The sequence below is a fragment of the Epinephelus lanceolatus genome, chromosome 12 (assembly GCF_041903045.1).
Source record: "Epinephelus lanceolatus isolate andai-2023 chromosome 12, ASM4190304v1, whole genome shotgun sequence".
Taxonomy (NCBI): Eukaryota; Metazoa; Chordata; class Actinopteri; order Perciformes; family Serranidae; genus Epinephelus; species Epinephelus lanceolatus.
Genome location: NC_135745.1, coordinates 717,387 through 965,750, shown reverse-complemented (window position 1 = coordinate 965,750; position 248,364 = coordinate 717,387). Strand labels below are relative to the sequence as shown.

At 41.7% G+C, this 248,364-nt stretch overlaps 2 protein-coding genes and 1 long non-coding RNA gene across 8 annotated transcripts; 2 read left to right on the top strand and 1 right to left on the bottom strand.

Annotated features, from left to right (window-relative positions):
- Positions 1-4,800: 4,800 nt before the first annotated feature.
- On the bottom strand, positions 4,801-207,736 carry LOC117272043 (epidermal retinol dehydrogenase 2-like). Of its 6 annotated transcripts, XM_078172860.1 has the most exons (8): positions 207,463-207,732; positions 205,256-205,309; positions 193,029-193,356; positions 177,612-177,743; positions 170,903-171,002; positions 100,530-100,674; positions 79,703-79,828; positions 69,336-73,330 (listed from the first exon to the last, which is right to left on the bottom strand). In XM_078172860.1, exons 3-8 carry the CDS (start codon positions 193,347-193,349, stop codon positions 73,228-73,230), a joined length of 927 nt encoding a protein of 308 aa, XP_078028986.1. In that variant the 5' UTR covers positions 193,350-193,356; positions 205,256-205,309; positions 207,463-207,732; the 3' UTR covers positions 69,336-73,227. The 6 variants fall into 6 exon arrangements, with proteins under 6 accessions (XP_033506640.1, XP_078028987.1, XP_078028989.1 ...); XM_033650749.2 differs by lacking the exons at positions 69,336-73,330; positions 205,256-205,309 and adding an exon at positions 4,801-6,914 and having other exon boundaries at positions 207,463-207,729; XM_033650748.2 differs by lacking the exon at positions 205,256-205,309 and having other exon boundaries at positions 207,463-207,731.
- LOC144465025 (uncharacterized) lies at positions 101,717-102,690 on the top strand. Its single transcript, XM_078172842.1, has one exon. The coding sequence runs from the start codon at positions 101,824-101,826 to the stop codon at positions 102,688-102,690; it is 867 nt and encodes a 288-aa protein (XP_078028968.1). The 5' UTR covers positions 101,717-101,823.
- On the top strand, positions 144,286-147,295 carry LOC144465054 (uncharacterized). Its single transcript, XR_013492412.1, has 2 exons — positions 144,286-145,189; positions 145,278-147,295. It is a non-coding gene; the product is annotated as an uncharacterized LOC144465054 (long non-coding RNA).
- Positions 207,737-248,364: the final 40,628 nt, after the last annotated feature.

Here is a 248,364-nt window from a genome sequence, read left to right as displayed (position 1 = left end):
AATGCCTTTTGACATAGCTGTGGAAATTAACCTCAAAGTCACTTTTATACTATAGTTATTTTTTCTCAGCCAGTTATATTCTCTTCTCACCTGTGAAGACCCTGCATGATCATCCTTGCTGGTCTCTGGTCCACTGTCTCCTCCCTGAACCTGCTCTTTCCATTGTAGCAATAAAGATTTAAAAAAATGTGGAAAGCAAAATTTTGAAATAGAATTGAGAATATCAGTGGAGAAATTGCTGTGGAAATTAACCTCAAAGTCACTTTAATGCTACAGATATTTTCTCTCAGCCAGTTATAATGTGTCTTCACCTGTGAAGACCCTGCATGATCATCTTTGCTGGTTTCTGGTCCACTGTCTCCTCCCTGACCCTGCTCTTTCTATTGTGGCAATAAAGATTAAAAAAATATGTGCAAAGCAACAGTGAGCACAAGTTTTTATTAAGGAGGACTGGGTTTTTTCCTAGCATGAAACTAGCTAGCAAGTGATTGAATATACTGTAGGTAACAATAACATTAGTATGCTTGTTAACTAGCTTAACTTGATATATTGGCATCTATTAATTAGTCATCATTTAGCAAACATTATCTACATGCAACAGCATTACTCAACTTACACGGTTTGTTTGGAAGAAACTGTGCAAGGTATTTTGCTTCTTCTTTCAACAGGACAGTGTAGTCGGCTGACTGTGAGACTAGAGCTGCCCAATCAAAGCACAAATATGGATTGTGCACTAATCAGAGAGTAGTTTTCCACAGAAACATTTGGCTGCACTCCATTCCACTCAACCCAGGGTTTCTGCAGGTATCAGCAAATCTAATTTAATGCTTTTTAATGCCCTTTTTAATGCCACTTCAAACAAATTTAATGCCCATGTCAAACTGCAGATGGCCCACAAGACGGTTTATTTGCACATTTCAAAAAGAACAAAACCAGCCTGAAGAATGATGTGAAAAACTAACTCTAACCTGAAAAGGCCGGAGGCGGTCACTGTAGCGGCAGGTGTGGTGGTGGTAGCAGCAGCAGCTGCAGTTGTGGTGGCGAAAGCAAAAGTTGCGTTGCTGGTCACGGCAAAGAAATTCAGCACAGTTAACTGCTGCCTGCCTTTAATCACCGACTTGTGACTATCTGACAGCATGTGTGATTTCACCGCATTGACGGGCATTGTGTTTGAAGATCTTTTTGCACACGCTGCAAACGCCACTCGTGGTTTATCGTCGACAGGCTTTAACCAGGTTCTGAATAGTTCCTCATCCAACCACTTCTGCTGAAACTTGCACAGTGTTCAACATAACATTTTTTCGCCACTGGCCCACCGGGCCAGTAGTTCAGAGTTTTACTGGCCCCTTTATTTCATTCCATTATACCTCACCATAGTGCGTGATGGTCTATATACAGCACAGCCTCTGTCCACTTCTTAGATGACCTCACAACAGGTTTACAGAGCTTTAACTTCTGCCTGTATGAGGGAATCAGGTGGACGGTGTTGTGGTCAGAGTGGCCCAGTGCAGCGCAGGGGACGGGGTGATAGGCTTTGTTAACAGTTGTCTAACAGCGATCTAGAATATTCTTTTCTCAGGTCGGACATTTTATAAACTGTTTTTATTTGGGGAGTTCATGTGTGAGGTTACCTTTGTTAAAGTCGCCAATGACAATACATAGGAGTCTGGGTAAAGTCCGCTCCACACACAGTAGCTATGTGGTCGGCGAGCGTGCGCTGTAGCCTACCTCCTGCACGTTGGCCTGCAGTGGGATGTAAACACCAACCAGAATGAATGAAACAAACTAACGGGGGGAGTAAAAAGGTTTGCAGTTGATGAAAAAAGATTCCAGATCAGGAGAACAGTGCTGCTGGATCACTGTCACGTCATTACACCAGCCGCTGTTAGTGTAAAAACAGATACCTCCACCTTTAGTTTTGCCGGAGAGTTCCATGTTACGATCCGCTCAAGAGTTGGAAGCCTGCCGGCTGCAGCGCAGAGTCCGGTATCGATCCACACAGCCACGTCTCAGTGAAGCACAAAACTGCAGATATTGAAAGTCTCCGTTTTTCACCATCAGTAGCTGAAGTTCATCCAGTTTACTGGCCAGCGAACGCACGTTGGAGAGAAATATACCTGCATGGCAGCGGTGTGTGGTGTCCGCGTTGGCGAAGACGCACAAGCACACTGGCACATTTCCCCCTCCTGTGGCGTTTCACTGCATGAGGAAAGGTGAGGGCACCTTTGGCCAAAAAGGCCAATATATCCACTGAAGGCTCCAGAAAAGTGGGATAAAAATCCGCTGGAGTTGTTCCCCTGACAAAAAAAGCCTTACAGCGTCACTGGCCCGAGCGGGCTTGTGACCTGTCAATCAGCTTGCCCGACATACTATTTTATTGGCCCGGGCCATCGGGCCATGGGTAGACATAACCCATGGCTTTCCACTATTGCATTTTTCCGACATTTCGCTAATATTCCCTCCGCTCTTTCGCCACAGCATGAGCACGTTCACATCACGTTGAATTCCAAGCATCAGGTGTTGTGACTTAGTGCACTGACCGTAAACAATAGCCAATTAAAGGGTTCCGCCTGTCAATCATCACATTATACTTCCGATCAAAATTATTAATTTATATTTATATAATTATTAATTTATGTTTATATAGTCAAAATAAATCGTGAATAACAATGTTTTTTTTTCCAATCAAGTGTATTTAATTTTTTAATGCCTCTGGACATCGAATTTAATGCTTTTTAATGGCATTTAAGGCCTTAATTTTCACAAAATCTATTTAATGACTTTTAATGCTTTTTAATGACCCGCAGAAACCCTGTCAACCATAACGCCTGTCAGGCGGAGTCTGCCCCTCTCCTCTCCTTTCACCTCTCTGAAGTCTGGCTGCAAACTTCAACTCCGCCCACCCGGTGTGCCGGCTGTTTGAAATTAATTTAAAATACTCAGCTGCCAGTCTTTTTTCCAGCGTTTGTTGCTGGCATGAGAATTGGTTGGGCAGAGTGAGACCGTGAAATGGAAGGTGAATGTGTGTGTCACACGCCAGATGCATGAGAGTTAGCAACCCTGCTCTACTCTACTTCAACGCTACTTAGCTCTCTCTCTACTCTACCGGTAGACTACTGCATCCACCTGTCGCACACGGCATGCTGTTTTCTGTCAGTGTCTGATAGCTGGCGGTCAAGCTAATACAAGCTAATCATTCAAACGAAGTTCAATTGTCCATTTCTGTTGCACATTCACCCACACTCATTTGGATATCAGGCTGTAACGGACACCTAAACAATGTGCTTGGAAGTAGTGTGTGTTGAAATCCTGTCCGTGTGTGTGTGTGCGCGCGCGCATGCTGTTTTTAGACCCTCCCCACTCTCCCTCCCCCCCGCTCTTATTGGCCAACTGAGTTTGATAACATTCTACTATTGGTGGAACTACCCATGTGCTTCACTGAAAATCAGAAGATGATTCGTAAAATGCTAACTTATGCCAAGTTGTTGCCACAAAAAAAAAAAAAAAAAAAAAAAAAAATACTAGAAATGTCTGTCACGCCGGAGTACTTTAAGCCCTGGATTCATATACACCACAGTTGATCTTTACTGGTACATTGTTTGCCCGTTATCTATGTATTGAAGTGCACACAACTTGCACTGTAAACTCATCATGAGACATAGCAGTATCATTGCTATTTACCATTACAATGCTGCTCTTTCCTCTTTTATTGTGTTACAACCTGTAATTCAAAATGGATTTTTATTGTGACTCTTTGGTAATGAACCTACACAAAATAGTTTAAATAATAAAGTGAAATAAAAAGAAAAAAACTTTCTTAAAAAAAATACAAAAAATAAAAAACTAAAAAGTGGTGTGTTCATATGTATTCACCTCCTTTGCTATGATGCTCTATGAAAGAGCTAGTGCTACCAATTACCTTTGGAAGTCACATAACTAGTTAAATAAAGTCCACCTGTGCACAGTCTAAGTGTCATGTGATCTCAGTATATACACCTGATCTGAAAGGCCCCAGAGTCTGCTGCACCACTAAGCAATGGGTACCACAAAGCAAACAGCACCATGAAGACCAAGGGGCTCTTCAAACAGGTCGGGGATAAAGTTCGGGAAAGTACCAATCAGGGTTAACTTGTAAAAAACAAGATATATATCTGAAACTTTGAACTTTCACTGTTCAGCATCACATCCATTATTGCAAAATGGGAAAATACGGCACCACAACAAACCTGCCAAGAAAGGGCTGGCATACAAATATTACAGGCAAGAAGGGCATCAATCAGAGAGACAACAAAGAGACCAAAGACAACCCTGAAGGAGCTGAAGAGCTCACCAGCAGAGACTTGAGTATATGTCTACAGAATCAAAAGCCACTGCTCTAAGAAAGAAATAAGAACATCTTTGGAGCTTGCCAAAAGGCAAGAGAGACTCCCTAAACACATGGAAGAAGCTACATATGCATACACCACTTTTCAGATTTTTATTTCTTTAGAATGTTTCCAACACAAGTTTTTTTTCCATCTGATTCTATTCTCCATAGCTCCAAAACACCATGAAAGCAATAAAAACAATAATAATAATCATAATTATGATTATTATTATTAGCATTATTATTACTTTTATTACCTTCATTATAGACAGCTGGAGAGTGACAGGAGATGAGTAGCGAGAGCAGATGACTGAAAACTTAATACACTAACTGATTCTTTAATGAGACTGTGTTTTTTTTAATTGTACTCTGAAAATGATAAAATTGTGAAGGTGACTGTTTTCAGTTATAATGAGAGAGTCAAAACACAGAAATAAAACATTTGAACTGTATTGATTAGAATTTTCAAACAGTTTCAGGCAGTTTACACTCTGTGAGAAACCTTTGAAAACACAATATATGCAGGCAAATGTGCCTCTACATCGCTGTCATGTTCTTCTTTCTTTATGACTCATTTAAATATTTGCATGATTAAGGCAAGAAGTGTACAGCCTTAATTCACTTAATCCTCTCCATACAGATAGACCAGTTTAAGATGACTGTTACATAAATTGCATTAATTATATAAAAAAACCCACCTCTACAGTCATATGATAGCAATTAATTACAAATTATATGACATTAATAATGACACACTGATACATTGAAACAATGTTAATATTAATAGATATGTATTGTGATAATGGTTGTAATATCAACATTACAGACCAAGGGTTGTGTGCTAGTAAATGTGCTTATTAAATGTCAACAAAAGGACCAATAATGTGAAATTGAGGATATATTGAGTGCAATATGCATGCATATTACTTCAAAAACAATGACTTCAGGAAAGCTGCTGTACTGTAATGCAATACAATACACAAGCTCCCTATGGGTTCTCTGACATAGTGATGCCTCCTTCAAGAACATACTGTACTGCAAAACGCCTGCTTCATGTGAGGCTTTCTTATGCCACTTAATGAAATACACAAACAAGAAGAGAACCTAAAGGGGCTCCCCACACAGTCTTGCTAGCTGTGGCATGCCAATGTGTCTAGCTAGTACAATGCTAGCTAATTACAGCTAATGCCTTAACATGTTGTACATTTGCTGTTTGGGAATAAAGACAGATTTCCCGAAGTGAACACAAGGTGAAATAGAGCTTCATGAAGGCAAGGTATCAGATATCTAAACCCTTCAGTGGGGTTCACTGTTCCTGAGTATCAGCACTTGCTTTTTAATGTGAAATGATTTAGACTGCACAACACTGATTAATTTAAACCCAACAGAAATGATTATGCATGCATTCACAACAGTGTTAGTATGACATTATAACAGAATATTACTTCGTGCCAGTGTGTTCGCCATGTTAACATCAAATATCTAGCTTTTGTATTAGTAGATTGTAATAATTACTGTAGATATACTGATACAATAGATTTGATGTAGCTGTGTATTCTCCTGCCAGGGCATTGGCTAGTATCATTTCTGATGCTAGGGTTCTGTTGTGGAGGACAGCCCACAGGATGTGTCTACTGATAGAAAGTTTTATTAATGTTGGATTTTTGTATTGCACATATATTTTTTTAATTCCTTATAAAACAAAGATAATTAGCCCTGTCATGAACAAAAGAGAAGGGTTTGCCAATGACAACAATGGAAGTTATCTTTCTCTTTAAACAGTTATCCACTGATTTACTTCAGTTCCTTTAAATCACCAGTTCCCACTTTTTCTTGTTTTCATCTGTTACCCTGTTTTGACGCAACTACAGTTGTGTCCAGAGTTAGAGTTGCTGTTTGTTGTTGGTGTGGTGTAAGCTATGGAGGGCCACACAACAAAACACACACTTTCACAAACATTCATGTCCAAATTGGAAATTTCAGAAAACATTACATTTGACTTTGAACCCATATTTCCCTTTACTTATGCAACTAAGTGTTTAACTTGGCTGTTTGTGGGCGCCCATTACTGATGATACATCATTACATCATCAGGATTGGTCCTCAACAAGTAGTAGTAAACAAGAACACTGACTGACTGGCTGAATGTAAGAGGCAATCACAAGCATTATTTTTCTATTCAATTACAAACTGTTACATTTTACTATTTCATTTCCTTTTTTTTTTTTGAGATTAAGAGACTAATGGACATTATGTGTTAAAATTCAAACATGAACCAGTGAAATGAGAGTTGAGTTTAAGTCCACAATTCCAATTCAACTGACCATTTTGCCCTAATCTTCATTATTACAGCAATACACTGAGAAGATTAATATTAAAATAGGCACTGATGGCTTTAATAGTGCCATGTCTCCTTTAATTTCAGTCATCCTTAACTTCTTATTCATTCATTCATTCCTGTTTCCTGGAGTGGCCCCTGAATGTGTCCATGAGGTTGAAGGCTCCCAGGTACTGGCCCAGCATGATGCCCTGCTTCATGGGCAGGATGCTGTGAAGAGAATATGACAAAGAAATTAGATGGCTATTAGGATCTTCTAGGTGGTCCTCATGTCTGCAAAAACTCACATTAGTTTAGGTGAGTAAGTTAGTGATGTACTGTACGGTTTTATAATGATGTAGCATCTTTTAAAACGAAGTGTTTTACAGGATATAGCACTCATAAGAAAAATAAGAAACATACATACACAGTTATAACTGGAGTTTTTGGAAGCAGTTTACAGATTTAGCTGATCTAGTGGTAGAGGGGTGAGGGTGTTGGTTAGTGGGGCTGCTGTTTTCTTTTTTTTTTTTCATATTTATAGTCCTCTGAGTAGGGCTTGGTTGTGCTCTTGTCCTTTTGTGTGACAGAGGCTTCTCTGTAATCTGATAAAAGAATGACATTGTTAATAAATGCAGGGACAGGGACGAACGGCAGATTTCTGTGGGCCTACATCAACATTTGATTTTGATTGACAGTGTCACATGATAACCCCAGGAAAGAAGAATGTACTTCACACTGATCAGACTAAGCCTGAGTGGCGGGACCCCTGAATGGGTGATATGAATTGCTTACATAGCTGTAACTGGCAACATACTGAGGGATGTTTTCTTTCCTTGAAATCGTCACAGATTAGGCTAAATTATAGACTATACAGTGCATGAATCCTTCATTTGCAAATGGTTTGCTTGGATTTTTCTGCGTAGTTTGCACAACGGAATGAAAATTACTCCTGATTAGTGCTGTGAGTGCTATACCTTGTTTTGTTCAGAAAAAGGACTTTCCAGTCATCACAATCTCACACGCAAAAAGCCTTATCTGACAGCATGACAGGGGAAATAAAAATACATGAGCTTTACCAATTTGGAGGACTCAATGCACAATATGTCTTTTTTCTGCTGCAAGGGGTCTCTCCATCAAAACAGTAACCAAAGACAGAGTTTAGTGACATAGTGAAGTAGTGTTAGGAGTTGTCATTGTCATTTTATTTTAAAAACAAAATTCATAATGTTTACATTTCTGTATAAATTACTGTCCATAGCCCAAGTCAAAATAAATGCTCCATTGCCTGTCTTAAAAAATACCTGTCATAAAATATATATTTACTCTGAACATTATCTTCAGGATTTAAATTATTTTTGTCTTTAAATAACTAGCATCAACAAGCAAGTCTTTTATGAATCAGTAATTATCCACTGCAGATCACCTTAGTTCATGTTCAGAGACTAACTACTGAACATACTCTCTGTACCCCTCTGTTGGTCTCACAGCTCTGCTGCTGGAGGTTGTGCGTTTTGGAGTCCGTGTCATAGTAGATGTAACAGAAGGTGGATCTACACAGGCTATTCTCACAAACGGTTTGTATGTCTTCCTAGGAAAAGTAATACACCCAAATCTCCACATATCCCATGTACTTTGAGAGGCTGCGATCACATGACCAACACATTGACAGGAATAAAAAAGGAAGCGGTCCTGAGTGCTCTTGTAAGGAGCCAGGTTAGGGTGGAAGATGGGTCACAAAAATGTGGACTTTCTGCCGGGACTTCCCCCAGGAGATGCGTTCATCATTATAAAACAGTACATATATGTGTGCACAAAAGCCAAAAATGGCGTGCGCCAAAAAAAGAGTCTGATTTACAAATCCATGAGATTTGAGTTGGCTTATAATTCTTACAGTTGAAAGGTCCTTATGTAAAAAGTTACGGCTCACTAGCACAAAGCTAGATTAAATGTTTATGATAAAGGGGCTTTATAAGTAGCATGTGATATCACATGAAATTTAATGTGTGAAAGGACTCACTTTATGTATAATAATGATTTCTCTCACATTTAATTTCTAAAATCTGGCTTCAATTCACAAACTCTCCATCTGTGTTGCTGTCTCCAAAGTATTGGTGTGCATGGGACAGAGTTTCTGTACAGGAGGCACATTCTCCCATCAAGTTTGGTTTTTAATATCACAACTTTTTTGTGTGGAAAGTGGCATACGCCTCTTTCAGGCCTTGTTCTGTGCGTACTAAATGGTTATAAATGAGACCCAATGTGTAAAAGATCTCCTCAACAGCTCAAAATTGGCACTTTCAAGGTTTTTCATGGTTCACTGAAATGATTTTATTTTCTTTGTGTGTAAGAGATGAAGATTTAGAAAATAAAATCTCTGCAGCGATCTTAGAAGGCAGTGCAAGGTGCACATTTCTGTCTCTGCATGTTTAACCTTGTGTGGTGCTACAGTCATTAATCTCAACACAATCACTTCAGACTGCCATGACTCTATTCATCAGAGCTTAAAGTTTTCTAACACATGCAGAGAAAGGTAAAGATGTCACTTTGTAGAAACCGGCTGGAATCTCCCTGCTTCTGTGATAGCGTTTTGGGGTCCATGTCATTGGTTCGACAGCCCATTGGTTCGACATCCCATTAGTCCGACTGTCCGCGGTGCTGAACGGCTCGCGGCGGGCGTATGGTGCGCCGCGACCGGCTTGAGGCAGAGCAGGCTCACGGCTTATGTGTTTGTCACTTTCTTTTTCATTTTAACCCACACCATGATCTTTTCCTGACCCTAACCAAGTGTTTTTTGTGCCTAAACCTAACCAGACCTTAACCACAGGGCATCATGATGATTTCGGAACAGACTTCGGAACAATGAGTTTAATATGGTCAGAACAATGGGATGTCGAACCAATGGGCAGTTCCCAGCATTCTGTGCTGCTCTCTACGATCAGCTAATTTTCTGATATTCCTCATTTTAACTGCTAAATATCTACTACACGTTTGAACCCACACTAGACCCCTTTAAGCACCCATGGCTCTCGTCCTCTTCTTGCTTATCCCAGCTGTTGTTTACATGCTATTAGCCTTGTTAGCTACATTAGCTTAGCACTTAGCGCTGGCTTCTCCCTCTCCCGCTCTCTCTTGCTCGGTGTGTCAGATGTTTAGCTATTACTCTGCCTCCTTTGGCCACAGTGGTATATGTAATAAATGTAGTTTATTTGCTGTGTTGAAGACAAGGCTTAGTGAACTGGAAGCGCGGCTCAACATGATGGAAAATCATATAGCTGCGGTAGTTAGCCAGTCCCCCTGGGTGACTATACGAGAGAGGCGTAGTACCAAGGCGAAGTCCATGGTTCACCACCAACCTGTTCACGTTTCTAACTGTTTTTCTCCACTCAGCGACACACCCGCTGAGGAGAAAACTCTGGTCATTGGCAGCTCTATTCTGAGAAACCTGAAGTTGGCAACACCAGCAACCATGCTCAAATGTATACCTGGGGCCAGAATGGGCAACACTGAATCAAATTTAAAACTGCTGGCAAAGGATAAACGTAGTTTCAGTAAGACTGTTATTAACATTGGTGGTTATGACACCTGGTTACGCCAATCGGAGGTCACTAAAATTAATGCTGAGTCGGTGTGTGCATATGCATGTTTAGCCGCATGTGTTCAGGTGGTGTCCACCAAACGATGTGGGCTTCATAGATCATTGATGAACTTTCTGGGGAAAAACTGGTCTGATTAGGAGAGATGGCATTCATCCCACTTTGGATGGAGCTGCTCTCATCTCTAGAAACCTGGCCAAGTTTATTAGTGATTCAAAACCCTGACAACCGAGAGTTGAGACCAGAAATCAGAGTTGCAGTCTTAAAGGCTTCTCTGAGCTTCTAGTGCAATTACCCATCAATCATGTTATAAAAACGGTGTCTGTACCCCGACCACCTAAATTATTTAAATCTAAAGTTAAACAAAGAGTTGTACATAAAAACCTAATAAAAAATAAAATCTTTTCTGTGACAGAAAAACAAAACAGGAGAATTAAATGTGGACTTTAAAACATCAGGTCTCTGTCATCGCAAGTAGTGATGGTGAACAAATTAATATCAGATAATGATATTGATTTACTCTGTCTCACTGAAACCTGGCTGTGTCACCATGAATATTGTAATAAACCTGTGGTGGGAGGAGACGTGCAGGTGCTGCACGCCTTCACACACTTGATGAGCTGAGTGCCTGCAGCTGTGTGACTGAACTGAGACACCGAGTCAAAAGGAGAGTGGCGGGCAGGCTTTCTTTGTTACTGGTGAGAGTTGTTCTGTTCTGTGAGCTTGCACGCTCGTTGGGGGGAGGCGTCGCTCGCAGCTTTTAGTGCTGCCGGCAATGAAGACAGCTGAATAGGGGAGCTGTACCAGAGTCAGGAGGGGGGGATAGTCGCCTCCTGTAGTTAGCCAGGGCCCGGGGTTTAGGAGCATGTACGCTGACCTCCGCTTGCCAGTCCTGTGTTCCAGCGCTTGGCACACCGCCGCCCCGCTACCTGCACCGCCAGCCAACGCTACTTGCCCCAGGGAGTCAGACGGTGCTAACGCTCAGACCCTGGGGGTGGGTCTCGCCAGCTGGGCGAGATAAGTTTTACCACTTACATTCTTTTATGTTTTGCTTTATTGTAGCCTACATGACTATAATATGAGCTCGTTTTAGATTGCAGAGTGAGTCACACTGATGGCACTGTTAACCTGTGGGTGGGGGGACATTTGACACTGGCCACACTGTAGTGGTTTTGGGCCGTTTACACTTTGGTGTGTGTGTTCATCTGTTGCGTGCAGTTTTCTCTGTTTGCTGTGCGGAGTCCTAGAATTGGCTGTGTGTATTCACTCTTAAACTCATGTGTATGTTGCACTGATTATCTGCGTGTGTTTTGCCTGCCCATAGGTGAATCAGTTAGTTTAGTGTCTCGCTGCCCTATCTTCATTCATTCATTCATCTTCTAACCGCTTCATCCTCTTGAGGGTCGCGGGGGGGCTGGAGCCTATCCCAGCTGACATCGGGCGAGAGGCAGGGTACACCCTGGACAGGTCGCAAGACTATCGCAGGGCTGACACATAGAGACAAACAACCACTCACACTCACAGTCACACCTACGGACAATTTAGAGTTATCAATTAACCTAGTCCCCAATCTGCATGTCTTTGGACTGTGGGAGGAAGCCGGAGTGCCCGGAGAGAACCCACGCTGACACGGGGAGAACATGCAAACTCTGCACAGAATCGAACCGGCAACCCTCTTGCTGTGAGGTGAGAGTGCTAACCACCATACCACTGTGCCGCCCCTGCCCTATCTTGTACATTTTAAATAGTGTCTTTAAATAAAGTTTTGCCTATTATTTACACCCTGAGTTGTAGTGTTTGTTGGCCTCTGACAACGCTCGTTCCGGCTCGTTTATTACAATATGTTAGTCTATGTGAATCCACTCCTCCCAGTCATTCCTCAAGGCAGCAGCCGATGAGGCAGAGTTGCAGCCATTTTTGATTCTAGTCTATTAATCACACCTAAACCTAAACTAAATTATAATTCATTTGAAAGCCTTGTCCTAAGTCTTTTACATACGACCTGGAAAACCTCACGGCCACTTCTATTTGTTATAGTGCACTGTGCTATTCAGATAAAAATTCAGAATACAGACCAAGGCCTGTATTCTGAATTTTTATCTGAATAGCACAGTGCACTATAAACTAAACTTAATTAAAAACTCTGAGAATTCAGATAAAAATTCAGAATACAGACCAAGGCCTGTATTCTGAATTTTTATCTGAATTCTCAGAGTTTTTAATCAAGTTTAGTTCTTAAATCAGATAGTTATTATTGTAGGTGATTTTCACTGATTCTTGAGAGTCGGGACAAAACACGTTTTAAAAAACTTTTTTTTAAAAATGCACACTATATTAATTAGAGTTATATGTTTCTGCAGAGAAAGGTCTTAGCTATTTAACCATGTAAAGGAACAGGTTCTAAATAAAAACACATTTTTAACAAATAAACATGTTTCCCTTCAGAACTGGATTTGTGTCAACTCCGTCAGACACACTAAAAAGTATACAATTTTAATTCTTTCATTCCAACAAGAATCTAAAGTTCTGAAGTATGTTGTAATAGTGTTTAGTTACTCTGATATGTAATAAAATACAATATATAAACTTAAGTTGTGATTTCACACTATTCTGAAAACCCAGATTTCTAAATATTTGCATTTTCAAACTTTGTTTTTAATTTCAATATTGTAAAAACAAATTCCTTAAATAAATAAGACATAAGAGGATGTAGATCAGATGGTCATTTATTACAAAAAACAACATAAACTGAAGGAAGAATTTTTTTCCCCAAAAAATTAACAAAAACATACATGTGACGGTGTTGATGAAGATCTGACAGTGTTGAGGAAAAACTGACAGTGTTGACAAAAAATGTGTGTGCATTGCTGATTATTAAACAAATGTGCTTTTTAAACACTACTACTAAAACTACTCCTTGTTATTAGAGTATTGAAGTTACTGTAAAGCAAATTATAATAAATATAATAAACTCGTGATAAAAGCGTCAAATTTGGTACACGTATAGCCAAAGACATACAGAAAAGAATTAGATGTGGAGCCATCATGGATTTTCAATATGGCGGCCATGGCAGCCATTTTCCAAAATGGATGCCAGCCACAACTGTTTTTAGATCAAATTTCATATTAACTATGAATATTGGGGCTGGTCTAAGACATCTGAGGGCTACTGCACCCTTCTGGGCATGCCTACCTGATCCAGGCCAGGCCAGCTATGAACTTGTCTCCTGCCAATGTAAGAAGGGTTGTGTTAGGAAGTGCAAGTGCAAAAAAGCTGCCTTAGAGTGCACAGCTCTCTGTTACTGTGAAGGGGAGTGCTGAATAGACTTTCCCGCACTGGACCTACTTAGACAGTTATTCTTATCACATATTTTGAGTCTTGAATTGCAGCTTCTGAACAATTCTGAAGTTCATAATTTGAATTCAGATTCATAAAAAATATATGAATTGACACAAAGATCATCCAAATCAGACGAGTCTATGCAGCTGTATTGCAACTACCATTTTGTGGGAGTTTGCTGCCATCTTGAAAAATGTCTTATCCAAATGATAGTTCCCAAGTGCTATGTATGGTAGATAAATTCAACTTATATCCTCAATATCACATAATATCCATCGTTAATATGAAAACTGATCTTAAAGCAGTTGTCAATGCATATTAAAAATCCATGATGACTCCATATCTAATTTTTTTCTACATGTCTTTGGTGATGCTTCTATCACATAATATCTATCGTTAATATGAAGTTTGATCTAAAAACAGTTGTCAATGGTGGCCATGTTGAAAATTGGCCGCCATATTGAAAATTCAGGGTGGCTCCACATCTATTTTTTTTCTCTATGTCTTTGGCTATAAGTGTACCAAATTTGACGCTTTTATCACAAAATGCACAATTGTTATGGTAATCTGCACCACTAATTGCACATACACCGTTTCCAACTATCAAAAAAACAATAAGGGAAACCAGGGGCCCTCCTCCCCTACACCACCTTTCCCCCTTTGTCAGTAGTCATCTTCTTTTTAAAGTGGCGTGTGTGTGTGTGTGTGTGTGTGTGTGTGTGTGTGCGTGTGTCTGTGTGTGTGTGTGTGTGTGTGTGTGCGTGCGTGTGTGCGTGTGTGCGGTTAGGTGTGAGTGGGTGGGTGTGTTGGGTGTGTGACTGCCCTGCACTGCCTACTTCATACTGGGTGTGATCTTAAATTGTCTTTCCTTCTCTTGCATAGCATGTTTGCTCTCTTGGTCACTGTTTAATTTTTCTCTTCTCTTTCGTTGGCAGGGTTCAACGCTAAGGTTTTTTTTCACTTGCCCAGTTGGGCAAGTTGGTCAGAGATCTACTTGCCCGAAGTCAGTTTTTACTTGCCCTATAAAAATTGTTTAATTTAAGCGGCTATCAAATAACAAAGACTGCAGTTATTTTTATGTTATGTAATCTTTATTCACACTGTATTTATTAATTAAAACAACATATGTCATGTATTGTAGCTTAATTCCTACACAAAAATGACAGTGTCAGGGCTTAAAATGAAAAATTTGTCAACCGTTCTCTGTCTATAATTTTGCGCCCTACTTGAGCCATGCCCACCTCTATTTATTTTTCACCCCTCTCTCCAGTTGTGCTGTATTAACACCGGGTTTAATATATTTTGCTTCCATCTCTCTGCCCTGCTCTACTCTACTTCAACGCTACTTAGCTCTCTCTCTACTCTACCAGTAGACTACCACATCCACCTGTTGCACAAAACCCACAGCAGTGTTTCCCCTAGGATGGAGTTGTAGCAGCGGAGGTGAAGCACACGCATGAAAAATAATTTTCACATGCATGAAACTTTTTTGTATGCTTGCAAAGCACAGCCTGCTGGGATGTTTCTATGTATCTACTGGCACCAGAAGGGCTCTTTAGGACTAAGTACATACAGTACATGTGTGCACAGTAATGAGCAGGTGAAATGTCTGTCTAGCTTACATATGAGGTGTCTCAAGATTTAGGAACATACAATTGTATTGAATATAATAAAAGTAAAAAGTCACTTGACATGCTGCACTGGAACACATGCTGAGTGCCGTGCTGAGCTGCTGTGCGAGCAGCGTGTTTGTCTGTGCGTAACAGCAGTCTGTTGGTTATTTACACACTGTCCATTTCAATAACTTTGTGTGTGCGATACAGAGAGCAGAAGAGAATTGTTAATGCGTGACCATGTAGAGACAGAAATGACACGATGGCATAACACCATAAATAGTATATTGTTATGTTATTATATGAAGCGTCCGTCGCGCAAAATAATATCAATGGGGGCTGTGGGCAGGACATTGTTACACAGCGTGTGCCTGTGACTTCAGGCAGAGAGACCGCTGCATCAGAGCCGAAGGAGCACGTTTTAAAATACATTTATTTTATCAGTTATTAACTTTTACTATTTTTAGCAACTTGCCCGATCGGGCAAGTGAGTTGTTAGTTTACATGCCCGACCGTGAGTTTTACTTGCCCCGGGCAATTGGGCAGTCCTTATTGTTGAGCCCTGGTTGGTACTCTCTATTTCTTCTCCTTTGCTCCTCAACTGACAATTTCTGTCTAGCCATGCTTTCCTACAATACAAATTGAAATAATGAAAAATGTACTTGAATAAGACGACAGTATCAGATTTTTATTTACTTGACATGATTGACTGACTGATGGATGGATGGATGTAAAATCCTCAAGGTGCAGTATGTAGTTTTCATAACCAGATGTTGTGAAAATCTACACATTGGCTTCTCATCTCTCTCTCTCTCTCTATTTCTGTCTCTACATATATAAATATATATATATTAAAGTGCTGGGAAAGTAACACGTTACACAATAATAAGCAGACCACTGCCTGCCCATTCTCTACAAGTCAGATGTGTATGGTTAAATAATGTAATGCATGCTATGTATGTACATTTATGTGTAAATAAAACCCTGAAATAACATTTTAACCCTTTACTATATTCACAAATAATATTATATTAGCACATTAAGAGCTCATTGGTGGATTTGTCAACTCCGTCAGCTTACAGGTCAACTCCGTCAGACATAGAACCTGACGGAGTTGACGTCTGACGGAGTTGACGTAAGGGCATGTATTTTCCCACCAAAACATGTATTGCACAATGCAGCTAGCTAGTTTTTCCTCAGTTGCTAGCTGTCCCAATAACCTCACTAAAATGCTTAAATTCAATCCACTGCGGTTTAAAAAAAGTATCTTAACAGAAAGATGGTATTGACATGGTCCAGCTGTGACGATAGGAATATTGACATTGTTTGTCTAAAATATCAAAAAATGTAAAACGTACTCAAGCATGTGTGGTAGTGTTACATTCACCACAGGTAGGGAGATGAAAAGGGGTCCTCAGGGATATAGCTGACCATGCTATTTCCTGATTTAATGAGTCTTATGAAAAAATCTGACAGAGTTGACAGAAACTGAGGACACAACTTTGATAGGCAGATTTTTATGGAAAATATTGTTTGACGTTCACTTCATGCATTGTTTTTTATATTTAAATCCTTTCTTTTTTATTTGATATATATGTTTTCATAATTGTAGAGCTATTTTAAAGTTTTTTGGGATGGTCAATATTGTGACCTCTTGCTGAGGACAAGTGCAATAACATGGACCTTCTAACCACAGACCACACATTTAAACAAATTTTCCCCAAAAAGATAAAAAAAAAGTATATTCTAAAAATCACACAGGTATATACAATTCCTTTAGATTTAACTTTGTAAGTATGTCAATCATGATGAATTTCTTCATTTTTGATATAAATTAGACTTTTCTATGTAGGACATATTTTGTCCCGACTCTCAAGAATCAGTGTTTTAATATTCATGTCAACATTGATAATGACTGCCTTGCTACTGCGTTTATGTCATTATTAGACTCCACTGGCTTCAGGGCTTCAGTCAGAGTGTACATAAACCCACTCACTGTTTTAACCACACCTTCTATCTTGTTCCGACATATGGAATTGAAAACTTAATAGTCTTTCCACAGAATCCTTCTTTCTCAGACCATTATTTAATAACTTTTGATTTCTTATTACTCAATTACACGCCACTTGACATAAGCCACTATACTAGATGTTTATCCAATACTGCCATCGACACAAAATGTAATACCATATCCCACGACTTTAAACTCTTCCAAATTGATTACCTTGTTGATGGTGCTGCAGGCTCACTGCAAACAACACTCTGTAGCACATCTTATAAATAAGTAAAAATAAGCTCCATAGTACAACTCCCAATCCCAAAAATTAAAACAAATATTGTGAAAATGTGAAAGAATTGGCATTTAACCAAGCTGGAAGAATCTCATTTAGTCTGGGAAGAACATAAAACATATTGGAGGGCCCTCCGCAATGCCAGAGCAAACTATTACTCAGCGTTAACATAAGAAAATAAGAACAACTCCAGGTTTCTTTTCAGCACTATTGAGCCTTGTATTCCTTTAGTCTTCAGCAGTAATGATTTTATTAGCTTTTTTAATGACACTATTAGGGGCAAAATGCATGACCTCTTGCCCTCAAACAGTACCACTGTGCTGTCAAACACAGGGAACTTAAACAAAGACTGTAAGACCTGATATATATTTGGATTGCTTCTCTCCGATTAACCTTAAACAATTGACCTCAATGATTTCCTCATCTAAATCATCAACGTGTCTCTTAGACCCTATCCCAACTAGGCTACTTAAGAAGTCTTTCCTTTAGTTATATTAGACATGATCAATATGTCTTTATTAACAGGCTATGTACCACAGTCATTTAAGGAAGCTGTAATTAAAGCTCTACTAAAACAAGCCCACCCTGGATCCAGAGGTGTTAACCAACTATAGACCCATATTTAATCTTCCTTTCCTTTAAAAGATCCTTGAGAAAGTAGCCACAAACCAACTGTGTGACTTTCTCCATGACAATATTTTTTTGAGGAATTTTAGTCAGGATTTAGAGTGCATCATAGCACAGAGACAAAACTAGAAAAATTACAAATGGTCTTCTGATTGCATGTGACAAAGCACTCATCTCTGTAGTTGTTTTATTAGGTAGTGCTTAGTGCTGCATTTGACACAATTCACCATCAAATTCTACTACAGAGACTGAAACATTTAATTGGCCTCAAAGGTTCTGTACTAAGATGGTTTAAATTTTATTTATCTGATCAATTTCAGTTCGTTCATATTCATGATGAATCATCTTTGCGTACTGCAACTTTGCATACTAATTTTACTATATTAAAGCTTGTTTTGGAGTTCCAAAAGGTTCTGTGCTTGGGCCAATTCTGTTCACTTTATATATGCTTTCCTTAGGTAACATCATCATGATTATTATTGTCACATACATATACTATCATATGTTAATATATACTTACAACATATGTCACCACAATTACTGTTATTAATATTATAATAGTAATACTAAAATTAATGTAATTGTAACTATTTTCATTAATGCTTGCCCCGCTGCTCTCTCTGGCTCTGTCTCTCTTGGTCTCTCTCTGTCTCAGTTTCGTTCTCTGTCTTTCCCTCTCTTTATGTATCATTTTGTCATGCGGATCACTGCAAATGTATTATGTTGATCTGTTCTATACACATGACATCCATTGCACTTTTGTCCTTCCTGGAAGAGGACAGTTGCTCTGCCTAAGGTTTCTACCATTTCTTTTTCCCCTGTTAAAGTTTTTTTTTGGGGGGGGGGGAGCTTTTCCTTATCCACTGTGAGGGTCCAAAAGACAGAGGGATGTCGTATGCTATTAAGCCCTCTGAGGCAAATTGTGATTTCTGACATTGGGCTTTATAAATAAAATCGAATTGAAGTGAATTGAAAACCTGATAAAACATTAAACAGAAATTATCAAGTATTTGATCAAGTATTATTTGTGGCTCTAACTGGCCTCTACTGGACTGCAGAATTAGTACCAGCATCATAGAAAAAACACAATGTCTCTGAAACAAACTGAAATGATTCAAAGTGAGGAACAGAACATAAACCTAAAGTATCGTTACATTATCAAGGAGACTCATGTTTCTATCAAAATAACCCTGTGGAGGAATCCACAAGAAAAGCACTGGAGCACTCAGATCACTTGTGATGAATTTATTAATGACTAACATTTCGATGCCAACTGCATCTTCATCAGAGTCAAACAGTACAGGTACCAGGTAAGAAGGTTAAATATCCTCCAAGTCACATAGAGACTCTTCTCATTGGTTTACAGAGAGTGGGAGGTAACCAAACAATTAACCAATAGTACTGTGACAGCACTCACACAGCTAGTCAATACCAGAATACACCACCAGTGCAGTAAAACAATCCCATCCAAATATATACAATATATACAATATTTACATTGCATTACAGGAAGCAAGAGAGCTTAAGCTCCTCATTCAGTCCATGTGGTTCAACTGTTTTGAGGGTGTATATCCACCAAGCCTCTCTTTTGAGCAGTTTTTTTTACCATGTCTCCCCCTCTCTGGGATGGGGAGATTTTCTCAATGCCCCAAAATCGCAGTGTTGCTGCAGAACCATGGTTTGCCTTTACATGTCTTGCAATGGCATAGTCCATATTCTGATTTCAGATGGCAGCTTTATGTTCGGCAATACAAGCTTTGAGGGGCGTTTTGTCTGACCCACATAAACCTCACTCATGTTTCTATGTTGATGGGCACTGAGAATAACATTTCAAAAAATACAAAAATACAACCAATGACTCCTCCCACTTTATAACTCCATCACAGTTTTATGAGAAATCTGTGATTCTGTGTTTTTACTGCTAGACCAAGCCACTTAAATTTAGAATGGCTTCTGCATAACTTGGGATTCTGGCAAGACCTGAATTTCCCAGTGGAACAACATATTTGTTAAGTCATTCATTAGAGCCAGAATGATGCCTTCCTGCATCTCTTCCTGTGTTAGCAGCTTTTAAATGACTAACAATGGCAGTCTTCAAAGAGGGAGCAGAGACAAGGCTGGATAATACAACACATTATTAAAAGCTTGAACACAATGGTTTTTATGTAAAATGAACAGAGGTGACAGGCAAGGCACCATCTTCATTTGTGTGGGCTGTGTTCCAGAGGAGAAAAGCTGTCTCATAGAGAATAATGGCTGTGTCTTCAAAGAACAGAAGACTTCTCTAGAATGCTCTCTTATCAAACAAACCTAAGGAGCACAATGACTCAAGTGATGGGAGTGATTCACACTGCCCTCTTTGTGCTAGAGTCATAAGGAGAGTCCCATGTGTTGTTTTATAGATCCAAGTGCAGAAATCATCTTATGATAGGGTTGACATGTGATTCATGAAACATTCCTAATTTGCAGATCACAGCATGGGAATGATAGGGTGTTGATAAATGTGGCTGAAGAGAGACTTAGAATGTAAACTCTGATCTTAGGTCCAATTTAACCTATTGGCTCTTTTTGTCAGCCTAAAAAGTTTCATCAAAGGAGAGGAATGAAATCACTGCGGCGGTCATCAGCGTTACAGTGGACAATCCCAAAGGTTGAAATATTTAATTTATGCATCCATGATATGTGCCAACTGACATCTATATATATTAATATTAGACTATATATATTACATAATATCAATATTGTTATAATATTCATATAAAGGTTATAATCCACCCCTGATAATTTTGCAATGTTGTGATCACAACAATTAGCTCAAATTCAGCCAATCCCTGGGAAATCTGCGTGACTATGCAATTTTGTCCAATCTCCTTAACTGTACCACACATTTGACTATTTAAAACGAGTGAAAATATAATTTCATTGTAGAGCTGCTTGCAGCTTATTGATTTGCCTCTTGCTCTCTTTCTCTGCAGGACCGGAGCTATGTGCCTGGGACAGAGTCATACATACAGTGACAGGGCCAACTGTAAGCATCACATATCTTACATGGTTTGCAAGTAAGCCAATGTTCATTAGGTTTAATAACAGAGTGGAGCCCTTTTGGTGTCGCTGTGAGCTTAATGGCTTGGTGTCACCGCTGCAAGGCTTCAGCCCAGGCAGAAGGATGAGATCATGATGTGTTGTGTTAACTTGTGTCCCAGATAGATTCTAACTCTGAGGGAAACCCTGAATGCTCAAATACTAAGCTCAAAATCTGAGACAGCGTCACAACTATTTTTTTTAACAATTTTCTCTTGCCCCCGAAATTCCTATTTTATTTCTAAAGTGGCTATAAAAATTGCAACATGCATCATAATTTGCTGCTGTAGAAGTATAAAGAAGAAATCCTGGAGTAACTGCCATATGTTGACACAATCCCAAAACCATGCCCCTAAAGGTGACAGAAAACAAAACAGGCCCAGGGCCTTTCTCACTATAATCAGCAAGTTGAACTCAGGAGTCCAAACTTATAAGAGTGGCAGGACACAGTCCACTCAATATGTTGATATCAGCAGCTCACCTTGGCTTCAACACACCTGTAACACTCACTGTAATGTATACACAAGAGCATTTTGCCTCTGATCCTTTATAGCATATTCATTCATTTGTATTGAAGTGTGGTGAATGGTGAGTGTACACAAGGTCCACTGTCTTACAAACATAATTTGTCAGCGACAAACAATAGATTTCAACTGACACCAAAGCTTACCCCACAAAAAGAATGACACCAGCAACATCCAAGCTTCAGGTAAATAGCCAAAAGGCTGCTGAGATAGGACTGTTCTCTAGAGATGGGACTAACTCATTGTCTTGCAAGTCACAAGTTAGTCTAAAGTCTTTGATATGGTGTAGTTACAGTTTTTCTTGATTGTTCACACACATTTTCTGAAAACATGCCTCATACTCTCAGAACTCTACACACAAATCAAAAAACACACACAAAATGGGCAAAACCCCTCAATTCTCCTGCAAAATGAAACTTTACATTCAAAACAATGTTATTTCCTCTCAAAATGGTATTGTGTTTTCAAATGACACACACAAACCATCATATGAATAGACATTTATAAGAACTTCGTCCTCACTCCTCTGCCTCTGTTTCCAATGTTGGCATCCATTGCTCCAAAACAGAAGAGCTCACCTGTTGCCCTTTTATGCTAAAGCTCTGATTGCTAATTGTAAAACTGTGTGACAGGTGTTTGCCCATTTGATGAGTCAGTGTGCACAGAAGGGCAATTAACTTTAGAATTTTGAATGACAGTGTGTTCTTTGTGAAAACAAGAGCTTTTCTTCATGAAAATTGTGAAAAAAATGTGTTTTAGAACTGCAATTTGAATGTAAAGCAGGAATTGTGCTTGTAGTTTAGCAGAATTGGTTCAGGGGGTTGGTGCATGAGTTACATGTTGTGGTCATTGTGTCTCAAGTACCAGTATTTGTGTGTAAACAATTGAGAAAAACTGTAACTGCAGATGCAGTCATATATCTGAGCTTCTGTATGTATTTTAGGCATTTCTTTTTGAGGCTTTGCATGTAATTGTTGTTTACTTTCCTCAAGGTTCCCACACTGTTGGTGCATCCACAGGGAGAGCCCTGTGTTTAACGAAGAAGAAAGGAATAAGGTGATGGCCATACTTGTCAAGCAAGAGCTCGCTTGCCCTGCTAGTGGGAGCTCACAACTCCTAAAACATCTAAGCAAATTTTATAATTAGCAAATTAGCAAAATTAGCAAGCACTATTTTGGATAAATCAACAATACAGATGAAGTGTAAACAGTTACAATATACCTAACATGTGGGACTGGCTCTCTTAACAACACTAACAACCATCGCTAAATGATGTTTACCTTCAGGACTATGGAGCTACATTAGGGTCAAATGTTTTGTACTTGAAAAAATAAAATTTGAAACTGAAAATTCATGTGTTGATCTTGAATTTTGAAAAATACAACAATGTATTCAAAATAAAAATAAGTGTATGAAACGTTTTTTCAGGTTAAATATAATTTTGATTCACTTTGGTAATTCTTTTGAATGAATAATTTATTTTCACTTTTCACTTCCATATATATTTTAACATTTGAGGTCTTATTTTTTTCAGTTGCATGTTTTATCTTTTCAGATTCAGATCTTAGTTTTTACAGTTTCAAATCTTATTTTTCACTTTCAAATCTTTTTTTCACTTTCAGATCTTTTTTTTTTTCAGTTTCATCTGTTTTTTGAGTTTCAGACTTTTGACCCTGATGTGGCATGGGGGGCGTGGCATCAACTGAGAGGGGCGTGGAATCATGAGTGACAGTGCCTTCAGGGAACGTAGGAACTAAAAAAATTCTGACTCAACACCATATTCATGTGATTGGCAGTGTAAAAATTGATGCCAGTGACAAACTTCCATTTAGAAATCTGTTTTAGACAGTACTGAGCACCAATTGCGGTATAACAGCGATAAATTATGCCAGATTTTGCAGTTCAACAGCCACATTTTAAGTGCTGATATGTCCGATTTCCATATAGCACTGTGAACGCAGCGTAGTGTTCACTTCGCTTGCGATGATGGCGTCCAGGCGGTCGGATCAATCTGCTGGAGCCCATACATCCAGCAGACAGATGAGAAATGTTAACTAAGTTTTGGGAAATCATAACAAATATAAGGGGTTGTTTTTGTGACAACATACATTTTTTTTGTGACGTCTTTTAAGTGGCGAATTTGTCAGAGCTGGAATGTGTGATTGTCCACAACTCCATCGCCACAGCCCTGTTGATGCTTCCTCATCCAGTAAACGTGTCCCCTGGATGAAACCTTGAGCTTGGGGAAAAGGAAACAATCCTAAAACACCTCCCTACTCACCTGACCTGGCTCCAGTTGATTTTTGTGGCACCAGGTGAGTAGGGAGGTGTTTAGGATTGTTTCCTTTTCCCCAAGCTAAGGTTTCATCCAGGGGACACGTCTGGATGTAGAAGCATCAACAGGGCCGTGACGATGGAGCTGTGAAAATGTATGTTGTCTCAAAAACGACCCCTTAATATTTGTTATGATTTCCCAAAGCTTAGTTAACATTTCTCACCTGTGTGCTGGATGTATGGGCTCCAGCAGATTGACCCGACCGCCTTGACGCCATCATCACAAGCGGACACTATGCTGCGTTCACAGTGCTATGTGGAAATCGGACATATCAGCACTTAAAATGTGGCTGTTGATCTACAAAATCTGGCATAATTTATCACTCTTATACCGCAATTGGTGCTCAGTACTGTCTAAAACAGATTTATAAATGGAAGTTTGTCACTGGCATCAATTTTTACAGTGCCAGTCACATGAATATGGTGTATGTAAGTGTTGAGTCAGAATTTTTTTTAGTTCCTACGTTCCCTGAAGGCACTGTCACTCATGATTCCACGCCCCTCTCAGTTGATGCCACGCCCCCCACGCCACATCAGGGTCAAAAGTCTGAAACTCAAAAGATCTGAAAGTGAAAAAAAGATTTGAAAGTGAAAAAATAAGATTTGAAACTGTAAAAAATAAGATCTGAATCTGAAAAGATAAAACATGCAACTGAAAAAAATAAGACCTCAAATGTTAAAATATATATGGAAGTGAAAGGTGAAAATAAATTATTCATTCAAAAGAATTACCAAAGTGAATCAAAATTACATTTAACCTGAAAATAAGTTTCATACACTTATTTTTATTTTGAATACATTGTTGTATTTTTCAAAATTCAAGATCAACACATGAATTTTCAGTTTCAAATACAAAACATGTGACCCTAATGTAGCGCCATACAGGACTAACAAAAGAGGGTGGCAATAAGAATGCTGTGGAAAACAAAAATACAATAAAGCAACAGAGATATAAAATATAAAGGAAAGCAAGAGTGAGCAAAGAGAAGAAAGGAGGAATGTTGATGATCTGAGAAAGATGAGAGGAACAGAGATGAGTGAGGGACAGATGATGAGGAGTATAAAGGATGAAAAAAGCACAGAAAGTAACAGACAATCACTGATCCATCAGTGTCACTGAGGTGCTCAAGAAGTCCAACAGAGATGTGACCACTTCTCAAGCAATCAGAAGGCCTTTGTTCCCTAGAAGTACCTGATGTCTGGACCTCACGCACACTCGCTGCAGTACTGTGCAAAGCTAAAGCTTTGCCTGCACTTTGATGGAGGATGGGTTGGATGGACTTGATTGTAGAGTAGGAGTGGTGGGCTTCAGAACATGTGCTCCTCATTATATTAGACTAAGCTTTTTTTTTCTTGGAAACCAACAAAGATCTTTATATGCATCCCCAGTACTGCTGAGAAACAGGAAGAGCTGCTAAAAAAAAACCAACAAAAAAAACAAACAATCCTCAACATACATATTAACATTACAAAATCACTTCTGGGACCTGAAAACTGGAAGCCAGACGAACAAACACCACCAAATATATGTAAAAAACTGCATTATGATCGAGAAAAGTGCACTCGATAGAGTGGAGATTTCAAGCAGGCGGCCACCCAGCCTAATCACAGCCACTCCACACAGTTCTTTAAATTCCAGCAGATGCAGCACAGCACATTTCATAAGTGCTCTATAAGCTATAAAAATATGCTTCTTCACTGTTTTTAGTTGTGGCACACTCACTGCACAGAGCAGATCAAGTATTCCCGCTGAAAGGCACTATATGTGAAAGATGGATATGATCTTATTTTGAGGATGAATGTATAAACTTTGTCTGCAGGCCACAGCACAAATTAGGCAGTGACAACAATAAACACAATTAAAAAAGACCAAAAAACAAACCATTTAACTACAGCCTGCTTACGTAGTGATGATAGAGGCTTAAATATCAAGGAATAATTACCAACTCAACAAAATCAGGCAAGTAAAACATCCTGCTTATAGGTATGCTCCTAGTGTGGTATGATGCCGTGCTGCTGACAGAAAAAAATCAGCTCGCAGTAATGGCAGCTGGAGTGTGGCGCAGCTGCACCCAATGAAATTGTCCCTCCCAGCTCCCTTACAGTAAAGATGGTGGTGATAATAACAAAAACAGTTGACTTAATTATCTCTTATCGTGCCTGACTTTAGTGGATCAAAACATATTGGGTATGAAATTAATCTGCAGATGCTCCCGTTCAAAATGACACCAAATCTTTGGATGTCAGTTTCTGAATCATGGTAAAGGCCAAAATGTGTCTTGCAACAGATGGTAAGGTTCGTTGTCTTTAGCTGAGATGATTTCCAGAAAACTTGTGGCCCCTACTGGCAGGTTAAGACGAGTGAGGAGTCAGACTCAATGACGATATTAACCACTCAAACAGGTTTTTGAACTATTATGAATCACCGCTAACTCGAGAGGTCCAGGAATTTGTGAGATTAGCTGCTGATAGACAAACACTCACATACATGCAAGTCAAGTTTATTTATATAGCAGATTTCATACGACAGGTGCAGACTCAATGTGCTACATAAAATGTGAAGGTAGGCCAAGAAAAGCAGGAAACAGAGGCATTATTATTATACTTGTTAAAATGGAATAATAATGATAATAGTAATGATAATAATAATAACTCTAACAGTACTGATTCTTAAATAAGGTGCCACAAGACATACAGTCATGTACGACCTAGCCAAAAGCTTTAAAAGAAAATACTGTTGTAGCAGTCCTTAGTTGCTGGGGTAGAAAATTCCAAATAGTAGGACTATAGTGACTACAAGCACCATGAGCTCATTTAGACTTTATTCTAGGTATAGTGAGGAGACCTTTACTAGATGATCGAAAGGATCTGTCCAGTGTCAACAACATAGGAGGAGCTAAGCCGTTCATAGACGTAAAAACCAGAGGGAGTATTTTAAAATCAATTCTTTGTTTTAATTGGAGCCACTGAGAACAATTCAAATTCGTTGTGATGTGTTCAGACCTTTTGGTTTTAGTTTAAACTCTGGCTGCAGCATTTTGAAAAAGATGGAGTTTATTTAACACCTGCTGTGTTGGTCCAGCAAAAAGTGTATTACGGTTGTCTTGTCAACTTGAAGTAAGTGCATGAACCGACTTTTCAGATTCTGCCTGTGAGAGAAAACATCTCACTTGATATATTTCTAAGATAATAATAAAGAGGTCTTTTAGTCCAGGGGCCAAGCCTGATTTTGGTATCACTTAAAGGGACCAAACAATTTTGGTATTTTTGACTTTCTCTATGTCTCTAGTTTACATTTTGGTATGATACACCTGCCTATCTAGTAGCTTAAGAAAATTTTTTGGATGATGTTTGGGTCCTCCCCAAAATTGAAAATAGTCAAAATTGAGGCTTCTCCAAAAGGGACAGTGTCTGCCTTATCACATGAATCTTGGGAAATAATTATCAGAATGTCACCAAATTTGGACTGAATGTTCACAGACAGTTGCTGCACACAATGCAGCAAAGATTTCATCAGTACCTTGCTCCTTTTAAAAAATTTATACACCTAAACACACATGAATTATAGGTGGACATGGAATAAGGAATAAAAAATCCAAAAGGCATGTATATATGTGTTTGCCATTATTAATGTAAATAAGCCAATCACCCCAAAATTGCATTTATATGTGCCAAAGAATGTCATCTTATCATAAAAGTAGGTTATTAGATTATTCACCTCACCATCTCATGTCACCAGCCCCTGACAGGTAAGTAGTGCAGCCAGAACTTCAAACAGACAAATAGAATGGGGCCCTATTAGTCCAGGGGCTAAGGGATCGTTTTCACAACTTGGTAGGCCCCTATCACCCACGGGGACCAAACAATTTTGGCATTTTTATCTCTCTACAGGTCTCTAGTTTATATTTTGGTATGATAGCCCTGCCTATCTAGTAGCTTAATTATAGTTATCATTCTGTAAACAAACTTACACCAGTGTAGGCAAAACACTACAAATAGGGTGAAAAATTAACTAATAGATATCCCCATGAAACTTGCCCAGTTGATCACTCATACTAAGACAAGTATTTTTTGTATTACAAATTTTCTGAAATACTTTATTTAAATATGCACCAATTGTGTTAATGAAGACAATCACAAGGAGGGGAAATTATGATTACGCAGTTACTGTGCTAACACTCAGAGTTAGTGTAGCCTACAGTAGGCCTACTAGCACTCAGAGCTGCCCAGTTGCTGTCTGATCCAAAACTAGGAGGCAAAGAGAGTGCTACCGCTTGCCTAAGGCAGACTCCCAGGCTAGCAGAGGGAAGGAGGTGCCTTATTTCTCTATTGTAGGCCGTCCTAAAATAGGGGGAGTAAAGTAGTCAGTGTACAGTTAGGTATAGTAGTATAGATTTACCTTCCTCTGAAAATTACTCAAAACACAGCCATCAACATCTAAACAGCTGGCAACATAAGTGAGTACACCCCACAGTGAACATGTCCAAATTGTGCCTAAAGTGTCAATATTTTAGTAGAGCGCATGCGCCCGCGCGTGCAGCCTGTTGCAGTCGCTCCTGCTTGTTTTCTCGGTTTTCTTACTTTTTTGCTTTATTAAGTTTGGTATTTGTGCTGGCTTTTTGTGATTGTAATTTTGGAACTGCGCCCTCTCAAAACATGCTGATTGAGAGAGTTGTATTCGTTTTCCTCACCCTGGAATTACTTATTTCATTCGGACCCGGCACCATTGCGCAACAACTTCATGGCCGCTTTGTTTACTCCAGAGATCAGCTGATTGCGCTGAGGCCGACTGGCTTGTCGGCCGGAACATCGGAGATACCAGCTGAACTGTGGAGGAAAACACACAGAGGATGCAGGGGAGGAAGTAAACAGCGGCGGAAAAAAGCAGGGTTGAGACAACGGAGGCTTATGGAGAAGAGAAGATATAAGCCGTGTCTCCCCTCTCTCATCATGGGCAACGTGAGGTCACTGGCAAATAAGATGGACGAGCTGACAGCGGTCGCCAAAAGTCAGAAGGAGTACCGGGAATGTAGTCTTATGTGCTTCACTGAGACATGGCTTCACCAGGACATTCCCGACACCAACGTCTCCATCAGCGGCTTTCAGACTGTTCGGGCCGACCGGGACTGCACCGAGAGCGGTAAGCGCAAAGGAGGGGGGCTTGCTGTTCTAGTAAATAACCGCTGGTGCAGTCCTGACCATATTTCCATTAAGGAACGTATCTGTTGCCCGGACATTGAACTGTTCGCTGTTGGACTCAGGCCGTATTATTTGCCCAGGGAGCTTTCACATGCCATTATTGTAACTGTTTACATCCCCCCCTCTGCCAACCCGACATAGGCATGTGATGTCATTCACTCCGCCATAGCCCGCCTGCAGACTAAACACCCGAGTGCCTTCATAGCTATCTCGGGTGACTTCAACCATGTCACCATGGCAACAACATTGCCCACATTCACACAGTATGTGAGCTGTCCTACCAGAGAGGAGAGGACACTGGACTTGCTGTATGCAAACGCCAAAGATGCATACAGCTGCTCCCCCCTCCCCCCTCTGGGTAGATCAGACCACAGCCTGGTGCACCTCAACCCCTGCTATGTACCACTAGTCAAGAGCCAGCCTGCGACCATGAAGACAGTGAGGAGATGGTCGGAGAAGACTTATGAGACACTGCAGGGCTGTTTTGGGGTGACAGACTGGCAAGCACTCTGTGAGCCACATGGGGAGGACATCGACGGGCTCACAGAATGCATCACAGACTACATCAGTTTCTGTGTGGACTCCACTGTCCCAGCCAGGACTGTCCATTGTTATCCAAATAACAAACCGTGGGTAACAAAGGACATCAAAGCCATCCTCAATGCAAAGAAGAGGGCCTTCAGAGCTGGTAACAGGGAGGAGGTGAGAACAATACAGGGGGAGCTGAAGATGAAGATCAGGGAGGCTAAGGAGAGGTACAGGAGGAAGCTGGAGAGGAAACTCCAGCAGAACAACGTGAGAGAGGTCTGGAGTGGAATGAGGACCATCACTGGCTTCAGGACCAACAACCACGGAGGAGTTGAAGGCAGCATGGACAGGGCCAATGAACTGAATCTGTTTTTTAACAGATTTGACACTGCTGGCCCTGCCCATCCCCCCCCTGACTCTTCTGCTGTCTGTCTTGGTCAACCATCTCCCACTCTGCCCTCCTCCCCCACTCCTCCCTCTCACACCTCAACACCCTCCTGCTTGACCCCCCCTCCTCCTCACACCTCATCCCCCCGTGGTCAGACTGACTGCTCTCTCCATCATGAGGACTACAACCCTCCCCCACGTGTCGTCACCTCCACAATGTGCTTCACTGCTGACCATGTGAGAAGACAGCTGATGAGACTCCACTCAAATAAGGCTGCAGGCCCTGATGGTGTCAGCCCCAGGGTGCTCAAAGCCTGTGCCCCCCAGCTATGTGGAGTACTTCAGCATGTCTTCAACATGAGCCTGAGTCTCCAGAGGGTCCCCTTGCTGTGGAAGACATCCTGCCTTGTTCCTGTGCCAAAGACGTCACGTCCCAGTGGCTCCAAGGACTACAGACCCGTGGCATTGACCTCCCACATCATGAAGACCCTGGAGAGACTCATCTTGGAGCAGCTCCGGCCCCTGGTCAAGCCACTTTTGGACCCCCTCCAGTTCGCCTATCAGCCCCGACTTGGAGTTGAGGACGCCATCATCTACCTGCTCAACCGCGTCTACGCCCATTTGGATAAGCCGGCGAGCACTGTGAGGGTCATGTTTTTGGACTTAGTGCATTCAACACCATCCGTCCAGCTCTACTGGGTGACAAGCTGACAGCAATGCAGGTGGATGCCCCCCTGGTGTCCTGGATTGTAGACTACTTGACTGGCAGACCACAGTATGTGCGCTTGCAACGCTGTGTGTCAGACAGAGTGGTCAGCAATACCGGGGCCCCGCAGGGGACTGTCCTCTCTCCCTTCCTCTTCACCCTCTACACCACGGACTTCAGCTATTGCACTGAGACCTGCCATCTTCAGAAGTTTTCTGATGACTCTGCTATAGTTGGATGTATCACCAAGGGTGATGAGGATGAGTACAGGGCTGTTGTGGATAACTTTTTCACATGGTGTGAGCAGAACCATCTGCAGCTCAACGTGGCAAAGACAAAGGAACTGGCTGTGGATCTGAGGAGGACCAAGACATCGGTGACCCCTGTTTCCATCCAAGGGGTCAGTGTGGACATTGTAGAGGACTATAAGTACCTGGGGGTACACATTGACAGTAAACTGGACTGGGTTAAGAACACTAACGCTCTCTACAGGAAGGGCCAGAGCCGTCTCTATTTTCTGAGGCGACTGAGGTTCTTCAACATCTGCCGGACTATGCTGAGGATTTTCTATGAGTCTGTGGTGGCCAGTGCTATCCTCTATGCTGTTGTGTGCTGGGGCAGCAGGCTGAGGGTGGCGGACGCCAACAGACTTAACAAACTGATCCGCAAGGCCAGTGACGTTGTGGGAACGGAGTGTGACTCTCTGATGGTGGTGTCAGAGAGGAGGATGCTGTCTAAGCTACGAACTGTCTTGGACAATGTCTCACACCCACTCCACCATGTGCTGGTCAGGCACAAGAGTACTTTCAGTGGGAGACTCATACCACCAAGATGTACTACTGAGCGCCACAGGAAATCATTCCTGCCTGTGGCCATCAAACTGTACAACTCCTCCCTCTGAGTGGCCCTGAGACTTTCACACACTGCAATAACTTAATTTAACTTGTGCAATAACCCCGTTCACCCTGACTGTATATATTCTGTTTGTGTAAATTTTGTTTACAATATATATATATATGTATGTATGTATGTATGTATGTATATATATATATATATATATATATATATATATATATATATATATATATATATATATATATACATATATAATTTACGTTTATGTTTGTTAATAATTCCTGTTTATTTAACTATATATTTGTTAATACTATTGTTTAAATTTCTTATATTTTCATGTATCTTTCCTGTCTTGCAAGGAGCACCTGTAACATAAATAATTGGTTGAATATTGAGTTGAACTGTTTTAGTTCCTACATTCCCTGAAGGCAACGTGATAGGGGAAGGTCCCTAGTCTAGTCCTGTCTGTCATGATTCCACACCCCACGCTAGATCAAGGCCAAAAGTCTGAAACTGAAAAAGAACGATCTGAAAGTGAAAAAAATAGATTTGAAACTGTAAAAAATAAGATCTGAATCTGAAACGATAAAACATGCAACTGAAAGAAATAGGATCTCAAATATCTAAATATATGAAAGTGAAAAATGAAATAATTTATTCAAAAGAATTACCAGAGTGAATCATAATTATATTTAACCTGATTTTTTTTTATACAATTATTTTTATTTTGAATACATTGATGTATTTTTCAAAATTCAATATCAAAACTTCAATTTTCAGTTTCAAATTTTATTTTTTCAAGTACAAAACATTCGGCCCCAATATAGCTCCATAACCTCCGCTACACCTTCAAGGTATTCCAAACGATCTTTATGGAACTTGATGGGGGAAACTTAGCAACAAAGTCCTCGCTCTCAAAAACAGGTCCTTTAAGTAAAGGGGCAGAGGATATGCTGCCAGTAATACAGGACATTTGAACTGTACTCTAAAGTGCAACACACACCACCGCCGTATGCCGCGCATCAAAAGGCCCGCCTCCATTATATTCTATGAACCAACCCACACTGACGCCGGCTGATGCACGGCGCCGCTCTGCTTCAGCCCACTGCTCTATTTCCAGCGCAGCCGGCGCTCATGGCGGCGCTGCGAGAAAAGCCTTTAAAGTACGTCTTGGCTGCCGTAGTATCAACTCCGGTTGTTTCAAAATTTTAATAAAACGACTTTGATAAGAAACTCACCCGTGAAATCCAAGTTGTTGTTGCCTCAAAGTTTTTCCTCTTCTTCCGTTACTAGCAGTTGGCAACCGTTGGCAACTAGTGTAGGTACAGCCACCTAGCGGGCTGGGGTGGGAAATACACGTTGACAGTGCCGCTGCCCGCCGCTGCCAGTGTGTGTTGGGGGGCAGCACTTGACGGCCACAGCGCCGCGCCGGCGGCGATGTGTGTTGCACTTAAGGCATAAGGCCTATTTGGTAATACATTGCCATTTACACTGATTTTTCACTGTCCTGGGGCCTCATTTATAAAAGAGTGCTTAGGATTCATACTGATAGCTGACGTGCGCCCAAAAGCTGAAAATGGCGTGCGCCAAAAAATAATCTGATTTATAAAACCATGTGCACGCACACTTGCACGCAATGTTCTCTTTATAAATCACAGGCCTCCTGGAGTTGTGCGCACCCAGATCTGCCTCATATTCCGCCCTCTACACGCCCTAGTTCAACCATAAATGGTCATGCAAATAACCTCATGAATGCGATCTGCATATAAATAAGCCGGCATGCGAGTGTTCTCTTGTTGTGAGTCACGGCGACAGGTGTGAGAAACGAACCAAAAAACGGAATTTCTCCGAGAGTGAGCTAGAGACCCTTTAACGGGAGATGGAGGACTGAAGAAAGATATTATTTGGTGGCCACAGCAGCGGGATCACTAATAAAAGAAAGCGAAAAAAGTGGCAACGGATCAACGCTGCTGATGCTGTCAGCTGTGTCTGTGGGACTGCACGGACAGTGACAGAGAAAAAAAGTGGTCTGATCTAAAGGTAGACCAAATATTTCTACTCCTTTACCAACATGTAGTTAATGTGTTGCTTTTAAATTTGAGGATGTTTGACATTGATGTGCGACATAAAGAATCACATTCATTAAAGGTGGAGGCAAAAAGGAGTATGTGCCATCTTGCGCAATTACGCACGAGGGTCACCGCAGTATTTATATGTTTATGGCAATTAGTCTGATCAGACTCCCGGCCTGAATTACAGCATGAACCAGTGGTATCCCTGTCCCAAAATACAACGTGTAATTTGAAATACAATTCAAAGATGAAAGTGTAATAGGCGAACACGTTTCTTCATGCCGGTTTTGTCATGAACAGTAAATGTCGAAGTAGGGTTGATGAAATGAGTGTAACGGTTGTGCTTAATGGCTGTATTCTGAGACATGATAAATGCACTGGAAATATTTAGCTAAATAAATAAATAAATTATTCCATGCAGTCGCGCCATCCTCTCCCCGTCCTGCGCTCACAGAGTGGACAATGAGACGTTAGAGGCAGTGCAGATTAAATATGTATTTAGAAAGAATTTCAATTCAGGATTTGAGTTGGATTTTACAACGTTTTTATGAAACAATTATCACTCACTCCAAGCGCAAAATAAAGCTGCTGGATTTAATTTCAATGATAACGTGGATCTAAGGTGGATATAGCGTGACATTAAATTTGTGTGAGACATCAATAAAAATCTGACTCACTTCTCCACATCGCCGTCTGCGTTGCCACTTCCCAGTGTCTCTGAAATGTGCGCATGCATGACTCAGAGTTTGCTTACAGGTGCGCACATTCTCTCGCCAAGTTTATTTTTATAAATCACAACCTTTGCGTGGGAAGTGGCATACGTCACTTTCAAGCCCCGTTTTGTGCGTAAGCAAGCTTTATAAATGAGGCCCCAGGTGAGGATACTGAGAGACCTCTTGTCGCCAAAGACTTTCCTCAGAATTTTATTTTGTATCATTTTAAATGACAGTAGGTTGTCTTTCACCAGTTAGCATTGTTGTAACCTGTTGTATGTCAACAGTATTTTCTATAATGAATACATTATGTAAAAAAGTTTAAACCCTCTGAGTCCCACATAGCACAGAATCTCTTAGCTCTTCTACGTTCATATGATAGCAGTATCACTCTAGCTTTAAAATTCAGGAATAATGGCCAGGATCTCTGGCAACCTGGCTGGTCTCAGAGGGTTAAGAGGGTTTGAAACCATTTGTCTTCGCTGATTCTTTATCCAGAGCAAAAATTTCCATTTTCAAGCAGTTTTTTTGAAATATATGTGATTTTGCATTTGCTCACACAAATATGGAACGATGTCTGCAATACATATGGATAGAGTTAATGTGAATCAAGTTAGATTTACAGTTTAAAACCAGTACCCTGGCCATGATGAAAGTGTGTTAAAGGTACATGATATATTTGAATAATATTATCATTAAGATATCACATTGGAGTTACAATTGAAATCATTGCCTAGAACATAATAAAATGACTTTAACATCACACAATAAACTGGTACCAGGGTAACTAACAAATAATATGTCAAATCAACATGATTCTTTTAAACAATCTAATGTGAACAAAGTATTTTGGTATCATAAGCAAAAATCAGTTGAGGTAAAGAGGAATATTAGGTCAGCTAGCCACATTCTGATCATGTGGGACCGCACACATTAAAATTAAGTAAATTCAAAGGACTTTTTTTCAGTGTATGATCAAAATAAAATGCAAAGGCAGGAATTTTTTCCCTTTTTGAAAATATACAGCTGCACAACATGTAAATGAAAAATGATATAAAATAAATAGCAGGGCTGTGCATTAACATTTTTGCACATAGCAATGCAGCTACAGAGGTTGAAAGGTTTGCAGCACAGGACACAAAACTATAACATGAACATAAAAGTATCAAGTAGGCCTGTATTGTAGTTTGGAATTAAAAATCTTTGTGGGGGGTTAAAAAGTCGTTGTCCATGGCCTTTGTAAATTAATCTAGTGCGGGAAAATTATTTTAACATTTTTATTTATTTAGGTAATTAATCTTATTTATGCACAGAGCATCAACAGAGAGGCCGAGGGAGGGATAGAGAGACAGAGAGAGACACTTTGTGCTTATATACGACTTGCGTATGAAGCGTCTGTTTTGTCACTGCATGTTTTTAACAGATCTGTCACCTGCATCCAGGCACTGTCTCAGTGTCACACAACAGACTACAACTACCAAGAAGAATGGCAACGTGTTATGATCCACCTCATACACAAACTAGCAGTGCAACGCTGGATTGCATGTGTGCTGCGGTAATTTCATTCATCTCACAGACTGATTTAGTGTAGCACGTGCAACATATAGACCAATGTCCCATCAGTGTTTACCCAACCATTATATTAGGGGAGCGCCCGGCCCCACCTTGAAGGTCAAGTTAATTTTATTTAAAACACTGCATTGCACATTGTAGACTAATTAACAGACAGATTAAACTGGGGAGCAGCACTGTGTCACTCTTAAGTGTTGCTGAAGAACTTTTGAGTGAATGAGTGAGGCGGAGCTGTGCAGAGAGTGTGAGAGGAGAGATAGACATTGGTAAGCGTTATGTAACACAACTTGACTCTATTTTGATATTGATGGTGTTGTCTAAATGTATATCTTGCTTGAAAATATATCGCAATATTGTATGTAGTCGTTAAATCACCCAGCAGTAGTTGCTATCCATTATTTGCTAAAGCAGGTGCACTGAATGAGGTCATTAACTGGGCTGAGTTAATCAGCAGCAGCAGATATTTAGAGCTGTGTGACATCTGCATAGGGATGATATCAAATGTTATATCGCTGAATGATGGACCCAAGTGGGAGCATATACAAACTGAGAAGCAGAGGACCAAGGATTTACCATATTGAATGATGACACTATCAGATTCATAGCTGCCAACTGAAACACAAAAAATATCTTCCAGTTAGATATGAAGAGAGCCAGTTAAGATCTGAGTCCTTTAGGCCCAAACAGTGTTCAAGGCACCAAAAAAGAATCACACGGTCCATAGATGCTGCTGTAAGGTCTAAAAGTACGAGAAGAGAAACTCTGTGGTTGTCTGAGCTAATTTTGAGATCATTAACAACTCTGACCAGTGCAGTTTCTGTACTGTATATAACTCTAAAACCATATTGGTAAACATCAAACAGGTTAATATATGACAAATACATATGTCATTGTTGGTACACAACCTTCTCTAGATTTTTTCCCCAGGAACAGAAGGTTTGAAATTGGTCTATAGCTCTCTGAAGTAAAGATTACTCCTTTGTAGGCATTAGATCAAGAAAATGTTGCAGAGCTTAACTGCCACACCACTTCTTGCATTTAACTACAATAAATAAAGGCAACATTGGAAAAAGTGCCTCATGGCCCTTAGTGGAGGAAGAGTGGTCACATCCTCCAGCAGAAGGTTTCACAATAATATTCTTAATATTTAAGAGTTTTATTGGTAAGGGATCTGACATTGTGGAGTGCCATCTTTAAGGACTTTGCAGAATGTGCAGAAATGTTAGCTGTAGCACAGTCAATCCTATGATGGCATGATAAAACTGTTTGAGAGTCACAGCACTAATTGGCAAGACTCACACTGTTAGGACTGAAGGTAATAGTACAGGACACAGGTCTGGATTGAATCTTGTCATGGTGCATATTAGAATGAGTTAAAAGCTATAAATGGATAAAATAAGCAGTTAACTGCTGTGTTCCCTTTCTATTAGAATGTAGACCATCTGCTCTGCACAAGCTTGAGTTAGTCCAAAGTAGGCAAAGTTTGAGATGAAGTCATATCCAGCAGTAGAACAAGGGTTTTTTAACCAGTGATGGAGGCTAAAGAGTCAACTCAACATTAAGAGTTTTTGGAGAGTTGGACTGGGGCCAGACATGAGACAGCGTTTTCCTAGACTCTCAACTGTGTAGCACAGGGACCCCAAGTCTGCATGTAATTTAGACGAATTTCTGGCCATGATGTTTTCTTTGTTCCCACGTGTATTAAAACAACGCTGACCATGGGATGCAGGTCAATGACAGTTGGAATAAGTTCAAGTCATTTAACCCTTCAATTATTTTTCTAAAAACAATGAGAATCTGATAATATATAATCTAAAAGTATAACTTCATGTAACTTTTTTTTAACCATGCTCAAGGTTAATGCTTATTGGTGGCTATTTAAAAAACTCCTTGTCATGTGAGAATGCTGAGATTGATGAAAAAAAATGAAAGAAATTCACACAAACTCATGAGCCTCGCCAGAGTTACACCTTGCGAAGATAATTAGTGCATTATATGCTAAGTTAAAAAGACATTAATTATTGCATCGACATCAATTTAAAATATCAGTGTAATAATACACTACACATGTGCTGGTATTTTTTACTATTATGCCGTGGTAGTAGATTCCAGTAATGAAGGTTATGGTATTGTAACATTGGTTCAAGCATGCATTCGCCCACTGCAATTTGCATAAACATAGCCGGCCAATTAGGACTTGCCTACCTGAATACTTGTGGACTCCACATTATGTATAAGACACGTATGACATTCTTGGCATAATTTCTTCTTCAGTGATGGCGATTGCCCACTGACCAGCTTTCATCACAGATGGAGTTGCCACTTCAGTTTATCAGTACCCCAGTGTAGACCGTGCAGAGAGCAGTGTTCAGCAGCCACCAGTCTGTGAGGACTGTTGGAGACTGACCAAGTTTTGATGATAGCAGCAGTAGGAACAGAAGCTTTAACATGATGATTTGCTACCATTAGAGTGAGCAGGAGCTTGACATCTATGATGTCCAGACTCCCACACCAACCATCACACTCCACTGCCACCTCCATTCATCCTTGCTGAGACAAAAGCGTCGTTTGTAGATGATGACAACATGTCATCGGTGTCTGGTACATAGCTCCCCGCTGGAGTCCACTGCCAACATCTCTCAGCTGGAGCCTCCTGCTGGTGATTACCATCTGCAGCGGCCCATGTCTGAGTCGAGGATTTGGTGGATTAACTCTGTGTGCAGGGTGACATGGAGAAGTTTAACCTGACGTGCCCCCCCCCGACAGCCTGGTGGGCCACCTACTTCCCCTGCTTCTGCAGTCAGCTGGTTGATCAGAGAGCAGGGAGCCTCTAACCACGGCTGCTGCGTGACGCTGGAGTATTCTGACTAGATAATTCAGCTGGGGGTGCAGCTAGCTACGGCAGCTAACAACTATGTGTGGGCATTGGCTGGTTTCCCTCAGCTAAATGCCCCTCCCTCACTGTCTCAGAATGGCATTTTGGACCTCAGCATTGGAAAAATTAATTATCTGACTCAAAGCGCTGCTGTAGCGAGCTGTGTGATGTCTTGCCACAATAGGCTCCCATCATGTGTAGCTATGAAAAACTGCCCCTAAAAGGACAGAGATGATTTCTTAGAGCTGCCACCACCACCACAGAAGGACTTGGCGGTTTGTGTGGACGTAGAAGAGTCTGATTAGATGAGCAGCAGATGACAATGCTGGGGAAAAAAAAAAAGAAAAAAAAAAAAATTTTTGCTCGGATTCGGTTCGGGTTCGGCCCACTTGACATGCTGCTGTGTTGCGCTACAGCCTATTCAAGTGCTGGAATTTGTTATTTACATGACAACGCCTGAACGCAACACAGGCTCCACTCCATTGACTGTGTGCACAGTGCTGTTTATAATTGTCGATTTGCTCACAATGTAGAGACAAAAATGACATGCTGTCATATAAACAATATAAGTCATCACGTTATAAGGTGAAACGTTTCACTGTATAACACGATAAATAGTATATTGTTATGTTATTATATGAATAATAATATAACGGTAGTTTCTAAAGAGCTAACAAAAACAAAAAAAAAAATTGATCAGCAGCGGCGGTCATATTTCAGCAGCGGAACACCACCACTGCTAGTTGCATATAGGGGAAACACTGTTGCTCAATGGATTTGTTCTGTTTTGGAATACACAGTATTCTTCCAAATTAGTGTTAGTGTATTTTAATATTCAGAATTTCGCTTCGACAAGCTCTCTCTTTTTTGACCATACACCTGTTTGCATCCCTGATGTACAGTTGCCATGTATGGCTGTCATATTGGTGTGCATACACAATGCTCCCTGGGCATCCGTGTCTATTTCTCCCTCCAACTTCGATACAGGAGACCAGAGGAATTAAAGGCACTATGTCCATTCTGAAAATGTTACATGATGTGAAAATACAAAAGTATTAGCATCCGAATACACTTAAAGCAGCAACAGTAAATATACAGTATGCATTGTTTAGAATGGCTTACTTTATATTCATGTATATTTATATTATTGAATAATCGATGCACTAATGTGTCAATCACTTTAATCTTGGAGCTGGTAAAGGGAGCTCTTTTTCACTACTTTTATAAAGATGGGTGGTTTAACCTATGATAATATAAGCTAAATGAATTTAGATTACTGACAAAAAAAAGAATACTGAGAAACTCCAGTAAGTGACTAAAGCTTTAAAATACATGGAATGGGGTAAAAAGGTAACTGTTGGGGCGTCGGTAGTGTAGTGGATAGTGAGGCGATGCCTCGCTGCAGCGGTCGCAGGTTCGACTCCAGCTTGCAACCCTTTGCTGCATGTCAACCCCCACTCTCTCTCTCTCTCTCTCTCTCACCCCATTTAAACCTGTCCTGTCCATTACAAGGCAAAAAGCCCAAAAAAAAAAATCTTTAAAAAAAAATAAATAGATAACTGCTAATATTTGCCTCTCAGGTGCAGTGGCGTAGACATATGAAGCAACATGAAATGGAAATACTAGCCTACTATGTAAAGTAGTTCCAAGTTGTTTGTGCAGTACGTGAGTAAATGTACTTGCAACTGGTTACATTCCACCACTGAAAATCAGGGTTTCAGTGTGCTTCACTGCTTAATGTGTTTTTGTAAAGGAAGCATCATTCCATGGGGACACCTTGCAATTGAATTAATGGGCATGTTACAGTGGAGTCTAGACATGCCCCGTCAGGAAACACTCAACTCCCAGCTGACTGGTAACTGGCTGGAACCTGACTGGCAGCCAGCTGGCAGCAGAATGGCAGTCAGTGGAGTGGAAAAAATTCTAGGAAGCTGCATCTCTATATGCACTACAACATTACAAAAATTACAGTTACAAAACACCAAATGATCTGTTCTATCTTCACAAAGAACAAATTATGCAACTGTATAAAGGCTTTATATGTCTGTCTGTTCCCACTAGGCGCTGTGAGAGCGGCAGCCTATTGCAGCAGCTGTGTGATTGTTTTTATGTTGTTTTATGTAGGCTAGTGTCTTTGTGTTTTGACTGATCCTTTTAATCTTGTGAAGGACACAATGATCATGAACCGGATGATGGGGAGTATTTTTATTCTCACATTAGTTTTAGGGACTTTTTTATCGACTTGTCATGCCAGCCATGGCGTTGGCATTTTTTACTCCCGGGATGAGCTGATTGCCTTTAACAAGCCAGGCGTGTTCCAGGGAGAGAGGCTGGAGATCCTGAGGGAGCTGCGGAGAAAGAGCCATGGGTGCAGAGCAGGTGTGAAGCGGCGGATAAAGAAAAGGAAGTACAAACCGTATATTCATGCAATAATCATGGGCAACATCTGTACCCCTGATGTTGAGCTGATGGCTGTAAGCATGCGCCCGTATTACATGCCACGTGAGTTTTCCCATGCAATTGCCCTGCTTATTTATATTCCACCCACTGCCAATGCGAAATCTGCTTGTGACGTCATCCATACTGTCACAGCGAAGCTCCAAACAGATTACCCTGATGCTTTAATAGCTTTGTCTGGCGATTTTAACCATGCCTCTCCCTCTCTCTCTTCTACACTGTGTACTTTTAAACAGTTTGTAAAATGTAAGACTAGGGAGAATAAAACATTGGACTTATTGTATGCTAATGTTAAAGAGGCCTATAGTCCCAGACCTTCCTGCCTACCCCCCTATGGCCACTTTATCTCTCTCCTGGTCAGTAGCACAGGGGCCCCCTCAGGGGACTGTCCTAGCTCCCTTCCTGTTTAACCTCTACATATCTGACTTCAGTTACAGCTCAGAGTTATGCCACCTCCAGAAAACCAAAGAGAAGGTAATTGACTTTAAGAAGAAAAAAACACCAATCTCCCCAGTCTCTATTGGAGGGGTGGATGTGGAGATTGTACGGTCTTATAAATACCTCGAAGTCCACATTAATAACAAGCTGGACTGGAGTGAGAACACCCTGGCAGTATACAAAAAGGGCCAGAGCCGCCTCCACTTGCACCCAAAAGCTGAAAATGGCGTGCGCCAAAAAATAATCTGATTTATAAAACCGTGCGCATGCACACTTGCACGCAATGTTCTCTTTATAAATCACAGACTACCTGGAGTTGTGCACACCCAGATCCGCCTCATATTCTGCCCTCTACACGCCCTAGTTCAACCATAAATGGTCATGCAAATCACCTCATGAATGCGATCTGCATATAAATAAGCCGGCATGCGAGTGTTCTCTCGTTGTGTGAGTCACGGCGACGGGTGAGAAATGAACCAAAAAACGGAATTTCTCTGAGACTGAGCTAGAGACCCTTTAATGGGAGGTGGAGGACTGAAGAAAGATTTTATTTGGTGGCCACAGCAGCGGGATCGCTAATAAAAGAAAGCGAAAAAAAGTGGCAATGCATCAGCGCTGCTGATGCTGTCAGCTGTGTTTGTGGGACTGCACAAAAAAAAAAGTGGTCTGATCTAAAGGTAGACCAAATATTTCTACTCCTTTACCAACATGTACAGTACAGGCCAAAAGTTTGGACACGCTTTCTCATTCAATGCGTTTTCTTTATTTTCATGACTATTTACATTGTAGATTCTCACTGAAGGCATCAAAACTATGAGTGAACACATGTGGAGTTATGTACTTAACAAAAAAAGGTGAAATAACTGAAAACATGTTTTATATTCTAGTTTCTTCAAAATAGCCACCCTTTGCTCTGATTACTGCTTTGCACACTCTTGGCATTCTCTCGATGAGCTTCAAGAGGTAGTCACCTGAAATGGTTTTCCAACAGTCTTGAAGGAGTTCCCAGAGGTGTTTAGCACTTGTTGGCCCCTTTGCCTTCACTCTGCGGTCCAGCTCACCCCAAACCATCTCGATTGGGTTCAGGTCCGGTGACTGTGGAGGCCAGGTCATCTGCCGCAGCACTCCATCACTCTCCTTCTTGGTCAAATAGTCCTTACACAGCCTGGAGGTGTGTTTGGGGTCATTGTCCTGTTGAAAAATAAATGATCGTCCAACTAAACGCAAACCGGATGGGATGGCATGTCGCTGCAGGATGCTGTGGTAGCCATGCTGGTTCAGTGTGCCTTCAATTTTGAATAAATCCCCAACAGTGTCACCAGCAAAACACCCCCACACCATCACACCTCCTCCTCCATGCTTCACAGTGGGAACCAGGCATGTGGAATCCATCCGTTCACCTTTTCTGCGTCTCACAAAGACACGGCGGTTGGAACCAAAGATCTCAAATTTGGACTCATCAGACCAAAGCACAGATTTCCACTGGTCTAATGTCCATTCCTTGTGTTTCTTGGCCCAAACAAATCTCTTCTGCTTGTTGCCTCTCCTTAGCAGTGGTTTCCTAGCAGCTATTTGACCATGAAGGCCTGATTCGCGCAGTCTCCTCTTAACAGTTGTTCTAGAGATGGGTCTGCTGCTAGAACTCTGTGTGGCATTCATCTGGTCTCTGATCTGAGCTGCTGTTAACTTGCGATTTCTGAGGCTGGTGACTCGGATGAACTTATCCTCAGAAGCAGAGGTGACTCTTGGTCTTCCTTTCCTGGGTCGGTCCTCATGTGTGCCAGTTTCGTTGTAGCGCTTGATGGTTTTTGCGACTCCACTTGGGGACACATTTAAAGTTTTTGCAATTTTCCGGACTGACTGACCTTCATTTCTTAAAGTAATGATGGCCACTTGTTTTTCTTTAGTTAGCTGATTGGTTCTTGCCATAATATGAATTTTAACAGTTGTCCAATAGGGCTGTCGGCTGTGTATTAACCTGACTTCTGCACAACACAACTGATGGTCCCAACCCCATTGATAAAGCAAGAAATTCCACTAATTAACCCTGATAAGGCACACCTGTGAAGTGGAAACCATTTCAGGTGACTACCTCGTGAAGCTCATCGAGAGAATGCCAAGAGTGTGCAAAGCAGTAATCAGAGCAAAGGGTGGTTTTCAGTTATTTCACCTTTTTTTGTTAAGTACATAACTCCACATGTGTTCATTCGTAGTTTTGATGCCTTCAGTGAGAATCTACAATGTAAATAGTCATGAAAATAAAGAAAACGCATTGGATGAGAAGGTGTGTCTAAACTTTTGGCCTGTACTGTAGTTAATGCGTTGCTTTTAAATTTGAGGATGTTTGACACTGATGGGCGACATAAAGAATCACATTTATTAAAGGTGGAGGCAAAAAGGAGTATGTGCCAGTGCCATCTTGCGCAATTATGCACGAGGGTCACCGCAGTATTTATATGTTTATGGCAATTAGTCTGATCAGACTCCCGGCCTGAATTACAGCATGAACCAGTGGTATCCCTGTCCCAAAATACAACGTGTAATTTGAAATACAATTCAAAGATGAAAGTGTAATAGGCGAACACGTTTCTTCATGCCGGTTTTGTCATTAACAGCAAATGTCGAAGTAGGGCTGATGAAATGAGTGTAACGGTTGTGCTTAATGGCTGTATTCTGAGACATGATAAATGCACTGGAAATATTTAGCTAAATAAATAAATATATTCCATGCAGTTGCGCCATCCTCTCCCCCTCCTGCGCTCACAGAGTGGACAATGAGACGTTAGAGGCAATGCGGATTAAATACGTATTTAGAAAGAATTTCAATTCAGGATTTGAGTTGGATTTTACAACGTTTTTATGAAACAATTATCACTCACTCCAAGCGCAAAATAAGGCTGCTGGATTTAATTTCAGTGATAACGTGGATATAGCGTGACATTAAATTTGTGTGAGACATTAATAAAAACCTGACTCCACTTCTCTACCTCGCCGTCTGCGTGTCTCCAAAATGTGCGCACGCATGACTCAGAGTTTGCTTACAGGTGCGCACATTCTCCCACTAAGTTTATTTTTATAAATCACAACCTTTGCGTGGTAAGTGGCGTACGCCACTTTCAAGCCCCATTTTGTGCGTAAGCAAGTTTTATAAATGAGGCCCCTGGTCTGTCGTTGGGATCAGCTTCGATCCAGTGAGTGTGGTGACTGAAAGGAGGATGTTACAGATGCTTTTGACCATCATGGACAATCCCTCCCACCCACTACATGACACCCTGATCAGGCAAAGAAGCTCTTTGACCAACCGGTTTATCCTGCCTCGGTGTTCCACAGACAGACATAGACGCTCCTTTTTGCCCACTGCCTTAAGACTGTACAACCCCCTCCTCGTGTGTGTTTTTATTGTCTATTGTTTTGTATTGTTTCTATTGACAGCTGTGGCGCTGAAATTTCTCCTCAAGGGGATTAATAAAATACCTACCTACCTACCCACCTACCTAGACTGGGCTGCACTGACTGTCCAGTTTCTCTCATATTCCTCCCAAGTATGCATGTGATGAGTTAGGTTGGCACACAGTTTGAGATTACCTGTCTTTATTATTGTTGTTTTCTTAATCTTTGTCTCTGTTTTCTGGCAAATCCAGCATTGTTAAAATCCATTGTTCCAAATCACATAGACATGCCTTGTGAGCGTGAAATCCGTGAAATGCGGCCCTGTTGAAATAGTAATTGAATAGCCCTGCTGTAGTTTGTTTGTTTGTTAGCTATCTCAACACGACAAAAATAATTGTCTTGTTCAGTGAATCAGTTTATCATGTACACTCAAAAAATATTTAGGCCTAATATTTAAGATCGTTTGCTTATAAATATATAAACCTGGTTGTTCTGTATTTAAAACACATTGGGTTTATTAGCACTATTAAATAAATCACATTATTACTTATTATACTCATTATTATTACTTGAGCTTGTTAGATAGTTATACATCCTTAGTCCTTAAATTATATTCAATATGGACGTGGACTTAAAATCATTGTTTTATTTTATGGCCTTGCTGCCCTGGCTTTTGGCCTTTGTGCCCTCAAAACCTGACAACAGGAAAGGCCAAGTGGCCTTGCCCCTAAAATGATGAAATTCCAGGTCTGCTTGTGAGCCTATGTAGTGACCTGTGCAGTTCTGTTTGGTGTGTTAACAATTTTGAGGTTCAGTGTGTACACCTGGAGAAAGGTAAGGTAAGGTAAGGTAAGGTAACTTTATTTGTACCCAAAGGTAGATTTGGTTCACAGTTTAAGTGATGATTTGGCTTCATCCACACAAGCCCACACAAAACAGACAAACAGGTCAGGACACAATAACATAGTAACAATAAAAAGGTAAAGTGTCATCAGTGCGTCAGTTCAAAGTGCAGGATTAAAAGGGGCATGTAAAACCATTATAATACCCAAAATATGAATTTAAAAACAATACCAAAGAAATAAAATAAAATAAAATAAAAAAAAAAAGTCATTAATTCTTTTTTTTTCTTCCTTTCTTCCCTTCTTTCAGATTGGTTTGGAGTGAGTTTTGTTTAACTCTCTAATGGCTGATGGGACAAAGCTGTCTTTATATCACTTTGTTTTGCAGGCTGGGAGTTTGTATCTGCGGCCTGATGGGAGGGGCTGAAGTTCCTCATGTAGTGGGTGGGAGCCATCTTGCAGGATGGAACCAGCCATCCTCTGTAACTGCTTGGTATATAAGGATTCTGGGTTAAGCTGTGGTTCTCCTATCAGCTTACTGGACCATCTGACTATTTGATTTAGGGAGTTCTTGTTTTTTAGGGAGAGGTTGCTAAACCAAGAAACCAAGCAGAAGGATAAAATAGATTCAATAAAAGCACGGTAAAAGAGGGTCAATAAAGTTCGGTCAATGTGAAAAGAAGACAGCTTTCTCAGACAATACATACGTTGGTTCCCCTTTTTATACACAGCTTCACAGTTTGCCTCAAATGTGAGCTTATTATCAATGACTGTTCCCAGGTATTTATATTTTTCCACAGACTCTACTGTCTGACCCTCTATTACAGTGGGCTCCTGGACCTGTGGGCATTTCCTAAAATCAATTTGCATGTCTTTGGTTTTCGAGATGTTCATCTGCAGGAATGACTTGTCACTCCAGTCAATAAAATCCTGAACAATAGGTCTGATATTTCAGTTTAGGTTGGATGACTTGAGTTAACCATGTAAGAGCATGTGTTTGCTGAATGAATACAGTGCAAGGAATGATTTATTTGGCCACTTTTGTGTAAGGATAAGAATTTTAAATGTTAAAACGTGTGGAAACGGGTGAATAGTGTTTGTAGTTTGGGGAAATGGGTCCGTCTTTTGGTAGACGCTGTCATGGTTTGGGATGTTTGGTTAATAGGCCCAGTGTGCGATTAAGAAGCACTGTAATACAAGAGAACTCGAAGCCATTCTATTGACAGTGTATGGTCAGAGGACCCATTTACAGGAATAAACTGACAGTTTTGGATCAAAATTAAAAGTAACAGCTCCATAAAATGCTATTCTTAATTTATGCACACACCTGCACATAAAACAGCACTTCAGTCAGATCACTGTGGTGGTGTGTACTTGTAACTGATGTATTAAACATCAGCTTAACAACAGCTTATTACAGGAACATTATCATGCTCCATAAGTTGTGTCCAGCCAGATACTTGTGCCCACTGCCATAAAGACAGGCAGTGCCTCTATAAAACCAGCAGTCTCTGACGGCTGCATAAAAGGAAGTCTGAGGCCTCTTTGTTAAACTGAAGGTCATACACACTTGGTAGATACTGAGCAGCCACTTGTTAACTTCTTATATTATGTCTCTGTTGTGTCTGCTTGGTGTTTGTCCAGTTTGTAATTGCTTGAGCTCTGCATTTGGATACATCTGAAAATGTATCACCTTGGATGTGCTCTAAGTGTGCTGCAAATTTGTTTCCACATCCATGAATAAATCCATGTACTTTTTTATCCATCACTTGTTTTATTGATCAATTTATCAGCTCTTATGTCTGTGGGGGGAACATGCAGGTCAAGTATTTAAATTATTTCTTCCAGCAATGAGGTAAAAGCTTCAGAGCCATGGTTGTAAGACAGCACCATAGCTGAACAGTTTACATCATGAGCTGCTGCATTGGACATTTACCTCTCCACTACAAAATGAGTACCAGGGACACCCACCATTATTTACAACTCAGTATGGATACAATTATTTAAAATTAAACAAGCTCTCTCTTATTTTCTGCAGTTAATCAGAGTAGGCTAGAAGTTTGTGTGCAGTGTGCGCTGGTTGGCCAGCTCTTCTGCTAGTGTTGGTGTTCAGTGCTCCACCACAATGTAAGCCAACTTGACACATCAAACTTCCACAGGTATCCAGGTGCTGGGGAGTTCTACTGCATTATTTATTTATTTTTATTTAACCAATTTTTAACCAGGTTAGTCTCATTGAGATCAGTGATCTCTTTTTCAAGGGAGACCTGGCCAAAACGGCAGCACAAAAATTACAACACAGCAATGAACAGCAAAGACATAAAAAAACACAAACATGAAAGATACTCACTAAGATATAAATGATTTAAATACCCACAGGCATCGACAAGTACCAACCGATTCATTCACCATTGTACTTATGAGACCTATAAAACCAGACATAGGGACCAAAACCCGCAGTTTCAATACATCTTGCAGGCTGTTCCAAGTGAGGGGAGCAGAGACCTTAAAAGATTTCTTTCCCAATTCAGTCTGTGTACGATAGGATAGACAATAAAACCAAATCTTGCAATCTCAGACTATAACTACAGTCAGATCTCTAAGCAATCAAAGTGCACATGTACGATGGTAGTTTACCCAGAATGTCTTTATAAATAAACAAATACTAGTGACTGAGCCTATGCATAGTCAAAGATAGCCACCCAGCCCTGGAGTAAAGAGTACAATGATGAGTGAGGGCTTTACAGTTTGCAACAAACCTCAGAGCACTGTGATATACAGTATCTAACATGTGCAAACAGTGTGCAGATGCTTTCATGTACAATAGATCACCATAATCAAGACCCGGTTAAAAGGTAGCAGAGATCAGTCTCCTTCTGGCCTCTATAGAGAAGCAGGACTTATTTCTGAAATAGAACCCTAACTTCAGTCTCAGCTTTTTAAGAAGATTTTCAACATGATGTTTAAAAGAAAGACCGTCATCAAGCCAAATACCGAGATATTTAAAACTGGAGACAACTTCTAGCTTCTTTCCCTGAGCAGAAATAATGTCAACAGTGTTCTCAGGCTTTTTACTAGCATTTGAAAAATGCATTACCTTAGTTTTATCAACATTCAAAACCAGCTTTAGTTGCGAAAGCTGAATCTGAATAATGCTAAAAACATCCTGCAGTTTGGCAAGAACCTCAGCAATGGAAGGACCAGCACAATAGATCACAGTGTCATCTGCATAAAAATGAAAATAGGCTCCATCCACATTACAACCTAAACTATTAATATAGATAGAAAATAACAGTGGACCCAAAACAGACCCCTGGGGTACACCATTAAAAACACTTAACCAATCAGAGGAGAGACCATCAAACTGGACACATTGAGATCTTTCAGAGAGGTAGTTCACAAACCATTCCACTGCCTGGTCAGACACACCAATATTAGTCAACCTCTGTTTCAAGATGAGATGGTCAACATCAAAAGCTTTGGACAGGTCAATAAATAGAGCTACACAACTCTGCTTCTTATCCAGTATGCCAATGATATCATTCATCACCACTGTCGCAGTAATAGCGCTGTGTTGTTTTCTGAAGCCAGACTGATGTTTTGATAAAATATCATTTTTACATATCAACTCCTTCGACTGTTCACTAACAAATTTTTCAAGGATCTTAGCCAGAACTGACAATTTAGAAATGGGCCTATAATTAGTTAATAAAGTGGCCTCCCCGCCGTTTAGTAGAGGGAGGACATAGGCTGACTTCCATATTTTGGGAATCACATTGGTGCTTAATATAGGATTGAAAAGGTAAGTAAGGGGAGGTGCAATAAACTCTACACCTGTTTTTAGGAAGAATGGTTCTAAGTTGTCAGGACCAGCACTTTTTTTAGAATCAAAGTTACCTAGGACTTCATACACTTCATTAACAGAAAATGGAGGAAAACAAAATATTTGATTTGTACCAACATACAGTACAGGCCAAAAGTTTAGACACACCTTCTCATCCAATGCGTTTTCTTTATTTTCATGACTATTTACATTGTAGATTCTCACTGAAGGCATCAAAACTACGAATGAACACATGTGGAGTTATGTACTTAACAAAAAAAGGTGAAATAACTGAAAACCACCCTTTGCTCTGATTACTGCTTTGCACACTCTTGGCATTCTCTCGATGAGCTTCACGAGGTAGTCACCTGAAATGGTTTCCACTTCACAGGTGTGCCTTATCAGGGTTAATTAGTGGAATTTCTTGCTTTATCAATGGGGTTGGGACCATCAGTTGTGTTGTGCAGAAGTCAGGTTAATACACAGCCGACAGCCCTATTGGACAACTGTTAAAATTCATATTATGGCAAGAACCAATCAGCTAACTAAAGAAAAACGAGTGGCCATCATTACTTTAAGAAATGAAGGTCAGTCAGTCCGGAAAATTGCAAAAACTTTAAATGTGTCCCCAAGTGGAGTCGCAAAAACCATCAAGCGCTACAACGAAACTGGCACACATGAGGACCGACCCAGGAAAGGAAGACCAAGAGTCACCTCTGCTTCTGAGGATAGGTTCATCCGAGTCACCAGCCTCAGAAATCGCAAGTTAACAGCAGCTCAGATCAGAGACCAGATGAATGCCACACAGAGTTCTAGCAGCAGACCCATCTCTAGAACAACTGTTAAGAGGAGACTGCGCGAATCAGGCCTTCATGGTCAAATAGCTGCTAGGAAACCACTGCTAAGGAGAGGCAACAAGCAGAAGAGATTTGTTTGGGCCAAGAAACACAAGGAATGGACATTAGACCAGTGGAAATCTGTGCTTTGGTCTGATGAGTCCAAATTTGAGATCTTTGGTTCCAACCGCCGTGTCTTTGTGAGACGCAGAAAAGGTGAACGGATGGATTCCACATGCCTGGTTCCCACTGTGAAGCATGGAGGAGGAGGTGTGATGGTGTGGGGGTGTTTTGCTGGTGACACTGTTGGGGATTTATTCAAAATTGAAGGCACACTGAACCAGCATGGCTACCACAGCATCCTGCAGCGACATGCCATCCCATCCGGTTTGCGTTTAGTTGGACGATCATTTATTTTTCAACAGGACAATGACCCCAAACACACCTCCAGGCTGTGTAAGGGCTATTTGACCAAGAAGGAGAGTGATGGAGTGCTGCGGCAGATGACCTGGCCTCCACAGTCACCGGACCTGAACCCAATCGAGATGGTTTGGGGTGAGCTGGACCGCAGAGTGAAGGCAAAGGGGCCAACAAGTGCTAAACACCTCTGGGAACTCCTTCAAGACTGTTGGAAAACCATTTCAGGTGACTACCTCTTGAAGCTCATCGAGAGAATGCCAAGAGTGTGCAAAGCAGTAATCAGAGCAAAGGGTGGCTATTTTGAAGAAACTAGAATATAAAACATGTTTTCAGTTATTTCACCTTTTTTTGTTAAGTACATAACTCCACATGTGTTCACTCATAGTTTTGATGCTTTCAGTGAGAATCTACAATGTAAATAGTCATGAAAATAAAGAAAACGCATTGAATGAGAAAGCGTGTCCAAACTTTTGGCCTGTACTGTACGTCAAATGCAGTTTTCGGCGGCTGGTAAAAGGGGCGCTCTTGCGCAACCTGTGAGTCATTTCGGGGCTTCTGGGATACGTGGTACTGAAGAGACGCTTTGATCGGGTGACAGAGGGTGGGACAAACGACGGGAGAAGGCAGGAGGTAGATTGACGTTGAGAAAAAAGTTAGTGAGGGGAAAATGCCGAAGCGAAAGAAGTTAGAGTTGAGGAGCCAGTTTCGCCAGCGCACATTGGAGGAAACGTTAAATTTCTGTGTGAGAAATCGGTTGCTGTGTGAAACCGACACAGAAGTAAGTGACGACGACGGCGAAGAACCGAGAGATCGCCACAGTGATTCACTTGCCGCATCCAGCAGAGAGGCTGAAGAGCAACATGTCTCTCCGGTGCGCCGGAGCTGCAGATCAAAGGCAGCCGCGCGTCAAGTTGTGGAGGACAGCGACGACACTTCAGATACGGACCTTTCAGTCCAGGACTCAGAGGAACGGTTGCCGAGTGAGCGGAGCAGATCTTGTTCTCCGTCCCAAAATACAAGAGGTAAGTTAAAGTTAGTAATCCATTGATTATTCAGCCAAATTTACTAAATGAAACCAACATGCATTCCTGTGATTTCAGAAGCACTGTTGAGAGAGGAGCAGTCCACATCTAGTTCTGCAATACCTCTGTTGGCAATTATTATTTTATGGTAATTGTATATTTCTATAATTTACAGGCAGAACACTGGAAAGAGACACAAGTAGGGGGCAGGCAAGCAGCAGGGGACATGCAAGCAGCAGGGGGCGTGGGCGAAGTGGTGGGTCCCGTGGAAGCCGTCCAGCACCAGATCCAGAATGGTACGACACGGACTGGGAGCCAAACAACGTCCCATTCACTGCCACTCCTGGACCCATCAATGGTGCTGCTGCTCTTGATTCTGATCAGCCTGTTGACTTTGTGGAGCTCTTCTTATCTGATGAGCTGCTCCAGGACATTGTTGAACAGACTAACCGGTATGCAGAGCAGTGCCTCAGAACGGTCAGTGAAAGTATACCACAATCCAGAATGCATGCTTGGAAACCTGTTACAGTGCCAGAGCTGAAAACTTTCCTTGGGCTTTATTTCCTTACTGGTGTCATCCGTAAGCCTAGCCTCAAGATGTACTGGTGTACTGATGAAATATTAGCCACACCCTACTTCAACAGGTCCATGTCACGCAACAGGTTTCAGCTCATCTGGAGATTTCTCCACTTTAGTGATAACGAGTCATTTGACGGTACTGACAGGCTGCACAAGGTCTGCCCAGTCCTATCCTATGTGGTCTCCAAATTTCAAGAGCTTTATCAACCCCATTCAAACATTTGCATCGATGAGGGCATGCTTCTGTGGCGTGGGCACCTAGCCTTCAGAGTCTACAATCCACAAAAACCAGTAAAATATGGCATAAAATCATACATCCTGTGTGATTCAAGGACTGGGTACTGCTTCAACATGAAGCCCTATTGTGGAGAACCAGCGGCACTGGGAGACACAGTCGTTTCCCTTCTTGATCGTCTAGCAGGTCATGGCTATAAGTTATACATGGATAACTTTTACAACAGTGTAGCACTGTGTGAGCGACTACTTGATTTGGACACTCATGTTTGTGGGACACTTAGAAAAAACAGGGGGGAACCACCAGTTATTCGGGACATTTCTAATTCGGACCTGGGAATTGGCGAAACCATTGTCCGCCACAATGAGAGAGTGATGGTTGTGGCATGGCGGGTCAAAAAAAATTATCAAAATGGTCACAAGCCTCCACCAGAACAAAATGGAAAGGGTGGAGGTATGGGAGAGAGGCCAAAAAAAAGTTCCACAGCAGAAGCCAGCCTGCATTGTTGCATACAACAGGTGTATGAATAGGGTTGATAAATGGGACCAGAACCTTGTGTATTATCCATTCATTAGGAAGTCAACCAAGTGGACCAAGAAATTTGTTACTTATCTTTTTGAGATATGTTTGTTCAACGCTTTCATCATTTACAAAGCTAAGAACCCTGAGGAAGACTGCAGCACTTTTCTCTCATTTATTTTAAGTGTTGTTAAGTCATGGACCAGCCTGGCACGTTCTGGGGGTGAAGAAGGAGGAAGGGAAGCAGGTGAGGATGCAGGAGAGGATGCAGGAGTGGCAGCAGGAGAGGGTGCAGGTGGGGCAACAGGAGGGGCAGCAGAAGAGGATGTAGGAGGGGAAGCAGGGCAGAGTACTCCTAGGGCCCCATACATGACCGATCCTCAGAGCAGACTGGATGCTAAATTTTCAGGCCATGAGCTTGTCCAGTACCCACCCACCCTCAAGAAGACGCAACCAGGAAGGAGATGCAGGGTTTGCATTAGGAAGGGGCACTGGAGTGAGACAAGATACTACTGCAAAGCCTGTAACGTCCCCTTACATGTTGGGGAATGTAACACCTTGTACCACAGCAAAGCCAGTTATGCAAAATGAACTGTTTTTATTTATTTTGATTGTTTATTATCTTTTATTCGTGTATTTGTTTTTGTTTATGCAGCTGAGACTGATCACTAGAAGCCCAAAAATGTCTTAACTCAACATTTACTTGAGCTCTTCTTGTTGTATTGTGTTGTATTTATTTTTATTTTCAATAAAATAACATTTGAATGGAATTTTCAGATGTCTAATATGTCATTGAAGCCAAAAGTAAAACAGTTAAATCACTTTTTTGCTTGAGAGACTCTCTTTCACAAAAATGCATTTTTCTCAGCTTTCTAGAAAAAAGCAGTCTTTTGAGTGTAACCAGCCTCTACTCAACTTAAGATAAATCAAGAATGGAGCAAGGTGCAAACATTTTTTTTCTCCTTGATGAAGTAGAGGGTCTCTTCTTTCAAATGAGGTATTCAGTGTTTTCAGAGTCATCGTATGAAATATTCTGTGGGTCTTGGAATTTTACAAAAAATGACCAGAAACGCTGGCACAAGTCACTTACCACTTTCTGAAATGACTGGCACTCAAAGAGTTAATTTACAAGCCCTGGAAATGGGCAAAAATGCACAAAAGTAAATTCAAAATGGCAGACTTTCTAGTGGGTTTGGAGCATGACTCCAAGTGGTTTTTTGTACGTCTCTTAGAGTGTTACATGTGCCTACCAAGTTTCATACATGCACGTGAAACCAGCTTTGGGGGCTGCTTCATCGAAATTTTGTAGGAGGCACTGTTGAGCCACTTTCGCACATCAAAGCACAAAAATCATGTCAGACAACACCATTTGGGACCAATGATGTGTGTGCCAAGTTTGGTAAGTTTTTAAGCATCATTTGCCCCTTAAAAACAACTTCCTGTTTTATGATGAATAAAGCATTGCCACAGTGACAGCGTTTATCATTAATTATTGATGTAGATGTGTTAAGGGCGGGACTGTAATCAATCCTCTGAAGTTTGGGGAAGAATGGACCATGTATGTTGGAGTTATAAACTACTTCCTGTTTTGTGGGGAGGCCCCTAAGTTTGACACCTTGCCACGGTCACACGGTTTGATGAAAACTCAAGCCTGTAATACCTTTATCGGAAGTTGATTGGAAAAAATCTCTGGGACAAGTTTGTTAATTAAGAGCCCTGGAAATGGCCAAAAATGCCCCAAAATTGCACCGTAAATTCAAAATGGTGGACTTACTGTTGGGTTTAGAGTATGGCTCCAGGAGGCATTTTTGTACAAGTTGGCAAGTTTGGCAAGTTACATATGCCTGCCAAGTTTCATACATGCAGGTGAAAGTAGATCCTGGGGCTGTTTTGTTGAAATTTTGTAGGGGGTGCTACTAAGCCACTTTTTTTGCAACCGCTTGGTAATCGGGCCCTAATAAGCAATAGCAATAAAATAGACAGCTCAGATAAAGTCAGGATATGCTTTCCAGACTTAAACAAAGCCAGTGACTTAGACAGCCTCATATCCTTGGGCAGGTCATTCCAGAGCCTCGGGGCCCTGATGGCAAAAGTTCTGTCCCCTTTGGGCTTCAGTCTGGACTCTGGGACAAGTAGAACATCTCTGCCTGAGGATCTCAAACTATGCAGAGGTTCATTAAGGTTTGAAATGTAATCTGGAGCCAGGCCATGAAAAGCCTTAAAAGTAATTAATAAGATTTTAAAGTCAATCCTAAAACATACAGGGAGCCAATGTAAAGAGGCCAAAACGGGTGTGATATGGTTGTGCTTCTTGGTTTTGGTAAAAAGCAATGAAGCTGAGTTCTGAACTGTCTGAAGTCGTTGCAAGGTTATTTGATTGGGACAAGAATAAAGGCTGTTGTAATAACCAAGACGCAAAGAGATAAAAGCATGTGTAACAGTTTCTGTATTTCAAAAAGTTAAAAAATAGATCTTATTTTAGCAATGTTTCTGAGGTGATAAAAACATGATTGGACAAACTTAGTGACATGTTGTTCAAAACATAAATTACTATCGAACATGACACCAAGATTTCTTGGCAACAGGCTTTATGTGTTGAGACAGGTAACCAGTGGATGGCAGTATTTCTTTTGTGATAGGCTGTGATTATGATTTATTAGAAGTGAGCTGAAGAAAATTTAACAACATCCATTTTTTGATATCATATAGACAGTCCTGTAGAGAACTCATGAGGGCATGCTGAGTTGAGTGGGTTTAACAGGGAGGTACAGCTGAGTGTCATCCGCACAACAATGGAAAAAGCCACCACGTCGAGGGATGACATCAGCCTAGGGGAGCATGTATAATGATAACAAGATAGGACCAAAGATTAACCCTTGAGGCACACCGTAACTGATAAGGGAATCACGGTGCGGGTGATCAACGTCCAAAATAGGGTTGTGCCGATGGGAGATCCGATTGCCCATCAGCGATAGAAGGGTTGTTTCACGATGTCTTTTTTAAATGACGATGCAATCGTGAGGTGTGGGGGGGGGGGGGGACAGCGCGTGTGTGGCGCAAGCTGACGAGATCGAGGCTGAACGAGGCTGAGTGAGAGGAGACAGAGGGAGGCTGCTTAGTGAGAGAGCGGAGGGTGGGGGGAGGGGGGGAGATCAATGCCTCCGCCAGCTTGACACTAACGCGCATGTCGAAGCGGTGAACAAACCAAACAACACAATGTCAGGAGAAATTGAAAAGATATGCCATCTATGTAAACTCAACTTGCTAATTAAGGAGCCATTACATGTTCAAGAGTTTTATAAAGCTGCTCAAATGCCAAAGAGAGGCTATAAGTGAATGTTTCAGACACACAGGGCAGGCTCTACAAGGAAGAAGGAGGACGTCCTCTTCTCTCCTTGCCATGGCGACGCGTAATGACCGCGACCCTGCGTAGAGAATCTGTAGATAATTTGAAGGCGCTGTGCTCATTAAAGGCGCAAGTGCACTTGGAGCAGGAAAAGACGTTATTAGCAGCATGTAATTCACAGTAAAAGACAATGCAATGGTGATCAGATGTAAACATGTCCATGTTTTCTACAGATGGTATTCTTAAACCCAGCCTAAATATTAAGTCTAGGGTCTGACCACAGTTATGAGTTTGGCCAAAGACATATTGTTGAAAATTCAATGAATTTGTAATATTTAGGAAATCAATAGCAAGGACATTAGATGAGTCATCAATATGAATGCTGAAATCACCACAAAGAACAAGGCTACCACATTGACCACAGTCCCTTGGCCAGCTAAAAAAGTCATTATCAGGAGGACACAGCTCCACAAGCTGGCTGTGATCACCAGGTTGTAACCAGAATTTGGTTAAAACAGAAAATCCATCTAATTGGAAGAGATAAAATAATTTACAATAAATGTTTTGTTGGAAAGGGATCCTATACTGACAAAAGCCAAATTTAAAATAAATTTATCTGTGGTGGATTAAAACTGGTTTACAGGTAATGTGAATCAGATTTGCAGGATTGGAAGACTTTACCATGAATTGTTATTAAACCTTAGACATGACACTGTGGTTACTATGTTTGGGAAGGTTGGTTTATCCTTACTGATGATAGGCAATCCTAACCACAAGGGGGGGCTCATGGGATTTGTAGGGGAGAGGTGAGCTGGTCTGGACCGGAAGTTTTCATGAGTGGACATGAAGTAGCAGGTAGTCAGGGCGTGGGAGAGATTAAGATTTTGTAAAATATATTGTCAGTCAGAGTGCCTGAGCCCAGGCAATTAGGGTGAATGCCCTCACACCAGAAGAAAGCTGGGCGCTTCCAAAAGAGATTGAAATTGTCCATAAAAGCTACATTGCTGGCTGCACAGGTGGACTCCAACCAGGAATGGAAACTGAGAGTGCAGCTAATGCGGCCCATGCCACGATTTAGTGGGGTGAGAGGACCAGAGACAAAGATACTTTTACTGTGGACTATGAGAGAGTCGAGGAGTTTGGTGAAGTCATGTTTTAGAATTTCAGAGGTCTGCCTGTGAATGGCCTTACCACCAACATGATGGACATCATTCTGGGCAAGAGGACGGTTGACCAGGATGCTAGGTATCTTTTCCACAATATCCATCACCTTAGCGCCTGGGAAACAAAAAGTCGCCGCAGACTTTTTCTTAACACTCCTCACGATCGAATTTCTAATAATGAGCACTGATGGAGGAGGGGTAGGCACAGGAGAATGTTTGACCCGTGGCGATGGAGCAGCTAGGGAGTAGCAGACTGTGAGGCAGGCAGAAGCTCACTGTGGCGCTGGTTTGAATATCAGCATAGAGCAGCAAGCCTTGGGACAGGATGAGTACTGGTGGTGGCTGGTGGTGGAGTAATCAGAGGTGTCGGCAGTGAGCTTTGAGAGCCATGGGATGGCTGGGAAGGTGAAAGTGTAAGCCGGGAAACTGCAGTCAGAGGAGGAAGTCATGAAGGTCAAGGATGTCCTATTTATTCTAGAGCTTGATGTTATAGTGACGGGGAACACGAGACAGACCTGGTAAACCCAAACGTGTAGTGAGGGTGAACTAGGAATGTCTGGCTGAGGCCCCTGTCCATGGGGTCTTCAACTCCCACCTCCAGAAGAATTTCTCGTGCATCCCGGGGGAGGTTGGGGACATGGAATCTGAGTGGTCCATGGTCAAATCCTCTATTGTGGAGGTGGCTGCTAGGAGCTGTGGCCAGAAGGTTGTCCGTGCTTGTTGTGGTGGCAACCTGAGAACCTGTTAGTGGACCCCAGTGGTAAAGGAGGCCGTCAGGCTGAAAAAGGAGGCCTTTTGGGTCTGGCTGGCCCACGGGTGTCCTGAAGCAGCAGAGAGGTACTGGTTGGCCAGAAGGGCTGCAGCAGTGGCAGTTGCTGAAACAAAACCAGATTGTGGGAGGAGTTCGGGAAGGCTATGGAGAAGGACTTTCGGTTGGCCTCAAGGAAGTCCTGACAGACTGTTTGATGCCTCAAGAAGAGAAAGCAGGGCTTGTCTCAGGCTGTGCTAAGCAGAGAAGGACCCCTGAACCTGGCCATCACATCCACCGTGGAGGAGGCAGAGCTTGAAGACTCGGGGGGACTCTATCTAATATCCCTGACAGAGGTTGCTGAGGTAGTTAAATAGCTCCCCAGCGGCAAGGCGCAGAGTGTGGATGAAATTCACCCCGAGATGCTGAAAGCTCTGGACCCTGTTGGGCTGTCTTGGCTGACACGTCTTTTCAGTGTCGCATGGAGGTTGGGTACAGTGCCTGCAGAGTGGCAGACCAAGGTGGTGGTTCCCATTTTCAAAAAAGGGGACTTAAGGGTCACCGAATCCATTGGTGATTTTCATGGACAAGATCTTGAGGTGCAGCCGGGGGGGAGGAGGGGTCCGGTTTGGAAACCTCAGAATTGCATCTCTCTGCTTTGTAGTTCTGTTGGCTTATCACACCGTGACATTCATTATGCACTTGGGCCGTGAGCAGCCAAGTGTGAAGTGGTTGGCATGGGAGTCAGCACCTCCAAATCTAAAGGTGCTGACACACCAAACCAACATCAAAGAACTAGCGGCCATGAAAGCCAACTGTTGCGTCGTCTATGTCGCCTCACATTGCCCTGTGTCAGTTGCATTTGAACACACTACAAAGACTACATCGGACAGGCCAAGTAGCACAAACGTTCTGCACCTGCGTGAGAGGAAATAACGCAAAAAGGGAAACCGGAAGTCTGAGGAATGAATGAGATAAACAAAGTAGCGGAGTGAGAGAGTGGTACATCCTGTCAGCCGAGGGGTTTCCTATCTGTGCAGCCGAGCACCGCAGCACCTCCACGGACTATTACATGCATACGATCCCGGTGCTTCCCCCGCAGGCTCCACTTCAATGTCAATGTCAAGTTTATTTATATAGCACATTTAAAAGCCTAAGGCCAACCAAAGTGCTTTACAAGATGAAATCATCAGCACCAATAAACAATACAAGCAGAAACAGTACAAAGCAGAGAGGTAGAAGAAAACAAAACAAAACAAGACACAACAACAGGTGACTCAACTCAGCCAAAAGCCAGGGTAAACAGGTGGGTTTTAAGACGTGTTTTAAAAATAGAGAGGTTAGTCGCAGACTGCACAGACAGAGGCAAAGCGTTCCACAGCGTGGGAGCCGCCACTGCAAAGGCTCGATCTCCTCTAGATTTTAAGAGGGATCGAGGAACGTCCAGAACTAACTGGTCAGCTGACCTCAGGGCTCTGGAGGGTCGATGCACCTTGATAAGGTCGGATAAATATTCAGGGGCCAGGCCATACAGAGACTTAAACACAAATAAAAGAATCTTAAAATCAATCCTGTACCTAACCGGAAGCCAGTGAAGCGAAGAGAGCACTGGTGTTATGTGCTCATATTTCTTTGTCCCAGTAAGGAGATGAGCTGCTGCATTCTGCACAAGCTGTAGACGGTTAAGCTCTGATTGGCCGATGCCGATGTACAGGGAATTACAATAATCTAAGCGCGATGAAATGAACGCATGGATAACCTTTTCTAGATCAGCCCTTCTTAGATAAGGTAACCTATATAGGGTGCTAGCGGGCCAAGGGAGCTGGCAAGAACCTGGACAAGGTCAGGACGACCAAACAGGACAATCTCCGTTTTGTTTTCATTTAATTTTAAGAAATTTAGGTCCATCCATGTTTTAATGTCCTTCATGCAATTAAACACATCATGGAGGGATTCCTTGGAGGGGACCTTTAATGGCAAGTAAACCTGCACATCATCAGCAAAACAATGAAAATGAATACCATGCTTCCTAAATATCGACCCCAGGGGTAGCATATATAGGGAGAACAGTAGAGGGCTTAGAACTGACCCCTGGGGGACCCCGCAGGTCAGAGGGGCCACTGAAGAGGAAAACTGCCCCAACTGCACACAGAAGGATCCATCAGCAAGGTAAGATTTAAACCACCCCAGAGCGGAGCCTTTAATGCCCACACAGTGCTCGAGACGTAACAGGAGAATAGCGTGATCCACTGTATCGAACGCCGCTGTGAGATCTAATAAAATTAAAAAGGCACAGTTACCAGAATCAAGGTTTAAAAGAAGATCATTAAAAACTTTTAAAAGAGCTGTTTCAGTACTGTGAAGAGGCTTAAAACCAGACTGAAGCAATTCACCAATGTTGGCCTGATCTAAAAATTCTTGGAATTGGTTAAAAACAACTTTCTCTAAAACCTTGGAAATAAATGGAAGTTTAGAGATTGGCCTGAAATTAGAAAGAACCAAGGGATCCAGATTTTTCTTTTTTAAAAGAGGCTGCACCGTGGCATGTTTGGAGGAGGACGGAACGCATCCAGAGGTGAGACACAGATTTATAAGAAACAAGATAAAAGACCCAACTGAGCTGAAAACCTTTTTAAACAAACGGGATGGAATGCTGTCAGATGGGCAGTTAGCAGGGCGAAGATGTTCGACTATTTCAGAAAGTGAGACAGGCTTAAACTGGTGAAAAGCAGCTGAGCTTGCTGTAGGAACTGAGGGGTCCTGGGCAGGCTGAGGGAGTTGGGGTCTAAGAGCCGAAATCTTATTGACAAAAAATTGCAAAAAGTCCTCACACAGAGAAGAAGATGGTTCAACAGAGACATCTCAAGGGTTCACAAGTGAATCAAATACATTAAAAAGAACCTGAGGTTTGTGAGCGTTGTTGGAGACAAGTGAGGAAAAATATTCAGCTTTAGCAGCTTTAACAGCCTGCTGATAATTAAGAAGGCAAACACGTAGGAGATCCCGAGAAATCTGGAGATTATCCTTTTTCCACTTTCTCTCCGCTTGTCTACATGCGCGTCTGAGCGCACAAGTGGACTCATTTAGCCAAGGCTCAGCCTGTGGCTTAACGCTCATTAAAGTCATTGGTGCAGTGGAGTCTAAGATCTCAGTACAGAGAGAATCAAACAACTTCATACAAACATCCACACTGAGGTCGCCAAAGTCAGCTAGAGAATACGAGTCTTTCCAGGCAGCAGAGAACTGCAGAGGAGTCGAAGAATTAAGAACACGGAGACGGCGAACGGGCGCGGAGTCCGTGTTGGAGGGTGTAGGTAGTGAGATGGAAAATAGAACAGGTAGATGGTCGGATAAGAGTGTGTGGCAGATTTCAGTTATATGTACATTCAGTCCATATGACAGTACAAGATCCAGAATATGGCCTTTATCGTGCGTCGGCTCCAAAACAGACTGCATGAGATTAAGAGAGTCAATTAGATTCAAAAAGTCTCTGACCAGCGGTCTGGTCTCACAGCAGACATGCACATTAAAATCGCTGACAATTAAAACGTGGTCATACTCAAGAATAATACCCGACACAAAGTTTGCAAAGTCCCGTATAAAGTCTTTGTTAAATTTCAGTGGGCGATAGACCACAGCACAGAGAACAGTCATGGGGATTTTTACCTCAAAGAGTTGGAGCTCAAAGCTGTAGCCATTGACAGCTGGAGACTGCTGGATGTGAAAGGTGGATTTGAATATGGATGCCAGTCCTCCACCTTTGCTGGTGGTGCGAGGGGAGCTGAGGAAACTACATCCAGGGGGAAGGAGCTCCGAAAAAGGAGCAAGATCACCTTCATGGAGCCAGGTTTCAGTTAAAAACATAAAATCCAGTTTACGTGAGGCAAAAAAGTCATTCAGTAAAAAGGTCTTATCGGTGACAGATCTCACATTCAATAAAGCCAACTGGAGATTAAAAGTGTCCGAAGGTGAAGCACGCTTCAGAGTGCGGAGGTTCTGATGGTCCACGCCGCGTCTCCCGGTCCGAGCACGCCAGCTGGTAGGAGGCAGCAACAGCTGATCGGGGTCCGCCGAACAGCTGACGCTGTCAGAGCCGCTAGCGTCAGGGAGCACCGGCCGGATCCATCGGGCTCTAATCCTCCACGATTGCAGGGCAGGGGAAACATCTAGAAAATACCGATTAATGCCATAATCCGACACACGAACAGACCTTAGGTGAGCCTCCAGCCTGACGCGGAGGCCTCCTCGTTTACCCCGTCTTCTCTGGCGTCTCTGACGGGCAGGGTGGAGTGGAGGACGCCTCAGGATCGCAGGGATTTCTTCGAGGCGTGGAGAAAAGTTCACCAATGGATCATATTTGAGCTGATCGGAGAAGCCTCTAATCTCAAGTAGAGTCTGGCGATCATAGGTGAGGAGAGACGACACCTCTTGACAGAACAGGTAAATCACTAAACATACAGCAAACACAAAGCAGAGCGACAGACGGCCAGCCGAGCACCCTGGCGCCATCTTGCCCCGGGACCCGGGAATAGCAAACTGGGGCTCGGTGCTCCGGTTGGATCCAAACGGAGAGCCAGGGCTAGCTGAGAAGCTAGCGGAGGCTAACTGGCTGTGCTTCCCTCCGGTCATGCTGCGGCTATTCAGGTTGAAGTGGGAAGAAGCAGCGGGTCTGTCGGGCAGCTGAGTGAATTGGAACCTGAGGAGGAAGCACCGGTTAGCCTCAGTTTCACTACAGGCAGATTCACTAGCTACAGGGGCAAGGAAATAAAACCTGAACAGCCAATTAGAGTGATCTCTCTCACCGACAAGCTCCACCGCTAATTCAACATGCTCAATCGGCCGAAAAGCCGACTGAGCATGTGAATCCGTCATGAGGAAGAGGGAGCTGAGCCGGAAGGCAAAGGTTTCAATTTACTGGTTCATCTATGTCCCAACCCTCACCTACGGTCATAAGCTCTAGGTAGTGACCGAAAGAATGAGGTCACTTATGCAAGCGGCTGAAATGAGTTTCCTCTGTGGGGTGGCTGGGCTGAGCCTTAGAGATAGGATGAGGAGCTTGGACATCCAAAGGGAGCTCGGAGTAGAGCCGCTGCTCCTTTGTGTGGAAAGAGGTCAGCTGAGGTGGTTCGGGCATCTGATTAGGATGCCTCCTTGGCGCCTCCCGCTGGAGGTGTTTCGGGCACGTCCCACTGGTGGGAGGCCCCGGAGAAGGAGGGATTACATATCTCATCTGGCCTGGGAAAGCCTTAGGGTTCCCCAAGAGGAGCTGGAAAGTGTTTCTGAGGAGAGGGATGTCTGGGGTGCTTTGCTCTGCCTGCTGCCCCCACGACTCAGCCTCGGTTAAGCGGATGAAAATGGATGGATGGATGGCAATGGTCAATAATGCTGAAACGTTAAGGTTAGTAGCATTGATCATGATCACAACAGTCGGCCAGCTGCACCAGAAGACTCTGTATCGCGCACAGCGGAGTTCGGCCCCGATGCGCATGCGTACACACACACACACACACACACACACACACACACAGGTGAGCACACAAAAACATGGCTCGGGCCACATTTTTCTGACCAACAGTTATAAACGGCACTGTGCACACAGGGTTTTCTTTCGTTTCGTTCGTTTCTTTGTTCATTTCAACTGCTGCATCTGCCTAAGCACTCCCACCCTCCTCCATCTCTCTTTCCAGTAACTCGCCAGCACCGGCTGCTTGTTCTGGGTCAATTCACTGCGAGATTTCCAAGATTCACCCTTTTGGTTTCCATTTAGCCGAAAACTTTTTTTTTAATTTATTTTTTTACTTAGTAACGGATGTGATATAAAATGTAGCAAAGTACAATACTTCAGTCAAAATTGACTTAAGTAAAAGTAAAATTACAGATTTCAAAAACTACTGAAATAATTACAAATTACACAAAAAAAAAATACTCAATTACAGTAACATGAGTAAATATAATTAGTTACTTTCCACCTCTGCATGTAAGATATTCCACCTTGCCTTTTTCCTCCAAACACTGTTAAGCTAACATGAATGAAACTTAACACTGAACACCTCGATGGGCTTCTATCAAAATATGAAGCAAGTGTCTTTCCATTTTGTCTCAGATTGCTAATTTTTGCTACCCTCGAAATCCAGAGTTCTCGTGAGAGCACAATTTGAATTTGCTTAGTGAGTCACTCTAGCAATCAGTTTTTTTTCATTTTCATTTATTTTTCCTTTTGACCCCTCCCCAAGGTATAAGGGACATAATGATAATGATAATGATATATGTCTCCTCAATGATCAAACAAAGAGTACATTGCCGAGGGACATTTTCACGGTCATACCTGCGCTCAGAGATAGGTAACTTATGATTTCCACACCGAAACTTAGACAAACAAATCCTTTCGGCAGGTCTTAACATAATCAAATAAGGTTCAAAAGTGAAATCAGTTTTAAACAATTTAGCCTCACAACCGCAGACCACGTGTAACCACACCAGCCCAGGACCTCCACATCCAGCATGTTCACCTCCAAGATCGTCTGAGACCAGCCATCCGGACAGCTGCTGCAACAATCGGTTTGCATAACCAAAGAATTTCTGCACAAACTGTCTCAGGGAAGCTCATCTGCATGCTCGGGGTCTCGACCTGACTGCAGTTCGTCGTCGTAACCGACTTGAGTGGGCAAATGCTCACATTCGATGGCATCTGGCACGTTGGAGAGGTGTTCTCTTCATGGATGAATCCTGGTTTTCACTGTTCAGGGCAGATGGCAGACAGTGTGTGTGGCGTCGTGTGGGTGAGCGGTTTGCTGATGTCAACGTTGTGGATCGAGTGGCCCATGGTGGCAGTGGTGTTATGGTATGGGCAGGCGTATGTTATGGACAACGAACACAGGTGCATTTTATTGATGGCATTTTGAATGCACAGAGATACAGTGACGAGATCCTGAGGCCCATTGTTGTGCCATTCATCCACAACCATCACCTCATGTTGCAGCATGATAATGCACGGCCCCATGTTGCAAGGATCTGTACACAATTCCTGGAAGCTGAAAACATCCCAGTTCTTGCATGGCCAGCATACTCACCGGACATGTCACCCACTGAGCATGTTTGGGATGCTCTGGATCGGCGTATACGACAGCATGTTCCAGTTCCTGCCAATATCCAGCAACTTCGCACACCCATTGAAGAGGAGTGGACCAACATTCCACAGGCCACAATCAACAACCCGATCAACTCTATGCGAAGGAGATGTGTTGAACTGCGTGAGGCAAATGGTGGTCACACCAGATACTGACTGGTTTTCTGACCCCCCCAATAAAGCAAAACTACACATTTCAGAGTGGCCTTCTATTGTGGCCAGCCTAAGGCACACCTGTGCAATAATCATGCTGTCTAATCAGCATCTTGATATGCCACACCTGTGAGATGGGATGGATTATCTCGACAAAGGAGAAGTGCTCACTAACACAGATTTAGACAGATTTGTGAACAATATTTGTGAGAAATGGTCTTTTGTGCATATAGAAAATGTTTTAGATCTTTGAGTTCAGCTCATGAAAAATGGGAGCAAAAACAAAAGTGTTGCGTTTATATTTTTGTTTGTGTGTGTATATATATATATGTATATATATATATATATATATATATATATATATATATATATACATATATATATATATACATATATGTATATATATATATATATATATATATATGTATAAGCATGGCCCTCCTCAACATAATGCAGAAACAGACTAAAAAAGAGAAAAAGAGCTATCAATGCACAGAAGCAACACACAGTATCTCTCTACCAGCATTTCCCTCTCTCCTCTCCTCCACACACACACATGCACACACCTCACCTCCTGACGTTTTCTTTATAGGTCAGTTACACAGGATATAGTTTTATACAGTCCATGGCAGCAACAGTCATGTTTACAACAACAAAGTCACTATTTAAAACCCAATAATATCTCACTGGAATATAAATATTCCTCCTGGCATTACAATACTGAGTGAAGAAAGTCATGTTATCTCAGCATGAAGACAAACATCAGTATCAGTCATTCATCCTGCTCTCTGGCCCTCCTCTACTGCGGACACTCACTGTCTGCAGGTCGGCTGCCTCAGGTACATCTTCAGATCAAGTGTTAGCCTACATACAGACAGCTTTCATTTTAGTTTGTCTTTAACACTTTGCTGTTAGCACCGTGAGCGCGATGTGCTTGTGTCGACCACGATCGTAAATCATAATAGTGGTGAATGAAAGAATCATATTTCAACAACAGAGCAGATTGAAATGTGGCTTTCAACATTCTGATAACATGTATTGATAAAGTACTGGCTTGGCTGGCAGGGGTTTTATTGCACTTACTCACAGTAACAAGCATAGCTGTCATCAACTAGAGTAAACTTGAAGTTATATTCCCTTCATCTGCACCGCGGCCTCTCTGCTGTTGTCTGACTTCACTCTGTTGTGTGAGATCAGCCCTTACATGCAGAGAGCAGGAGAGAGGCTGCAGAATGATGATGAAACCGAAACTTTAAAAAGTCACGTCGATAATGGTGGAGCTTACTATTATTACGGTCCTGATTAAACTTGCCTTGGGTTGTTTAATACCGGGTCTCGCTACCAATCCCTGCCCGGGCGTTTGATGAAGTCTCCTGGTTGGCTGGTGATAGATTGGTGTCAAACTGTCATTATAGCCCATCCGGGCCGTTCATGCCAGGCTCCAATCAAATCCACCACTGGTGATGTGCGCATCATCTCATTTGATGTTGCCCAATAAGAATCTAGAATGTCATCGCATTTTTTTCTCAATAGACACAGGTGTCAAAGCCATGTTGACAGGAAAGAGGCAGAGGAGAAGACCGCAAAATCACCTGGGGCAGTGCAGGCGGGGCATGAAGGCCACTGTGGCCTAAGGGCAGATATTTTTTTCAAGGGCACAAGGCCATGGCCCTTGTGGCCCTCATGAAATTCATGCCATGGTGCACACTCAAGAACACTCTAATGCACATTTTTTTTGTGGTCATATTTGTATAGAACAATTGGTTACTGTGTTTTCTTCATTTCTACAGTTATATAATATTATAGCATTTATATTACAATCATATTTTCATAATTTATAATATTAAAAAAATATTTTTTTTATTATTTAACAAAAAGGATTATGGCCTTTTACAATAAACACTGCACTTACTCTTCAATTCATACCTGTTATGTTAATGGTAACCATGCAATCTAATAAGTGATTGATCACACCAGAAAATATCTCGGGTGGATTGGACGGGCAGGACAAAAAATTTTTAAGCAGTGTTCACAGTTATTAGTATAATTGTCTAATTTCACCTCTCCTCTCTCCAGAGATTTCCCATTTCCTGATATGCACCTCCTCGAGTCCCCTCCATGCATCTTAGTCCTGCTCACCAGAGATGCTAGTGGAGGAGTCCAGGAAGACATGCAAGGAGATAGGAGTGAAGGCAACAGGCTTTTCAAAATATGAGACATCCTTGCTTTGGAGCGGTCATTTTAAAGTGATGTAAATTAAATATGCAAGGGGCGCAACGGCACCATCTGTCTATTTTATTACAGCCTACCACTGTAATTATGATCTCTGTCTGAGCGTATTAACTTAAATTCAGCTGACAATGTGGCATAATGTTACAAGAATGTAGGGACGTCATACGTTTTTGTTTTTTTTTTTTAATTTGAAATGCATGGAGGCACATACGCACACACAAATGCACACTGGGTGGGTGAAATAATAAATAGGCTCACTTGTTGCAATTTTAATTTGATCACAACAGAGGAACTTTAAATGTTTATTTATTAAAAACCAGCCAGTGTACTTTAGTGTAATATGTTACCATTTCATCACTACTTAGTAAGATTGAGTTCATTTAATACTGCAGTGATCACTGCCGAAAGACGCTGTGCGCATTTATGCACAGCAGAGGGTACATAAAGTACATAGGCCAGTTTGAACAGGTGGGTTTTGAGATGGGACAGGGAAGTTATCAATGATGATGTGAGGGATGTGGCTGCTTTGGATTTTGGCCAGGGTTTTTTTTGGGAACTGATGAGCAGGGCCTCGGTTTTGCTTCCGTTGAGCTTCAGGAAGTTCCTGCTCATCCAACTCCTGATGTCCTCAAGGCAGGTAGTGAGTCGAGGTGGGACTGAAGTTAAGCTGCAACCACCTTCTCCAGGATTTTGGATATGGATGGGAGGTTTGAGATTGGTCTGTAGTGGTTAAGGTCAGCTGGGTCAGCACCGGGTTTTTGAGGGTGGGTGTAATTGTAGCCAGTTTAGGGGTGGAGGTACAGTTCCAGAGGTAAGGAGGAGTTGATTATTCAGCGATCATGGGGGACACGGATGGCAGGCAGGCTTTGAGGAGAGTAGTGGGGACGGGATCAAGCTGACAGGTGGTTGGTTTTGCTTTGTGGATGAGCTCAGAGGTGGATTCTTCTGAAGTTGGAGAGGGGGCTGATGAGTTGGCCTGTTGTAACCGACCAGGGTTTAAAGTTTGTATGTTTTTTTTTTTAGGTTTTTTTATTGCCTTCTTGACGTTGTAATTGCACTCAAGTGAGAGTTCACCCTTTCATCCTCCTTGGATGACCAACAATTCTAGTTGTCTCTTCTGTGTGGTTGTGTGTGAGCAGGCTAACATTAGCGTAACGCTTATGTTACCTGCCTGACTCACCTCCACCTGGCTTCGCAACCATATCTGCTGACATTGCTTGCAATGTGGACCAGCATGATTCTTATCTGGTCCGCACTAGCCTGGACTCCCCTCTTGGTTGTCCATCAACCCGTGTCTGGTTTCCTCCAGTACACTGCTGCTGAGCACCTCCAGATCCGCCTCCACCTCTCTGAGCCTCCGCCGGCTATGCTGCATCTCCACCTGGACATTGCACTCCTGCCACGCCGGAGATAGAACCACTGTGGGTCCCGCCGGAATTTCCATCTCCACAACTCCAAGGCAATCAAATCCTTCTGGTCCACCACTCGCTGGCCCCCAAGATTTGCCGCCCAGTCTGTTGACCACAGCGCGTTAGCCAGCCTGGCTAGGTCAGCTAACGCTACTTTCAAACATGACACCTCCGCTGTCAACTTCGGTCTGCTCAACATCCGCTCACTCACGAGCAAGGGACATCTCATCCAGGATCTCCTCACTGACCGTAAGCTTGACTTTCTCTGTTTAACTGAAACCTGGCAACAATCTAATGACCTTTCACAACTCAATGACTCCACTCCTCCGGGGTTTGTTTTCATCTGTCAACCCCGTGGCTCCAGTTGCGGAGGTAGTCTCCCGATAATTCACTGCAAGAAGTGGAAAGTCCTGTCCGTTTCTGTCCCTGCCTTCAGCTCTATGGAATGCCTAGCCTGTAAACTGTCCAGTCCCACTCCCACCATCATTGCTACTGTTTACCATCCTCCAAAGCCTCACAATGAGTTTTTAAATGACTTATCTGCTCTCCTCACTCACTTATCCATTCTCTCACCAAATGTAATATTGCTGGGAGACTTCAACATACATGTAGACAATAGTATTCTACCTCTTACCAGAGACTTTTTATCCTGCCTTGACAGTTTTGGGTTTCATCTGTTCATTGATTTTCCCACTCACACAAAAGGTCATACTCTGGATTTAATCTGCTGTTCTGGTCTCACCCCCTCCAACTGTACAGCTGATGAACTCCACATAACTGACCACTTCCTCCTCTCATTTAATGTTACTCTCTCTCCTACCAAGCCACCCGCCTCATTTCATTCCACAATATTAAGGACATTAACATGGATACCCTCTCTTCCTGCATTGAAAATAATCTGATCCCTGACCACTTATCCACCCCTGATGAACTGGATACTCATTACAATAATGGTTTAAAAAACATTCTCAACAGTCTTACTCCAGTGAAAACACAGTCAGTTACCTTCACTTGATCTGCCCCCTAGTTTATACCCCAGCTCTGGTCCATCAAGCCAAATGTTGTCAACTAGAGCGACTCTATCGAAAATCTGGTCTCACTGTTCACAGAACTATACATACTGTAACTCACCTGTTACACTATAAGGACTCAACTGCGCAAACCAAATCAAATTACTACTCCGGCCCGATCTGCTCTGATGAAGGTAACACCAAGACTATTTTATCACTCCTCAACAAAATTCTCCAACCCCTGACTCTCTGCCCCCCCACCTGTACTCATCGGACACCTGTAACTCCCTAATGCACTTCTTCCCTGACAAAATTCACAAAATCCACCAGCACTTAAGTATTGGTTCTCTACCTATCTTCTCCTCTGAACTTCTCCCCCACTGTCAGCCTTCTCCAGTTTCCAACTCCCTGACGCATCTGAAATCTCTGACCTCATCCGCAAATCCAAGCCTTCCACTTGTCAGCTCTATCCCCTTCCTACAGCTCTGGTCAAATCCTGCCTCTCCTCTCTGCTCCCCTTCTTCTCTGTCATCATCCATTCTTCACTTACCACTGGAATAGTTCCTACTCTCTTCAAAACTGCAGCCGTCACCCCAATATTGAAAAACAAACAAAAAAACATCTCTATCCTACCCTTTATTTCCAAAATTCTTGAAAAGACGGTCGCAACTCAACTCCACTCTCACCTAACTCAATATAACCTCTACGAACAATTCCAGTCTGGTTTCCGCCCCTCCCACAGCACAGAAACTGCTCTCCTGAAAATCACCAACGATCTCCTCATGGCAACCGATTCCGGTTTACTCACTAATACCATTTATTTATTATATTGTATATCGTAATTATATTGTAATCACAATCGCAATCGCAAATCGCGATATTGTCCACCATAATCGCAATCGCACATTTTTATCAAATCATGAAGCACTAATTCAAGGCCATCCATAACCTTGCCCCCCCCAATATTTGTCCGATCTCCTCCACATCGCCACCTCCTCGCGCTCCCTCCAATCCTCCTCTTCCATCCACCTCTCTGTGCCCTCCACCCGCCTCAGCACCATAGGGAGCACAGATTTCTGCTGCTCTGCTCCTCAACTCTGGAACTCACTCCCACCTGACATCCGCAACATTGCCTTCCTTCCACTGTTTAAATCCAGACTCAAAACTCACCTGTTCAAATTAGCATACTCTCTATGATTGCACTGTACATTTATTTCTTGTGGAGTTTTTTTGTTTTTGTTTTTTTAGCATCCCATGCATTTTTTATTTTATATCTACTCCTGATGCTATGACATATGACAACATATTTGATGTTCACTCTCTGCAGAAGCACCTCCACTTCTAAACAGAAGGATTTTTTGATGTTTAGATTCTGGTCTGGTTGGGGGCACATGATCCATGTAGACTGACTTTGCTGCAATAAGTGAAAGACTGCAGTAACTCCATTCAAATTATCAAGCATGTTTGGTGTCAATTTTGCTATCAAGACTGAGGAGTTTTAGTGCCTTGCTTAGGGGCACTTCAGGTAGTTTGAAGCAGCAGTAAGGGGAGGGAGAGGCCTTTATTTACTCTCCCTGCAAACAAACCAGTGGCCTTACAGCAACAAGTGTCATCACATTCACATCTAAACCAGTGAGTTGAAGTACTAAAATAAAATTCTTACACTTCAAATGATTCTAATGTTGAACACACCAACAGAAAGCCTCTGTGATAGCGGTGCAACAACCTAACCGTGGCTTTATTGTAAACACACATCATTCAGATTCGTGAAAAATAAACATTCTTTATTAATCATTTTTCATGCAACTGTCCAACAAGGCACAATAATTAGGCTTTAAATCTTTACTTACTCCAAACCTCTCAGTTAATATTGGATATGAAAAATAACGTACCTTTATTCAGTTGACACTCATATTCTATCAAATCCTGTGCACGCTTTTGTCAGACCAAAGAACATGCTGACACATGACCTGGGGCTAGTCGACAGACACAAAAACCCTGAAGACTATCATCAGCAAACAATGGCACAGCCTCCAGCTGGGACTGTCTCTGCACTGTTTGTCTATTGATGACATTACAAACAGATTCAGGTTTGTCTCTGGATAACAGTCAGAGTTTATGTCTAAATGCACAATAACCTCACGTCAAAGAAAAAGCTTGCAGTCAATTCTGATCTTAAGTGCATTGTCAGTGTTGATCAAGAGAGAAAAATAATCCTTGTAATAAGACGCCTTTCCTCAGGCTGTGAAAGTGCTGCATGCTATAATAACAGTGCGGTCCACAGTTGGTACAAAGTACAGTAGTGCTGAAGGAGAAGTATTTATTGTACGTGGCTGCAGTGCCCATACAGTATTTTGCTTTACCTGTATTATCTTTATTTCCTATCATTTTAAATGTAAAGTTTCTCCATCCGGTGTGATTAGGTGGCTGTAATAACCATTCTGATAGGTAGAAGAGAAATGTAGAGTGATGCTTAATGTGTGCTACTGCAGTTTGTAGTGCAGACTGGAGTTAGTATGGCAGTCTACTTCCAATGACAATCCCAGGTAAGAGCCAAGGAGGGACTTCAGCTTCCACTGCAGAACACTGAAGAGGATGATGGAGGGACAGGATGAGGGCAGGCAAAAAATATAGAAAATATTCTAACTTTACAGCTGCAGGAAGTGCATTCAGCATTTTAATTCATCAGTACACAATATCTCTGTCAAACTGATGGCAGTAGACACATCTAATACCATACTTTGTTCTGCCACTAATGTTGCTTGTGTGCTAGTTTCTCATCCACCCTCTGGAGGATTTTGGTTCCTGTCTGGTCTTTCTGTCTGTCATATCTTTCTACTTCATGTTTAACGATAAATACTTTAATGGTTATTTTCCCCACCCTCTGGTATTGTTAGAGGTTCTTAATCCTTTAGCTGGTTTTGCACTTAAAAACAGAGCTTTCCAAATCTACATAAGTGGCACACAAGATCAAATGCAATGTACATTTAGTAATTCTTTAAATTACTGTAATTTCACCATTGACCTGCCGACTGACTGCAGTAAGTGTGTTGCCTCATTTCTGGTGTTTCTATGTTGGTCAATAGTAGTGTCTTTGTGTTGCTCCTGTGAGCTCAAGCAAGTTCATGTTGTTATATTCTTTATTACTGCCACTTAATACCTGCTATACATTTCTTTAGACTTATACTGATTCTGCTTAAGCACTCAAAGCTCTGTTCTTCTTAAGTGACTTTCTCGCTAACCCATTGGCTGTTTACACACTAATAGCTCTGTTAGTTAAGTCAGCTTAGCAGTTAGCGATGGTTTCTCTCTCTCCCTCTCACCCTCCTGCTCTCTCTTACTCGGCATGTCAGATGTTGAATTGTTCCTCTGTCTCTGTCAGCGATAATGGTACATGTAATAAATGGAGTTTATTTACAGCATTAGAGGCAAGGCTTAGTGAATTGGAAGTGCAGCTCTGGACCATGGAAACTCACTCATTAGCTGCAGTACTTAGCCAGCCCCATATACTCTGAGGACTGAAAGTACAGTTTCTGCATGCCGCCCCCCCACAATCCCCATGCAGCCAGGAGGCTGAGCAACTGTCTTGAGTGAGTTGTAGCTCACACCCGCTAAGGCGCAAACTCTAGTAATTGGCAGCTCTGTTCTAAGAAACCTGAAATTAGCAACACCAGCAACCATAGTCAAATATATCTCTGGTGCCAGAGTAGGTGATACTGACTTAAATTCAAAACAGCTGGCTGAGGATAAACTTAGATACAGCATATTCATGTCAGCACTAATGACACCTGGTTATACCAATCAGAGGTAATTAAAATTAACATTGAGTCACTGTGTGCATGTGCAAAAAACAGTCAGACTTAATTTTCTCTGTCATCATTCAACTGCTGGCTATCAAGGTGGTGTCCAGCAAACTGCAAACAATGTGAGTTTCATAGATAATTGGTGGACTCTCTGGGGAAAACCTGGTCTAAATAGGAGAGAGCTTAGATGGAGCTACTCTCATCTCTAGGAACCTGACTGAGTTTATTAGTGGTTCATAACCATGACAACCAAGAGTTAAGACAAGGAAGCAGAGTCGCAGTCTTACACACTCCTCTGAGTTTCCACTAGAGCAGTTACCCACCCATAATTTTGTAAAAATGGTATTTGTCCCCTGACCACTTAAATTATTTATATCTTAAGTAAACAAAAGAGGAGTTGTACATAAAAAAATGGATAAAAATTAACACATCTTCTGTAAAAATAGAACCAAACAGGAGAATTAAATGTCTACTTTAAAACATCAGATTTCTGGCATCTAAAGCAATGTCGGTACAGTTTAATATCAGATAATCATATTGACTTACTTTGTCATCATGACATCTGGCTGTGTCATGATGAATATGTTAGTCTAAATGAATCCACTCCTTCAAGTCATAATAATACTCACATTCCTCAAGGCAGCGACCTAGGAGGGGGAGCTGCAGCCGTTTTTCACTTGATCCTATTAATCAACCCTAAAACCTAAACTAAATTATAATTCCTTTGAAAGCATTGTCCTTAGTCTTTCACATCCAACCTGGAAAACATCACAGCCACTTCTATTTGTCAAAGTGTGCTCCTGGCCCGTATTCTGAATTTTTATAAGAATTCTTTGGAGTTCTTATCAAGTTCAGTCCTTAAATCACTTATTATTTTGGCTGATGTTACTATCCATGTTAACATTGATACTGATGGCCTCAGTACTGTGTTTATCTCATTATTAGGCTCAAGGCTTCAGTCAGAGTATACATATAGTGTACAGATTCACTGTTTTAACCACACTGTCCATCTTGTGATGACATATTGCATCAAAATCGAAGATTTGAAAGTCTTTCCTGAGAGTCCCTCTTTATCAGATTATTATTTAAAAACTTTTGATTTTTTATTACTTGATTACGTGCCACTTGGTAAATGTTACTATGCTGGTTGTCTATCTGACAGTGTTGTAACTAAATTTAAGGAAATAATCCCATTGACAATATATTCAATCATTTCCATTAGCCATGTAAACAGCTTGGTAGGAATATTGTCTTTTTCAGAATAAGGATGGAAACCATTATATTTTGTGCATGAAATTCAGTCACTGTTGCAGCTACAAACTCTACTTACTTTATGTACCACAACTCCATTGAAAGTAGCAGCGATATTGATACTGGAATAAATGTGAAAAAAAAAAAATAATAATAACTGCATGAAGAGACTGCTGAAGACTTAGACATACAAGTAAGTGATGGTTGATAAAAGTTGATCATTAGAAATCAAATACTTCAAAACCATTAAAGCTGTTAAACTTTTAAGTGACCAAACCACAATTGGAAAATCAGCTACAAATGTCATACAAAAGTGGTTACATACTAGTAGTCCGTATCAATTAGAAAAAAGTCTAACGAGAAGGGTTTTGCTTGAAACTGCATGTTAATTCCCCTTCATCTCGACAATAAGACACCAAGTGGTGGTTCAGAGGTAGTACATCCTACCCTACAAATAGAAGCCTGGAAAAAGTCTTTGTCTTCAAAGACCTTAAACTGGATTGAGTGTATGTCGGTGTTTGCCATTTGTCTTTTGAGTAACCCTCAATGGAATAGTTTTCCTACTGATTGGGATTATAGTGTGGTTAGGGGGATACTCTGTTGATTTCAACCTGTGTCACTGTGGCAGATTAATGCTCATGGCGTATCATTTCCTATTGCCAGGAGGTAAAAATTTGACACCTTGCAACGGCCACACTCTATGATGAAAACTCAAGCCTTTAACTACTCAGCTTGAGACATAGTCCTATAAGCCAAGTAAGGTTATCATAATGATTACCTTAAGGCATGTGGGCAAACAAAAACTGACCTCATTTAACTCCCCATGACTCTGTTCTTACAGATTTTCTTGTGATAACAGCCATATTAGCTGTGTCTTGAGATGGAGAGATATCATGATTAATTTAAAATTATACACAAGGCATGCAACCAGTCAACTTTACCACTAATATCCTGTCTGCTGCTATCACTGACAGCTGTCTGCTCTGACTGCATGCCAGAGTGCCTACCTCTCAGTCTCTCTCTCTCTGTCTCTCAGTCTCTCTCTCTCTGTCTCTGTCTTTCTGTCTCTCTATCTGTGTCGCTAGCTCAATCTCACACACGCACTGAGCTCGGCAGGGTGGGGACGAGGAAAAACGAAGAGAGTCTCCCTGCATGGTCTGCAGCATTTTTCAAGTTTGCAGACACATCTCTTGACCTCATATTTTCTAGAAGAAATTGCTGAGGTAAAGGTTCTGGGACAAAACTATCTTGTTATGTTTCCTAGCTCAATTTTAAGTAGGTATACAGTAACCCTGCAGCTTTCTCAGTGGGTATACAGCGCAGACATGCATATCACGCAGGCTACACTACTGCCTGAAGGCACTTTTAGGCCACCTGTTCTAGTTAGGCTGACCTCTGAACCTTCATGTGACATCATGTCAGTAAGCAGTGAGCGTGTCTCACAACTAAGTAGGGGTGTGAAGACATCAAATACTATTTACACCCATTACTTCAAATAGTATACTCTCACCAAGGTACAGTCATCAATAATATGAATTAAGTACTAAATGTTGTTTACCTCAAATTACAACTACTATTGCGGTCTTGTAGTGTGATTATGTGTTAGCCCTGCAACAGACTGACAACCTGTCCAGTGATATATGATGTGAGAGGAAAAACTCTGCGGAGTGAGTATTGTTCCTCTATCTGCGTTGGATGTGTAATGAGGTGAAACTTTGCCAATTATGTTTGCAATATCAAAATAATAAAGTGATAATATTTGTACAGATTAATCCATATTTTGCTGCCCCCAGGTGGCCAAAAATCAACAATTGCCAAGCAATAAAGGACTGCATCTGAGGAGACAAGTTCTGTCTCCAACAACTCCTTTGTTGCTTGGTTAGTATTTCAGTGAAGCAAATTATACACTGCGGGTGCTGTCTTTGACATTTCCTTATATTGGTTAGCCTGAGTGTCAGACTGAAGCTCCCAGAACCTTCAGTCTGACATTACCTCCATTGAAGGCGATTTACAAGGGGGAGGGAATTTGATTTTTCCCTAACCAATCAGTAGAGATAAACGACTCACCCAGAATCTGACATCATTAGTATCCATTAATCGGGGGTGCCGAAAACAAGTGAGCATTGCCCGTTTAAAATGTCTCCGTCATTGTGCACGCCCAGCTGCATCGCTGTTAAATCCAGTTTAGCAGCTTCCTTAATTTGGTCCTCCATTAACGCGAGTAGTGGTGAACTACCTCGATAGTATCGTTAATGTGGTCTGTAGAATCTGTAGTGGTAGCCATTGTTGCTATCCTCACCAGTTACCCACTGGTGTACAGCTTGACATCAGCGTGGCGCTGATTGGCTAATTGCTAGACCCGCCCCCACCCCCGGCATTCATTGGTCCGTCCATCGCTTGGACGAGATAAATCGCAAATTCACTGCAGTATGCCAGACCAGAGATGCAAGCCTACTCAGTTGAGTGGGCAGGGTCTATGGTCTGGAACCAGGCTATATATTGGTATCTATGTATCGTATAACCATAACACAATAAACAGTAAGTGATCATTACTAAGCAATATGCTGAAACCAAGCAGAGAATCTGGCCATATCTGTCCAAGTGGACTGCCCCACTATTTTGACAGAGAGCTTTTAGAAACTGGCATTGAGTAGTGTAGCCAAAAAAAACATGTGACATATAAGCAGCCTTTTTAAACCTGCACTATCGACAGTAGTGTGAACATGGCTTGCAAAAAATAACAGGCAGTAGACTTCAAGGCTTGACATAAAGCTTTGGAGCTTAGAAATTTAAAATAATTGACATTAGGGATGTCAGTTTCAGTTCATTTTGATTTTGATAGCCCAACACCTTTCAACCGCGAGCCAACTGGTTTACGGCTAGCTGCTTTAACATGCAGAAACAAGGTCTCCAATGCCCAGCCTTCGTCTCCATGGGTTAGGTAGCCTTGGCTGCTCTGCACTGTGCACCACCTGGGTTGAGGGGGGGGCTAACTAGCAACACCACTCATTCGTAATTACTGCTAGTGAGGGACGGTGTTGCTGCCGAAACAAGGAGGCCATCCTCCAGTCACCCACCAGGTTGCCCCAGTGAGTAAGCAGCTTCATTTTGAGCCGCTCACCCCCTTTAGCATTGCTAACTGTGTTAGCTGTGCTGACACTGCTAATGGTGCTAACAAAGCTAACACTGACAACATAGTTCTGTGTTCTGTCTTTCTGTCTCATTGTTTCATATGGATTACTGTTAATTTATCATGTTGATCTGTTCTGTACGATATCTATTGCACGTCTGTCCATCCTGGAAGAGGGATCCCTCCTCAGTTGCTCTTCCTGAGGTTTCTACCATTTTTTTTCCCCGTTAAAGGTTTTTTTTGGGGAGTCTTTCCTTATCTGCTGCAAGGGTCCTAAGGACAGAGGGATGTCATATGCTGTAAAGCCCTCTGAGGCAAATTGTGATTTGTGATATTGGGCTTTATAAATAAAATTGATTGATTGATTGAATTGAGTTAACAATCCTTAAGGGGGTCTATAGCTCAATTAAGCCACTCACTCATTGGAGCAACCTGACGGGGGAGACCGGAGGGTGGGCACAATGTTTCCACAGTAATGCCATTGGGCCAGGAAGGCGTTACCAGTGATATCACGGTGGTGCGTAGTGCAGTAAGCTGAGGAGTAGCAAAATGACCTGCAGACCAACATGCGTAACTGCTCAAAAATATTCTGGACAGTCAACCAATTAACTGTTTACTGTTGACATCCTTAATGGATATATTTTAGTTGTAACATGCCTGCAGTACTGACTCAGTGGATATGAACTACTCAGTGACAAGGAGCTCTGTATATAGAGAGATGAATGTAACCTCAGTGCAGTCAGGTGGAAGGGAACAGAAAAGGTAGCCACTAACTTCTTGAGAGCAGCAATGAGGTACATGCTCCTGGGTAGCAAAAGGTAGACCTGGTCTGTGAGCACAGCATCAATGATCTTCTTGGCCACAAAGTCTGGATCCAGGATTGGCAGCAGTCTTGGCCACCTGATGAGCACAAGAAGAGGGATTAAGAGAACTGAATACAAGTGCTAACAGCACTAAACCACTTACCAACAATTATTACACAACCAACTTGCCATCTCTTTAAAAGGTTTCGTAAGGTACACAGGATGCACATGAATGTAACTGTGGACATCTGTCATTGCATGGCAAAGACATCTGAATTCATTTTAAAGGAATACTTCACCCCCCGAATGACTGTTTGTATATCAATAACGTTTGGTCACATTGTAACCTTGGTTCCCTGAGTGAGGAGATTATCTCCCCACCCAGTAGTTATATCATAACTATGGGAATTATCCCCATCTGGGGTAAAAGACATTGAAAATTAATCATCTTTAAGACACCACTTTAAGTGGCTGGCATGCCCCAGGCTATAAAAGCCCCACCTTGCACATGCACCCACTGATTAGCATTGACTGGAATGGGTACCGAGCGCCCTTGAGGCTGGGGAGATAATCTCCTCACTCAGAGAACCAAGGTTAAAATGTAACCGAACATTCTCTGTTGTATCAAGATTATGTCCCCACTCAGTAGTTATATCATAACTATGGGAACCCTTTAAGACAGGTCCACAGGTGCCCCCCTCCGGTATTCGAATGAGACGTCCCTGCCACCAGGTGCAGCAGCAATAGAAAATACCCAATAGGTGTGTATATATGAAAAAACACTAATGAATTATAAACAAATGTACAACATCTTGCGCATTCAACGGTCGGTGACACCGCCAGATGTTCTGTGTCACTGTACCAATGCCCAGGAGCCAGATGCAACCATGAGCACGACCAACCTTGCCAGACGCAGGGGCTGGGTGTGGGAAGACTGCTCAGTTGGCCAGCCTGCTGCCAGGCCATGGACAATAATAAATTGCTACACCTTGCGTTGAGTGTACCCACGCACCCACTAGAACTGGCATACAAGCCTCTGTAAGCCTGCTGAATTGTCTCCATGACCCAATGAGACAGCCAAGCCTTTGACACCGGCTGGCCCTGGCACTGGGCCTTAAAGCAGACAAAGAGTTGGTCTGTCTTTCTAAATGCTGCAGTGCACCGGACATAGACCTTCAGGGAACTAACAGGACAAAGATTTGAGTCTTTTTGACCCTCACTACCCTCCTTGGACGGGTTGTAGGGTCGCAACTCCAATGACTGATTCAAATGAAAGTCTGTGAGTAGTTTTGACAGGAATGCAGGATTGGACACATGACATGACACCAGCGCCATCCGGCAGGAAACAACAACGGCTCTTATCCACTGACAGAGCGAACAGTTCCCCCACTCTTTCGGTTGCTGTCACTGCCAAGAGAAAAAACACTTTAAGAGACAGCCACTTAATTCTGACAGACTCCAAAGGCTCAAAAGGTTCCTGGTGCAGGGCAGCCAATACATGACCCAGGTCCCACGGTGGAATGGCCGGGCTCCTGGTGCGCAGTGCAAGCCTCTGCGCACCTTTCAGGAACTGAGAGATGAGGCTGCAGTCACCATTTGCAAGCCTATAACACCATGTGCGAGCAGCCTTGATAACTTCCACCATGCCTGTAAGGGGCTGAAGATGATTTTCCTTAGAGTTATACCGATACCAGTATCTGAAATGCCTTAGGCAGTATTGGGTATTGGCGAGTACAGCCTATGACCAATCTGATACCACGTAATGCCTCACGTCATTACGCATACGCACGCTACAGGCAAACGAAACGGAAACGGAGCAGAGTTTAAAAAGCATTCTACTGTCGCCTTTAAAATGTCTTTTTTTTAGCAAATTGTGTGGCTGCACTTTAACCTGTGTCTTGATCTGTGTCAACACTGGATAATAATAATAATAAAAAAGTTTTATGGCATATTGGATTGGTACTACTCGGTACAGCCTGGAGGAAATATTAATACCCAAATACTTAATGTTTCTGATGTGAAAGGGGAGGAGTGGGTCTTGAGTTGAAGAAGTTTTTTCAGACAGAGGCAGTATGATTGATCTGTTCCAGTTAATTGTGTAGTTGCTGATTAGATTTAAAGTTTCTTTTAATGATTTGTAGGGGTCTTGTAAAAACAATAATATATCATCTGCATAAAGACTAATTTTATGTTCTGAATGGCTATTTTGAATTCCTTTAATGTTATTGCTTTTTGTATTGCTGCGGCAAGGGGTTCAATGAAGATGGCAAATAAAGAAGGTGAGAGTGGGCATACTTGTCTGGTGTGAATCCCCGTGGTGTGATACCATTTGTGGTTATTGTGGCCATAGGTGAGATGTAAAGAATTTTGATCCAGTAGATGATGGCTGATATTTTCAGCACTCTCAATACTTTGAATGTGGTGCTGGAAGGGAAGACTGTTACCATCTTCAATGTCCAGGACAAAATTAAAGCCACACTCCTCAAGATGGAATTGTGGCGTGGCCATCTCAATCGCAGAGAATTTGACAGCTTTCCAACACTGGATTTTCTCTTTGCTGCTGGAGAGGACGTGGAGGGAGCACAATTGCATCCTTCAAGCAACATCTACAAGACCTCGACTCGCAGCTGGGAATATATTTCCTAGAATTAGACGCAAGCTTTGAGTGGATCAGAAATCCATTTTGGTACAAAACGCACAAGTCAGATCCAAGCTTTCACCAAGAGAGGTTGACAGCCTTGTGGTCAAAGCATCAGATGAGACACTGAAGACATCTTTCAGGGAGAAAGGTTTGAATGACTTTTGGCTCCACATCCAACCTGAGCATCCTGAGCTGGCTAACTATGCTCTGAAACTGTTGATGCTTATTCCAACCACCTACAACTGTGAAGTTCGATTTTCTACACTTGTTGGCCTGAAAACAAAGCAGCGCAACAGGGTCAGTGTGGACTACCATATGAGACTGAAAGTCTACAGTTTGGAGCCAGACATTGCTTCACTCATGGTCCAGAAAAAGCAGCACCATTCTTCCCATTAAGATGGCAAAATAAGACAACAATGAGTGAGTACAGAGACTGATAGGATGTATGATGTATGTAGAGTGAAAGTTGCGGGTGTGACAGTGAGTTAAAGACACTTGTTTACGAAGCTCTCTGCACTCTGACAGTTGAGTCCCCCACTCTACCTCTGAAACATTCCGCCCATAGAAACCCATTGTAAAACCTTCATGCTCCAAACAAGTTTGAATATTCCAGAAAGTTTGAATGGGACTTGAAAGTTGAAGTAGAAAATTTCACCAAAAATTTGACGGGTGCCCGCTGCCGCCACCGTACTGATGTACCACAGCCAGCAGGTACTGCATTCTACAGGCAGTGCATACTGCATGTACTACATATGCTACAGGTACTGAGTACTACATGTGTATAATATTGTATGTGTTTATAATATGTAACAACATGTGTTTAACATTCATAAAACCAAAAGTATCAACAGTAGTATTAGTAGTAAAGGCTGTAATGTAGCATGACAGATAGCTAACACTGATATATAATGTTTATATGCTGTTTAAAAAGGAGATTATGCTCCTGTCATGTCTGCATTTGAGATTCAGAGACACGCACACACCATCTGTCTGTTTGTGTGTCAGTGGTCCTGGTAATTAACGAGAGGCTCCTGCAGCAGTGGAGCAGAGAGGGGCAGTGAGCAGTTTAGAAAGCAAGCAGTTTTTTAATGGATTTAAAACCTCTCAAACTCCTCCTTGTTATGGCCAAAATGTGAGTCCAATCGTCAACATGAGGATACCACCAGCGAGAGGAGATTCTCCTGAACACAGAAATGTCTTCTTTCTGTTTATGGTGTCAAAAATGTGATCATGGTTGCAGGTTAGAAAACTGGTGCTGCCAGCTGTTTTCCAACCGATCTAAACACCATTTGAAACATGTGAAATGTACTATCCAAATAATGTTGTGGCAATGGTGGTTGCATTTGGTTGAAGACTTTTGGAGATATTGATGTTAATTGATTTTGCATATTCTTAAAAATATAGAGTGACAGTGTTCTGAATTGACTATAGGTTGCAGCATTTTCACAATTCAGTGGATGTGCCGAAAAAGTGTCAGCTGTGTAGGACACACTGGTGATTATTATGATTAAGTGTGGAATGTGAAATTGAAATTTAGATTTAACGTAATAAGCCACGCCCCCTTTAAGCAATAATTTTCAAATTTTGTGGATCAACTGAGACATGACCCTAGCTGATGCAAACCAAGTTTTGTATAAATATCTCTGGCCGATTATGAATTATAAACTTTTTGCTTGTGTAGCACCCCCTATTGGTTGATTTAAATCAAACTTTCAGGGTTTGATTCAGACGCTCATGGCAACATTTCCTTCAGGTTTTGTGACAATTGGCTGAACGGTCAAGGCGTAAAAGCCATTAATGTGCCACATCCCATCTAAAGTTCATTGAACAATATCATCAAAACGCAATGACATATCAAAAAGTCTTTGACCACTCAAAAAAGCTCCATCCCATGATGATTAACAGAACGTTTGGTACAAATCTGACCTATGCCTTAGGAGGAGATGTAAAAATGGTGTTTTTCAGAAAAATCATTATGGCGGACAATCTAGTGGGCGGACCTTGAGGGGTCTTTAGGACCTCATAGAATTCCTTCACCTGCCCATGTGTTTCAAGTTTCAAGTTAATCTGACATACGGTGCAACGGGGGTGGCGTTTCAAATCCAAATTTCCCTTGACCTTAATTATAGCGCCCCCATCTGGCTTATTGGCTTTTCATATTTTGAGCACCATTTGCACACAACTTCCAGTCATTGGTGAAAATATGTCTCTACAATGTACCATCTCACGGGAATTTGCGAAAACATCTCTGAATAATAATACTAATAATGATAAAACGGCACAAAAACAAAAGGGTTTCAGCCCTTCGGCTTGAACCTCTAATAAAATGGCACAAAAACAAAAAGGGTTTCAGCCTTTCGGGCTTGAACCCCTAATGAAAGTGATACAATAAAGCTGGCCTGCAGTAACTTGTAAACCTACAAAAAATAGCAAGCTAGTGTACATGGATGTTAATGTGTTGCTTGGCAACAGTCCAGTCCCAGTCCAGTTGCACCACAATTTGTGTTGGTGGAGCCAAATACATCAAAAAATAAATCATAGCCCTTTTTTCCCTTCCTTTTCAGTGTTAAATGTTGAACGTAGAACTGTTGTATAAAAGAAGTATCACATGAAAGGGAGAGATGTGTTGCTGTTTATCATAGGCATGAGGCCGCAGACGGAGTGCCGAAGACACTAATATGATATTCAGTACAACAGAACTCTATTAAATTAAATTAAAATTTCTAATGTCCTACTGGGCAGATTAAATATTTACAGTAAGTTGTAGTTACTTAGGATAAGTCTGGTGGGGTTTTTTTGTTTTTTTTTTTGTTTGTTTGTGTTTTTACAGATCCAATAAAAGTCCCAAGCCAACCAGCATGTGTTAAAATTACAGTGAGCATCCGTTTTAGTAAATTACTGAGCTTTTTAAAAATTCAAACTGTATATTTGTCAGATGCATCAGTAGGAACCAACAACAAATTGTCTGTTTATCTATCTACTTTTGTGTAAAACAACATTCAAACTTTAAAGACACACAGAACATTGGACTGACAGTGTCAGTCCAGATGTCTCCCAGATGTCTTGGGGTCAAGATTTAAAGGTGTTTGGAGACTTGTGTTCATCTTTGTTTCTGTCTCCCTGCGTTCATCCATCCATCAGATCCCTGAAGCCACCAGGACACACGCTTTATGCCTGACCTGTCACTTTCTGCTTCTCACATCTGTTCCCCTTCAAAACAACACAGAGCATCCTAAAATACCTCCACCTTATTAAAGGAATACATGTTGTAAATGTTTAATTCAGATTCTGCAAAGTCACACAATGCACAAATAATATAAAAATAATATATAAATAATTCTTTTGAATGCCTAGTTTTTTAAGTTTTTAAATATTGAAATCTTTAATCTGACTCTTTCCCCTTGACTGCTGTAACACTGGAATTTCTCAATTGTGGGATCAATAAAGGTGTATCTTATCTTATCTTATCTTATCTTATCTTATCTTATCTTATCTTAATAAACTACCAGTTGAGGCAGTGGCACACCAGCAGATTCCTTGTTCAACAGATGTTTTTGTTAATGGCTTTGAAGAGAGCATAAATACGTTTCACTCTTCATTCAGATCCATGTTGGAAAGGGCATTCTGCTTGGTAAGTACTGAGCCTACGATTGGATAAATGAGACTTGGATTATATTGCACAAGTTGTGTGAGAGTTTGTATAGGGATGAATGCAGACCCCTTTTAATTTAATTAATCAAGAATGTTAACTGTTTTGGATTCTGTGCTCACTGGAGGCATGCCAGAAAAAAAAAAAATCCCTCATAAATTCAATAGTACATAGAGTGAGTTCTCTATAGTATCAAGATTATCTCCCCACCCAGTAGTTATATCATAACTATGGGAATTATCCCCATTTGAGGTAATCGACGTGGAAGTTAATAATCTCCACTTTACGTGGCAGGCATGCTCCAGGCTATAAAAGCCCCACGTTGTGCATGAACCCACTGATTAATTGATTTCCACCTGTCGAAGTCGACGAGGAGTTGACTCCGACAGGAGAGAGAGAGAGAGAGGAGTTAAGCGTTTTATCCACATACCTTAGTTTAGGTTGGAGAGCTAGCCTTTGCGGGTCCCTCTCGAGGATAGCCAAACACTGTTTCTTCTTTTTGAGAATAAGGAGTGAAACAGTTGAGAGGGGTGCCATATCTGTGTATTGCAGCTGTCTCTTTACGTACAGTTGAGGCATGGTAGCCTGCTCGAGCCTGACTTATTCGGGGTGCAGTTGGCACAGTCCTCGGGGGTTTAGTTGCTTGCTCGAGTCATGGGGCAGCGAGCGGCTTACCTCCACATTTAGCCACCACGAGATGTAGCTGGTTTTGCGGAGGCTTCCCACTTCCTCATTCAAACACAGAATCCCCCTCCAGTAGAAGTGTCCCGCTGTCTGGTGTCGAAGACGAAAATAATCCATACTGTGGCCACACTTACATCTGTTCGTTCAGGGAAACTAATTAAAGACAGTTAGCAGCACTATTGCTATAGCTGAAGAGTGCACTTTCTGGTAGCACTACAGTGACGTCACTCTCCAAACAAAAAAAAAAAAAAGAAGACGATGGCAAGCCGGCAGGGCCCTTCTTGTGTGGGCTGTAATGTTAATATACCAGTAGAGGATGGCCATGACTACTGTGTGTTATGTTTGGGAAATGAGCAAGCAGTGACTCCTCGTGATAATCTGGCTACATGCACAAACTGCTTCTGCCAGGCAAAGGGAAGCCCATTGCCATTCATTTGGCAGACATCCACCAGTTCCTTCTCAGGGCCTGCAGCCAACAAAACACCCTAAGTTAGCGGGTCCGGCAGTGGGGGACGGGGGCCCATCAGGGTGCTCCCCCCACTTCCATTAATACAGTTTCAGTAGGGGGTGAGCGGACTCTGTCACATAGGAACTTCCTTGCTCCTGGGCCCTCTGCTGGGTTGGATAAGATTCCCTCCTCCCTTGGGTCGGTTGGAGGAGATAGACATTCTTGGCCTATGGCCTTTAGAGAATGATGAGTTGGCCTCAGAGGGGCAGCAGGTGCCTGTAAAAGAGCATGACGAGCAGTCACCTCTCCTTCAGGAAATTATTGGCTGGGTTGCTTTGGCTCTGGGGCTTGACCTGCCAGCTGGTCAGGGTCCTGCCCCTTCCTGTTTTGATGATGAAACAGGGGGGCGACCCACATGGTTCCCTGTGCCCCTCCTTTCTGATTTTAAGGAGGTGGTCAGGAGTCAGTTTACAACATCGACGGCAGTGGCACGCTGGTCAGAGCTCTGTCGTCATACGGCTGTGGTTGACAACCTCTGGCAGTGCTATGGCAAGTTTTTGGGTGGCCAGGCGCCATCTCTGGCTGTCACAGTCCTTGCTGCAGACAGAGGATAGGGCACGTCTGCTCAAACTGCCTGCCGAGCCATCTGCCTTGTTTGGGCCTGATGTATCCATGATGATTCAGCAGGGCCAGGAAGTCTGTCGCTGTGCTAAGGAGGTGTCAGGCACCTTGAAGCGAGGTCAGGGCTGGCAGCGGCCTCAGACGCAGCAGCCCAAGCAACGTCAGCCTGCTTGGGTGCAGGAAGATCTGTAGGGCCAGCTGGACGCAGCATGGCACGGCAAGTCTAAATGGGGCAGAGTACGTGGCAGTGGCCAGGGGCCACCAAAGGCCATGCCTCAGTCCTTACGCAACATCACCCCCAGCCTTCCTTTGCCCTCAGACGGCATGAGAGGCTCTGCGGGCAAACCCCTGGGTTGTTTTAACAATGACCCAGGGGTATCGTTTACAGTTCCAAGGCGCTCCTCCTCTGACGAGGTTGGCTGCATTTTGAATTACAGCAGACCACCAGCACAGGGAGGTCCTGTCCTTGGAAATCTTCACTCTCATGGCGAAGTCAGCTATCAGGGAAGTGAAGGAAGAAGATAAGCAGGCAGGGTTTTATCCCCGCTATATTCTTGTTCCGAAGTGGGACAGGATGCGCAGGCCTGTCTTAAACTTCAGGGGGTTGAACAAGTTCCTCAGGCCCCTGAAGTGCAAAATGTTTAAAATATCTAGGGTCAAGAAGGCACAGGAGGTTTCTCAGGTTTGCCTTTGAGGGAAAAACATTCGAATTCTGTGGCCTCCCCTTCAGTATCTCACTGGCACCCCGCACATTCACCAGGTGCATGGATGCGGTTTTGGGGCGTCTGCGGCAGCAGGGTCTCAGGATACTGAACTATTTAGACGACTGGCTAATATGTGCACAGAGGAGCTGTGCTGCCATCATGTGTCTGTGCTGTCGGATCACATTCAGGGTCTGGGGCAATGAGAAAAAGTGCAGTCTCCAGCCTGCTGAGGCCACCTAGTTTCTAGGCATGTGGCAGGATGCCAGAGCTGGGTTGGTGATGCTGTCACAGCAGAGGTAGGTTTCAATCAGGACCTGCCTCGCTCATTTTTGGCTGGGTGCCAGGGTCACGTGGCGGCTGTGTCTCCGCCTCTTGGGTCTTATGGCAGCTTCGGTACAAGTGGTGCCACTGGCTCTTCTACACATGCATCCAGTCCAGAAGCGCTTGTCACCGTGCAGCTTTGTGTGGACCTCAGGTGGTGGCAGGACCCACTCAACATCTCGAGGGAAAGGATGCTTCGTCCAGTACTGCATCGCCAAGCGCTCTCTATGGATGCATCCCTGGAGGGGTGGGGTGCAGTGGGGTCTGGAGCACCTGCTGGAAGGGCCAGCATATCAGTGCTCTAGAACTGAGAGCCATTCACCTGACCCTCCAGCATTTTCTCCCGAGTCTACAAAGTAGGGATAGACCGATATGGATTTTTTAGGGCCGATGCCAATACCGATTTTTTTCCATCACCATTAGCCGATGACCGATTATGGACTGCCGATTTTCTTGAGCCGATATTTGGGGCCGATACTGCTTTTGCTCCCTCAATTTACATTAAAAAAAATGACACAATGATAATAAATATTACAGGTCTCATTTTAAAATAAGAAACATTTATTGAACAGTAAAAAATACTAAAACAAGATGGAAAGTTGAGGTAGAACAGACAGAATATTATTATTATTATTATTATTATTATACATTCAAATAAAAAAAAGAGTTGAGTGCTCTTAAATCTTCCAGTAATGTCTTTATAAAATAAACAAATATTTAAGCTGAAGCATAAATAAAACAACAGCTACTGTACACAGTAGGATTCAACAGCTTTGTTCAACTTAACCACATACTTTCAAATGAAAAAAAGTGCCAGGGAAAAATAAATCCGCGAACCCACGCGCGTATTGGCCGATGCCGATACAAGTAAAAAACTCAAATATCGGCCCGATATATCGGCCGGCCGATGTATCGGTCTATCCTTACTACAAAGCCGTCACATGCTAGTCAGAACTGACTAGGCAAGGGGGCCTGGGCTCCCAAAAGCTCTGTAGAATAGCAAACAGGCTGTGGACCTGGGCATGGACACCGTTCCTGTCCCTCAGTGCAATGCACATGCCTGGATTGGTGAACCAGGGGACGGGCCTTCTCTCCAGGGGAGGCCCAAGTCCAGTGGACTGGAGGCTGCACCCAGAGGTGGTCGGGGAGATTGGGCACCGCTTCAGCAGAGTAGTGGCCAACCTGTTCACAACCAGGGACAATGCCCATTGCCCACTGTTCTTTTCTATGGGGTGGGACTCTCATGGGTGTCGATGCCATGGCACTAGGGTTGGGACTCGTTAGGATTTTAACGATTCCGATTCCTTACCGATTCCTCTTACTGATTCCTACATTATATTCATTATACTTGCTATACTTAAACAAGTATATAATAAACACAAATGCAATCATACAAATACAAAAACTTTATTCTAACCGTTGCACAGTACAATTAGATGAAAATACACATTTGTGTGTGGTGTGTATTTCAGATTTAGAGCTTGTATCATTTCCCTGAGAATATATAACAACAAAAAGTGATTCTTTGATTTCTACAGTAACACTATTACCTCAAATTAACCACAGCAATGTAATAAAAAATACTTATATGCATTCATGCTTGGGCACTGTTATTTACGTGACAACACCTGAACAGAACATACACACATTGGCTGTTTGTTTCTACCGCTCCCCTCGCTGGAAGCGGACCTCCTGCCGCCAGCCTCCACCTCGATTAAACGCTGAAAATTAAATAAAAGAGGGAGACAGGTGTCTCCTATTTTATCTTATTTTGTTATACTTCTCCCTCTCCCCTCGCTGGAAGCGTCAGACCTCCCGTCACCCGCTCCCGTCGCCCGCTCCCGTCGCCCGCTCCCGTCGCATACACGGAGGTCTCCCTCTCCGCTGAGTACCCACAGCGCACGCCCAGCCTGTTAAATAGCCTGTAACCATGACAACTGTATGACACAAATTCAGTGCTTTAGTGATTAGATCATGTCGGGCTCGGTCGGGTTCGGACAGAAATATGCGGCCCATGCCGCACTGGAAATAAAAATGCACGCGAGTTTTTTTTTTTTTTTTTTTTACAATCTAGGAACCGTTACGCCAAATGTGATGGGACCGGTTCCAAAAAGAACCGGATCCGGATCCCAACCCTACATGGCACACCAGTGGCCTCAAGGCCTGCTGTATGCATTTTCCCTCGTTCACTCTTCTCCCGAATCTGCTGCTGAGAGTTCAGAAGGAGGAAGTGCAGCTGATCCTGGTGGCCCCAAACTGGCCCTACATGACATGGTTCTCGGAAGTGATGCTTTTCCTGGCCGGGAGACCATGGGAGCTCCCTGTCTGGTGAGACCTTCTGAGTCAGGCGCAGGGGGCCCTGCTCCATCCCTTTCCACAGGGGCTCAAACTTTGGGCCTGGCCCCTGATAGGGCTGGCGTGAAAGGCTTGGGACTTGCACAGTCAGTGGTTCAGACCATGCAGAGTGCTAAGGCACCATCTACGAGGGCTGCATACTCTTACCGCTGGGAGCTCTTTGCATCATGGTGCACAACTAACCGGATCAATGCACTGACATGTGCAGCCTCCTGCTGTCTGCTGGGACTTTTTAGGTGACAACAACAACACAGCTGGCACATGAACAGATACAGTGTCTCAAATAATAGTAAAAGTAATAAAAATAGGACAAGAATAACCCGATGACATCACACACGTCGTGAAAGACGACCGGGGATAATTGGTGTGGACCATCGTGTAGTGTGTCATGTCTGTCGGCCAAGTCACAGCGCGATTTTATGACTCCACAATCGTCTAATGTGACAGAGTGACTTTCAGAACGGGCAGAAAAGTTGTGTAGTGTGTACCAGGCATAAATCCTCCTTTACCGTTTCTCCCTCTTGCATGTCACTCATTTTCAGTGTGTGACTGCAGCATGTGCATGAGAGGGGGAGGGGCTGCTGTTGTCAGAGAGGGAGAGACAGCGAGAGAGAGAGGCGAGCGGAGCAGAGCAACGAGCAGAGCTTCAGAGCTGCTTTTCTGAAGCAAAACAAAAGTTAACATGTTCTAAAAAAAGAAAACATTGCATGTCCTGCAATGTGACTATCGCACATGTGCACATCAGCGTGCATATGCTTAATGACGTGAGGCATTACATGGTATCCGATTGGTCATAGGCTGTACTTGCCAATGCCCGATGCTGCATTTTAGGCAGTAATGGAGGCATTTCCGATACTGGTATCGGTATCTGTACAACTCTAAGAGGAATCATGGTGTTCATGTGTTTCTTTTAATGACAGCAGGCAATATGACAACTTAACTATTATTTGAACTGTACATTGAACTAAACATCGGAACATTCATTCTTCACCATCTTCACCACCCTCGGAGCATTTAAAAAAATGCAGATATTTTTTGTCTGCTTTTCAGGTGGACACTCTCTGTCCGCTGATGGGAGTGTTCTCACTTGTGTGTGTGTGCGCGCGCGCGTGAATATTTCTGTGTGTGTGTGCCCGCGCGGGCGCATTGGGGTGGAACTCGGCCATACATGATACAGAGAGCATAGGAGAATTGTAAAGGCGCGACCATGTAGAGACAGAAATGACATCGTGCAAATAAGATAAATAACACAAGGTTATTTAGTTTGTTTCATAAAAGGACAAGGTAGACCTGTTCTATAGGAAAGGTAACCTTAAATGACTTCTGTTGTGATCTGGCACTATATAGAAAATAAAATCAAATAAAAATTAACTTGACCTTCAAGGGGGGTCAGGGATGCCGTTGGGGGGAGGGGGCGCCCCCCCCAATATAATGGTAGGGGAAATACTGCACAAATTCTTTATCATCATTATTATTATTATGCCGCATTTTTTCTTCTTTTTTTCATCTAACTACTTCAACATACTTCAACATAATAAAACCATGTTAATGCTAAAATATTCAGCTCCATTAGAAATGCTCCATTTGGAATGCTTATTATTTTTCACATTCATAACATTCAAATTTCCGAAATATTCAACATTTTTCAGGCATTTTTTCTCCTTTCAAGTGGATGGCGGTATCTTCAAACTTCAACACAACTTCAAACTTTTCTTCAGGCATTTTGAATTCCTATCTCCTCATTCATATTGTAGAAACGTCATTCCATCTCTAAAAAGTTCCCCATCTTATCTACATTCTTACTTGTATTCAACATTCATATCCCATTCATACTTTTTGAAATATTCAGACTTGCTCGGAGCATGGAAAAAATGCGCTCCTCAGGTTTTATAATGGGTCTATGTGGAACAAAGTGCTGACACCATCTCTAGAGTGAAGAGGGGCTCTAAAGCTGTCTTAAAAAATGTATCTTAAACCCGCTGGCATGGCCACAAAAATGCAGGAAAACGTGTGCTGGTCGCAGACATGTCCTTATGGAATCACTCACACTTACACATTTGGCTCACTGAGCCTCGAAGCGCAGGGACAGCCAAATTTTTCCTCATTCACTCCTATGTAAACTGAGAGGAGAAATTTCTTGAAAACAGCTGGGGGCACCAGTTTTCTAAACTATGACCAAGATCATATTTTTAACTCCACAAACACAAAAACAACACCAGGCGTTCGGGAGAAGCATATCTCTCTGAAAAACCCATTATTTTGATGATTGGACCAATGGTTTGGGTATGAAAAGAAGTTGTTTTGAGAAGTTTGCTCTCCACTAAAACAGATCTCCTCTGTCTGTTCTGTGTGTCCCTCTTCTCTGTGCTCTCTCAGGTGGCCCTCATTAATTATCATGACAATGGCTGCTGACACACAAACACAGCTCTCGGGAGATGACGTCACACAGCCCAGAGGTAAGGGAAACGCTTAGTATGCTATTTACAGAGATAGCACTAGCGATCTGAACCGGTCAGTGGTGAAAAAAAGCACTTTTAATGCACAAACTTATACGGGACGCATTTGCCCCCGTTACCGTTTTAGCTTGTTTCGCGGCTCCCGGTTGCATCCGCCTGCCTCAATACTGAACCAATTTTAAAAGAAGTTGTACCTATGAATCATACGCACACATACACATGGGGAAATAGGGCCCAGGTTGAAAAATACTGAAGTTATCCTTTAAAGCCAGCATTCCAGTGTAGTGTCAGCTTTTCAAGAAATTTGAAATAGTCAACAGTATTGGTATCATTCAATTTTTCAATAATGTTTATACTAATTAAGCTCATTCCCAGCTTTCTATCTATTTCTGTTAATTCACCTTCTTACACATTAAAGCCCGCATTGCAGTGTAGCATAACCTTTTCAAAACACCTTCAAATATTCCTCATCATTCATTTTCAAGCGAGCATTGCAGTGTAGCGTAAGCTTTTCAAACAACCTTAAAATATTCCTCATCATTCATACATCCATGTTGTTATTCAACGTTTAAAGCGAGCATTGCAGTGTAGCATAAGCTATTATGCTTAATTAGGACATGCTTGATGTGACTTCTCTTATTCAAAACATTCAAACTAACAGCGTTTTTCAGGCATTTTTCCCCATTCAAATGAATGGAGGAATCTTCAAACTTGACACAAATTCATACTTATTCATACATCATAAAGCCTAGCTCCTCATTCATACATTCACGTAGAAACTCCATTCAAACTTTAAAATGTTCCTCCTCTTTCATACATTCTAACTTTCATTCAACTTCCAAATCCCATTCAAACTTTTTGAAATATTCAAACTTGTTCATAGCATGGTAAAAATGCCCTCCTCAGGTTTTACAATGGGTTTCTCTGGGGCAGAATGTTCAGGGCTAGAGTGGGGGAATCAACTGTCAGAATGCAGAGAGCTTGTGTCTCTAACTCACTGTCATGCCCACAACTTTCACTCAGCAAACATCATTTTTCTTAAAAATGGAGTAAAACTTGTCCTCTTTCAAACAATCTTACTTTGGAAGCAATCAGACTTACACATTAGGCACAGTGAGCCTGAAGGTGAGAGAAACTCCACCAACTGACGCATTATACTCAATGTTTAGTCTGAAGAGAAATCTCTGGAAGACAGCAGATCATGCCAGTTTTGTAACCTGTGACCATGCTCACATTTTTGACACTACAGACATTAATTTCACACTGCTTACTCCTCAGGTTGTCCTCTCTTTCAGGGTATACACATCATAATGATCTTGTTATCATTACTGAAGCAAGGCCAGCAGTTTGAGAAGAGTGCTTCAACTAAATCTCTCAATTAACTGCCTCAGCCAAGAGTCACTGAGCAGTTACCATTACCATGGCAACATGAGCTCATGAGTGCAGTGTGACACATATGTGCATGCACACACGCACGAACACACGCACGCACACACACAAGAATTAAGACAATTTACAAACAAAATTAGACAACCTACTGTCCTGATCACTTTTTTGAGGCAATACACACAAATTTCACCCTCTGTGTTAATCAGGGTCTCAAAATATTATATAAAAGCAAGACAATGTTTTTTGAATTGGAAAGCTCAAACATGGAAGGTGAGTCTCAGCTCGATCTCTGTAACGAAGTATTCCACAGTATTGGTATCATTCAACTTTTCAATAATATTCATAATTAAGCCAATTCCCACCTCATCTAACATTTATAACCAGCATTGCAGTGTAGTACCAACTATTCAGCGTCGGCATTCATACTTGCAATTTCTTCAGAATATGCATTCTCTGCAGAAAAATTGGTCCACGCTTTTGTTATCTCAAGGCTGGATTACTGTAACTCTCTATTATCAGGTAGCTCTAGCAAGTCCTTAAAAACTCTCCAGCCAATTCAGAATGCATCAGCACATGTACTAACAGGAACTACACTGAACAAAAATATAAACGCAACACTTTTGTTTTTGCTCCCATTTTTCATGAGGTGAACTCAAAGATCTAAAACATTTTCTATACACACAAAAGACCATTTCCCCTCAAATATTGTTCACAAATCTGTCTAAATCTGTGTTAGTGAGCACTTCTCCTTTGCCGAGATAATCCATCCCACCTCACAGGTATGGCATATCAAGATGCTGATTAGACAGCATGATTATTGCACAGGTGTGCCTTAGGCTGGCCACAATAAAAGGCCACTCTAAAATGTTCAGTTTTATCACACAGCACAATGCCACAGATGTCGCAAGTTTTGAGGGAGCGTGCAATTGGCATGCTGACTGCAGGAATGTTCACCAGAGCTGTTGCCCGTGAATTGAATGTTCATTTCTCTACCATAAGCCATCTCCAAAGGTGTTTCAGACAATTTGGCAGTACATCCAACCGGCCTCACAACCGCAGACCACGTGTAACCACACCAGCCCAGGACCTCCACATCCAGCATGTTTACCTCCAAGATCGTCTGAGACCAGCCACCCGGACAGCTGCTGCAACAATCGGTTTGCATAACCAAAGAATTTCTGCACAAACTGTCAGAAACCGTCTCAGGGAAGCTCATCTGCATGCTCGTCGTCCTCATCGGGGTCTCGACCTGACTGCAGTTCGTCGTCGTAACCGACTTGAGTGGGCAAATGCTCACATTTGATGGTGTCTGGCACGTTGGAGAGGTGTTCTCTTCACGGATGAATCCCGGTTTTCACTGTTCAGGGCAGATGGCAGACAGCGTGTGTGGCGTCATGTGGGTGAGCGGTTTGCTGATGTCAACGTTGTGGATCGAGTGGCCCATAGTGGCGGTGGGGTTATGGTATGGGCAGGCCTATGTTATGGACAACGAACACAGGTGCATTTTATTGATAGCATTTTGAATGCACAGAGATACCGTGACGAGATCCTGAGGCCCATTGTTGTGCTATTCATCCACTACCATCACCTCATGTTGCAGCATGATAATGCACGGCCCCATGTTGCAAGGATCTGTACACAATTCCTGGAAGCTGAAAACATCCCAGTTCTTACACCCATTGAGCATGTCTGGGATGCTCTGGATCGGCGTATACGACGGCGTGTTCCAGTTCCTGCCAATATCCAGCAACTTCGCACAGCCATTGAAGAGGAGTGGACCAACATTCCACAGGCCACAATCAACAACCCGATCAACTCTATGCGAAGGAGATGTGTTGCACTGTGTGAGGCAAATGGTGGTCACACCAGATACTGACTGGTTTTCTGACCCCCCAGACCCCCCCAATAAAGCAAAACTGCACATTATTATTATTGTGGCCAGCCTAAGGCACACCTGTGCAATATTCATGCTGTCTAATCAGCATCTTGATATGCCACACCTGTGAGGTGGGATGGATTATCTCGGCAAAGGAGAAGTGCTCACTAACACAGATTTAGACAGATTTGTGAACAATATTTGAAGAGAAATGATCTTTTGTGTGTATAGAAAATGTTTTAGATCTTTGAGTTCACCTCATGAAAAATGGGAGCAAAAACAAAAGTGTTGCGTTTATATTTTTGTTCAGTGTAAGAAACAAGATCATATTTCTCCTGTTTTAGCTTCTCTGCACTGGCTCCCTGTAAAATCCAGAATTGAATTTAAAATCCTACTGTTAACTTATAAAGCTCTAAATGGTCAAGCTCCGTCATATCTTAGAGAGCTCATAGTGCCATATTATCCCACCAGAATACTGCGCTCGGAGAATGCAGGGTTACTTGTGATCCCTAAAGTCTCCAAAAGTAGATCGGGAGCCAGAGCCTTCAGCTATCAGGTTCCTCTCCTGTGGAATCATCTTCCTGTTGCGGTCCAAGAGGCTGACACCGCCTCCACATTTAAGACTAGACTTAAGACTTTCCTCTTTGATAAAGCTTATAGTTAGGGCTGGCTCAGGCTTGCCTTGTACCAGCCCCTAGTTAGGCTGACTTAGGCTTAGTCTGCCGGAGGACCCCCTATAATACACCGGGCACCTTCTCTCCTTCTCTCTCGTGTCCTATTACTGCATCTTGCTAACTCGGCCATTCTGGATGTCACTAACTCGGCTTCTTCTCTGGAGCCTTTGTGCTCCATTGTCTCTCAGGTTAACTCGTATTACAGCGATGCCTGGATGGTGTGACGTTTGTGGTTGTGCTGCTGCCGTGGTACTGCCAGATGCCTCCTGCTGCTGCTGTTATCATTAGTTACACTTCTAATGTTACTATATACATACGATTATTGTCATATACGTATACTATCAGATATAAATATATACTTTCAACATATTGTACCACAGTAACCACAACTATAATTATAATATTATTACTTTCATTAATGTTGTTGTAAGCTACTGTCATTACTGTCTGTCCTGCATCTCTCCCTTTCTGTCTCATTGTGTCATACGGATTACTGTTAATTTATTATGTTGATCTGTTCTGTACGACATCTATTGCACGTCTGTCCATCCTGGAAGAGGGATCCCTCCTCAGTTGCTCTTCCTGAGGTTTCTGCCGTTTTTTTTTCCCAGTTTAAGGGTTTTTTTGGGGGGAGTTTTTCCTTATCCGCTGTGAGGGTCCTAAGGACAGAGGGATGTCATATGCTGTAAAGCCCTGTGAGGCAAATTGTGATTTGTGATACTGGGCTTTATAAATAAAATTGATTGATTGATGTAGTTCTAATTCGAATTCCTCTAATATATCTAAGAAATCTTGCCTAGCTCTTGCATTCTAAGCTGTTACATTGCACATATTTTTTTTATTTTATTTTATTTATTTATTTATTTTTATATTTATGTATCTTGTCTAGGGCGGCACAGTGTTGTGGTGGTTAGCACTGTCGCCTCACAGCAAGAGGGTTGCCGGTTCGATCCCGGGTGTGGGAGCCCCTCTGTGTGAAGTTTGCATGTTCTCCCTGTGTCAGCGTGGGTTCTCTCCGGAAACTCCGGCTTTCTCCCACAGTCCAAAGACATGCAGATTGGGGACTAGGTTAACTGATACCTCTAAATTGTCCGTAGGCGTGAATGTGAGCGTGAATGGTTGTCTATCTCTATGTGTCAGCCCTGCGATAGACTGGCGACCTGTCCAGGGTGTACCCTGCCTCTCGCCCAATGTCAGCTGGGATAGGCTCCAGCCCACCCGCGACCCTCAAGAGGATGAAGCAGTTAGAAGATGGATGGATGGATGGATGGTATCTTGTCTATGCACCAAAACATGACAAACATTCAGATATCTGATCATATATATCATATCAGTGTACAATGCCATCTGATCTAATTCATATCTGTAAAAAAAGAAAGGGATGTCAACATGTACAAAGCCTTCTATCTGCAGTAGCATCATCCTGTTAAAGATGCCCTCTGATCACTCAGGTAAACACCAAACAGAAGGCAGGGGAAAGACAGAGCAGTGAAAGATGGGAGAGGAGGCTAGATGAGTACGAGTCATGGCTCTTACAGCACTAGTGAGATGTGGGCTCTGCAGTGGATGCAGACTTCTGACCACAGTGAAATTTAGTTAGGACTTCATGGTAGTTGAACCAGTGGAAGCATTTTACTTTGAACTGATGGAGAAAGTGAGTGTGGAGTTTGCATTTGTTGCAAACAGCAGCAAACAGGGACGTTTCTCACCAAATAGGATTCACTTTAATAAGGGGAATGGAACCGGAGGCTTGTCTCTGCTAAAAACAAACAAAAAAACAAGCATTGCTCTCTCTTCTGTCTCAGTGGTGTAATCCTATCGGTCCATTTCATACTCCTCTTTCTCTCAGTCAGTCTGCTTTTAAACTTTCACCTTCACGTCCTGGATTCATTTTGGTTTCAATGATGAGCTTTTAGGGACATCCTTAAGACTGTCTTGTTCACTCTCACACCTCCTTTTTACTCCTCTCTTCTCTCCTGCCATGACAAGTCAGCCAGTCTCACAACAGTCTTCTGAGCACTGGCCATCACAGCGAGGCTATAAAGCCTTCCTTTATGGGCTGTTACACCCAGACACAAACACATACACACAACTCAGTAAACCATCCATAGGAAGCTATAACATTAAACACTATTTCTAAAGCCATGGACTGAAAGTTATCACACAGACAGGGAGAAAGGATTCCCTGTAGTGGTACAGCAGGACAAAATAAATAGGTGGAGGACAGTGAGATCAGAGCCAAGAGAAAGAGAGAAATTTTGTGATTAGTTCACTTAAACAGAGCAGAGCTAAACTGAGGTAATAATGATTATGTCATTTGAAGAATTTTTATCATTCAGGTTTATAGGGTGAGATGTGATTAGTGCTGCTGGCTGTAGCTCTCTTCACAAATAAAGTTAGATGTCATGTCACACCTCTTCAAATCTGCCGACAGACTCTAAAAAACAGTGTTCTTTCTCTCCCACTCTGCATTGTTTCCCTTCTTAGGGATAATTTCATCTTTGTATTACTTAGATTTTTTTTTGCTTTGTTTAGCTGTTCTTTGTAAAGTGCCTTTGAGTATCCAGAAAAGCGCTTTATAATTCCAATTTATTATTATTATTATTATTATTGTTATTATTATGTCCACTGCAAGACAATGGATGAGAATACTAACAATAACACTAGAACAATAATCTACCCAAATGACACTCCTATATTTGCTCTCTTCTTTCACTGCCATATCTTCGTGCTCAGCCCTGCGCATGCTTTGATTTGTCCATTTATGCAGATGTGTGTAGCACCCCAGTACAAAAGAGGGCAGGGCTGAGTCTGATTCACCATTTAATCCATCTTTTTTCTCTACAAAATGCAACACTTAAACATGAAACCATAGTTTTTCATGACTTCCTGTGCAATGAGCATTAATAATAAAAACATACACCACTTGCATTCCGTAGATATTTCAAAAACAGCCAAAGGTAAAAACCAAGAGACCTACTTTGTTTGACATCCATCAAACATTCCAGTGTTGATGAAGTACGGGCACACAATCGTGGTCTTGATGCCATCTTTCCCAGTTGCCAGCAGCTCCAGACCCACAGACTCTGCAAAACCCACTGCTGCAAACTTACTGGCACAGTAGTCTGCGAAGAGAAGAGGAAAAAAGCAGGAGCATTTTAAAAGCATTTGGTCCCTCAAACCCACAACTTATTTCTAAATAGTTCTGACAGAAACACCTCAACCCCACGCTCCCTTAAAGTCAGTGAGAAAAATGCAATGTCCATTTAGCCACTAAATGGAAAAAACTGTGGATGTATTCCGATCCATTTCATAAAGCCCTGAAATGGTCTAAATAGTCGTAAATCAAATCCAAACTCAGTTTCCTTCACAGAATGTGGTCCACTTTCACTCCCTCTGCCAGGTTAACCTTAGTTCAAATGACCATCCTTCCCATGCTGGACTATGGTGACATCATCTATCGGTCAGCCTGCAAGAGTGCATTGCAGAAACTGGATGTCATTTACCAATCTGCCATCCGTTTTGCTACTAATGCACCCTTCAAAACACACCACCGTTCACTATACTCCTCCGTCAACGGGCCATCTTTACACACCCGTCGTAACATTCACTGGTTAATGCTCATCTACAAAACCCTGTTTGGTCTGTCCCTCCCCTGCCTGTGTTACTTGTTGCATATTGCATCCTCACCTTCCATCACCACCCGGTTTGCTGGTCACATTCTTTTGAAAATCCCAAAAACAAACACTATACTTGGTCAGTCATCATTCAGTGCCGCCGCCAGAGACTGGAATGATTTACAAAACTCTCAAACTGGACACTCTCATCTCAAAATCAGCTTTTAAGAACTCAATAACGGACATTGTCACCGACACGTGCACATGTTTCTCCGTCAATTAATCCTGTCTGTGGTTGCGTGTTGACTGTGTTTTCTGTTCTGGTTACATGCTGTAGATGATTGTGTCTCTACAGGTTTGACTATGTCTGACTGTGTATTCTGTTGCTGAGTGAACGTGCTGACGTATTGCGGTAAGCATGCTGTGTCATTTCCGGTGTTTTCTGTGACAGTGTCTCCGTGCTGCTCGAGTGAATTCTACTAGCCTGCTTTCTTCTTTTCTCACCTCGGTTTCTTAACATCTAATTCAAGTCTTAACCCACACTAGTTCTGTTTAAGCACTTATAGCTCTCCTCCTTTCTACGACTTTCTTGCTAATCTCTTAGCTGTTGTTTGCATGTTACTAGCCCTATTGGCTACATTAGCTTAATAGTTAGCGATGGCTTCTCCCTCTGCTCTTTCTTGCTCGGTGTGCCAGATGTTAAGTTATGCCTCTGCCTCCTTTACCGACAGTGGTAATTGTAACAAGTGTAGTTTATTTGCTGCGTTGGAGGCGAGGCTAAGTGAATTGGAAGCGTGGCTCCGCACCATGGAAAATCACTCGGTAGCTGCAGTAGTTAGCCAGCCCCCTGTAGCCGGTGCGGAGCCACATTGCATAGCCTCTGCTAGCGGCCCTCCGGTAACCCCAGTGCAGCCGGGAGGCTGGGTAACTGTCTGGGAGAAGCGTAGCTCCAAGCCGAAGCCCACGGTCCACTACCAGCCTGTTCATGTTTCCAACCGCTTTTCCCCACTCAGCAACACACCCGCTGAGGACAAAACTCTGATCATTGGCAGCTCTATTCTGAGGAACGTGAAGTTAGCAACACCAGCGGCCATAGTCAAATGTATCCCTGGGGCCAGAGCGGGCGACATTGAGTCAAATTTAAAACTGCTGGCTAAAGCTAAACGTAGATTTAGTAATATCGTTATTCATGTTGGCGGCAATGACATCCGGTTACGCCAGTCGGAGGTCACTAAAATTAATATTGCTTCGGTGTGTGAATACGCAAAAACTATGTCGGACTCCGCAGTTTTCTCTGGACCCCTCCCAAATCTGACCACTGATGACATGTTTAGCCACATGTCATCATTTAATCCCTGGCTGTCCAGGTGGTGTCCAGCAAACAATGTGGGTTTCATTAATCATTGGCAAACTTTCTGGGGAAAACCTGATCTTATTAGGAGAGACAGCATTCATCCCACTTTGGATGGAGCTGCTCTCATATCTAGGAACCTGGCAAATTTTATTAGTAATTCAAAACTGTGACAACCCAGAGTTGAGATCAGGACTCAGAGTCACAGTCCTCTGAAGAGACAAAACAGGAGAATTAAATGCGGACTGTTAAATATCAGGTCTCTATCATCTAAAGCAGTGTTAGTAAATGAAATAATATCAGAAAATCATATTGATTTACTCGGTCTCACTGAAACCTGGCTGTGTCAAGATGAATATGTTAGTCTAAATGAATCCACTCCTCCCAGTCATAATAATACCCACATTCCTCGAGGCAGCGGCCGAGGAGGGGGAGTTGCAGCCATTTTTGACTCTAGTCTGTTAATCAGCCCTAAACCTAAACTAGATTATATTTCATTTGAAAGTCTCGTTCTTAGTCTTTTACATCCGACCTGGAAAACTTCACAGCCACTTTTATTTGTTATAGTGTACCGTGCTCCTGGCTCTTATTCTGAATTTGTATCTCAATTCTCAGAGTTTCTATCCAGTTTAGTTCTTAAATCAGATTAAGTTATTATTGTAGCCGATTTTAACATTCATGTCGACGTTGATAATGACTCCCTGGCTATCGCGTTTATCTCATTATGAGACTCCATTGGCTTCAGTCAGGGTGTACATGAACCCACTCATTGTTTTAACCACACCCTCGATCTAGTTCTGACGTATGGAATTGAAATTGATAACCTAACAGTCTATCTACAGAATCCCTCGCTATCAGTTCATTATTTAATAACTTTTGATTTCTTTTTACTCTATTACACGCCACTCAGCAACAGTTACTATACTAGGTGTTTATCAGATAGTGCTGTCGCAAAATTTAAAGAAATGATTCCTCCGTTGTTAAATTTAATACCATGTCCTTCAGTAACAGAGGTTTCCCATACCTACTTTAACCTCTCCCAAATTGATCATCTTGTCGATAGCGCTGTAGGCTCGCTGCGAACAACACTCGACTCTGTAGCTCCTCTTAAAAAGAAGTTAACAAAGCAAAGAAAGTTCGCTCCTTGGTATAAACTCGCAAACCCGTAAGTTAAAACAAATATCGTGAAAATTTGAAAGGAATTGGCGATTAACCAAACTGGAAGAATCTCGTTTAGTCTGGGCAGACAGTCTCAAAACTTATAAGAGGGGCCTCCGCAATGCCACAGCAAACTATTACTCAGCTTTAACTGAAGAAAATAAGAACAACCCCAGGTTTCTTTTCAGCACTGTAGCCAGGCTGACTGAGAGTCACAGCTCTATTGAGCCTTGTATTCCTTTAGCCCTTAGCAGTAATGATTTTGTGAGCTTTTTTAATGACAAAGTTCTAACTATTAGAGGCAAAATTCATGACCTCCTGTACTCAGATAGTACCTATCTAACCTCAAACACAGCTGTAAGACCTAATATATATTTAGACTGCTTCTCCCCGATTTCTCTTCAAGAATTGACCACAGTGATTTCTTCATCTAAATCATCAACATGTCTCTTAGACCTCATCCCAACTAGGCTACTTAAGGAAGTCTTACCTTTAGTTAACACCCATATATTAGATATGATCAGTGTATCCTTATTAACAGGCTATGTACCATAGTCTTTTAAGGTAGGTGTAATTAAACCTCTCCTAAAAAAGCCCACCCTGGATCCAGAGGTGTTAGCCAACTACAGACCAATATCTAATCTTCCCTTTCTTTCAAAGATCCTTGAGAAACTAGTCGCAGACCAGCTGTGTGATTTTCTCCATGATAATAATTTATTTGAGGAATTTCAGTCAGGATTTAGAGTGCATCATAGCACTGACACAAACTAGTTAAAATTACAAATGATCTTCTAATTGCTTCAGACAAAGGACTCGTCTCTGTACTTGTTTTATTAGATCTTAGTGCGGCGTTTGACACATCAAATTCTGCTACAGAGACTGGAACATTTAATTGGCCTAAAAGGTTCTGCACTAAGCTGGTTTAAATCTTATTTATCTGATCGTTTTCAGTTTGTTCACGTTCATAATGAATCATCCTTACGTACTAAAGGATTTCACTTCTATGATCAACCGGGCTGTTTTTTTCCGTGTCCCGAAAGTAAACTGGAAGACCCAGCCAAAGCCTGCAGGACCGAACGGGCAACTTTCGATTGAGTAAGTAGCCTACACACATGCATAAATTGTTTATTTTCCTTGAATTTGTTTGCTTGATAAGTAAATAACTATGAGAATTTACATTTCTTTAGTTTCTTCTCATCGCTTGTGTAGAACGGCCCGCACACTGCACAAAAAGCAGAGGCACTTCTTATACAAAATGTGAATTTATTATTACATAGTGCTCAGTGACAAAAAGTGAGAAACAGAAAGGTGAACGTTTCGGTGGTAAAGAGGATTGTCTTTAAGAATTGCCTCTGGTTTTTTTTCCAGAGGTTAGTAGGTCAGTATAAATGACCCGGATGATGATGACAAGCAACTCTAGCGATTCATAAAAACATATTGGTGAAATGAACGAGTTTCGCGGCAGATAATGTGTTATTTAGAGCCTCATTGTCGGTGCCCCGATCGTTCCCACTATATGGATGTACGCGGCTCTCGCGGATCTAAATATCTTCCGAAGGACTCCAAATGACACCAAACTTATCTGGGTGAGTAAACAACCATATTTAATGCCAGAAATGAGGTCCAGGTTGTAAAAAAACAGAACTTCCCCTTTAACTTATATTGCAGCGGTGCCTGGATGGTGTGACGTGTGTGGTTGTGCTGCTGCCGTGGTCCTGCCAGTTGCCTCCTGCTGCTGCTGTTATCATTAGTCATACTTCTACTGTTATTATACACATATGATTATTGTCACATATGTATACACTATCAGATATTAATATATACTTTCAACATACTGTACCACAACAGCCAGAATTTTAATTATAATATTATTACTTTCATTAATGTTGTTGTAAGCTACTGTCATTACCATCTGTCCTGCATCTCTCTCTGTCTCACCGTGTCATACGGATTACTGTTAATTTATTATGTTGATCTGTTCTGTACGACATCTATTGCACGTCTGTCTGTCCTGGAAGACGGATTCCTCCTCAGTTGCTCTTCCTGAGGTTTCTTCCGTTTTTTTTACCCCGTTAAAGGTTTTTTTTGGGAGTTTTTCCTTATCTGCTGTGAAGGTCCTAAGGACAGAGGGATGTCGTATGCTGTAAAGCCCTGTGAGGCAAACTGTGATTTGTGATATTGGGCTTTATAAATAAAATTGATTGACTGAAAATTGAGTGTTTGTGTGCTGTGCTACATGTGTGTTGCACACTGCCTTTTAATATGTAATGCTGTTTTTATATCTAACCCTGTTCTATTTCAGCCCCCTAACCCTTTTCCCTCAAGAGGCTTTTACTCTTGCCAGGCCCCCTTTGTAGTCTAGTAGGAAGGGGGGGTCCCCATGGTCACAGTAGATTTCTAAATGAAACCTATATTTTTGGAATTGTGAAGGTCTGTAGATAATGAATTTTGATGTTCCCATCGCAAAAAAGGGCAGTCCTCGGAATTCCGGCAGAATTTCGAATTCCGTCAATCGGAAAATATGGAAAAAATTAAAAATCAAATGTATCCACAACTTTTGAACCATATATTGTACAGAGACAAATAAGCCATCATTTTTGCATAAATTAAGCATGAGAAATCTATTAAAAATGGTTATTTTAATGATTTAAAATGTATGTCTATGCGTAATTGGCTTTTCTTTGCAAAACTTAGCAGAAAAAATATGAAAAAAGCTATGACCTATAGGAAATCATTTGATTGGTTACATGTTGCTGTAACTAAAAAATTAAAGTCTGGGAGACTGTTAGAGCTATGTCTACTCCTAAATTTGTGATAGACAGGTCAAAATGAGGGATAACCATCACTCTTCAATCATACATCATACATATATAAATGAACCAATTTTTTAATGTAATTTTTTATTTTACAAATTGATTATGGTGTTCTCTTGATGACTTAAGTAGTTTTTATGTATTTAGTCCAAATAGTATTTCTAAGGGCTGAAATATGTGCCACCAGAAACTGAATTTGAATCATTTATATTTGAATTTGAATTTCTAAACTTGAATAATTGCATTGAAAAACTGAGTTTGAACCACATAATTTGAAATTGAATCATTTAAATTTGAATTCGAATTTCTAGACTTGAATAATTGCATTGAAAAACTGAATTTGAATCACATAATTTGAAATTGTATTGTTAATTTGAATCATTGCATTGAAAAACTGAATCTGAACAGTATAATTTGAAGTTGAATTTATTTCTATACAGTACAGGCCAAAAGTTTGGACACACCTTCTCATTCAATGCGTTTTCTTTATTTTCATGACTATTTACATTGTAGATTCTCACTGAAGGCATCACAACTATGAATGAACACATGTGGAGTTATGTACTTAACAAAAAAAGGTGAAATAACTGAAAACATGTTTTATATTCTAGTTTCTTCAAAATAGCCACCCTTTGCTCTGATTACTGCTTTGCACACTCTTGGCATTCTCTCGATGAGCTTCAAGAGGTAGTCACCTGAAATGGTTTCCACTTCACAGGTGTGCCTTATCAGGGTTAATTAGTGGAATTTCTTGCTTTATCAATGGGGTTGGGACCATCAGTTGTGTTGTGCAGAAGTCAGGTTAATACACAGCCGACAGCCCTATTGGACAACTGTTAAAATTCATATTATAGCAAGAACCAATCAGCTAACTAAAGAAAAACGAGTGGCCATCATTACTTTAAGAAATGAAGGTCAGTCAGTCCGGAAAATTGCAAAAACTTTAAATGTGTCCCCAAGTGGAGTCGCAAAAACCACCAAGCGCTACAACAAAACTGGCACACATGAGGACCGACCCAGGAAAGGAAGACCAAGAGTCACCTCTGCTTCTGAGGATAAGTTCATCCGAGTCACCAGCCTCAGAAATCGCAAGTTAACAGCAGCTCAGATCAGAGACCAGATGAATGCCACACAGAGTTCTAGCAGCAGACCCATCTCTAGAACAACTGTTAAGAGGAGACTGCGCGAATCAGGCCTTCATGGCCAAATAGCTGCTAGGAAACCACTGCTAAGGAGAGGCAACAAGCAGAAGAGATTTGTTTGGGCCAAGAAACACAAGGAATGGACATTAGACCAGTGGAAATCTGTGCTTTGGTCTGATGAGTCCAAATTTGAGATCTTTGGTTCCAACCGCCGTGTCTTTGTGAGACGCAGAAAAGGTGAACGGATGGATTCCACATGCCTGGTTCCCACTGTGAAGCATGGAGGAGGAGGTGTGATGGTGTGGGGGTGTTTTGCTGGTGACACTGTTGGGGATTTATTCAAAATTGAAGGCACACTGAACCAGCATGGCTACCACAGCATCCTGCAGCGACATGCCATCCCATCCGGTTTGCGTTTAGTTGGACGATCATTTATTTTTCAACAGGACAATGACCCCAAACACACCTCCAGGCTGTGTAAGGGCTATTTGACCAAGAAGGAGAGTAATGGAGTGCTGCGGCAGATGACCTGGCCTCCACAGTCACCGGACCTGAACCCAATCGAGATGGTTTGGGGTGAGCTGGACCGCAGAGTGAAAGCAAAGGGGCCAACAAGTGCTAAACACCTCTGGGAACTCCTTCAAGACTGTTGGAAAACCATTTCAGGTGACTACCTCTTGAAGCCCATTGAGAGAATGCCAAGAGTGTGCAAAGCAGTAATCAGAGCAAAGGGTGGCTATTTTGAAGAAACTAGAATATAAAACATGTTTTCAGTTATTTCACCTTTTTTTGTTAAGTACATAACTCCACATGTGTTCATTCATAGTTTTGATGCCTTCAGTGAGAATCTACAATGTAAACAGTCATGAAAATAAAGAAAACGCATTGAATGAGAAGGTGTGTCCAAACTTTTGGCCTGTACTGTATATCTTCACATTCAGTTCTCACAATTCAAATGCAGTTCTCAAAATTCAATTTCAATTTACTGTGACACTGTGTTAAGGATGAAGGAAGAGCAATCGAGCGCAGACACACAGGACTCCTCTTCGGCCAGTCAGCACCTACATTTTTGAGCACGTAGGAAGAAGTGCTCGCCTTGATCCATAGACCGTAGACAATAGGCTTGTTCGAGATGAACTGCGCCTCGCCTGAAAAGTAGACGAGAGCAGGCGGCCGCAGCGGGGGACGGTGACAAAAAGCTGCAGTGAAGTCGGACAGTTTCCCAACAGTTTCCAGCAGCCTTCAGTCCATACAGGAAGTCACAGACACACTTACATCCTGTCTGAAAAAAGTGATCAGTCTCCAGTTGTTTTAATTATGATAGATTAATTTATTAAAATGCTTTACAGGTGATCTGTAGTTTATGTTCATGGTTTATCCTCCATTTGATATGAATTCTCCTGTAAATCAGCATCATATCAGTTTGACCTGTCCCCTCAACTACACAGGCTGAATAAACTGTGTTTGACTATAAGTTTAATATTTTCAGAGGAAAAAAAAATACAAGACAACACCTTTCATTAAAGGGAAATTTCGGTTTATTTCAACCTGTCTCCTATCGTCCTAAATTTGTTTCAAGTGACTAGTGACATAAAAATAATAGTTAGCATGTTAGCCATTAGCCTAGATACAGCCGGGGCGCATAGTAGCGTCAGACCTGTTAAAACATAACTGAACGGGCAACCTTCAAGTGCAAAGTTAGTCCACTAAACAAGCTTTTTTTCCACAAAGACTGCCTCATATCGTTAGGATAAATGTCAGAGAACATATAGAAAACGACATGTAAACGTGTTGTCTTACCTTACCGGTGTGGTGCTATGTTTGTTTACCATTTAGCTCTGCTTTCCAAAGGGCAGCCGAAATATCGCGAGAACAAGCAGCGATCTCATAGCGTGCCTGAACAAGCAGCAACAGCTGGAAGGCAGAACCGGACAGTAGCCTGAAAAGTTCATTCATTTATTTTATGAAAGATTTATAGAATAATGGCTGACTTTTTGCCACACTTAGACTTTGAGGAGGAGGCCCCAAACAACTCAGAGACTCTTTATCTGATGACATAGTTTCTCCAGATGGCATTGCTCTGGCCTCTAGCACTACCGTAAGAAACCTCGGAGTAATATTTGATCAAGATTTGTCTTTTAATTCTCATTTAAAGCAATCCTCACGGACTGCATTTTTTCATCTGCGTAATATTGCGAAAATTAGGCCTATCCTGACCCGAAAAGATGCAGAAAAATTGGTCCACGCTTTTGTTACCTCAAGGCTGGATTACTGTAACTCTCTATTATCAGGTAGCTCTAGTAAGTCCTTAAAAACTCTCCAGCTAATTCAGAATGCAGCAGCTCGTGTACTAACAGGAACTAAGAAACGAGATCATATTTCTCCTGTTTTAGCTTCTCTGCACTGGCTCCCTGTAAAATCCAGAAATGAATTTAAAATCCTACTGTTAACTTATAAAGCTCTAAATGGTCAAGCTCCGTCATATCTTAGAGAGCTCATAGTGCCATATTATCCCACCAGAACACTGCGCTCTGAGAACGCAGGGTTACTCGTGGTCCCTAAAGTCTCCAAAAGCAGATCAGGAGCCAGAGCCTTCAGCTATCAGGCTCCTCTCCTGTGGAATCATCTTCCTGTTACGGTCCGGGAGGCAGACACCGTCTCCACATTTAAGACTAGACTTAAGACTTTCCTCTTTGATAAAGCTTATAGTTAGGGCTGGCTCAGGCTTGCCCTGTACCAGCCCCTAGTTAGGCTGACTTAGGCCTAGTCTGCCGGAGGACCCCCTATAATACACCGGGCTCCCTCTCTCTCTCTCTCTCTCTCTCTCTCTCTCTCTCTCTCTCTCTCTCTCACTCTCATCCTATTACTGCATCTTGCTAACTCGGCCATTCTGGATGTCACTAACTCGGCTTCTTCTCCGGAGCCTTTGTGCTCCACTGTCTCTCAGAATAACTCATACCGCAGCGGTGCCTGGACAGTGTGACGTGTGTGGTTGTGCTGCTGCCGTGGTCCTGCCAGATGCCTCCTGCTGCTGCTGCCATCATTAGTCATTAGTCATACTTCTACTGTTATTATACACATATGACTATTGTCACACAAGTATACTGTCAGATATTAATACATACTTTCAACATATTGTACCACAGTAGCCAGAACTATAACTATAATATTATTACTTTCATTAATGTTGTTGTAAGCTACTGTCATTACCTGCATCTCTCTCTCTCTCTCTCTCTCTCTCTCTCTCTCTGTCTCATTGTGTCATATGGATTACTGTTAATTTATTATGCTGATCTGTTCTTTACGACATCTATTGCACGTCTGTCCGTCCTGGAAGAGGGATCCCTCCTCAGTTGCTCTTCCTGAGGTTTCTACCGTTTTTTTTCCCCGTTAAAGGGGTTTTTTTGGGGAGTTTTTCCTTATCCGCTGTGAGGGTCTTAAGGACAGAGGGATGTCGTATGCTGTAAAGCCCTGTGAGGCAAATTGTGATTTGTGATATTGGGCTTTATAAATAAAATTGAAATTGAATTGAATTGAGGAATTTGATTTTGCAGAGTTTGATGGCCGCCCTTATTTATTTGAGCCAGAATACACTCACGAAGAGCTTCTTGAAACTGAAGAACGGAGGAGGAGAGAGAGAGAGGCGCAACAGGTAGAGGACGAGAGAGGAGGAATGGCTGCTGCAAGGCTGCGTAGCTCTGGAGATTGGTGGTGTACCTGTGAATGCTGTGCCTCAGTGCCCACAGAAGAGGAATGCCTCTGTTGCAAGGAATGGGACCGGTTGCAGCCTTATTTTCAAGGTCTGGATGTGACCGAGGATGAGACACCTCCACCTGGAGTAGTATCCAGCTGGGTTTCATCTAGAGCTCACGAGATATATTTCGGCCGCGATTTGGAAAAAAGAGCTAAATGGTAAACAAACATGGCACCACACCAGTAAGGTAAGACAACACATTTACATGTCATTTTCTATATGTTCTCTGACATTTATCCTAACGATATGAGGCAGTCTTTGTGGAAAAAAGCTTGTTTAGTGGACTACCTTTGCACTTGAAGGTTGCTCGTTCACTTACGTTTTAACAGGTCTGACGCTACTATGCGCCCGGCCCCCGGCTGTATCTAGGCTAACGGCTAACATGCTAACTATTATTTTTATGTCACTAGTCACTTGAAACAAATTTAGGACAATAGGAAACAGGTTGAAATAAACCTAAATTTCCCGTTAAGGCTCAGTCAGATACAGTCAGGGCTTCACATCTGATGTTCTTTTAAGAATCCTCACATATTACTGACGACAAGTCTCTGTGTTGCTAAATACTTCAATAATTAAACTGTCCAATATTAATACAGTACATTTGACTCTGTATAGTTTATGATGAATGTATTCAGTCTCTGGCAAATAAACTTCACTATCAGTCACACAACATGTTTTCTGTTCACAGAATAAACCTTCAGATCAGACAAATACAATCTTAATCTCTAAAATTCAACAAAAATGAGTAGTTTATCTAAAATGTCATATTGTTGAGTCAACATCTTAACCAATCAGCTGTTAGATCAGGTGAGAGCCAGGCGGTGCAGTCGGTGGAGAGCAACTGCAGCGCCTGGCTCTAAAAACTGTGGCCGCCTCGCTCTCGCGGTTTTACCGCCGTCCACTTTTGTAATACATCAGAGCAACTCGGGATGAAGTTGGACACAAAACTAACCAGCATGCATTGCGCGCTGATCGCCAGTATGGGTCTGATCACTTTTTTAATTAACTGACATCATTCCAGACAGGATGTAAGTGTGTCTGTGACTTCCTGTACGGACTGAGGGCTGCTGGAAACTGTCGGGAAACTGTCCGACTTAACCGCAGCTTTTTGTCACCGCCCCCCGCTGCGGCCGCCTGCTCTCGTCTGCTTTTCAGGCGAGGCGCAGTTCATTTCGAACAAGCCTATTGTCTATGGTCTATGGATCAAGGTGAGCGCTTCTTCCTACGTGCTCAAAAACGTAGGTGCTGATTGGCCGAAGAGGAGTCCTGTGTATCTGCGCTCGATTGCTCTTCCTTCATCCTTAACACAGTGTCACAGTAAATTGAAATTGAATTTTGAGAACTGAATTTGAATTGTGAGAACTGAATGTGAAGATATATAGAAATAAATTCAATTTCAAATTATACTATTCAGATTCAGTTTTTCAATGCAATGATTCAAATTAACAATACAATTTCAAATTATGTGATTCAAATTTAGTTTTTCAATGCAATTATTCAAGTTTAGAAATTCAAATTCAAATATAAAAGATTCAAATTCAGTTTCTGGTGGCACATATTTCAGCCCTTAGAAATACTATTTGGACTAAATACATAAAAACTACTTCAGTCATCAAGGGAATACCATAATCAATTTGTAAAATAAAAAAATTACATTAAAAAATTGGTTCATTTATATATGTATGATGTATGATTTAAGAGTTATGGTTATCCCTCATTTTGACCTGTTTATCACAAATTTGGGAGTAGACATAGCTCTAACAGTCTCCCAGACTTTATTTTTTTAGTTACAGCAACATGTAACCAATCAAATGAAAGCTGGGCAGTTTTCTATAGCTATTAAAAAGCTGATGTTTCTCACCAAATACTGACAAATTGGGAAGATTTCCTATAGGTCATAGCTTTTTTCATATTTTTTCTGCTAAATTTTGCAAAGAAAAGCCAATTACGCATAGACATACATTTTAAATCATTAAAATAACCATTTTAATTGATTTCTCATGCTTAATCTATGCAAAAAAGATGGTTTATTTGTCTCTGTACAATATATGGTTCAAAAGTTGTGGATACATTTGACTTTTAATTTTTTCCACATATCCCGATTGACGGAATTCGACATTCCGCCGGAATTCCGAGGACTACCCTTTTTCGCGATGGGAACATCAAAATTCTTTATCTACAGACCTTCACAATTCCAAAAACACAGGTTTCATTTAGAAATCCACCGTGACCATGGGGACCCCCCCTTCCTACTAGACTATTGTAAATAAGAACTTGTTCTTAAAGGGCCTGCCTGCTTAAATAAAGGTTAAATAAAAAATAAATAATAAATAAATGTCAGAAGGTCAGAGGTAGAGCAGGTTGTTCACTAATCAGAAGATCTGTGATTTGATCTTCAGCTCATCCAGTCCACATGTTGAAGTGTCCTCAGACAGAATTGCTCCTGATGGCTGTTCCCCTTTAGTGTGTGAATGTTTAAATGGCAGGTGGTACCTTGTATGGTAGCTTCAGCCACCGTTGTTCAGATAGTGAGATGCACTTTATTGATCTCAAACTGGAAATTTTTTTATGGAGTTTCGCAAACATTCATTTATTTGTGGTGCCCCGCCAAGATAACATCTGCGGCCACATATTGATTTTAGATTTTTGTGGCTGGATCATTCATTAGGAGCGCTATTGGAATATAAATACTGTTTGGTTGTTCATTGCAGCAACACTATTGGAGCGCGGAACATCCTCTGGGCACAGATAGAGCAGCAGAATGCCAGGCACAGTAAATCGAAACTTAACTGCTCATCACGCTGAGTCTAAAAGTTTGCTTTCACTTGCCTGCAGCAGTTGCTCCTCTCATCCATTGATCTGATCTGATCAGATCAACTGATAATTTATCATCTATCTGTGGCTCAAACTCCACAAACTGTTACAAAGGAAAAACTAGAATCACCACTACAAGGTTGTATGCTTCCACAAATCTATCAAGTTGCAGTTGCAGTTTACATTCATGTCTGTAAAAACATGGATGCTGCACACACATCTTCCCCTCGACAGCACAGAAGATCTTTACAATCAGCACAGTTTCAAGGTGGACACCCAAGATTAGTGTCACCAATTAAGTATCTGACCAAAATGTCTCCTGTTCTGTTCCTAACATATGATGTTGAGTAATGGCCAGAAAAGTGTTTTATGCAGAACATTATAATCACAGTGAAGTTGACCTTTGACCTTTTGGAAATGTCATCACTTCATTATTTTAGTCTAGTAGACATTAGTGTGATGTTCTGTCATAACTACCATATGAATTCTTAAGTTATGGCCAAAAACATATTTTGTAAGGTCACACTGACCTTGACCTTTGACCCTTGACCAAAAACTACTCAGCTCATTGTTGAGTTCAAGTGCTGTTTGTTGACTTTAAGTGAACATTCAAGTGCTGTTGCCTGATAGACTCAATGCACTCCAGTTTGTTCTTTTTTATTGTTGTGAAAATGTCAGCGTGTAACCCCGCTCCATGGATGATAAATGAGCTACAGACATTTCTCAGTGGTGAACAGGAACTACACAGAGTCCTGTGCAGAGCAGTGAGTGACGGCAACCCAACTCGCATTTAAGAGTACCATCTGCAAAGGAAATGCTTAACAGATCTAGGGTCTAGGTACCTAGGGTCTAGGGTTATTTTTGGTTCCAAAGGTACTATACCTACAGTTTTTGGTGGAAACAGGCCTTAGGTCTGTGGTGTAGAAAGTGAAAAGGAAAGGAGACAATGCACTCCCCTGCTGAGCTCCTTGTACTAATGACCACCATCTCAGACAGAACATTCCCCAGTTGGACAAACTGCTGTCTGCCTGTCATCAATGAGATAGGGGATGTGTCTACTCTCAGTGCTAGCACATTATTCTCAGTAGCGAAGACTGAAATGTGTTGACTGCACAGGAGAAATCAAAGAATGTGATTGTCATGGTGCAGCCAGCTCCAACCAGATGTGATTGAGCTTGCCGCAGCCGGCAGATGATGATTGGCAGACAAACTGCAGAGTCCAGCAATGATTTCACCTGCAGCCTAAGGTGGGCCCGGACCAGCCTCTCCAGCACCTTCATCACATGAGATGTGAGGGCAACTGGTCAATAGTCTTTGGGGCCGGATGGAGTTATCCTCTTGGGAATCAAACCTAGGCAGGACGTCCTCCAAAGCACCAGTATTTTTTTCTTGTTTAGGCCCAGGTTGAGGAGGTGTTGCACAATAGCAGACAGCCGGCTGGCACGGATTCTCAGAACCCTGGGGCTGACACTGTCAGCCTGCAGGCCTGCAGCCTTGCCTTCATGGGATCTCTCCATCTAACTCCTAACCTGGCCAGTAGTCACACTCAGATGGGGAAAGGTTCTCATCTTCTCAGTGGAGGCAAGACGCCTCAGAAGTGAGGGGTTTGGGTCAGAGGAGCTCACCAAGGGGGACTGAGGGAAGGGGGTGAAAATATTGTGAGGTATGGTATGAGGTGGACCACACAGCTGAGAGATATAAACTAATAGTTAGGGTCATCCATCCATCCATCCATTTTGGTAACTGCTTATTCTCTTGAGGGTCGCAAGGGGGCTGGAGCCTATCCTAGCTGACATCGGGCGATAGGCATGGTACACCCAGGACAGGTCGCCAGACTATCAGAGGGCTAACACATAGAGACAGACAACCATTCACACTCACATTTACACCTACGGACAATTTAGAGTCACCAATTACCTATCCCCAACCTGCATGCCTTTGGACTGTGGGAGGAAGATGGAGTACCTGGAGAAAACCCACGCTGACACATGCAAACTGCAAACTCTGCACAGAGGGACACCTCCTGGGATCGAACAAGGAACCCTCTTGCTGTGAGGCGACAGTGCTAACCACCACACCACCGTGTCATAGTTTGGGTCATATGTGCCAAATTTAAGGTGTCAGACTCACTTTTCATAAAAGCCTGAAACTTGGTACGCTTGTAAAGTTTGGGGCCCCGAACATTTGCAGAGATCGAGCCATCGCCAAAATTGCCTTGTGGTTGCCATGGTGGCCATTTTACTTACCACCATTCCTGAATAATGTGTTTCTCATCATGTCTACTCAAGCAAACATGCCAACACAGAATAGGCGATGTCTACCCCTGTGTTTTAATGGTCAAGGATTACAATGATACTGTATACAACATCATAAACCCTTAAGGTTAATACATTTATGGGCTGGTCAAACAGCCTTCACCAGGCTGACTGATGGCATACATCTACTGAAGCAAAATATTTTTCATGCAAGCACCATAGGAATAAATCATTAATGTTTTTATTAATTCAATCAATGATTTTATTTCCTAGCCCACCATAGCAAGTGAGGGGAATTTGCTGCTCAGAGACATACTGTGCTTATTTGCTTCTGTGCTTTTGTCTTTCTCTTACTGTATATACATTTAAACCATCAACCTGCCAAGGAATGCAGATGAAAATTATGGCTAAATCTGGCACATTAACATGACTTAACTGCGTGTGCACTGTCCCTTTCTAAATAAAATAAAAATTAACATAACATAAACATAAATCTAAGTTTAATAACTTAAAAACACATATACAGCAGGATATTTGTGTGATTTTAAACAGCTGTCTGTGCAGATTACCCACTGACGGCCTGTGTCTAGTGTTTTTTTGTCAGCAGAAAAGCAGTCGCAGAGCAATGGAAGTGCTTCATCCTAGTGCCTCACAGAAAAGCACTCTCAGAGCTTTTTTTATGAGGCTCTGTGTGTGGGTATGTTTCTAAGACAACAGTATCTTGACACTGACATTAGCTTGGTAGCTAACATGATGCTACAAAGGGTTGACTACTCAGTCATAAACAAGCTTACTAAGCGATCGGTGATAAAAGCACAACACACACCAGCAACATCCAGTGTCCCTAAGTCCATCTGCTTTCAAAAAAATGGGCTGTCTTTGTTGTGACAGTAAACAGTAGCCTACTGTCAACTGGAACATATCCTCTAACTAAGAATGCACAGGTGTAGCAGTGTGCCAAGAAGAACATTGTTGGGGAAAAGCAGCTATGGTGGCCATTTGCCATAAGCGTGTTGAAGAAACAGGTTGGCTCATTTGCCCTCTCCAGGCTGCCCACTGGGATGAATGTGTGAATGTGACATGTAATGTACAGTGCTTTGTGTGGTCAAAACACTATACAAGTGCAAGTCCATTTACTATTTACTATTAGGAGAATCAAATCATTATTTTATGAGTAATAAAATAGACAAATACAGCTCAATGACAACAGCAGTATTATGGAGAGTGACTGTCTTCAGACTGAGCCTCATCGTTTTACAAAAGCTCTGTTTTCCTGATGCAGAACATGGATGCACTTAAGAACATGACTTTTTGGACTGAAAAAAGGCGTGGAACAAGGGAAACTGACTGCATATGTAACCAACCAAGCTCCTCCATGATTTGTTTGGCCAAGAGACACTGGGTCCACTGCCTTAAGTGAACACTGCACACTACGGGAGGCTGACTAGAGGCAACCGCTGTACCATCGCTAGGCTGAATAGGAAGAGGACCATACAATGCCTTGTTAGTGAGATGAAGATAAAACTCCAGTACCACAACTAAAGGTTAAACATATATCCTGACTTGACTTCCAAACTCTGAGAGGAGAACGCTGAATTCAACACCTTAAAGGGCCTCCTACACTCTGCTAATCTGAAACATGGATTGATCTACCCTGCTTAAGTCCTGATTACTTTTGACAAGTTGACTCGCGCTTTCACTTAAGCAGGACATGCGACAAGCTTCTACCAAATGCATTTGAAACCAACACTGGATGGCAGGCCATCTGTGACAACGCTGCTAATTTGTAACCAGCTGTCAAAATAGCTGTAAGCCATTCCTGTTACTTATCGTTAGGGTCCGGACAGCTAAGCTGCCAGGACACTATTGTGATCCTAGGTATTCTTCTTCTTCTTTCTTCTTCCGAGGAAATCATACTTCCCATGGGTGAAAACTCACCAAACTTTGCACAAAGGTCCAGTCTCATGCCAGATATACTCAGCTGTAAACTCAAGCCAATTGTCCTGATGGTGGCGCTACAGCAAGCGTCTAAATTTCAAAACTTTCAACCATACGTGCTACAACTTCACAACTTTCATCAAACTGTAGCCCCAATACTGAAGAAACTTTTGTACATTTAAACCTATTAAAAATTATGAAGTTCATCACTGTTTTTTTTCAAAAACTGTGTAACTTCTTAAACCTATCTCCTCCCACAATTTTTGCTCAATTGACACCAAACTTGCTACAGAGCATCTTCAGACTGTCCTACAAAAACTATGTTTCTCATATTTTTGATTTATCAAAAATTGAGCCTACAGTGCATCAAAATGTTTGACTGTCAACGGTACTGTAAACATATACATGCAATTTCTTGATAAATAAATCTTCAATGTTCATGAAAAAAATGACAAAATTCTAGAGTCATGGTTGATGATGTGTGGCAAATTTCAGAATTTTATCTCAAAAACTTAATTTTTGACAGCATTTTGAATTTTGCTCTAATGTGAACAATGTCAATGGAAAAATGGCAATTTCAACCTCTTGCACTCTCTACACACCCCCATTGTAGCAAAAACGCCTAAAATGACATAGCCAAATTAAAATGACTGTAGCCTCTGAACCGCTCTGACTACATGCATGCATGAGGTCGGGCCAGAAAGCAAACTCTCAGAAGTTTCTTGTGAAAGTGTTAGAAACACTCTAGGTGATACAGAGACAGAGTAATGGGCCTCTGAATTCAGTAAAAAGTTAAAAGTAAAAAGATTTTGCCTAAAATAAAATAAAAAATGATTTTCAGGGTGAATAACTGTCTGCGGCTTCATCTGAGCAAGTAAATGACACTGTGGGGCTGTAGGCACACTATCAATGAACATTTGTTTCAAGTCTGAAGAAGATTGCTCAAAGTATGACCATTCTACAATGTTTCCATGAAAAGATCCAGGTGGAGCACCAAATGACAGAGCGCTCAGTCCGCAGGGAGCTCTCGGCTTCCTGAATCCGGTGATACCAAGCATCACATGGTTTGATGGCGTAGTGCTCCTGTGAGATCCCATTTAACAGAGGAGGGAGGGAGCAGTTAAAGAGGTTAAACATCAGTTTTTCACTTCTGGAGCAAATCAATCATTGTTAAAATAAATTACCAACATCTCCGTGCTGTCTAGATGCAATATGTGTATTTTCAGATTTTTGTTTCGATAACTGAATTTTTTAGAGTGGTTTGAAATCTGCTTTTCCATGCATGGATGGCTGCTAAACCTGCACGAGTGGCTTAGTCAATTTGTGAAGCAACAGATTGTCACTGACTAATTAGCTCAGTGAGATAGAAATTGATTCTTAGTCTCAGAGGTTGTGAGTTCAAGCCTCAGCTGATGCAAAAGGCAGATTGTGTTGCTAAATTCCTAAATGTCTTCCAATTCTTCTGCTTGTTGCTCAGAATTGCCTAAAAATGCCCGGACCCGACCCATCGCTGCGCAGCAGCTATAATTATTTGTTGATTCTGTCAAAATCAGTGGCTGATAACTAAGTTACAATGAGTCAAGCTGTATATCAGCTGACTATAGACTGTGAACACAGAAAAAAAAAACGGATCAGTAAAACTTTGATTATTTGCAGCTAGGCTTACAATTTGTAACTTATTTCCAATGTGGAACCTGTAACATCCAATGGAATATTGGGTCCTAAGGTGCACTAACTGCCCTACATACCACAGCTCTCCTACATGGAGTAGAGTTGTTGGAGTAAAAAAAGGACTTCTTTTTTGTTGGGGGTTTTTCTCACTGCATTTAACTTTGTTGTTGGCCCTCTCTTTTCTTTTTGGTTGGATTGCAGGTGAGGACACAGGAGAAAATGTGGGAAGAAAGGGACCAGGAACAACCTTGCCAGTCAATGATGTTTACATAGAAGTGTAAACTGCATTTAAAAAAGCACAATTAAGTACACAAAATCTGATTGGATAATTAAAAATGGTGTTTAAATTAGGCAATGGCAAGTTGCAGAACGGAAACTTTTCCAGTGTGCCAAGCATGTAGGGGAGCTACGGTGGCCGACTCAAAAACACAAATGGCCTTATCTATAGCCAGTGTTTGATTTGTCCATTCTGGCTTACTGTAGAAACAACATGGCAGACTCTGTGGAAGAGGACCTGCTCTGTATGTAGATATAAGTGGCTCATTCTGTGGTAACGATAACACAACAATTCTTCTTTTCAGGTGATTATATATTAATGAAAACATAGTTATGAATATTATGCTCCATTTCTACCAATATATCCCTCTAAAATTATACCCTGGAGCTTTAATCATGACCAGGCTAACCGACCACACTGGAACTGGAATTTCAATCATTTCTTTTGTCTACAGTAATCATTTGGCAACAGGTGATTTATCTTCTGTTCATCGATCAAAGCCTACAAAATGTTGTTCTAACAAAACCCTTATGAGAACAGATTATGTAGTACTGTAACTAGAAGGTAGTTAAGAGTGGCTGGAAAATGGAACTGCTGGATCCCTCATTTACAAAGAAAACAAGGTCAAGAGACTAAAGCTACAGCTTCAGACCACTACTGACCTACAGACACTCTCAGAAAGGATGGTAGATGATCCACTCACAAACAGCCTCAGGGACTAGCAAACTACAAGCTTTTATTGAAGATGTTTTTTTTTCTTAATTCATTCAATCATGCTCGCTCTCTCTGAATACACAATGCAGCAGAAGTGATGATGAAACCAGAAAACAAAGAATTAACTAGACTTTACATGGTTTCACAAGGGAGTGGTAAACAGTCCCTTCAGGATTTTGCGATGTTGCGATCACAACAATTAACACAAATGTAGCCAATCCCTATTAATTTTGCGTGACCGTGTAATTTTGTCCAATCACAGCAACTTTACCACAAATTTGACGTGTTAAAATGCTCAGCCCCTCCCTGCCCTGCTCTGTCTCTTGCTCTTTGTTCATCTGCTGCACCTGGGACAATCACACATAGTTGCAGGGTTAACTGTTAGCATTGCAAAGCTAACGCTACCCAAAATGTATTAACCTGTTAACAACAACAAGGAGAGCTGGACCGCACGTATGGATGTTCGTTCCTGGAGAAGCTGGACTACCTTGCAGAGGTAGTCTAGCACGGAACGGGGCAGGGAGGGGCTGAACATTTTAACTCCTCAACTTGGTGGTAAAGTTGCAGTGATTGTACAAAATTACAAGGTCATGCAGAATTCAGAGGGATTGGCTGCATTTGCCTTAATTGTTGCGATCACATGATCGCAAAATCCTTAAGAGACTGTCTGCCACTCCATTGTGAAACCATGTAAGGTCTATCTATTTCTTTGTTTTATGGTTTCATCGTCACTCCTGCCGCACTGTGTATTCAGAGAGAGCAAGCATGATTGAATGAATTAAGAAAAAAAAAAAAGTTCAATAAAAGCTTGTAGTTTGCTAGTCGGCCGTTTTGATTTGAATTTTTGACATTTCAACGAACTCCTCCTAGGGATTTCGTCTGATCGACTTCAAAGTTGGTACAGATCATCTAGAGGCCATGCTGATCAAAAGTTACTAAAAGAATGTCAGTAGGTCAAAGGGCGTGGCTGCTGGGGTGTGACAATTTTTTTTTCGTCATCGAATTTCGAACGGCTCTCACGCCCACATACTTGATCCAAGCAGCTTCAAACTTGCTGGACATGATGATGGCTCCGCCCTGAACGCCCCGATATGTTAATATCCCACCTTACTCACAGCCCCGCGGTGGTAACAGGAAGCGGCCAGTTTTTACTTTAACATGTACTGATGCCACAAACTTGACCACATCAACTTCATTCCACTTCTAATGCTTGCAGAACAAGTTTTTTTTTTATTTTATTTTTTTTTATTTAACAATATACAACTTCAACAAAGACAATACATATTCTTACAACATAAACTTACAATAAAACCACACATATCCAACAATATAGAACAAAACAAAACAACACATATCCAACGACACATAACTACAACAAAACAACACATACAGTTACACATAAAAATACGTGCATACCTCTCATCTTTGATACATGAACCAAAAATGTATGTCTTTTAACTCAAACAAGTTTGCTCTATATCAGCTAAAAAGTTCATTAGACTAGGCTATATTAAATTTTCATCCCAAGTTTTTGATATTGCCAAGACGTCCCATCTCTTTATATCTGCACTGTTTCCCTTAGTAATCAACATAATCTTTGTTAGCAAATAATGATGTTTAAGGTACATTATAAAATATCTTAAAATAATCATTTTTTGAGTTTTAAATATGAAGGCTTTTCCAAGCAGCACAATAGTATTTAACAGCATATTTTGTTCTTCTTGAAAACCCCAAATAATATTAATGGGGGATAATGATAAAACAAGTCCTTGCTCGGATAACCAAACTGCCAGCTGATATCAAAAGAGAGCAACGTCTGGACAATACCAAAATAAATGCACCTCTCCATATTTTAAGCATCTTTCTTGTTGCTAATATTATATAGAACATTTTTAACTGAAAAACCCATAAATAAGTTAAACAAGATGATTTATAAATGTTTCTAAAAAAGGAAGTGGAGTATCAAAAATATTTTTCCAATACGCTTGAAAATAATATGGGTGAGCTACTATTTTTTTGGAAGACAAAAAGAAATTATACATGTCAGAATTAATCTTCCCTTGCCCCAACCATTTACAATTCTTAATACATGGGCGGCAAACACCTAAATCTTCCTGAGATTTTTCAACCTTTAATCACCAAGACGAGGGAATTGCAGAGAGTAACTGCATATAGTTCAATTTTGAGCAAACATCCCCATATTTAGAAACGAACAATTCAAAAGTAAGAAATTCTCCTTCACGATTCACTAAATCATTAACAAAATAAATATAATTATCTAAAAATATTTGCCAATTAACAGGCTTTCTCTCTATACAGATATTGTCATTTAGTCATAACATCTGTTGTCTGATGAATTATTTGGCAGAAAAAACTGAAATTGAAGCCACAGAGACAGTGAATTTCTAAAAAAGATAGAAAGATTAGGAAAAAAAGTACTTAAGCATACCATTGAGGCAGGGCATAACTGAAAGAACGGATATAATTTTCCAATCGATGGACTGCACTGAGCTAGAAATAGCTTGGATGAAAACCATTCATGATTATTATATAATCGTTGTATCCATGCAGCTTTTAAAGTAAAATCAAGTGCTGAAAGACTTTTTAATCCCAGGCCTCCATTCTCACGCATATTATACAAATAATTATGTTTAATTTGGTCAGTTTTAGGGCTCCAAATGAAATTAAAAATGATTTTTTCATAAGTTTTTAAAAAAGTTGCATCAGGAGAAGGCAGAACCTGCAAAAGATAAGTAAATTGTGAAAGTATCAGTGAATTAATTACAGTAATTTTTCCATAAATAGAGAGATATTTACCTCTCCAAGCCTGGAGAATTCTGTCCACTTTTTTAAGCTTTAGATCAAAATTAATTTTCACAAGAAGGTTTTTATCGGCTGGTATATATATTCCTAATAGGTACACGGGGCCATCAGAGCATTTTATAGGGACCCTACAGGACACTTGAAAATATGTTTTCTTCAAAGATCCAATTTTAAGGATAGAGCATTTCTCATAATTTGGTTTCAATCCTGATAAAGAGGCAAAAAGATCTAATTCTAAAATAAGGGAGTCTAAAGAACGACAATCCGATTTTACATGAAAGGAAACATCATCCGCGTAAAATGAACATTTTGAGTCAAGACCATTAATCTCTAAACCTTTAATATCGACATTATTTCTGATTCTTATAGCCAGCATTTCCACTGAAAGAATAAATAAATATGCTGATAAAGGGCAGCCTTGTCCAACACCTTTAGAAAGTATAACTGTATCAGAAATGTGTCCATTATTTATAATTCTACAAGGCTTTTGATATAGCACATGGACCCATTTAATAAAGGTCTCACCAAAATTATAGATTTGCAAACACTGATAAATAAACTTCCACTTGATCATATCAAAAGCCTTCTCGAAACCAGCTATGAATATTAGACCAGGCAAATTTTCCTTGTCATAATATTCCATTATTTCAAAGAGACGTCTAATACTATCACCTATCACCTAACTATCACCTTTCAAAAAACCTGTTTGATCAGGATTTATTAATGTTTGAATAACTTTTTTTAATCTAAGTGCCAAGCATTTAGCCAAAATGCATGCGTTGCAACACAGAAGTGTGAGGGGTCTCCAGTTCTTTAATTTAACAGGATCTTTTGCCTGGCCTTCTGCATCGTGTTTTAGTAATAAGGAAATTAAACCTTATTTCTGAGAATTAGACTGATGACCAACATCTAAAGAAAAGTTATAACAGGCAAGCAAATGATCCTTAATTTCATTAAAAAAAAGTTCTATAGACTTCGACTGGCATTCCATCTAATCCTGGTGATTTTCCAAATTGAAATGAACATATAGCATCATATAACTCTTCCTCATTAATTGGGCCTTCACATAATATCTGTTGCACATTAGTAAGTTTTGCATAAGCAAAGAAAAATTTGTAGACTGCAGTGTGTCATCATTAAAAATCCCTGTATAATACTCCATTAATGTTTCAATTATGTCATTTGTAGATGTAGTAATCGTTCAATCATTGTTCTTAAGTTTTAATATATTCTTTCTAGATATGTTTCTATTTTGAAGTTGCAAAAATATTTATTACATTTTTCACCATATTCCATCCATGTTGCCTTACTTCTGTATATAATTCCCTTAATTTTACTTTGATAGAACCTCTCTAATTCTTTTTCTTTGTCATCTAGTAATTGCAGATCTTGGTCAATACAATCAGATCTATTTTCATCCAAGTTATTTCTAATATTTTGCACATCATCTAACAATTTTTTTTCTCTATTACAGGTTTGTTTGTACTTCCATGCAGAATATTTTATAGCATGACCTCGAAATGCACATTTAAATGTATCCCATACAATGTGTGGATTTGCTGAACCAGTAGTGAAGGAAAAAAATTCCACGATAAATTGTCTTGTTTTAAGAATAAATGTCTCATCTTCCAGTAATGATTGATTAAACTTCCAATAACCTCTACCTCTGTTAGCATTCGCAAAATTAAGTTTTAATATAATAAGATGATGGTAGGAATGAAATCTTTCAGCTATCGTTACTTGGCTAGTATTTGCAGTTAAAGAGAAAGAAATAAGAAAAAAATCTATTCTACTAGCAGATGCATTCCTTCGCCAAGTATATCTAATTAGATCTGGATTCTTTATCCTCCAGATATCTACTAAGTCCAGCGGACATAGATGTAACACCGGATTTCCACTGGATGCGTGTCCGTTGCGGAACGGCAGTGCTGGTTATCCGCTGCGTGGTCCACCGTCCATCAATACCCACTGGCTGCGTTTGCTGTACAGAGCGGTGCAGCTCTGCCAGAAGACATCTCGGTGCGCTGCCATGATTAATATCTCCTCGTCCATGGTGTCAACGGGGTGAAATGACATCTGAAAACCTCTGACCTGTTGACTTCAGGCCTGCCTCTGCCCATTATGTAGTTTTTAAGGTGTAGTGCAGGGAAATATTATCCGCCGTGAACACTGTGTATTTTATTTTGAAAATTAACTGGATGTTTTATTTTGTTTCTGTGCACGACTTCCCGCCCCGCGCGATCTGCTCTGTGCTAAATTGCTGCTTTGTGCTCCGGCGTCTGGCAAAAAGTCCTGCGTATCTGTTGCGGAGGGCTCCGGAGCACCGCAGCTGTGATGGAGCCGGAACGCAGCACAGCCGCAGCCGGTGGAAACACACACATTGACTAGAATTGAATCCTATCGGCTCCACTGCCGTGGTGGAGCGCAGACGCAACCAACACGCATCTGGTAGAAATAGGCCGTAAGGGCATATCGCTTTTGACTGTGATAGTCTCCTCCTCCACCAGCTCTATCCTTGGAAGGTTGGAGAGCAATATTATGGTCTCCTGTTTGAATTACAGGAATATCATAATGCTGAATCATACCGTATAAATTCTAAAAAAAAAATAGGATCATTACTATTTGGAGCATATATATTAACCAAGCAAAAATGTATTTTTTCAAGTTCAATATCTAAAATGATTATTCAACCATCCATATCACATTCTATCTTATGCACACAAAAATCTAGATGCTCTTTAAACAAAACCAAAATTCCTCTTTGATTTCTCAAACCATGATTGAAAAAAATAGACCCCTTCCATTCCTGTTTCCATCTTTCTTCATCTTCCTGAGTGGAGTGTGTTTCTTGTAGACATATTATATCAAACTCTTTTTGTCAGCTAACCAGGTAAATATTTCAATCCTTTTCATATCATTTGCCAATCCATTGCAATTACAGCTGGCAATACATAGGGAGTCACTACTTATCATGACTTAAGGATAAAAAAAAACAAAACATATCTGCAAATAGAGCTTTATTACTAATCTTAGAGGCATATCCCACACTTGTGTATCAATGTATGCACAAACAAACACAGGACAACGACAAAAAAATAAAAATAACAACATATAGCATTAGCCTACGTTAAAAGACTACCAGCAGGCCAAGTCAGTGGCAACAAAAGAAAAAGAAAATATACAAAGGGAGATAATTATAGATCTATATCTTATGTCTCATTCCTCTCATCAATGTCCTGCATCAGCATCATCAGCTGGTAAGAAAAGCCAGGGTGTAACAGTTTTGTCTTTATATAGCTCACCATCAATATATAGCTTGTCAGCAACAAGCCTTACCCTGCCTTTTCCTTTTTTCTTCGTTTTCTCCTCTTGGAAAATGGGAAACAGTGCGCTCCTCCTGTCCACAATCTCGGTTGGAAACTGCTGACTGATGCCAAAAGGTTTCCCTTTCAGTGTCGGGCTGCTCCTCCGCAGTCTTATCCTTCTTCTCAGGGATCCCAGTGAAGATCACATTATCTTGCATTGAGCACGTCATCATCTCCAACATCTTTTCTTTCATCTTGATATTTTCTCTGGAGATGTGGTTAACTGACGTCTCCAACTTCTTAACTTTCCCTCTCATAACTTCCACATCGTCGCGGGTTTGTTGCAGTAAATCCACAGTAGTTTGCACAGTGACATTTGCCAAAATGTCCAGCTTGTCAAGCTTCTTTAATTTCTCATCGATGCCGATCAGAATTTCCTCCATATTAATAGGTTTCATTTGTGGCAGGGCAAAAAGTGCAGATGAGTCCTCTGGACAGCTATCAAAGTGCCAAATTGCACGTTTAGAAGGTGGTTCAAGTCTGCTCCGGTTTGAATTAAATGACCTAGGCGTGCTTGTTGAATCACCAGATGCCATCAAACATAGGGACAGACAATCCAGATTAAAATAACGCCGGCAGAAGATCGTATAGTCTTTTTTTTTTTTTACATTGAACAGCGTTAAAAAGTGTCCAGAATCAGATCAGTGAGTTTAAATGTGAATGACACCTTAGTTCTCCCATATTTTAAAAAGTTTGCCACCCGACATTACCTGCTGGCACACTCACTCACGCATGCGCACCACGGACATCTGAATTCTTAATTCGACGTTTCAACGAACTCCTCCTAGGGATTTTGTCTGATCGACTTCAAAGTTGGTACAGATCACCTAGAGGCCATGCTGATCAAAAGTTATTAAAAGAATGTCAGTAGGTCAAAGGGTGTGGCTGCTAGGGCATGACAAATTTTGGCGACTTTTCGTTTTCTCGTCATTGAATTTCGAACGGCTCTCACGCCCACATACTTGATCCTAGCAGCTTCAAACTTGCTGGACATGATGATGGCTCCGCCCTGAACGCCCCGATATGTTAATATCCCACCTTACTCACAGCCCCGCGGTGGTAACAGGAAGTGACTAGTTTTTACTTTAACATGTACTGATGCCACAAACTTGACCAAATCAACTTCATTCCACTTCTAATGCTTGCAGAACAAGTTGGTGAAGCTACCTTATGAACGCTGTGAAGCTACGTCTAATGGCGTCTGTGTGGCAGCGTGGCAACTATCGATCCCTCGCCACAAAATACATTTGGCTTTTTGATGGCTTCAACGACCTCATATCCTCATGAAAATTGATTCACAGGTCAAGAATGGCGAGCTCTTGCATCCGATAGGGGCGGCGCCCATGGGGGGGACAAAATGTGTCTATAGCTTCCCCTTGAAATTTTCAAAAACCCCTCCCCACAGGGGTTTTTTTGGAGTAGGAACATGAAAATTGGTACATATGTGTATGTTGCCCAGACACACAAAAAAGTCTCTGGCACCAATGCTCTACTCCAAACAGGAAGTCGGCCATTTGATTCAAACTTTTCATTTTGCCATTGATTTTGTGATTTCCACATCTTGTAATTTAGTGAACTCTACACATACAAAAACAACAATCAGTAGTCATTTATTTTTTTAGTTTTGTCAACAACTGTCAACACCACCTGTGCTTTTTTCCAAATGTTCATCTACTCAACAGGATGTTAGGAGACTAGATGTGTGGTAATCAGCATCTGTTGGTGGTAAAAGCTACTCAAGCTGAAATAGTGACTGAGAAAACTTTTACTTTGTTTAATATGTGGAATATGAATAAAACCAAAGTGAGGAGCAATCATGGGTCTGTTTTTAAATGTCATTTTCACCCAATTATTAAAAAGATTGAACAACATTTAATGACTTTCTCAAAGGCTAATATGAAAAGAAAGTGATGTTACATATAAAGGGATAGTTCGACATTTTGGCAAATTCGCCTATTACGGTAATCCCTATAGTCACATGAGTAGGTACATTACCTTTAATTGTCAGTGCCTGCTGTTTTGAGATCGGTGGGACAGAGCTGCCAGCTGAAATGGAGGTGAATGGTAACGCCCCCTCTCTCCCTCAAAACTAATCAAATACACCATCAAATGATTCCAAAATGCTCTAGTGGAAAACACATGACTTGCACATTTCCCACACTATGAAATAATAATGTATAATTAAGTAACATTACGACACATGAAGCAAATATCCCGAACTACTTTCTTGAGTAAACCACTGGGCGGAGTGACACAGTGCTTACCTGACACAGTGGCGTAGTTATTGCTTGCAGCCTTACATTTGCGGTATTGTCAGCTGGACGCAGCAGAAAGTCTGAGAAAAGTTTACAAAGTGCTGTTTTAAATCATGGTTTACACATGTATTGTAAAAGGTTGCAGTAACAAGCCGAAGATGTGGAGCAGAGTGACGTATACGGACAGGATGAAACAATGGCTATTTGTGCTGGACATAAATCCCAACACGCCTGTGGAAACGGTCCGGAAAATGTTTGTTTACAAGGACTATAGTGAAAGGATGGAGCGCAGAAGCTCAGGAATAGTTCAAACGCTTTTGTTTAAAGATACTGCCACACCATCTGTCGGCATCACCAAACGAGCAGATGTGGTAAGTGATCGTTCTGTAGGCTATTTTGCTCAGCAATCTCTCTGCTGTAACGTTAGCGTTACCTCCATGTTGAGTAACATTAGCCTACAACCCTAGCATGGTGAGTAAGTGATTATTTTGAGGCGTACTCTCGTCCCATCCCACCATCAACATACCGTATTTCCTCAATTTAAAACCGGGCCCCTATTAGCAGCCGGCCTCTTTTAATAACCGGGTATAAAAAAAATTTAATAAATAACCGCCGGCCTCTTTTATAAACCCGAGGTGGTTATGTGACGTTTTGGCATTTATAGAGCGCTAGACCCAGATTACACACACACACACACACACACACACACACGCACACACAAAGAGACGCACATCCACATGCACTCTCAGCTGATTGTAAACAGATAAGATGGCGACAAGACGCAAATTCAGTGTTTATTTAAAGCTAGAAGTTTTGAAATATTCCCAACAAATGTCGGGGGGATACGCCGCGAGGCATATAGAGTTGCCACTCGTCCTGTTTTTCCCAGAATTGTTCTCTTTTTTCATCAGCTGTCCCGGGAAAAAAAAAATCTCTCCTCGGACACAATTTGTCCCGTTTTTTGGGGAAAATGCAGCAGCAGCAGACCAAGGAGTCCATCCAGAATCAGTGCAACAGGCTCAAGAACATCTGTGTCACAGAGACAGCAAAGACGAAAGAGGAGCTGTGGGAAGTCCTAACAGTTCACTTAGTATATTTGCACATCCAATCATGTTTTAATTTGTATTTTTTCCATTTATATTTAACCCTACGGGCCCGAACAACGCATAGTGCGTCCAAATTCATACCTGTTCTTCGCTATGGTTTTTCTCCGCGACCGTGCGTCACAGCGAGAAGCCACGCATATCACATGAAACAGCGGAATCGTAGCTTTCCAAATGTTTTCACAGCAAAAAAAATGATAAAGTTACACTAAAATTACGATAACAGAGCTTTCATACAGCTCTGCACACACATTACTCTTGGATAGATTACTCGCGAATGCAGCATCGCACAGAAATACCACACATATCACATGAAAGCGCAGGAGCAGAGCTTTCCAATGATACCATACACATCATTGTGCTGTCATCCCATCACGCTATGAATACAGATTAATTGTCTACAAAATAAAAACCTGACGAATTTCTTTACAACCCATTATACAGATCTTGTTATCAGTCACTTCATATAGTGAGGAGTATCGTATCTTACCACGTCTTAGGCTTGCCTGTGTTTCTCCCTGTCTATCCACATTTGTAGTCCGGCTCTCAAGATGCAAATATTTCCATATTGTCCAGTTGACACTCCATCAAACTTTGTATGACAAAACCAGCCACTTCACCTTTGCGCACCCAGACAACTGCAGCCTAATTATGCATACATGACAGCGCCGTAGCCATATACATTGAGGGGGACATGTGATCCCCCCAATGCCCAAAACGCCCCCCCAGTATATAACTGAAACTGAAAAACAACAACAAACTTTGTTTACTGCAAATAAAGTGGCAAATATTATCTTGAAGGACATCATTGCGCTTGGTTGACTATTTTTCTATGATCTTAGATGTAAATATTGCATGTTTCTTTCAGATAAAACACATTTTGGACTTGTGAATGAGTCAATGGAATTTCTTGCAATAATGAAAAAATACTGCCAATCATTTTCCACCTGACACAAAACACGTTTTGGACAGCTGTGAAGTGACAGAATGTCTCACCATCATGGTTCTTATATTGCCAGATTCCAGAGAGTCTCCCCTCTTCATATATGGCAGAATATGTCATTTTCCAATTTGCTATGGTGAGATACATGTAAAAATGTAAGAATTTAGTCACATTTTTTTTTTTCATTGATATAAAAATTAATATAAAATACAGGCACATAGTAAGACATAAAATGATGGCAGCTTAAAAGTAAAGGCAGTAAAAATACCCCAAAAACGCCTAGGGCCCATATTAACAGGCCGGGCGTGCGCCGTGGGTGCTCATTGGAGAGTGAGACCTCCGTGTTTGAGACGGGAGCAGGAGGCAGGAGGCAGGAGCGGGAGGCGAGAGGTCCGACGCTTCCAGCGAGAGGAGACGGAGACATAAAACAAAATAAGATAAAATAGGAAAAACCTGTCTCACTCTATTTTATTTTATTTTCAGCATTTAATCAAGGCGGAGGCGGGTGGCTGGAGGTCCTAGACTTCCAGTGTGGGGAGAGGTAGAAACAAACAGCCAATGTGTGTCTGCGTGTGTTATGTTCAGGTGTTGTCACGTAAATAACAGTGCCCAACCAATAAACAGGACAGACAATAGGATTTTATTTATTTTTCCACTACATTTTTACTGAAAGCTGACCGAATGCGACCCAAGCCCGAACACAATTTTGTAACGAGTTGGGTACCATCTGACTTGGATCGCCACACTTTAGTGTGTGTATGTGTCCCCTATAGAGGCCTATCTGAATTTCTGTCTTTGAGAGATATTATTTTGTAATATAACTGAATTTTCTATCCATACATATCAATTTTAAATATATTAAAATTTGAGTAAACTGCGAGTATCATTTAAATAGGCTATGTCGTGGCTGGCCGAGTGTCCTCTTTTTTGGAAATCAAAATATGGTCACCCTAGGTAACAGCCCACAAACCTCACCGCACTTTAGGGACTGCTATTTACTTACACTGTTCTTTACTTGTCAGGGGAGGAGAGTGGCTGGTTGATTTTTATTTTATTTTTTTATTTTATTTTGATTCCCCCCTATGTTAATCACTTATTGATGCTGTTTTTGAAGTATGAATAAGTCAGTAAGTAATTTATTCCTTTGAAATATTGATGTATTATAGAAAAGTGATTTATCTTTTTATAAATGACAAAAGGCACATCTGCCTCATTCTTGCTGTGGTATCGTGATACTACTCAGAACACCGTGATACTTTTACTGGTATCGTACCGTGGGGGGTGGGGCAGGGGGCGCCGAGGGATGGTTCGCCCAGGGCGTAAAACTAGCCAGGACCGCCTCTGGCACTGATATTTTTACCATGCCACCTTTATCTATGGAAGCCCATTTTTGCCAGTAATGGAAAAAAAAAATCGCCATTCCTAATCAAAATTGTGAGATAAAAAGTCACAATTATGAATGTAGCCTACTTTTAAAATTAATTTGTGGCATGCTGTCTTGTAAGGTGTGTGGCATCACGGTGGCTGCAGATGGGACAGAGGATGAGATGATTCACTGTTTCAAGGCAGGACAACTAGTACACTGTGCTGTAGTAAATAGTAAATAGTGGTGATTTACAGAAACACAAAAAACTACTTTTACTGTTAAAGTAAAGTTTGTTACTGTAAATAATACAGTACTTTATTTGTAATACTATATAGAAAATATACATTTTTACTGTAAAGACAAGTTTACATCAATATTTCTGCTGTTAAAATTTAAAAAAAATACAGTATTTGTATTTTCAAATTTGGCTGTGATTTTTTTTTTCTTTTATTAAAAGCCTCCTTCAAATAGTAGCCTGCCCCTATTGTAGCCTGGCCCCAAACTATTTTTTTGTTAATAGTAGCCCTTGCTACTATTTGAGAAAATACGGTATGTATGTAACATACAGTCACTGGCCACTTTGTGTACACCTGTGTTATCTAATGCAATCCAGTAGAACGACTATACCATGATTTTTTCCCCGAAGCTTATAAATTTTCGGTTATTGTTGACGTCGTCTAGAAAGTGATGATTCTACTTTGTTTATTATTGAGGTCATAGTGAATGGTGGTGGTGTACTGGGGTGGCCTTGAGGGGGACAAAATATTAGGAACACTTATAAATATATTGCAGTCCAGTAAACCAACACCACCCACTACGACCTCAACAAAAAAGTAGAATAATCACCTTTCTGACAAAAGATGAAAATGTAAAAGCTTTGTAAACATAGAATGTGTGGCAGAGCTGTTGTATTGGATTGTATTAGATTGCACAGGTGTACCTAATAAGGTGGCCAGTAAGCCCCACATTTACACCACCAATCCATGCCTGCTCTGTATCTCCCCGCAGCCCCTGGTTGCTCGGCAGCCTCAGCCCCTGAGACCATGCTGATCAACTGTTTTTAAAAGCTTTTCTCTATGTCAAGGGGTGTGGCCGCTATGGTGCCGTCCTCGCCGCCAAATATGTTTGGCTTTTTGATGGCTTCAGCAACCTCATATCCTCACGAAATTGATACACAGGTCAAGAATGGCGAGCTCTTACATCTGATACGGGCGTCGCCCATGGGGGGGACAAAATGCCTCTATAGTGCCCCCTTGAAATTTTCAAAAACCCCTCCCCATAGGGGTTTTCTTGGAGTAGGAAGATGAAACGTGAAAAGGAGTTTTCACATAACCGCTTCAGTGATGGGTGCTGCTGGCCCCCCGCAATGGCGCAAGACAGCGAGGGCCCGATCACAGCTGCTTGCTGCTTTAATTAGGGCCCGAGTGACTCTGAAGTCGTCCGAGGACCCTATTGAAATCGCGCTGTTTATTAGGGCCGGAGCACCTAGCGGTGCGAGGACCCTATTGAAATGCAAGGATTTTTTATTATCATTATTATTATTATTAGGGCCGGAGCACCTAGCGGTGCGAGGACCCTATTGAAATGCAAGGATTTTTTATTATTAGGGCCGGAGCACCTAGCGGTGCGAGGACCCTATTGAAATGCAAGGATTTTTTATTATTAGGGCCCGAGCACCTAGAGGTGCGAGGACCCTATTGAAATGCAAGGATTTATTATTATTAGTATTATTATTATTATTATTATTATTATCATTCTTCCTCGAAATGAATTGCCTTTTTGGGAGGTTTAACATACCCGAAAACTCATGAAACTTTGCACACATCTCAGACCTGGTGAAATTTGATATTTTAAGGGTCTCGTGTGCGGGTTCCAAAAAAATGGCTCAGTAGCGCCCCCTACAAAAGTTTGAGGAAACAGCCCCTGAAGCTAGTTTAACCTACATGTATGAAACTCGGCAGGCTTATGTAACGCCCAGAGACGTACAAAAAAGCCTCTTGGAGGCATGCTCTAAACCCAACAGGAAGTCAGCCATTTTGAATTTACTGTGCAATTATGGTGCATTTTTGGCCATTTCCAGGGGTCATAAATGAACCAACTAGTCCTAGAGATTTCATCTGATTGACTTCAAACTTTGGTCTGTCCCATCCCAAGACCTTGAAGATGAAAAGTTATCAAAAGCTTGAGTTTTCGTCAATGCATGTGACCGTGGAATGGCGTCAAAGTTAGGGGTCTCACCACTAAACAGGAAGTAGTTTATAACTCCAGCATACATGGTCCAATTTTGGCCAAACTTCACAGGATTGATGACAGTCCCGCCCTGAACACATCTACATGTCAATAATTAGAGATAAACATAGCGTCCCCTACTGGCAATGGGAAATGTCATGTTTCAGACTTTAATGTACATCTCCTACAGACTTGACCAGATCCACTTCAAACTTGGTGAAAAAAGTCATAAGACGTTGATGATGCTTTATTGTGGAAACTGTGAGTTTTCGTCGAAGGGCGTGGCCACGGCCTGGCGGCGAACTTTAATGTTTCGCCGTGATGATAAACGTTGCTGTAACTTGACTCCACATGGGAATATCTTGCCAAAACTTCACACATGATGACAGTCCAGCCCTGAACACATCTACAGAGGAATTTTGAATCACCGCCATAGCGCCACTTTCTGGCAACAGAAAGCTACTTTATACATTCTTTGATGTCCCGCTTCTAGCAGGTTAATCAGACGCAACTCAAACTTGCTGGTCTAAGTCCTTAGACCTTGATGATGTTTAAAAATTAAGCTTTTTAGGTTTCATCAAACGCTGTCACCGTGGCACCGCCTTGTTCACCATCAAACACAATGTTGTTTTGAAGGGACAAGGGATGCTTGAAAACTCACCAAACGTGGCATACACATCACAGGTCACAAGTCCTGTTGTCAGATGTGATTTTTGTGCTTTAATGCACCAAGATGGCTCAACAGCGCCCCCTAGAATATTTCAATTAAGCAGCCCCAAAGCTGCTTTGACCTGCATGTATGAAACTTGGTAGGCACCTGTAACACTCTATTACGTACAAAAAAGTCTCTTGGAGCCATGCTCCAAACCCAACAGGAAGTCCGCCGTTTTGAATGCCACTTTTGTGCCTTTTTGCCCATTTCCAGGGCTTGTAAATTAACGAACTTGTCCTACAGATTTAATCAGATTGGCTCCAAACTTGGTGTATGTAAGCATGACTACGTTGTGACCAAAAGTTATCACAGGATTTGCCAAATGTTGAATGGCGCACCCGCTGCTGAGCGTTGAATCTTGAGGTCTCGCCATGAAAAACTAAATTGCTATAGCTCTGGCATAAATGGTCCAATCTCCACCAAACTTCACATGATTCATATTAGTCCCGCCCTGAACACATTCTCATTACCATATTGTCTGATAATCATAGCGCCACCTAGTGTCAAAAGGAAGTACTTCTTATCAGACACTTATCTTTGGATTAACCTGAAATTTCAATGCTGTGGTCTATATTTGATGTTGACAAACATGACATATCATTAGTGTCTACGTGTGCTGCAGAGGGTTTAATTTTGATGTTTCGCCATGAAAGAGGAAATTGCTATAAATTTGGAGTTAATGGTCCGTTGTCCACCAAACTTGACATGATTCATATTTGTCCCACCCTGAACACATTTATATGACAATATTCCGTGATAGTCATAGCGCCACCTAGTGGTGAAAGGAAGTACTTCTTACCAGACACTTATCTTTGGATTCACCTGAAATTTCAGTGCTGTGGTCTGTATTTGATGTACACAAACATGACGTATCATTAGTGTCCACGTGCGCTGCAGAGGATTTAGTTTTGATGTCTCGCCATGAAAGAGGAAATTGCTATAAATTTGGAGTAAATGGTCTGTTGTCCACCAAACTTGACATGATTCATATTTGTCCCACCCTGAACACATTTATATGACAATATTCCGTGATAGTCATAGCGCCACCTAGTGGTGAAAGGAAGTACTTCTTACCAGACACTTATCTTTGGATTAACCGGAAATTTCAGTGCTGTGGTGTGTATTTGATGTACACAAACATAATATATCATTAGTGTGAATACGTGCTGCAGAGGGTTTAATTTTGAGGTCTCACCATGAAACAGGAAATTGCTGTATTGTTGCCGTAAATGTTCTGATCTCCATCAAACTTCAGATGATTCATATTAGTTCTGCCCTGAAAACATTTATACAGTCAGGTCCATAATTATTTGGACAATGATACAGTTGTTGTCATTTTGGCTCTGTACACCACCACAATGGGTTTTAAATGAAACAATGAATACCTGCTTAAAGTGCAGACTCTCAGCTTTCATTTAAAGCTTTTTTCAAAAATGTAGTATGAACCGTGTAGGAATGACAACCATTTCTTCACACAGCCCCCCAACTTTAAGGGCTCATAAGTATTTGGACAAACTAACATAATCATCAATTAAACAGTCAGTTTTAATACTTGGTTGCAAATCCTTTACAGTCAATGACTGCCTGAAGTGTTGGACACATAGGCATCATCAGATGCTGGGTTTCTTCCCTGGTGATGCTCTGCCAGCCCTTTACTGCAGCCGTCTGCACTTCCTGCTTGTGTTTTGCCCTCAGTTTTGGCTTCAGCAAGAGAAATGCATGCTCAGTTGGATTCAGGTCAGATGATATGACTTGGCCATTGCAGAACATTCCACTTCTTTGCCTTAAAAATGTCTTTGGTTGCTTTTGCAATATGCTTCAGGTCAATGTCCAACTGCACTGTGAAGCATCGTCCAATGAGATTTGAAGCATTTGGTTGAATCTGAGCAGATAATGTAGCCCCAAACACTTCAGCTTTCATCCTGCTGCTCTTGTAAGCAAGACAAGACTTCACTAGAATAAATACAGAGGGTGTATCACAAGATGCAAACCATTGGTTAGCCTTAAAAATGGAAGGCCAAATGGTAGAAACCTCAGGAAGAGCAACTGAGGAGGGATCCCTCTTCCAGGACGGACAGACGTGCAATAGATGTCGTACAGAACAGATCAGCATAATAAATTAACAGTAATCTGTATGACACAATGAGAGAGAGAGAGAGAGAGAGAGAGAGAGAGAGAGAGAGAGAGAGAGAGAGATGCAGGTAATGACAGTAGCTTACAACAACATTAATGAAAGTAATAATATTATAGTTATAGTTCTGGCTACTGTGGTACAATATGTTGAAAGTATATATTAATATCTGACAGTATACTTGTGTGACAATAGTCATATGTGTATAATAACAGTAGATGGCTTCATTGACCTCATCTCCTCATGAAAATTGATGCACAGGTCAAGAATTGCGAGCTCTTACATCTGATAGGGGCGCCCATGGGGGGGACAAAAAGCCTCTATAGCGCCCCCTTCAAATTTTCAAAAACCCCTCCCCACAGGGGTTTTTTTGGAGTTGGAACATGAAAATTGGTACACATGTGTATGTTGTCCAGATGCACATAAAAGTCTCTCAAAATGGTCTACTCAAAACAGGAAGTCGGCAATTTTGATTTTGACTTGTCATTTTGGCGTGATTTACACATGTTGTATTTTAACTAACTAGTCCTAGGGATTTCATCCAATCAACTTCAATTATTTTTACAGATCATCCAGAGACCATGCTGATCGAAAATTGTGCTCTGCATGTCTGTAGGTCAAAGGGCGTGGCTGCTATGGCGCTAACATTTTTGATCCATCGCCATGCATATTCAAGCAGTTCTCTCTCCCACATAATTCATCCAAACTGCTTCATAATTTCTGTATATGATAAGGCCATCTTGCTCATTGCGCCCCCTTGTGGAAACAGGAAATGCCATCTTTTACACTGACAAACACCAACCTCAAGCTCCTGACCTAATCAACTACATTTTGTGGCCACATGACGATCAAGTCGATGAATCTCCACAGTGACACACGTGTCCTGTCATGTTGCAGGCTGCCACGTCGGCGGTGGCAACTTTTCATTCTTCGCCATGGAACATCAACTTGGTATAAATCCTTCATGCATAATCCGATTTGCTCGAAATTTCACGTGTGATGAGGGTCCACCCCTAAACGCACCTGGCCTCATCTAGTTACACTTGTAGCGCCACCTGGTGGATGAATGAAACATTGCTTTTTTTTTGCTCCTGCCAGGTTTTTTCGCCCTTCTCTTGTCGCACCACAGCCCCCACGTGCCTCAGGCCCCCACGGTTACATGGGGGAGTGAGGGCCTGATCACAGCTGCTTGCAGATTTAATTAGGGCCCGAGCAGGAGACCTGCGAGGTCCCTATTGTTTTTCAAATGATTATTAGGGGCCTCGGCTGAAAGGCGAGGACCCTCTTGTTTTTGGTGCGTTTATTGTTATTATTAGGGACCGAGCCCGGAGGCACACTAAAATGGCCGCTGTGGCCTGTAGGAAGGTCGTAGAGACATCAAACCAAAACTGATGCGTTCATCTCGTCAAGCCCTACAATTCTTGTGCTCACAACCCTGACCTAAATGTGTGAGCTATTTGCCCTTTCAAAGTAAGATTTGGCCTTAAAACTGCCTTTCCTAAAAAATCTTCTTCTCATACACCGTTTATCCTATCGGCTTCAAACTTGCACGGATGACAGATCAACTCCTTCTAATCAGATCTTATTTATACCTTTTTCATTACTCGATTAGTTTGGATTTTATGGGCTCCTAAAGGTGAGATGTCAGAAAAACGTCCTGACGATCTTCGAAAGCTGTCCCATAGGAAATGAATGGCAGCAGGGGGGAGAAAGAGACCAATCTTTGGGCTTTTTCTAGCCTTTACAGTGTCTCCATACTTTGAGCTACAGACTCCATTCCAACTCTCAAATGTTGCCACAGATCTCATCTATTCAGACCTGTTTTCATCTTTTTCATATCTTTTACCGTTTTTAATCTGTGCCTCTCAAAGTACCATGAGCAAAAGTGGAGAAATTGTCAGTTTATAATGGGTGTGTATTGCATGGAATGCTGTGAGCTAGAGTGGAAAGAGCTCTAAAAATCGTCTAAAACTTTTGTCTTTAACTCGCTGCCATGGCCACAATTTTCACTGTACATACACAATTTATACCACAAAACGTAGGAAAATTTGTCCTGCTCACAGATATGTTGACATGGAATCTCTCACATGTACACATTTTTGCTGAGTGGCTCCAAAGCGAAGGGAGAGCTGATTTTTTTCTCATTCACTCCCATGTAAACTCAGAGGAGAAATTTCTGGAAACAGCTGAGGTGCAACACATTTTAAACTCGCTCCTCTGACCACATTTTTGACTCTAGAAATATAAAACACAACACGTGCGTTCACGAGAAGTGGCTCTCTCTCACCATCAAGAGAACTTGTTCGAGGAGTTAAAATCCATATTAAACAGCCTTTGCTGATCTGCTCTCATGAGCTCTCTGTGTGCACCTCAGGTGCAGGCAAGTCATTAATCGCCATGACAACAGCTGCACACACAGACACGCTCACACGGCTCTCTCTGTCTATGTGTCTCACAATCTTTAAAGGACAGATTACAGCAGCAGAATCTTCATTTGAAACAGCAAATTCACATTATTAACCCCTAAAGTGCCAAAATGGACTCTCTAGCACCACATAGGCGCACCAAAATGGCCACTGTGGCCCGTAGGAATGTTGTAGAAATATCAAACCAAAACTGGCGTGTTCCACATACAAATCACGCGCTGACACCCATGACCTAAATCCAACAGGAAGTGAGCTATTTGCCCTTTCAAAGTAAGATTTCGCCTCAAACATGCTCTTAAAAAAAACATCTCCTCCTACACCGTTTATTGTATTGGCTTTAAAGACGCACACATGCCACCTCAACTGCTGCTAAACAGATCTTCTGTATAACTTTATCAACGGTTTGGGAATGGGAAGAACTTGTTCGAGGAGTTAAATCTCCACTAAAACAGGTCTCTTCTCTGTGTTCTGTCTCTGTCTGTCTCTGCTCTTCTGCCAGGTGTGCACATGGCAACCACTGTCACACACAAACTCACAGAAACATGTGTGTGCGTGTCTAATCTTACATGCAGACATGACAGGGGCACATTCTCCATTTTAACCCTTTTGGTGCCAGAGTTTATTTAGGAAAATATTCCATTTTCATTTCAACATTTCAAAAGACTATGGCTTGAAAGTGGTGAGAGATAAAGGCATACTATAAATGAGAAAAATATTCATCATGACCCAAAGTTTGTCATGGGAGTAAATTAACTCATCTAATTTGCATATTGTGGCGTCATTTGGCGGCGGCCATATTGGATTTCATAAATCTCAGTAAAACAACATTTTGAACATATTTACACAGTAGATTTATTTTCTTTTGTGTTGTTTTTGTCATCTCTTCCTCAAAATAAAGGAAGAGGAATCTGATGGGAATAAATTAACTCATCTAATTTGCATATTGTGACATCACTTCTACATACGTACAGCTACAGAAAGCATTCAAACATCAAAATGTTCAGCTCTGTAAGGATTTTCTGATGTTTGTGGCAATATGTTTGATATTTCTAAATAATTCACAATGACGACATAAGCTGGGGGCCGAAACGGGCGCGAGTGCGAGGTCCCGCCCAACGCTGCTTGCAGCTTTAATTATTCTTTCTTTCATTCTTTCTTTCTTCCGCCGCCCCTTAAAACTGGAATTTGACCCCCTAAACATGCTCCAACCCTCATGAAAAACTGCTATTAAATTATTACACAAAACCTATTCGTGTAGTAGTGGCTGTGTAGTCACCTGTAGTAATTGTGTAGTAAATCTGTAGTTTATACACTACTCATGACACACCAGTAGAGTTTTGTAGCCTAGTAAACAGTAGTGTTTCCAGTAGTAACCAAGCAGAGTAGTGAAAGAGCTGTTAAAACACTACTGCTTCATTACACAGGCATTTAAATAGTGATTATGTAGAGATTTTACTACTTGTTTGTATAGTAAATATGTAGTCACAACACTACAGCAACACTACATATTTTAAATAGTGATCAATTAGATTTTAGTGCTTGAATATACATACTTGATGTGTATACACACAGTAGTTTTTCATGAGGCTCTGTGTGTATCTTAAGTATCATAGTGTTCAGAATAGACGATGAGAGCCTACTGTAAAATTGTTTTTTGTTTTTTATATATAGAAGCGAAGGTAATTTCTCAGGGATTTCATTTCGGGATATTCCACTGATCATTCATATACATTTACAATTCAATAAAATTAAAGGATATTTGTGATAATACATAATACAGTAACTGAAAACACAACAGAATTTTTTTTAACTGAAATGATTTATTACTTTATAATTATCCAACCACACACACAATTTACAAAAACAGTTGTAGCCTGGTGAAATTAAACCAGCACAGGACACAGAAATATCTTTTGGGGTCTTTAATCTGAATAATAGAATATGGTGTTCAGCAAATAAAAAGAAATAATAACAGTTTTCAAATAAAAATGGCAGACTGTCCTCTGCCCTATCTGCAGTCCTTGTAGATAAATTAAAAAAAAGCAATTGTTTAAGTCTCTAAGAGGGGAGGTAGAGCTATAATCAGTCAGATGTGACAACTGTTTTCCTGTTGGACTAGTCAGGAAACACTGCCCTGACAATTATAGTGAGATAAGAGTAGGAAGATGAAAATGTGTACATATGTGTAAGTTGCCCAGACGCACAAAAAAGTCTCTGCCACCAATGCTCTACTACAAACAGGAAGTTGGCCATTTTGATTCAAATTTTTCAATTTGGCGTTGATTTTGTGATTTCCACACCTTGTAATTTAACAAACTCTACAGATACAAAAACAACAATCAGTAGTCATTTATTTTTTTAGTTTTGTCAACAACTCCCTTTCCATGTCTGTGTTTCTAATTTGCTGCAACATTATGGGTAACATTAATAGCCTCTAGGCCCTGGGGACCTGGGGGTGAGTGATGACCTGAGGCTCTGGTCATCCAGCGACCTGGCTCAGGACCAGCTTCTCGGCCTTTTGTTGGATGTGGTGGAGGTGGAGGTGGAGGTGACCACCACCTGTGCTTTTTTCCACATGTTCATCTACTCAACAGGATGTTAGGAGACTATATGTGTGGTAATCAGCATCTGTTGGTGGTAAAAGCTACTCAAGCTGAAATAGCGACTGAGTAAACTTTTACTTTGTTTAATATGTGGAATATGAATAAAACCAAAGTGAGGAGCAATCATGGGTCTGTTTTAAATTTCATTTTCACCCAATTATTAAAAACACTGAACAACATTTAATGACTTTCTCAAAGGCTAATATGAAAAGAAAGTGATGTTACATTTAATATGAGTTACGCATTAACTCTGTCAGTAATTCTTTTGATGACCGTAGCTGCGTATTTTTTCCCGGAAGTTTTCTCCCCTGTTGTCGTGGTGAATCACAGTATCGGAGCTCCATTGATGATGGCTTTATCACTAAGATGCTCAAGTCAAAAATGTCTTATCTTTTGACTGCTTGTCTCTAATATCTCCTAACAGTTTTCCAAGAAATTTCTGATATTTACTTTGAAACCGATACTATATTGCGTCATTCTCTGTAGTTCTTATGCATAAAGCGTGGCTGGCAGTGAATGCTTGAAAGACATAGCAACAGTAACCAAGGGAGCGGGGCTTAGCTAAGGATCATGTTATCCAATGACATTCCGTTTGGAGCTTCCACCTTGTTCCCCGGCGCTGCGTTGTGATTGTTTGTCCCTCTTCACCGAAGGACATGGCAGTCATTACGGTAAGTGGTAGGAGCTTGCTTGTAGCGTAGTCATTTTGTGAATGTTGCTCGTGCTTCTGACATTACATGTGGGTTTGTATGCTATATAAACTATGTGTGTACCTACATTATATCAATTGGAATGTATTGTCACTAGCTCAGCTCAGTAAGATATCGTAGCAGTTCGTTAGCGTAGCCGTTCGTTAGCAAAGCGGCTAGTTAGCGTAGCGGCTAGGTAGCGTAGGACTTACTTAGCCCCCAGCATCCTTTGACTCAGCAGGAGAGTGCAGTATTTTAGGTGTTGCGTCAGCTCACACTGGTTGTTTTTAAACTGTGGAATATTCAGTGATTAAATTGCAATGTTTTGCCATTAGCTTATCTTAGTAAGCTAGCGTAACTTAGTGGGTAGTTAGCGTAGCGGCTAGTTAGCCGCCATTGTTCTCTGACTCGGCCAGAGAGTGATGTGTTATAACTTAGGGGAGAGGGGTGTCGAACGGAGCATTTTTTCATAGTTCCCTCTCTGCACAGAGATGCATTTATTTATAGTAACTACATTTTATAGGGAACAACGTACATATGTCCTCTACAAATCCTGACCATGTTTGCAAAGTTTGGATGAATGAGTCGCACACAGTCTAGCAGGAAACGAAGCTCATCTGCCTGTTTGCCTCCGCATGCAGGGATGAACAGATCCACATTATAATTAACCGCAAAACACGTAAATAACTTCATATTACTGGCGTGTAACACTCATTAATGCTTAAACTGAGTCCTCTGGGAAATGAGAATGTCCAATTGAAATAATCTTCTCATGTTTAATGTCTGAAAATGAATTACATTTGTCCAGTGCTCTGTGATATAGCCTACTGTGTTTAACAAAGCATGTTCCAATGTAATTAAAGCTTTATGTGTTTGTGGACATAATTGATTTAATAATACAAGTAGACAGTATTTGAAGAAGAAGTTAGAATGCAGTGTGGTCGTGAAACTGTTTGGCCTTGTCAATCAAAAAAGTGTATCAGTTGTGTGTGTGTGTGTGTGTGTGTGTGTGTGTGTGTGTGTGTGTGTGTTTGTGTCAGCTGCTGTCAATGTCAAATCATTAGTAAATTATCAGTTTGATTTTAATATGCTTAATAACTGGGTCTTTATAATTTTAGATGCCCCGTGGCAAGTCCTACCGTCACTCTGAGGCGGCTAAGTGGAGGATGGCGGAGCGACAGTTGGCCTCCAGTGACGCTGGTGCATGTATGTGGCATGCCTTCTTAAAATCAACTTTTCATGTATATCCTTGCTGAATGACTCAGTTAAACTCCTAACTTTGTGTATTTTTATAGTCTTGAAAAGTTCATATATTGTGTTGAAGTGCCTGAACTTTGAATTTGGTCTCTTTTTTTTTTTTTTTAAACCATTTTATGTTCATCAACAGCTTGTGGCACAGGGTGGTGCTACAAAGTGCACAAATGGTCAATTACTGAGCACACTGGGCGCCAGCATAAATTGGTCATTCCAGTTGAGGTCCCAGGCAAGACGGTATGTACAATTCATGAAGATTTCACTGATGATTAGAAGTTTTAGTTGTGTATTTTCAGCCTAAGAGAAATCCTGTCTTTTGTTCCAGCTTGTTCTTCTTGTAGGGGCGTCCCATCTGCACTCCCTTGCAGATGGGATTGTGCTGATGCCAGAGGATTGCTACACCTTTGGCGTCATGTCCACTCCAGGGGTGTGCGCTGACTAGCTCAGGACTGAGAATGAAAATGCTGTTCTTCCTCGGATCTCTGATGCTGTCTGTGTCATGGCCCCTGGGAACAACCTGACGGCCAGCAAGACGCCTAAGCAAGGAGGCATAGCTTTTGGCCAATACCCAGCCACTGTCTGCAGCGTTAGGCCGACTGCACAGGTAGGTTATTCATGTATTCTTTTTAATGAGGCAGATGTGTACAGGTCAATATGATTTTGTCATTAACCATTATTATTTTGTTTAGGTCTTCGCTGGGACCTTGTCCCACACTTGACAGTCCCGGGGGATATCCAAGAGTTTTTCCGGCAGGAATTTCACCACGTGTCAACACGTCTCGGTATGTTTGAAAATAATGATACATGGTTCTAAACAGTTTTATGAAGGCTTATGAGAATTATATATTTTACATATAATTTCTAATATTATACCTATTATGGTTTTCTAATAAGAAAGTTGACATTGCCTTTTTAAAATGTGTTTTTCAAAAACTGTTTCTTTTCTTGTTCCTTTTTTTTTAAGGTGTGAAATATTTTCACCACGCTGACCGCTTCCCCCTGAACAACCGCAAGCTGTGGTGCTGTGATGGTGTAAGTAGAATATATTATTTTCATATCATAAATAGAAAATTATTCAACACAGTATGTTTGACAGTAAAAGTCACATTTTTCAAATAATATTTAAATTTTTTTTTGTCATTGTTTAGTGTTTGTAGGTGCACCCCAGTGACGACATGGGGATGCCTATCCTCGTGGAGTCGCTGTTGGCTGCCACCAAACAGCACCTGGAGATACCAGCACCTAAGCCACAGGTGTCGCACCCGGTGTCTCCCAAGTCTCTGCCAAAGGTGGTTCCACGTGTGATTGTGGTGGAGGAGGTCGTAGTTCCACGGGCCCCCCCTCCTGAGTGGACGTATGTACAGTCGGGCAGGAAGGTAAGACACTGAACTTTGTAAGTATGTTTCATAAAAATAAAAATAAGGTTGTGAATTGATCCACTTTTTTTTGCTTTTTTGTCATTACAGAGGAACCACTCTGAACATGAGCATGGCTCTGGTTCATCACAGAGACGAGTGGTTCATCATGTGGTATGTTTAACCATGATATTTACAAATATGTAGTGTAATTAATGTATGTAATAATTTGCAATAAAATTGTATGATATTTTACACCCTGGTTTCACGTCTCACCTGAATACTAACTGAACCATGATACTGAACTGGTAAATGGTAATGAATGGGACAGTTTCATCATCAGAAATTGTAAGAATGTTGTAATTTAAGAGTAAAAGTCAAGGAATGAGTTGTTTATATGTAGTCATTGCTTAATAGTAAAACAAAAGTAATTAAGTAGTAATCATGTAAAGTTTCAGTAGTAATTCAAAAGGGTTTGTATAGAAACAAAAAGTAATTCAATAGTGATGAGTAGTGATAAAACACTACATATGCAGAAGGATGTAGTAATTCCATAGGGATTGTGAAGGCATACAGCAGTAAATGTGTAAGCATTGTGTAGTAATTCAATGATAAATGTGAAGGAATGCATAGTGATTATATAGTAATTTCCCAAAATCCAATAGTGAGACAGAAGTGATTAAGTGATAATCATGTACAGTTTCAATAGTAATTCAAAAGGGTTTGTGTAGAAATAAAAAGTAATTCAATAGTGATGAGTAGTGATAAAACACTACATACGCAAAAGGATGTAGTAATTCCATAGGGATTGTGAAGGCATACAGCAGTAAATGTGTAAGCATTGTGTAGTTATTCAATAATAAATGTGAAGGAATGAGCAGTGACAGAGATATTGGATGAAGGGAGATACCCAACTGTAGGCTTATCCAATGTTAAGAAAACGGTTACTCTTCCTGTCTCCTAAGTGGGTGTGGTTAGCTCTCCCTCCAATCAGAGCCTGTCAGAGCTGAGTTGGGTATCTCGCTTCATTCAATATCTCTGGTAGTGATTATATAGTAATTTCCCAAAATCCAATAGTGAGACAGAAGTGATTAAGTAGCAATTATACAACAGTTAGTTCCGGCCCTGCAATCTGATTGGTCGAGAGACAGTAAAACCGTGATGATATTGGAGTACAACATCACGGTTATTTCACTCTGTATGTATCACTCTGCCTCACAGCTGATTGCAATCAACAATCAAATCAAAACTGACGGTTAGTGTCAGTTAGGTCAGCAGTTGCATTGTAGGCTAATTAATTCATCCACTGTCAAACAGCCAAAAATATGGATTTATTTCCTAAAATAAGTTTTGAATTGAACTATGAATGGTCATCAGAGGAAGATGAGGGAGAGGAGAAGCTGAATGCATCTGAGCACACATCCAGGTTTGTCAGTGTTTCATCAGCAGAGCTCAATGAGGAGAAAAGCAATATACTGTCAGATCAGAAGGCAGAGTCGGCTGTGCCTGTGAAGCGACAGTCCACCATGCAGTCACCAGAGACTTATTTATTTAATGGAAATGTGCAGATAAATGTGTATAAAGAGTAAGTGCCTGGCGCACCATGATTGCGATACATAGCAACGGTGACAGCGGAGTCCTGAGGGAACTATTTTTGTTGGCGGAAGACAAATAAAATGCTTAAATTATCTATTTTGTCCTCATTTTTCAACATTTCTTAATCAGCCTTGCTTATTTAACTGTTGAACTGCGGCCTCGTGCCTACGACCGAATCACAGCCGTGACGATATCACAGTACAACATCACTCCCTCTCGTGTGATATTGCTTAATTGTGCACGGATTTGAATAGGCATCATGTAGTAATTGTCAGTAGCGATCAGTAGTGAAATCACCCAATACATTACTCATTACTATTCAAATCACTACACAAATCACTACACAGCTCAATAGCAATCAAGTAGTGAAACAGTAGTTTTTGTGTAGGTATTTAGTAGTAGTGATGAGTAGTGATTCAGTAGTGTTTTTTCATGAGGGAAAATTCACCAAAATTGGCATGCATGTCAGACCTGGTGAAAAATTTTAGAAAATCAAAAAATTAACCCCTAAAGTGCCAAAATGGGCTCTCTAGCGCCACCTAGGCGGACTAAAATGGCCGCTGTGGCCCCTAGGAATGTCCTAGAAAGATCAAACCAAAACTGTCTTGTTCGTCTCATTAAGATCTACAAATCACGCATTCACACCCATGACCTAAACCCAACAGGAAGTGAGCTATTTCCCTTTCAAAGTAAGATTTCGCCTCAAAAATGCTCTTTTTCAAAATTACTTAAAAAATCAAACCCTCCTACACCGTTTATCGTATGGGCTTCAAACTCGCACACATCACAGATGAACTCGTCCTAATCAAATCTTCTGTATAACTTTTTCATAACTCGAATGGTTTGGATTTTTTGGCATCTTCCAGATGATGTCTTACAAAACCTCCTGATGATTTTTTGTGCCACCTAGACACACTAAAATGCCCGCTGCGACCGGTAGGAATCCCGTAGAAAAATCAAACCAACACTGGCTCGTCCGTCTCATCAAGACCTACAAATATCGCACTTCAACCCCTGACCTAAGTCCAACAGGAAGTGCGGCATTGCCCTTTCAATGTAAGATGACGTTTTTCACAAATTCTGTCTCTCAAAAAATATTTGCTCCTACACCATTTATCATAACTGCTTCAAACTTGCACACATTACAGCTCTACCCCTGGTGAACATTACTTGTGAAGGACTTTGTCATTACTGAAACGGTTTGGATTTGAGAAGCGTTCTAAGGTGCAGGACACAAATCCTCATGATGATCTCTGTAAGAAAAGATGAGGGCCAACACACTGTAAACTTGTGATTAAGGTCACATTTTTGAGTCCATAGACATACAAGCTTTATATTTCTGTGTTCAGAACAAGTTTATCTATCTGGTGATGCTTTCAGATTGAAGATCGGACCCACGGTTTGGGAACTGGAAGGATAGTTTGTGAAACTTTCAACCCATTTTGCTCTCTGTGTGAGCTGCAGCTCTCATTAATTAGCATAACAAAAGCTTCACTCTGACAGTTTGTGTGTCAGAGTGAAGTGTGTGTGTGTGTGTGTGTGTGTGTGTGTGTGTGTGTATAACACAAACTGTCCAGCTCATGGTGCTCATTCCTAAAACTGAAAGAAATGCCTGATACCAAAAACCTGTAAATACAAGATGTCCTGGTGAAACTCTTTTACCTCATTAAGAATTGGAATACATGTAGTCCTGCTCAGTTTCTCCACTGACATTAACTAGTATATATTTGTGTCTGCTTGCTGTACTTAAATCCTCACAGCAGCCAGTACACATCACTCAAGCTTTCACTAGGTCACATGATTTCAAATGAATATGGATGTGTTGTTTGATCATCACCAAGCCCCAACCTCCGGGGGAGATGAGTGAGACCAATGCGGAAGTGCCAAAAACTGCAGTTCACTGACTGTCCACTTGAGGCTGGCTCCGGAAGTGAGTCAATTCCCATAGACCCCCATGTTAAAATGCCCAACTTTAGAGCAGAAATAAACATGTTTACAGCCTGGTACAAAAAATGGTTTTGGTCTCTATAGTTAATTTCCCCTTTCATGACAACTGTGGGGAGGGTGAATTTTTTTCTAACTCTTCCGTTTAAATGTTATTAAGGTTTGAAATTGCACATAATTAAGGGCGTGGTCACTTTGAGTGACAGGTCGCACCATCACGGGTGGCTAACTAGCATAATAACTAGCCGCTGGCTCTGCTCGGCAGAGTTTGGCGGAGCTGAGCTCAGACTCAGCCGTCTGCTCGGCGTCATCTCAGCCAATTCGTGCCCATGTTCAAGGCATTGAACCTGTCCTCTCAGTTGTGTTTGTGCCTTTTGGATATTTTTTCAGGCAAATATTGGAGTAATATGGCTTGCTGTTCGATTAATTATACCAACAGACCGTCCAAGAAGTCTGTGCTCCAGGTTTTTCGGTAAGTGAAATTTGGAAATTCTAGTATTATTTTATTTATGTTTATATGTTAGCACTAATTAGCAGGTATCGGTGTCTGCGGTCACTACGGTCACCACCTAGCTTGTCAGCGTGTATCGGTGTCTGCGGTCACCACCTAGCTTGTCAGCTTATTATTATATTATTAAGCTTTTATTTAATACATGTAAAATCACGTTGATACCGGAGGTCTCATTTTCAAGTGCGACCTGTATCACAGCAACAACATCCACATCAAGTTACAGAGCCACAGACAATACAACACAAGCTTAGCTCGTTAACTAGCTAAGCAGCCAGCTAACAGTTAGCCTTCGAGCAAGACGCCAATCCGGGATGCATCGAAGTCAGAGCCTGACAGAGAAGTGTTAGGATGTAGGCATTTAGGGAGAGAATATTTTGAACAAAAGGCTGAGGCTGTGTGAGGTTTGAAAATAAAGGTCCACCACGTTAGTTAGCTAACGTGTTGCAATGTTAACGTTGTCATATGAGCAGTGTAACGTTAACGTAACATTAAGGCTATACTTATGTAATGTTATGTAAATTAAAAAGTGGCGAACTGTGTAAAATTACAATAAGGTGTGTAACGTGATTAAAAAAAACTAATGTGACATTTGACTGTCACAATATAAAATATTAAGAAGACTAGTGTATGATATAGGCCTGTAAGCGTGTAGTTACACAACAATAGATAATGCACAGACAGAATATGGGGATGGCCACCACCTTTTTGTTTTACTAAAATAAATTGATTATGATCTGTTAAACATTGAAGTAATTTAAGTTGTATTGTTTGCATATAAAGGTGTCTGTGAAGTAGGTAACCTAACACATATATTACTTTTAATATCTATTTGTCTGTGTAAAGTTTTCCTCTAGGTGACCCAGAGAGACTGGACCAGTGGACACTCAACACAAGGAGACAGAACTGGACTCCAAACAAGACTTCCCATCTGTGCAGTGAACACTTTGAGAGTCATCACTTCAGCACTGACTCCAGGATAAAGACACCTTTTTTTTATATAGTACCTCACAAAGAGTCAAGAAACTTATTAGTTTAAAATGATGAATTATTGTCCATAATACATTTAAATGCATTACATAAATTACTAATTGTCATACATTACTAAGTACTCGATTAGGGCACAGCTTGCTCTGTACTATTCCTGATAAGGTGAAATTACACACCAGTGCACTTTAGTGTTCCCAAGATGCAAAAGGCCAAATGAAGATTTTATCAATCAAGGAACATGACATGTATTTACCGACTTTAACATTTTAGTGCCTTTTATGCAAAGACCCTTTATCAAAGTGAGAATTACTACCTTTTTCCCCCACATACAGTCTGTGAAAAACCAATGGAAAAAATATTCTCATAATGAGACAGCTGAACATAGCATGATTCCACAGTGGCAGTGAGCTTTGAGAACAGTTCAGTTTCCTTTTGATAGCAACAATTATTTTAATGTGGATGAACTGCATACTGTACATTCATACTCCAGTTGTCTTGATAGTACAGTTAAATTTAAAATCACATTGAGATGTAAAGTCAAATATCTACAGAACTTAAACACAAAACTATTCTATGAATGACAGCCACTTACTCAGCAATAAGATCATTTTGGTGGTGAGTGGGCTTTTAACCAAGACAGGCTGTTGTCAATGTTTTCTACCTGTGTTTTTAACCTGTCATCTTTCTCTCATGTAGGACACTTGAGGAAAGTTACAACGCCTCGACCAATGTGATATTTACTCCACAGTAAAGAGGTTGTTTCACAAGAAATTAAGATTTTGCAAATTATGACACTGGGTCCTAATCCATAGGTTTTATAATTACTGTTATAAATCTTTTCATTTATTTCATGTGTACTTTTTGTAACCTTTTAATAGTGATGATTTCATGAATGCAAGCTTTGACTTAATTTTGTTAAACTGTTTGTGTAATGGTTATAACTTTTGCTATATAAAATGGATCAGACAAAATTTACTTTAGAGTAAAAGCAAATTTTCTGAAAGCTGTCTTTCATCAGTTTGTCATCATTTGTCTTAGCAGAATGTAAAAAAAAAATGAAAAGCTGATGTTATGTGCTGGTTTTGTTTGGACATTTCTTTAAGACAAATGAAGAAAATTAACTGAGAAACGATTCTCCTTTTGTGAAAAACAAGGAAATATCTGCACACTGAATAGTTTTAAGTCCCTTAGGAGGTATTATTTATTTGTGACGTTGTGACATATGAGAAGGTTCTGTGGGTATTGCTCGGTATTGAGGCTTATATAGTGAGGCTAAAAAAAACAACACATAATTGGCTGACTATCTTTTTGTTTGCCTCACTACAAAAAAGTCACAATACCTTTGCCTGAGGAAGACCCTCTCAGAGTTGGCAACATAGCGAACAAGTGATACCTCCTTGGGGGCTTCAAAACTATTGTGTCCAGCGAATTCTTTGTTTTTTCACTTTGAACCCTTTTATCCAGTCACATTCTTCTGTGTTAAAACTAGACTTCTAACAGAGCAGCAAACAAAGGTTACTCTCCAAAATCTTCTCAGGCTCTGCTGCTGGGTGTGTGTTTAGTGGTGCTTAGTTATCTTCAAGTACAAAGTTAAAATAATCAGGCCCACACAGAAATGGACTGCTTAATTTTTTGTCAGTGACAGTGTTAAACATTAATGCTTAATGTTTTATCTGCAGTGTATGATTTGTTTGCCCTTTCAATTGACAGTCAGATTTGATTGTGAAATACAACATTCAGTCAGTAACAAAGACAAAAGGAGTGCAAATATAAATAGAATTTATTGAAATTTTAAACAAGTTATAGATGAATATCAAAAACTCTACATTAGCCTTGACAGCCTGGGCTATGATCAGGTCTAACAAAATGTGTCCTAAAGACCAAATTCAAAAGCAGTGACACTGCCAACAGTAAGCAGTTCACTGCGTTTGGAGGTGGTCTTTAAGACAATTAACTAATTTACTTTAAAACATATAATTTCTAACTGTAAACAGTAAGATTGTTATTCACGTCGGCGGCAATGACACCCGGTTACGCCAATCGGAGGTCACTAAAATTAATATTGCCTCGGTGTGTGAATATGCAAAAACGATGTCGGACTCCGTAGTTTTCTCTGGACCCCTCCCAAATCTGACCAGTGATGACATGTTTAGCCGCATGTCATCATTTAATCGCTGGCTGTCCAGGTGGTGTCCAGCAAACGATGTGGGTTTCGTTAATAATTGGCAAACTTTCTGGGGAAAACCTGGTCTTATTAGGAGAGACGGCATTCATCCCACTTTGGATGGAGCTGCTCTCATTTCTAGGAACCTGGCAAACTTTATTAGTAAATCAAATCTCTGACAACCCAGAGTTGAGACCAGGACTCGGAGACGCAGTCCTATACGCCTCTCTGAGCTTCTAGCTCAGTTACCCAGCCATAGTTTTCATAGTTTTATACAAACGGTGTCTGTCCCCCAACCACCTAAATTATTTAAATCTAAAATTAAACAAAGAGGAGTTGTGCATAACAACCTCATAAAAATTAAAACCTCTTCTGTGACAGAAAGACAAAACAGGAGAATTAAATGCGGACTGTTAAATATCAGGTCTCTATCGTCTAAAGCAGTGTTAGTAAACGAATTAATATCAGATAATCATACTGATTTACTCAGTCTCACAGAAACCTGGCTGTGTCAAGATGAATATGTCAGTCTCAATGAATCCACTCCTCCCAGTCATAATAATACCCACATTCCTCGAGGCAGCAGCCGAGGAGGGGGAGTTGCAGCCATTTTTAACTCTAGTCTGTTAATCAGCCCTAAACCTAAACTAGATTATAATTCATTTGAAAGCCTCGTTCTTAGTCTTTTACATCCGACCTGGAAAACCTCGCAGCCACTTTTATTTGTTATAGTGTACCGTGCTCCTGGCCCGTATTCTGAATTTGTATCTGAATTCTCAGAGTTTTTATCCAGTTTAGTTCTTAAATCAGATAAAGTTATTATTGTAGGCGATTTTAACATTCATGTCGACGTTGATAATGACTCCCTGGCTACCGCGTTTATCTCATTATTAGACTCCATTGGCTTCAATCAGGGTGTACATGAACCCACTCATTGTTTTAACCATACCCTCGATCTAGTTCTGACGTATGGGATTGAAATTGATAACCTAAAAGTCTTTCCACAGAATCCCTCGCTATCGGATCATTATCTGATTACTTTTGATTTCTTTTTACCCGATTACACGCCACTCAGCAACAGTTACTATACTAGATGTTTATCAGATAGTGCTGTCACAAAATTTAAGGAAAAGATTACTCCGTCGTTAAATTCAATACCAAGTCCCTCAGTAAAAGAAGTTTCCTGTACCGACTTTGATCATTTTGTCGATAGCACCGTAGGCTCGCTGCGAACAACACTTGACTCTGTAGCTCCTCTTAAAAAGAAGTTAAAAAAGCAAAGAAAGTTCGCTCCTTGGTATAACTCTCAAACCCGTAAGTTAAAACAAATATCGCGAAAATTTTAAAGGAACTGGCGATTGACCAAACTGGAAGAATCTCGTTTAATCTGGACAGACAGTCTCAAAACTTATAAGAGGGGCCTCCGCAATGCCAGAGCAAACTATTACTCAGCATTAATAGAAGAAAACAAGAACAACCCCAGGTTTCTTTTCAGCACTGTAGCCAGGCTGACTGAGAGTCAAAGCTCTATTGAGCCTTGTATTCCTTTAGCCCTTAGCAGTAATGATTTTATGAGCTTTTTTAATGACAAAATTCTAACTATTAGAGGCAAAATTCATGACCTCCTGTCCTCAGATAGTACCTATCTAACCTCGAACACAGCTGTAAGACCTAATATATATTTAGATTGCTTCTCCCCAATTTCTCTTCAAGAATTGACAGCAGTGATTTCTTCATCTAAATCATCAACGTGTCTCTTAGACCCCATCCCAACTAGGCTACTTAAGGAGGTCTTTCCTTTAGTTAACACTCATATATTAGATATGATCAATATATCCTTATTAACAGGCTATGTACCACAGTCTTTTAAGGTAGCTGTAATTAAACCTCTACTAAAAAAGCCCACGCTGGATCCAGAGGTGTTAGCCAACTATAGACCAATATCTAATCTTCCCTTTATGTCAAAGATCCTTGAGAAAGTAGTCGCAGACCAGCTGTGTGATTTTCTCCATGATAATAATTTATTTGAGGAATTTCAGTCAGGATTTAGAGTGCATCATAGCACTGAGACAGCACTAGTTAAAATTACAAATGACCTTCTGATTGCTTCAGACAAAGGACTTGTCTCTGTACTTGTTTTATTAGATCTTAGTGCGGCGTTTGACACAATTGACCATCAAATTCTACTGCAGAGACTGGATCACTTAATTGGCCTAAAAGGTTCTGCACTAAGCTGGTTTAAATCTTATTTATCTGATCGTTTTCAGTTTGTTGATGTTCATAATGAATCATCCTTACGTACCAAAGTTTGTTTTGGAGTTCCGCAAGGTTCTGTGCTCGGACCAATCCTATTTACTCTATATATGCTTCCTTTAGGTAACATCATTAGAAATCACTCTATAAATTTTCATTGTTATGCGGATGATACTCAGTTGTATTTATCGATGAAGCCAGAAGAAAGTAATCAATTAACTAAACTCCATAACTGCCTTAAAGACATAAAAACTTGGATGAGCACCAATTTCCTGATGTTAAATTCAGACAAAACTGAAGTTATTGTTCTTGGCCCCAAACAACTCAGAGACTCTTTATCTGATGACATAGTTTCTCTAGATGGCATTGCTCTGGCCTCTAGCACTACCGTAAGAAACCTCGGAGTAATATTTGATCAAGATTTGTCTTTTAACTCTCATTTAAAACAAACCTCACGGACTGCATTTTTTCATCTGCGTAATATTGCGAAAATTAGGCCTATCCTGACCCGAAAAGATGCAGAAAAATTGGTCCACGCTTTTGTTACCTCTAGGCTGGATTACTGTAACTCTCTATTATGAGCTCATAGTTCCATATTATCCCACCAGAACACTGCGCTCTGAGAACGCAGGGTTACTCGTGGTCCCTAAAGTCTCCAAAAGTAGATCAGGAGCTAGAGCCTTCAGCTATCAGGCTCCTCTCCTGTGGAATCATCTTCCTGTTACGGTCCGGGAGGCAGACACCGTCTCCACATTTAAGACAAGACTTAAGACTTTCCTCTTTGATAAAACTTATAGTTAGGGCTGGCTCAGGCTTGCCCTGTACCAGCCCCTAGTTAGGCTGACTTAGGCCTAGTCTGCTGGAGGACCCCCCATAATACACCGGGCACCTTCTCTCCTTCTCTCTCTCTCTCTCGTATTCTATTACTGCATCTTGCTAACTCGGCCATTCTGGATGTCACTAACTCGGCTTCTTCTCCGGAGCCTTTGTGCTCCACTGTCTCTCAGATTAACTCATATCGCAGCAGTGCCTGGACAGCGTGACATGTGTGGTTGTGCTGCTGCCGTGGTCCTGCCAGATGCCTCCTGCTGCTGCTGCCATCATTAGTCATTAGTCATACTTCTACTGTTATTATACACATATGACTATTGTCACACATGTATACTGCCAGATATTAATACATACTTTCAACATATTGTACCACAGTAGCCAGAACTATAACTATAATATTATTACTTTCAATAATGTTGTTGTAAGCTACTGTTATTACCTGCATCTCTCTCTCTGTCTCTGTCTCTCTCTCTCTCTCTCTCTCTGTCTCATTGTGTCATGCAGATTACTGTTAATTTATTATGCTGATCTGTTCTGTACGACATCTATTGCACGTCTGTCCGTCCTGGAAGAGGGATCCCTCCTCAGTTGCTCTTCCTGAGGTTTCTATCGTTTTTTTTCCCCGTTAAAGGGGTTTTTTTGGGGAGTTTTTCCTTATCCGCTGCGAGGGTCATAAGGACAGAGGGATGTCGTATGCTGTAAAGCCCTGTGAGGCAAATTGTGATTTGTGATATTGGGCTTTATAAATGAAATTGATTGATTGATTGATTGACATTTCCTGGCCCTATCAATCTTGGCTGGATTGCCACCAGCCTCCCACCTGCACCTTTGGGCCAATTAAGAAAATATTATCTTAATGCCAGGATGCTGGAGGTGAAGCTGGTGCAGGTCCTCCTTCATCATGCTGACCAGCTTGACACTGCTGACCTTCCTCATGTCACTGCCGCCACAGTGGATGATGAGGACATCTGGTGCTGCTCTTCCTCGCAGGGAGTGGGAAAAGAAGGAGAAAAGGCCTCCCCACTGCAGTCCACCCCAGCCAAACCAGCAGACACGGACGCCCGGCATACTGACGGTGATTCCCAAGGTCTCTGCAGCTCTCTGGACACCACACCGGACATAGCTGTCACCAGTGCTCCACACTGCATATGAAAGTAAAATGAGTGTAATAAAAAATTAGCGTTATATATTTTAAAAAAAAGTTGAAGCGTTTTTTGTTTTTTTTTAAGATAACAGCTGAATCATTGTTTCAAGGTTTGTTGTATAACGTTAGTTTCAGCTAAACTCAACTTACCTCAAGTTTCGTGAGGGAGCTGGCAGGGCTAGCCAAAGTAGCATAGCTTCTTAGCCTAGCTTGTTAGCCTTAGCTAACTTAGCAGCGCCGAGCGAGGTGGGCGTGTTTAAGCAACCAGGCTTCCTTCGGCCCGCCTCTTTGCCCATTTTTGATTGTCTGGGAGTTGGGCGGAGTCAGGCACTGCCAAGATGGCGACGTCCAGAGCGGAGTATTTTGAGCTTCAAATTCACTCTTCAAAAATGGATAGATGACGTCACGGTGACTACGTCCATTATTTTATACAGTCTATGATCATCACACATGTCAAAGTTTCATTAGGTCACATGGCTTATGTCTACAATTTTCAAAATATAAGCTCACACCACCTTCATAAGAACCCTGTACATTTTAACCCTGCAGGCCCCCTTATAAAAAAATAACACCTGTCCCTGGACACCTGGACGGTGTGAACAACCATAAAAATATTAAATATTAATATATCTCTCTACATTTTTTTTGCTTAAATCTTTTAACCAACTTCTACTCAGATTATGCATATCAAATATTCATTCCTTTTGAGGATTTTCACAATTTATTTGCCATTTTATTTACATGAAGTCACTGTTACTTTAATGAATAAAAAACATGAATTAAGATTACCTATATAATAAATGTTGGATGGATTTTTTTATTTTATTTATCACAGTCTGTGATACGTGAATGATAAATAACAACACCAATTTTGATGCATGATCATTTTTGGGGGCAGTTTAAATTTTCCCTTCAGGACTTTTTTTGTCTTTGTTGAAAAACAACCATAAAAATATTAATATTTTTTTCTATTTTTAACTCCTACTCAAAGTATACATACCAAATATTCATTGTGGGTGTATGTATGAGAGAGAAAGATGGAGAGAGAGAGAGAGAGAGAGAGACATGGAGAAAAAAATAATGTAACCTTAAAGCAACCTGCAGCTCATAATTTGCCATTTTTAGCAACACAATTACACACACACACACACACACACACACACACACACTCCACTCCCTGTCCCCCCTCTCCCTCTCTCTGTCTGTCTGTCTCTCTCTCTCCCTCCCCCCTCTCTCCTCTCTCCCTTCTCTCCCTCTCTGCATGTCACTAACTCAGCCTCTTCTCCAGAGCCTTTGTGCTCCACTGTCTCGCAGGTTAACAGTGGTGCCTGGATAGTGTGACGTGTGAGGTTGTGCTGCTGCTGTGGTGTCAAATGCCTCCTGTTGATTCTGTTATCATTAGTCATTAGTCAACTCATCTTGAAGTGCCTGTGCTGTCACCTAAGTACATGCAGTCTGTCTGACTGTGTGTGTGTGTGTGTGTGTGTGTGTGTGTGTGTGTGTGTCATACTTCTACTGTTATTATACACATATGATTATTGTGACATATGTATACCATCAGATATTAATTCAACATATTGTACCACAATAGCCAGAATTAGAATTATAATATTATTACTTTAATTAATGTTGTTGTAAGCTACTGTCATTACCTGCATGTCTCTCTCTCTCTCTCTCATTGTGTCATGCTACTGTCATTACCGTCTGTCCTGCATCTCTCTCTGTCTCCCCTTCTGTCGCATTTTTCACCGCCTGAACATACCCCAAAACCCATCAAACCTGGAATATAAGTCACACCTGGTGAAAAATTTTATAATCTATTGTCGTCCTGAATTTCCACCACTAGGTGGCGCTATAATCAAGGAAAGTGTGTATTAGCTCATAACTCCCATATACTTTGTGGCACATTCAAAAACCTTATATCCACACATTCAGTGAATTGTGCTGAATCTTGTGATACAGGCCACAACCGTGGGATGGCGTCAAAGTTAGGGGTCTCGCCACTAAACAGGAAGTAGTTTATAACTCCAGCATACATGGTCCAATTTTGGCCAAACTTCACAGGATTGATGACAGTCCCGCCCTGAACACATCTACATGTCAATAAACATAAACATAGCGCCCCCTACTGGCAATGGGAAATGTCATGTTTTAGACTTTAATGTACATCTCCTACAGACTTGACCAGATCCACTTCAAACTTGGTGAAAAAAGTCATAAGACGTTGGTGATGCTTTATTGTGGAAACTGTGAGTTTTCATCGAAGGGCGTGGCCACGGCCTGGCGGCAAACTTTGATGTTTCGCCGTGATGATAAACGTTGCTGTAACTTTACTCCACATGGGAATATCTTGCCAAAACTTCACACATGATGACAGTCCAGCCCTGAACACATCTACAGAAGAATTTTGAATCACCGCCATAGTGCCACCTTCTGGCAACAGAAAGCTACTTTATACATTCTTTGATGTCCCGCTTATAGCAGGTTAATCAGATCCACCTCAAACTTGCTGGTCTAAGTCCTTAGACCTTGATGATGCTTAAAAATTAAGCTTTTTAGGTTTCATCAAACGCTGTCACCGTGGCGTCGCCTTGTTCGCCATCAAACACGATGTTGTTTTGAAGGGACAAGGGATGCTTGAAAACTCACCAAACGTGGCATACACATCACAGGTCACAAGTCCTGTTGTCAGATGTGATTTTTGTGCTTTGATGCACCAAGATGGCTCAACAGTGCCCCCTAGAATATTTCAATTAAGCAGCCCCCAAAGCTGCTTTGACCTGCATGCATGAAACTTAGTAGGCACCTGTAACACTCTATTACGTACAAAAAAGTCTCTTGGAGCGATGCTCCAAACCCAACAGGAAGTCCGCCATTTTGAATTTACTTGAGCCACTTTTGTGTGTTTTTGCCCATTTCCAGGGCTTGTAAATTAACGAACTTGTCCTACAGATTTAATCAGATTGGCTCCAAACTTGGTGTATGTAAGCGTGACTACGTTGTGACCAAAAGTTATCAGAGGATTTGCCCAATGTTGAATGGCGCGCCCGCTGCCGAGCGTTGAATCTTGAGGTCTCGCCATGAAAAACGAAATTGCTGTAGCTCTGGCATAAATGGTCCATTCTTCACATGATTCATATTAGTCCCACCCTGAACACATTTTCATTACCATATTGCCTGATAATCATAGCGCCACCTAGTGTTGAAAGGAAGTACTTCTTATCAGACACTTATCTTTGGATTAACATGAAATTTCAATGCTGTGGTCTATATTTGATGTTGACAAACATGACATATCATTAGTGTCTACATGTGCTGCAGAGGGTTTAATTTTGATGTTTCGCCATGAAACAGGAAATTGCTATAAATTTGGAGTAAATGGTCCGTTGTCCACCAAACTTGACATGATTCATATTTGTCCCACCCTGAACACATTTATATGACAATATTCCGTGATAGTCATAGCGCCACCTAGTGGTGAAAGGAAGTACTTCTTACCAGACACTTATCATTGGATTCACCTGAAATTTCAGTGCTGTGGTGTGTATTTGATGTACACAAACATGACATATCATTAGTGTCAATACGTGCTGCAGAGTGTTTAATTTTGATGTCTTGCCATGAAACAGGAAATTGCTATATTGTTGCCGTAAATGTTCTGATCTCCATCAAACTTCAGATGATTCATATTATTCTGCCCTGAACACATTTATATGACCATATTTCCTGATACTCATAGTGTTAGCTAGTGGTGACAGGAAGTAGGTCTCAAACACTTATCTTTTGATTTATCTGAAAGTTAAATGCTGTGGTGTATATTTGATGTACAAAAACATGATGTATAATTACTGTGCTCTCCAACTCCCTCTAGTGGAAAGAGGAAGTAATACAAAATGTGAAATATGTCATTCCAGTACTGTATCAAAGATATGCAAAGTCACTCCTGCATGCGATATCTAACTTTGACAGAAATGAATTGACACGTCAGACGTTGAGACGTCCTGCCAGCCCCCCCGTTCATCGCTGCTTGCAGCTTTAATTATTATTAGGGCCCGACGACGACGAAGTCGTCCGCAGGACCCTATTGTAATCGCGCTGTTTATTATTATTATTATTATTATTATTATTATTATCCCGACATTTCGTGTCCCAATTTCGCCCCTTTCCCAAATTTCAAAATGCTTCTAACTTTCCACATTCGTCCGGCTGGATCCGAAATTCAATATTTTTGGGTGGTTGCACATGGTCACCAGTAGGTGGCGCTATAATCAAGGAAAGTGCGTTTTGAGTCATAACTCCCACATACATTGTGTCACATTCAAAAACCATATATCCACGCGTTCAGTGAATTGTGCTGAATCTCGTGGTATAGGCCACTCCCATTTCCGCCTCCCGTTTTTTTCTGCAAATTCGCACAATGTTGCAAACCTACTTTTTCTAACTCCTCCTAGGCAATTTTACCGATTTGCATGAAACTTTGCACACAGCATCTGTGGACTCTTCTGACAAAAAGTTATTAAAAGAATTCTGATATTCCAAAGAATACTCAAGTTATGCAGATTTGGTACAAAACAGGAAGTGTTGCATATCTCCACATTGGTGTGTCCGAAGGACATGAAACTCAGTTTACTACTTCCCCATGAGCTCCTGAGGCTCTGTGCAAAATGTCAGGTGATGACCACAAGGTGGCGCTCTTTAAATTGAAGTATTTTATATCTCAACATCGGTTGGGCGGATTAACAATTATGTAATTATTGTCAATGCCATCCTGAGGATATCTGACAAAGGACTTACTGATCCGCCACTAGGTGGCGCTCTGGTGGCCATCTAATTTAATATTTGGCACTGTGCCAACACCATAACACTAATGGAAATAAAATTGATAGGGGTGGTATAGACTGGCCCCTGTAACTCACACACCAAAAATGACTAGCAGGTGGCGCTATTTTCAATGCAAAAGGGTTTTGGGTAATAACTCTTACATAATATGTCACACATTGTTAAACCTTCTATTTACGTGTTCTCTGAATTCAGCTGAATTGTGTGGTGTAAGCCACGCCTACTTTCGCGGTAACTTTCCACTCGCTAAATCACGAAAAATGAAAAACGTACTTTTTTGAACTCCTAGCCGATTTGATCGATTTGCACCAAACTTTGCATGTAGCATCTATCAACCCTCCTGACAAAAAGTTATTAAAAGAATTTTGATCGTCCAAAAAACGGCCAAAATATAAAACAACAAATTCCTGCACATTGTTTTCAAAACAGAGTCTTTCATATCTTGACCAAATACAGTCGGATTACCACAACACTTTTGTTAATTGTGTTCCATGGCCGGATGAGGGTTTGTGCAAAATTCGGTGCAAATCGGCCAATAGGTGGCACTCTGGTGGCAGTCTAATTAGTGTAAATGGAAGTAAATTGGAAAATCTTCAAATCCTCTTCAAAACTCATCGACTTTCAACCTCTTCTTGTCCCTCATGCTCTGAGCTAGAGACACCATGTCAACTTTTAAAGAGTCAGAAGACCTTGAACGCATTAACTGTACATAATTATCTATCTTTATCTTTATTTCAGCCATGACCAATATTCTTTTGTTTATGAACACTGGTAGATAACTATCTTGCCACCAGGTGATCTTTGGCTGCTCCTGACGCTACCGTCATAAAAACAAGAGACCACACATGCGCAGTTGCGCACTCTCAGCTGATTGTAAACAGATAAGATGGCGATAACATGCAACTTCAGTGTTCATTTAAAGCTAGACGTTTTGAAATATTCCAAACAAATGTCGGGGAATACGCCGCGGAGCATATGATGCCTGGTATGCAGAGGACGGCAACAAGACCTTCACAAAAGGAGGGAACATGAGAGCAGCTGACAAACGCAAGATAATGGCTTACCATCTCCAGGTCCATTAATTTCCTCTTTGGTTGGTGTCATGACTGTCCAGTACCTGGACAACCGAGCCGTGGCGGAACACAGGTATGTGGCGTGTCAGAGGAGAAACGAGCCATTAACATTTCTCTTTGTGTTAGGTAACGTTAACAGCGTTAGGCTGACCAAACGTCCTCTTTTGCCCGGACATGTCCACTTTTCACGTCCCGTCCGGCGCGTCCGTTTTTTTTTTTTTATAAACTTAAAATGTTTTTTCGTGTGTTTGTGTGTGTGTGTTAGAGTGCAGCACGGCCACATATTTCTGTTCAAACCTGAACCGAGCCCGACATTATTTATAACCAAAGCACTGAGTTTGTGCCACACAGTTGTTACGGCTGAATTATTAATAAATGGTTGTGTGTTGACGTTCACCATGCTATCCTGACGTGCTTTAGGTAACTTATAATTTGTGGTTTATTAGCGTTATAAGCGTTCAGCCTCTAATGTGTGTATAGCGCATCTCACTCGGTTAGCACTCGGCTAACTCCCGGGAGCATTCTCGGTGGTCGATGTTAGCCGAGACATGCCGGTGGTTGCACACTCGCTGAGCTAATGTGGACTAATGTTTGACTCCGTGGTCTGTTGTAGAGCATTGTGTTGTGTTTCGTGCATGTGCACGTGCAGGTGTACGGGGGTTGCCGTGTGTTTGTATATCCGTTATTGTTCAATAAACGTGCATTTTATCTCGGGATGTCTTGAAATTTTCTTCACCCCTTCATCGTCCTCCAATGAATGAGTGCACCGGCTTTCTACTGCGCCACAGCGCCACTTTAGTGGTTGGGAGGTGTATTGCACATTGGTAGTAAGTGTGAAATCTGTGACTATGCGGTTAGTACATTATATGTTTGATTTGAACATTTATGGAGACGTGAATCGGTGGAGACCGGGAACCCCCAAACAAAAAACGGGGTTCGTTTTCAAGACATTCGTGCAATGAACGTATTAGTCCAAGGCTAGTGCAGTATGTAAACACAGGCCGTGTCTTCACATGTCCGCGCTGCCGTCTTGAAACTGCTTCGCGCATGCTCCCAGAGCGCTGGGCTTTCTTGGAGATGTAGTCAATGTGGTTGCTTTGGGTCTTCTGTGTTGTGTTTGACATTGTTAAATATGTAAATAATGTGTAGGTAGATTCATGTTATATGTATGGCAACAGTCTTGTTTAGAATGATAGCTGATGGAGAAAATATTAACCAGCTTAAAGACTTATGTTCTATTTATTGTGTGGCAAGTGGAAACAGCTGGCATATGACGCCTGCTTAGGGTGTGTAACTATCTTTATCTATGGAAGCCCATTTTTGCCAGTAATGGAAAAAAAGACATTGCTATTCCTAATCAAAATTGTGAGATAAAAAGTCATTATTACGAATGTAGCCTAGTTTTAAAATTAATTTGTGGCATGTTGTCTTGTAAGGTGTGTGGCATCACGGTGGCTGCAGATGGGAGGATGAGATGATTCACTGTTTCAAGGCAGGACAACTAGTACACTGTGGTGTAGTCAATAGTAAATAGTGGTGTACAAAAACACCAAAAACTATTTTTACTGTTAATGTAAACGTTGTTACTATAAATAATACAGTACTTTCTTTGTAATACTACATAGAAAATATTCATTTTTACTGTAAAGACAGGTTTACATAAATATTTCTGCTGTTTAAATTAAAAAAAAATACAGTATTTGTATTTTCAAATTTGGCTGTGATTTTTTTTTTTTTTTTACATTTTTTTAATTGAAAGCCTCCTTCAAATAGTAGCCTGCCCCTATTTGTAGCCTGGTCTCAAACTATTATTTTGTTAATAGTAGCCCCGGCTACTATTTGAGGAAATCTGTATGTATGTAACATACAGTCACTGGCCACTTTGTGTACACCTGTGTAATCTAATGCAATCCAGTAAAAGACTATACCACGATTTTTTCCCTGAAGCTTATAAATTTTCAGTTATTGTTGACATCGTCTAGAAAGTGGTGACTCTACTTTGTTTATTATTGAGGTCATAGTGAATGGTGGTGGTGTACTGAGGTGGCCTCCTAATTTTGTCTAATTGAGGAGGACAAAATATTAGGAACACTTTTAAATATATTGCACTCCAGTACACCAACACCACCCACTACGACCTCAACAATAAAGTAGAATAATCACCTTTCTGACAAAAGCTGAAAAAGTAAAAGCTTTGTAAACGTAGAATGTGTGGCAGAGCTGTTGTATTGACTTGTATTAGATTGCACAAGTGTACCTAATAAAGTGGCCAGTAAGCCCCACATTTACACCACCAATCCATGTCTGCTCTGGGTCTCCCCGCAGCCCCTGGTTGCTCAACAGTCTCAGCCCCTGAGACCATGCTGATCAAAAGTTATTAACCCTTTAAAACCGGCGGGAGCGCCCGCGATCCCATTTGCATATTGATATTTAAATGCCGGTAGAATTGCAACCAAATAAGATAGAGCAATAATTCTTTTTGCATTTAAAACCGGAGGAGTTACTCTAACTTACCATGCATTCATCATGTCCCAGAGTGCTGTTTCCTTGCACTGACAGGTTTGTAGAAAAACAGTAAAAAGCGCTAAGAACAAAAACATTATAATCCTGATCGCGGGTATTCACAGCACTTCCTATGTTGGACTAAACGTCATCACGTTGTGAGCATGAACTGTCACGTTACTTTCTTGCGTGTCTTTCTCGCGACACTACCCGCGACAACATGGAGTGACGTCATTTCCCGGGAAATTCCTCTCTTTCTTCCGCGGTAAATATTTCTCTCAGCTTGCAGTCACACACTCGCTCTCGCTCTCGTTTTGTATTTTACTCTTTCACAACAACACTTAGACACACACACACACACACATACACACACACACACACACACCAGACACTCACCACACACTCGCACACATATATTTATGGAACTGCAACAAACCCGACACGCAAAATAGCTTTTCTCCTGGCGCGAAGCTTTCAAGCTAATTACAGCGTCGGCTGAAGATTCACTCCACTCATCTGGTCCGGATTGTGCCGACAGTGGTGATGACGCCGACCTCATCCAAGGGAGAGATCCTTCCTATGACATATATGTATATATTCATGAAATATTGTTTGTTTATGAGTTAGAGTAAAGTAAAGAAAATATACATGTAACACAACTGAAAGCATTTTGCACTAAATACACACCATTATTGTATGACTCTCATGTTGAACACATCTAACACACTGTGTAACATCTGTATGCAGAGTTGACGAGGATGAGGAGGAGGAAGTGGGGGGCTCTCCTCGCCCTGCACCCCGGAGGGAGGCAGAGGGGGAGGAAGGAGTCGGTCTCCAGCAAACAGAGGCTCCAGGTCAGAGACACTCCCTGGTGATGCAGCTGGCTTGAGAACCGAAAAGGAGCCTGACATCTTGCCACATGCCCTACCACATTTTCTGCCCAAAAGGAGGCCAGGTGTGCAGCCACCTCTATCACAGTATGTGGACAATCCCTCTCCATCTGAGCTGTTGAGGATGTACTTTCACCGGGCTGCCATCAAAACACTGTGTGCCAACACCAATAAAAATGCAGCAAAAATATTGCTCATCAGGGACAGGAACGGTCACAAGACCTATCACAGCTCCCCTGGTGCTATTGAAAAGTAATGCTTGACTTTGAACTTTGGTTGTTCTATTGTAAATAGTTTATTTTGATGTACATGTTGTATTTTTGCTAATTGTGCACAATGTGCATTTAACTTTCGTTTTTGTCACATTTTAGAAAAATGAGTGTATCTCAAAAATTAAGTTATGAAAACACTCAAAATAGATTTTCTGTGGTTTGAAAGGATTTTGTGCAACTTTTTCACATTTACAATTTTGAGGGATACAGCCATGATATTTCTGTATTTTAGAAAAATATGTGTAAAAACAAAAACGATTTTCATTTTTTTAGTGGTTTATTGCACTTTTTAGCAATTTCTTTCATTAGTATGGACATATGTCCACACATATTATTAAAATTTGGGATTTAAGGGTTGTATTGATGTATAGCATATTAAAATACTCCAATGGCCCTACAACAGGTAAAATTGTAAAGATATGCTCTGGCGGACTTGTTCTATGGTAGGTCATAAAGGGTTAAAAGCTTTTCTCTCTGTCAAGGGGTGTGGCTACTATGACGTTGCCCTCGCCACCAAATATGTTTGGCTTTTTGATGGCTTCAGCGACATCATATTCAGATGAAATTGATACACAGGTCAAAAATGGCGAGCTCATACATCTGATAGGGGCGTCGCCCATGGGGGGTGACAAAATGCCTCTATAGCGCCCCCTTGAAATTTACATACCCTTCCCATAGGGGGTATTTTGGAGTAGGAAGATGAAACATCACACCACATCAGGGTTAAATTACTCTGAGTTTTCACATAACCGCGGAGAGCGGGAGAGCGAGGGCCCGGTCACAGCTGCTTGCAGCTTTAATTATTATTATTATTCCAACATTTCGTGTCCCAATTTCGCCCCTTTCCCAAATTTCAAAATGCTTCTAACTTTCCACATTAGTCCGGACGGATCCGAAATTCGATATTTTTGGGCAGTTGCTCATGGTTGACACGAAATGCCGAAATAGCGCCCCCTACAAATTTTCAAAAACCCCTCCCCTTGGGGTTAACTTGTCGTAGGCAAACGAAATTTGGTACGCACATGTATCATACTGAGACGCACAAAAAAGTCTCTTGACGTCATGGAAAAATCCCAACAGGAAGTCGGCCATTTTGTTTTGAATTTTTTCATTACGGCAATTTCCACAACTTAAATTTTAACGAACTCCTCCTAGGGATTTCGTCTGATCGACTTCAAAGTTGGTACAGATCATCCTGACAACATGCTGATCAAAAGTTATTAAAAGCTTTTCTCTAAGTCAAGGGGCGTGGCCGCTAGGGCGTGACAAATTTTGTCGACTTTTTGTTTTCTTACCATCGAATTTCGAACGGCTCTCACGCCCACATACTTGATCTCAGCAGCTTCAAACCTGCTGGACATGATGATGGTTCCAACCCGAACGCCCCGATATGTTAATATCCCACCTTACTCATAGCGCCCCCCGGTGGTAACAGGAAGTGACCAGTCTTTACTTTAACATGTACTAATGTCACAAACTTGACCGCATCAACTTCATTCCACTTCTAATGCATGCAGAACAAGTTGGTGAAGCTACTTTATGAAGGCGGTGAAGCTACGTCTAATGGTGTCCGTGTGGCGGCGTGGCGACTATCGATCCCTCGCCACGAAATACGTTTGGCTTTTGATGGCTTCAACGACCTCATCTCCCCATGAAAATTGATACACAGGTCAAGAATGGCGAGCTCTTGCATCTGATAGGGGCGTCGCCCATGGGGGGGACAAAATGCCTCTATAGCACCTCCTTGAAATTTTCAAAAACCCCTCCCCATAGGGGGAGTAGGAAGATGAAAATTTGTACATATGTGTATGTTGCCCAGCCACACAAAAAAGTCTCTGCAATCAATGGTCTACTCCAAACAGCAAGTCGCCCATTTTGATTTAAACTTTTTATTTTGGCAGCGATTTTGCGATTTCCACAACTTTGTATTTTAACAAACTCCTCCTACAGATTTTGTCCAATCAACTTCAGATCTGGTACATATCATCCTGAGACAATGCTGATTAAAAGCTATTAAAAGCTTTTCTCTATGTCAAGGGGCGTGGCCGCTATGGCGCCACCATATTTGACGCATCGCCATGCATATTCAAGCAACTCTCTCTCCCACATACTTCATCCTAACTGCTTCAAAATGTATGTACATGACAAGAGGCCTACCCTGTACGCTTCCTATTCTCATACTCACTCTAACTCATAGCGCCCCCTTGTGGAAACAGTAAATGCCATATTTTTATATTGATAAACACAAATACCATGGTAACTGACCCAGAGTTTTAACTTAGCTCTCAGTCTGGAACAGACAACCCAGAGTTTCCCTCATCTCAGGGTTAACTTACTCTGAGTTTTCACATAACTGCTTCAGTTATGTGTGCTGTTGGCCCCCCGCAGTGGGCCGGGAGAGCAAGGACCCGATCACAGCTGCTTGCAGCTTTAATTTAGGAATGACTTTGCTTGGATCCCTCTCTGGCACTCTGCTCGCAATATTATTTCTTTGAGGCCTCTGCCTTCTGTGTGTTTACTGTGTGCTGCCCAGAGCTTGAGTCACTCACATCACACCGCTCATTTTTAAGACCCCAGTGAGGACTTGTTTATAATGTAGAATGTGTACCTAGAGAACAAAGGGTTACAATACACGTTGGATGGGAAACAAATCAGCTTATACAGCCTCTTACCTATCAATCAAAGAAAGCTTTAATTGGCTCTGACCAAAATCATTCAGCTGAGGACATTTCTAACGCTGTGTGCTCATCACACAGTTGTAATGAGCAAAAAAAAAAAAAAAGAGCTGCGCACTTAACATCAGTCCAAAATCTTCTTAATTCTGGTGCGGTAGTCAGAGATGAAAGTCAAAAAACGGAAAATGACATCACACAGTTCACTGACCAGGGGACAGTATTTACAAGCAGAGTTGAAGCTACTCTGACAGACCCTTGAAACAGTCTCTGGACCCTGAATTCCTCCACGGATAATGGGCCAAAGTGCATTCATAACATTCTGAACAGATATGACATGGCCTTTACCCTGAACTATCACTAGGCTAACACAAGGCCACACAATGTTTCACACTTACATTTAGAGTCAACGATTAACCTGATCAGTATGTCTGTGGACTGTGGGAGGAAGTTGCAGGTCCTGGAAAAAACCAGCACTGACACAGGGACAACATGCAAACTCCACGCAGAACGGCCCAACAGTCCAAACACAGAGGCCTGTGCTGTGAGGCAACAATGCTGACCATATCCAATCCAATGCTGACAAAAACAGTGATGTGCTTGTCATGACTGCAGCTGTGCAAGTCGATGTACAGATAAAGCTGAATCCACAGATTGCTGACGTCAGCAGTAAGCATACATAACTTACTACTGACAGGTTAGGACAAAACTAAACCAGACACCTGCTCCAAATAGAATTTGGCTAACATGGATAGCTTTACACACTGAATAAAGAAGGTGACAATAAAATGGCAGTCTGACCATTAGATTACCAATTTTCACCAGAGCTGTCAATTTTTTCTACAAAAAAAAAAACTAATTTGAAAGCTGCTGTAACATAAGTGACATGCATGATATGATTAGGAGAAAAGACACACCTGCCAATCCATTGACTCCTATGAGTCCAGCAGAACTAGCAATGCTGACAAGATGGCCGTAATTGTTGGCAATCATGGCAGGAAGGAAGGCCTTGTAGGTCTGGGAGGAGAGACAAAACAGAGAGCATGAAACCTAAACACAGATTTCATCATACAGTGAGAAGACAGTTGACATCTACTATCAGAGTACACTGATTGAGTACACTGTTCACTGATCATAGTCATTATCTTGATTTTTTTTTACCAAAAAAAGGAAAATAAGAATTAAGGTCAAATTTAAGAAGAAAAAAAAAATCAATGTTTCTCAAGCTTTTCTGCATCTCACAGTCTTCATCAACAGATCAGCTTTGCTTAGTTGCCATTAGGGATGTAACAGTACACAGAAGTCATGCTTTGGTTCCTACCCCAGTTAATAAATCATGGTTTGATGCAATAAACAAATGCATGAGGATACATTTCTTTTCATTCATTTACAAAAGACAGCAAAACAATTGCCAAAGACAGACACAGTCCTGCTAGATGAGGTAATATTTTGGTAAACAATTTTCATAATAAATAAAAGGAACTTTTCAAACACTTGTGTATTACACTGTACAAACACTCTTCTCAAAGTGAAATTTTAATAATATACCAAAATATACAGAGGGGTAGAAAACTAAACTTGGGCTCCATGTAGGTTTTTTTTTTTTGTCCCTGTAATTGGCACATCTCGGTTAAACGTGGCTGGCATGTTGGATGAGTTTCAATTCACAACCCCAACAACAGCTAAGCAGCACTAACACACTGTCTTCATCATGACTCAACTTACAACTTGCTGTTGTAATTGGGCCTACAGGTTCCCACTTTACCATTTCAAGCTGGTTTAAATCTTATTTATCTGATCGTTTTCAGTTTGTTGACGTTCATAATGAATTATCCTTATGTACTAAAGTTTGTTTTGGAGTTCCGCAAGGTTCTGTGCTCGGACCAATCTCGTTTTCCTCACCCTGGAATTACTTATTTCATTCGGACCCGGCACCATTGCGCAACAACTTCGTGGCCGCATTGTTTACTCCAGAGATCAGCTGATTGCGCTGAGGCCGACTGGCTTGTCGGCCGGAACATCGGAGATACCAGCTGAACTGTGGAGGAAAACACACAGAGGATGCAGGGGAGGAAGTAAACAGCGGCGGAAAAAAGCAGGGTTGAGACAACGGAGGCTTATGGAGAAGAGAAGATATAAGCCGTGTCTCCCCTCTCTCATCATGGGCAACGTGAGGTCACTGGCAAATAAGATGGACGAGCTGACAGCGGTCGCCAAAAGTCAGAAGGAGTACCGGGAATGTAGTCTTATGTGCTTCACTGAGACATGGCTTCACCAGGACATTCCCGACACCAACGTCTCCATCAGCGGCTTTCAGACTGTTCGGGCCGACCGGGACTGCACCGAAAGCGGTAAGCGCAAAGGAGGGGGGCTTGCTGTTCTAGTAAATAACCGCTGGTGCAGTCCTGACCATATTTCCATTAAGGAACGTATCTGTTGCCCGGACATTGAACTGTTCGCTGTTGGACTCAGGCCGTATTATTTGCCCAGGGAGTTTTCACTTGCCATTATTGTAACTGTTTACATCCCCCCCTCTGCCAACCCGACGTCGGCATGTGATGTCATTCACTCCGCCATAGCCCGCCTGCAGACTAAACACCCGAGTGCCTTCATAGCTATCTCGGGTGACTTCAACCATGTCACCATGGCAACAACATTGCCCACATTCACACAGTATGTGAGCTGCCCTACCAGAGAGGAAGGACACTGGACTTGCTGTATGCAAACGCCAAAGATGCATACAGCTGCTCCCCCCTCCCCCCTCTGGGTAGGTCAGACCACAGCCTGGTGCACCTCAACCCCTGCTATGTACCACTAGTCAAGAGCCAGCCTGCGACCATGAGGACAGTGAGGAGATGGTTGGAGGAGACTTATGAGACACTGCAGGGCTGTTTTGGGGTGACAGACTGGCAGGCACTCTGTGAGCCACATGGGGAGGACATCGACGGGCTCACAGAATGCATCACAGACTGCATCAGTTTCTGTGTGGACTCCACTGTCCCAGCCAGGACTGTCCATTGTTATCCAAATAACAAACTGTGGGTAACAAAGGACATCAAAGCCATCCTCAATGCAAAGAAGAGGGCCTTCAGAGCTGGTAACAGGGAGGAGGTGAGAACAATACAGGGGGAGCTGAAGATGAAGATCAGGGAGGCTAAGGAGAGGTACAGGAGGAAGCTGGAGAGGAAACTCTAGCAGAACAACGTGAGAGAGGTCTGGAGTGGAATGAGGACCATCACTGGCTTCAGGACCAACAACCACAGAGGAGTTGAAGGCAGCATGGACAGGGCCAATGAACTGAATCTGTTTTTTAACAGATTTCACACTGCTGGCCCTGCCCATCCCCCCCCTGACTCTTCTGCTGTCTGTCTTGGTCAACCATCTCCCACTCTGCCCTCCTCCCCCACTCCTCCCTCTCACACCTCAACACCCTCCTGCTTGACCCCCCCTCCTCCTCACACCTCATCCCCCCGTGGTCAGACTGACTGCTGTCTCCATCATGAGGACTACAACCCTCCCCCACGTGTCGTCACCTCCACAATGTGCTTCACTGCTGACCATGTGAGAAGACAGCTGATGAGACTCCACTCAAATAAGGCTGCAGGCCCTGATGGTGTCAGCCCCAGGGTGCTCAAAGCCTGTGCCCCCCAGCTATGTGGAGTACTTCAGCATGTCTTCAACATGAGCCTGAGTCTCCAGAGGGTCCCCTTGCTGTGGAAGACATCCTGCCTTGTTCCTGTGCCAAAGACGTCACGTCCCAGTGGCTCCAAGGACTACAGACCCGTGGCATTGACCTCCCACATCATGAAGACCCTGGAGAGACTCGTCTTGGAGCAGCTCCGGCCCATGGTCAAGCCACTTTTGGACCCCCTCCAGTTCGCCTATCAGCCCCGACTTGGAGTTGAGGACGCCATCATCTACCTGCTCAACCGCGTCTACGCCCATTTGGATAAACCGGCGAGCACTGTGAGGGTCATGGTTTTGGACTTCTCTAGTGCATTCAACACCATCCGTCCAGCTCTACTGGGTGACAAGCTGACAGCAATGCAGGTGGATGCCCCCCTGGTGTCCTGGATTGTAGACTACTTGACTGGCAGACCACAGTATGTGCGCTTGCAACGCTGTGTGTCAGACAGAGTGGTCAGCAATACCGGGGCCCCGCAGGGGACTGTCCTCTCTCCCTTCCTCTTCACCCTCTACACCACGGACTTCAGCTATTGCACTGAGACCTGCCATCTTCAGAAGTTTTCTGATGACTCTGCTATAGTTGGATGTATCACCAAGGGTGATGAGGATGAGTACAGGGCTGTTGTGGATAACTTTGTAACATGGTGTGAGCAGAACCATCTGCAGCTCAACGTGGCAAAGACAAAGGAACTGGCTGTGGATCTGAGGAGGACCAAGACATCGGTGACCCCTGTTTCCATCCAAGGGGTCAGTGTGGACATTGTGGAGGACTATAAGTACCTGGGGGTACACACTGACAGTAAACTGGACTGGGTTAAGAACACTAACGCTCTCTACAGGAAGGGCCAGAGCCGTCTCTATTTTCTGAGGCGACTGAGGTCCTTCAACATCTGTCGGACTATGCTGAGGATTTTCTATGAGTCTGTGGTGGCCAGTGCTATCCTCTATGCTGTTGTGTGCTGGGGCAGCAGGCTGAGGGTGGCGGACGCCAACAGACTTAACAAACTGATCCGCAAGGCCAGTGACGTTGTGGGAACGGAGTGTGACTCTCTGATGGTGGTGTCAGAGAGGAGGATGCTGTATAAGCTACGAACTGTCTTGGACAATGTCTCACACCCACTCCACCATGTGCTGGTCAGGCACAAGAGTACTTTCAGTGGGAGACTCATACCACCAAGATGTACCACTGAGCGCCACAGGAAATCATTCCTGCCTGTGGCCATCAAACTGTACAACTCCTCCCTCTGAGTGGCCCTGAGACTTTCACACACTGCAATAACTTAATTTAACTTGTGCAATAACCCCGTTCACCCTGACTGTATATATTCTGTTTGTGTACATTTGGTTTACAATATATATATATATATCTATCTATATATACATACATACATATATAATTTACGTTTATGTTTGTTAATAATTCCTGTTTATTTAACTATATATTTGTTAATACTATTGTTTAAATTTCTTATATTTTCATGTATCTTTCCTGTCTTGCAAGGAGCACCTGTAACATAAATAATTTCCCCTCGGGGATCAATAAAGTACTTCTGATTCTGATTCTGATTACTCTATATATGCTTCCTTTAGGTAACATCATTAGAAATCACTCTATAAACTTCCATTGTTATGCGGATGATACTCAGTTGTATTTATCGATGAAGCCAGAAGAAAGTAATCAATTAACTAAACTCCATAACTGCCTTAAAGAAACTAAAAATTTGGATGAGCACCAATTTCCTGATGTTAAATTCAGACAAAACTGAAGTTATTGTTCTTGGCCCCAAACAACTCAGAGACTCTTTATCTGATGACATAGTTTCTCTAGATGGCATTGCTCTGGCCTCTAGCACTACCGTAAGAAACCTTGGAGTAATATTTGATCAAGATTTGTCTTTTAATTCTCATTTAAAACAAACCTCACGGACTGCATTTTTTCATCTGCGTAATATTGCGAAAATTAGGCCTATCCTGACCCGAAAAGATGCAGAAAAATTGGTCCACGCTTTTGTTACCTCTAGGCTGGATTACTGTAACTCTCTATTATCAGGTAGCTCTAGTAAGTCCTTAAAAACTCTCCAGCTAATTCAGAATGCAGCAGCACGTGTACTAACAGGAACTAAGAAACAAGATCATATTTCTCCTGTTTTAGCTTCTCTGCACTGGCTCCCTGTAAGATCCAGAATTGAATTTAAAATCCTACTGTTAACTTATAAAGCTCTAAATGGTCAAGCTCCGTCATATCTAAGAGAGCTCATAGCGGCATATTATCCCACCAGAACACTGCGCTCTGCGAACGCAGGGTTACTCGTGGTCCCTAAAGTCTCTAAAAGTAGATCAGGATCTAGAGCCTTCAGCTATCAGGCTCCTCTCCTGTGGAATCATCTTCCTGTTACGGTCCGGGAGGCAGACACCGTCTCCACATTTAAGACTAGACTTAAGACTTTCCTCTTTGATAAAGCTTATAGTTAGGGCCAGCTCAGGCTTGCCCTGTACCAGCCCCTAGTTAGGCTGACTTAGGCCTAGTCTGCCGGAGGACCCCCCTATAATACACCGGGCACGTTCTCTTCTTCTCTCTCTCTCTCTCTCTCTCTCTCTCTCTCTCTCTCTCTCTCTCTCTCGTATTCTATTACTGCATCTTGCTAACTTGGCCATTCTGGATGTCACTAACTCGGCTTCTTCTCCGGAGCCTTTGTGCTCCACTGTCTCTCAGATTAACTCATATCGCAGCGGTGCCTGGATAGCGTGACGTGTGTGGTTGTGCTGCTGCCGTGGTCCTGCCAGATGCCTCCTGCTGCTGCTGCCATCATTAGTCATACTTCTACTGTTATTATACCCATTTGACTATTGTCACACATGTATACTGCCAGATATTAATACATACTTTCAACATATTGTACCACAGTAGCCAGAACTATAACTATAATATTATTACTTTCAATAATGTTGTTGTAAGCTACTGTCATTACCTGCATCTCTCTCTCTGTCTCTCTCTCTCTCATTGTGTCATGCGGATTACTCTTAATTTATTATGCTGATCTGTTCTGTACGACATCTATTGCACGTCTGTCCGTCCTGGAAGAGGGATCCCTCCTCAGTTGCTCTTCCTGAGGTTACTACCAGTTTTTTTTCCCCGTTAAAGGGTTTTTTTGGGGGAGTTTTTCCTTATCCGCTGCGAGGGTCCAAAGGACAGAGGGATGTCGTATGCTGTAAAGCCCTGTGAGGCAAATTGTGATTTGTGATATTGGGCTTTATAAATAAAATTGATTGATTGATTGATTTGAGCTCACCCATAGTTAGTTGACTTGCATGCCAATCTGTTTGTTGTGCTAACCTTATTTTATGTTGCTATGGCTAAAAGTTTCCAGGTGGAACTCACGCTTGTGAAATTTGATTTATTAACTGCATCAATATCCATACTGTATATTCTGCATGCATCAAACCGTGAACCCCTGTACCATGACAGCACGGCACAAATACACAAACTGTTACAGTCCTGGTTGTCATCATGTGACCCAGCTATAGAACTCTGGTCATGTGATATGAAGACTGAGAGTTTAAAGTGCTGGAAAAAAACCTAGTGAGTGGACCAAACTACCATTTTAGAGGTCAAGAATAAATATTCATCTTTATTTTATATTTCTCAAATGTGCTAATTAATCAAACTATTAAAATAACTAAAAACATATATTATAACATACAGTATAAACTGTCTACAATCATTTTGGTGGAGCACTACAGCTTCCATATACAACATTTTCACAAAGAAATGAAGAGAAATGCTAAATGACTGAAGAAAATAACTATCTCCAATATTGACTGCTGCTAAACCTTTATGTTCAATCAAAAAAGAAAAAAAAGTCTCAGTGAGAATTCATTAGGATCCAAAGCTAAGCTGTAGAGGAATATTTTAGTGATTGTCTGCTGTGTCTGACTGACCCAGAAGTGAGCCATAGTGTTGACCTCCATTGTCTTCTCAATCAGGGAATCAGGAGCATCCATGAACTTCTTTCCTGTCACAATTCCAGCATTGTTGACCAGAATACTGACGTCACCCACCTCTCGCTTCACCTGCACATAGCAAAGGAAAATGTCTGTCATAAATGATGACATTTAATATATTCCCAAGGGCAGACACATCTCCCAAATATGCACATTTCTGCTTGAAATGTTACGAAGTGTTGAAAAATGACTCGTATGACTTAAGGTCAATTCACAGCCTTTTGCCCTCACAGCCTTTCGCAGGTTTTTTATTGAAGACACAGTAAGTAAGTAAGTAAGTTTTATTTATATAGCACTTCTCACAGAGAGGACTCACAATGTGCTTCACAAGATAAAATACAAAAAATACAATAACAGAAACAATGCAAAACACACAAAAACAAATAAAAAGTAAAGTGCAGCGAAATACAGAGATGATACAATGGACAATTAATGGAACGCATGCCTAAACAGATGTGTTTTTAACTGCTTTTTAAAAATGTCCACGGAAGAGGCCGCTCTCAGCTCATGAGGTAGTGCATTCCACCATTTCGGTGCAACAGCCTTAAAGGCTCTATCACCTTTCGTCTTTAATCTTGTGTGAGGGACAGTAAGTAGGTGGCCTTCAGCGGACCGCAGTGACCTGACAGGACAGTGAAAGGACACCAGATCCGTCAAGTATGCAGGTGCTTGACCATGGAGGGCTCTGTAAGTGATGGTTAGAATCTTGTGCTGGATCCTGAAATTAACAGGGAGCCAGTGCAGGGATGCCAGGACTGGAGTGATGTGAGTGAACTTATGAGATCTGGACAGAAGCCTGGCGGCAGTGTTCTGAACTAGTTGGAGGTGGTCTAATGAAGTTTTATTGAGACAGGTGAAAAGAGAATTACAGTAATCCACACGTGAGGAAATAAAAGCATGGATGATCATTTCTAGCTCAGAATAAGTTAACATGGATCTGAGTTTGGAAATGTTTTTGAGGTGGAAAAAGCAGGAGCGAGTGACAGTTTTGATGTGGTCATCGAAGAGCATGGCCTGATCAAATGTGACCCCAAGGTTTCTCAACTTGGGGCGCACATTTGCACTGAGGGACCCTAAGCAGCTGGCCACTTTGGATGCTGAGGCGTCAGGTGCAATAATTAAAATCTCAGTTTTAGCTGCGTTCATCAACTGAAGGGAGTTAGAAGACATCCAGTCCTTAATTACATTCATACAATCGTAAAGTGAGTCAATTCTATCGGTCCTATCAGGGTTAAAAGAAAAATATAACTGGAGGTCATCTGCATACATATGGTATGAGATACCTTCAAAATTGCTGATGACATCTCTGAGAGGGAGCATGTATAGCGTAAAGAGGATAGGCCCAAGCACTGAACCTTGGGGCACCCCGCAAGAAAGGGCGGCAAACTCTGATTTATGAGGGCCAACAGCTACAGAAAAGGATCGATCAGACAGATAGGATTTAAACCAATGAAGGGCGGTCCCTGAGATGCCTACCCTGTCCCTCAGCCTGTCTAAAAGGATGTGGTGATCAACAGTGCCAAAGGCTGCACTGAGATCAAGCAGAACCAGGATAGTGGATTTACCGGCATCGGAGGCCATCATGATGTCATTGGAGACCCTGAGAAGAGCAGTTTCTGTGGAATGTAACTGACGGTAACCGGACTGAAATTTATCTAAGATATTGTAACTGTTCAACGCTGTCACTAACTGGTTTGCAACTGCTTTTTCTAGAATCTTAGATACAAAGGGCAACTTGGAAATGGGCCGGTAGTTACTAAGAACATCGGGGTCCAGATTGGGCTTTTTGAGAAGCGGCTGAACAACTGCTTGCTTGAAATGGTGACGGGACACGACCAGAAACCAGTGAGCTATTGATTATGGAGAGCAGAGATGGACCAATAGTGCTGAAAACATTTTTCAGCAAAGTTGTGGGCAGGATATCCAGCGGACTAGAAGAGATCTTCATAGTGCACACAAGATCTGCTAAGTCTTGTAAGGAGACAGGTGAGAAATTATCAATACTTGACTGTTGTTTGGGAGGATCAGGAAGGGAGGAGGAGGAGGGTGTTATACTGGCCTTGATACTGGCAACCCTATTCACAAAATACATTAAAAAATTGCTGCAGTCCTCATCAGAGGACACAGGTAGAGCAGGCGGTTGCGCACCAGTAATGCTACTTATAGTGTCAAAAATGACCCTGGGATTTCTCTTGTTGGAGATTATGAGATTTTTAAAATAAGAGGCTCTGGCCACCCTAACAACAGAATTGAATTCAGCTAACAGTTCTTAAAAATAAAGACGAAGTACATGAAGCTTGGTTGATTTCCACAAGCGCTCAGCTCTCCGACATTTACGACAAAGGCAGCGGATCTCGTCGTTCAGCCAGGGAGTGGGATTAGCTGCGGGGATAGTTTGAGGCTTTAAAGGAGCAATCTTATCAAGAATAGCAGAGCAGTGTGAGTTAAAAGTTAAAACTTTGGAGTCAACGTCAACATTAATACTAGCAGGCTGCGCCACACTGTTAAAAGCGAATGAGAATTTCTCAGCCGAGAGGTTACTTAACATACAGGTGAGTTTTGTACGCTTGCTGGTTGAACAATCAGAAATAATAGACAAATTAAACAGGATGCAGTTGTGATCAGTGACGGGCAGCTCTTCAGAGACGATACAATCAATGTCCAAACCAAGTGTAAAAACAAGGTCCAACGTGTTTCCCTTAATGTGTGTCAGGCCATTAACATGTTGCACAAAATGAAAAGATTTGGTGAGATTTATCAAATTATTAGCAAAGGAGTTTGTGGTGTCATTTACAGGCACATTAAAATTCCCAAGCATTAAAATTCTTTGAAATTTAGTGATGAAAGCCAAAAAGTCACTGAATTCAGCCAGAAAGGTGCCATTAATACCAGGAGGGCGATAAATTAAAATACAGTAAAACGGGTTAGAGCGGCCACCTTTAGAAATAAGCAGTTCAAATGAGGTAAAAGTTCCACAATTCACTCTCCTCGAGGAGAAACTGTCTTTGTACAACAAAGCAAGGCCACCACCGCGGCCAGTGGTCCTTGGGGCACATATGAATGCGCAAACAGGTGGGCATAGCTCCTTCATGGACACATAATCTTCATCCCTTTGCCAGGTCTCGGTGAAAAACATAAAATCTAAATCTCTAGCGATGAAAAAATCATTCAGCGTGAATGATTTGTTATTGATCGAGCGAGCAGCTTAAGAGACTTGGGACCAGCTTTGCAGACAGATGATTGTGACAGTGGTTGCAGATACCAGAAATTGTGGGTTGTGTGGTTTTGACTTTTGTGATGTCTGTTGTTCATTACTACGGGTATGAAGGTGGGAGTTTGTGGGACGGTAGAGACTAGCCCAGTAGTTGGGGCAACAGGAAAGCAGGAGGGATTGTCTGTAGAGGTTAGTGGCAGCTGGAGCCTGTAGGGGGAGCTGCAGGAGGCAATGTCTATAGAATGCTCCGTAGAAGAAGAGGCAGGCACTGAGAAGGGGGTGTGGCACGTAAACAGTCACGCATGTGTGAGTGGCGTTGTGTGTACGGTATGCTGTATGTTGGCTGCTAACACGCGGCTTCCTAACTTGCTCGGGTGAAGTCCGTCATGTCGATAAAAGGAGGGGCAGTTCCAAAATAAGTTAAAATTGTCTATGAAATAAAACCCGTGGATATTGCAGGCGGTTCAGAGCCAAGACTGGAGTTGAAGGAGCCGACTGAACCGCTCTGCGCCAAGGCCGAGTGTGGGAAGAGGGCCACTGATGAAGATTGACATCCCGCAGTCTTTAAAGGCAGAAAACAGACTGTTAAAATCGCTCTTTAGCAGCTCAGACTGACCCCGGACCACAACGTTGGTTCCGATGTGCAAGATCAGACGTTTAATGGAGTGTGGAAATGATTGCAGTAGGTCCGGGAGTTTATCTCTGATTTTTGTGACAGTGGCTCCTGGAAAACAGTGGGTGGTGGAATTAAAAAAGCGAATGTTCCTGGTTATGGAGTCACCCACTATGGCGGTGGTTGGGGGGAACAGTGGCTGAGGACGAGGGGGCGAGTGCCGCTGCTCTGTGGGGACTGTTTGCGGAGTGTGAGGAGAGGTCACAACCTCAGCGGTGGCTGGGGGCTCACACGACCCTTCACGGCATGGTAGACCGCTGGAGCGTCTCACCCTGAGAGCAGCCGGCAGTGAATCAGTCGAAGGGCAAACAGGAGGAGAATGGACAGTTTGCAGCAGAGGGAATTCCTCAACAGGGAATTCCTCAACACTCAAGATGTTATATCTGTTCTCCAGTTGGAGCTCACAAGGTGGAGCATGTATCGGGCTGGACCTCGCTCGCTTTTTTCCATGTACTGTGGACCATGGCTCTTGGTTGGGAGTGGAGTTGTTAGTTCTGAACCTCGGATTTGGACTGAAGGTGAAAGTAGCTAAAGTTGCACTGCTGCTCGCCCATTTAGGCTTGGCCCCCAGCAGCCGCCACGGGTCCTCCGCCGGAGGATGTGGGGCTGCAACTGAGGAGGCTGGCCTGGATGTCGCTGTGGCGGCTGGATCATCAGCTCGGAGCTGAGGAGCCGAGGCTGACCGCTCAGCTGGGGCCAAGCCAGTGGGGTTGGGATCTGCTGTATCCATGGAGCACTTTTTAAATCGTCTTGATAGGCCATATAAAACCGGACTTATGATAAATAATAAACGCCATGATTTTCCTGAATATTTTTGTCACGTTTGATCCACATTTGATGCAGGAAGAAACGGTAAAAGCGGGCCGTTCGGCCCGACGAAAGTGCTGAAGGCAACAGCAAAAAAACAAAAAAAAAAACGACACCCCCTTTCCTATTGGTTGAAAAATGCACCACGTCAACCAATCACAAAATTGTATGGCAACACACATCATTTGTTCCTGAGGAAGAGGGGGAAGTTGTGGGAGTGACGGCAGCGAGAGAGACTGCGATCGCGATCACAGATAGAGTTGGGATTTGTGACGTTTAGCGTGTTTGGAGTGTATACTTAGTGTGTGGTGTAGTGTGTTTTGGAAGAGGAGAGAGGAAAATGAGCCTCCAACGACCGCATTGAGCGGTACTCGGAGGTCCGCACAGAGGAGCGGACGGTGTGGCAGGGCATGCCCACCAGGTCCGGATCTCCGTTTGCTCAGGCAGCAGAGCCACACAGTGTGTGTCACTCCTCCTGTTGTCCTACTGTTGTGTCCTCCTCCTGTAGTGTGTTGTGGTGGACAGGAACTGTTTTTCAGAGTGGCACAAATAATTTGTGTAAAATCACGTAGGAGAAAAGCAAGCACTCTCAAAATAAATCCCCTAGAAAGGTGCATGGCCAAAAACAGCGACAAACACAGACATTTTGACAGAAAGTCTTCTTCTATGAAAAAGACTTTCTGTCAAAATGTCTGTGTTTCTGGTACTGCCACCCAAGTTGGTTTATTAAATTTACCAAAAGGACATTTGTGAGTGCTGGCATTTTTCCCTTTGACAAATAATTTGTGTGACATCTGATTGTTTTGTAAATAGTTGTTCAAAAAACGCCTGAGGCATTGCTTGCATTTTAATGTAAATAGTTATATATAACATTGTTGTTTGCTAAATTAGGACATATGTTTTTGAAGTTTACAATTTATATTTTTATTCTAAGTTACACAAATGGTTCGTTAGACATGTTTGTGGTTTTCACAGTAAAAAATCTAACTTTTTCCTACTCGGATTTTATGTTTTTTATGTGATTTTAGGTCCAGTGTGTTAATACAGTATGAAAAAATGAAAAAATAACTGTAAAGTCACACAGGTGAGGTTGTGCTGAAAAGAATGATACCAAACAAGGCAAGGTAAACAGTTTTTTTAAGGTGAAATTTAAAGGTAAAATGAAAACTAGTCAAAAACGGCCAATTACCCCCTAGACCCCATAGGGTTAAGAGACTTAGATTTTAAAATAACATTAACATTAATTAAGAGACAAAATCATTTTTTTTAGTTTATAATGTGAAGAATTGTAAAAGGTCCCTGTTACGAGGTAGTTTAGACATCGACAGTGACAATGTGTTGGTGACTGTTTGCATCAAAATTTCGTATAGCCCACTTAATGTGATGATCTGAGTGACTGGGAAACCTATTCAGATGGAAATATTCACCAGTTCAGAAGGAATGAAAAGGTTCATGGTAATGCTAATTATGTGTTTGAGCTCTCTCACCTTCCAAGATAAACAGGACCACATTATGTCGCGTTAGTGAAAGTACTTCACTCCTTTTCAGTTAAACTCTGCAGGCTACGTGCAGCTTCACTGTCGTTGCGGCTACATGTAAGGATGAAATGCCAATTTCAGCCTGTGATCTCTCACTAACTGACTGACAGCCTCATCGAAGTGACATTTTACAATACTTCATATTTCAAACTAACGAAATTCATTAGTGACATTTTACAATTCTTCCACTGTTGTGTCTCCCTCCATCCGTCTCTCCCTCAATCACCTTTCCCCCATCTGATTCTCTGTCACTTATGTCCTGAAGCATCTCCAGAGCTTGTTCGACATTCTTCCATTTTCTCTGGTTCATAATTAGGCTACACGATCCAAATCCCTCTCTATTCCTCTTTCCTGTCTGTCTGTCTGTCTGTCTGTCTGTCAAAACTAGCTTGCATTTCACAGAGAAATGTTAGAGTTTTATTGTGACCAATTTACAAGCATTTGGAAATAGCAGGGGGGGTAAAAATGACTCCTTTGCAGTTCTAGTGTTAATAAATTGTAATAAAGATTTTGTCACAAATTCCTCTTGCATCAGATCTTGTTTAGACATAGAGCGACAGACCAATGAGGTGAAGCCGTGCTGCGTGAGGGAGGCAGAGCATGTACAGAGCGTTGTACAATCCCAACGTCAAAATGATAATTAAAAAAGAAAATATCTTTGTAATCATTTCCAAGGCATGGTTGGGCGGTATGACAAAATTTTCATATCACATTTTTAAAAAATATCATATCGGTTTCACGGTATTTGACGGTATTTTGCTCATGTTCAGCCCACCTGACATGCTCCTGTGTTATGCTATGGCCTATTCAAGTGCCGGAATTTGTTATTAACGTGACAACGCCTGAACGCAACACAGGCTCCACTCCATTAGTGCCGTGCTCGGACTCAGGACGGGTCAGCTTCGGTCAGGAAAATGTGGCCTGAGCCGTGCTCTAGTGTGCTCACCTGTGTATGTGTGTGTGTGTGTGTGCGCGCTCGCGCATCCGGGCGAAACTCCGCCGTGCACGATACAGAGAGCAGAGGAGAACTGTAAACAGCGGAGCGCCGCTGCTGGCTGCATATAGGGGGAACACTGCTCTTTTTGGTATGAGTTCTTCTGGGTCGTCTTGTGCAGTTGCATCGCTTTCAGGACTCTCCGTCAGCTATTCTCGCCTCTAAACTTTTCTCTATTCTCTCATTCTCGCCGGCTCTAGCGTGCCTGTGGTGTGCAGCTGTGAAATGGGTACCCACTGAAACACTTTCCCGCCGCGCACGTTCCAGACGTTGTTTGGGCTATTCACCAGTATTGCGGAAAATGAAAAATTCATATCATAACGACAATAAATACCGGTTTTCGGTACGAACCGGTATACCGCCCAGCCCTAATTTCCAATATTCACAAGCTGTTTATCTTACGAAAGATTCTGCTTCAGTCCATATTTGTTGGCGTGTAGTCTTTGAAAAACAACATTTTTGCTGAGGTTAAAAAAATCCTCGTCTTTCGCACATTCTGTAAACAGAGTGGGGTGGTCTAACAGCAATCTAACAGCACCATAAATTACATTTCCATACACGATATTACTATATCTATTACAATATGACATTATCATCATTACCACTGCAGATAAACTCAGCCACCAAGACTAATGATTCAAACGCAGTTTTGTTCTTGCAGTACTATCACTCGGTTCCCAGCCATATATATATGGCATATATATGGCCATATATATTAATTTTAATGCAATTCTTTTGAATAACAAAACGCTGAAGCATAATATTTATGACCTATGACATGGTAGCCTGATAATCATTAAATATGCTCTGTGTGGGAAGCTCTCTCAGTAATAAGAGGCGCAGTAAACCTCTTCAGCTTCCACACTGCTCCTCCTGGTGGATGGACAGACCATTGCAACTGGTTTCTACAAATTGAATTTAGGGGCCTAACCAGTCAGCCCCATGTTCTCTACGTCATCCCGGGGAATCTCATTAGAGCTACGAGCCCGGCCAGGTGACGACAGGGACCTGTCACGGATCGGTCAGGGCTCCACCACGGGCCAAAAAGAAATTTGAAGAGGCTGCATCTCTATGTGTGTGTGATTTTCTGCCGTTTCCAGAACGCTTAGCTTCATCTTACTTGGCGTTTTACCACACTTTGTTCTGCCAACGACATCTTTTTCCCCATCACAATGTTTCTCCATCAGATTGTTTGCCAGGTCACTCTGTTCTAAGACATCTCCCCAGAGTGAGACCATTCAGGGTTGCTCAATTTTAGTAAACATGTTTTGTTTCTAACTTGACCTTTAGGGTCAAGTATTTATAGGCCTTTTCGCCACCACACCAGCAGAAGACTGCTGAACCCATGGACTTGGGTTGTTGGCACCGTACATGAAATGTCTTAACACCAACTTTGAACACCTATACTAAGCAGGCACTAGCCCCTTTTACACTGCCAGATTTTCCGCAAATGTTGGGCCGTTTTGCCAGCAAGCTGCGAGCGTTTGGACACACAGAGCCAGACTGGCGAGTTTATCAAAGGTGCCCAATTTTCCACCGCATAGGGTAGTCATATTGGAGGAACCATTTTAGTTTAAAAAGACGAAGGCAGCCTTCTGCAATGGGAGGGGCTGTTGAAGACTTGTGGGAGGAGCTGCTGATGACGCCGTATGTGCGACCCACTGGCGGTGGATAAACAGGAAACAGCTGATAGCAGGAATTAGCGAGCAGCTAGTAGCAAGAGGGAAACGCAAACCTGACAGACACTGTAAAGATGAGCAACTGAGGAGACAAGGAATTGCACGCCCTCCTCACCCTTGCAAACGAAGAGGCCATTAACCGTCAGATGACAGGAACGGTGAAGAACGGGCTGACTTACGAGAGAATTGCAGGGGAACTGACTAGCCGCGGCTTCCCTCCCACATCACTGTTTACATCACACGTTGAGCTATATGTTTGGTAACTTGCTCATGCCCCGAATTGCCCCAAAAAAGGTGCATTCTGTATAAACAAAAGTAGGTAGGCAGCATTTTGCTACACTCCCCAATTTTGTTTTTATACTGCCAGTGCTGAAAGAAGACTGATTGGGCTTTCTTGCAAATTTGCACAATTCCTGTTTAAAAAGGGCTTATGATTGATATGCTCATTCTAGTTTGGAATAATGATAACATGTCTGTAGCTCAGTCACTAAGTGCAACCCCCTTTAAAGGTTAAAAGGCAAAAGAATGTGTCTCCATTGGCATCATACCCTGAAAACCCAACACATAGAGAAATTAATGACAAACTGGACCTGCAAGTATGCACCTGTCTATTGACAATTTGCAGCATCTCCAGGAACGTGGGTCAAAAGCTCAGAAATCCAGAGAGGCCCAAGTTAAGGGTCACACATACAGTAGCCTATGTTATTTGGCCCTGTATCCACAGTGATGTAAAGTCTTCAAATTTAGAACAGAAAGTCCTTTGAAGGCTGAAGATTTTACACGTCTTTATTTCTAATCAGCACTGAAGACACCAGCCAAGCATTTCAGTGGAAGCAAGAAAAGCTGAGCTTTAAGAACACTATGATGTAAGTCTGGTTTGCATCTCATATTGGTGCGGATGTTTCCAGCTGCCTCTCTGTCAGCACTACCAAATTTGTGCAACATCTAGGCTCTTATGTCTATTTTGCAAGTGTTGGTAGTGTTTTTTTGTGATTGGCTTTGTGCGGTGGTGGCATGTGGCTGTGTGTTTCCTCATCAGTATGAGGAAAAACTCACCAGTCTGTCAAAAACTGTCAAACTCTCCTCCTGCTGACATCTGAGAGCTACCTGCTAGCTGCCAGGTTGAGGTTTTCAAATATAAGTATCAGTAAACATTAAGGAAAAGATTGAGAAGATGGGCACCAGCTGAACTAGCATCCTGCTAGCTATTGTACTCCATCAGTGCTCCATATCTGATGGAGCACCGTGCTCCATATCTGATGGAGAACCGTGCTCCATCAGTTTCCAACAAAATATCAGGAACTGTATTATCCTTTGATTGACTGAAACTTGGCTAAATCCTGGAAAGCGCCATTCAACCAGGTGACTCTTTTTCTACATGCCGATCTGACAGAGCAGAGGACTCCGGTAAGAGAAGGAGAGGAGAGGAGGCATGTGCTTTACGGTGAATAAGCACTGGTGTGATGGTGGGAATGTGAGGTGCTGTCACTGCTACACACTGTTCGGAGGTGGCTGCAGTGTGTTTTCAGGAAAAGCAAACACGCGGATCATCTTGTTGAGGTCAGAAACCATGGATTACCAGAACCATCTGGAAACATGGACGATTATAAAGCAGCAGCCAACAATCAAAGAAAAATATAATAAATACTAAAAAAGACTAAATAAATAAATGTTTTATAGATGTTTGGTTGACTGATTGATGGATGGATGGATGGATGGATTGATTGATTCACAAAATTAATGTTGAATAGGGTTGGGTCGGTTCTCGGTAATACCAATTCGGTTCGGTACTCCGTCTTGGACCAGGGTTTTTTTTTTTGTTTTTTGTTTTTTTTTTGAGACCGACCAGACCATATACGTCATTTTACAGCCTGTGTCTGCCTCTTCGCCAAGCGCACAGCGAGCAGGAGAGAGAGGGGGGTGGGGGTGGGGCGGGGATTGAGGTAGGGGTTGCGAGTGTGCATGCACCGAGCCATCTACTGCAGCCTGGAGTTTGTTTAACAGTGACAGGGAGTCGATAATGGCAGACAATTTAGTCTCAAAGAAATCAAAGAATGCGCCAATATGGCAACACTTTGGCTGTGAGCCAGACGAAGGAGGCAACCCTTGTTTGCACTGATTGAGTAAGCTAAACCTGCAAACTTATTTGTAAGGAATAAAAGAAACAACGTGTTATTGTCACTCTGTTGTCCTATGGTCGTTTTTTATTTTAAATGAGTCAATTACGCCCCCAAGTGGTGAAAATCCAGTATTACCAACTTGATGCGGTTTTTCACAAAAACTGACCGTTTGTTTTTTTTTCTCATACCGACCCAACCCTAATGTTGAGTGGCAGCTTACATGACCTGCCGCTGTCACTGTTTGTCATTTCAACTGTTTTCAACAATGACGATCAACTAGAAAGGAGAAGCTTCTACCTGAAAAACCTGTACACAAGACAAAGAGAGGAAATGTGGTGTTTGTGTGTTCTGCATGTTTGTGTTTTATCCTTTGCACTGTGAATTTTAACTGATGACTCCTGATGGCTCTGTCTCTTACTTCTAGCTTGATCTAAAATTAGCATTCCTCTCGACCCTAGGGCATACAAACAGCTCCTACTAAACACAGGTAGGAGACGAAGAATGTGCTTGACACTGACAGGGTTTTTCACACTGATCTCTTGCAGAATTAATGTTGGCTGGAAGGCAAAGGATTTTGTTAGCCCTTTAACAGTAAACTTGTCAGGCAGAGACACATGATACACTGAAGAATCGGTTTTATGTATTCATTTTGACTTATTCATAGGAAATTAACGATTACTGGTAAAATGATAAACCGCGGTAAAATACCCAACTGTTAGTATTACCGTTTCAAATTTTAATTATCATCAAAACCGTGTTTGATTACCGTACTTTGAAAAACTCACAGTGATACTGCTCACTGCCTGGAAAAGCAGCAACAGTCCCTCAGACACAGACGCGCATGCTCAGTTTGCAATGTTTGGCCTCTGAAAACATGGCGGAAGGCACCGAAGGCACCTGCAAATTATATTAAAATATATGAACCCTGTGTAATGTTTCTGTATTGTCTGCAGTCTGTTCCCACCACACCTCACACTGTTTAGCCGCAGCTTAGTTTTTATTTTTTTTTAATTTCACAGTCGTTAAATCTCTGACTCAGTTGGGATGAAACAAGTGGCTTTGTGCTTTCGGCCACTGAATATCACGTTATCTGCAATCCACTGATGTTGTCTTTCGGTGCTTACCGTGAATGCACCTCTCTCAGGCTGAACATACTCTGAGTTGATTGAACTAATGCTGATCAGCTGTTCTGGAACCGAAAACTCAGAGTTTCCCAGCTCAGGTTTAGTCAACCCGGAGATTGGGATTAAGCTCAGAGTTTGTTGAGCCTGCTTCCTGAAATAGGGCCCAGCTCTCTATGTTAACCTGGCTCTAGCTGCCCAGTCCCCGCCCACATTTAGTCTTCGTTTACACAACTGTCATCCCTCCCCTGCCTCAGGGGCACACACACACACACACGCACAAGCACACGCACACACACGTTCATACAAAAGCATTCACTCACCCACAGAGACTGCTACATTCAAATCCGCACACACACACACACACACACACACATTCATACAAAAGCATTCACTCACCCACAGAGACAAATACTTTTCTGGATCTGAATGGAGCAACCAATCAACCGATCAATCAATCAATCAAGCAAATTATTGTCACATGGAATTATAAAAGGTGCAACTCCAGTGAAATGTGATCCCATCAGCTCCTTTAATTTTGCACTGTGATATAGTCCTTTTTTCATGACTAACTGGTTGACTGCAGCTTTATAATTGGCCACGTTTGAGGATGGTTCTAGTAATTCATGGTTTCTGGTTGTGGAATGATGTTACTGTCCGCACATCCTAACCACAACAAGACGGCCGCATGGTCGCTGAAACTGAAGGGTCCATGTCATTGGTCCGACAGCACATTGGTCCGACATCCCATTAGTCCAACTGTCCGCGGTGCTGAATGGCTCTCAGCGGGCGTATTTCTACCTTAATGGTGCGCCGGGGACTTGAGGCAGAGCAGGCTGACGGTTTATGTGTTTGTCACTTTATGTGTTTGAAGAAGCAAAAGCAAAGTTTGATGGAAATTTAGCTAAATTTATTGAACAACTCATCAGGACAGCCTCAGCGTGTGATGCAGTGTAGACGTCTAGTGCTTTTATCATGAAAGGTAAGAACAGAAGAAGTGAAGCTGTAATGCCTTTGACAGTATGGGAGGAAATAAAGAGTTGGCTGTCTTGGTTCAGTATACAGAGCCTCCGTGTTATTGTTTTATTACTTTCATAAATATGAGCACACCTCATAACCGTCAGCTACATATTAGCAGCTAGCAGCAGACCAACGGCAAGTGATAGTTTAGTGGATAAGCTGATGTCCTGTACAATAGACAGTGCTGCAAACCTAGAAACACTCAAGGAGGTCAGATTTATAGCACCTTTTAGACCTGTGTAAAAACACATACACAGTGTTTGTTTGCATGCGAGTGGATGGGTATAAACTCTGACACAGACAGCAGAGTAGTGAACCGTAAACGGCAGCAGGGAATGATATGTGAAAATACTTTTTCAATCAGTGGCTTAATCACATTGTCACTGTTACATTATTAGGGAAAAATAGGGCGCATCCCGGGGACAGTAAAGCATCATCAACATGAGTGAATACGGTATCTGCTGTCGCAGCAAATGTTGCCACGCAACACTGCTGCCCTTTACACCAAGCAACAGCAACGCACAAAAATTCAGAGATCCTGAGATGAGGGCAAGCGGGCAGGCAGACAGGTGTCAGATCTGTGCAGAGTAGGGCTGTCAAAATTGCTCAAAAATGACGTTCGAATATTCCTTCTAAAAATAACTCATAGGTTCGAACCATTCAAATTTTTTTTTTTCGCATTATGTCCACAAGAGGGCAAACTAATACAAGGAAACATACTTGTATATGTATTAATACAAGGAAACATAACTATTTGTAGGTATTTTTATTTCAATATACCTTACATTACATACCTACACATTAAAATACATAAAACAATTATCTATAACATTACGTTATAAACAAACGCGGACCTCTCGCTCGCCCCCCCCTCTCTGACCCATCAGGCCACACCGCCTGCAGAAGTGCTGCGAATAGCCTTGAAGCACCTCGAAGCGAAGCCAGTTTCCTTTCGGCACCCATGTTAACCGATTGTGTCATCCACACCAGCTGCGCCGCGCAGCTCCGTGGCCGGCTCGCGCCCTGCAGCAATCGTTTCGGTGTCTGGTCTATTTTCTGTGCAAGACGCGAGCGAATGTGTCAAGCGGGGTGACGGAGACAACAGCTGGGAGCAGAACCGCTTGTCGACCAGCATGGAGAAATGCGCGTCTGATGTGAACAGAAGTGCTCCGGCTTGCGCGAGAATTTCGGTGCGCTGCGCATCGCAGCACTTGCAGTGCTTTCAGTGCAGCAGCCCAGGCCAACGCCCACTCGCAAAGAGGACAGCTGCAGTGGTGGGGTTTTTTTCTCCATAATCGAATATCAATTTTCACATTCGAAGGTCCATTTTTTTTTTCAAATTCGAATTTAGAACATTCGTTGACAGCCCTAGTGCAGAGCACTGGTAAAAAAAAAACAATGACTGATCACTGACAGTCTGATGATAACATCCAAACCACAAGTTTCACTCTCAGTAGATTCTGAAGAAGTAGATTTCAGAAGAAAAAATTCAAAAAAGTAAGTCACACTGCACCACTGTTACTATGATTTCAAAAAATGGGAAAAATAATAGGGTGAGTTCCTGGATGCTTGATAGTGAATTTACAGCATCCTTTCAGATTTGATTGCGTCAGAGACACAGGATGGCTTGCATAATCACTGAGGATGTAGCTCGCTCTCTAAAATTGAAAGTTAAACCTATTTTTTCTGTGGAAAAAAAAAAAACGTTATCAGAGTTTTACAAAAAGCTTCAGCAAATTTTCTTAACCTTATGATATGTCAATTACTGTTACATGTATACTCAGTGTGGGACGCTCACCCCCTCAGAACAGCTGTCAGGTGCAGTAAACTGCTTCAGCTTCCATAATCGCTGATTCTTCTGGTGAATAGATAAGTCATTGCAAGTGCTTTCCACACATGGTGCTGAGGAGTGTTACGAGTCAACCCTGCATTCACAACATTATCGCAGGGAATCTGATTCCGGTGAAGGACCCACCCAGCGGGAATCCATATTTTAGGTGGCTGCATCTGTAGCAGCTTTGTTTTTTTTTTTAAGAAAATACACTACCTATAGCAACATGATAAGCCTATAGTGCATGAGAGCTGTGTTCATAAGCTGGTTTGGAAATCTTTCTGCCAACAAAAGCTTTAAAATCACTTATATTATGTATGTATGTACCCGTTTTTTTAGGTTTTCAGTGAACCATACCTGGTCAGCCACTCTGTACACCTCGTTCTTGTCACTGCAGTCACACAGATAGTAGTGGACTCTGCTGGCTCCGCTTTGTTTAGCCAATCTAGCTGTTTCTTTCATCCCCTCCTGGTTAATATCCCACAACACCAGCACAGTGCCAAGAGCTGCAAACTCCTGAGCCATGAGACGACCGATCCCGCTACCTGCCCCTGTGATCAGCACCACCTCACCAGCTATGTTCTTCCTCTTAATGGGTACAAAGAGGTGGATGAAGGATTCCACACTGTACCACATGGACAGCAGGAGGACTTGGATTGTTTCCAGGAAGAAATTCATGATGGACCTGGGAAGTGAGAAAGAAGAAGACAAAGAACACATGATTGGAGAGAAACAGAATGGGACAGCAGGGCAAATTCAAGTAACAAGTTTAAATATTTGCATTAAAGATGCAACAACTGTGAAACTCTGGACCATCATCGACAACTATATATCATACTGTACAACTACTGATATTTTGTTGTTGTTTACTCAACAAAAAATGAACACAGAGGCATTCATAAGGACAGCTATGTAGCTAGAAGTTACGAGGACTAGGGCTGGGCGGTATACTGGTTCATAATGAAAACCAGTATTTATTTTCGTTATGTTATGAATTTTTCATATACCTCAATACCAGTGAATAGCCCAAACAACGTCCGGAACCTGCACGGCGGGAAAGTGTTTCAGCAGGGACCCATTTCACCGCTGCACACCACAGGCGAGCGGCGAGAGTGAAAGCATAGAGAAAAGTTTAGAGGCGAGAATGGCTGCCGGAGAGTCCTGAAAGTGACGACCCAGAAAAACTCGTACCAAAAAAAAGCAGTGTTCCCCCTATATGCAGCTAGCAGCAGCACACCACTGTTTACAATTCTCCTCTGCTCTCTGTTTCGCCCTGAAACCTAACCCTTATGTTAAAAGCTTTAGTGCAGCTTCTCCCCATTGATTTGATGTTTTATTACTTGTGTATGTGTGTGTGTGTGTGTGTACATATATATATATATATATATATATATATATATATATATACATATATATATATATATATATATATATATGCATGCTTTTTATTATATTTTATATATATTTTTTATATTTCACCTTTTCATGAATTTTAGTGTGTACTTTAAATTATTTTTTTATAGCACTTATTTATTCATGGTGGCTGCATTTTATTTAAATATGAAATTAACTCTTCCTTTTTTAGATTATCTATCGATTAATTAATTAATTATTTACTCTATTCAATTATTATTAATTTTTTTAATTATTCTATTTTTTTATTTATTAACTCATTCATTTTTTTCTGTTGCATTATGATTTTATGCCAGCTTTTTGCCCGCAGTCCCTACTAACCTCTACTGTTTTAATTAACTTCCTTTGAAAATCTGGGGTGAGCTATTTTTATTCACAATATTTATCAACCAGAGCAAGTTTTATATTGGGGGTTGGAATTTTAAGAATTGCATGTTTTAAGATTACCTACTTATATTTTATGAATTTTCATGAACTTTTATTATTCCCTTTCCTGATTTTTATTGGTTTGATTTGACAAGATATGCTGCTGTGAAGTGTGAGCGAAGTTCAGTCAGTCAGTCAGCGTGCAGGTGCAGGAAAAGTGTTGAGAGCGGCTGCGGCTCATTAAATGCAGCGGCGCAGCGCTACATGATGCGCAATGGTTGCTCTCCCCCACGCTGACGTTGAAGCCTGTCTATCTGGTACTATTATTTTGGGACATGAATGATTGGTTGACTTTAAGTGATTAAAGATACTGTATTTGAGCCAGGGAAGCCAGACTGCTGAGGCACACGGGGGAGCATCATTTTTTCTCCCTTCCATTTAAAAAAAAAACAACTCGGGTTCAGTCAGGCTCGGACCCAGTGATGTATGTGATGATGTCGGGCCGGGCCGGTTTCGGGCTTCAAGTCCCTCGGGTCATTTCGGTTTCAGGTTGAATTTTTGGGCCCGTTGAGAACTCTAGCCTAATCTACTTTGCATTTTACAAATTTTAGCAGGGCTTTTAAGGACACATTTGGTTTTTAACAAAAAATCATTTGAAGTATCTAGTGGATACATATAGCCCCCGAGAGCCTGTGCCCCCTGGAGTGCTCTCTTCAGAGCACTGCATTTTTATCCTAACCTAACCCACACACACACACACACACACACACACATACACATACACACACACACACACAGGTAAGCACACTAGAGCACAGCTCGGGCCACATTTTCCTGACTGAAGCCGACCCGTCCCAAGTCCGAACACGGCACTTATGGAGCAGAGCCTGTGTTGCGTTCAGGCGTTGTCACATAAATAATAAATTCCGGCCCTTGAATAAGCCATAGCACAACACGGCAGCATGTCAAATGGGCCGAACACGAGCAAAATACCATCAAATACCGTGAAACCAATATGATTTTTAAAAAAAAACTGTGATATGAAAATTTTCTCATACCGCCCAGCCCTAATGAGGACAACGGGATTTGTCATTTTACAAACACAGGTGTGAACAATTTTGCGGTTTAAGAACACATTATGAATCTGATGTGGACTTTTCTTACGACTTTTCACAAAAGCAAATTTAAGAAAAAACTTAGGAAGATATTGGTGAATGAGACCCATTGAAACTAAGAGCATTGCAATTGGACATAGCAAAGGAGCATGCATCCTGTTCTACAAAACTGAAAAAAAAGCTAATGTTTTTTTTTTTTCAACCAATGTAAAAACTAGCCTTATAATATAAAAACAACGTACTAATCAGTCCCTCCAGAAATACACAATAATTAACGCAAATTCAAAGAAAGTCCCCAATATTTGCGGGGCCTTGCAATTTTTCAAAAGTCCTGCGATTTTTCCATGTTTTTCCGCATTTTCCGGCCGACCAGAAGTCACCGCACGACGTCATTTGAAACGTCATCAGACGCGTCATCAAATGTGCTGATGGCACTGCAGTATGGAGAAATGCTCTGCACTGACATAAGAATTTGCACTATTTAAATGCATACAATATGTATTGAATGTATTAAAATGTTATGTTTACAGAGGGTGTAGCTTACATGTTGTTTTACAGTCACATTGTCTGGTTTGGGAGCTACAATATTCACTCAGGATTTTTTGCAACATTATTGGAGTCCATGTTTTGAAACTAATTAAACAAAACTAAAGAGGAGAACTATAAAAAACTTTTGCAGCTATTTTTTGTAATATTCAGTATGATTATTATATCAAGAGATTACATGGGCTTATTGTTTTGGAGGTAGTAATTTAAAAAAATAAAAATCACATTTTTTTTCTCCTGTTGTCATTAGCCACAATTTTTGTCATTTGCCGCAATTTTCTGCAAATAATTAAAAAAAAAAATCACATAAAAATGCTGCATTTTTTATTGAATTTTTAACAACATTGGCCGCAAATTCAAGGTTTTTTTGCCGTGAGATCCTGGAGGGACTGACAAGCTACACCAAAAGCCATCACAATATGCAAAACACCTCTGCAAACACTCAGGAGCACTTATAATTTGTTAAAATATTATTTTGAATATATAATGTTATTATGAAGCAATGTTCATAATTGTGTTAATTTAATCTAATAGAAATGATACCTGCAAAGGCTCAAAACTGTAAGAAAATAAAATGTTATTTGTTATGTTAATGTAACATAATGTTATCTGTTATATAACAGATAACATTATGGGGTAACAGAATGTAATTGTTGTCCTATACGATGAAATTGTAATCCAGTATGACATAACTCAGTTTTAACTTTAATCAGGGAGTTGTTTTGGCTACCCATAGAAATCTGTGACCTTGAATTTTAACTTCCAAGTATGTAAATTTATATTGAACTAGTCCATACCCATTGAGTACAGCATACCATACCATGGCTTAGTCATACCAAAAATTACAAAAAACAACAACATTTCAGCCACAGGGGGAGCCACAGCGATCGATCGATCGCATTTTAGCCATTTTTAAGCATTTTTCTGTTGTTATAGTGCCACCCAATTGCCAATCAGAGTTAAATTTCTCCAGTCACCTTGAGGCGTCCTGTTCTACATATCTACCAAGTTTAGTAAAAATCGATATGGCGGTTAGGCCTAGATAAGAAATTAGCTCTCTAGCACCCCCATTTTGTTTGATCGGGTCAATAATGGAGGGGTCCCCTCAGATTATGTGTGGTCATATGCCTACAAAGTTGTGTGGTGATCAGTGAAACCCTTGAAATGTTATACACCTTTATGTGATGAGCCACGCCCTCTGCAATATTCATTGCCTTATAGAAGCTCAGTTTTAGTAAGTTTTCCAACTTTTGCTAAGAGGGAACTTTAGATATTGGTCCCTAGATTATGTTCACCAAGTTTCATGCAGATCGGTCAAACTTCCTGGGAAGAGATCGATTTTAAGTGTTTTTCAAAAAATTCAAAATGGCAGAAAATCTATATAACAAGAAGTTATGGGTCCTTGAGGCAAATTAGTTCCTCATGAGGAGAGGCATCTCTGTGCAAAGTTTCATGTCTCTACAACATACGGGGCATGTGATATGCCCATTCAAATTTTGCAATTTCATTCGGTTGCTATAGAACCCCCCTTTGGCCAATTGATGTAATATTGCTTGTCAGTGCAATCGTCAGTGAGGAGAAAAACGTGGAACAGACACACCCACAGACACACAGAGTTTCGTCATTATATAGTAAGATAGATAAATTTGCAGAAGATCAGTTTTTTTTAGTTTTATCCCAGTATCACGGAATTTTAGTCCACAGTGTCACCGTGAGAGTAAAGGGTAAATTAAACCGATAATTACCTCTCATTACATCTCATGGCTGATAACCAATCCGATAATTTCACATTTGTATTTTAAAAAGTGTATAAACTGTAGTTTATTTACACCTTAGGGTGGGAAAGGCTGAGATGTAGTGAGAAAATATAGAGATCTAATATTCCCTAGCCCTGACCTAATCAAATCAAACTGACATCACTATTGTTACCCAACAAAAACAAACAACAGTTCTGACTCTTCCATACCTGCCAACATTAGGCTGTGAAAAGCAGGAAGATTTTCTGGGCTACTGACAAATGTCCTACCCTCAACGCCCCTGACTCCATATAACCTACACAACAGGTGAACATAATAAATATGAGAATGTTAAAGATAATTCATAGCTGACGGTAAAAGAGAGAAAACAGGGATTATGAAGCCCTGTGTAACTATGTAATTCTCTGGTTTCTCAGAGAAGTGTATGAACCACACTGTAGACTGGAGTTTCTATTAACAGAGACAAACAGCCGACTCTTATGAATGAGTCCAACATCGGTTGAATGTGCATTGGCAGGTCTGCATTACATCTGGCGTATGAAATGTCTGTATCGTCACGCTGCATTTTTATAAATACACCCAGGCGCAGTCTCACCATCCCATGATAGGCCAGTCTACCACTACCAGTAGAAAAGCGACACTCCAGCTATGTCTCACAAACTCATGCAGCAAGAGAGAGAGACTGTTGGTGTCAGAGCGAAGGGTTGACATGCTCTACACTGGGTTGCCAGGTAATGATACAAAGTATAAGCTAACTGTAGCATCACAAAGCTAGCGGTTATAGATGGGTTTAACAACACAGTCAAGCTTTTTTGGTTTGAAATTGCTGGGACCGTCTGAAGACTCATGTTCGATGTGAGCCGCTGCTGTTAGCTAGTGCTAACACTCTGGAAACAGTCCCTCAGCGCTGTGTCAAACCTGTTTAACAGCTGCAAGAAGTTTGCTGATCTGGTGGGGTGTCGGGCGGTTGGAGATCAGACCTTCGGAGCATTCCTGTTGTCTTCCTCTGGAACTGTGAAAGACGTCCATAATGCGACAAGTTTTGCTCTCAAGTCAGCCTGCAGCAGTTGTTGTTGTTCTTCTTTGTGTTTACTGACAGCTTACAAACCAACATTAAAGGTGTACCGCCACCCACTGTGACTGTGTGTGTAAATGCTGCCCTTGTTAAGTCCAATGAAAACGGCCTGGGTTGGTATTTTTGGTGCTATTTATCGACTGTAATTCTAATTATCAGAGTAATACATAATAATAAAAATGTCCCATTATTGTCTAATAATTTATCGGCCCAATATATATTGTGCATCCCTTATTTAAATCCTTTGTTGGCAACACTCAATAATGATAATGCCTCAATAATGCCTGTGGCAGATATTTTAGTTGATTTTGACACTTTTTGTAGCTTTTTTGCATTTGACTATGTGGTGCAAACACTTGTATGATAGTTAGGTAGGACATTTTTTGACTTTTTGACTAATGTCTAATAATTCTTAAGCTTTGTAAAACCCTCTATTCATTGTCATATTAATTTGATGAAAAGAAATTAATAGACCCATTGCATGTCATTTTTTTTTCTTTCAATGGTCTTTTTATTACTGATCAATGATGGACAAAACAGTGACAATGACCTTATACAAGGAAATATTTTTTTCCCCTCAAACAACATTCACCCAAATCCCAACACATCCATTCTCTCACACAACATCAGACCTAAAGAACCAATCATATCAACCATAATGGAGATATTCTATTCTCAGACATGAAATGAAAAGTTGTCAATAGAGGAGAGATTTCTGCATACAATGTTGATTTTAGGAAAGGAAAACAGTAGGGCTGTAGTCTCCTGGTCGACTAGTCGATATGCTCTCATCCGACCAAATTCTCATTGGTTGAATAATCGTCGTGTTACTTTCATAAGGAGAAAAGTGCTACATCAATAGCTTTCCGGGATTAATCCATTATTTCCTGCAGCGGGGGGGACAGGCTAAGTTACCTGTGAAAATGGGGGTGTTTTCAAAACACCCCCGTTGTTGACAAAAAGTTGAACTCGCCCACCCTAACGCTCAGCGTCACAATGACGCAGACCTCCTGTCAGTTTCTGTATACTGACACCATTTCCCTCAGTGGAAACGAAGCTTGTATTTACTTGTATTTCACAGATAAGAAACAATAAATTGTGAAGACAGTAAAGCCTTCGCTAAAATAGCATTTTAAGTCTTGTGTGTGATACATCCTTTAGGGATTGATCCTGGCTTCATATGAACAGAGGAAATCTCTGCTCATCGCTAGGCTAATGTATACAATGTAAAATGCCATAGGCTGGCGCTAATAATGTTAGCATGTTGTATTTGTTTGGAAAACGTGTTTAGTGTGACGGTTGTTTTGTCGGTGAATACTGTGAGTTGTAATGGAACCAAATTGTGTGCCCTTACCTTTGTTAAATACTGCTGTTGTCCCTGGCTTTATATGAGACAAGGGAAAGATCACTAGTTTCTAGGCTAATTTATACAATGTAAAATGTCATAGGGTGGCGTTAATAACGTTAGCATGTTGTATTGGTGGGGGAAATGTGTCCAGATAAAGACAAATATTTGTCTGTCAATTCTGCGATTTATAGTGAAGCCAATTTTTGTTGTGTTTAAAATTGTCTCTATTAAGCCATATTTAATGTGTGTGTTGAATTGACTAAACTTTACAGCACTTAACAGAGTCCTCCACTGGTGACTAGCGTTTTGGAGGTGTAACTGCAGAGTGACACAGACACACCACCGCAGAAGTACAAATAACATGCAGATTTTTTTTTTTCCCCCACAACTAATCTTGGTCGACTACAGCCCTAGAAAACAGATAAATGAAATAAATAAATTAACTAAATAAAATCAAAAACCAAGACTAAACTAACTTACAAAAAAAAAATTTAGGGCTACTCAGCTACACAGAAATGACTGTACTGGGTATATGTATAAAGGGGCGCCACACTTTGTAAAAGTTACTTGATTTCCCCCACGTAGTAAAACGAATTTTCTCTAGATTCAAACAAGACATGATGTCCCTAAGCCAGTGTGAATGAGGGGGGGTAAGATAGCTCATTGTGCTAACAGGGAGGTAAAAGTCAACACATTTAGTTTTGCCCTAGGCAAATCCAAGTCAGGGGCAATGCCAAAAATGGCACTCAAGGGATTTAGCTCTATTTGTTGGCAGAGAGTGTCAGAGATTGTTAAAAAGATTGAACCCCAAAAACTGGCCAAAGAAGGGCAAGTCCAATACATGTGAAGGCAGGTGCACTTTTACATTAATCACATGTAAGGTCCACATCTGGGTATATTTGTGCAAATTTGGCTTTAGATATGTGGATACGGTGGATTACTTGAAACTGCAAGAGTGCACAACGAGTGCACATTGAAGAGGAGTGTATACGACTAATGACTAAGTCCCATAAGTCAACAGTGAGAGTAGAGCCTAGGCCCTGTTCCCAAGCAGTTCTTATAGCCGCCATCAATGTAGCTTTGAAATAAGATAATGAAGATGAGATGAAGTGAGGTTGACAGATAAATCGATTGAATTGGCTGGAGGTTCATGAGGAAATTGTGATACCATACGTTGTAAATAATGCCTGACTTGCAAGAATCTAAAAAAGTGTGTTTTGGCTATATCAAGGGTTTCTGACAACTGAGAAAAAGAAACAAGTGATTTTCAATAGAGAGATCACCAAAAGATCTCAAGCCTTTTTTGCGCCACATCTTAAATACGGCCAATGAGGGAACAAACAGATGATTAGCTGCAATAGGACTTCGGAGTGAGAAGGCCTGCGTTCCAAAACGTCTCCTTAAGTGGGTCCAGATTTGTAAGGAATGCTTAACGACAGGGTTGCTGATAGAAGTATCAGAGGTAAGTGGAAGCGTAGCACATAAAAGGGCAGTTAAAGAGAGTGGACTACTGGCACAGACCTCCATTGCTACCCAAGCTGGACATGAGGGTTCAAGGTGAAAGTGCCCCCAATACATCACACAAGGAATATTCGCTGCCCAGTAATAGTACTGAAAATCGGGCAGAGCCATTCCCCCCACCTACTTGGGTCTCTGCAGGAACACTTTACGTAACCGGGGGTGCTTCCCATTCCAAATGTAGGAAAATATAACGAGTCAGGGGCCTTAAAAAGTGACTTGGGGATGAGAATGGGGAGACACTGAAAAAGACGAAGAAATTTTGGAGGCAGTGTCATTTTAATTGAACTTATTCTTCCAATGAGGGAGAAAGACAGAGGGGATAAAATTTGCTTTGTCTGGTTGAGCAGACTAAGAAAATTTGATTTATACAGGTTTTTAGAATCTCCTGTAACGCATATCCCAAGATAATTAAAGCGGTCTTTTACCACCTTCAAAGGAAAATGTGTATAATCTAGTGTAAGAGCTTGCTTGTTAATTGGAAAAAGGTTGCTCTTATCCCGAAAACTGACTGAAAACCTCCAATACAGTCAGTACTTCTGGCAAGGAGGTGGCTGGTTTTGAAACAAATAAGAAGGTCATCTGCATTTTGTAAGACCTTATGCTCAACTCCTCCCCTATGTATCCCCTGTAGCGGCAGGGGATACATAGCGGCACAACAGCAATAGCAAAGAGGAGCGGGCTCAAAGCACAGCCCTGTCGGGTGCCGCGACATAAGTCAAAATATTTGGAATAACAATTATTAGTTAGTACAAAGGCAAAGGGACATTTAAACAACAGTTTAATCCAAGTTGAGAAAATGAGGCCGAAACCAAATTTTTCAAGCATCATGAAAAGATAACTCCATCTTACTCTGTCGAATGCTTTTTCAGCATCCACAGAGATGAGGCATTCTGACTCAGTATCTTTGGGGGAATATAGGATGTTGAACAACCACCGAATATTATAAAACGTCCTTTTATAAATCCTGATTGATCAGGGAATATAACAGAGGGGAAAACAAGTTCCAATCTACGGGCCAGGGCTGGCAAGGATCTTAACATCTGTATTCAGTAGTGATATTGGTCTGTAAGAAGCACATTCTAATGGGTCTCTATCCTTTTTTAGCAGCAGGGAGATGCAGGCTTGATTGAATGAGGGAGGGAGTGCACCAGAGTCAAAGGAGTCAGCAAACACTGAATGTAAAAAGGGAGCCAATTCGGCTGAGAAAAACATCTGACGGGAGCCCATCTGGGCCAGGAGATTTACCCAACTGCATAGATGATACTGCTGTAATAATTTCCTCCTGAGTTATGGCAGCATCAAGTTTGTTTCTCAGGTCTTGGGGAAGGGATGGTATGTCAAGGTTGCTGAAGAAATTATCCATGATACTTACATCTGCTGTACAAGTATATCAAGTTGAGTAAAAGGCTCTGAACTTCTCATTGATCTTTTTCTGATCCGATGTTACACACCCAATATCTGTCAGTACACCAGCAATAAGTTGCTTTGCTCTCAACCCACTAAGTTGATTGACCAGGAGTTTGCTAGCCTTCTCACCAAGTTTGTAGAACTCACTCCTACTCCGAAGTAGCTGACTTTCAACTTGATGAGAGGAGAGCAGATTAAATTCTGTCTGGAGTCTCAAACGTTCTTTAAATAGCTCAGAGGAGGGTAAATTTGCATATTGTCTATCTATGTCTAATATCCGATTGGCAATTTCTCTTTGTCTCTTCTGAAAGGACTTATTTTTGTTCATGCAAATGATATAATTTCACCTCTTAAATATGCTTTCAGAGCCTCCCAAATTGTTTTATCAGACACATCTGGTGTGTTATTAGTACACAATATGTGTGTATTAAAACTCATCTGTGAGCAGCAAAGGATCAAGTCTCCAATGTTTTCTTACATATTGAGCCTCTGGAAAAGCCAATTGTAGAACTACTGGCACGTGATCAGAAATAATAATACTCCCATACCTACAGGATTTAAGATTTGGAATTAATGAATTACCTTTAGCTTGTACCCACCTCTTCTCGCTGCTCCAGAGAGTAATGCGTAGCTTCACCAGGACAAAGAAAGATGGTTGGAGTCCTCTTTTATAAAGACATCCTTGTATTCAGCACGCCGCTTCAAAACATCCGCACTTTAGTCCTCATAGAATCGGACCTTGTGGCCACGGTACTCCAGATCAGCTCTTTTGCAGGCCTCCCTCATAACCAAGTCCTTCATCTGATAGCTATGGAAACGAATGATAACAGGACGTGGTCTGTCTCCAGGGCCAGGTTTCAGTGCAAGACTGCAGTGGGTTCTGTTAAGCTCCGGGGGGGACTGAAGCACTTGATCTCCGAAAACATCAACGAGCAGAGCTGGGAGAAGAAGGCAGTAGGTTGTGTGCCCTCGATGAACTCTGGTAAGCTCACAATGCGAATAACTGCGCCCCTCTAAATCGGAGAGCTTAGATTTCAGCCACCTGTTGTCTTCCCGTAGCGAGGAGCATGTAGCTTCAAGTTCCTCCAGACGCTGGCTTACTTCTTCTGCATTGGACTTGAGATCAATTATGCGCTGTCCCTGTCTGGACACAGCTTGAATTTTGTCCAGCTTGGTGTCCAGATTTGCAAATGGTGAATTGAAGTCAGTGGCTATCGCCGCTCTGTGCTGCTCAAGCAGATCCGAGATGTCTGTCACTGTTATGCTAACGCCACTACTAGCATTAGCTGTGGAGCACTCTGCTGCTGAGTCCTTTCTGTTTTGTCTTGCAAGTTTTTCTGCCACCGTGTTGGTAATGTTGGCAGTGAAGGTGCAGATAGTCGACATTGTAAAGAGAAAATAGGGTATAAAATGGAGAATAACGGGTTCTTAGCTGGAGCTAGAAAATGTCAGGCCTACTCCATCCTCTGCCAACCGGAAGCGATGTGATTTTTTTCAATAAACATTTTTCAACTTTTTAATATAGCATCACGTTATTGGACATCATGTTATTGGTCCACAAAGTGACCGTCTAAAAGACAGACTACAGTCTATGCTCTCAAACTGCCACTGTCACTGTCACTTTTGGCCACGCCAAGTCAAGCCATGTCATGCCAATGTGCGTTTCCACCCTCAAGCGGATAGCAATGATGTCTTGCCGACCACAGCCAACCCCCAACGACCCCACTTCTCCCCTTCTAACAAGCCCTGTGTGTTGTTGCAAGACTCTACTCAACTCACCTCACTAACCACCTGTCTGCAGGAGACCCCAGAGAAAGGTGTTTTTTAAAGTCTCTGGTGCTCAGTTTAGGGCTAGGCGATATTGACAAAAATTCATATCACAGTATTTTCAGGCTGAATAGCGATACACGGTATATATCCTGGTATTTTCTACAAAGTAGGCTACATGTTCAGTTGCAAGCTGATCCACAGCTGAAGTCCCCTGTTATTTTTGCTACATGTGCTTTTCAACAGCAGGGCAGGTAAAAGAAGTTTACCTGTTGGAGGTGAGCTGTTTGCAGAGGTGCAGTAAGAGCCTGTTGTCTGCCTGTCTGAGAAATGAGAGATGAACACTGGTATGCGTTATGTGACACAACTTGACCCTATAGCGATATTAACTGTATTGTCTAAATCTATATCTTGCTTTAAAATATATCAATATATTGTAAAAAAATAAATAAATAAATAAATTTAAAAAAAATCAATATACCACCCAGGCCTAGTTCAGCTCTCAGTACATTTGTAGCTTCTAACTGAATCTCTGTGTTTTGGAGTTTAGTTTCTCTTCCTGTGTCCTATTTGTACTTTAGACATCTGCTTGTTTGATTTTTACTTTCAGCTGTATGAGAAGTTGTGTAAAATTGTTGTTCAAAAACTTAACATTTCAGGGCATCAGTGGCTAAGTGGTTAAAGCAGGTGCCCCTTGTACAAAAGCTCTGTCCTTCCTGCAGCAGCCCAGCTTTGACTCCAGCATGTCATCCTCTCTCTCTCCCCCTTTCACACTTAATCTGTCCTATCAATTAAAGGCAAAATGCCCAAAAGTAAATATTAAAAATAAACAAATAATAAACATATCCTTATTTTGCTGCTTCACAATAAAAGTTTTTATGACAAAATAATGGGGGGACTTTATAATGAAGATTCTATAGGAAATTGAATGTGTTGATCACTGAATTAGTGGAACTTCATAAGTGCCTTTTCTTCAATAAAGGTGAGTCTAATAGGCTTATACTACAGGGAGGAAAAGTAAAAGCAGAAACGGCTGAGGTGAGATGTCAGATGAAGAGCTGCAGACAACAGGCTCTTACTGCACCTCTGCAACAGCTCACCTCTAACAGGTTAACTTCTTTTACCTGCCCTGCTGTGTGACAGAAAAACACATGCAGCATAAATATCAGGGGACTTCAGCCATGGATCAGCCTGCAGCTTTAAAATGGCATCACACAGGACAAGCCATCAGACACATCTTCAAATGGGTAGCCCCGTTGTAATGGAAATGCAAATCTCTGCTCTGCTGGGCTGCCAAGCCAAGCCGGGCCAGGCCAGGCAGGCCATGACTGTCGAAAAGGGTTAATAGTAGGCTCGTTCAAGATGAGCCAGGCCTGCGCAGATTTGATCACCAGTGATCGGCGCACAATGCATGCCGGTTAGTTCTGTGTCCGACTTCAACCAAACTTGCTCTGACGTATTACAAAAGTATACAGCGATAATGTCGCAATAGCAAGGTGGCTGCAGTTTTTAGAGCCAGACGCTGCAGTTGCTGTCCACCGACTGCAAGACCCAGGGCATGACGGGAAACGCCTGGCTATCACCTGATCTAACAGCTGATTGGTTTAGATGTTGACTCAACAATATGACGTTTTAGATAAACTTTTCATTTTCCTTGAATTTTAGAGATTTAAATTTCATTTGCTTCATTTGAAGGTTCATTCTGTTAACAGAATACATGTTGTGTGACTGATGGTGAAGTTTAGTCGTCAGAGACTAAATACTATTATCATAAACTATACAGAGTCTACTGTATATTAACATTGGACTGTTTTAATTATTGAAGTAGCCTGTTTAGAAACGTAGAAACTTGTGGTCAGTGGGATGTGAGGACTCTTAAAATATTATCTGCACAGATGTGAAGCCCTGATTATATCTAACTGATTTTTAATGAAAGCTCTCGTCTTGTATTCACGTAGGCCTGGTTAATAAAATCTGACAGTCCTCATGAAGTTGATCTGCTGAGTTTTTGACTGTTCAGCTTAAGAAATAAAACTTAAAACATGTAATCACGAATATTTACTGTTCGGATTTGAAATAACTACAAAACAAAACGTCAACTTTCTGGGAACATATATTTAATAAGTGCGTATTCTTTTACTTGACTGCTAATCAACTCCCCATCTCAGCACTAGATTGTAGCCTAGGCCTAATATCTAAATGATTTTCTACAAATGTCTTGCATGTAAATGAAGACTTACTAAAATAATGCATTTCACATTTGGGATACATATTGAAGCCAACGCTATGCTTTGGGAAGTTTCAGTGAATACTGCGCTAAAACACGTGGAAACAGGCTCATGTGTTGATTAAGAACAAACTTTCCTAACAAAGCCAAAACCTTTAACAGTTACCACTGAGCGATTAACTAAAGACAAACAATGACTTTATGCAGGAAATCAAATAATAGTCAGATAGGAGCAGAGTCCTGACTTACCGTCAGAGGAGTCCTGCTGAGCGCTTAACGGCCTGCGGGCACCGGTTCTATCAGCTCCAACTGAGACCTTTAGTCAGCACTTGGACTAATGTTACCACACACAGTGTTATCAGAGTGAAGCTGATAGGGGTAACACAAAGTTCCCGGAGCCTGCGGACGGACAGTGCGTTCTATTCAGCAGGGTAAGTCTGTCTAATGTCTCTTCCCTGTTTCTGTGGCCTCCGGAGGACAAAAACACACATAATCACTAACAGCACGGGGGAGTCGGATGTGTCACGTGAAAGGCAATCGACCACTCCCAGCCCCGCGTGTCACCTCTACTATGCAAGGCATTGTGGGACTTGAAGTGTTTGTGCTTTTTCACATTTTTTATAAAATGTAAACTGAATGTAAAACAAACAGACAATCGTGCATGACGGTCACCAGTCATCCACATTAATGGAACAAGAGTTCAAGCAAACAACAGTAACACTGTCATAAATTGACTGAATAACCTTTGAAGATTTTTTTTTTTTATGGAGTGAATCAATTTCCTCAGAAAAACAAATACTACAGTTCAGTAATAATAATAATCTGAGCATGTGACCGATACTTGACTAGTAAAATGATCAGTTAAATAAAGTAACAAGAAATATTCATTTATTTAACAAATACAAATTCATCCACCCATTCATTTTCATCTCCTCTTGTGGGGTGGCAGGGGCAGCAGGTTGAGCAAAGGTACTCCAGACAGGGTTTTTTTTTTTTCTATCAAATATTTACTGACAGCAGAGAAAACATAAAAACTCAGAAGTCATACATATAAAAAACACCAGAGCCCATAAAAGAAGTAGATTTATTTATTTATTTATTTATTTATTCATTCATTTATTTTATTAAATATGGTCTTATTTCAGGCTACTGTACATTTCTTTTTCCAAATACTGAAAATAAAAGTTTGGAATATCTATCAGTATGGACTACTATCTGTATGTGGAGTAGGTCATCGTACAAATATCTATCAGAATGTACTACCACCTGTGAAGATGTGGAGTAGGTTTCCCTACAAATATCGATGGGAATGGTCTACTATCTGTATAAAAGGTACATATATCCATCATAACAGACAAGTACCTGTATAAATGTGGAGTAGGTCATTCTGTCATGTAAATATAACATTCGGAATGGACTACTACTTGTATTAATGTGGAGTGGATCATTCTGTCAGGTACAGATATCGATCAGAATTGACTACTATGTGTATAAATATGAAGTAGGTCATTCTGGCAGGTACAGATATCTATCAGAATGGGCTAAGAATGGACAACTGCCTATAGAAATGTATAGTGGGTCATCCTGTCAGGTACATACAGTACAGGCCAAAAGTTTGGATACACCTTCTCATTCAATGCGTTTTCTTTATTTTCATGACTATTTACATTGTAGAGTCTCACTGAAGGCATCACAACTATGAATGAACACATGTGGAGTTACGTACTTAACAAAAAAAAGGTGAAATAACTGAAAACATGTTTTATATTCTAGTTTCTTCAAAATAGCCACCCTTTGCTCTGATTACTGCTTTGCACACTCTTGGCATTCTCTCGATGAGCTTCACGAGGTAGTCACCTGAAATGGTTTCCACTTCACAGGTGTGCCTTATCAGGGTTAATTAGTGGAATTTCTTGCTTTATCAATGGGGTTGGGACCATCAGTTGTGTTGTGCAGAAGTCAGGTTAATACACAGCCGACAGCCCTATTGGACAACTGTTAAAATTCATATTATGGCAAGAACCAATCAGCTAACTAAAGAAAAACGAGTGGCCATCATTACTTTAAGAAATGAAGGTCAGTCAGTCCGCAAAATTGCAAAAACTTTAAATGTGTCCCCAAGTGGAGTCGCAAAAACCATCAAGCGCTACAACGAAACTGGCACACATGAGGACCGACCCAGGAAAGGAAGACCAAGAGTCACCTCTGCTTCTGAGGATAAGCTCATCCGAGTCACCAGCCTCAGAAATCGCAAGTTAACAGCAGCTCAGATCAGAGACCAGATGAATGCCACACAGAGTTCTAACAGCAGACCCATCTCTAGGACAACTGTTAAGAGGAGACTGCGCGAATCAGGCCTTCATGGTCAAATAGCTGCTAGGAAACCACTGCTAAGGAGAGGCAACAAGCAGAAGAGATTTGTTTGGGCCAAGAAACACAAGGAATGGACATTAGACCAGTGGAAATCTGTGCTTTGGTCTGATGAGTCCAAATGTGAGATCTTTGGTTCTAACTGCCGTGTCTTTGTGAGACGCAGAAAAGGTGAACGGATGGATTCCACATGCCTGGTTCCCACTGTGAAGCATGGAGGAGGAGGTGTGATGGTGTGGGGGTGTTTTGCTGGTGACACTGTTGGGGATTTATTCAAAATTGAAGGCACACTGAACCAGCATGGCTACCACAGCATCCTGCAGCGACATGCCATCCCATCCGGTTTGCGTTTAGTTGGACGATCATTTATTTTTCAACAGGACAATGACCCCAAACACACCTCCAGGCTGTGTAAGGGCTATTTGACCAAGAAGGAGAGTGATGGAGTGCTGCCGCAGATGACCTGGCCTCCACAGTCACCGGACCTGAACCCAATCGAGATGGTTTGGGGTGAGCTGGACCGCAGAGTGAAGGCAAAGGGGCCAACAAGTGCTAAACACCTCTGGGAACTCCTTCAAGACTGTTGGAAAACCATTTCAGGTGACTACCTCTTGAAGCTCATCAAGAGAATGCCAAGAGTGTGCAAAGCAGTAATCAGAGCAAAGGGTGGCTATTTTGAAGAAACTAGAATATAAAACATGTTTTCAGTTATTTCACCTTTTTTTGTTAAGTACATAACTCCACATTTAACCGCTGGCTGTCCAGGTGGTGTCCAGCAAACGATGTGGGTTTTGTTAATAATTGGCAAACTTTCTGGGGAAAACCTGGTCTTATTAGGAGAGACGGCATTCACCCCACTTTGGATGGAGCTGCTCTCATTTCTAGGAACCTGGCAAATTTTATTAGTAATTTAAATCCCTGACAACCCAAAGTTGAGACCAGGACAGAGAGTTGCAGTCCTAAACGCCTCTCTGAGCTTCTAGTTCAGTTACCCAGCCATAGTTTTCATAGTTTTATACAAACGGTGTCTGTCCCCCAACCACCTAAATTATTTAAATCTAAAATTAAACAAAGAGGAGTTGTGCATAACAACCTCATAAACCTCATATCCAGTTTAGTTCTTAAATCAGATAAAGTTATTATTGTAGGCGATTTTAACATTCATGTCGACGTTGATAATGACTCCCTGGCTACCGCGTTTATCTCATTAATAGACTCCATTGGCTTCAGTCAGGGTGTACATGAACCCACTCACTGTTTTAACCATACCCTCGATCTAGTTCTGACGTATGGAATTGAAATTGATAACCTAAAAGTCTTTCCACAGAATCCCTTGCTATCAGATCATTATCTGATTACTTTTGATTTCTTTTTACTCGATTACACGCCACTCAGCAACAGTTACTATACTAGATGTTTATCAGATAGTGCTGTCGCAAAATTTAAGGAAAATATTACTTCGTCGTTAAATTCAATACCAATACCTTCAGTAACAGAGGTTTCCCCTGCCGACTTTAACCTCTCCCAAATTGATCATTTTGTTGATAGCGCCGTAGGCTCGCTGCGAACAACGCTCGACTCTGTAGCTCCTCTTAAAAAGAAGTTAACAAAGCAAAGAAAGTTTGCTCCTTGGTATAACTCTCAAACCCGTAGGTTAAAACAAATATCGCGAAAATTTGAAAGGAATAACCAAACTGGAAGAATCTTGTTTAATCTGGACAGACAGTCTCAAAACTTATAAGAGGGGCCTCCGCAATGCCAGAGCAAACTATTACTCAGCATTAATAGAAGAAAACAAGAACAACCCCAGGTTTCTTTTCAGCACTGTAGCCAGGCTGACTGAGAGTCAAAGCTCTATTGAGCCTTGTATTCCTTTAGCCCTTAGCAGTAATGATTTTATGAGCTTTTTTAATGACAAAATTCTAACTATTAGAGGCAAAATTCATGACCTCCTGCCCTCAGATGGCAGGCCTACCTATCTAACCTCAAACACAGCTGTAGAATCTAATATATATTTAGATTGCTTCTCCCCAATTTCTCTTCAAGAATTGACCGCAGTGATTTCTTCATCTAAATCATCAACGTGTCTCTTAGACCCCATCCCAACTAGGCTACTTAAGGAGGTCTTTCCTTTAGTTAACACTCATATATTAGATATGATCAATATATCCTTATTAACAGGCTATGTACCACAGTCTTTTAAGGTAGCTGTAATTAAACCTCTCCTAAAAAAGCCCACCCTGGATCCAGAGGTGTTAGCCAACTATAGACCAATATCTAATCTTCCCTTTATGTCAAAGATCCTTGAGAAAGTAGTCGCAGACCAGCTGTGTGATTTTCTCCAGGATAATAATTTATTTGAGGAATTTCAGTCAGGATTTAGAGTGCATCATAGCACTGAGACAGCACTAGTTAAAATTACAAATGACCTTCTGATTTCTTCAGACAAAGGACTCGTCTCTGTTCTTGTTTTATTAGATCTTAGTGCGGCGTTTGACACAATTGACCATCAAATTCTACTGCAGAAACTGGATCACTTAATTGGCCTAAAAGGTTCAGCACTAAGCTGGTTTAAATCTTATTTATCTGATCATTTTCAGTTTGTTGACGTTCGTAATGAATCATCCTTACGTACCAAAGTTTGTTTTGGAGTTCCGCAAGGTTCTGTACTCGGACCAATCCTATTTACTCTATATATGCTTCCTTTAGGTAACATCATTAGAAATCACTCTATAAATTTCCATTGTTATGCGGATGATACACAGTTGTATTTATCGATGAAGCCAGAAGAAAGTAATCAATTAACTAAACTCCATAACTGCCTTAAAGACATAAAAAATTGGATGAGCACCAATTTCCTGATGTTAAATTCAGACAAAACTGAAGTTATTGTTCTTGGCCCCAAACAACTCAGAGACTCTTTATCTGATGACATAGTTTCTCTAGATGGCATTGCTCTGGCCTCTAGCACTACCGTAAGAAACCTCGGAGTAATATTTGATCAAGATTTGTCTTTTAATTCTCATTTAAAGCAAACCTCACGGACTGCATTTTTTCATCTGCGTAATATTGCGAAAATTAGGCCTATCCTGACCCGAAAAGATGCAGAAAAATTGGTCCACGCTTTTGTTACCTCAAGGCTGGATTACTGTAACTCTCTATTATCAGGTAGCTCTAGTAAGTCCTTAAAAACTCTCCAGCTAATTCAGAATGCAGCAGCACGTGTACTAACAGGAACTAAGAAACGAGATCATATTTCTCCTGTTTTAGCTTCTCTGCACTGGCTCCCTGTAAAATCCACAATTGAATTTAAAATCCTACTGTTAACTTATAAAGCTCTAAATGGTCAAGCTCCGTCATATCTTAGAGAGCTCATAGTGCCATATTATCCCACCAGAACACTGCGCTCTGAGAACGCAGGGTTACTCGTGGTCCCTAAAGTCTCCAAAAGCAGATCAGGAGCCAGAGCCTTCAGCTATCAGGCTCCTCTCCTGTGGAATCATCTTCCTGTTACGGTCCGGGAGGCAGACACCGTCTCCACATTTAAGACTAGACTTAAGACTTTCCTCTTTGATAAAGCTTATAGTTACGGCTGGCTCAGGCTTGCCCTGTACCAGCCCCTAGTTAGGCTGACTTAGGCCTAGTCTGCCGGAGGACCCCCCTATAATACACCGGGCTCCCTCTCTCTCCCTCTCTCTCCCTCTCTCTCTCTCTCTCTCTCATCCTATTACTGCATCTTGCTAACTCGGCCATTCTGGATGTCACTAACTCGGCCATTCTGGATGTCACTAACTCGGCTTCTTCTCCGGAGCCTTTGTGCTCCACTGTCTCTCAGATTAACTCATACCGCAGCGGTGCCTGGACAGCGTGACGTGTGTGGTTGTGCTGCTGCCGTGGTCCTGCCAGATACCTCCTGCTGCTGCTGCCATCATTAGTCATTAGTCATACTTCTACTGTTATTATACACATATGACTATTGTCACACAAGTATACTGTCAGATATTAATACATACTTTCAACATATTGTACCACAGTAGCCAGAACTATAACTATAATATTATTACTTTCATTAATGTTGTTGTAAGCTACTGTCATTACCTGCATCTCTCTCTCTCTCTCTCTCTCTCTCTCTCTCTGTCTTATTGTGTCATATGGATTACTGTTAATTTATTATGCTGATCTGTTCTGTACGACATCTATTGCACGTCTGTCCGTCCTGGAAGAGGGATCCCTCCTCAGTTGCTCTTCCTGAGGTTTCTACTGTTTTTTTTCCCCGTTAAAGGGGTTTTTTTTGGGGAGTTTTTCCTTATCCGCTGTGAGGGTCATAAGGACAGAGGGATGTCGTATGCTGTAAAGCCCTGTGAGGCAAATTGTGATTTGTGATATTGGGCTTTATAAATAAAATTGAAAATTGAATGTGTTCATTCATAGTTTTGATGCCTTCAGTGAGAATCTACAATGTAAATAGTCATGAAAATAAAGAAAACGCATTGAATGAGAAGGTGTGTCCAAACTTTTGGCCTGTACTGTAAATCTTTTAAACTCAAACAATATTATACACTCTTGTGAATATTTCTCTGAAGATCAGTTTAATGATTTCTCTTATACTCTTTCACATGATGATTTTTCAGTACTACATACCTTTTCTTCTTTGCACTTAAATGTTCGCAGTTTGCCAAAAATTTATGATCACCTAAAATTATATCTATCAACCTTGACACATTCCTTCTCAGTTAAGGCATTCTCAGAAACCTGGTTAAATGATGATATTACAGATCTTTATCCCATATCCCAGTATAATGCTATTCATTCTTGTAGAAAGAACAAAGTGGGAGGAGGCGTCTCCTTATATGTGTCCAAAAATTTCAATTTCACCCCCAGAAAGGAACTGAGTGTCCACTTAGAAAGTACCTTAGTGGAATCTGTGTTTATTGAAATCTCATCTTGCCGTCCCTTTAATGGGAAAACTATTATAATTGGTTGTATCTACAGACCACCTGATACTGACCCCAGTACATTTAATGAGGCTCTTTAAGAGATAAAATGTGTGTACTTCTGGGTGATTTCAACATTAATCTGCTTAAGAGTGAATTGCCATCTACAGTTGACTTCCTGAACACACTATATTCTACTTATTTTTTCCCACTAATTCTTAAGCCCTCTCGAATCACTAGATCTTCAGCTTCACTCATCGACAACATCTTATTCAATTCTCTGGACTTCTAAATTACCTCAGGTTTATTAATGTCAGATATTTCAGACCATCTCCCTGTATTTCAGATAATACATACCAAAGGAAATTATAGATGCAATAACTGATCACTCGCAAGCTAAATATCGCAAATTTACTAAACAGTGCATGGAGTCCTTTAAGTCCTCAGGCAGTGTCGTGTCCTGGGATGAGGTTCTCAAGTTACAAGATGCTAATGAAGCCTATCAGCTATTTTTAATTCAATTCTGGGGACTTGCTTTCCATTGGTCACCTCAAAAAACCAGAATAACTCATCCAAAGGGAAATCCTGGATAACGGATGACCTAAAAAAGTGCTCTCGCAAGAAAAATAAACTATATAGGAAAGCTATCAGTAACCCCACTTCTGAAAATCTGGAAATATACAAGAAATATAAAAATAAATTTACTCTATCATTAAGGAAGGTGTTACGACTGTTGTAATTTATTTTGTTTGTGTGTGTTTTGCTGCATGTGTCTCTGTGCGTGTTCTCTGTGTTTTCTGTATGCAAATAGGTGTGTGCCATAGCCCGGCGAGGATTGGTGAATTTGATCGGTGCTCATTCCTGATTGGCTGCCACCAAGGGGGTCAGGTTTTTAAAGGACAAAGATGGCAGTTGCTTCGAGCTAACAGGCAGACCTCACCTTCCTCCTCTCCCAACCGGCCATACATATTGTTGTTGCAGTAAATCATTATTGTGTTAAAGACTGTTAAATCGTAGGGGTGGACCGCCAGTTGTGTTACTAACCCTTTTTCTCCTGTTTATTTAGTTAGGGAGGTAAGCTTTTTGTCATTTGTTTTTTTTATTGTTTGGTTAGGTTATTTACTTACTCCCTGGGCAGGATTGTTTTTGTTTGTTATTTTGGCCTTAGTCCACCCTGAAGTTACTATTTCAGTTAATTCTGTTATTTAAATATTGTAAATAAATTTGCACTATTGATCGTTCCATACGTCTTTTTCATTGTGGCTACTTGGGACTTGGGGAAGATGGGGGCCTTTCATGTTGTGTCCCAGACACCCCTAGACTGGGCATAACAAAGGTAAAAAAAAACATACTATGCCAATAAGTTTACTCAAGCTTCTAATGATTAAGTCAACCTGGAACCTCATCAAACAATTACTTAATCGCAAAAAACCTCCAGCTGTTGTACCTGCTGAGATGTTAGGAAAGGATAGATCTCTTTGTGACCCGAGAGATATAGCTGAGGGTTTCATTTAGTTTTTTGTCAATGTGAGCTCTTCCTTGGCATCTAGCATAAAGGACTCTGATGTGAACCCATGTAGTTTTATTAAGGGTACATTTTCACCACTTTGTGGTTTTTATCCTCCCAGTGCTGAAGAAGTGTATGAAATTATTAAGAACCTAAAGAACTCCGCCCAAGGTCATGACGGTATTAAAAGCAGTCTTATAAAAGAAACAATAGATTACATCATCATCCCCTAACCCAAATTCTTTATTTATCTCTTCAGTCTGGTATTGTTCCCCAAGAACTAAAAATTGCCAAAGTCATACCAATATTTAAATCTGGTAACACAAAGGACTTTGGCAACTATCGACCAATTTCCATATAACCCTGTTTCTCAAAGATCTTGGAAAAATTGGTATACAGCCATGGCCAAAAGTTTTGAGAATTACACTAGTATTGGTTTTTACAAAGTTTGCTGCTTCAGTGTTTTTAGATCTTTTTGTCAGATGTTACTATAATATACTGATGTATAATTACAAGCATTTCATAAGGGTCAAAGGCTTTTATTGACAATTACAGTAAGTTTATGCAAAGAGTCAATATTTGCAATGTTGACCCTTCTTTTTCAAGACCTCTGCAATTCGCCCTAGCATGCTGTCAATTAACTTCTGGGCCACATCCTGACTGATGGTAGCCCATTCTTGCATAATCAATGCTTGGAGTTTGTCAGAATTTGTGGGTTTTTGTTTGTCCACCTGCCTCTTGAGGATTGACCACAAGTTCTCAATGGGATTAAGGTCTGGGGAGTTTCCTGGCCATGGACCCAAAATTTCGATGTTTTGTTCCCCGAGCCACATAGTTATCACTTTTGCCTTATGGCAAGGCACTCCATCATGCTGGAAAAGGCATTGTTCGTCACCAAACTGTTCTTGGATGGTTGGGAGAAGTTGCTCTCGGAGGATGTTTTGGTACCATTCTTTATTCATGGCTGTGTTCTTAGGCAAAATTGTGAGTGAGCCCAGTCCCTTGGCTGAAAAGCAACCCCACACATGGATGGTCTCAGGATGCTTTACTGTTGGCATGACACAGGACTGATGGTAGCGCTCACCTTTTCTTCTCCGGACAAGCTTTTTTCCAGAAGCCCCAAACAATCGGAAAGGGGATTCATCAGAGAAAATGACTTTACCCCAGTCCTCAGCAGTCCAATCCCTGTACTTTTTGCAGAATATCAGTCTGTCCCTGATGTTTTTCCTGGAGAGAAGTGGCTTCTTTGCTGCCCTTCTTGACACCAGGCCATCCTCCAAAAGTCTCCACCTCACTGTGCGTGCAGATGCACTCACACCTGTCTGCTGCCATTCCTGAGCAAGCTCTGCACTGGTGGTGCCCCGATCCCGCAGCTGAATCAACTTTAGGAGACGGTCCTGGCATTTGCTGGACTTTCTTGGGCGCCCTGAAGCCTTCTTCACAACAATTGAACCTTTCTCCTTGAAGTTCTTGATGATCCGATAAATGGTTGATTTAGGTGCAATCTTAGTATCAGCAATATCCTTGCATGTAAAGCCCTTTTTGTACAAAGCAATGATGGCTGCACGTGTTTCCTTGCAGGTAACCATGGTTAACAGAGGAAGAACAATGATTTCAAGCACCACCCTCTTTTAAAGCTTCCAGTCTGTTATTCTAACTCAATCAGCATGACAAAGTGATCTCTCACCTGTGTTAATGAGAGAATCACTGATATGATGTCAGCTGGTCCTTCTGTGGCAGGACTGAAATGCATTGGAAATGTTTTTGGGGGGATTAAGTTCATTTTCATGGCAAAGAGGGACTTTGCAATTAATTGCAATTCATCTGATCACTCTTCATAACATTCTGGAGTACATGCAAATTGCCATCATAAAAAATGAGGCAGTACACTTTATGAAAATTAATATTTGTGTGATTCTCAAAACTTTTGGCCACGGCTGTATGTAAGAATCTCCAAGCACTTAGCTGCTAACAATATCCTGTATAACCATCAATATGGCTTTCGCAGGAAATATTCCACTGAGCATGCATTGCTGCAACTTGTCAATAACATATCTTCAGCTCTGGACGGAAAAAAAATTGCCCTTTGTGTTTTTCTTGATTTAAGCAAAGCATTCGATACTGTCAACCATAAAATTCACATTTCAAAGCTCAATAGATATGGAATCCAGAATGTTGCCCTCAGTTGGTTGATCAATTACCCGGATAATAGAGAGCAGTTTGTTTATTTAAATGGTGTCTCATCTACCAAATCAAGTATTTTCTTTGGGGTTCCACAGCGATCGATCTTGGGCCCTTTATTATTTTTAATTTACATTAATGACTTGCCTAGGTCTTGCAATAACCTTCTCCGCTTATTATTTGCCAATGACACCAGTCTTATAGCTGTTTATGATGAGCAGTGATCAGTTTCGCATGACGTGAAATTGCATTAAAAAATCATCAACGTACAGGTCGCCGCCATGGAGCGCTTTTATGTCCCTACCAATGTAAAAATCAAACCTACGCCCTTGAATCCATATATATACATACTGTTGACTGTGTTATTTCATATAATTGTCATTTGCTATTCATTTATTCAGTTGTTACATATCTAGTTAAATAAATCTTCATTTATTGCCAAGTCGTTGTCTGTGTATATATCTTTTGGACAGGAGCTGAGATCACTGTCTAGAAAATTCATAACCCAGATACTGAGATTGATTTATTATTGATAAGCGTACTGACAAATTAATAATTGGTTTACGGAGCTATTAATTTGATTAGTTGCTTCCCTCATTAGGAGGGTGGTGCCCCAAAATTTTATTAGGAGTGCAAACATTCTCTAAAAGGTATTTCCCCTACATTAGATACACAGAAGAGGAGAGCGAGTGTAATGTTACAACCAAGACAGTCAAATGCAAGAGTTTTAAAACTCAACCGAAGTCAGTGATGACTGATGAGTTTTAGAATAAGGTTAAAGTGCTAATGTTAGATAGTAGCGTTAACGTTACTAGTAAGAGGAAACGCACAAGGAAGATAATGTTAATGTTTCAGAGGCTATGCTACAGTAGGCTAACATTAGCCATTAGAAACTGGATGCTGTATTGTCATACAGATGCAGCCACTTCAAATTTCCTTTTGGTCCGTGGTGGAGCCGTGACCAACCCGTGACAGGTCCCTGTCATCACCTGGCCAGACTCATAGCTTTAATGAGTTCCCCCGCAATGATGTAGAGAATAGGCCGACTGGTAACACCCCAAAGTTTAATTTGTAGAAATCAGTTGCAATGGTCTGTCTATCCACCAAGGGGAGCAGTGAGTGTGGAAGCTGAAGTGCTTTACTGCGCCTCATAGAGAGCTTCCCACACAGAGCATATTTAATGATTATATTCAAATAAACACAAGAAGTTTGTGCTCTAGAAAAGGATCAGCACTCAGTGAATAACCTCCTAAGCCCTATGATAAGCTATTATGGCAAGGCTTAACTATACAGACCAGTGAGCATTGATAACTAACATGTCTTTGGGGTCATCGGGTGGGAACCTCCTTTCACCGGTGTTTCATTTAGTTGGTCCCACGACACCTCCAGGAGGCTAGACAGTGATCTCTGGCGTCAGCCCAAACAGCACTGCCACCTTCAACCAAACCCAGGCTCCGTTCATGCGAGCTCCAGGTAGAAGCAATGCTGATACTACCTTTCCTAGCACATTCACCATACTCTGTTTCACACGCTACATAGCATAACTACAATATAAGCTAAAGTTAAAAGAGATAAATAAACTTATAGGATCAGCAAACACACTCACCTTGCAGCTTGGTCTCAAACAAAAGGGATTCAAATAGGCCACTCCCACACTTAAATAACCTTCATCTTCCTGGATTTCCTCCTTACTTACACATGGCTTTCTCAGCCCAAACAGCACTGCCACCTTCAACCAAACCCAGGCTCCGTACATGCAAGCTCCAGGCAGAAGTAGTGCTGATACTACCTTTCCTAGCACATTCACCATACTCTATTTCACATGCTACATAGCATAACTACAATATAAGCTAAAGTTAAAGGAGATAAATAAACTCACAGGATCAGCAAACACACTCACCTTGCAGCATGGTCTCAAACAAAATGGATTCAAATAGGCCACTCCCACACTTAAATAACCTTCCTCTTCCTGGATTTCCTCCTGAGAGGAGGCTTCTTCAGTGGAAGAATAGGCTTCATAGGCTTCTTCTACTGAGTCTTCCCAAGGAACTGTCAGCTCAATGAAATAAACCATCCGTTGACTCAGTGACCACAACACTATGTCAGGCCTCTGCTTGGTACAAACTATTTCCTGGGGAACAACAAGCTTTCCCCCTAAATCTACTTGCATTTCCCAATCACAAGCACCTTCTAGGTGGCCACACCATTGCCTCCTTACTAACTTATCCCTTCTGTATTTCTCTCCCTCACAGACAAACTGAATTGCTAAACTCCTATCCTTAACACCTTATGAATTCACCTGTCTTCGTTTCCCTTCGATTCCTGCAGCTAAACATTTCAACACCTGGTTATGTCGACATGTATATCGGCCTTGTGACAAGCTAACTTTACAGCCTGACAAAATATGCTTTAAGGTTGCGGTATGTGAACACAATGGGCATGATGGGTCCTCATTTACCCACAGTTTTAGGTTCTGGGGGGTTGGTAACACATCGTATGTAGCCCCTACCAGGAATCTAATACAATTCTCCTCCATACTCCACAGGTCCCTCCAACTAAGCTTCCTCTTCTCTACACTTTACCAATTTAATCACTGTCCCTGTTTAGCCTGGGCCACTACCTTTGCACCCCTTACTATCTCCTCCTGTCTGCGTATCTGTTCCACAACCAGCTTTTTTTTTATCTTTGAGACCTGCTGTATTCCATACCGGTTTACCTGAGCCAAGCCCCAGGCCTCCCCGGCCAAACTGAACATTACCTACAATCTCTGCATGTCTAAGAGCTGCCTCTGCCTCCTGAACTGCCGATCTTGGGTTCCACTTCCTCCCCTTGGTTGGATTTGGAACCAAACTCCTAACTACCACGTCCTTACTCCCAGATAACAAGAGCTCTGTCCTGACCTTGGTACATTTAAATTCCTCTGTTAAACTAGATGGTTTAACATAGTTTAACAGCTCCTAGGCGCACCTAGGAGCGCCCAACCACTTCCTAATATAGGAGCTAACCGACCTTTAAATTCTCTCCACAACGGATATTGGAATTTCATAAATTGACAATGGCCACATTAACCTAGGATATAGCCCAAATTGCAAACACCACAACTTCAACTTTCCTGGAAGTTCTGATTTATCTATTCTATCCAATCCTTCCGCCACATCTTTTCTAAATTTCACCACCTGTTCCTTATCATTCAACTCTACATTGTACCACCTACCTAAGGTCTTTACTGACTTTTCCCTAATTGTTGGGGTGTCCTCATCATCTATGACAAACTTCCTATCACTTAACTTCCCTCTACATATTGAGATGCTTCTAGATTTACTAGGCTTGATTTTCATGCTGGCCCACTTGAGGTTCTTATTTACCTTCTCTAGTAGCCTCTTTGTACATGGCATTGTTGTGGTCACCAGTGTCATGTCAGCCCTAACTGGTGGAAGATGCAACCCGTTCTGCCGTCTCTCTCCACCTACCACCCACTTAGAAGCCCTGATGATTACTTCCCTCGCCATAGTAAATGCTAATGGAGAAATTGTACACCCTGCCATGATGCCTATTTCTAGCCTCTGCCAACCTGTTGTGAAGCCTGCCGTACTTAGACACAACCTAATATCCTGAAAGTATGCTTTCACTAAGTTGACAATTACCTGTGGCACTCTGAAATAGTCAAACGCACTCCAAATGAGGCTGTGGGGTACTGAACCAAACGTATTTGCAAGATCTAAAAATATTACATGTAGGTCCCTTTTGTTAATCTTCGCTGCCTGAATCTGGTGCCAGATCATGCTAGTATGCTCTAAACACCCTGAAAAACCTGGTATTCCTGCCTTCTGCACCATGGTATCTATTAAGCTATTCCTTTCTAAGTAGCTAGCTAATCTCTGCGCTACTACACTAAAGAAAATCTTCCCCTCCACATTCAAGAGAGAAATCTTCCGGAACTGGCTAAGGTCCACAGACTCCTTCTCCTTAGGAATGAGAACACCCCCTGCCCTATGCCATGCTCTTGGTATAATTTGTTTTTCCCAAACTATTCTTAGCTGTTTTCACAAAAATTTAAGGATATCAGGCGCACTTTTATGAACCCGGTAGGGGACTCCATTAGGCCCTGGGGCCGAAGAAACCTTTGCACGCCTGACCACCTCCTGAACTTCCTTCGACCTAGGTGGCCTGACATCCATCTTATGCTCTATCCCTCCTAATGGAGGGATATCGGGTGGGAAACTTACTATCCTATTCTTCTCTAAATCTGAATGTGTTTCTCAAATATTCTTCAACCTCTAACCTTTCTGCTTTGAGCTGCCCTCCCTTTTCCTGGCTGAACAATCCTTTAACAAACTTAAAAGGGTCCTTGAAAAAACCTGTACTAGCATATTCCTTCTTCCTCCTCTTTTTCCTGAGATGCTCTGGCCTTCTAAGAACTGCTGTGCTGACGTATTGCGGTAAGCGAGTTGTGTCATTTCCGGTGTTTCTGTGACAGCGTTTGTGTACTGCTCTGGTGAATTCTATCAGCCTGCTTTCTGCTTTCTCACTTCAGTTGCTTTAATGTCTACTTTAAGTCTTAACCCACACTGGTTCTGTTTAAGCACTTAAACAGTTGACAGCTGAGCTCTCCTCCTTTCTACGACTTTCTTGCTAATCTCTTAGTTGTTGTTTGCACGTTACTAGCCTTGGTAGCTACATTAGCTTTACAGTTAGAGATGGCTTCTCCCTCTGCTCTTTCTTGCTCGGTGTGCCAAATGTTCAGTTATGCCTCTGCCTCCTTTAGCGACAGTGGTAATTGTAAAAAGTGTAGCTTATTTGCTGCGTTGGAGGCGAGGCTTAGTGAATTAGAAGTGCGGCTCCGCACCATGGAAAACCATTCAGTAGCTGCAGTAGTTAGCCAGCCCCCTGTAGCGGCGCCACATAGCATAGCCTTAGCCTCTGCTAGCTGTCCTCTGGTAACTCCCGTTCAGCCGGGAGATTGGGTTACGGTTCGCCAGAGGCAGAGCTCCAAGCCGAAGCCCACGGCTCACCACCAGCCTGTTCACGTTTCCAACTGCTTTTCCCCACTCAGCGACACACCCGCTGAGGACAAAACTCAAACTGGCTATTGGCAGCTCTATTCTGAGGAATGTGAAGTTAGCAACACCAGCGGCCATAGTCAAATGTATCCCTGGGGCCAGAGCGGGCGACACTGAATCAAATTTAAAACTGCTGGCTAAAGCAAAACGTAGATTCAGTAAGATTGTTATTCAAGTCGGCGGCAATGACACCCGGTTACGCCAATTGGAGGTCACTAAAATTAATATTGCCTCGGTGTGTGAATACGCAAAAACGATGTCGGACTCCGTAGTTTTCTCTGGACCCCTCCCAAATCTGACCACTGATGACATGTTTAGCCGCATGTCATCATGCTGGCTGTCCAGGTGGTGTCCAGCAAACGATGTGGGTTTCGTTAATAATTGGCAAACTTTCTGGGGAAAACCTGATCTTATTAGGAGAGATGGCATTCATCCCACTTTGGATGGAGCTGCTCTCATTTCTAGGAACCTGGCAAATTTTATTAGTAATTTAAATCCCTGAGTCGCAGTCCTATACGCCTCTCTGAGCTTCTAGTGCAGTTACCCAGCCATGGTTTTCATAGTTTTATACAAACGGTGTCTGTCCCCCGACCACCTAAATTATCTAAATCTAAAATTAAACAAAGAGGAGTTGTGCATAACAACCTCATAAAAATTAAAACCTCTTCTGTGACAGAAAGACAAAACAGGAGAATTAAATGCAGACTGTTAAATATCAGGTCTCTATCGTCTAAAGCAGTGTTAGTAAACAAATTAATATCAGATAATCATATTGATTTACTCAGTCTCACTGAATCCTGGCTGTGTTAGTCTAAATGAGTCCACTCCTCCCAGTCATAATAATACCCACATTCCTCGAGGCAGCGGCCGAGGAGGGGGAGTTGCAGCCATTTTTAACTCTAGCCTGTTAATCAACCCTAAACCTAAACTAGATTATAATTCATTTCAAAGCCTCGTTCTTAGTCTTTTACAGCCGACCTGGAAAACCTCGCAGCCACTTTTATTTGTTACAGTGTACCGTGCTCCTGGCCCGTATTCTGAATTTGTATCTGAATTCTCAGAGTTTTTATCCAGTTTAGTTCTTAAATCAGATAAAGTTATTATTGTAGGCGATTTTAACATTCATGTCGACGTTGATAATGACTCCGTGCCTACCGCGTTTATTTCATTATTAGACTCCATTGGCTTCAGTCAGGGTGTACATGAACTCACTCATTGTTTTAACCATACCCTCGATCTAGTTTTGACGTATGGAATTGAAATTGATAACCTAACAGTCTTTCCACAGAATCCCTCGCTATGGGATCATTATCTGATTACTTTTGATTTCTTTTTACTCGATTACACGCCACTCAGCAACAGTTACTATACTAGATGTTTATCAGATAGTGCTGTCGCAAAATTTAAAGAAATGATTACTCTGTCGTTAAATTCAATACCAAGTCCTTCAGTAACAGAGGTATCTCGTACTGACTTTAACCTCTCCCGAATTGATCATTTTGTCGATAGCACCATGGGCTCGCTGCGAACAACACTCGACTCTGTAGCTCCTCTTAAAAAGAAGTTAACAAAGCAAAGAAAGTTCGCTCCTTGGTATAACTCTCAAACCCGTAAGTTAAAACAAATATCGCAAAAATTTGAAAGGAATTGGCGATTAACCAAACTGGAAGAATCTCGTTTAATCTGGACAGACAGTCTCAAACCTTATAAGAGGGGCCTCCACAATGCCAGAGCAAACTATTACTCAGCATTAATAGAAGAAAACAAGAATAACCCCAGGTTTCTTTTCAGCACTGTAGCCAGGCTGACTGAGAGTCAAAGCTCTATTGAGCCTTGTATTCCTTTAGCCCTTAGCAGTAATGATTTTATGAGCTTTTTTAATGACAAAATTCTAACTATTAGAGGCAAAATTCATGACCTCCTGCCCTCAGATACTACCTATCTAACCTCAAACACAGCTGTAAGACGTAACATATATTTAGATTGCTTCTCCCCAGTTTCTGTTCAAGAATTGACAGCAGTGATTTCTTCATCTAAATCATCAACGTGTCTCTTAGACCGCATCCCAACTAGGCTACTTAAGGAGGTCTTTCCTTTAGTTAACACTCATATATTAGATACGATCAATATATCCTTATTTACAGGCTATGTACCGCAGTCTTTTAAGGTAGCTGTAATTAAACCTCTACTAAAAAAGCCCACCCTGGATCCAGAGGTGTTAGCCAACTATAGACCAATATCTAATCTTCCCTTTCTGTCAAAGATCCTTGAGAAAGTAGTCGCAGACCAGCTGTGTGATTTTCTTCATGATAATAATTTATTTGAGGAATTTCAGTCAGGATATAGAGTGCATCATAGCACTGAGACAGCACTAGTTAAAATTACAAATGACCTTCTGATTGCTTCAGACAAAGGACTCGTCTCTGTACTTGTTTTATTAGATCTTAGTGCAGCGTTTGACACTATTGACCATCAAATTCTGCTACAGAGACTGGAACACTTAATTGGCCTAAAAGGTTCTGCACTAAGCTGGTTTAAATCTTATTTATCTGATCATTTTCAGTTTGTTGACGTTCATAATGAATCATCCTTACGTACTAAAGTTTGCTTTGGAGTTCCGCAAGGTTCTGTGCTCGGACCAATCCTATTTACTCTATATATGCTTCCTTTAGGTAATATCATTAGAAATCACTCTATAAATTTCCATTGTTATGCGGATGATACACAGTTGTATTTATCGATGAAGCCAGAAGAAAGTAATCAATTAACTAAACTCCCTAACTGCCTTAAAGACATAAAAACCTGGATGAGCACCAATTTCCTGATGTTAAATTCAGACAAAACTGAAGTTATTGTTCTTGGCCCCAAACAACTCAGAGACTCTTTATCTGATGACATAGTTTCTCTAGATTGCTCTGGCCTCTAGCACTACCGTAAGAAACCTCGGAGTAACATTTGATCAAGATTTGTCTTTTAATTCTCATTTAAAACAAACCTCACGGACTGCATTTTTTCATCTGTGTAATATTGCGAAAATTAGGCCTCTTCTGACCCGAAAAGATGCAGAAAAATTGGTCCACGCTTTTGTTACCTCAAGGCTGGATTACTGTATCTCTCTATTATCAGGTAGCTCTAGTCCTTAAAAACTCTCCAGCTAATTCAGAATGCAGCAGCACATGTACTAACAGGAACTAAGAAACGAGATCATATTTCTCCTGTTTTAGCTTCTCTGCACTGGCTCCCTATAAAATCCAGAACTGAATGTAAAATCCTACTGTTAACCTATAAAGCTCTAAATGGTCAGGCACCATCATATCTTAGAGAGCTCATAGTGCCTTATTATCGCACCAAAACACTGCGTTCTGAGAACGCAGGGTTACTCGTGGTCCCTAAAGTCTCCAAAAGTAGATCAGGAGCCAGAGCCTTCAGCTGTCAGGCTCCTCTCCTGTGGAATCATCTTCCTGTTGCGGTCCGGGAGGCAGACACTGTCTCCACATTTAAGACTAGACTTAAGACTTTCCTCTTTGATAAAGCTTATAGTTAGGGCTGGCTCAGGCTTGCCCTGTACCAGCCCCTAGTTAGGCTGACTTAGGCCTAGTCTGCTGGAGGACCCCCCTATAATACACCGGGCACCTTCTCTCTCTCTCTCTCTCTCTCTCTCTCTCTCTCATATCCTATTACTGCATCTTGCTAACTCTAATTATAAGCCTACTCAAGATTACTGACAAATCTCTATTAACTATCTCCCATTCTTTACTGTCATTTGCTCTAGGCCATCTAACTCTAACCTTTTGCTCCATGGTTCTCTCTCTGACTGGCATACTGGCCTCAGTGTCACCTGCATCCTGTCTTACCACCCCCTCCTCCTCCTCCTCAGTGGCAGCGTTACTGATATCCTGTGACCTGTGGTTTTCTACCTGCCACTGGACTTCATCCGACTGACTCGACTGACTTCTTAGGAAGTACTGATCAATGTGGCTACTCTGCCCTTTCTTTGCCACACACTTCTTCTTTCCCTGATGAGTTCTGAGGCCTTTTACTGATGTTACTTTCTGCCAGCCGCAAGGACAAACCTGAAGCATCTTGTTCTCAACTGTGCTACTTTTATCCTCTACAGATGCGCTCGCCTTGCCCTGAGTGCTGCTAATTCTAGCCCTGGTGGATAGGTCCGTGCCCCTATCCTTCACTGAGTCACAGATCCAAGTCATAGTCATGTCCATTCCAATGTCTGTTACCGTGTAATCCACCTGTGAGTCATCTTCCACCCCTGCTCTCGCTGACTCTTGGGGTATTTTCCCTATGTTATATATATATATATTAATAATCATTAAATATGCTCTGTTTATATATATAACAATACATATATATAATACCATTATCATGGCTCTATAAATGTAATTTATAGTGCTGTTACACTACCCCACTCCGTCTACAGAATGTGCGAAAGACAAGGATTTTTTTTAACCTTAGCAAAAATGTTGTTTTTCAGACTACACGCCAACAAATATGGACTGAAGCAGAATCTTCATTAAATAAAAACAGCTTGTGAATATTGGAAATAATTACAGAGATCTTTTCTTTTTTAATTATCATTTTGACGTTGGGACTGTACAACGCTCTGCACACGCTCTGCCTGCTGCACTCAGCATGGCTTCACCTCATAGATCTGTCACTGTCTCTCTAAACCGATTCATGGAAACAATATTTCACAAGATCTGATGCAAGAGGATTTTGTGATAAAATGTCTATTACTATTTATTAACACTAGAACCGCCAATGGGTAATTTTTTACCCCCCTGCCATTTTCATATGCTTGTAACATCTCTCTGCGAAATACAAGCTAGTTTTGACAGACAGACAGAAAAGAGGAAAGGAGAGGGATTTGGATCGTGTAGCCTAATTATGAACCGGAGAAAATGGATGAATGTTGAACAAGCTCTGGCGATACTTCAGGACGTAAGTGATGGAGAATGAGATGGGGGAGAGGTGATTGAGGGAGCGACAGATGGGGGCAGGCACAACGGTGGAAATGAGAGAAGAAGAACTGGATGAGGGAGAGTCCGATGATCCGTCCTTTTCACCTGGCAAGGAGGAGTCATCTGAAGATGAGGACCCTCACAATCACAGCAGCCCTCTGATGTTGTGAAAGTCCCCACTCTCACTAAACACATTTACTAATTATATATATATATATTTAGTGTCGGATCAACCAGATCTGTGTGAGGGCCATTCAACTGGAAAAGATGGGACTGAGTGGAAGTGTACACAGCTGGGATTAAGCACTGGAGAGCGCAGTCATAGAATATCTTGACTGAAGTAGCAGTCCCAAATGCACATGCACGCCGTAATATTGATGACCATTTGAGCGCGTTCATGTGTCTGATGGATCCTGTCATGCTGCAACACATCTGTGACTGTACGGTGGCAGAGGCACATCAGTGTGGAGCGGTGCATGGTTGCCAACACGACTCCGCCGTGCACGATACAAGAATAATTGTAAAATGTCACTTGGTTGAGGCTGTCAGTCAGTCAGTGAGAGATCACAGGCTGAAATTGGCATTTCATCCTCACATACAGCCGCAACGATGGTCAAGCTGCACATAGCCTGCAGAGTTTAACTGAAAAAGAGTGAAACACTTTCACTAACGCAACATAATGTGGTCCTGTTTATCTTGGAAGGTGAGAGAGCTCAAACACAATTAGCATTACCATGAACCTTTTCATTCTGTCTTTTGTCTCTTAATAAATGTTAATGTTATTTCAAAATGTAAGTCTCTTAATGAGCAACTTTTTCAAAATGATGATTTGGAGTAGATTAATAATGTAGCATAGAATGGAAATACTACTAGGTAAAGTACAAGCACCTCTAAATCTTTGTTAGTTTTTGGGTTTCTGTGAGGGAAGTGCCATCTGCGCCATGGTGACACCTTGTAATTGAATAAATTGGTGTGTGTGTGTGTGTGTGGGGGGGGGGGGGGGGGGGGGGCTGCATCTGCATTGAAGTGGCTGCATCTGTATATAAGGTTATGAACTGAACTGAACTTCTGTCATTTTCATGCACAGCACAAAAACGAAATGACATTTCGCATACCCCAAGCAAAACATTTAAAAACAATTTGTGCAACATATCAAAAAGAACATATAGTGCAATAGTAAGATGAAAAGGGTTGACATTTCACAGTCAAAAACTCCACATCCTGAGAGCAGAACTGGGAGATCCTCTTAACATCACAGCACCATGAACTGTTTGTGTATATTGCCAGACCGCCACCACGGAGCTTACCAAATGATGCAGCCTCCCTGTCTGCTCTGTGTAGTGTTAGCCCCATAGACATGAACACCAACCCTCCATCCCAGGCTGAAGTAGAAGCAGCAATCAAACAAATGAAGGGGAAAGCCCCTGGAATTGATTTGCTGCAAGCAGAACTACTTATGGCAGATATCACCACAGCCTCCAGGATTCTGACTGAGCTCTTTGCTAAGATCTGGGAGCAAAACGTCATCCCAAAAGGTTTGGCGCAAGGGTCTCATATGCAGGCTTCCTTAGAAAGGACATCATAAGAATTGTAACAACTGGCAAGGCATAACACTTCTCTCTGTCCCTAGCAAGATCTTCTGCAGAGTCCTCTTTGAGAGATTGGAAAATGCCATAGATCCCAAGCTTAGAGGGGAACAGGCTGGATTCCAGAAAGGTCGAGGATGAACTAGATCTTTACTCTAAGGAACATCACAGAACAGTGTATTGAGTGGTATGCCCCCTTGTACTTCAACTTCATTGACTTTGAGAAGGCGTTTAATAGTGTTCACCGGGACAGCCTATGGAAGATCATACAGACCTATAGTATACCACTTGTGGCAAGGAGTTTTACAAATGTAAATAAGGGGGAAAAACAGAAATAACTAAGGAGGGAAGGAAACTAACTTAGGGACCGACAACGCCACATGGGGACTTGCAACCCAGGACATGAAAACCAAATTCTGTAAGGGCACAGGGTCAAGACTGATGAGGCAGAGACAGTAGATAAATAAAACAAGTATTTTTATTTATAATGCTGTAAAGTAAACCTAAAAAAAGGGAAACTGGAACTGCTGAAAGAAAAGATTGCAAACCAGGTAAGTACAAGAAAATATATTTTAGTAACAGAAACAATCTAAAAGAAGCCAACTATAGCAATACTAAAACTCTAATGAAATAAGTATAATAACTAAAATCAGTGGGCTGAGGCCTCAGTGGGGGCAGACTACTGGAAAAGTACCCCATCTCACTAGTCTGGGGGGCAACACTACAAACATTACAACAAAACATGCACTAAAAGAGCCCCAGTGCCTACTTGCATGCAACAGGAGTGAGGTTCTCACCACGGTGCCTAGCCTCCCACCTGAGGACACCCAGTCCACACTGATAATCAAGCAACAAAAAGACACTTCCTGAAACAAAGAGAATCAAAAGTTAACAAAAACAACAACAACACCAACAACCCAGTTGATAATTAAACAATATCTCAAAACATACACTCAAAGAAAGATGTCAAATACAAATGTATTTAAAGTAAGCAAACCTAATAAATGTGGACCAAAAGAACAAATCAAAACCATACAAAATGAGCAAAGTGAGTAAATAAGGCCAAAACAGATGAAGCTGGTCCAAAAGGAAAAGAATTAGGGAAAAGAAAAGGCAAACTTAACAAAAACAAAAGCAGAACAGCAGCAGGTGAGCCACCTTCAGCAGGTGAGCCTGAAACACAAAAAGGCACATGTTAGTGGGGGGAACAACTTTAAATCAAACACAAAATGGAGGCCCTACTTACCACCTTCAGCAGGCAAACACCACCAGGGACCAGCAAAAGGCTGAACTGAGCCAGCTGAGGCCTTTTACACTGCACCTGGGCAGAGGGAGGAGCTAAGGGAGGAGTTTTGCTCGACTACCTGGGTTGCGTTCACAACACTTCACTGTGGTTCACTACACACTCAAAATAGTAAACATCATAAGGACACTCTATAAACACTTTGAATGCAGTGTGATTCTAGATAACAACCTGACCGAGTCATTTCCTGTGAAGTCTGGTGTTAGACAAGGTTGCATTCTCTCACCTATCCTGTTCTCAATCATTATAGACTGGGTGATGCGTCAAACAACATCAGACCGCCCCATGGAATCCAGTGGACCCCATTCACATCCATGGAAGACCTTGACTTTGCAGATGATCTGGCAGTCATGTCATACACACGTGCCCACCTCCAGGAAAACCCTGGCCGGCTTAGCAATTATGCTAAACGAACTGGTCTGCATATAAGCCTTGTTCAGACTGCAGCCCAAATCCAATTTTTTTGCAAATCTGATCAGAATCCGATCTTACTGACTGACCCTTTGCATTACATATTGCAAATGATCAGATCTGATCTGCATGTTGTAACGAGCTAAAAAAAAATCCCTCTCTTCCCTACTGTGCCGCCGTCTCATGTAGCGTTGCCTGTTACCCCTGGCAACCCCTGGCCTTAAAAGATGACGTCACACAGCGCCTCAGGGAGAAAAAAGAGGCACAAGTCTACTCTGGTGGACAGACAAGTACTTCGCCCGTTTAGTCCGCACCCTGCGGCAGCTCAGGCAAAAAGTTGAGGTAGCTAGTCCCTCGTATTTCCCCTGCCACTAAGCATCTCTGAAATGGAAACAAAAAAACAAGTTAGAGGTTCACTTAAACAGGCTATGGAAAACACAGATATTCAATTCCTGAATCAAAATAAGGAGGAGTTAAAGAGCTGCTTTCAGGAAAGCACAGAGAAAATCACAACTACATACAAAACACAACTAAAGGATCTGGAGGACAGATCTGGAAACATGGACAACACAGATATTCAATTCTTGAATCAAAATAAGGAGGAGTTAAAGAGCTGCTTTCAGGAAAGCACAGAGAAAATCACAACTACATACAAAACAACTAAAGGATCTGGAGGACAAAATGAACAAGCAATTTCAATACATCCATAAACAGTTCACAAGCACAATAAACTGGCACCTTCAACAATATCACACTGAACTGTTACAGAACCTCAAAGCTGTCCTTATCCCAATGACTGCTACAATGCAACATGTGGAGGAGGAAGTGTCACACTGTGCTATAAAAATTGATGCATTGAAGGAAGAAATATCAAGTATCAGGAGCCTCTCATCATCACTGCATCCCTCAGCACTTGTCAATGCCTCTGTTCAGACTCTCTGTCAAACATCAACCATTCAAATTTGATGCTGAGACACAACGTCAAAGATTACAGTCCACTAGGTACCCTGGTGATACAGATGAGGAGCTTATTTCACCAGTTTCCTCTGATATTCCCCACAAAGCCAGGAGTGTTTATCGTGGAAAAAGTCCAATAAAAATGCAATTTCCAATGTTTGGAAGACTGGAAGATACACAGGATCTTTTACTATTCTTGGAAAAATGTAAGGATTTTCTGGCGTTACATCCACTCACAGACAGTGAACTCATTGCCACTCTTCACAATGTGCTGCATGGAACAGCTCGTGACTGGTGGGATGTTGCACGTCTGGAAATAACCACCTGGACAGAATTTGAAAAGAGATTTCATTCTGCCTTCCTCTCTGAAGATTATCAGGACGAACTAGCTGAGCAGGTCACGACCCGTATACAAGGTGAGGATGAGAGCATCAGGGATTTTGCATATATGTACAGGTCTTTGTGTAAAAGATGGAACCCAAAAATCACCGAACAGCAAGTTGTCAAGTTGACATTGAAAAACATCAACCCCAAGCTGGCTAGTCAACTAAGAGGCAGCAATATAAATACTGTGGAGGCATTGGTTTGTCTTGGTCAACAGCTGGAAAAAGATAGAGAAAATCAACGTCAGTATGAACAACGGAAAAAGTTGATGGAAAAACCACCCAAGGCTGATAATGTTCCCCACCTGCCTCCATCCAATCCACCTGGTGTCCCTCAGGTTTTCTGCTGGCGCTGTAAAAACTCTCATGCTCCCTCAGCTTGTCCACAATATCAATCTGGAAAGAATAAATTTCACAAACCATCACCTTCCCAGACCAGTCAGAACACCGGAAGTGCTCAAACTCATCCCACACTCAATACACTCACCATGGAAAGAATCTTCTTCCTGCGAAGCCACCAACAAAGCCCCTGCCTTGACAGCTAGTAGTCCCTGTTACTGTTGATTTTTGGACAGGAACTGCCATTCTGGACACTGGTTCTACATACACTCTAATAAATGACACCCTCTGGAGGGAATTGGGAGGACATGACAAGGTGTTAAAACCCTGGCTTGAAGGCCCTTTGTATCTGGCTGATGGCACAGGAAGATATCCTCACGGCTTGTGTGATTTACAGTTAACTGTTCAACAACAAACTGTAAAGGTTCCTGTGGTGGTCTTACCTACTTCATGCCTGGCTCTACCTGCTGTCCTGGGCCTTGACTTTGCTTTCCTTTCTGGGTTACAGTTTGATGTATCCGAGAACACTTAGTGGTACAAATCAGACCTCAAACAGAAATACTACTTCATCCGGGAAGCAGTAGTAGGGCAGGAGAGAGCTCCTCCCTTACTTCAAGTTGCCTTTTACTCTGCTGTTCCTCCAGCCTTGGCGGTGCAGGAACTCTCAAGTGGTCCTTCACTGAGTAAACTGGATGCAGCCATTCAGTCCGCTTATCTGGATGAGGCTGGAAAACAGAGATTGTGCAGACAACTGGAAATGAATACTGATGTTTGTACAGAAAAGGTTGGTCAAACAACTATCTTGTCTCACAACATCCTACTCTCTCATGACATGCCAATAAGACAGAAACCATATCGCTGTTTCCTTGCAAAACTACAGGAAATGAAAACTCACATTGAATAAATGTTAGCAGAGGGAATCATCACTCCTTCCACATCTCCATATGCTGCTCCAGTTGTGCTAGTTCCCAAAAAGAACAATCCAAGGTCACGATTTTGTGCCCATTACAGGAAGCTACATGCTTCAACTCAGACTGATGCCTACCCCATTCCAAACATACAGGAGATTTTGGAATCACTCGCTGGATCTTCTGTCTTCACCACCATTGATTTGAACAGTGGCTACTGGCAGGTACCGATGGATGAAGGAAGCAAGGAAAAAACTGCTTTCATCTGTCCATTTGGCCTGTTTCAGTTTGAAGTGATGCCTTTTGGTCTGAAGAATGCACCTGCTACATTCCAGAGACTTATGGAGCTGATTTTGGGAGATCTCAGAGGAAAAATCTGCATGGTGTATTTAGATGACATCATCATCCATTCATCCACACTGGAACAACATCACTATGACCTGCAAGCTGTCTTGGACAGACTGCGAGAGGCAGGCCTGACCATCAATTTGAAGAAATGCCAGTTCTTCAGAACATCTCTCAAGTTCCTTGGCCATGTGGTCTCAGTTGCTGGGGCACAGGTCGACGAGGAGAAGACTCAAGCTGTACAAGCATTCCCCACTCCAAGAAATCTCAAAAAGCTTCAGAGGTTCTTGGGGATGGCAGGCTGGTACCACCGATTTGTGCCCAACTTTTCATAAATAGCCGACCCTCTCAACGCTCTAAAGAGAAAAGGTTCCAAATATATGTGGACACCAGAATGTCAAGTGGCTTTTGAGACCTTAAAACACCTTCTTGCCTCTCCACCAATTCTTGGCCATCCAGATTTCACATTGGCTTTCAGTGTCTATACTGATGCTAGTGATGTTGGATTGGGTGCCGTCTTGACTCAAACAACAGGGCTGGGCAGTGAAAAGGTAATTGCTTTTGCTAGCTGGACTCTGAACCCTGCTGAGAGAAACTATTCAACCACCGAACAAGAGTGCTTGGCAGTGGTATGGGCATTGGAAAAATGGCGCTATTATTTGGAGGGGAGGATGTTCACTGTTGTCACTGATCATTCATCTCTGATCTGGGTCTTCAAAACTCAAAAACCGAGCACAAGGCTAATACGGTGGGCACTGAGACTACAAGAATTCACCTTCACAGTTGAGTATCGGACAAGAAAATACAACACCATTCCTGATGCCCTGTCCAGAGCTCCTGTGGATAAAATCAACCATAAGTTCCCCACTTACGCCACTGTACAACCAGCAAAGACAGAAATGTCTGACACTCTTCAAATATCAGATAAGGACATCTGGAAAGCTCAGCAGGCTGATGCAGAGATTGTGAAACTGTATGAATCTATACTGCGGTGAACAGCACATCAATTCTGCCACCAGGTTCACCATCTTAGAGGACAAAGTATACCGGATTTTGCAGCTTCCTCATAAAACCCTTTATCAGGTATACATCCCCTCATGTCTTCGTGATCAGTTGCTTCACCTCTTCCATGATCATCCCCTAGCAGGTCATCTAGGGAGTTACAAAACATATGAGACACTAGCATATTGGCCCAAAATGAGTCTGGATGTGAAGAATTATGTCCAATGCTGTCAAACCTGTCAAGTGCAGACCCTTTCCTCGGAGTACTGCTAGCAACAACTACCTGTTGGTCTTTGTGGACTACTACTCATGCTGGGTGGAGTTGTTTCCTCTGTGCCGGGCCATTGTTCAAACAGTTTCCCAGGTGCTCAGCAGAGAAATCCTCACTCGCTGGGGAGTGCCAGACTACATCCTCTCCGATCAGGGTTCCCAGTTCATTTCCTCAGTATTTGAAGACACCTGCAAGAAGTGGAATTTAAAACAAAAGAAAACTACACCTTATCATCCACAAACCAGCCTCACATAAAGAGTAAACAGAAATCTGAAGGCCATGATTTCTTCCTATGTGGAAAATAAACACAAACACTGGGATAAATACTTGCCAGAGTTCCGTTTTGCACTCAACACTGCTGTCCATGAGTCCATTGGAGTGACCCCGGCTGATCTTAATGTTAGCAGGACACTGAGGGGACCAATAGACACTGAGCTGAGTCCGAATTTCTGTACACCAGATGAACCAGCTTATGAGCAAATGGATTACATTGTAGATCTACAGAAATTTGTGGAAAAAAAACATAGACAGAGCTAAAACACAGCAGAAACTAAATTATGACCGTTATAGGAGAGAACAAATGTTTATCGAAAAGGACAGTGTGGCTAAAAACTCACCCTTATTCCAAAGCAGACAAATCGTTCTCTGCCAAACTTGCTCCACGCTGGAAAGGCCCCTACAGAGTGGTGCGAAAATTAAGCCCACTCAACTACGAGATTGTTCTGGAGGATTCTGGAGAGGACCTCAGAGTTGTCAACACTGCGCAGCTGAAACCTTGCTATCCCACAGCACCAGAATGGGAGAAGCAACAGCGCGGTCGTATCCTGGAGATCTTCGAAGAGGAATCTGAGGATGAAGATTTCCATGGATTTGCTACGACGGATCTTAATGAATAAATGCGGTGAGATGTTGTGGTCGCCTGTCCAGGCTTTTCTCAGGGGGAAGGGGGTGTAATGAGCTAAAAAAAAATCCCTCTCTTCCCTCCTGTGCCGTCGTCTCATGTAGCGTCGCCTGTTACCTCTGGCAACCCATGGCCTTAAAAGACGTTCTGAACTTTTGATTGGTGAATGGACATTGGTGTATTGACTTTTTATTGTGTGTTCTTGTGAAAATATAAGTGTGAAAAAAAAAGAAAATGTTACGATCTTCCTCTGCTGCGCTGTCCAGAACAAATTTAGGATCCACACTGTCATGAAGAATTTTGTTAAGATACTCGTAGGCTGGGCAGCTTATGCACCCAGCCCCACTCTTGTTGTTCCCATCCTTAATTTCTTTGTACTTGGTTTGAGATTTTTGACTATCCGTTGGCATTGAAGCCACGTTCTACATAACCCCCGCTCCTCCATCCCGCGTGCTATGTCCTGAGATATTGCTTTATTTCTGTATGTACCTTCTAATTTTTTCTGAACTGACGAATCCCCGAAGATAGATATCAGGCACTTTATCTCCTTGTCTGTCCATGGTTTGTTGTTTTCCTCCATGCTTTAACCCGTGGCTTGACTGTTTCTTCCACTTGTAATGCCACAGGTGTCGCTAGGCAACAAGCGTCTCCCCAGATCTACGTCGTCGTCGTTGCTGTTCGTGTCACGCTGCGAGTGCCGCAGAAGACACTTGGAAATCCTATTTGAGCAACCAAGACGTTCAGATTGAAACAGATCTGTAAAAATCCAATTGGAATCACATTTGAAACCACCTCCGTATGTGGTTTGAATGTGTTGTAGATTTTATATACATCAGAAGTCACGTAAGCAGTGAAAGTGGAACCCAAAAAGACATCATGGCACGCCTTAACAAAGCAAGAGGTGCTTTTAGCCAACTTCATAACATCTGGAAGTCTAAACAGTATAGCCTCAAAACTAAGATCTACAACAGTAATGTTAAGGCCATCCTGCTGTATGGCTCTGAGTGCTGGAGAGTGACAAAAACTGACATGAAGAAGGTTGATGTCTTCCATAATAGCTGCTTGCAAAAGTTTTGTAACATCATCTGGCCAAACAGGATCTCCAACGTGAAACTGTACAAGAGGACAGGAAGCATGCATATGTCCCCCGAGATAAATCAATCAATCAATCAATCAATTTTATTTATAAAGCCCAATATCACAAATCACAATTTGCCTCACAGGGCTTTACAGCATACGGCATCCCTCTGTCCTTATGACCCTCGCAGCGGATAAGGAAAAACTCCCCCAAAAAACCCCTTTAACAGGGAAAAAAAACGGTAGAAACCTCAGGAAGAGCAACTGAGGAGGGATCCCTCTTCCAGGACGGACAGATGTGCAATAGATGTCGTACAGAACAGATCAGCATAATAAATTAACAGTAATCCGTATGACACAATGAGACAGAGAGAGAGACAGAGAGAGAGATGCAGGTAATAACAGTAGCTTACAACATTATTGAAAGTAATAATTATTGAAATAATTATTGAAAGTAATAATATTATAGTTATAGTTCTGGCTACTGTGGTACAATATGTTGAAAGTATGTATTAATATCTGGCAGTATACATGTGTGACAATAGTCATATGTGTATAATAACAGTAGAAGTATGACTAATGACTAATGATGGCAGCAGCAGCAGGAGGCATCTGGCAGGACCATGGCAGCAGCACAACCACACACGTCACGCTGTCCAGGCACCACTGCGATATGAGTTAATCTGAGAGACAGTGGAGTACAAAGGCTCCGGAGAAGAAGCCGAGTTAGTGACATCCAGAATGGCCGAGTTAGCAAGATGCAGTAATAGAATACGAGAGAGAGAGAGAGAAGGAGAGAAGGTGCCCGGTGTATTATGGGGGGGTCCTCCAGCAGACTAGGCCTAAGTCAACCTAACTAGGGGCTGGTACAGGGCAAGCCTGAGCCAGCCCTAACTAGTTTATAAGCTTATAAGCCTAACTAATAAGCTTTATCAAAGAGGAAAGTCTTAAGTCTAGTCTTAAATGTGGAGACAGTGTCTGCCTCCCGGACCGTAACAGGAAGATGATTCCACAGGAGAGGAGCCTGATAGCTGAAAGCTCTAGCTCCTGATCTACTTTTGGAGACTTTAGGGACCACGAGTAACCCTGCGTTCTCAGAGCGCAGTGTTCTGGTGGGATAATATGGCACTATGAGCTCACTAAGATATGACGGAGCTTGACCATTTAGAGCTTCATAAGTTAACAGTAGGATTTTAAATTCAATTGTGGATTTTACAGGGAGCCAGTGCAGAGAAGCTAAAACAGGAGAAATATGATCACGTTTCTTAGTTCCTGTTAGTACACGTGCTGCTGCATTCTGAATTAGCTGGAGAGTTTTTAAGGACTTACTAGAGCTACCTGATAATAGAGAGATACAGTAATCCAGCCTTGAGGTAACAAAAGCGTGGACCAATTTTTCTGCATCTTTTCGGGTCAGGATAGGCCTAATTTTCGCAATATTACGCAGATGAAAAAATGCAGTCCGTGAGGTTTGTTTTAAATGAGAATTAAAAGACAAATCTTGATAAAATATTACTCCGAGGTTTCTTACGGTAGTGCTAGAGGCCAGAGCAATGCCATCTAGAGAAACTATGTCATCAGATAAAGAGTCTCTGAGTTGTTTGGGGCCAAGAACAATAACTTCAGTTTTGTCTGAATTTAACATCAGGAAATTGGTGCTCATCCAAGTTTTTATGTCTTTAAGGCAGTTATGGAGTTTAGTTAATTGATTACTTTCTTCTGGCTTCATCGATAAATACAACTGAGTATCATCCGCATAACAATGGAAATTTATAGAGTGATTTCTAATGATGTTACCTAAAGGAAGCATATATAGAGTAAATAGGATTGGTCCGAGCACAGAACCTTGCGGAACTCCAAAACAAACTTTGGTACGTAAGGATGATTCATTATGAACGTCAACAAACTGAAAACGATCAGATAAATAAGATTTAAACCAGCTTAGTGCAGAACCTTTTAGGCCAATTAAGTGATCCAGTCTCTGCAGTAGAATTTGATGGTCAGTTGTGTCAAATGCCGCACTAAGATCTAATAAAACAAGTACAGAGACAAGTCCTTTGTCTGAAGCAATCAGAAGGTCATTTGTAATTTTAACTAGTGCTGTCTCAGTGCTATGATGCACTTTAAATCCTGACTGAAATTCCTCAAATAAAGAAATGCAGGTTAAGATGGCTCGGTCATGTGCTGAGGATGCCCAATGACAGGTTGCCAAAAGTTGCCTTGAGGTGGACCCTGATTGGGAAAAGAAGGAAAGGCAGACCAAACACCTGGCGTAGGACAGTGATGATGGAACTGAAGGAGATGGGTCTCTCATGGGATGAAGCACAGGCCAAAGCACGGGACAGGGCTCAGTGGCAGTGTATGATTGCGGCCTTATGCCCCAGCTGGGATGAAGAGGATAAGTAAAGTAAGAAGGTAAGTGGATCTGTGAACTGTCTGTGCTTCCCTACAGCCTGTGAGTTACACATACAGTCAGACGTGTTGGCATGTAATGTAACCTGTGATCCGCTCACATTAATTTGTTACTATCATCGATCCTGTTTTACATCAATCAGTCAATCAATCAATCGATCAATTTTATTTATAAAGCCCAATATCACAAATAACAATTTGCCTCACAGGGCTTTACAGCATACGACATCCCTCTGTCCTTTGGACCCTCACAGCGGATAAGGAAAAACTCCCCCCCAAAAAAAACTTTAACAGGGGAAAAAAAGTGGTAGAAATCTCAGGAAAAGCAACTGAGGAGGGATCCCTCTTCCAGGACGGACAGACGTGCAATAGATGTCGTACAGAACAGATCAACATAATAAATTAACAGTAATCCGTATACAAAATTATACATGAAGAGAGACAGAGAGAGAGAGATCACGTTTCTCCCGTTTAAGCTTCTCTGCACTGGCTCCCTGTAAAATCCACAATTTAATTTAAAATCCTACTCCTAACTTACAAAACTTTAAATGGTCAGGCACCATCATATCTTAGAGAGCTCATAGTGTCATATTATCCCACTAGAACACTGTGTTCTGAGAAGGCAGGGTTACTTGTGGTCCCTAAAGTCTCCAAAAGTAGATGAGGAGCCAGAGCCTTCAGCTATCAGGCTCCGCTTCTGTGGAATCATCATCCTAGTGCGCATGCGCCCGCGCTTGCAGTCTGTTGCAGTCGCTCCTGCTTGTTTTCTCAGTTTTCTTACTTTTTTGCTTTATTAAGTTTGGTATTTGTGCTTGCTTTTTTGTGACCGTCATTTTGAAACTGCGCCCTCTCCAAACATGCTGACTGAGAGAGTTGTGCTCGTTTTCCTCACTCTGGAATTACTTATTTCATTCGGACCTGGCACCATTGTGCAACAACTTCATGGCCGCATTCTTTACTCCAGAGATCAGCTGATTGAGGAACATCGCAGATACCAGCTGAACTGTGGAGGAAAACACACAGAGGATGCAGGGGAGGAAGTAAACAGCGGCGGAAAAAAGCAGGGTTGAGACAACGGAGGCTTATGGAGAAGAGAAGATATAAGCCATGTCTCCCCTCTCTCATCATGGGCAACGTGACGTCGCTGGCAAATAAGATGGACGAGCTGACAGCGGTCGCCAGGAGTCAGAAGGAGTACCGGGAATGTAGTCTTATGTGCTTCACTGAGACGTGGCTTCACCAGGACATTCCCAACAACAATGTCTCCATCAGCGGCTTTCAGACTGTTCGGGCCAACTGGGACTGCACCGAGAGCGGTAAGCGCAAAGGAGGGGGGCTTGCCGTTCTAGTAAATAACCGCTGGTGCAGTCCTGACCATACTTCTATTAAGGAACGTATCTGTTGCCCGGACATTGAACTGTTTGCTGTTGGACTCAGGCCGTATTATTTGCCCAGGGAGTTTTCACATACCATTATTGTAACTGTTTACACCCCCCCCCCCTCTGCCAACCCAACGTCGGCATGTGACGTCATTCACTCCACCATAGCCCGCCTGCAGACTAAACACCCGAGTGCCTTCATAGCTATCTCGGGTGACTTCAACCATGTCACCATGGAAACAACATTGCCCACATTTACACAGTATGTGAGCTGTCCTACCAGAGAGGAGAGAACACTGGACTTGCTGTATGCAAATGCCAAAGATGCATACAGCTGCTCCCCCCTCCCCCCTCTGGGTAGGTCAGACCACAACCTGGTGCACCTCAACCCCTGCTATGTACCACTAGTCAAGAGCCAGCCTGCGACCATGAGGACAGTGAGGAGATGGTCAGAGGAGGCTTATGAGGCACTGCAGGGCTGTTTTGGTGTGACAGACTGGCAAACACTCTGTGAGCCACATGGGGAGGACATCGACGGGCTCACAGAATGCATCACGGACTACATCAGCTTCTGTGTGGACTCCACTGTCCCAGCCAGGACTGTCCATTGTTATCCAAATAACAAACCGTGGGTAACAAAGGGCATCAAAGTCATCCTCAACTCAAAGAAGAGGGCCTTCAGAGCTGGTAACAGGGAGGAAGTGAGAACAACACAGGGGGAGCTGAAGATGAAGATAAGGGAGGCTAAGGAGAGGTACAGGAGGAAGCTGGAGAGGAAACTCCAGCAGAACAACATGAGAGAGGTCTGGAGTGGAATGAGGACCATCACTGGCTTCAGGACCAACAACCACAGAGGAGTTGAAGGCAGCATGGACAGGGCCAATGAACTGAATCTGTTTTTTAACAGATTTGACACTACTGGCCCTGCCCATCCCCCCCCCTGACTCTTCTGCTGTCTGTCTTGGTCAACCATGTCCCACTTTGCCCTCCTCCTCCACTCCTCCCTCTCACACCTCAACACCCTCCTGCTTGACTCCCCCCGCCCCCCCTCCTCCTCACACCTCCTCCCCCGTGGCCAGACTGACTGCACTCTCCATCATTAGGACTACACCCCTCCCCCATGTGTCGTCACCTCCACAATGTGCTTCATTGCTGACCATGTGAGAAGACAGCTGATGAGACTCCACTCAAATAAGGCTGCAGGCCCTGATGGTGTCAGCCCCAGGGTGCTCAAAGCCTGTGCCCCCCAGCTATGTGGAGTACTTCAGCATGTCTTCAACATGAGCCTGAGTCTCCAGAGGGTCCCCTTGCTGTGGAAGACATCCTGCCTCATTCCTGTGCCAAAGACGTCACGTCCCAGTGGCTCCAAGGACTACAGACCCATGGCATTGACCTCCCACATCATGAAGACCCTGGAGAGACTCGTTTTGGAGCAGCTCCGACCCATGGTCAAGCCACTTTTGGACCCCCTCCAGTTCGCCTATCAGCCCCAACTTGGAGTTGAGGACGCCATCATCTACCTGCTCAACCGTGTCTACGGCCATTTGGATAAGCCGGCGAGCACTGTGAGGGTCATGTTTTTTTACTTTTCCAGTGCGTTCAACACCATACGTCCAGCTCTACTGGGTGACAAGCTGACAGCAATGCAGGTGGATGCCTCCCTAGAGTCCTGGATTGTAGACTACTTGACTGGCAGACCGCAGTATGTGTGCTTGCAACGCTGTGTGTCAGACAGTGTGGTCAGCAATACCGGGGCCCCGCAGGGGACTGTCCTCTCTCCCTTCCTCTTCACCCTCTACACCACGGATTTCAGCGATTGCACTGAGACCTGCCATCTTCAGAAGTTTTCTGATGACTCTGCTATAGTTGGATGTATCACCAAGGGTGATGCGGATGATTACAGGGCTGTTGTGGATAACATGGTGTGAGCAGAACCATCTGCAGCTCAACGTGGCAAAGACAAAAGAACTGGCTGTGGATCTGAGGAGGACCAAGACACCGGTGACCCCTGTTTCCATCCAGGGGGTCAGTGTGGACATTGTGGAGGACTATAAGTACCTGGGGGTACACACTGACAATAAACTGGACTGGGCTAAGAACACTAACGCTCTCTACAGGAAGGGCCAGAGCTGTCTCTATTTTCTGAGGCGACTGAGGTCCTTCAACATCTGCCGGATTATGCTCAGGATTTTCTATAAGTCTGTGGTGGCCAGTGCTATCCTCTATGCTGTTGTGTGCTGGGACAGCAAGCTGAGGGTGGCAGACGCCAACAGACTCAACAAACTTATCCGCAAGGCCAGTGACGTTGTGGGAACGGAGTGTGACTCTCTGATGGTGGTGTCAGATAGGAGGATGCTGTCTAAGCTACGAACTATCTTGGACAATGTCTCACACCCACTCCAACATGTGCTGGTCGGGCACAAGAGTACTTTTAGTGGGAGACTCATACCACCAAGATGTACCACTGAGCGCCACAGGAAATCATTCTTGCCTGTGGCCATCATACTGTACAACTCCTCCCTCTGAGTGGCCATGAGACTTTTTCACACACACTGCAATAATCCAATGTAACTTGTGCAATAACCCCATTTCACCCTGACTGTATATATTCTGTTTGTGTAAATAATCTTGTTCAGCTTACAATATCTATCTATCTATCTATCTATCTATATATATATATATATATATATATATATTTATTTACGTTTATGTTTGTTAGTAATTCCTGTTTATTTAACTATATATTTGTAAATACTACTGTTTAAATTTCTTATATTTTCACGTATCTTTCCTCTCTTGCAAGGAGCACCTGTAACATAAATAATTTCCCCTCGGGGATCAATAAAGTATTTCTGCTCTGATTGGTCCAACGCTTAGAGTGTGAATCGGAAATATCATGCCCCTTACCTTATCTGACTTCACCTGTCCGCCACTATTAATTTGAGTGTAGAAACACAAGCCGATAGACTCCAAAGCCGCTTCGAGAGAAACACTGGAGCTGGACGTTTCTCCTTAGTGGTAAGTGATAACTGTAACTGTAACTTATCTGACGTTATGGGACCAACTGTATGTCTGTCTGACTGAATGAAGTTAAAAACATCTGCTGCAGAGTACAAAAGGTTTCTAACAATATAGTCAGTTACTACATCATGTGGAAACACCAACAGCAGTACTCAGCTGTTATATGACGTGGTGTAAAGCATAACTCCTTTTTAATCTATGCAGGCTTATCTATGATCAGACTGGTGTTGCACGGTATACCGGTACTAAAATAGTACCGCAGTACTAGAGTATTCCAAACGGTACTATACTGCATTTGGAAAAAAGTGGTACTTTGAAATTGATTCAGTTCATTAATTTAGTTAATTTATTTTACTCATTTATGCACACTAACGCCTTTCTTGTTCCTATTGGAGCACAGATTGCGCAAGTGGTGTGTATGACAACACCTGTATCAACATTCGCAGCTGGCGCACGTGAAAAAAGACAAGAGAAAGTCTGCCTCGCAAAGGGAGACAACACGAGACAACACAAACTTGGTGGAACATTTGAGTTACCAAACCGTGACGCCCGTACCGAGGTACTTTCCGAACCATGATTTTTTTGGTACCGTTACACCCCTGCTATTTATTGTTCTAAAGGTTTGTATCCAAAAGGACTTTTCCTTAGGAAAAGTACCGAAGAGTATCGAAAAGTATCGAAATTCATATTGGTATTGGTACCGAAACAAAGATTTTGGTATCGTGACAACACTAGATCAGACTAATGTAGCTCGTGTTTGGTAATAATAACAAAATGTATGTAAATTCTGCTTCTAAAACATTCCCCGTTAAAACCACACACGTTTTAACCCGTGAATTCATTAATTTTACCACAGCAGATTGAGATGACAGATTTCCGTATTATACAAAAACAAATGAATAGAAATAACTGGTTACATTTAGATGTCTTAGCTGTCATGTTTACTGAAACCATTCTACTAAAATGTAGCTGCATTTTATAATCATCTTCACCTTGTGTTTGTAATCTAGAATATGTAAAATGTACCAATGTATCCAGGGGTGGGCTGGGGTTGAAATTCAGCCTGGGAGCTTGATTTGGAGAGGCCTTTTTTCTGATCGCACGACGGATGCAAGTGGAACCGTAATTTAATATGAATACTTTATTTGCAGTATCAAAACAATTTAATGATATTAAACACAACACACACAGATTAGTCAGTCAGTAGAGTGTATTGAATATAATATAATTCTATGCAAAGACCTATTGCCAACCCAGTCCTGCACACTGCACCTGTACCTGGCACTGTTTTCCTGCTCCACTTTCCTCCTTCTCCTCCTCCTCTTCCTCCTTCTTCTCCTCTTCCTCCTTCTTCTCCTCCACCTCCTCTTTCATCTCCTCCTCCTCCTTCTCCTGTCCCTCCTCATCTGTCTCTTCCTCCTCCTCACTCCTATGACTGGCTTTATCCTGTCCCTCTGCATCAACTCCACGACGGACACTGGCCTTGTCAGCCAGTAATAACAATAACAGCAACAATGATAAACGTTATAGCAAAGAATTCACAGTGTTAGAACACAAATACAATATAAAAATCAACATAACAAAAGCACCACACACACACACACACACACACACACTGTAAATGAATTACTCACTTTAATGTATTTTTCTTGAGCTGGTAAAAATGGCTATATATTAATGTAGAAACAGAACAGGAAAACAGGATGTATAGCCTATATATTCAAATATTATCTTTTTAACTTTGAACACAGACTCTCTCCTGAAATAGGCTATGTTTTCTTTTGCAATAAAGAAATTTGTGCGTTTTTCTGGTCAGCCAGTATGGATTTTATTTTTAATTGATAAAGCAGATTAATGATTTATGCACGTATGGCGTAACATTGCTGATAGGCTACCTTTAATGTTCTGTGTGCCCTGAACACATCCAAAAACACAAACTAGAGTTCTCAATGGGCCTGAAAATTACAACCCGACCCGCAGGTTTTTGAGCCCAGACCCAACGCAGCCGACACACCAGCATTAGCCTAATTGTCTGCCCGAAAAAAAGGAAGCCTGAGGCCCAACCTGAGTCATTTGCATATTTTTCCGGCCCGAACCCGCGGGTCCGGTCGGGTTGATAGGGCCATGTAGGCAGTGCTTGCTAACCGCTCGTATCCCCCCTTAATATGCAAAATATTAGATTGACCCAGTCTGACGTTCCACTCTGTGCCACTGCCACCTGCGGCTGCGAGGGCAGGCTGCTGCGCTCAACCGCGGCTGCATTTTATGGGGTAAAAAAACGTTCCGACCACTGGCCGGTTCGGCCTGGAACAGACCAGCTGCTTGGGAATACTCCCCAACCTCCCTATGGCCAGCCCGCCCCTGAATGTATCACAGTTTCTCAACATCATTTATATGTAATCAAAGTTTCATAGTAAAACACATGTTGCTTCCTGGATCTGTATTTGTTTTACGCAGTGATGTTGTCTCCTGAGTCTATATTTGTTTACTTATTAAACAGTATGCCTTGTGTCTTTTTTACCTATTAGTTTTGGGATAATGGACCAGGTTCCAGTTCATCCTACATGTTTGATACACCATCCAGGCCTGGAGCCTGACTGTTTACAGGTATAACTATGGACCCTTATGGCACAGAAATGAAGAAGAGTATGTTTTTATGACATGTAATGAGATCCAACTGTGATCCAACTTTTGTCAAAAGGACTTTATTTTTAGCAAATAGGTATATAAATATAAACACAGTAGCATTTTATCTGCAACACTAATAGCGTCCAATTCTTTCCACCCCATCCTGCACTGTAAACCCTGGATGAGTACTATGAATTTAAAAAAAATGAAGAAACAGATTATCTTGAACAAACTGAGTAAACAAACTTAATTTTCTTAAATAACTTACACAGAATTATTTGAATTAAGTCACATTTAAATGTTTTGTATTACCGTTACTCTAAGTGAGAGTGTACAGCAATTCAATTAGATTGATTTTAATTTACTCAAAATACATTTCTAAACTTAGTCAGTATATTTAAGTAATATGTATTTAACATTCCTGCTTTTACTCTACTCAAACTATATTTGTTATGTTATTCAATATATTTAAGTTATATATACTATATTATTATGCTATCATGGTACTTAACATTCCTGGAAACTTTGACTTAACTGTAATCAAAATATTTACTTAACTCTAACTCAAAACAGATAAAACAGTACTCAAATAATTTGCTGAAACAGATTACCTCAATTTTTCAAAGCAGAACTAACTTAAATAAATACAAAAGATTCAACATATTGAGTTATACCAACTCAAAAAAGAAAGTGATCAGACAAAGAACTAATGAAAAAATAGTTTATTAACATTATTCATTATTAACATTATTATTAACATTAACATTTTAAAAGAAATACACAAATGTTAAAAAATAACCAGTGCCATGAAAAATAGAAAACTCATCCCAGTAGAAAACCAAGTTTTCAAGTGTATAATTTTTTAGGAACCCCTGGTTCCCTGTGTCTTCCGGGCCTTAGCCCATGCTGCTTTCTTGCTGAACCTGCCATCCTAAAGATAAAATGAACTCTAATTGCACACACGCATGCACACACACGCACACACACACACACACACACACACACACACACACACACACACTCTCTCTCACTAACTCACACTCTCTCTCTCTCACACACACACACACACAGACACACAATCACTCGCGCACACACACACACACACAGAGGTAATTGCTGCTCAGTTGTGCTTCAAGATTGATTAATCAGAGAGACAAGTCTGCCAATTGAAAGATTGTGACTTGAGATTTTTATAGAAAT

Coding starts and splice junctions, on each gene's coding strand:
- LOC144465025 (XM_078172842.1), top strand. CDS start 101,824: ATGGCTTCTCCCTCTGCTCTTTCTTGCTCGGTGTGCCAGATGTTAAGT.
- LOC117272043 (XM_078172860.1), bottom strand. CDS start 193,349: ATGAATTTCTTCCTGGAAACAATCCAAGTCCTCCTGCTGTCCATGTGG. Junction 177,744..193,028: donor TGTACAGAGTGGCTGACCAG/GTATGGTTCACT, acceptor TGCTATGTGCAG/GTGAAGCGAGAGGTGGGTGA. Junction 100,675..170,902: donor AGGAGTCAATGGATTGGCAG/GTGTGTCTTTTC, acceptor TTCTCTTCGCAG/ACTACTGTGCCAGTAAGTTT.